At 39.7% G+C, this 232,786-nt stretch overlaps 1 protein-coding gene across 2 annotated transcripts; it reads left to right on the forward strand.

The window, feature by feature from the left end:
- Positions 1-37,857: 37,857 nt before the first annotated feature.
- On the forward strand, positions 37,858-227,965 carry tmem131 (transmembrane protein 131). 2 transcript variants are annotated; one of them, XM_059963868.1, is made up of 41 exons: positions 37,858-38,458; positions 75,079-75,140; positions 88,287-88,327; positions 116,875-116,943; positions 140,516-140,639; positions 146,699-146,815; positions 147,422-147,544; positions 151,616-151,696; positions 153,339-153,489; positions 153,580-153,636; positions 154,266-154,327; positions 154,417-154,525; positions 156,618-156,726; positions 162,395-162,548; positions 164,489-164,659; positions 166,661-166,771; positions 166,871-167,005; positions 171,871-171,975; positions 177,065-177,151; positions 177,439-177,591; positions 177,749-177,824; positions 177,930-178,047; positions 179,186-179,321; positions 179,452-179,561; positions 181,440-181,506; positions 182,952-183,103; positions 183,363-183,505; positions 185,541-185,727; positions 186,182-186,367; positions 188,620-188,778; positions 189,331-189,920; positions 211,436-211,605; positions 212,072-212,217; positions 212,297-212,415; positions 212,513-212,668; positions 213,009-213,168; positions 215,044-215,162; positions 215,258-215,363; positions 215,853-215,962; positions 224,678-224,841; positions 226,765-227,965. In XM_059963868.1, exons 1-41 carry the CDS (start codon positions 38,308-38,310, stop codon positions 227,053-227,055), a joined length of 5,637 nt encoding a protein of 1,878 aa, XP_059819851.1. In that variant the 5' UTR covers positions 37,858-38,307; the 3' UTR covers positions 227,056-227,965. The 2 variants fall into 2 exon arrangements, with proteins under 2 accessions (XP_059819851.1, XP_059819852.1); XM_059963869.1 differs by lacking the exon at positions 116,875-116,943.
- The last annotated feature ends 4,821 nt before the right edge of the window (positions 227,966-232,786 follow it).

A 232,786-nucleotide genomic window follows, 5' to 3' on the forward strand; every position in this document is an offset into this window, starting at 1 on the left:
GGCCTTTGGGCTTTGATCTTCGATCTTGCTAATCTGAGCTGCCAACTCTTCATTGCTCTGCATTTTGGCACTTGTCCAAGATTCATATAACATTGACCTTGGCCATGAGTCTATTGTGCAGTACTTTATTGAATACCTTTTGAAAATCCAAATATATTTGGATATGTTTTAGATATTTGAATGTATCTATTACTCTGTGCTTTCTGATGCTGCTTCAAAGAATTCAGTAAGTTTTCCCAAACATGATCTTACCATTTGAAGTCTTCTCTAGCATTTTCTTAATACATTTTCAGCTTCTAGCTGTTATGTATTTTAATCATTAAGTAAATATTACATCACCTTTTAGATCAGAGATTAAGCTAACCAAATATATTAAGTGAATTTTTTAATGCGTGTAGTTTAAATAAAGGTATTTTATTTAGCAATGGCAATTTGGCACGACAAATGATTTTGCGTGAGGAAATATACACTTTGACTTAAAACAAAGAAAAGAATACTCCTTTTCTCTAATAATTTATATAAAGTTTCATGAGTTCTTTTATTTTTCTCTCCAATAAGAAACAATTCATTAGGAAACAGACAATGACTAAGTTCCCAGTTTTATTTGGAGTATGAGTCAGTAACTCAAGCAATGCCATAATCAGTGCTTGTGGTGTGATGACAGATAACCACAAATAGCATAGGTATTGAAAAGTCACTAAATGTACACTATGCTATACATTCGACTATAAAAGAACTTCCATTAAAACCACCTTAATTATTCCAATGACAAATTATTTCACTACTGGAAGTATTTTGTTTACTGCTTCTCCCAGTGACGTCTTTGCAGCTACAAGCTAATAACGTCTTTAAACTCAGATACACTCACTGGCCACTTCCTTAGGAGCGGGAGGTACAGTGGATGGGGCACAGCAGGCAGAAGAAAACAGAAATACACTCGGTGGCCACGTTATTACATACCTCCTGTACCTCATTTTCTTCTGCTGCTGTGCCCCTCTCAGGGTTCAACATTCAGAGATACTCTTCTGCACACCAGTGTTTAGCACGTGGTTATTTGAGTTTAATGTGAATAAGTGTGAGGTTATCCACTTTGGGAGTAAGAACAGGAAGGCAGATTATTATCTGAACGGTGTAGAGTTAGGTAAGGGAGAAATACAAAGAGATCTAGGAGTCCTTGTTCATCAGTCACTGAAAAGGTGAATGAGCAAGTGATGCAGGCAGTGAAGAAGGCTAATGGAATGTTGGCCTTTATTACAAAGGGAATTGAGTACAAGAGCAAGGAAATCCTCTTGCATTTGTACAGAGCCCTAGTGAGACCACACCTGGAGTATTGTGTACAGTTTTGGTCTCCAGGGTTAAGGAAGGACATCCTGGCTGTAGAGGAGGTGCAGCGTAGATTCACAAGGTTAATTCCTGGGATGTCTGGACTGTCTTACACAGAGAAGTTAGAGAGACTGGGCTTGTACACGCTGGAATTAAGGAGATTGAGAGGGGATCTGATTGCAACATATAAGATTATTATGGGATTGGACAAGATAGAGGCAGTAAATATGTTCCAGATGCTGGGAGAGTCCAGTACCAGAGGGCATGGTTTGAGAATAAGGGGTAGGTCACTTAGGACAGAGTTAAGGAAAAACTTCTTCTCCCAGAGAGTTGTGGGGGGTCTGGCATGCACTGCCTCAGAAGGCAGTGAAGGCCAATTCTCTGGATGCTTTCAAGAAGGAGCTAGATAGGTATCTTATGGATAGGGGAATCAAGGGATATGGGGACAAGGCAGGAACCGGGTATTGATAGTAGATGATCAGCCATGATCTCAGAATGGCGGTGCAGGCTCAAAGGGCCAAATGGTCTACTTCTGCACCTATTGTCTATTGTCTATCGAGTTAGCGTTGCCTTCCTGTCAGCTTGATCCAGTCTGGCCTTTCTCCTCTGATCTTTATCACTAAAGAGGTATTTCATCTACAGAATTGCTGCTCATCAAATGTTCTTTTTTTTTGTTTTTGAATCATTTTCTGTAAACTCTATAGACTGTTGTGTGTGAAAATTCCAGGAGATCAGCAGTTTCTGAGATACTGGAACAATCCCGTCAGGCACCAACAATCATTCTACAGATCCTACAGTCTGAGTCACTTAGATCGCATTTTTTTCCCATTCTAGTAACACACACAAAATGCTGGTGGAACACAGCAGGCCAGGCAGCACCTATAGGGAGAAGCACTGTCGACATTTCGGGCCAAGACCCTTCGTCAGGACTGCTGTGTTCCACCAGCATTTTGTGTGTTATTGTTCGAATTTCCAGCCTCTGCAGATTTCCTCATGTTTCCCATTCTAGTGTTTGTTTTTGATCAACAACTGAACCTCTTGGCCATGTCTGCATGCTTTCATGCATTGAGTTGCTGCCACGTGATTGCCGATTAGAGATTTGCATTAATGAATGGTATACAGGTATACCCAATAAAATGGCCACTGAATGTGTATGTTAATGCCTTTATACTTAAATAGTTGCAGTTACTTTTAAATATATTTCACCATAGCTTGGGACAGGTTAGCGCAGATTAAGGTGGCAAGGTTGGAAGTCATAGTTCAATTCTGCTGGGTTTGTGCTACGAAGTCGAAGCATTGAAAAATAGAAGGAGGAGACTGTTGATTCTTCTAACAGCTCCTGTTCAATGCAATTGTGGCTGTTCCTCTGTGTTTAATATTATATATCTACTCTTTCTCCATAGGCCTTGATGAATCTGTTTCATTCCCTCTCCTTAAATATGTTCAGTGTCTCAATCTCTACAGCCCAAAGTGCTAGAGAATTCCAGAGGCTCACTATCCCCAGAATGAAGACACCTTATCATATTCTTAAATTTCTTCACCCATCTCATGAGCTGTATCATCATCTTAATTTACTTGGGAGGGTCAACTGCCCTCCTCCAGTGTGAAAGTACACTTTTTCATGGTTAGGGAAAAAGTTTAAGACTAAGCCTGTGGCATGTTTAGAAATGTACACTGTCCACAATGTTCTAGCTGTCTGGGATGGACATGAATGCCCCCAAGTTCTGCAACTTCACAAAAAGCCTTTAGACCATCCCAGTCCCAGTTTCTTCTGTTATGAAGACACTATATGGTCTAACAACCTGCCACTTCTGTGCAAACTTTACATTGTGTGATGGATATTCACTCCTCGGCCAGTGGGTTCCTTGGTTGTTTGCCAGTCTCAGCTCTCTAAACACAGCGTCTGCTACTTGTGAGATCAGAAACAGATGTAAGTAACCTTCCAACCAACTGCTTAGTTTCTCGTCGTAAAAGGAAGTTCGGCTTCAGTTTTTAAACTGTAAATGGAAAGCAGTAATGAACTTGAAGTTAAAAACACAGCTTTGGAAACAAGTTCTATTTTTAGCACTGAGGTTGCGTCTGTGAGAAGTAAGACGCTAGCTCACCTGCTTTATACTGCTCATGTTGTAGTAACAGACAATGGGTTGTTTAGTTTGGCTTGTTTCAAACAGACAAGCAGATGTTTAAGTTGCTTAATTGATTAAAGCATATCAATAGCTGATATGTTTATAGTTGGTAGGTATATACTCAAAGAATTTAGCTTCACAGCATTTACAGCATTTATAGTGGAACAATGCCTCCAAAAAAATGCTTTTAGACTGTTTGTGTTAAAAGGATATCTGAGGAAATATCATCCACATGTGAAGTCATCCACGTGGACAGAAAACTGTCTAAATGTAAACAGCATTCAGACTTAATAGGGATGGGATAAGGAACAAGAACCATGGAAGAAATACGGGGTGAACTAGAATCCATTCCTCTCACGTTGATGGATGAATCATTGTCTGCATTGTGAAATGTCTTTCTAATTTGTAGGAATTATACTTGTGCTTTCAAAATTCTTAATGTTTTATCCTTTGCTTTTTAGAAACAATGTATCTGTAAGAAATGCTTTGTGCTTTAGAAATAGTTTGAATTTTAGAAATAAGTTTGTAATTAGGAAACATTTAACTTAGAAATCCTCTGACTTTTAAATGTGTTTTAGGAATGCTGTGTGGATTTAAGCATGTATTACTGAAAATAATTGAACCATGTTTTAAACTACTTTGTTAACTGGAAGCATCTTCTTGGCAGGGAGAGGGAAGCCACTGTTCATATAGTGGGCATTGACAGCTAAGCTTGCATGGAGAGTAAGCAGGGAACAAACTAGTATTTGAAGATTGGGTAGTTGCAGTATAATCTCCCTTTAGTGATAGTAGTTGTGACTACTTATCTCCAATAGGGCTTCAGGTCTTTGTTTGAATTTAGAATTTTGCGATCGGCAGCCCCAATATCATCACAGTTGGAGATGGGTTCCTTCCAGTTCTGATGGTGAGTTCTGATCTTTGTGATTAATCCTGATATCACTCCTGCTGGCTTTGGGTGTGACACATCTGATTTAAGCAATGATAAAAAGGAAGTGCTTAATATCCTGCTGATCCCTCATCTCACCCTGAGCCTTCCTGGACCTTCAGTCCTGCACCCTCATTCAGCTTAAATAAAATTGGTCTCACTGCCGATGTTGTGAACAGCGCAATGATCTGGTCTGTGCTGCTCCTGGAAGAACAATCTGGGTACATTAGTGTAGCAGCTAGTGTAACGCTATTGCAGCTGTACTAGTACACCCCATGACTGTGTGGGTTTCCTCTGGAAGCTCCAGTTTCGTCCCACATTCCAAAGACATAGGGGTTAGAGTCAGTGAGTTGTGGGCATGCTACGTTGGAGCTGGAGGCGAGGTGACACTTGCATACTGCCCAGCACAAGCCTTGCTGATTTGATTTGATGCAGATGATGCATTTCATTATAAGTTTCAACGTACATGTGACAAATATAGCTAATTGTAATGAAGTTCATCTTCATACATGAATCCTATTCCCCCTCTCCTTATGTCCCTGTAACTTATCTTTCACACGTACCCATAAATACTCCTCTGGATCGCCTTTACTACATGAAGGGGTAGTTTGGCTCATTAAACTATCAGTGCAATTTTGGGATGAAATGGAAAACCACAGCACCCATGGGAAAACCATGTGGTCACAGAGAGAAGATGTGAACTCCCAAAACCAGCCAAGACTGGAGTCAAATTGGGTCAATAGAGCTGTTAGGCCATCACGCTAATTACTGGCCAATGCTTTCCCACCATGGTGCTATTTTAAGTAATAATGTCTTTGACACACTCAAAGGAAAAACTCGACAAATGTGGTAAAACTGAGCAATTTAGAAGAGGAAATGCAAACCATTGCATTTCTATCTACTAAGAGCAGAAGTTAGTTAATTACTTAAGAAAACACCCTATTCAGCTCATAAAATAGCAATTACTAAATGCAAAAAAAGTCACATTTCAAATAGCAATTTTCTGAAGCTATTGCTGATGTCAGTAAGAACATTTTATTCTGTTTTATAACAAAATAAAAATGATGGACATTAAAACATCTGGCCCTGAGGAGATTTTTTTATTTTCTTTTCAAATTCCATTTCATTTCCATGATGCATAAGTGGCTTAGAACAGGAAAGGGAAGTTAAACCAAAGCTTGAGACCCACAGTTTGGAGAACAGTAAAAGAATTTAGGTTTGATAGCTAAATAATATTAACTAGCAAAAGAGAGATTAGAATTCATTTGGATACTAAGCATCATGCAAGAATTAAGATTTGAATATAGTCAGAGCATAAGAAAGGGAAGCATATGTTCCCTTGCACCTACTCTGCCAGTAGTATCTCAGGTGATCTTTAACTTCATTGCCTTTTGTCTGGTCTGATCCTATAGTGCTTGATTTCCTAAGGCAGAGAAGCCTAATGCAATTAACAAAATTTTCAAAAGTTTGCCAGAGTTCCTTGTGGATAGAGAGATGCAGAGTCAATGGGGAGGAAGCTTTAGATCTGGAACATTTAATCTTTCAGAAGACATTTGATAGGGCGTCATATAAAAGGCTGGGGTCCAACTAAGTGCTTATGCCAAAAGGAAAGGTGTGTTAGTGTGGATTGATTTAGTTTTTGTACAGAACACAGAGAGTCCGAGTAAATTCATCTTTTTCAAGCTGAAAGGATTTAACAAGTGGGGTGCCCCAGAGGTTTAGTTCTTGGCCTTCAATTATTTATAATTTACATTAAGGATCTGAAGGAACAAGTAGGTTATATGGGATCCAAGTATGCCATTAACAGGAAAATAAGAAAAGGAAGGCAGGTGGCAAAGAGAATATCTAGACTCAGCAACACGATTAGGGATCAGTTAGCTAAGTAGGCAAAAACTCGGCAGATAAAGTTTAAAATGGGAAAATGTGGGGTCATGCACTTCACTAAGAGAAACCTAAAGTAAATAATTATCCAAAGATTGTAGATAGGGATATACACGAATTACAAAATGTAGCAACTGGTCAAAAAAGCAAATGTAACATTGACCTTTATCACAAGAGAGTTGTACATTGCAGGCAAGGCATGGTGTCATGATTATTCAAGGTATTGGTAGGCCACATCCCAAGAACCACGCACTGTCTTGGTCCTAAATTTAAGAAGGGATATTCTGGCATTGGAAACAGACCAGAAGAGGTTTGCTAAGCTAAACACTGAAATGTAAACATTGCCCGAGCATAAGAGCTGTAGAGATTAGATCTATATGCAGTGGAGTTTAGAAGAATAAAGGGTGATCTTATTGCAATATAGATGATCCTGAGGGGGCATAACAAAGAATATTTGAAATTATTCCAATAGTAAGAGAGTCTTAAACACACTCAGTGGCCACGTTATTAGGTACCCCTGTACGCCTGCTTGTTAATGCAAAATCTAATCAGCCAATCATGTGTCAGCTTGTCAATGCATAAAAGCATACAGACATGGGCAGGAAGTTCATTTATTGTTCAAACCAGATATCAGAAAGGGGAACAACCGTGATCTAAGTTACTTTGATCGTAGAATGATTGCTGCTGCCAGACAGATTGGCTTGAGTACCTCAGAAACTGCTGATCTGGGACTTTCACACACAACATTCTCTAGAGTTCACAGAGTCTCTGGAACGTTCTACCCCAGAGTCTATATTTTGGGGATACTTAAAGAGGAAGCAGATAACTTTTGAAAGATCAAGGGGCTGTGAACTCTGGAAAACTGATACAGAAGGAGACACGAGATAAATCCTTAATCCTTAAAACACTCATGAATAGATAAACCTAGAGGACATACATTTAGGGTGAGAGGTGAGAGATGTAGAGGGTGGTAAGTGTCTGGAATGCACTGCCTCAGAGAGTGTTGGAAGCAAACTTGCTGACAGCACTTACAAAGTGTTGAGATGAGCACTTCAATTGTCTAGGCATTAAAAGCTATGGGCCAAGTGTCAGAGGACGGGATTGATATGTGCCCAGTGATCAGCGTGGGTGCTTGGGCCAAGTGGCCGATTTCACACTGTATGAATATACAGTATAGCTCTATAACTCCTCAAAATCAGAATAGTGTTTATGTATCCCATAGTGTGTGTCAGGAAATCAATACCATTGTGTACAATTTTAGTTTTACTCTCTGTTTGGTTTTACTTTCTATTTATATTGGAAAGATGATAAAATTGATGCCCCATTGATCCAGTGGACATGACACATGGCAAAATAAACTAATGTGAAATCTTGAAGGCATTTAGAAAGGCACAGAAACGGTTTTAACCCAGTAGCTAGTTTTACCAATACTATAAGTACCAAGATTAACAAACAACATAGAAATATGAAAAGATAGAAAACCCAACTATTGATCATCAGCCATTACCAGATAGATGGTTTCCAATTGATAATATCTATTGTTTACTATGGGAACCAACTCCCACAGCAAATGTCACAAAGAATGAAGACTGAAGACATCTATCTGAGATTGTACTACACAACAGAATGCTGGAGGAGCTCGCCAAGTCATCAATAGATGCTTTGGGTCTGAAATGTCTACTATTTGTTTCCCAGTGTAGCTGATGTCTAACCTGCTGAGTTCCTCCAACATTTTACGTTGCTGAAGATCTTCAGCATCTGCAGAATCTCTTGTGTATCCTATTTGAGTTTGCAATTAGTGGCTTAAAAAGGGGAATATAAATTGATGTCATGCATTTTGGTCTTCAGGAAGCTTTCAATAAGATGCCATACAACAATATCAGAGCATATGGTATTAAGGCTAATACTGTACAGTATACAAGTGTGGATTGAGGATTGCTAATGAACTAAAACTTTAAATTCCTTGGCGTTATCAATTCAGATGATCTGTCTTGGGTCCAGCATGTAAGTACGTTATGAAGAAAGCATGACAGCGCCTCTACTTTCTTAGAGGTTTGCAAAAATACAACATGCCATCTAAAACTTCGATGAACTTCTATAGATGTGCAGTGGAGAGTATATTGACTGGTTGCATTATGGTCTGGTATGGAAACGCCAATGCCTTTGAATGGAAAAACCTATAAAAAGTAGTGGATATGGCCCAGACCATCACAGGTAAAGCCCTCCCCACCACTGGGCACATCTACATAGAGTGCTGTCGCAGGAAAGCAGCATCCATCATCAAGGACCCTCGTCATCCAGACCATGCTGTCTTCTCACTGCTGTCATCAGGAAGAAGGTATAGGAGCCTCAGAACCCACAGCGCCTGGTTCAGAAACAGTTATTACTCATCAACCATCAGGCTCTTGAACCAGAGGGGATAATTTCATTCAACTGCACTCACCACATCACCGAACTGTTCCCACAACCTATAAACTCATTTTGAAGGACTCTTCACTCCATGTTGTCAATATTTATTGCTTGTTTATTTATTTATTGTTATTATTATTTCTTTTTCTCTTCCTTTTTGTGTTTGCACAGTTTGTCTTTTTTGCACATTAGTTATTTGTCTGTACTGTTGGGAGTGATCTTTCATCGATTCTATTGTGTTTCTTGCATTTACTGTGAATGCCCACAAGAAAATGAATCTCAGGGTTGCATATGGTGACATATCTGTATTTTGAAGATAAATTTACTTTGAACTTTGAAAGCAGAGTAAGAATAATTGGTGCAAAATGCTGGTGGAACACAGCAGGCCAGGCAGCATCTATAGGGAGAAGCGCTGTCGACATTTCGGTTAGTCCTGACGAAGGGTCTCGGCCCGAAACGTCGACAGTGCTTCTCCCTATAGGTGCTGCCTGGCCTGCAGTGTTCCACCAGCATTTTGTGTGTGTTGTTTGAATTTCCAGCATCTGCAGATTTCCTCGTGTTTGCTAAGAATAATTGGGACTGCTTTGGTTGGGAGGCTGTGCCCAGTGGGAGTGCTAATATTTAAGAGAGTTGTATTGGTGGAGGAGATCAGAGAATAAGGAGGACAACACAATGGAGGTGTCTGAGGACAAATGTGAGAATTTAAAATTGAGGCATTGTCAATGCATAAGTGGCATAGATAAATGGAACTTAGGTGTGAGTAAGGACATATAGAGCAGAGTTTTGTATGACAATGGAACAAGGGAGGCCAGAGTGGAATACTTCATTAACAAAAATATTATCAGAATAAATGTCATCATATACTACCCTGTGATTGTTTTTCTTGCAGGCATTCACAGTAGAACAAAGAACTATAACAGGATTGTTGAAAAATGACACACAAAGGTTAATGTAGCGGTAACACATTAATTGATGAAAATTTTAACTCAAAATGAGGCTGAGATAGAGTCAGTCAGTTTAAAAGTGATGTTAAACGAGGTATTTAGTGATGGCATTGTTGCATGATCTGAAGATACACTCAGAGTTGATGACGACACCAATGTAGAGACCAGTTTCACAACAGCGAGAGTGGTCAGGAGACAGTCCTTGTGCCTCAGTCTTCCCGACTCTAACTGGAGGAACTTTCTGTTTATCTCTTGCTGGACTTCGGCCAAACTGACAGTTCCAAGAAAGTCAGAGATGAGATTAAAGCTGGGTGTTGTCAGCAGAAATCAGTCTTATGTTTTTGGCTAATATTGCTGAGGAGATAAACATAGAACAGAAATGAGAGGAAGCCAAGGCTCTTACTGAATACCTTTTACCCATGCCTTTGCCTGAATTCAGTAATATGTCAACCTCATCAATGGAAACATTCTCATATTCACCTCACTTTCTTGAAGAAATAAAAGAAGATGTTTACTCTGTTTTTAAGCTCCTTTAGGCACTGGTACATCCTACAACCAAGCCACCATGATGCCATCATTGTCATCACTGACTGTTCTCACCAATAAATGAGTGAAGAGTTAAATATTCACTTGCTTGCCTAGAGCAATGCACCTACTTATCAGCTGCTCTCAATGAACCAATTCCCCTGGGAACAGGAGGGAATAAAAAAGAGAAGGAATATAGTTATTAGAAATTGTGAAGACATCATGCAATGCCGAGGCTTTGAAAGCCTTTGTTCAGACTGCACTCGGAGTATTGTAAGCAGTTTTCCACCCTGTTTCTAAGAAAGGACGTGCTAATATTGGAGAGGGTCCAGATTCATAAGAATGACCCCAGGATCGAAAGGGTTAACATATGAGGAACGTTTGATAGTTCAGGACATGGATTTGCTAGAGTTGAGAAGGGTGATGGGGTATCTCAGAATCAGAATCAGGTTTAATATCACCGACATGTATCATGAAATTTGTTAACTTAGCAGCAGCAGTACAATGCAATACATGATAATATAGAGAAAAAAATTATAAAGTAAATCAATTACTGTAACTATATATACATATGCTGAATAGTTAAATTAAAAATAGTGCAAAAACAGGAATAATTTTAAAAAAGAAAGGTAGTGTTCATGGGTTCAATGTCCATTTAGGAATTGGATGGCAGAGGGGAAGAAGCTGTTCCTGAATCGCTGAGTGTGTGCCCTCAGGCTCCTGTACTTCCTTCCTGATGGTAACAATGAGAAGAGGGCATGTCCTGGATGACGGGGTCTTTAATGATGGAACTACTCCACAAAGATGTCTTGGATATATGGAGGCTAGTACCCATGATGGAGCTGACTAATCTTACAACTTTCTATAGCTTCTTTCGATCCTGTGCATACCAGACAGGCCTGCCAGAATGTCATCCATTGAACATCTGTAGACAGTTTCGAGCGTTTTAGGTGACAAACCAAATTCATTGAAACCTATCAAATAATGGAAGGCCTAGATTGAGTGGACATGGAAAGGATGTTTCCTATAGTCTAGGATAGGTGAGTCAGGGACCAGAGGGCACAGCCTCAGAATACAAGGATGACCATTTAGAACAGAAATTGGGAGGAATTTCTTTATCTCAAAGGGTGATGAGTATGTGGAAGTCATTGCCACAGATGGCTGTGGAAGCCAAATCATCGGGTATACTTAAGGCAGAGGTTGATAGCTTTTAGATTCATAAGAGGATCACAGGTTATAGGGATAAGGCGGGAGAATGGGGTTGAGAAGGATAATAACTTAGCCATGATAGAATAGCAGAGCAGACTGAATGGGCTGAATGGCCTAACTCTCCTCATATGTCTTACGGTCTCATGCTCAGTAACTTCTATCAATAATAACTTAAAAATAATTGATCTGCAAAAGTTCCCAAAAGTGTTGGGGTTCAGTGATTGATAGGTCCTTTGGTCGATGCCAAGGATCAAGGCACAAAGGTCATATCAGATGTCCAGAAGTCAAGGCCAGTTGGCCAGAGGCCTGGGTCGATGAATCTCTGGGAGTTCACTGGAGTAGTCAAGGGTGCAACGTCTGCGTGTCCAAGCCCTGATCTGAGCCCGCTGGATGCTGAAGGATGGAGAAATTGTTCTGTCTTTGGGGTTATTGGACTCTGTATGTGTGTGGAGGGGAAGGAGGAAAGGGGCTTGTTTTGAGGCTGTTTTGTTGCTTGTTATGTTCTGTGTTCTTCTGCCAAGCATTGTGGGCATGGTACATGGGCACTGAAATGTGGGGCAACACTTGGGTGTTGCTCCCAGAACACCCTTGGGTGTGTAGGTTGCCAACACAAATGACTCATTTCACTGTATGTTTTGATGTACACTTGAATCTTGAATCTTGAATCGTGACTCTTAGAATTACAGAATCATGGAAACATCCAGCAAAGAAATAGGCGCTCTTGCCTATCTCATCAATGCCGACCATAAATGCTATCTCCACTATTCCCATTTTCCTACACTAGAACTCCCCCAGCTCGTCTTTCCTATTCAAGTGCCCTTTAGATATTGCAATTGATCTGTAATCTTTTAATCATTACTGAAATATATATGAGCAACACACACAAAATGCTGGAGGAAGTCAGCAGGCCAGGCAGAATCTATGGAATTAAGTACAGTCGACATTTCGGGTCGAAACCCATCGGTAGTCCTTCAGATTTCCAGCAACTGCAGATTTTCTCTTGCTTGTGACTAAAACATATATAATACTTTTGTTGAAAGGTGGGGTGATTGTGCGGAGGAATCTGTTCAATGGCGTGCCTCTTTCTTACCAGGTCAATTGAGAAGTAACTCTGCAATGATGGCCTTGCTTTTGCATTGAGTCATGCGTTATTGGCATGTGCCTGCTTGTCTCAGCCCTGAGCTCTAATTCCTACTTGCAAAGCTTCTCTGTGACTGTTTTGAATCAAAACATTTATAATTTTTTTCTGACCTCATAGTGGATTTCCAGTCTTTGCTTAAACAGTTGTTATTTATATTTGTTTATCTGTTCCTCCTTCCACCCAACCTAAAGCACTTCTCATTCAGTAATTTAATAATGAATTACAATGAACTGTTTGAACAGCAGGAAAGGCCAGTGGCTGCACTTGAATGTATCCAGGACAAAGAGGTCAGTGGCAAAGCCATTGCAGACACTACCCACCCAACAATCTCCTTTTTCCAAAAGCTCCTTTCTAGAAAGCATTATAGGACCAAAAAACTTCCCACCCTCTTAAAAGTTTCTTCCCTCAGACAGTTAATCTGTTCAAACGTTCTCCCCCCACCCCCACGACCTATCTATTAGCTCAGTCACCGCACTACACTCTAAACCACTCCTTATTACATTGCAAATACATGCTGGTTTTTATGCACATTTTCTCCATATTGTAGTTCTAACATCATTTTTAGATCATTCTTTACTATTGTTATTCTTCTTCTTGGTCCCTTAGCTCTTAGTGGAGCGTTGGCCATGGATAACCTCCTGTCTCCATCGTCCAAAGTCAATGGCATGGGCGAAGTTCATCAAAGTTTCTGTAATCCATTGTGTCCTCTGTACAGGGGATTGGTCTGTACAGCTTCACCGGAGCCCTGTTGACTGGCTTTACCCATTTCCACCTCTCACGACAGGGACGTAGGGTTGGACTTTGAGAGGCTTACAATTGCTGAGTTCTTCTTTTTAGTTGTTGTCACAGAAAATAACCAATACATTTAAATGTATATGGTGAATAAAGTTCATCCTGGATGTTTAGGAGCAGAACCTGTGAGCTGTACTTACCCTTGCACCTTCATAATGGGCAATAAGTGCTGGGCTTCCCAGTGACAATGAGCTGAATAGCAGGAAATGAGTACAAATGCCTGCTGATTCATATATATGTGACATATATGTACTTTGATAATGAATTTACTTCGATTTTTGATTCTCTGGAACACATTTAGTTCCAGTGAGCAAGAACAATTTTTCCCTTTTTTTTGGACAGCCTTTTTGAGGCCTGCTGGATGCAAACATACAGGTTTGAAACATCAAGATGAAAGAAATAGTCAAATTGGAGAGAGATATACCAATGGCTTAACTGGTGCATGAGATGTAAGATTGAAGATAGTACAGAATAAAGCCTGTGTAAATTTCAAATTGGTTCTGTAAACCTTTTTGTGTGAATCACTAGGGTCATCAACTAGGCAAGCTTGAAGAAGTCCCCTCAAAACCTGCCAACACGTCACCTACGACACCAGAGGATCCAACACACTCAGTCACTGATATCCCACAATCAGGAGCACCTCACCACTCCATCCCTCACCCTCATTTTGGTAAATCTGACCACCCGGCTGGTCCTCTTCTTCAAATGTACAGGCGGAGACTGAAAGATGGAGAAGATTGCGAAGAGATGGTGAAGGGAAGTAGAGGAGCAAATATAGGATTAGTGGACTAGGTCAGATTTAAGTGGATCTGAATGAATATGCTATAGTCGTCACTGATTCCACATATGTCATCATTGACTTCCATAGAGGCCCATAGAGTTCTTTATGAAGTCAAAGGTGATCGTGGGAAAAATATTCAAAAATGTTGTAAGTCTTTCCCAACACAAAGCGCTGAGACTTGTAATCTGTTAAAGACTAGATCTGTGACACTTAGAATGGGTGATTCAGAATCATGCAACAAGTCCAGGTATGACATCAGGAAGGTCATCACGAGCACAAAGAGACAATTCAAGCTTAAACTGGATTCACAGACAAATGCTCAAAAGCTATGCATGCTATCATTTCCTACAAGGCAAAACCAGGTGCTATATATCACAACAATACATCTTTCCAGATGAGCTCAATGCCTCTTATGCATCCCTTGAATAGCGGAACAATGGCACTCACACAAGTTCCAGATGACTCTGTGATTTCAGTCTCTGAGGTCGACATTAAGATGGTGAACCCACAAAAAGCATCGGGCTGATCTGTCTGAGTTCCGAAATCCTGTACAGACCAACTGGCTGGAATATTCAAAGACACCATCAACCTCTCAGTTCTGCGGTCTGAGGTTTCCATCTGTGTTGAAAGGACATCAATAGTACATGTGCCCAAGAAGGACATGGCAACCTGCCTCAATAATTATAGCCAGCTGCACTTACGCCCACTGCACTGAAGAGCTTTGAGAGGTTAGTTATGGCTGAAACCAATTTTGGACTCTAAAATGGCCCGGAGCCCCTTGAGTTTAACTATTGATACAACAGCAGATGCTGTTTTACTGGCTTTCCACTTTATTCCGGTCCATCAGGACAACAGTAATGCATACATCAGACTGCTGTTTATTGGCTACAGCCTGGTGTTCAACACAAACTTCCCCTTCAAACTTTTCACCGAGCTCTGAAGCACTGACTTCTGCATCTTCCTTTGCGACTTCCTCATTGGCAGGCCACATTCAGTATAGATCAATAACAATAACTTGTCCTCACTAACCATCAATGCAGGTGCACTTCAAGATTACAAGTCCAGTAGTTGGGTCACGTGTCTGGAAACTGGAGGCCCAATGTCTGCAAGTCCACTGGAGGTTGGAGTCCTGGAGGGAGTCAGTTTAAGGGCTGAGGTCTGCCCATGTGTGTGAGTGGGTGGGTGGCAGGGAGGAAAGGGGTTTGTTTTACTCTTCTTGTGTTGGTCTTGCTGTTGCTTATGTGGTTCTGCTGAACATTTTGTGTGGGCCTGCTATGTTGGTACCAGAATGTGTAGTGACAATTGTAGGCTGTTCCCAGCATATCCTGAGGTTGTATTGGTTGCTAACATAATCAGTGCATTTCATTGTATGTTTCGCTGTACATGTGATAGATAAATAAACCTGACTCTGAGCTGTGGAATGAAATAGAACTCCTGGTTGAGTGGTGCTGCAGTAATAACCTCACTACCTCAACAAAACCAAGAAGCCAGCAATCGACTTTAGTACGGAGACCCTGTGCCAGTTCTCTTTGATGGGTCAAAGGTGGAAAGAGGCAGCAGCTTTAGATTCTTGAGTGTAGTGGTACTTTAAAACAAACCAAAACCACTCAGAAACTAAACACGGGGATGCTGACACTATATGATGCTCTCCACAATAACAGAGTTCTAGGCTGAAGAAAGTACATTCGATCCTTTATTAAGAAGCTAGCAAAGACAAACAGTCTTGTAATGATAAAAAATGAAATAAGCAGTCTAAGAGTATTCAAATGTACTTAAGCTTACTTAAACATTCCGTTAGTGGTAGAGATCGACAGAAAAATATCATTCCCCCAGCCTACCTCCTGGTCTAACCAGGCTAAAACTGACTAAAGGCAAAACATGAATAAGTAACTATACTCTTCGCTTCTACCACACCCAAATCACATGACATATTACCAATAATAAACGTGGAACACAAAATACGAGGGGTGATTGATAAGTTTGTGACCTAAGGTAGGAGATGAGTTATTAACTTCAAACTTTCCGCATAATCACTCAAAGAGTTGAACTGCATGTGCGTGTAACGAGAGCTGTGTAACTCATCTCCTTCTACCTTAGGCCACAAACTTATCAATCAGCGCTGCTGTGGACACTCTCTGGAGGTCCAAGATCCATATGCTCCACAACCACTGGACTAAGTGTGTAAATGTAGGAGGGGACTATGTTGAAAAATAAATGTGCTAGGTTTCCTAAAATTGACTCCATCTACCTTAAGCCACGAACTTATCAATCACCCCTCGTACAATACAGTCAGACATAAAATAGATACATGGCTCAGGAACAGCTACTTCCCTACAACCGTCAGGTTCTTGAACCGACCTGCACAGCCATAATCTTACCTCTGCAACAAGAGACTACGGACCACCTCTTGTCCTACCACAGATTGTCACCAATTACATTTACTTGTACAGTACTTATGTGTTGATTTACACAGTCTTACTTTTCTTTTCACTATCTTGTATAATTACTGTTCAGTGTGTTGTCTGAACCTGCAGGCCTGTGACGCTGCTGCTGTTGTATCTGCGCCTCACCGTACTTTGGCACGTAGCAATAGACATGACCTAACTTGACTTGACTTGATGTTTTGACGCTGAATGACATCTTCCATGAGTGCAAATATCTGAGCAACTACCTGAGTCATCTCCAAGCGCGTTGGACCTCAGCACACAAGCTAACACCTTTTCCTAATCCCACAGCTGAACGGGTTGCTCAGCAAGACCGTTTGAAGGGATCATCAATCAAATGCAGATTTGCTCTGTTTTATTTCTGCTAGCAATTTGTAGTGTCTGTGGGGAAGGGTGTGGTGAATTTTCTCCTGACTTCTGTTTTGACAGAAACCAATGGTTCCCATGGATGCATTGTTGAACAGTGAGTACAGTGCAACTGAGGAAGAAATATGGAACTGGAAGAGGAAGAGCATGTAGAGAGGAGGCTTCCTATAGTGGGGGTGTGTAGGACCAGAGGACAAAGCTTCAGAATACAAGAACATCCCTTTACAACAGATCTGAGGGGAAATATCTTTAGCAAATCTATGGTATTCATTGCCACAGAAGGCTGTAGACGCCAAAACATTTAGATATACAGTAAGTAATGTGGAGGTTGATAGGTTCTTGATTAGTCAGGTCATGGAAGATTATGCGGAGAAAGCAGAATAATGGGGCTGAGAAGGTTAATAAATCAGCCATGATGGAATGACAAAGCAGACTCAATAGACCAAATGGCCCAATTCTGCTCCTATGTCCTATGTAAAGAAGACAGCATGGGGAGAAAGGCACAGAGCATGAGAACCACCCAGGTCATGCTCACTTCTCACTGCTGCCATCAGTAAGGAGGTACAGGAGCCTCAGGACTCACACCACCAAGTTCAAGAGCTGTTACTACCCTTCATCCATCAGACTTGGGAACCAGAAGGGATAATTTCTGCTCAACTTCTCTTGTCCCATCACTGAAATATTATGGATTCACTTTCAAGAACACTTCATCTCATGTTCTCAATATTTATTGATTATTATTATTAATATTATTTCCTTTATGTATTTGAACAAGTTGTTGCCTTTTGCATACTGGTTATAGGCCCAGTTGATGCAGTCTTTCATTGATTTTGTTATGATCATTATTCCACAGCTTTATTGAGTATGCCCGCAAGAAAATTAATCTCAGGGTTGCATACGGTAACGTATGTGTACTTCAATAATAAATTTACTTTGAACTTTGGATTTTGAACAGTTACATTTCCAGTGACTTCTGTTCACAATTCATCTAAACTCTGGTGCTCCAGAGAGTTGCATCCTCAGCTCTCCGTTCTTTTTCTTTGCACACTCATGACTGGATGGCCAGACTCCGCTCTAACTTCACCTACAAGTTTGCAGACAATACCGTCATGGTATGCCGTACATCAAATAATGATGAATTAGAGTGCAGGAAGGAGATTAGTAACATACTGCCATGACAACAATCTCTCCTTCAATGTCTGTAAACAGAAGACAATCAGCATCAGGCAAAACAGTTGTGACCTTCCCAACGCTGCATGGTACCTTTGACCATGCCTGCCTACTCTGTCCCCTTACCAGAAATGAAAGGAATCCTACTTTTCCAGTCGAGTCACAAGAGGCTACAAATACTGGAATCTGGAGCAACGCAGAAAAATGTGAAAGTACTCAGCAGGTCAGGTGGCTTTTACGGAAGGAAATGGACAGCTGTCAGTTTGGATCGAGACACTGCAACTGGACTGAATGATGAGGGGGTGGGGTGGTAGCCTGGATGAAAAGGTGGGGCGAAAGGGTGGAAAAAGATCTGGTAGGTTATAGGCAGATCCATTTTGGGTGGGGGGGGGGGATTGACATGCCAGATGGGGAAGAATGGGCATAATGCCAGAAGCCAGAAGGTTATAGGTCGAAGATTCAAAGTGCTGCAGATAAGGGAATCTGATAGTAGAGGAAGGAACAGAATGGGATACAGGCAGGGAGGTGGGGGAGGACAGATGGGGGCAGTGGGGGAGGGGAGCACTGTTCCAATGCCTGATTAGTGTGACCACAGACAATGAGACATGCAGGTCAATGCCTGGTATCCAGGCAACAGACTGACACAATTCAAGTCTTTATTCTCTGGCAATATGCATTCTGCATTTTACTCTTCGTGGCTTCTGGGCAACTAGAGATCCATCTTGGTCAAAGGAAGCTGAGAAACAACAGAGGAAGAAGGAAAGCAAATAATACCTATTTATTTAGAGATACAGCCTGGTAACAGGTGTTTCCGGCCCAAATGGCTCAGATGGCCAAATTATCTACTAACCTGTATGTCTTTCGAACGTAGGTGGAAACCACGCCATCACAGGGAAAACGTACAAACTCCTGTCCTAACAGTGGTGCAATCAAAACCGGGTTGCTGTCACTTTAACAGCATTTCACTAATCACTAACATCTTAGCTATTGTCCCCACCCCAAGAAACCAAATTTATTATATGTGAAAAGTGTATGCAGTTGATTGGAACCTTTCACCATCTGAAATCTCAGCAGTGGCCTCCTATACCCAGCATGCAACAGGGGCCATGGCTGAGGTTATGGCTCCTGATTCTGGTATGGAAGCTGTAGGCAACAGGCACACAATGAAAGTCACACTGCGGCATAAAATGAAATCTGACAGGTCATCAGTGTGTTTAAACAATGCTCCAGCTGATTAAAACATTTTAGAGGAGCTCTCTTGCCTTGGCAGAGCAGGTCAAAATTTGTGGTAATTGCACAATACTGCACATCAGCAACATAAGGACATAACGTTCCCTGCCAGATGTATGATGAACAAACGAGAACGAGAAGGATCGGAAAAAGAAAAGTGGCAGCAAGCTGGGCAGACCCTGCCTTACAAGTCTTTCTCTAAACAACTCATGTGACTGCAATATCAGTATGGCCTGCTCACCAACAGAACCATAACTTTCTCTTATTTTGCTACTATCGAACATGAACACTGCTTGGCCCCAAAGCAAAAGTTAAAAGCCAATAATAAATAAACATTGCAAATCAATTAGAGCAATCCAAACTCATCATATTGCATAGAAATGTGGATGAATCATCCTTGCACTTTGTATGAATGCCTGTTTTCAGCAAGTCCATGCCTGCCCTATCAAACATGCAATGCTACCCCACTGGCTAAAGGTTGCTAACTTTCACTGAAGGGGACTGTAATTAGTTTTGAGCACAACCTTGAGCCGCTCTGGGCTTATCATGCCTAGCACTAGGTTGCACTATTGAACATAGGTGGGAGAACATATGGCCGGTTACAAGGATGTTGCCAGGTCTTGAGGACCTGAGTTACAGGGAAAAGTTCAATAAGGTTGGATTTTATTCCCTGAAGAATAGGAAAACGAGAGGAGATCTGATAGAGGTATACAAAATTATGAGGAGGTATAAAGATGGGTAAATGCAGATGGGTTTTTTCCATTGAGCTTGGGTGAGACCAGAACTAGGGGTCATGGATTAAGGGTGAAAAGTGAAATGGAACCTAAGGGAGGAATTCTTCATTCAGAGGGTGGTGTGAGTGTGAAAAGAGCTGCCCGCAGAAATGGTCAACCTGGGTTTGATTGCAACATTTAAGAGAAGTGTGGATAAGTTCATGGATGGGAGTTCTATGGAGGAATAGTTTGGGTGCAGATCAATGGGCTAGGCAGAATAACGATTTGGCATGGACGAGATGGGTCAAAGGGACTGCTTCTGTGCTGTACTGCTCTCTGGCAGGCACAACAATGGATTGGCCGGTTGGTGGAGTGGGGAGGGTAAATGCCCCAACCTTAGGTGTGTAAGGAGGGCTGAGTTCTGGAGGCACCACCTGGACCAGTAGCTGAGCAACACTGGTGAGCTATTGGAAGTCAGATAGCAGAACGGTTGTAGGATATTACGAGCCTCTTTGAAGAGAAGTATCTGTAGCCTTCATGGCATTCGCCTGAGGATATATAGTAGCCACTGGTTTCAGCTGGTACTTCAAAGAAAACTGATATTTTGGCAATGGGATGCCGCATCACACCTCTGAAGTTCTGCAGTGTGTTCATGTTGAAAAGGATGGGCTCCAAATCTGCACAAAGTTCTGTTCTAGTTTCCTTGACACTCTGATATAACACATTGACTGGCAGTCAAACCACATCACTGAGGTAACTGAAAATTAGAGTAATAGAGCCATATGCAGCAAGAAAAAGGCCTTTAGCCCAAAGTGTACGTTAATAAGCTCAAACATTATATAAGATTTGACAAAGCTTTTCAAATGGAAACTACTTAATCATTGCCAAGACCACAACAAACATCAGTTTGCATCAGCCTGAAATGACCACTGGTCTGTGGTTACGTGTTAAAAAAAAACCTGTCAACATATCAGCAATGCACATTGAGGCAAGTTGATTTAACATTGAATTCAAACATGTCAAAGTTCAAAGCTCAAAGTACATATATGTCACTTCGAGGTTCATTTTTTTTTTACGAGCATTCTCAGTAGAACAGAGAAATACAATAGAAACAATGAATAGCTACACACAAAGAAAGACAGGCAAGCAACCAATGAGCAAAAGAAGACAAACTGAGCAAAAATCAAAATAAATATATAAATAAATAATACTGAGATCATGAGTTGTAACATCCTTGAAAGGAATCCATAGGTCTGAAAGGTCAACAATACTCTTTTCCATAGATGCTGCCTGGCCTGCTGAGTTCCTCCAGCATTTTGTATATGTTGCTCAAATTTCCAACATCTGCAGATTTTCTCTTATTTGCTCTTAGCATTGTTAGCTCTAATTTCCTACTTGTCTCTGCTTGCCCAGTGGTGCTGGTTTGACTATGCTATGGCTTTGACTTCTTTCAGAATGCTGAGCAACAGTATCTAGATCTTCTTTTCCTATATTTCATGCTTTCCAAGCATATATGATGAATAAGTTCTTTGCGGGCTTCCAGCTGGATCCAGGTATTGATTTTAAACAAGGTGGGACAGCAGAAACCTGATTGGATGAGGACTAACCAATCAGGAGAGATGGATGATGGGGGCATAAATGCCACTTGACTAGACATGCTCAAGTATCATCCCTGATGAAGATGGCAGAGCTTGTCACAGAAACATCAGTTAAAGTCAATACCTATACCCGGCTGGAAGCCTGAAAAGAGTTTATTCACAATAGGTCATGTTTATTCCCCCTCACTTTGCACACGTTAGCCCTGTGATATCCATCCCTACCCAAATCTCACCACCAACATTCTGCTCGTTTTACAGCATTAGCCAATATCCAATAGTTCTGGCTTGCAAAAAAAAGTTATTTCATATTTAATCTTCCACAGAAATGAAATGAACACCTTTTTGGAAACATATCAACAATATTAGCTACATCTTATGAAGTATTATAGTTCATTAATTGCGCTTACAAAATTAATTGCCAATGTATTTTGAAAGAGCATGTTCTTGCAGTTCGTGACTTGTGATAAACACATAAAATGCTGGAAGAACTCCAGACATCAAGCAACATCTGTAGAGCGAGAAACAGACACAGTGTTTCAGGTCAGTGACCTATCACTGTTACCTTCTTGGTAAGTACCTCCCATCATTCTTCACATTGTAAGTGAGATCACTGGATACTTCACCATATTGCCTTGACATGAACATAGTCCCATTCATCCAGAACTCCCATATTGACAGAATTTCACTAACATGCATTAGAACAGTCTCAGTTGTAAAAGCTTCAGCACTGTTTTCAGATCCTCTGTGCTATTCTCCATACTAACATCAAATAACTCCTGTCCAGTCATCCTCCCAGTAAAAGTATATACATATACTTTTCCATTTCTAATCAGCTCCCGATTTAGATATGCCATCATTGCTACTTTGATTTGCCACGGTCAGGTCACCAACCTCCCTCTCTTTTCTCATTTTATATTCTTTTTATCATAACTCGAATTCAAATTCAAAGTGAAAGTGTTATCAAAGAATGTATAAATTAAACAACTTTGAGGTTTGTTTGCTTGCAGGCAGCCGCAAAGCAAGGAACCCGAAAGAACCCAATTAAAAAAAAATAGACCAACCCCCAGTGCCTTCAGACAAAGAGAGAAAAAAAGCAAAACAAATCATGTAAACAATAGAAGCGAGTGACAACAACGACATTCTGAACCAAGTTGAGCCCTTGGATCCAAGTCCCTGGAGCAGCCCTGAGTAGGCCGAAAGCCTCACTGATCACTTCATCATATTAGTGGGACTAATTGCCGCAAAGCTCACAGGCTCAAAGCACAACAGCCGGGGCAGTGTCGCAGCCTCAGCTTTGCAGAGTCAGGATCCCCCAGACTATCCGGGCCACTGTTTAAATTGGTACGGTATTAAATATTTTTGATAAAGATCATATGCAACACAGTAGAATCTCTTTAAAATCTTAAAGGAGCTATACAAGTTGCTGGTTGTTGCAACTAACATGTAAAACTATCCCTCCGTTATCATCAGTCCATCCTGCCTTTAATCTGATGAGTCCAGCCGGTGAATTGCTTGGTTAACGCGAGCTGGTGGCTTCACTACGGAAATGAATTACACAGCACAAATTTGACTTACTTCCTGCATTTTACCCAATAGTTGCAGGTGAAGAAGAAACAAAGTTTAATGATGTTAGTTATCTTTCTTGCTGCCACCTTTACCTCTGCCCATACTCGGTGACTCAGAATCTCAGATGGACAAGCAGGGAATCAGAATCAGGTTTATTATCATCGGTATGTGACATGAAATTTGTTAACTTAGTAGCAGCAGTTCAATGCAATACATAATGTGTATGAATGTTCACGCTTTAGCTAGACATTGTGCACAAGTAGCCCACTGGACACCACTCCCCGTGCTGTCAAATATGGGGAGTCTACAGTAATGATGATATTGTGTTAGTTACAGACATCTTGCGTAATACTGCTCAACATGGACAGAAATATCTTCAGTCTCACCCACTTGGTCGCATGGTGTAGCTACAAATGCTTTAGTTTGTATTAATTATCAGGAAGCACTGACCAGAGCCTGCTATTTTCATATCTGTGCTTAGAGAACCACATTCTCTACTTCCTTCATGCTCGATCAGTGTCCTGATACTCCCTAAAATATCAACTTCCCAAGGCACTGACTGGAACTTGGGAGTGGCTTTTTGCATAAGCACACAGACCTGTAAACAAAACCAGCTTTATTGAAGGGAAATAACTCTAAACAAGCAAGTTTAATAGTGTATCCAAATCATACAACAAATTTTAAAGTTACCCTTCCATGCACTGGTGCTGCCTGAGGACTCGCACCACCAGGTTCAAGAATAGTTAACACCCCTCAGCCATCAGGCTCTTGATCAAAAGAGGATAACCACTGTAATGTATGGATCTATTTCTTTTAGAGCAATGACTCCCCCCCACCCCATCTACCACCCCTAGGACTGTGCATTGATCTGTTTATGCATGTGCATTGTTCTCTCTCTCTCTCTCTCCCTCTCTCTCTCTCTCTCTCTCTCTCTCTCTCTCTCTCTCTCTCTCTCTCTCTCTCTCTCTCTCTCTCTCTCTCTCTCTCTCTCCCTCTCTCTCTCTCTCTCTCTCTCTCTCTCTCTCTCTCACCGCAATGGTGAATACACCAGTTAAAACCATCTCTCACGTATGTGCATTTATTTAACATATATGTAGTTGAGCATAGACACAACAAATTGGTGACGAGTATGAACCTGAACGTCAGAAAATATCAGGAACTGCACCGTCAGTTACGGGACAAAACAGCAAGAGTTAAACACTACATAGAAGGCTGTCACAGACACCAGCAAATGCGTGAGCAAAGGAAACCCGCTACAGTTCGTAGCTTAATGAGGCCCAAAAAAGTACCATCTCTTCTGCAAATTAGTAATCCCTGCAAAACCAGCAGGCTCAAGTTGTTACAATTCGATCAAATTGTTACAATTTCACTAAATCACTTGACTCCTAAACCACTGGCAATAGCTGAGAGATTTAGATTTTACAAAAAGAGCCAATCAAAAGATGAAAGCCTTTCTGAACACATTGCAGAACTGAGCAAACTTTCGCAGTACCGTGACTTTAGAGATGGACATTCTGTTGCATTAACGGACAGGCTTGTATGTAGCATGCGGAGCCAAAGCACCCAAAAGGGGCTACAATCCAAAAGAGGCCTAACCTTAGAATGGCCATTGACCATTGCACTATTGTTAGAGACTTCAACAAAGGATGCAGCAGAACTACAGAAAAGGAGATTAGAATGTGAAATACACAAAATATCCCTGAATGGTGCAAAAAGTCAAAGATACCAACAATATGGCAAATTCTCCCATGATGCAAATGACTGTTGGTTCAAAGAAAATGTTTCCAGAATGTGTCACAGACAAGGTCACACAAAGAGAGTGTGCAAGGCAGACAAAAAAACAGAACCAAGTGAGAAGTCTCAAACACAAAGCTAAGCAAGTGCATAGTTAGCGAATATAAAACAGAATCAGATAACATTGAGTCTGCCAAAGGTGAACTGTCATGCCTAGAACTGCATAGTATTACTGAAGCAGATCGCGATATAATATGGATCACAATAGAGGTGATGGGTGTGAAACAGAAAATGGCGCTGGATACAGGGTCAGCTTTGTCTATAATTTCAGAAGCTGACTATCACAGACTGTTTTCTAAGATACCATTAAAGAAGACCTCAGTGATGCTAAAGGACTATAAAGGTGAAAAAGTGTCCCCCAAAGGAAAACTGAAAGTGAAGGTGACCTACAGAGGCCAAACACAGCAGTTAGAGCTTTGTATTGAAAATTGGAAGGCCAGCACATTTTGGATGTGAATAGTTGAGAAAATTCCAACTAGACTGGCACTCAGTGAGGCATCAACAGGCAATGGCAGCCCAAATGGTAGGACTGATCAGAGACCGGCACAGCTGCTTAGTGCTAATGAGAAGGTGTTTGAGAAGAGTATTGGTAAACTCAAAGGCATGAAGGCCGGAATTGAACTGGATGAAGCAGCAACACCAAGATTCCATAAAGCGTGTCCAGTGCATTCTGTACTACGCCCTAAAGTAGATGCTGAACTGCAGAGCTTGGAGGCATCTGGAATTTTTTCCAAGGTTGAGTGGAGTTACTGGGCCATGCTCATTGTCCGGGGTGATCAAGAAAGGGAAGTCTGAAGCCATTCACATATGTGGAGATTTCAAAGTGAGTATCAACCCGTTGCTGCATGCTGTACGGGTGTCCCCTGCCATGAATTGAAGACTGCTTTGCACCTTTGGTAGGTGAGGAGAGGTTTCCAAAGGTTAACTTGTTGCAAGCCTATCTGCAAATGGAGATTGAGGAGTCAAGTAGAAAGTTCCTCACAATCAACATTCACAAGGGATTGTCTTGTCTTTGGCATTGCTGCAACTCCAGCATTTTGGCAAAGAGCAATGGACCAAGTGCTCCAAGATATCCCGGGAACACAATGTTACCCGAGAGGAAGCCAACCAGAGTTTCATTGTACCTATGTATACTGACAATAAAGATCATCCAATTCAGTTCAATTCAATTACCTTGATGACATCATCATGACTGGCAAAAGTGATGAAGGGCACCTCCTGAACCTTGGTAAAGTGTTTATCAGGCTGAGTGAGTATGGTCTGCGTGCAAAGAGAGAGAAATGTGATTTGTTTCAAGAATGAAACCTAATATTGAGGGCATGTCACTGACAAGCATGGCTTACATAAGTCGGAAGGGAAGACTGAAGGAGTGTTACAGGCACCCAGACTGGAAAATGTGTCATAACTCAGATCAGTCTTGGGCCTTTTAAACTACTACCTCCGATTTCTCCCAAACATTGCTACGGTGCTACTCACATTGAATGCACTGTTAAAGACTGTAAAGTGGGAATGGTCAGAAAGATATGAAAAACGTTCAAGGAAACAAAAGAGACTAATAGCATCCAATTAACTACTCCTATTATGACCCATCCCTGCCCAATAGACTGGTGTGCAATATGACCCCTTATGACATTGGAGCTGTTTTGTCACACATTATGGAAGATGAATCTGAACACCCGATTGCATTTTCTTCAAGATCACTGACGAGCGCAGAATGCAACTACATACTGATCAACTGCAAGGCCCTTAGTCTGTTACAGGGAATAAAGTTGTTCCATTACTACCTCTACGGACAAAAGTTTATGCCAGTGACATGTCACCAGCCCCTTAAGACCATCTTTAATCCCAAGAAGGGAATTCCAGTGATGTCTGCTACCTGGTTAGAATATTGGGCACTATTCCTGGGAACCCACTCTTACGATATAGAGTTCAAGGGTACCAGACAACACAGCAATGCTGATGCCTTGTCAGGTCTTCCACTATTGACAACTGAAGAAGAAAAGTTTTCATACTGTGACCCAGCAGAAGTGTTCCACACCGCGTTGGTGGACCAGTTGCTGGTAACAAATTCTGAAATATAAAGGGTAACAACGAATGACCTGACATTCCAAAAAGTCTATGAAATCACCACAAAAGGATGGCCAGCTCATGGTAACTCTGTGTTTTCAGAGCTCTCAGTGAGATGAGACCAACTGTCAGTTTGTCAAAAAACTCTGTTATGTTGATCTCGTGTTGGGGTCCCCCTAAACTGCACACCAGAGTATTAGAACATCTGCATGAAGGACATTTGGATACAGTCAAGATGAAGAGTCTCGCCCGGAGCTACGTGTGGTGGCCAGGAATAGATAAACAGATTGAAGACTTGGCCAAAAGCTGTTCAGGTTGCCAAAAAGTTCAAAATGCATCCCCAGAGGCACCGTTAAACCCACAGGAGTGGCCATCATCACCATGGCAAAGAGTACATATTGAATTTGCTGGGCCATTAATGGACTCCATGTTTCTGATTGCTATGGATGCTCATTCGCAGTGGACAGAGATTATACCAATGAAGTCAAACACATCAGCAAAGACTGTATCCGCTCTGAGGACTATCTTTGCTAGAAATGGCTTACCAGAATAATTGAGACTGACAACAGCTAACAATACATGTCAGAAGAATTCTGACTGTTCATGAAGAAAAATGGCATTAGCTCCTCACCACCCAGCAATGAATGGGTTCGCTGAAAGGTTTATCCAATGAAGTCCATTAAAGTGATGGACACTTCCTTTTTGTGTTTCGGAACTGTGTTCATGCAATGACAAATCAAACACCTGCAAAGCTGTTCATGAGCAGGAATCTGAGATTTCCCATAGACTTCCTGAAACTAGATCTATGGACGGAAGCGCAGAATAAACAGTTCAGCCAGTTGCCAAGTGAAGCAGCAAGGAGCATCGAGATTGAACAAGAAGTCCTAGCATGTGATTACCGAAAAAACAAATGGACATCCAGTAGGATAGCTACAAGAACTGGAACACAGATATACACAGTGGATGTTGGAGATCAGACATGGAGATGTCATTTGGACCAGATACTGGATGTTCAACCAAAGAACACACCTGAGTTGACTGCATCCAACAAGACAGATGTATTACAATCACCAGACTCACCTCTTAGTGATAATGTCACTGACATCAACGTGACAGTGGAAACTGAGAACATTGTCTTAGACAAGACACCTGCCAAACCTGATGCCACTCCAGAGGTCCAGAGGTGCTATCCTGAAAGAAACAGAGAGCCACCCAAAAGACTGAACCTTTAAAAATGTGAAGTTAGTTATGGACTGTTATTGTGAAAGCTTGTTTATTTGGAATACAGGTTTATGAAAGGAAAATTGAATGTTTTGTACATGCTGTATACTGTTTTATGTTGCATAAATGACCCCATTCCCTGTACTACGTCTTGATCTGTTGTCTGTGCATGCACTGTAGTATATGCATGACTATTGCTCTCTCTCTCTCACTCTTGCTGCAAAGCAAATACGCCAATTAAAGCCATCTCCCTCATGCGTGCTGTTATTTAGTACATATGTAGTTGTGCTCAGACATGACCAACTACACTCATTCTATTTCTGGTGTTCCCATAACCAATGATCTCACTTTAAGAACTCTTTATCTTGTTCTTTTGTGCTCTGGTTATTTATTGCTATTTATTTATATTTGTATTTGCACAGTCTGTTTTCTTCTATGCTCATTGATCCTGTTTACAGCTACTGTTCTATAGATTTGCTGAGCATGCCCGCAGGAAAAAGTATCTCAGGGTTGTATGTGGTGACATTATGTACCCTGATAATAAATTCTACTTTGAACTTTGAACGTTGAACTTCGAAATTGAAGATCCATCTAGGCTTTGATAGATATAAAAGATCTGCTGAGACTATTTAAAGGTAAATAATAGTCTCTTGTTCCCGTTACCATTACTTAATGTTATCACAAAACAAATGATCCAATTGTTTGTAAGAGTTTGTTGTGAGCCGATAAACATGCTTTGTCAGGAATCCAGATGCTTTGATACTGAAATTGTGAGTGACGTCCATTTGATAAGACGAGGCCAGTTGAAAGAACAATGTTATGAATACACCTTCTTCTGGGGCAACCCAACAGAGAAATACTTTCTTCATGGAGTGAGTTTCAACATCAAGAATGCTCAGAATTACTGCAATGTCCACTGTGGAATGAGCCAATGTTTTAGTACAACTGAGCTCTTCTCAGCATGTAACCAAGGCAAGGTGTATGTCTTCCCAACCCTGGGAGACAATGTAGTCTTCCTGAGCAACTCCAATGCCAAGGTAGGAAGGCACATAACCCTCTGGAAAGGTATGATTAGCAAAACAATAGGACAAATAACTCTAAAGGTGTCTTTCTCCTGACAACATCCTTGGAATGTGGATTTATCATTTGAAGTTCAAATTTTAAAGTAAATTTAGTATCAAAGTACATAAATGTCACCATATACAACCCTGAGATTCATTTTCTTGTGGACATTCGCAATAAATATAAGGAAATATATTACAATCCAAGAAAGACCACACTCAACAAGGTCAAACAACCAATGTGCAAAAGACAACAAACCATGAAAACAGAACCAATTAATTAATTAATTAATTAGCAATAAATATTGAGAACATGGGACAAAGAGTCCTTGAAATTGAGTGCATAGGAACAGTTCAGTGATAGAGTGAAAGAAGTTGAGGAAGTTGTCCCTTTTGGTTCAAGATCTTGGTGTTTAAGGAACTAGTGGTATTGGTTCTGAATCTCCTGTACCTTCTTCCTAACGGCAGCAGTGAGAAGGGAGCAAGGCCTGGATGGTGGGGGTCCTCAATGGTGGATGCTGCTTCCTGCGAAAGGGCTCCATGTAGATTATCTCAATGTTGGGGAGGGCTTTGCCTGTGATGTACTGGGCTGTATCCACTAGTTTTTGTAGGCTTTTTAATTCAAGGATGTTGGTGTTTCCATACCAGGCTGTGATGCAACCAGTCAACTACTCTCCACCACACATCAATAAAATTCAAAATGCAAAGTAACATTTATTATCAGAGTATATACAGTACATGTCTCCACATAGAACCTTGAGATACTTTTTCCTGCGGGCATACTTAGCAAATCTATAGAACAGTAACTGTAAATAGGATCAATGAACAACAAACTGTGTAAATGCAAATATAATTAAATAGCAACAAATAATGAGAGAATGAAATAACAAGATATAGAGTCCTTAAAGTGAGATAATCAGTTGTGGGAACACCAGTATTGAACGAGTGTAGTTATCCTCCTTTGTTCAAGAGCCTGATGGCTGAGAGTAGACTACGTTCTTGAACATGGTGGTACAAGTCCTGAGGCTCTTGTGCCTTCTACCTGATAGCAGCAGCGAGAAAAGAGCATGACCTGGATGGTGAGGATCTTTGATGATGCATGCTGCTTTCCTAGGGCAACATTTCATGTAGATGGGCTCAATGGTTGAGAGGGCTTTTCACATGACTACTGGGCTGAATCCACTACCATTTGTAAGATTTTCCACTCAAAGACATTTTTCTATAGAAGTTTGTCAAATTTTTAGATGACATACTGAATATTTGCAACTTCTAAGGAAGTAGAGACACTACTGTGCTTTATTTGTAATGGTACTTAAGTGCTGGACCCAGGACAATCTTCTGAAATGATAATGCTGAGAATGTAAAAGTTGCTGACCATCTGCTCCTCTGATCACCCAATGAGAACTGGCTCATGAACCACTGCTTTCCTCTCCTATAGGCAAAAATCAGCTCCTTGGTCTTGATGAAATTGAGTGAAAGGTTGGTGTTGTAGCTCCACTCAGAAAGATTTTCAATTTCCCTCCTACATGGTGATTCATCACCATCTTTGATTTGGCCAACCACAGTGATGTCATCAACAAATTTAAATGTCACATTGGAGCTCTACTTAGCTTCAAATCATAAGTACAAAGAGATAAGTAAGTGGATCCTCAACTGCCTAACTGGAAGACAATAATCTGTGCTGATTGATGATAATATCTTTTCCTCACTGATAATTAACACTGGCACATGTCACGGGTGTATGCTTTGTCCACTGCTCTATTCCCTCTACACCCGTGACTGTTTGGCTAGGTGTAGCTTAAATGCCATCTATAAATTTGCTGATGATACAACCATTGTTGGTAAAATCTCAGATGGAGATGAGAGGGCGTACAGGAGTGAGATATGCCAACTAGTGGAATGGTGCCGCAGCAACAACCTTGCACTCAATGTCAGTAAGATGAAAGAGCTGACTGTAGACTTCAGAAAGGGTAAGACGAGGGAACACGAACCAACCCTCATAGAGGGAGAGAGTGAGCAATTTCAAGTTCCTGGATGTCAAGTTCTCTGAGGATCTAACCTGATACCAACTTATAGATGGGTTGTTGGGTACTAGCCTCCGTAGCTATTGATTAGTTTTGAGGGGATGATACTATTGAATGCCGAGCTATAGTCAATGTAGGACATCCTATTATATTCATTTTCACTGTCCAGGTGTTGTAGGGTTGATTGAAGAGCTCAAGAAATGGCATCTGTCCTTAACCATTTGTTATAGTAGGCAAATTCAAGCAGATCCAAGTCACTTCTCAGACAGGAGTTGGTAAGTCTCACCACCAGCCTCTCAAAGCACTTCATCACAGTGGATGTAAGTGCTACTGGATGATAGTCATCAAAGCAGGTTACCACATTTTTGTTAGGCACTGGTCTAAATGAAGCCTGCTTGATGCATGTGGGTAACTCAGACTGCTGAAGAGAGCGATTAAAGATATCAGTGAACACTCCTGCCAGCTGATCAGCCCAGGTCTTTTGTACTTGGCCAGGTACCCTGACTGGGCCGGATGCTTTCTGTGGGTTCACACTCCTGAAGGATGCTCTCATGTCAGTCTCAAAGACTGAAATCACAGGGTTGTCAGCTTTGGGAGTCTGTGAAAGTGCGGCTATGTTTTGATGGTCAAAGGGAGCAATCAAGTCTTTGAGCTCATCTGTCATTTACTGTATGTCACTTATCAGAGCACAACATGTTGAAGCACCAGGCCTGATTCAAACACTGGGGCCTGTTGCTTTATCTCATTGACTGCATTTTGATCTGCAAAGATGTTCACATCGTCTGTGGCGTGGCAGGTACTGATGACTGCTCGACTAACTACTGCCTAATCTACTCTTTTATTTACAACAATCTAGGGCCCAAAATATTGGTCTCAACCAGAGCATTGCCTTAAGAAGATTCATGCCAAAGCTCTCAAGGAGTTTGTGAAGGCAGCTCTTTTCGAAGGGCCACAGTAACAACCTGTCAGCTCCCGGTCTACAAGAGTGGCCAACTCTCCACAGCACATTGGCTGACTTGAAGTCCACCATAATTGGAACATGTCAAGATATTCTTGGTTCACCTACAAACAAAAATCAAGACCAGCTTGATCAAAATGACAAGGAAATCAAAGGGCCAATCAACTGCAAATGTAATGTGTTCCTGGACTGGAAGATCATCTGCAATCAAGTTAAACTAAAAAACTCTTCTGTATACGAAGACAATGGTCCACCAGGAACCACACGTCCTAATGGACAGTTTTTTTTTAGTTTTTAAAAAAATTTTTTTATTAGTTTTTCAAAACATTTTACAAACTAAAAACCCCAAATCCCAATGAGGAACATTAAAACAGTGCAAAATTGAGCATACAATAACAATATACTACAAAGGAAGAGGATTTAGCAAAAAAAAAAGCACCTGAATTAAAGACAAGTAAGCTTAGTGTCCTCCCCAAGCCCCACAACACAAGAAAAAACAACAGCAACTCCAGACCAACCACAACACAATATAGAGAGTATAAGTCAGGACAGCCAAACTCCCAGACTGTGAATACACTCAGCAACAGAGGGTAATAATGCCTTCTACCAGAAAAAAAAGGAGCTGAAAGCAAGGGACCGAAAAGAAGAAAAAAACCCTAGTCAAGAGGAAGGTTATGAAAGTACTCGATAAAAGGTCCCCAGACCTTATGGAACTTTAGATCCGAATTGGGAACTGAATAATAAATTTTTTCGAGGTCCAAACAGGCCATGATGTCGTTAAGCCATTGAGCATGAGTGGGCGGGGCAACATCTCTCCATCTGAGGAGGATCAAGTGTCTAGCCAGGAGAGAGGCAAAGGATAATATTCGGCATTGGGTCGGGCCCAGACATAAATCTGTCTCGCCCCAAAAACCGAACAGAGCAATTGAGGGGTTTGGTTCTAGGTGCTGATTCAGAATACACGATAACGTAGTGAAGACATCTTTCCAAAATTTCTCCAAGCTAGGACAGAACCAGTACATATGGATGAGAGAGGCCACGCCCCTCTTGCATTTATCACAGAGCGGACTAACGCTAGGGTAGAATCGAGATAGTTTAGATTTAGACAAATGGGCTCTATGAACAATCTTAAACTGTAAAAGGCAGTGGCGAGCACAAAGAGAGGTTGAATTAACCGATTTGAGAACTGAATCCCAGCTCTCCTCAGATAAGGACTAATGGACAGTTGGTGGATGTAGAGAATGCAGGAGGCTCAGCAACTCACTGACATCATGCATGGCTTCTTCAGTGCTATAAAATTCATTTACAGGCTATATACCCAAATAATCACACCACTAAAGACAAAGAATGGGGGTAAACTAATCCATGCTAGAAGGAACATTTTGAAGGTCATTGACTCGGTCCTAGATATGCGTGCTCTCAACTTCATCCCATGGCAATCTGTTCATCCAGCCTTGTTATCATTCCTGACTAACAAAAAGTTGAAGCCACATCCCAACTCAAAAACAACAAGTTCTTGGGAACAGGTGGCACACCTGCTGAAGTCCTAAAGCTTAAGAGTGAAGAGCTTCAGTCACAAATCCACAATCTCACTGTAAAAATATAGGAAAAGAAAGATATACCAGGAGACCTTCAGATGCTGCAATCATTACCATCTTTAGAAAGAAATAGGTCCAAGTGTGGTATCCACAGAGGATTCTTTCTACTGTCTGCCCAGGAGAAATGTATTGCCAGGGACCTCCTCAACCATCTCCTACTACTAACAAAAGAGTTCCTTCTGGAATCATAGTCTCAATTCTATTCACTTAGAAACAAAGTGGGCATGATATTTACCAAGGAAAATGCAGGAAACAACACAAAACACTATTCATATCACAAAAAACTTTGACACGATTACTCAGGAGGGACTTTGAAGTAGCTTCCTCAAAATGGGCTGCCACAGAAACTTGTCTTCATCTTATAGTTCTTCACAATAACATGCATGTCAGAATACTAAACAACAGATGTACAACAGAACCAATGTCAGAGAAGACTAGTGTCAAACAACAGTGCATTATTGCCCCAAGACTTTTCTGAATCTTCCTTACTGTAATGTGGCACCTCTTCTCCAACAGTTTTCTTGTAACACACACAAAATGAAGAGATTATCCAAAGAGATAGTAGTGGCATTAGTAATTATCATTCATGTTTCACTAGATTCTGGCATGCTTCTGGAGGACTGGAAAATTTTAAATGTCACTCCACTCTTCAAGAAGGGAGAGAGGCAGAAGAAAGGAGAATGTAGGCCAAACAACGCACACAAAATGCTGGAGGAACTCAGAAGGCCAGGGAAAAGAGTAAACAGTCGACATTTCAGGCCAAGTCCCTTCATCAGGACTGGGGGAGAAAAGATGAGAAGTCAGAGTAAGAAGGTGGGGGGGGGGAACGGAGGAAGAAATACAAGGTGATAAGTCAAACAGGGAGAGGGGGAGGGATGAAGTAAAGAGCTAGGAAGTTGAATGGTGAAAGAGATAAAGAAAGGGCTGGAGAAGGGGGAACCTGATAGGCGGGGACATAAGGCCATGGAAGAAAGGGAAGGAGGAGGAGCACTAGAAGGAGGTTATGGGCAGGTAAGGACATGTCAATCCATGGCCTCCCCTACTGTTGTAAAGAGGCCACAATCAAGTTGGAGGAGCAACACCTTATACCCCATCTGGGTAGCTTCCAACCTGATGGCATGAACATCGATTTCTCGAATTTTCCATCCTTCCCATTTACCTGCCTCACCTTACCTCCTTACCTGCCCATCACCCCCTTCCTTTCTTTCTTGAGTATTTTGCATGTGTTGATTTTGGATTTCCAGCATCTGCAGATTTTCTCTTGTTTGAAATTATAGGCCGGTTAGCCTGACCTCAATGGTTGGGAAGATGAGGGAGTCATTTGTTAAAGATGAGGTTAATTGGAGGCACATGGTATAATAGGCCAAAATCAGCATGGTTTCCTTAAGGGACAATCTTGCCTGAACAAATCTGTTGGAATACTTTGAGAAAATTCCAAGCAGAGTAGACAAAGGAAAATCAGTTGATGTGTATTTGGATTTTCAGAAGGCCTTTGGCAAGATGCTTATCAAGATAAGAGTTCATGGTATTACAGGAAAGGTACTATCATGAGTAGTGCATTGGCTGATTGGCAAGAGGTAAAGCGTGGGAATAAAGGGAGCCTTTACTGATTAGCTGCTAGTAACTAGTGGTATTCTGCAAAGGTCAGCGCTGTGACTGCATCTTTTTACATTGTATGTCAATGATTTGGATGGTGGGATTGATGGCTTTATGCACGTTTGGAGATGATACAAAGATAGGTGGAGGGGCAAGTAGTAGTGAGGAAGAAGGGAGGCTGTAGATGACCTAGATTAGGAGAACATGCAAAGAAGTGGCAGATGGAATGCAGTATAAGGAAGTGTATGGTAATGCACTTTGGTAAAAGGAACAAAAACATAGACTATTTCCTAAATGGGGAGCAAATTCAAAAATCCAAGGTGCAAAGGGACTTGGAAGCCCTCGTGCAGGATTCCCTAAAGGTTAACTCACAGGTTGAGGCAGTAGGAGGAAAGGCAGATGCAATGTCAGCATTCATTTCGAGACAATCAGAATATAAAACCACGGATGTAATGCTGAAGCTTCAAAAGGCACTGGTAAGGCCTCACTTTATGGACAACTATTGTGGGCAGTTTTATCTAAGAAAAGATGTGCTGACATTGGAGAGGGGTCAAAGGAAGTTCACGAAAATGATTCTGGGAATGAAAGGCTTATCATATGAAGAGAGTTTGATGGTCCTGGCCTTGTACTCACGAGGATTTAGAAGAATGAGGGGGATCTCATTGAAGCCTATCAAATTTTGGAAGTCCTAGATAGAGTGGATGTGGAAAGGATGTTTCCTTCAGTGGGCGAGTCTAGGACCAGAGAGCTCAACCTCAGAATAGAGGGACGTCCATTTTTAACAGTGATGAGTAGGAATTTACTTAGCTAGAGTGGTTAACCTGTGGAGTTTGTAGCCACAGGCAGCTGTGGAATCCTGTTCATTGGATGTATTTAAGGCAGCGGTTGATAAGTTCTTGCTAAATCAGCTGGTGAAAGGTTATGTGGAGAAGGCAGGAGAATGGGGTTGAGAGGGAAGTGGATCAGCTGTGATCAATGGATCGAATGGCCTTATTCTTCTCCTATCTCTTATGGTCTAAAATGCTGGAGGAACTCAGCAGGTCAGACAGCATCTACGGAGAGGAATAAAAAGTTGACGTTTCAGGCTGAGATCTGTCATCAGGACTCCTGTGAGAATGGAGCTAATCAAAATCAGAATCAGGTTTATTATCACTCGCTTATATCCAGTTATCTTCAGAATGAATGGAAACTGCTGTAACTACATTGATCACACTCCAGAACCAAGATCACCAGTCCCTCTGTAGTCAAACTACAGTATGTAGACTATGTTAGAATATCTGTATTTACTTGTGCAGGTACAAGGAATTACTAGTAGTAACTCCTCTGTATGTTTAACTATGCTTGTGGATTCTCCAGAAGCTGTTGTCACTTTCACGGTTATTTAGTGCTCAACATTAACAATTTTGCTGTGCTTGCAACTATAAAATTTTGGCCCATGCCAACATAGTTCAAATACAAAAGACACACTACAAAATCCAGAGTAACACACACACAATGTGGAGGAACTCAGCGGATCAGGCATCATCTAGGGAAGTGAATAAAGAGTCAATGTTTTGGGCCGAGACCCCTCACCAGGACCGTTTCACACAGAACAGTGATAATAAACCTTTTTCTGATTTTGATATGTCAAATGCAACAATTTGGTAAATTTGTTTATTATTGTCATATGTACTGAGGTATTTTCAAAACTTGTCTTGCGTACCACTTATACAAATCAATTCATTACAACAATGCATTGAGGTAGTGCAAGGTCAAATAATAGAAGAGCGGAGAATAAATCGTTACAGTAGGGAAAGTGCATTGGAGGTAGACAATAAGGTGCAAGGTCACAAGGAAGTGACTGTGAGGTGAAGAGTGCATCTTATAGTATTAAGATGTTGAGACTTTAATAATATTCTTAAATTATATAAAACATTGTTTATGCAAGTTGTTTTCTTAAGAGCTCTATATTAATACAGTATCTGTGTAGGTAACCACTCCTGGATGTATTTCATTCACTATATATAACATTTTACTTCACTTTAATCTTGGATTTAAATAAATCCCCATTTCTTAAAAAACTTAAAATTCTTAAAATTTACACGTCCGCATTGCTCATATCCCTAATTGATAGCCTCCTTATTTTATTTCTGGCGGTGGTTTTCGCGGGACGGGGTTGTGATTGGTGTTGAAAAGGAAAGGAACAATGAATCAGATAGGTGAGCCGTATGGGTTTCATGTTCGTTAGTCTTATTTGGCGGAGCTCTTTGCCCTTTGAGTTGGCGAGGAGTAATAATGTCACTTTGTGATAGTGTAGGTTATTCCTGACTACTTAGCATTTCCTCTTTCTCCTGATTTGGCCCTTGCTTAATTGGTGGCATTTCTCATTAGCATTTTTCCAGGAAGGAAGAAGAGAGGGAGAGTAGAAGAAGAAAGAAAAAGACGAGGGAATGGAATGAGGAGAATGTGTGTGTTTGAAAGAGTCGGCAGTAGATAGTATAAGGTATAGCGGTACAAGAGGAGGTGGGGCGGGATAAGGATATTGTGAGAAAAAGAGGATGTGGCTGAGAGGTTTGGAGCAGAAGGTGAAAGAGTGAAGTAGAAAAGAGACGTGGAAAACAGAGGAAATAGAAGGAGGCAACTGCGTTTGTTATGCTTCTAAGTATTTCCTCTTTAGTTGGCCGTGTGTTTTGGAGGGGAGGTGTGCGAGCGGTAGTGAGAAGGGAGGTAACCAGCGCGCAGTCACAGCGGGCAGGGCGAGTCACACAGGCGAGCTGAGGGGTCGCGCCTGCCTACCCCTCCCCTTCCCTCGCCTCCCAGCACCCACCCGGGCTGCAGCCACACTCTCTGTCAGTCGGAAAGCAGCATGGCGAAGTGGAAGGCGGTGGGTTCGCACAGCTCGGGACAGCAGCCGCGGTGGAGCGCCAGCGCCTGTCCCTCCCCGCCAGCACTGCTACTTTTGGGATTCCATCTATTTATTACGGCCTGTGTGCGCCTGGCGGAGGGGACGACAGAAGGTTAGTTAAATAAGCATAATCGCTGTAATACCCTCCCCCCCCCCCCCACCGCCACCGTCTCCACTCACCATAATTTTAATTCAATTTAATAAAGAATGCGTAAAAAGCGGTAAATTATTGTTGAAGGATCCGATCGGAAGCCTCTCCTCCCTGTCTAAATTTAGCCCCCTGTTGTTTTAAGCCGTTTCTATAATGAAATATGTCTTTAGGCACGTTATTTAAGAGGGTATGGATTAACGAGGCCAGCGAGGTTCAGGTGTCATAGCCGCCCGGGATAGGCAGTCGGCCGCCACACTTATGTACACCAGCCCGAGGCTCCGCTCGGCCTAAAGGGAGAAGGAAGGGCCACAATAAGAACATACTGACACGAGGTGTTTTTATTCCTAACCCCTTCAGGGAATGGTGATTTATTTTAAAAATGTCTTTGAGAGATCCATAGGAGCGTTTCTGCGAGCAAGTCGGAAGTATTTAATTTGTTCATTCTCTGTGGAAAATATGTTGGGGCCTTTAGTGTAAGTGACTTAAATAAACCAAGGCAGCAGAGGAACACGATGCTCGGACAAAAGTGAGATCTGAGTATTTACATCCTTTTCTTGTGAATTGCTTAATTTGAGTTTTATCACTTGAATTGTCAGAAGTTTAGCGTTTCTTCTAATCACTTGCATTAATTTGTTGATATTAATGAAAGTGACATTCGAATGTTTTTTTAGTGAGGAACTTGGGTTTGTTTTGTTTTTTTTCCCATTACATTGGTACACAAAGGAAAAAGGAGTGATAGTCATACAAGAACATGTTAAATAAAAAGTATCGTACCATTTTATGTTTAGGGCTTTGTGTGGATTAGTTAGTGTTGTAGTTTGCTAAAATAGACAAACACTGTGATGAGCCTGGTAAGCTCTAGTAAATGTATCCTGATCAACTGGTAAAAATAGCAACATCTCATTTATTAGTATCTCTGGCAATGATTGGTAATTGTTAGGCTTGGGGAACTGAAATTTTGTGACATTGACTTTTCATACACAGCTACAGTTCTTGAAAACTTTACCTCACTTCTGCATTTCATTTTGTCTACAGCTAAAGTAATGGGCTTCACTTTAAGTTAGCCATGTCAGTTTACATAGGCCTTCCTCCAGGCATGTATTAAAATATTGTTTGATACTTGATGAGCAGCTGTCCAGACAAAGTGTTCCGAAGCACTACCTATATTATGGTTTGCCCTTGTGCATGATTTGACAAATTGACCCTCACGAGGGGTGGGGTGCCAAGAGGTGGAAATGCCATTTTTAAAATGCTGTCAGGAAGTTGTTTGACTCGAATTAATATCATCCAAAAAGAGTTGGAACATTGTATTAGAGGTTACTACTTGGAATATGCCTTCCTCACTTCTGCCCCTCTGACTCAGTCACTTCCAATCAAAATGAAAGTTAATGTCACATTATGACATGGCTTAAGAGTAGGAGTTGATTAATGGCATGGTTATTTGTCCTTTGTTTGCCGCCGTAGTCATTTTTTATATTGTTAATATGTGTTTTTGGGCAGATAAGTCTCAGCAGCGTAGAGTCTAAAAAGGTAATGAGTAATAAGAAAGTAATGAGAAAGTGGTGTTGACTCTGATAGAGCAGCAAAGAAGCAGTGTGAAAAAGGTTTTAAAGAAATAGTCTTGAGATTTTAGGTTAGTTACAGTGTTAAGGTGAAGGGTGGGATGTTATGTAAAAGTATTTTTGGGCAAAGGTGTTCACTAATTTTGGGAGTCCAATGAAAGTTGGAAAGCTTGGGGCTTGTGAACTTTTAAAGTAGGGCTTTTCATGTCCTTGAGATATCAAAAACACTTTGCAGTCAATTACTTTATTTTTTAAATGATTAAACATTTACAAAAGGCAAGCGTGGTATTCAGTGTACAGAGCATCTACAAGCAGCAGTGAGGCAAATGACTAAATCTTTCATTGAGGGATAAATGTTTGTCTAAAGACAGACTTGAAATTAGTAATGTACTGTACCTTTCTGGTCAATGAAGAACTTTAAGTGTTACCACAGATGTAATAGAGGAAATGTGGCAACTGACTTGTGCACAGCAAGATCTCAGTGTGATAATAATATGGTGATCTTTTTGAGAAACATTGCTTGGGGGTAAGTTCCTGCTGTTCATCTCTGTTGTGGGATCTTTTGTATTGAGCTGAGCATACAGTGCTTTAGCTTAATATCTTGTCTGAGAGATCACCAATGCTGCAAAGTTCCCTTTAGTGTGTGTACCTGGAATTTTACGTTAGGGTTTTGTAGTGGGTCTTCATTCCACAACTTCTGTACTTGAAAATGACATCGAGTCCAGGCTTTCGAGGTTTGCACACTCTTTTGCATGATCAGTTGGAATACTGACCGGGATTTGACAATAAAACATTCACTTTCAGTGCAACGTGACATGTTTTAAGAAGTTAAACCAGGCAGGATGAGCACTGTGAATGGCAGGTCCCTAGGGAGTGTTGTTGAGCAGATCTTGATGTACAAGTATGTAGTTTCCTGAAAGTAGCGACGCAGGTTTAAAGAGGATCTGCGGGATAAACGTTTCAGAGTAGCTGCTATCGGGAATCGGCTGCAGGAAGAGGTGTTGGAGGCAGGTTCAGTAATGTGCATCTGGACAGTATTTAAATGAGGAAGGGATGGGGAGACTTAATGCAAGGAGTGGGATTATTATGAATAGATATGACGATTAGCATAGTCGCAGTAGACACAGGGTATGTAACTCTTACTCAACTGTACTGAATTTTAAACCATGGTTACTTACTCAAGTCCAGAAGTGGGGCTATGATTTGAAAGGAATGGTATTTCTGGCAGAGTACAAGAAGTGGAGGTTTGAGAGTACTGGGGTTTGTGTTTGGAGAAATTTGAGTGGCTGGTCAGAGGGAGTCATGATGTGGTAAAAGTGCAGGTGATTCAATGGGATGATATGTAAGATGGGCATAAAACTGAGCAATGTTCCGGGGGCTATGTTGTTGTGATGAGGAACAGGAATAATGTTTGAAGTGTTCGCAAGAAATTAACCATTGAAGCTTGGGTGTCCAGCTACAAGCATCTAGAAAGAGTAGTCAGGATTGGGATTCTTGAATCCAGGTTTTGTGTGTTGTTTATAGGTAGAGCAATTTAAGGCCTATTCTGTTCATTAATGTTGTGAAAGTAACCTGGTAAAATCAAGTAAGGTGATGTGTGGAAATGTGCAGAGGTAAGTTAGCTGATTTTAGTACACATGTAAAAATTGATCCATGCCGATGAGATAAGATTTAGTACAATAGTCTGAGAACTACCCATGTTAATGGGTGTCATAATGAGGCCAAATGAGTTTTACATTGTGAATGAGATCTAATAAACTTCCAAGTAAAATAAGACTTTCCACCCTCACTGTTGTATTAGTTTGGATACATGCAATCAAAACTCTTTAAAGCGTGTGCCCCTTTTCCTCGTGGCTAACTGCTTTATAATGTAGTTTACATTTGTATGTTGGCATAGTGAAATGAAGAACTTCAGTTCAGTGATGAACCTGTGTGCCTGAGTGCATAGCTTGTTAGCTGTATTTCCTCTTTCTACCATCCCTGTTGACCTAAGTTGAAACTGAGCCTGTTTCAAATTCATTTTCCCTTCCTGTCTGTCGTAACAATTACAAATCAGTCTCAGAGTTTTTACTAGAATCTGACTTGTATTCCTGACTGTAGTGATTCTTTTTGCTTCTGGATGTTTTGCATCAGTAGGTTGGCATACTTGGTTTTGAGGAAATAAAATTAGCTAATGAATTTTTAAAGGTCTGACAAATGATGAAAGTAAAATCACCCTTTAAAGGTTCATGACCATGGCTAAGGCAAAGCAAACAATTCCTAGTTGTACGTAAGGCATATATTATGCTAACACAAGACTGAGTCCTTTTGTTATTGTGCAAGACTCTGGTTAAACTTCAGAATGCTGTCTAATTTTGATCTGCTCATGCTTGGAAAGTCTGGGAAAACCAACACTATTCATTCTAATCTCACTTCCCTAGGTACAATCTGATCAAGGACACTCAAGTATTGTTCACATCAAACTGAGTAGATCTGGGTCATATTAATTAGATGCTACAGTAGAGGGATCCTTCCCTTAGGAAGAGTGAAAGTGTGGGATGAGTATTGTATTCTGGCATGGATGTGGATGAGATACAGAGATCCCCTGTTTCTGGGCAAGTGAGAAATGTCAATATTGTGAAGCCTAGTTCTTAACTACGTAAGACTTTTCAAGTAGGCCATTTGTTCCTTACCTGTTTGTAAATCATACTACTTCCAAGTTGACCTTTACTGAGGTTTGCTGCCCAAAACTGGAGGCAGTGCTCTATATTGGATCTGAGCTGGAATCTGCAATTTGAAGCATAACTTCCTGGGCTTGATTTTGAATCCTCTTGAGGTGAAGTCTAATTAAATCTTTGATTTTTGTTTCTTCTGCATTTGCAGCTAAGGTTTATACAGTACTCTGCAGAAGTCTAGTTGTATAGCTGGCATGCCTGACACTTTTGTACGGTACTGAAGTAATTTTATGTATTCTACTGCTGCAAAAAAAAACAAATTTGTGTGAGTGATGATAAATCTGTTTCTGATATGAGTCTCTATTGTGTACTGAGTGGGAAGGGAGCAGGGAGGTGGAAATCATGGTTGGGAAGAGGGGAAGAGAATGAGAAGCACCAGAGAAACATTCTGTAATGACTGATAAACAAATGGTTTGAAATCAAATGATCTTGCCCAGTGTCTCAGGGCCTTGTGCGTCTGCACCCACCCTGCCCCTGCTGCTCCTTCTCTGCCACCTTCCCACGCCCCACCCACGGCACTCCACCCTTGCCATTCTCAATCCTTTTCTATCCACTTCAAGCTGGCAAATACAGTATTGTGCAAGAATTTTAGATGCACTGTTTATATATTTTAAACCTAATATTTTTTTGCAGTATACTGTACAACTAGATGTTTAAGATAAGTGGAGAATAAAGGGAAATTGCCAGGATAATAAAAAGTCAACTGTAAAGATAGCAGGTATGAAGAGAGGAACTTGTGGTTGGCTGAAGTAAAACGGATATGAATAGTGTAGATCAAAAATAAATATTATCTGGACAGGATGTGGGGTTTAAAGCTTAACATATAGTTCACATTTTTGCCTTGTTTGGCCTAAGTAGCCAGTTAGTGTTGAAATTCATTACTTTTAGTCCTCACTGTAAACTTAATGTACTTAATCTTTGATAGTTGAGTGAAGTTTTTATTGATTCAGAATGGGCCCAGGTAATACAGGTGATTGTGGGTTTGGCAGTAAGCAGTGAAGATATAGAACTGAATGTTATCGTTAAGACTTACAAAACAGCTCTTCCATGAAGAAGAAACTGAGGCAGTTGTTTGAAAATGACAGGTGAGATAAGGAAATGTTCTCAAGATTTTAGAGACATTAGGATAGAAGGCATGAAAACAAGAGTCAAAACTGGGTTCAGGAAGAGTTTGACTACATCATGTGTTTTTCTTTGGGATTTAGGGCAGTGAGGAAAGGATAGGTAAATTGGGGGAGAATGTGTGGAATTGAGAGAGACACTGGAATCTGAGGTGAAGAGGAAAACAACTGGTGTAGAGTACTTCTGAATATTGTGAACCTTTTAAATTCATAATTCATTAAAATCCAGCAGATAAATATTGAGTTGTGCTGTGAATGATGATTTCAGACTAGTTGAATGCACAATGGAATGAATTTCCTTTTGAGTAGTGTGGGCAACTTCCCTGTTAATATGTTCGCATTACATGCTGAAGTGTAATGCAGGCTTACATTTTGCATTACTTTATTCCCTTTCCTGTACAACAAACAAGAATAATGTTTGAGCATATGCTGGGATGGCTCTTCAGCTTAGAAAACAGAATGGTGAGGTTGGCTTTTCATGAAAGCAGTAAGAAAGATCTATCAATGAGAACAGAGTAGGACATGGGTTTTTGTTCTACCAGAAATAGAAATGAAAGGTAACTTGACTAAATCACAAAAAGTGATTGAAGGGTCCTGGGCAGAATTTTGAGCAGCAGCCAAACTGAGAGCACAAATAAAGTGGCGATGGCTTTTGCTTGCAAACAGAAGATGGTATTATCAACTTTAACTTTAGTCTTGATAAGAACTTGTGTGGCTTCCTGTCAGCCTTTGAGTATGTTTCAAAAACTAGGCAGGTTGGAAACTAAAAGCGTAGGCAGTTAATGTGGTATTGTACTTTCCTTTGTCATTTATATAAAGTCGAACTTGATTTTCACTTTACAGATTGAGTTCTGCTGAGTTTGAATTTTTTGTTTTTTTAAAAAAAAACCTTACTGAAAAAGGTGTATTAAAGTTTTGTTTCATAGATGTGAATGGTATAACTGACTTTTCAATGATTGAGCTTGGATTATTTTGAAACCAGCTGCACTGAAAATTGAATTACGTTCTTTGGGGTGAGGAAGCATTTTGGAAATATTTACACTTTCAGAACATAGAGTACTTCAGCACAACACAGGCCCTTCATCTATGATGTGCTGATCTTTTAACCCACCCTAAAATCAATCTAATCCTTTCTTCCTCTATGACCCTCCAATTTTCTATCATCCATGTACCTATCTAGGAGTTTCTTAAATGCTCTTAATGTATTTGCCTCTACCACCAGCCCTGACAATGTGTTCCACACACCCACCACTCTTTTTTTCAAACTTGCCTGACATCCCCCACAATATTTTCTTCCAATCACCTTTGTATTAGCTCCTTTGTATTAGCCATTTTCATCCTGGAGAAAGTCTCAGGCTATCCACTCTATGCTGCTTATCATGCGCACCTCTTATCAAGTCACCTGTCATCATCCTTTGCTCTAAAGAGAAAAGCCCTAGTTGCTCAGCCAATCTAATAAGACATGCCCTCTTGTCCAGGCATCGTCTTGAAAGCTTTTGCAATCTTCCTATAATGATGAGGTGACCAGAACTGATAATGTGATCTAACCAGGTTTTTATAGAGCTACAACATTACCTCGTGGCTCTTAAACTTAATCTCCTGACTCGTGAAAGCCAACACACCATACGCATAACAATTCTATTGATTTACGTGGTAACTTTGAAGGATCAGTGGACATGGGCCCCAGGCAATCTCTGCTCCTCCACACTTTTCTCTTATTAAGGGGTGAAGGACTTAATGAAAGAAGTATAACTGGGATAGTTTTACAGTTGATTGGCCTGTATTGGGCATGAATTTGTGTTGAAAAGGTGGCAGGGGAGAGTATTTATGTGAAGGGGAATTTGTGCAGTTGAATCTCTGGAGCTTACTGAAATGAACCATAGTAGCATCAGGCTAGGATAAGGAATGATCCAATTCTTAATTGGAACAATTCTTAAACCTTGTGAAAAAGGTGTTGTCAAAAGTGGCTTCAATAGTAAGTTTAACTTGGCGTAATTTCAGTAAAGACTGAGAAAATTCCTGTTCCTCATTAGTTTTCTTTATAAGCTTGCAGCAGCTCTGTTTGGCTGCTGCTCAACATTCTGCCCAGGCCCCTTCACTCACTTCCTCACGTCAGTCATTTTACCTTTTGTTTCTGTTTTCAGTAGAGAAAAACCCATGTCCCATCCTGTTCTCTCATTGATAGATCTTTCTTACTGTTTTCATGAAAGGCCAACTTCCCTCCACTGTTCTCTTAGCTCAAGAACCATCCCAGCAGGTGCCTTTTTCCTATCCAACAAACAGGGTCAATGTGTAATGCAAACTTGTTAACAGGGAAATTGCCTGCCTTGCTCAAAAGGAGGAGCATCCCATTGTGCATTCATCTAGCCTGAAAGCTTCTGTGCAGAAAACACAACTTCATTTTTTGCGTTACTTTAAATTAGTTTATATGATATTTTCAATGAATTTGGTGGCTTTCCTCAAGTGACAGGTAGTGATGAGTGGTGTTGCCAGGGTCAATGCTTAAACTGCAATTATTTGCAATAAATATTAATGATTTGGATAGGAAACTACATATATCTCCAGGTTTGCAGATGACGCATAAATTGGCTGAATTGTGGCAGGAGGGGAAGTGTGAGCTATGAGGAGAATGTAGAGAGGTTCCAATGTGCTTTAGACAAATTGGTTGAGAAAGATAATGCATGGCAGATGTAGTTTAAAATGGAAAGATGGATTTGTCCATCTCTTGTAAAGTCTACAATGCATTATTATCTGAATGGATATTGGTGGGGGGGGGGCAAAGGTTTAACAGTTTTAACGGTAAGGGCTTTCAGTTTGAAAATTAGCTGTTTTTTTTTATATAAATTCTGCTGGACCTGCTGAGTGTTTCCAGCATTATTTTTGTTTTAGATTTTCACTATCTGCAGTATTTAAAGTTCAAAGTAAATTTACTATCAAAGTGCATATATGTCACTGTATACAATCCCGAGATCTATTTTCACATGGGCATACTTAATAAATCCAATTATCATAATAGAGTCAATAAAAGACCACACCAATTGGGCATACAACTAGTGTGTAAAAGACAATAAATTGCAAATACAAAAGGAAAGAAATAGTAGTAATAAATAAATGAGCAATAAGTATTGAGAACATGAAATGAAGTGTCCATGAAGGACCCCCTGCATGCCCTTTTCTCACTGTTACCATCAGGTAGAAGGTACAGAAGCTTGAAAGGGCACAGTCAGTGATACAGGAACAGCTTCTTCCCCTCTGTCATTCGATTCCTAAATGGACATTGAACTTGTGAACACTACCTCACTTTTTTAACATCATGCAAAAACAGAAATAATATATTAATCTATTCAATATATGTCTGCTATATGATTCATTATTTTATCTATATTATGTATTGCATTGAACTGCTGCTGCTAAGTTAACAAACTTCACGACACATGCCAGTGACAATAAACCTGATTCTGAAAGTGAGTCCATAAGTTGTGGGAACAGTTCAGTGATGGGCGAGTGAAATTATCCCCTTTCATTCAAGAGCCTGATAGTTGAGGGTTAATAACTGCTCCTGAACCTAGTGGTGTGAATCCTGAGGCTCCTGTGCCTACTTCCTGATGGCAGCATGTGAGAAGAAAGCATGGCCTGGGTGTTGGGGTCTCTGGTGATGAATGCTGCTTTCCTTTGACAACATTCCATATAGATGTGTTCAATGGTGTGGCCTTTACCTGTGATGGACTGAGCCATATCCACTACTTTTTGTAGGATTTTCAGTTCAATGGTGTTGGTGTTTCCACAGCAGGCTGTGATGTAGCCAGTCAGTATATTCTTCCTCACACATCTATAGAAGTCCGTCAGAGCTTTAGATGTCGTGCTGAATTTTCGCAAATTCCTAAGGAAGTAGAAGCACTGTAGTGCTTTCTTTGTAATTGCACCGATGTGCTGGGCCCAGGACAGGCCCTCTGAAATGATAACACCGAGGTATGCACTTCATTTCTGTCCAGATGTTCCAGGGTTGAATGAAGAGTCGATGAGATGGCATTTGCAGTGGACCTCTTGTGCCAGGAGGCAAGTCGCTTCTATGAGATGTGCATCAAGACTTGTGTCTTTGTACCCCAGTTGCTGAAAGCGAGCATTCAAATGCTGCAAGCAGTTAGGAAGTCAAGTGTTGACCTTCATTTGCAAGGAGATCTGAGTGCAAGAGCTAGAATATCTTTGCTGCATCTGTACAGGGCCTCTGTAAGGCCGCATCTGAAGTTTGTATACTGTCTTGATTGCTTTATATGAGCAAAGTTGTTCTTGCCATGAAGGGAATGCCACAAGGGTTCATTGGAATGATACCGAGGGTGGAAAGACTGATGGGAGTTTATAAGAATGCAACAGGATCCCATCAAAATATATAATATTCTAGATAGACTAAATACACAGAGTTTGGCTATTCGTTGTTAAATCTGGAACTGAGAGTCAGGTTCTGGTAATGGTGTATGCCATTATAAAATTGAGAGCAAGGAAAATTATCTTTGTAATGTGGGCCATTCTGTACCACTGAAGATGGGTATTATAATAAAATATATTTAGGGAGGAGGTAAATGTAGTGCTTAATGCTAAAGGGGTATGGAGAAATGTTTGGAGAATAGGGTATTGAAGTGGTTTTTCAACCTTGTTTGTGGTGGAACAAGCCTAATGGCTTCTTCCTATTTTCTGTGTTGCTAGGTTTGCATATTGTTGGACAAGTATGAAATAGCTGTGATGTTGGTAAAAGGTTTGTGTATTCCTCCTCAAGAATGATTTCTGTCAATGTGCTCTGCCTTTTCACTAACTGAATATGGGGAATTGAATGCAAACATGAGGAAATCTGCAGATGCTGGAAATTCAAGCAACACACACAAAATGCTGGGGAATTGAATGCTAGCTTAATTTCATGTTCCCCTACTTGTTCATTTCCCAACCTATTCATGGTTAACTAATAGTTTCATTCTATTTTATTTAATTTTTGATAAAAGTTCAATTTTTTAAAAAGTGTCTGCAAATGGAAAACGAAGTCTGTTTGATTTATTTTCAGTCCATTTAAATTGAAATGTTCTAATTAGGAATATTTAGGTTTTGAAAAATGTTTGACCACATTTCTTAAATGAAAATTTGGATTGAAGAGGTGATCAAAATTTTGTCAAGGAACTTTAAGTGTTTGACACTAAATGCCATGCCCCACAGTTTTTAATGAATTATGATGGCGATGCAAGCTGGCTGATGGAATCTTCTTATGAGCACCTAGGTATTTTCATGTCCCAAAAAAATTGTCATCCATTGGAACGTAGGAATCGATCCCTTACACAGTCAAACAATGCTGGTGATTATCTCCTTGAAAGAAGAGTACTGGGGATATCTGGGAATGATATTCCATGTGATTGAAATGGTTATAGACAGGTAATTTCATATAAAACTAGCATCATGACTATTCTTGATGTCTAGTGTGTAAGTGAATCACTTGAATGGCCCAGGTGGACATATTCTGTAGTCTTGATAATCTAAAAGGAATTACATATTTCCTGTAGTAATTGCCTTTTGCAATTACTTTTTAATGGCCTTTGGTATAATAGATTTTATGGGCCGTTCTCATTTTATAGTTCATGTTTTTAACTACCAAATGGCACTTGAGATGAGTGCCAAATTTATCTCTGGGCAATCTTTAGATTGAAGTACATATTGATAAACAGTTTTAGCATGGGTTTCTCATTGAGTCTTGTAAGTTGATTTATTATTGTCGCATGTACTGGGGTACAGTGAAAAGCTTTGTTAAGCATGCCATTCATACAGATCATTTCATTACAACAGTGCATTGAAGCAGCACAAGGAAAGGAATAACAATGCAGAATAAAGTTTTGCTGAAAGTGTAGTGTAGGGCCATAATGAAGTAGATTGTAAAGCTGAGAGTCCATCTTATCATATTAGGGGACCATTCAATAGTCTGGTAATAGCAAGGTGGAAGCTGTTGTGGCTGGTGGCGTGTGCTTCTGCCCAGTGACATGGGGGATAAGTGAGAATGTTCATATTACATTGTTTTCAACTATTGTTAACAATTCTTTAATGTACTGATTGAGTTTTATGGAAAATAATTCATTAAGGGTTTTCTGGGTCAGGTGAAAAATCACGATTTTAATCACTAACATCACTGATAAATACAAGTTGTGTCCAGGATGTGCCCCACCTGCATTTGAGGCAGGTTATGGGTATGTGGAAATAGAACACTTGGGTATCTAGTGGCTGCAACAAGCACTCCAGTAGCAGAGTAAAATTCAGTATTGTTTTATTTTGCTACCAGTTTTTTGTTTTGATGTTTTAAATGCATAAATAATGTATCTCTCTATTTTATGTAGAAAGGAGTGACATTTTTCTTGGTGAGCAATTTTAGTTTGCAAAGTGTCAAGCTGCACTTGACTTCTAAGGTTGAAGACCTGCCACTCTGTCACATTTCTTGCAATGTTTTCCTAATGTATTTGCTGCCACAGTTTGTATTATAAAATGTGATTTGTTATAATATAAAGTGTTTAAAAACAAAATGAAAGCCTTTGTTATGTTCTCATCTTGGTCAGAAAGAGACCTGAGTGCATAATCTAGACCGGGTCTCGTCGGGGATTAGACGAGTGCTACGCTGCCTCTCTTCAGTTGAAATGTTAAATTGAATTCCCACCTGTACTCGGCAAATGGGGAAAAAAGAACAAGGCATGATTTTGATGAAGAGTAAAGGTTTTATTGATAATGTTAGCAGAAGGATTAATATGGCCAGCATATTAATTAATCATTGTCACTTTTACATTTTATGTGGAATCTCATTGTATAAATTAGCTAAAGTATTTCATACACTTCAGAAGTGCTTAATCAGCTAAGACATTTTAGGATTCGAGAGGCCATAAAATGCACCATATAAAGGCAAGTTTAAATCTATTGGACTGCTGAGTGCTTCCTGTTAAAATTACTTTTGCTTTGAGAAAATCATGTCCATCTTGAAATGTTATAGATAGTGAATTTCTATTTTTGACATGTTTGGGGTACTCTTGTTTCTGCTTTCTATTTGTTGTAGACAAATACAGGAGATGTATCTGACAGTCAGTTTTTGGGTTTGGAAAATGCTGTCAGATCAGATCTCATTTTAAACTTCTGAATGCATGGATTTGGTTTTGAGTGTTTGTTTTGATATAAGCAGAGAAGTACACAGTCATCAGTATATAATTTTTGAAGAACTGCAGCTTGAATAGCAGTAGATGGATATTTTGTCTAATTTTGCACTTTTACGATTAGAAATGATTATTGGTTTTGTTTCTGATTTCACCTCAATAAGGTGTTAAGGGCAGGCGTTAAGACTTAAAGAAAGGAAATAATGTGCTACATGGTGTTAACAATCTTGCACTATATTGATGCTCCATCTGCTTGCATTGCTCCCATTGAGAAATAATAGTATAGTCAATTGTTGCCACCATTCTTCAGAAACTATGCAAGCTCTTAGACAGGATGCAGGACAATGAACCAGTATGGTATGGATAGTCAGAGGCTTTTTCCCAGGGCTGAAATGGCTAACACGACAGGGCACAGTTTTAAAGTGCTGGAAGTAGGTACAGAGGGGATGTCAGGGTTAAGTTTTTTTTTACACAGAGAGTGGTGAGTGCATGGAATGGGGTGACGGTGGTGGAGGTGGATACAAATTGAAAATACAAGTGGACTAAAATGTTAACTGTCCTGTGCTATCATCAGTGGGATCATCAGTTGATCTGCCACCTGTCCTCAGGAGTTTTGGCCCACTTATGATCAAGACTCCCTTGTGGTGGGCCAGCAGTGCTAAAGCACCACCTCCCACTGGTGAGCTTAACAACTTGGCATCTGCCTCTATCAGAGTTGTTGGTCGCTTCCATCCAACAGATAGTCCACTGTTCAGGTATCTACACAGCTACTGAAGAGTTTACAAAGGATGGATACACTGTCTGACTATTTGCCCCCCGGACATACTTAGCCCACACACATGATGATCCTGCCTCTGCTGCCTACTGGTTGACTTGATCTCTCTTCTAGTAAACAATAGGATATTTTTAAGAGACTCCTGGGCAGGTACATGGAGCTCAGAAAAATAGAGGGCCATGGGTGACCCTAGGTAATTTCTAAAAAAAAATACGTTCAGCCGAAGGGCGTATATGTATTGTGCTGTAGGTTTTCTGTGTTTCTAGTACTGAGTTTCCACATATGAAGATGTAATTGTTCTAGGAACAAAGATGATTGATGGGTGTTGGCCATTGTGAGGCATTTTGTTAAACTGTTTCACTGGTTGTTGTGTTCATCAGAAGAGGGAATTAAAGTTAATGGTGAGGATAAAGGCTGATTTATACTTGTGTGTCGTATCGACGCCATAGGTAAAGCATACCCTACGCAGTACCTGTGCCGTACCCTACACCGTAGGGTGACATGCACCTCTCCAGAAAAGTTACTCACGCATTGCGGCGACACAGATCGGAACAACTGTGATTGGTCCGCTTGGTAGCATCACATTTCCTGCTACGCGTTTCCGATTGTTGCTTCTCCATGGATGAACCAAATCGTCAAATCTACCTGCCAACATGCGAAAAAGTTTGAAATGCATTTCCTCATCCACGTCTGTCACGAAGAAGTTCAACACAGTGGCATAGAAACCCCACCGCCAACTAGCGTTTTGGTGCACACCAACGCATGCTCGCTACGGCATAGAGCGACGCAGAAGTGAAAATCAGAGTTATGGCATAGGCTGCGGTGTAGCCTGTATGCACAAGTATAAATCAGCCTTTAGATGGAATTATTTGTGCTTTGCATCTAAAGCTGCTAAAGGGATGTTTGGTTATATTTTGTAACAGGAGCTTAGATACACAAAATTGGAAATTCACAAGAGTAGAGAAAAAAGGATTGATTTGAATAATTTTTTATCGGGCATAGCCATGATCTGAATGGCTTTCTGTGTTGCAAAACTGAGTGATTCAGTTCTGAAACTCGTAGCTCTCGGGTAGGCCAAATTATGCTGTTTAATTGTAAAGTGCTATTGTTGCTGGATGTAATTTTTAAAAATGCTGGACTGATCTTTTGATGTTAACTGTACTCATCTGCTGGAAATTTCAGTATCTTTCTGAAGCATTTAGTAAATGTTTACAGTTGCTCTTTGAGCACAGGTAGAAGGTGTTGACAGGTCCTGATTTTGACATTGTCTGTGGGTGACTTTTTTTCAGTAGCGATTGAGCGTAGCACAGCATTTTTGTCCCCTGGCCCCTATCATTGCTAGCTTGTCTCAAGCCTAGGGGATAGTCAACCTTATAACATTTTTCAGGAGTTGTTGAAAACATTTCCAAAGATTAAGCTGAGTAAAGAGGGACTCGATCAGTAACAACTTCTTGAACTGAGAATGTTGAATAGCTTAAGTAAAACTTTTAACAGTAAAGTGAAATTTGTGTGGCTCAATGTTTTGTAATTATGATGAACAGCATGAGAAATTCATTTGGAGATTTTCTGCTGAGATGTTACAAGTAAATGTTTAATAGTTGTAACAAATGTTTGTACTGAAAGGGTTTGCATATATGTAAACATGATGCTGTCATGCTAAGTGTGTCTTGGATCAGAGCACAATTTCAGTTGGAATAATTTTAATAATTGTCATTTATATATACTAATCTGTTTGGCGCAAAATGAAAATGCACATCCTGATAATGCATCTATAGCTATTTAAAAACAGCCATGCAGCAAGGTTTGGATGTTAATAATTACTACTGCATGATATATTTTGCTAAAAGTTAAATTAAAACTTTGGCATTGAATAGGTGAGTGTTTGAATGCAGGTAACTTGCCTTCAGAGATGAAGAAAGTGGGAAACCCATTTATCAGCTTTCAAAGGTACATACCAATTTAGCAGTTAACCAGATCATATATTAAGCAAAGGAAGTAATCTAGAAAAAGTGATCTATCCTTGCTAGAAAGCTATTCCGGAAGTCTGTAATGAGCATGAAAAATAAAATGCTTTAAATATGTAAGGTAATGCTGATGCAGAAATATTTTAATATTTCACATCTTATTAACCTTTCTTTAAAAGAGTTTCTTCCGTGTACTTCAAGTACACCATCTCCCACAGCTAGCTTAACTTGTAGAAACATAGAAAACCTACAGCACAATACAGGCCCTTCAGCCCACAATGCTGTGCCGAACATGTACGTACTTCAGAAATTACCTAGGGTTACCCATAGCCCTCTATTTTTCAAAGCTCCATGTACCTATCCAGGAGTCTCTTAGAAGACCCTACTGTACAGGCAGTCACCGGGTTATGAATGAGTTCCGTTCTTGAGCCCATCTTTAAGTCGGATTTGTACGCAAGTCGGAACAGGTACTTCCAGTATTATTTAGTGTCAGTTATTCAAATGTTTTTCTTAGTATATAGTATATCTTTTTCCTTTCTGTGCATATAACACACTTAAGAAACGTATGTAATGTATTTCAATAATTAAACCACTAAATTGCCTAGTAATAATTGTAACTTTCATCAGGGCAGGACCTTTCGCATGCTCCATTATTCTCACTCTATCCTTTAAAATTGTTCCGGTCATTGACTGACTGTAGCCCTACGCTTTTCCATTGACCAATGGCGTTTCACCTCTTTCTGATCGCTTTATTATTACAAATTAATTTTCAATCGTGATCGTTTTCCATCAACAGAACAGAAACTGCAGGCAGCGGGTCCTGAGCACCCACGGGTCCTAAAGTCCACCTGCACTAAGACAGGTTAAATGGGACAAGTGGGGGCAATGCTGACCCAAATACACTAAAACATCTTAAACATAATAATACAGTAATGTACATAATAATAAGGCCATAATAAAAGTAACTACATATGGTTACATCGATGTCTTGCATACTGGAAGAGGCATTCATGAGGTAAGGTTATGATGGACTTGGTGCTGGAGAGTTAGGGTTTGATTCTACTGCTGGAGAGGGCAGGTTTACTACTGGAGTCAATTTCTTGAAGTAGGCATCAAGGGAGGCTTCTGCAGAGTTTTTCTTTTCATTATAAATGGCCTTGTAGCAGCTGAGGTTCTCAGTAAATGCACGGTAAACTTTGGTGAACCTCTCTGTATTAGGATCTTGCTCCTCTAACTTTGCCATCCCTGCTTCAATGAGACAAAAGGCTTCAGCTAACTTTTTCATTGCAAACTTTTTTAGTCTGGAGTTCCTAGGTCACAGTTGTTGTCTTCCTCAAATGCTATCATAGAAACATGGAAAACCTACAGCACAATACAGGCCCTTCGGCCCACAAAGTTGTGCCAAACATGTCCCTACCTTAGAAATTACTAGGCTTACCCACAACCCTCTATTATTCTAAGCTCCATGTACCTATCCAAAAGTCTCTTAAAAGACCCTATTGTATCTGCCTCCGCCACCATTGCCGGCAGCCAGTTCCACGCACTCACCACTCCCTGCGTAAAAAAACTTACCCCTGACATCACCTCTGTACTTACTCCCCAGCACCTTTAACCTGTGTCCTCTTGTGGCAACCATTTCAGCCCTGGGAAAAAGCCTCTGACTATACACACAATCAATGCCTCTCATTATCTTGTACACCTCTGTCAGGTCACCTCTCATCCTCCTCCCCTCCAAGGAGAAAAGGCTGAATTCACTCAACCTATTCTCTTAAGGCATGCTCCCCAATCCAGGCAACATCCTTGTAAATCTCCCCTGCACCTTTTCTATGGCTTCCACATACTTCCTATAGTGAGGCGACTAGAATTGAGCACAGTACTCCAAGTGGGGTCTGACCAGGGTCCTGTATAGCTGCAACATTACCTCTCGGCTCCTAAATTCAATTCTACGATTGATGAAGGCCAATACACTGTACACCTTCTTAACCATGGAGTCAACCTGTGCAGCTGTTTTGAGCGTCTTTTATGGACCCCAAGATCCCTCTTTCTGATCCTCCACACTGCCAAGAGTCTTACCATTAATATTATATTCTGCCATCATATTTGACTTGCCAAAATGAATCACTTAACATTTATCTGGGTTGAACTCCATCTGCCACTTCTCAGCCCAGTTTTGCATACTATCAATGTCCTGCTGTAATCTCTGACAGCCCTCCACATTATCCATGACACCTCCAACCTTTGTGTCATCAGCAAACTTACTAACCCATTCCTCCACTTCCTCATCCAGGTCATTCATTTATAAAAATCATGAAGAGTAAGGGTCCCAGAACAGATCCCTGAGGCACACCACTGGTCACCGACCTCCATGCAGAATATAACTTCTGCTGCTCTAGTTTGACCATAAGGTCTTCATTGGTCAGTTCTTCGGCATGGGAGTCGAGTAACTCTGCATCGTCATTTTCATTGATATCTAACTGTGTTTCATTCCCAATATTAACCACAGCTTGCCTGGCTTTGATGATGTCGTCAGCTGTAAATCCCTGAGAAGCATGCACAAACTGGGGGCACAATTTAAACCACACTCCTTTCATATTTGACTGCTTCACTTTATCCCAAGAATCAGAAATATTTTTGATTATCATAGATGTTATAATCCCTCCAGAACTCCTTTAAGCTCATTACATCATCTTGGGTAGCCCTGACTGCTTGTGAGAAGGTTTGCCGTAAATAATAGGCGTTTAAGGAGGCAATGACTCCCTGATCCATTGGCTGAAGTAGCGATGTGGTGTTGTGGGGTTAAAAATATGACCTTTACATTGGGTGAAGGCCATCTAAAGTGCTTGGATGTCCGGGTGCATTGTCAAGCAGCAGAAGAATCTTGAAAGAAATTTTCTTGGCCAAGCCATAACGTTCAACAGCAGGAACAAAATGGTTCAAGAACCAATCTTCAAAGATGGCAATTGTAACCCAAGCCTTTGAATTTGCCTTCCAAATAATGGGAAGAGATGCCTTAATGAAATGGCGAAGTGCTTTCAGATTTAGGGAGCGATACACAAGCAAAGGCTTGAGCTTGAAACCCCCAGATGAGTTACCCCAAAGCAATAACGTTAGCCTATCCTTCGATGCCTTATGCCCTGGTGCGCTTTTTACCTCTTTCAAAATGTAGGTCCTTTCAGGCATTTTTCCCCCAAAATAAGCCAGTCTCATCTACATTCAATATTTGGTCTGGCAAATAACCTCCCTCCTCAATAATTTTTAAAACATTTCAGGAAAATCGCTCGCAGCACTTAAATCGGCACTCGATGCTTCACCTTACACTTTAATATTATGTAAACTTGCCCTCACTTTGAAAGGATTGAATCAACCCCCTACTTGCAACAAATTCTTCATCACAAACACCTTACTTGCTGTACTTGCAGCTTTTAAATCATTGAAAAGGTTTAGAGTCTTTTCTTTCAGTAAAGTAAGGCTAATAGGAATATTACGCTGATTTTGATCGTCTAACCAAATTATCAATAGCCTGTCCATTTCAATAATCAAACCACTGCATTGCTTAGTAATAATTGTAGCTTTCATCGGGGCAGGGCCTTTCTCACTTTATCCTTTCAAATTGCTCCGATTGTTGACCGACTGTAGGCTAACGCTTTTCCAATGACTGATGGCTTTTCACCTCTTTTCGATCACTTTACTGTTTCCACCTTATTTTCAACTGTGATAGTTTTCCTTTGATGCATCACCAGCACTTGCATCGGATTTACGCTTTGGAGACATGGTTACAAGGGTAAATAAGAGAAAAAAATTTAAGCCAAGTACAAAGTTACACACTCAGCACAGTGTTAACAGCAACGTGATCCAATTTAAAATGGCGGGACAGCGTTCACCTTCCACGAGGCGATGAACTGCTGAAGCTGCGTAATGTTATGGCTATCTGGCGTTAATACCAATTTAATGCTTAATTTAAAGTTGTTCTCATTGTTTTGTGACTACCAGCTACTCATTTTTTTTTTAAGTTTGAATAGCTTGTATTCCTGGAGTGCCTAAATTATTGTTCATGCAATCTCCTTGAGTTTCTGTGTTTTTTGTGCTTCAATTTTTATATCATCTTTTGCTATTAAATACCCTCTCACATCTAGAGTTTTGTTTTACTTCTATAGTTGTTCCTGGTGCTTCTTTTATGACTTTACCATTGCAGTTTAATCATTTGCCTCCATCTGAGCGTTCTACTCTGTGCACCTGTGCTTCCTCATGTGCATTTCACTTCTTACAGAAATGTTCATGTTACCTTCATCTTTCATCTTTAAGGTAATCTTGGTCAGAAGAAATCGTAAAGTTGACTGAAGTACATAATATGGATATTACAAGCAAACTTATTTTTCCCTGTATTATTATGTATTGCATTGTTCTGTTGCCATTAAGTTAACAAATTTCATGACATATGTGGTGGTATTAAACCTGATTCTGATTCTTCTGTAAACTTAAATGTGCTGCATGTAGTTTTCTTTTACCATAAATACCATGACTTAGTTGTTCTGGAGCCTATTGTATCATACTAAGACATACTATTGTCTGTAAATGAATGTGGAGTTATTAATGTGGAGCTGGTGAAATCTTAGTATGGTTGGTGTGTTTCTAGAGATACCTAGGTTCTTAGCCAAATTCTAATCAGGACTATGGCCTGTGGCGAATCATGGCACTGAATTAAGCTTGGTAATGATGTACAACTGCATGGCATCAGCATGATGAAAGTGGTGCTGTTACAACTGTATTGAATACACAGCATTCCCTTGTAGGTCTTGAGGAAAAAGATTACATAAATTGGCCTACCCCAACAGGTCGGGTATCATTTCCGCTAATTAGTATTGAACTGAGAGCTTTAGTTGAAGAGGCTCAGTAAGTAGCAGTTAGTGCCATGCTATTACAACTCAGGGCTTGTTCCAGAGTTTGTAGCTCAATTCCAGCACTGTCTGTGAAAAGTGTGGCTTTCCCCCGGGTGGTCTATAGTTCAAAAACCTACTGTTTAGGAGGGTAATTGGTCATTGTATATTGTCCTATGATTACGTTAATGGGTTGCTGGGCCATGTGGCTCATTGGGCCTAAGGGCTTGTTCCGGGCTGTATCACAAGTAAATAAATAAATGCTTGATCAATGGAGATAGTAACTTCATTCACACTACTCTGACTGATTTTACAACCTACAGACTCCCCTTCAATGACTTGACGACTCATGATCTCAGTGTTAACGTTATTTGCACTTTACCTTTTGCACATTAGTGTTTCAGTCTTTGTTTATGTATAACTTTTAATAAAATTGTATTATTTTTCTGTAAATGTCTGCCAAAAAATTAATCTCAAGGTAGTATATGTAAACATATGTACTTTGATTATAAATTGATTTGAGCCTCAACCACCCGCCCCCCAGCAGTGCATTCCAGATACTTGCCACTCTAATTAAAAAAAAACAGTTTGACATTGCCCCCAAACCTTTGTCCACTCACCTTGAAAGGATGCTGTCTGGTATTGGCCATTGCCACCCTGGGGAAAAGTCAGTGGCTGTCCATTATATGTCTCCTATTCATCTGTCAAGTCATCTCTCTCCAAAGAAAAATATCCTAGCTCACTCAACCTTTCCAGATAAGATGTACATCATAAAGGTAATAACATTCTAATAATCTGACTTCCATTAGTTTTGTTTGCATTAGGCATGGAGATGTTCGTGCCATGAAAAGTGCAAGGTGGGAAAATCCCATGAATATGTTACTTCCAGTGATTTTTCCAGAATTATTACAGCTTGATTTTTTTACATTCCTAGTGCTTTAAAGGCAAGGATTTCTCTGTGCTCCTTGCTACAGAATACTCATTTAAAATTTATCAGTTGCAGTGTTTTACTGAAGTCATGCAACTCTGCATTTGTGATATGCACTCAGTGGCCACTTCATTAGACACCTGCAAACCTCCTTGTTAATGCAACTCAATGCATAACAAGGAGACAGCAACTCAATGCATAAAAGCAGGCCAACATGGTCAAGAGGTTCAGTTATTCAGACCAAACATCAGAATGGGGAATAAACATGATAACTTTGGCTATGGAATGATTGTTGATACCAGATGAGAGCTTTTCAGATCTCCTGGGATTTTCATGCACAACAGTCTCTAGAGTTTACAGAGAATGGTGTGGGAAGCAAAAGGAAAAACATCCAGTGAGTAGCAATTCAGTGGGTGAAAATGTGTTGTTGATGAGACAGTCAGAGGAGAATGGCCAGACTGGTTCAAAGTGACAGTAACTCAAATAACCATGCTTTGTAGCAGTGGTGTGCAGAAGAGCATCTCTGAATGAATAACACGTTGAACCTTGAATTGGATGTGCCACAGGAACAGAAGACTGCACCAGTTTCCACCCCTGTATCTAATAAAGTAGCTATTGAGTGTATGTTCATGAAGATCATTCTATAAATTTGTCATATTAAATCCTGTGTTTATTTTTAAGTAGTTATATAGCTCATGCTATTAGAACATCTACAGCACATTACAGGCCCTTCGGCCCACAATGTTGTGCCAACCATGTGACCTACTCTAGAAACTGCCTAGAATTACTCTACCACATAGCCTTCTATTTTTCTAAGCTCCATATACCTATCTGAGAGTCTCTTCAAGGACCCCATTGTATCCACCTCCACCACCGTCGCCAGCAGTGCATTCCATGCACCCACTACTTACTGTGTGGGGAAAAACTTGCCCCTGACATCTCCTCTGTACCTACTTCCAAACACCTTAAAACTATGCACCCTCATGTTAACTATATAAGCCCTGGGGAAAAAGTTTTTGGCTATCCACACGATCAATGTCTCTCATCATCTTGCACACCTGTGAGGTCACCTCTCAGCCTCTGTCAGTCCAACAAGGAGAAAAAGCCAAGTTCACTCAACCAATTCTCATAAGACAACCTCTCCAATCCAGGAAATCTCCTCTGCACTCTTTCCATAGTATCTACATTCTTCCTGTAGTGAGGTGACCGAACTAAACACTGTACTCCAGGTGGGATCTAACCAAGGTCTTGTATAGCTGTAACATTAACTCATGGGTCTTGAACTCAGTCCCACTATTGATGAATACCAACACACCATAACAACACTGTCAATCTGAGCAACAGCTTTGAGTGTCCTAATGACATGGACCCCAGGATCTCTGATCCCTCCACACTGCCAAGAGTCTTAAGTTAAGACTATATTCTATCTTTACATTTGACCTACCAAAAGGAGCTTTACACTTATCTGGGCTGAACTCTGTCTGCCACTTCTCAGCCCAGTTGTGCATCCTATCGATGTCCCACTGTAGCTACTGACAACCCTCCAGACTATCCACAACACCCCCAATCTTTGTCATCAGCAAATTTACTAACCCATCCTACTACCTCACCCAGGTCGTTTATAAAAACCACAAAGAGGAGGTGTCTCAGAACACCACTGGTCGCCGACCTCCATACAGAATACGAACCATCTGCAACCACCCTTTGCCTTCTGTGGGCAAGCCAGTTCTGGATCCACAAAGCAAGTTCTTCTTGGATCCCATGCCTCCTCACTTTCTGAATGAGCTTTGCATGGGGAACCTTATCAAATGCCTTACTGAAATCCATATACGCTACATCAGCTGCTCTACCTTCATCAATATGTTTTGTTACATCTTCAAAGAATTTAATCAGGCTCATCGGGAATGACCTACCCTTGACAAAGCCATGTTGACTATTGATTACAATAAGGAACACACATAAAATGCTGGAAGAACTCAGTAGGCGAGGCAGCATCTTTTAAAAAAAGAGTATAGTTGATGTTTCGGGCTGAGGGGACTCATAATGAAGGGTTTCAATCCGAAACATTGACTATACTCTTTTTCTAAAGATGCTGCTTGGCCTGCTGAGTTCCACCAGCATTTTGTGTGTGTGTGTTGCTTGGATTTCCAGCATCTGCAGACTTTTCTCTTGTTGGTAATTACAATGAGAAATTATATTTAACAGTAATACCAGGTGGTTGCTTTGAATGTTATGATATTTCCATTCTTTTGTTTGAAAGTGCAGCTACTTTTTGAAGAAGTAAATACAACTCAGAAGAACAAAAGAGACATTCTTTGTTAATCCCTAAAAAAAATGGGACAGTCCATTAGCTATTATTTCCTGTCTACATTTCACCAGCAAGAGACTGGCAACTAATTTAACACCATTGAAAGCGCTGCAAGTGCTAGCGGGGTTAGGTGGCATGTTGAAAGACGAGTGTTTTGATTTATTATCTCATTTCCAACAACTTGTGTTCTATAATCTGTGCTCAAATGCTGATATTTTAATTCCAAACAAACTTCCAGCAATTATAGCAGAACCTTGGATTGTAATGTTTGTATACTTCCAAGTAAAATGCCTGTTAAAATATGGGATGATCAAAGATTCTAGTTTGAGTGTGGTAATGTTTTTGTGCCGCCAGTGACCCTTGCAGAAGCTTGTAGAATATCATTTTGCAAATTTATTTTCCTTCTAATCATTTTTCAGATTTTCAGCAAATTTCATAAGTAATTTACTCAGATGGGTTTATATACTTGTTTTTTTTAAAGAATTGGTATCTCATTAAAATAACCTTGTGTATTAATGTTGTTATTCTGAGCTTGGTAGTTTACAATATTTTTTTTATTGCCTAGGTGTACTGCAGGGCACATGCAGTGAAATTTTTATTGGCATGTGGAATAATTGCTTTCAGGCAAGATAAGAAAAATTGTCAGGAACTGGCCAATTGTTGCAGTTTCTATACATTCAAATTCTGAAATTTTGAATCATTGGTAGCCTTCGAAGAAAAGACATGGACTAGATTTGAGATTGAAGACAGATAAGATATTCACTACCTTCTGTGGAAAAAAAATCTTTCAAGGTCGTTATCCAGAAGGCTGAGGAGGTGTAGTTGATGGGTATATTCAATATCATAATTGTTAGATTTTTGGATATTAACAAAATCAAGTGATATGTGTTGCGGCCAGAAGGAAGTATTAGCTAAGCTTTTTGTAGTTATTGAATGACAGAGCTGGTGAGTTAACATCACATGTGACATTATGCAATGCTTGAGTTTGGTTGGATTATGGCAACTTCAATATTAATGCAAATTCATTTTTCAGCCAGATGTTGATTAATAACTGCATATGACAGCAGTTCCATGAATATGCAGCTGTTCAAACTGGAAGATTTACAGTCCACATCTTGGGTAATAGGTGTACCTAATCTTACTGGGTTCATAGCAGATTACTGCACAGTCCAGACCTTCAGCCCATTAAGTTGTGTCAACCTTTTAACCTACTCTAAGATCAATCTAACCCTTCCCTCTCACATGGTCTTCCATTTTACTATTATTCATGTGCTCATCTTGAGATTAAAGATTGTTCAATGTCATTCTCAGTGCATAAGTGTAAAGGAAAACAAAATAGTTCTGGATCTGTTGCAGCTTAAAAATACAGTAAGAAACAATAAAGAACACAATAATAAAAATAGTGCAATAAATACAAAAAGTAGCTCGTATACATTGATTGTATGTCCACAAAGTGTCTGTCTTTTTCTTCGGTTGTCCATCGAAATCCGATGACAATATCCACTCTTTTAACGGTGAGATCTATAGGGCTATACAGTCATATCCTGGACCCACAAACTCTGTTGCAGGTGGGATATGTATATGTGGTAGTGGAGGCAACCATGGCTGCATTTCTGGCTCTCTTTTGCTGTCTGTTGGTTGTTCTTTCCATCTCCAGAAAATGAACCCCGTCCCTACACAGCTGTTGCCAAGTGGTATGGTCAGCAGCAACATCCTGCAGGTCCTCAGGTCTGATCTTGCATTTCCTTAAAGCATTCTTCATCTGATCCTTATAGCGCTTCTTCGGCCCTCCAGCTGAGCGTTGACCATGATGTAGTTGGCCATAGAACACGCTGTTGGGTAGCTGACATGAGGGTATCCTTATCACGTGTCCCAGCCACTGCAGCTGACGCTGGGTGATCATGGCCTCAATACTTCTGCAGTTGGTCTTTACAAGTATTTCAGTGTGAGGCACCTGCTCATGCCAGGTAATTCTCAGGGTGCGCTGGAGGCAGCTTATGTGGAAGCGCTCCAAGGACTTAATGTGACAGCTGTAGATTACTCAAGCTTCACAGCTATTAAGGAGGGTGGTGACACAGACCGCTTGGTATATGGTGACCTTTGTGGAGGGACGAAGCCTCCTATTTTGAAAGACTCTACACCAAAGTCTCCCAAAGGCAGCTAATGTCTGTTTAATGCGGTTCTGTATGTCGTTGTCAATGCCGCTATCCTCCGAGAGAATGCTTCCCAGATATTTGAAAGATGGCACTACTGACAGTAAAGGCAGGTAGAGTGGGTGGGACACCGGTACTCCATTGGCAAACCACTTCCGTTTTGGTGGTATTGGCAGTTCAGCCCCATCCTGCTGTACACTCGCTCCGCCACAGCAAGGACAGTCTGAAGATCCTCTGGAGTATGGGACACAAGAACATGGTTGTCTGTACATAAGGTGACTCAAACAGATAAAGGTGTGTTAGGTTGTGGAGTGGTGGGTTAGTGGGTGTAGGTGTTCATCAGCTTTACTGCTTGGGGAAAGTAACTGTTTTGAGTCTGGTGGTCCTGGCATGAATGCTAGACACCCTTCTCTCTTACAGGAGTAGGACATTCAATCCAAGAGCAAAGTGGGTGGGATCCTTCATGATGTTACTGGCCCTTTTCCAGCACCTGTCTATATATACATGTCCTTGATAGTGGATAGGCTGGTGTCAGTGATGCATTGGGTAGTTTTGGCTACCCTTTGTAGCACCTTCCTGTTTGCCACAGTGCAGTTTCCATACCTTTGAGCATCTGCAGAAAGAAATGAATATAGATGCGCACAGTCCAGCTCTCTTCAGCCTCCTCAAAGTAGAGGCATGGGTGAGCTTTCCTAGTTGTGTAGGATGTGTCCTGGGATCATGAAAGGTTGCATGAGATGTTTACTCCCAGGAGTTTGATTACACAGCAGTGGAAATTTCAATGTAAAGAGGGGTGTGAGTAGTGAGAGTTCTGAAGTTGATAACTAGCTAGTTTGTCTTGTTGACATTGACAAAGAGTATCTTAAATGTTTCTAAATATCTGTCTCTACCACCACCCCTGGCAGGTATTCTATGCAAACCTCTGACATTCCTCCTGTACTTCCAATCACGTTAAAATTGTACTCCCTTGTATTAGTCATAAGTTATTGAGCTAAAGAATTGCCACTTGGATCTTGTGTGAGAACAGATTTAGCATAGGGAATTCTGGCATAGAAATTTGAAAGCAAGGGGAGATTTTTTTGCACTACTTTAATGATTTGTTTATTTTGAAGTGTACAAGTTTTTAAATTTTATAGAACTTTATAGAAAAGTTTTTTGGTTCAATAGCTTTTAAATGTCTTTTTTTTAAAAAAAAGCAACTTTCTGGGTGTTCAATTTTGATGGAAGTTAGACCTCTACCTCCAACTCAGTACCCCTGGGTACATTTCAGGGATTGCATCTTCACAGTACATTGTTTGCAGCTCCTCACTTGTAATCTTGCTGCTGACCTCTATTCTCAGCTGCTTCGCATCATTGCCGTAAGACATGGGAGCAGAATTAGACCAATACTCCTCCAGTCTGTTGTGGCTGATTTATGATCCCTCTCAACCCCATTCTCCTTCCTGCCTTCTCTTCATAACCCTTGACACTCTGCTTTAAATATACCCAATGACAGCCTCTACAGCTACCCATAGCAATGCCACAGATTCATCATCCTCTGGCTATTCCTCCTATTTCTGTTCTAAATTGACGTCCCTCTATTCTGTGAGTGTGCTTTCTAGCCCTAGACTCACACGCTATAGGAATCATGCACTCTATAGGCCTTTCAATATTCGATAGGTTTCAATGAGATCCCTCATCATTCTTCTAAATTTCTGCGAGTACACGCGCTTAGCCATCAAGCGCTCCTCAAAATTAACCCTTTCATTCCCGGAATAATTCTTGTGAACCTCTTTTGGACCCTCTTCAATGCTTGTATTTCTTTTCTCAGATAGGCTCAAAATGGCTCACAGCACCATGTGGTCTGACTATTACCTCAGCATCTCCTCCTTGCTCTCATATTCTAGACCTCCCAAATGAATGCTAACATTGCATTTGACTTCCTTACCACTGACTCAACCTGCAAATTGAAGTAGGCCCTTCCAGTCCTTTGATCCACACTGCCCTGCAACAGCCCCCACATTTCCACGCACCCCCACAATCCCGATTTAATCCTAATCGCTCTGAGAAATCCTGGACCCACAGCATCTGGGAGGAAATGTACCACCTGGGCTTCTCTTTTGCAGCCACAGAAACTACTGTCCATTTCCCCCTATGGAGTTTCCTATCACTATTGTTCTGCCTGACTTTACCCTCCCTGCAGGTAAGTATTTAGTATGTAGTTACTTTAACGGCAGACTCAGTCCTGCAGGACCCATCCCTTAGTTCTCCAGTATTCCAGGCTTTGTACAGTATTCCAGCAGCAATGGATATGGCTGTCCATTATTTTGTGTGCTAATTATTGTTAGAAAGAATGCCGTAATGTTCAGAATAGCCAGTTAACATTTGATAATGCTCTTCTTCATTATGGTGAACTATCTTCTCAGGCTCTACATTGACAAAGAGAATAATGAATGGTCACATTTATTCCAAATTTATTAAGTTATCATACAGTGTAGGGCTGATGCATGAAGTGAATTGTCTTGCTGGTGTCAACAATGGCTCAGTTGATAGCAGCTTTTTCTCTCTGAAATATGAGGCAGTGGATTTATCCATTTTAGGATTTGAGCACAAAGATTCGGACTGCCACTCCAATATAACATTTATGCAAAATGTTCATTGGCCTTATTAGGATTTCCCAAAGCCACTTTACTTTTGAAGTCAAGTCACTGTTATAATGGTTCCTGTAGCTAATTTATGTACAGGAAACGACTGCAAAAACTCCCATGGGCAGTAATATGTTGTTGATTTGCTTTGAGTGAGACATTAAACATACCAGGACATGGTGAACAAATCCCTTTCTGCTTCTTGCATACCTTCCTTTTCCACCCACCTAATCCTTTCCACCTTCCTTCTCCCCAAAAGCCTGCCCCAGTCAAGCCAATTATATTTCCACACGGTAATTTATACACAGTGCCCCAAGTGGTAATGTGATAACTAGATAATATTGAGCAAAATTGGCAGGCAGTGTGACTTACTGGCATCTAGTTTTCATTTGAGTAACTTCTGTTTGGGGAATGGGAAGCATTTTTTACATTTATTTTCAGTCAGATTATCTTTAGCATCAGGAAACATCAAATTGCAGAAAATGGTTTTGTTGAATGTTTTTGAGAAGGTGATATTATTGGGCCATCGGATCGCTGTTATTATGTTACATAAATATTTTTGGAAACATTTTGTGCATAGACTTTATAGGTATGTCAATTTTTTAATTAAATCAGTGTCATTTAATTTGGTTGTTCATTAGTAGTTTTCTGACATTGATTATCCACCTTGTCATGTTGCTAAATTCAGTTTATTGGGAAGTGTAAAGCAGTTTGACACAAGTGGATCAGGAGTAGTCTATATTTCTCTGGCACCCCTACCCTAATTCTTTTACTCCTAATGACTACAATTAGGATCTCATCTTTAAATCCTTTTTTGCTTTGAGATTGGAACTAATTAGCTGCTTTCCTTACAACTGGCTGTTTCAAAACTGATCCTTTTGAGATTGTTATCTGGGAGTCGCCCAGGTATTCCGTTGCTGAAATGTGGGCATTGTAAAACAAGTATTTCTAGCTTTAATGGCTTCACTTTCATTGTGTGATTTGTATTTAACAACCTGTAAAATCCAGGGCTTTTACAATTTGGCAGTTTGACAGAGGTTCATTGTACATAGACTATTTCTCAAGGGTTTAAGGTAACTGGATCCATCCTGTTTTTGTTCAAAGAATGTATTCTAGTAAGAGTTTTCTGTTTTGTTCCACCTACTCCTCTATGGTTTGGAGCTACATTCATCTATATAATGTCTTTTTGAGAAGTTAATTTATTACAAAATGTTTTCTTGATGTGATCTAATTTCAGTATTATTTGGTATATATGAGAATTACTTGTTATGAGGCTCTGGTCAAGGTAGACCATGGATGTTGTGTCCTAGCTGTGTCCTACACAAGCCAGGACCCTATGATGTGGACAGCAAGTTGTTGATGAGGCTCCCCCTCTCCACACATGTGAACCCAAAGGAACGGCAGAGACTGATACAGTTTGGGATTAGCAGCGTCACAGGAGTTGTCAGCATGTGTTGACCTCAACATAGAGCTGCTTTGGGCACCCCAGCTCCAGATTATTCCCTCTAGGTTCACTTCTGAAACCTTCCCCATGAGTAGATATAGCTGCATGGCAGTGGAGGTTTGAGATCAGAGTTTTCCTTCTCCTAGATGAGCTGCCAACATAACTGATGAGCCCTGTCTGCCCAAAGTGACTGTTTTCAGGATGCCAGTAACTCACCTTTGTCCCTTCTCCTGTCAATAGAAACTGTTCCGCCAGGTTTGGTAGCCAAGTCACATGTGAAGGCCAGGAGCTGGACTTGGTTGTCAGAGGCTATTTGAGGCACACACCATTGGCAGTATTTAATAGGTAGTGAGAGCTTATTCCCATTGCACACCCAGCTATAACAACCTTAAGGCTTGTTTTACTGTTGGCCTTTAGTTTGTATATTACTTGCAAGTGTAATTATTTGACATTCAGCATTGCAGAGTAAGATTGGTAAAAGTACAGACTATTCAAACAATTCCCTAGTATGAAAAGATGGATACTCGATCTTAAAATCCATCCCGTTGTTACATAGCACAGTAAGGATGGGCAGCATGACTATGTGGCCAGATCTTACTCTAACTCTATCTGTAAGTTTACAGATACCACCATAGTGGGCCATATCACAAATTAGACTACAGGAAGTAGAAATGTTATGAAATGTTATGAAATGGTCTTTATGAAATGTTATGGCAGTATCTTTGCTCTCAATATCAACAAAACAACAGCTGATCATTCCTTTAAAGAAGGGGAGGGCAGTGCGCACACTCTTGTTTGCATCAACAGTGAGGTTGAAAGGCTTCAAGTCCTATGTTGTTGATATTATCAGTAGCCTATCCTGGCCCAGCTAAGTTGACGCCATGGCCAAGAAAGTTCACCAACACCTTTATTTCCTCAGGGAGCTAAAGAAATTTGGCATGTCCCCATTGACCCTTACCAATTTTTATTGATGCATTAGAGAAAGCATCCTATCCGGATGCATCATTGCTTGGTACAGGAGGTGCTCTACATGTGATCACAAGAAACAGCTCAGCACATCCTGGAAACAAGCCTCCCCAGTACCATAAAATGGACTTTTGACTTCACAATCTATCTCATTATGATTTTCGACCTTATTGTTTGCCTCAACAGCTACAGAGGAAGTGCAGTTACAGTTTATATTGCATTGTTATTCCTTAACCTCATACTACCTCAGTGCACTAGATAATGATTTGACCTGTATGAGCAAAATGCAACACTGTCTTTTCACTGTAGCTTGGTACATCTTGCAATAATTTTGCCAATTCCACCATGAAATTTCACAACTGCTTTGCAGACAACTTTTTAAGGCATCTGGAGGAAAGCAAAATGTTGAGGAAGGGAAGTATTGAGATAACCAAAGGTGTATAGTGTTGCGTTAGGTTTTGCTACCGAGTTATTTTTCATTAGAGCCAAGGTTTCAGACTTTTTAACCAAGTGGGCTGAGACATCTACACTTGGTGGTCAGTTTATTGGTTACCTCCTGTACAACTAAAGTGACCACTGAGAGTATGTTTGTGGCCTTCGGCTGTAGCCCATCCACTTCAAGGTTCAATGTGCTGTGTACACTACTGTGATGCTCCTGTACACTACTGTTGTAATATGTAATTATTTGAATTCCTGACAGCTTGAACCAGTCTGGCTGCTCACTTTTTTTTGTTTTTCACACCATTCTCTGTGAAGTAGAGACTGCATGAAAATCCCAGGAGATCAGCAGTTCCCTTGTCTGGCACCAACAATCATTGCTCTGTCAAAATCACTTAGGTCACATTTCTTCCCCATTCTGATGCTTGGTCTGAACAACAACTGAACCTCTTGACTACGTCTGCATGCTTTTATGCATCGAGTTGCTGCCGCATGATTGGTTGATTAAATATTTGCATAATTGGATCACTGAAAACGGAAGGCGTGTATTTTATGGGGTTGATGGCCAAGGTTTTTGATAAAGTTTTGATGAAGTAATTGATAAAGTGGGGTGAAAATTATGAATGTATCACATTAAGCAATGAAGCCCCTCAAGGTACAGGATTGAAACAGAATTAAATTGATGTTTGTGTTCTTGGGGTTTTTAACGAGTTGATTTGAACAGCAAAGGCAAGGTCGAGGTAAGGGTGGTTTTGAGGTGTAGAAAAATAAGAGAAACGGGTGTTGCATGAACTGAAAATATGACTAATTTTGTTCCTCAATGAGCATTTTGGAAAGAACCCAGATATGAGGAAAAACTAGAGTTTATGACAGGCATGACAAAATGGTGTCAAGCGCAATGGTGTTAGAGAATGTGGCTTTTTACAAGTGCATTTGTATTGCATTTTTATAACCAGATTCTGGATGAAGTAGAATTGTTTTTGTGATTAAAATAAGACATTAATTCAAAGTAGGAAGTGTTTTACAGTCTGGCAAAAGGCCTTGGAAAAACTTGATGTAAGAAACAAAGTAAGAGTAAACTAGCAAGAAATAGTCAAGTTATTTAACGGTGACAAATGTCATGAAATTTGTTGTGTAGGCAGTACACTGTGTTACCTAACAAGTACTATTAATTATTGAAAATACGTTTTTAAAAAATAATGTAAAAGAGTAAAGTAGTGCATTAGGTTTCATGAGTTCATGGATTGTTCAGAAATCAGATGGAGGGGTAGAAGCTGTTCCTAAGACATTGTCTGCATCTTCAGGCTTCTGGATCTCTTCCTTGATGGTAGTAATGAGAAGAAGGCGTGTCCTGAACGGTGAGGTTCCTTCGTGATAGATGCTGCCGCTTGAAGCATCTCCTTTTTAAGATGCCCTCTCTGGGGAGGACACTAACCATAATGGAGCTAACTTCGAACCAGTGCAGTGATGCCTCTGTACCAGAGGTTGATGCAACTAGTCAGAATGCCTTCCACAGTACATCAGTGGAAATTTCTTAGAGCCTTTGGTGACATACCAAATTTGCTCAAACTCCAAATGAAATATAGCCATTGGTGTACCATTTTTTAATTGCATCAACATGTTGGGCACAAGATAGATCATCAGAGATGTTGGCACTCAGGAACTTGAAGTTGTTCACCCTTTTCACTACGGACTCCTCAATGAGAATTACTGTGTGCTCCTAATATTCCTTTCAGCAATCAGTTCCTTACTCTTACTGACATTGAGTGGAAGGTTGTTATTGCAACATCACTCGATCAGCCATTCTACCTCATTCCTGTACAATACTTTGTCAGTTTCTGAAATTCTGGCAATAGTTATGGGTGAATTTATGGTTGGTGTTTGAGCTGTGTCTAAAAACAGTAATGAGTGTAGAGTGAATATAAACTTTGCAAGCATGGGGTAATCACACTAAAACCCACCAAGTCCCTTTATCAGAAGGTTAACCAAGTAATTCTTGGTTTAAAGAGGTAATTGCAGAAAAAGACTATTCATAGTAACACACACAAAATGCTGGTGGAACTCAGTAGGTCAGGCAGCCTGTGTGGAGAGGAATAAACAGTCACTTCAGGCCATTGATACTGCCTGACTTACTGAGTTTCTCCAGCATTTTGTGTGTGCGTGTTGCTCAGGATTTCCAACATTTGCAGAATCCCTTGTTTATCGTTTTAAGGTGGATGTAAGTTTAGCAGAGATATCAAGTAGGTATTTACAGTGATAAATGCTTGAACACATTAGGCGTGGTGTAGGGGCTGATACAATAGGGACTGTTACATAATCTGCCACATAGATATTAGAAAAATGGAGAGTTATGGACTATGAGGGGAGGGTAAGATTGATTGTGGAGTAAGTTTATGTGGGTTGGTACCACATTGTGGTTGAAGGGCGTGTATTGTGCTGTACTGTTCTGTGGTCTTCTAGAATAGTGAATAGGCTTGAGAGGCGTGATGGGTGTTTGCTTTGAACCATAGGATGTTCGTTGAATTCTGTAGGGTTTTATTATCTGGTAGGATTTTACTGTGAAAAGAAACACACTTAAATTCATAGACTATACAGTTTCTTTCCCACTCTTTTGAGCTCCTGTGCTCCATGGAATATCTGTCTTGCAGACACCTTTCTAACTTCCAATTCTGCTCTCAATCATCTGTCTGAGAATGTATAATCAACTAGATTAAAGGCTCTAGTTGAATTCCATTTTTCTGTAGGATGCATGCAGCTTCATCTGGAGCTACTTCAATAGTTTGATTTCTAATCAGTCTAAATTTGTTTCTAAAATATCTTAATTTTGAGAAGTGAAACAAGTATTGACAAGATTTAAAAATGTACATCAATGCCAGTCGAATCTATTTTTTATAACCTACCTTTGGGCAGGATGGAGAGTGGGAATGAATGCGTATTTAGATTTCTCCTTTAGTTTCCACATAGATGCTGATAGATGAAAATGTAAATTAGTAATTTGTTTATTATTACATGTACCTACAGTGAAAGTTTGTGAACTCTGTAGAATTTTCTCTATTTATCCATACATATGACCTAAAGTGTGATCAGATCTTCACAAAAATCCCTAAAACTAGCTAGAGAACCCAATTAAACAAATAACGCACAAATTATACTTCATTTATTTATTGAAAATAATGATTCAATATTTGTTTGGGGGAGAAAAGTACATGAACCGCTAGGGTAATGCCTTTGACAAAAGCTATTTGGTGTCCCTATCAATGAGATGAGATTGGAGCTGTGGGTTGCAGGGGTGTCTTGTCCGAAAAATAAAGACACAAAAAGTCGAGTTACTGACAGCCTACTCTTCTCAAGAAAGATCTGTTTATGGGCACCGTGCCTTGATCAAAGCAGCTTTTAAAGGATCTTAGAAGAAAAATTGTAGAGATTATGAAGCTGGAAAAGGCTATGCAAAGCATTTCTTAAAAACTTGAGTGTTCATCAATTCACAGTAGGATAAATTGTCTACAAATGGATGAAACTGTGCTGTTACTACTCTCCCTAGGAGTGGACATCCTATAAAGCACTCCAAGAGTACTGCATGCAATACTGAAGGAGGTGAAAACGAAGCCAAGGGTAATAGCAAAAGACCTGCAGAAATCTCTAGAACTTGCTGAAGTCTCTGTTCATGTGTCCATTATAAGAAAACACTGAACAAGAATGGTGTTCATCGGAGGACACCACAAAGGATACCACTGCTCTCCAAATAAAAACATTGCTGCATGTTTCAAGTTTGCAAAAGACCACTTGGATGTTCCAAATATTTCTGGGCAATGTTCTGTGGACAGTTGAGACAGAAGTTGAACTCCTTGGCAAAAATGCACACTGCTGTGTTTGGAAGAAAAGGGGCACTGCTCACCAACACCAAAATCTCATCCCAACTGTGAAGCACGGTGGAAGAAGCATCATGGTTTGGGGCAACATTGCTGCCTCAAGGCCTGGATAACTTGCAATTGTTGAGGGAACAATTAATTCAAAATTGTATCAAGACATTTTACAGGAGAACGTCCGGGTAGCAGTCTGTCACCTGAAGCATAATAGAAGTTGGATAGTGTAGCAAGACAATGATCTAAAAGACTAGACTAAATCAACAACAGAATGGTTGAAAAAGAAGAAGATTTATATTTTGGAATAGTTGAGTCAAAATCCTGACATTCTTATAGAAATGTTGTGGAGGGACCTGAAGCAAGCAGTTCATGCAAAGAAGCCCACCAACATACCCGAGTTGAAGCAGTTTTGTAGGGAGGAATGACCTAAAATTCCTCCAAGCTGATGTGTAGGACTAATCACCAGTTCCTGGAAATGTTTGGTTAAAGTTATTGCTATACAAGGGGGTCACACATACCTTTCCAACAAATACATGTAATATTGGAACATTTTTCTCAAATAAATGAACAAGTATAATATTTTTGTGTTATTTATTTAATTGGGTTCCCTTTATCTACTTTAAGGACTTGTGTGCAGTCCTGATCACAATTTAGGTCATATTTCTGCAGAAATAGAGAAAATTCTACAGGGTTCACAAACTTTCCAGCAACACTGTTGTTGGAAGGAACAATTTTATTTTCATGCCATTCAGATAGACTGTCCTATACAGGAGCACATTGCGGTAGTACAAAAGGGGGAAAAGCTTCTGGACAGCAATAAATGTAGTGAACAGATACATTACTTCTTTGCTTTTAAGGGTAATTGTACTTTCTCAAACAGAAAATTTGTGGTATTTAAAAACAACGAAGTTGAGTATTAATCAATTTTTAGTGGAAATTAATTTAGTTAGAATTTACCACAATTGTCACTGTAATCTTAGCCAGATTGTCACCAGAATTTGGTTTAACTGGTAAGAAATTACCCAAAAAACTTAATTTAAGCTCCTTTTTTATGTTTGCAAATTAACAACTGTGGAGTGAGCAAGATATTTTACGGAGCAGCTATTTTTTCCTCTTTGAATATATAATTGTAGCAAGAGTTAATTTTTGCAGTTGAAAAGGTCAGTTGGGTAACCCTGGTTGTAGATTATTGTGATTTCTGCAGGGAACAAAATCTGATGCAGTGAGTCTTTGCTGACATTAGCAGCCAATCCAGAATGTAAATGAGCAGATCTTGACATCGGAAATTGGACTATATTATGTCCAGACCTTCCTTACCTCAGTGCAAGTATGTAGTTGTTTTGTTTTATAGCTACGTCAATAGACTTTGCCCCGCTGTCCACCTCCTATAAATTATTGTGCAATATGTATTGCTAATAAAATATTTAATGTAAACATGGTTTAGTGAGGCCCTTAAATTACAAATATCATCTATTATGACATCATTTGATGTAACAGCTCTAGCAGACTTCAAGCATGGGCAGGCATGTTGAGCAACAGGCATACTATGTATCAGGCTGGGAAATGATTCTAGATTATTGTGATACCATCTTGGCAACTTGTACCTTGTTCTGGTATTGGTTTGTAGTGTTTCATACCAAATGTACAAGAGTGAAAAAAGTATTGATAGTTCTTCTTCTCTTTTCAGCATTTATCCAACCAGAAAACATAATTGAAATACTACACTTTGGTGAAGGAGGCTTATTACAGGTATGTGATTACATATAGTTTTGCTATGTAAATATATATAAATTATACCCGAATAAGATAAATTGCAAAATGTACATGTTTTGTCCAGTAATGAAAAATAATTTTAAGAGTTTTTTGCAATCTTTCTTTGAAGATTATGATTCTCAATTCTAGAAGGATATAGATGCTCAGATATTTAGAACAGCCAAGGTTAGGACTGATAGGTTATTGATTACAATTAAAAGGATATTGGGTTCAATTGAAGAAATTGGGTAAATGTTCACCTCACCTGTGAATAGCAGAGCAAGACAAGAAGCAGTATGATCTATATCTTTTCGGTTTCTAATTAAAACTTAGTAATGGAGGAATTAATTTTCATTGCTTAAAAATACTTGCTGCATTTATGAAATTTGCTTATCTGTTTCTGAGATCTCTATAACCTGAAAGTGTTGCTGGTCAGAAATAAACAAAGAGCTGTAATGGGAGATCAAGGAGGCTCAGGAAAAGTGGCTGCCATTCTGCCTCACTGACTGACTGAATCTGCTCAGCTCTACCCAGCACCCGATTGTTGGGAATGATGGGGAAAATTAAGGGAAGAAGTCACATGGAAATGCCCAATTCCTACCTGGCAGATGCTGTCTGCAAACCTGGCAAATCCATGTTTATTTATTCTACTAGTTTCTCAGACACTTATTCATATGTTCATAGGTCAAGCATTCATAACCTGAGGGCAATCTGTAATCCCAGTTGTAATCAAAATACAAGGGGGACTATACCTCATGATTTGGCGGCTCTCCAGTGATATTACTCATTTTAGTATTTTCCCAATAACTTAAAGGAGATGCTTGTCATTGACAAGGCCAGCATTTAATAGTTATTCCTAATTTTCATTGCAATAGCTTTTTGAAGTGTTGTAATTATTACACCAGAAATACTCCTTTGGGTAACAAGTTACAGAAATTGGAAGCATGACAGTTTAGTAATATATTTACAAAATTGGGATGGTGTAAACTGAAGGGGGAGCTTGCAGATGACATTGTACCCATGTGATTACATCATGGTCCTGGCTTTTGAGTTTAAAATGCACTTTAATAGTATTTGAAAATATTTGGCCTTTTCTGATGGTAAGAAGGGAAGGCATTAATTGTTTATGTTCTGTTGGCTAAGAAACGTTATAAATTTTGTTCTCTGTTCTAGTAACCTTGGCTTATGCTGTGTGCATACATCTACTGATGCTTCTGAACACATCATCAGTGATGTTCCTGGAGTTATCGGGTGTTTCGGGTCTTACAACATCATACACCCTTCTCCAGGTGACCCAGCCGGGGCTGATCAGACCCCAGCTTGTGTCCAGATGGCTAGCTACACATGACTCCATGGCTCCCCTCTCTTGAGCCACAGCCACCTTGAGGCCCTCTCTGCCGCATCCGTGGTACTGCGGATGGCTCTCCTCTTCCTCTCTCCCTCGATGCTCAAATTGCTGTAGGCTCTGGCTAAGGAATGGGCTGCGAATCCCCTACAACCAACTTCCACTGGGAGACACCTCGCTCTCCATCCAGCCTGCTGGCAGTTGCTGACCAGTCCTGCATACTTAGATAGCTTCCTTTCAAAGGCCTCTTCCAAGTGATCTTCCCATGGGACTGTCAGCTCCAGCATCACCACCTGCTTAGTAGACTCAGACACAAGGACAATGTCTGGTCACAGGGTGGTGGCTGCGATATGGACGGGGAACCTCAGCTGCCTTTCGAGGTTCATCAACAGCTGCCAGTCTCTTGCAGAGGTCAGGATGCCTGCCGATGTTCTTTTGGCGGGTATCATCAGTAATAAATGAAAATATTATGACTGTGCAAGCTTGAAATACTGCTCCCTTTTATATCTATACTGTGAATAGAATCATAATCACCAAGACAGAAGTTAAAGAACATTAGATTCACTTACAATGAAAGTTGATTTCAGTAGGTGTTGCAATAGACCCCAATTCCCATGTTTTATATTGAGGTTGTAAGGTGTTTAATTTTAATTGATTGTCAACGATGTAACACATAAAGTCTTGCATTTTTCAATATCTGCTTATTAGGGAATTTTTTTTTAGATTTCATTTTATGCTGTGTAAATCTTTGATCTTGTTTCACCCAAATGTGAAAATCAAGAAATATTTCTGCATAAAATAAGCAATGTTTATAAAATTGAAAATATATACCAGCTATAAATTGAAAATCTGGTTATCCTGTCCAAAAAAGGATCATGTTATTAAAAAGCAGCCTTTGCACATTTATCTATCTGTGATTTTTATAGTTTGGGTTTTTTTCCCCAAAATGTGCACTTAAACATTAACAACGTGTGGCTTCTGAAGTTTAAACATGTTGCTAATGTATTGCTTGCTAAAAGGTATAGTTTTTCCTTAGCAAGCTATATTGGTTAATTTGTTCGCACTTTAATTTTCAATTCTTTCCTTTAACATGTGTGTGTGTATCACTAACCAAATGTGTCATGCAGGACATTCAATAATAACATTACTGGATTTTAAGTGGAAATTGGAAGTTTTCTAAATATAGATTCTTCCATAGTCATTGATAAAGATAATTCAGCCCATAATCACTGCTGGATGTCAGTGCAATCCTATCAATCCCATCCCCTCACAATTTCCTTGATTCTTAAGACTACACACTGTCATAGAGTCATAAGACACTATAAGCACAGAAACAAGCCTTTTGGTCCATCTAGTACGTGCCTAACCATTAATATGCCTAGTCCCATCGACCTGCACCTAGACCTTGACTCTCCATATGCCTCCTATCCAAATTTCTCTTAAATGTTAAAATTGACCCACTACTTGTGTGGCATTTTGTTCCACACTCTCACCACCCTTAACCTCTCTGTTCATAGTATCACGCAAACTCAGTGGAAAAAGCCTGCTTGCATTTACCCTATCAATTCCCTTTATAATTTAGTATACCTGTATCAAATCTTCCCTCAATCTTCTACCTTCCAGGGAATAAATCCATAACCTTTTCAACTTTCCTTATGGTCACATGTCCATTATCCCGAGCTTCCAACTGCACATACTTTGGAATTAATATTGCCATATTTTACATCTTTTTAATGGCAAAGGAGTAAAACAACTCATTAACACTACAGTTCTATAGAGTTCCAGAATATCATTTGACCTTGAACTTCTGCACTGTTAACAGTCAGCAACAGATTGCGTTAGGTGTGTTGCTTTTTCTGAAAATGTGGTAAACTGCCCATTTCAAGCCAATAGACCCAAGTAAATACTCCATTTAAAAAAAAATTAAAGTTCTTGTAGTTCAGCAAATTAAACCAGCAGTAAATAGGTAAAGTTTATTCTGCTGTCTGAACACTTGGAAGTTCTAGTGTTTTAGCATATGGCTCATGAGGTGTTTCCCCTTGCTCCCTTTAAACTCTTGGCCCTGTAAAATTTATTATAATATTGGGTTAAGATCTTGTTAAAAGTGAGTTGCTGCATTAATAGAAACATACAATAATCTAGAAAATCTGGCACTCCAGCTTGAACAAGGTCCTATGGGGGCCAAGTTGAATAAATTTATTTCCCATAAGAGAACCTGCCTGAAATGTATGAGGTACCCAAAACTCTATTCAGAAAACTGATAGTTTGATATTGTGTTTAGGAATAGGAAGATAATAACCAGTAAAACCTGCTGAGCAATTTTCAAAGAAAATCTAAGTCATTGCATCAAATGATTGACTAAAATAGCAGAGTACGTCATCCTTGGCTCAAGGCAGGGTGGGAATGTAGTTTCTGTGCCAATGGGCATTGAAACATTTGAAGTATCAAATATTGAACATATCAAAGTATTTTTTCTAGTTTCTTTGACAGTAATACTTTTGTACATTTTAACCAACATTTAGAACAGATGTTTTGTCAAGTATTCAGCCCAGACCAATAGATTTTGCAACAAGATGAAAAAGAATGAGGAACAATTTGATTTTAATTTTATTGAAAAGTGAACTGTGGTGTTACTTCATAAAGTTAAAATCTGGTGTTATGAAATATTTCTTGTGCAAACTTTTAAGAAATGTTCAGTCTGATGGAAATACAGAGGGCAGCTGCTGGGTTAATGACAGTTTAGTTAGATCAATTCCATCAGTCCATTATTTTCCTGTTTTCAGCAACAGGCTTTCTTTCAAATGGCCATCAACTCCCTTTTGATTGTATTTGTCACTTGCCTTGATGAATGGGTAACTTATTGTAGTTAAGCAACACACAAAATGCTGGAGGAACTTGATTGGCCAGACAACGTCTATGGAAAAGAGTAAACAGTTGATGTTTCGGGCCAAGACCCTTCATCAGAACTGGAGAAAAAAAGATGAAGTCGGAGTAAGAAGCTCATTTCACCTATAAGTCTTTTAGGGTCATCTATTGCATCTGGTGCTCTCCTGTTTATCAGTGAGACCTAATGTAGATTGGGAGATCACTTCACCAAGCACTTATGCTCCATCTGTCAGAAAAAGCGGGACCTCACGGTGGCCATCTGTTTTAACTCTGTTTCCCATTTCGACATGTCAGTCCATAGCCTCCAGTACTGCCGCAATGAGGATACACTTAGGTTGGAAGAGCAACACCTTGTATTCCATCTGGGTAGCCTCCAATCTGATGATATGAATATCGGTTTCTCAAACTTCCAGTAATGCCCCCACACCCCTCACCCTCCACTATTCCCCATTCGCCTCTCTCATATCTCCATACCTACCTGCCCTTTGAGTGCTCCGCCACCCTTCCCTTTCTTCCATGGCCTTCTATCCTCTCTTGCAGAATCCCCCTTCTCCAGCCCCTATCTTTTTCACCAGTCAACTTCCCAGCTCTTTACTCCACCCCTCCCCTCCCAGTATCACCTTTCACCTACCAGCTTTTACTACTACTTCCCTTCTCCCAGTTTCTTAATCTGACTTCAATCCTTCTCCAGTTCTGATGAAGGGTTTTGGCCTGAAATGTTTACTGTTTACTCTTTTCCATAGATGCTGCCTGGCCTGCTGAGTTCCTCCAGCACTGTGTCTATGTCTGTGTCTGTGTCTGTGTGTGTCTTGGATTTCCAGCAACTGCAGACACTGAGAGAACATGCAAACTTGAGCAGCATCTGGATTTCAGAGGTTGAGAAGGAAATGGTATTTTTGTTATCCTATAGCAAACTTGGGCAGTTAGCTTGCAGGTTAAATTGTATTTTAATGTGACAAAATCTTGAAGTGGAGGAAGTTCAAGTAACTAGAAAATGTTTTTGGAGACAGATTTCTGGTTACTTGTCCTTCCCTATTGACAAGAGCAGTAAAGTGAAAACTTTTCGTAAAAAGGGAATTGCTATATTTCTGATGCTTTTAGAAATACGTGGGGGGTAGATTTTAAGGATAGAATATTGCTATTCGTTGCTTAATACATCGAAAAAATTAAGATTGAATCAGTGGATTTAAGCCAGTGTTCATCCATATTGAATCACACTTGGTTAATATTTTAATTCAACTCGTGCAGTTGATTTGACTACCAATAAGATAAAGTAAAATCTTCATGTGTTGGCCTTTGGCCTTAAACGCCCTCCCATACACAGCTGGCATGTGCAAGAGCAGAATGCACAATTAGGGTTTTTTTCAAGGTTTGTTAGGATATGTGACAAATATTAATATTGGTCTACATGCTGTACTGAATTTTTAAAATTGATCTCTTAGCATTTAAACCTGTCTATTGCGAAAACATGGGAGAGTTGTAAAGATATAGAAAAATACAGCACAGAATTAGGCCCTTCACCACTTCAGTCCATGCTGAACCATCGACTAGCACCTGGGTCTTGGCCCTCCATACTCCTACAATCCAGTTACATATCCAACTCTTAAGCATTGAAATCAAGTTTGCATGCACCACTTTCACTGGCAGCTTGTTCCACACTCTCTCAACCCTCTGAGTGAAGAAGTTTCCCCTCGTGTTTCCCTTAAACTTTTCATTTTTTCAGCCTTAACCCATGACCCATGACCACCTAACCTCAATGGAGAAAGCCTGCTTGCATTTACCCTATGTATACACCTCATAATTTTGTAGACATCTATCAAATGTCCCCTCATTCTTCTAGTTTCTAGGAAACAAAGTCCTAACCTATTCAGTCTTTTCTTATAACTCAGGCCCTCAGACCTGGCAACATCCTTGTAAATTTTCTCTGTAGTCTTTCAACCTTATTTACATCTTTCCTGTAGGTAGGTGACCAAAACTGCACACAATACTCCAGATTAGGCATCACCAATGTGTTGTACAGCTTCAACATTACATCCCATTTTCTGTGCTCAATACTTTGATTTATGAAGGCCACTGTGTCAAAAGCTTTGACAATCGTATCTACCTGTGATGTCACTTTCAATGAATTATAGACCTGTATTCTTAGATCCCTTTGTTTTACAGCACTCTTCTGTCCTACAGTTCACTGTGTAAGACCTACCCAAGTTGGTCCTGCTGAAGTTTATCACCTTGCACTTGTCTGCATTAAATTCCATCTGCCATTTTTCAGCTCATTTTTCCAGCTGGTCAAGATCTCACTGTGAGTTCTGATAGTTTTCCTTGCTGTTCACTGCACCAGGAATCTTGGTGGTATCTGCAGATTTGCTGATCCAGTTAACCACATTATCATCCAAATCATTGATGTACATGACAAACAATAACAGACTCCGCACTGATCCCTACGGCATTCCACTAGTTACAGGCCTTCAGTCAGAGAGGCAATTATCTAACTGAACAGTAAAACCAAACTGGTCTGTGGTGTTGCAGAAATGGGCTCACTAGTATTATATGGTAAAGCAAAATATTGTGGATTCTGGGAATCTTTAACTTGAATTATTAGAATGGTGAACAAAATATAATGACTGTTTCATTGAAATTAAAAAGAAACAAATCCTTGGATATACTTGGTTAAAGGAGAGCTTTCAGAGAGAAGAATTAATATTTTGGGTTACCAATCCTAAATTTCAGTCAATCTGAATTAGTTCTTTGGCCTGAGGCTGTTTCACCTGTAGAGTATATGCATTTCTGTATTCTATTCCAGAATTAACAGTGTTTTGCTTTTGCCCAGCCAAATGTTTTCCTCTCCACAATATTTATTTTACATATCTGCAAAAGTTGTATTCCTGGTTGGCTGATAAATATTCATGATTCTCTTACCTCTATGATATCATCTCGGAGGCAATTGAGTACCAATGATATATTGTGGTACTCACGTACTGTACAGATTTATCAGATAGGGTTAGTAGACGCCCTTCCCTCATTGGCACTCTTTTTATTTAGTTTATGGCAGTTCATTGTAGATGCCAACCAGACAGTGAATTTATCAGCTTTGTATGGTGTAATAGCTCGCAGTTGGGAAGTCTAGTTGTCTGTATGCTTCTGTGACTTGAACATGCTGATGCTTTTAAGTGTTAAAATAGGAAAAAGAAAAGCGATTCAATGGGTTAAAAGCCTGATTTGTGAGAATTCACCGTTGAATGTATGGAATAAGTCATGAGCTGACTAGCTTTTGCTCAATTATGTCAATTCATGCATGCAACCATATACTTATGTTACATTTTATATTTGTATCATATTTTATATGGCTGAAATAAAATTCAAAGCCCTCAGTCCAGTCCTCTTGTAAGTAGTCTCGATTGAGAGACTGGGTTATATGAGAGTTGAAAAAAAAATCATAGGAAATGAGAGTAGACCCAGGAGATTGTGTCTTTGAACTTGGTGCCAAGTTTGTTAACATTATGGCTGGTTGTCATCAACTTTATCATCTCTTGATTTCCTCATCTCCAAATCTCACGAAATTGAAGTAGGAAGTAGCCGGACCCCAAGCTTTCTCAGTATCACTATTAAACTGTAATCAAGGTTTCTGTTATTCTGCCTTACCTCATTATCCTTTGATTTCTGAATTCCAAACATCAATTTGCACAATTTAATAATCAAAGTTGTACTCAAATGTAGGGATAGAGAATTTCAAGGAATCACAATGTTCCGAGCTTTCTTATTGTGCTATTAAAAAGCTGAGCCCTTAAGTTGAGACTGTAACCTGCTGCCTAAATTATTGTCTTACAGAAACATTACTTTTCCTAGCCTACCTCCCCTACTGAATGCTTGATGCCCAGGAATATACCCTGTCAAGTATTGTATCATCACCTCAAAAACAAGTATTTTTATACTCATTCACTAGGATAATCTTCCTCAATTTGCAAAACAACCCATTCTACTTTGCATTTTTAGGGCAGATACGTTTTCCCTATGGGAAATAAATGTTAGAATTTTAGGTTTGGCTTCTACTAAGACCCCAATCATTGCAGCAAAACAACTTTTAACAAACTGGAGTTTGAATACAGCAGATAAACAACTACCGTAAATTCTGGACTATAAGCCGCTACTTTTTTCCCCACGCTTTGAACACTGCGGCCTATACTACGGTGCGGCTAATGCATGTTTTTTTTTCATGCCGCCAAAAACATTTTGCCTCGTAACAGTAGACCAATAAAATTGATGAGTAGTTCACAGAGGTCCAATGAAATTGTATGATAAATCAAGCACACTTTCACAATTAAATTATTGTAAATCAGTCATTTGTACTCACCCTCATCAACATGGAAAACACTCGAAGAAAAGCATATGATGCAGCTTTTAAGTTAAAGGTGATCAATCTGGCGGTTGAAGAAGGAAATCGAGCTGCTGCACGTAATCTTGGCATAAATGAATCGATGGTGAGACGGTGGAGATGCCAGCGTGAAGAACTGAGTCAATGCAAAAAGACAACAAAAGCTTTCAGAGGTAATCATAGCAGATGGCCCGAACTTGAAAACTTTCTTGAAGACTGGGTTAACACAGAGAGCAGGTGGCCGCGGTGTTTCCACTGTGCAGATCAGACTGAAGGCTAAAGCAATTGCCACCAAAATGAAAATCGAAGATTTTAGAGGTGGGCCATCGTGGTGTTTTAGATTTATGAGAACGAAAAGGCCTGTCCGTCAGGGTACGCACGACTCTGTGTCAGCAGCTCCCTCCCGACCACGAGGAAAAACTTGCTAACTTCCGCACATTCACTCAAACAAAGATAGCGGAGAATTCCATCGAGCCAGATGATATCATAAATATGGATGAAGTACCTTTGACGTTTGACCTGCCTCTCATTCGGACTGTTAATAAAAAAGGTGACTCGTCCATCACACTGAAAACAAGTGGCCAAGAGAGAACGCATTTTACTTGTGTTCTGAGCTGCACAGCATCCAGACTAAAGCTTCCACCGATGGTGATTTTTTAAGCGGCTGACAATGAAAGTTCAGTGAAAGCTGCCATCAAGAGTACAAACTCAATTCCCGCTGTGATTCCTGGGGGCACCACGAAGTATTTGCAGCCACTGGACATCAGCATGAACCGGGCATTTAAAGTGGCGCTGCACGTTGAGTGGGAGGCTTGGATGACGAGCGGCGAGAAATCCTTTACCAAAACAGGACGCATGCGAAGAGCATCTTTAACTCAAGTCTGCCAGTGGATCCTAAATGCGTGGAGCCGTGTCACAACATCCACCATCACCAGCGGGTTTCGAAAGGCTGGACTGCTGCGTGATGAAGAGGACCGCGTGCGCTTAAGTGAGAGCGACAACGAAGAGACTGAAGTGAATGACGAGATCCTGAGGTTTTATTCAATTCGGACACTGAAGGACTTTGATGGTTTTAGTGCGCAGGAGGAAGATGAAGAAGGCGATCAATAACTTTTCCTGGTAGGCTGCAGTATATATATTTTTTTTTACCAGTCGTTAGGAGATATTGGAATGTTGTTCATGCACTGTTCAGTAAAAAAAGTATACGCAACGTAATTTGTGTGTTACCGATACGTATGTATATTTAAACGTAGCTGTGTTACAGGCACTGTTCGAAAAAAAGCATTTGCAATATGTATTTGTTTATGTTACCATATGGATTTAATTAAAAGTTAAAAAATCCTCACGTGTAATATCTTTCTGTGTAAATATCTCATATTACAACATGGGACACCTGCGGCTTAAAATCCGGTGCGGCTTGTACAAGTACAAAATTGATTTTCTTTCTGAAATTAGAGCGTAGGGCTTTTAATCAGGTGCGCTCTGTAGTCCGGAATCTACGGTACTAAGTTTTCCTAATTGATTTCTCTATCTGCTTATTAACTTTCAGTGGTTTGCATGGAAGTCATAAAGGTCTCTGTGACTATTGGTATTTCCCAGTCTCTCACTTTTCAAAATATTTTGTTTGTCACTTTGATCTTCCAAAATGCAGTCTTTAAATTTTTACCAAATTGTTTTCTACCGGTCATTTTATCTGTTTGCCCATTAATCTATCTTTCTGTGACCTGCTTTCCTATCTAGCTTTGTACTACAAGCAAGTTTGTATATATTGTACACTCAAGTGATATTTGTACAGTATACAGACAGATATCCTAGCAAGGATCATTGCAATTCTCTGCTTGTTAGTTAACCACCTGTTAGTTAACAATTTCTTGATCCCACAAGTGTACTCTCCATGCATACCTGCAAGTTCTCCACAATTTTTTTTCCCCAAAGACTAGTTCCTTTCATAATTCTTTTTCCAATCACATCTGTGTCCTGTGATTTGTTAACTACTTGCTGTCAGCTCCATCATGGGCACTAGTTACACCAGCATCTAGGACATCTTCAAGGAGTGATGCCTCAAAAGGTGGCATCTATCATTAAGAACCTCTATCACCCAGGGCATGCCCTCTTCTCATTACTGCCTTCAGGGAGGAGGCCCAGGAGCCTAAAGGCACACTCAATGATTTAGGGTTAGCTTTCTTCCCCGTCATGAGATTTCTGAATGGACATTGAACCCATGTACACTACCTTATACTTTTTTAATCTCTTTTTTTGCACTACTTATTTAATTTAATTTTTTAAAAAATATTCTTAATGGTAAATGTTTTTATTATGTTTTGCAATGCACTGCTACTGCATAACAACAAATTTCACAAGATATGCTAGCGATATTAAACCTGATTCTGAATGTGAAATTATTTGCTAATTTTAAGTCAGCAGAGGGGAATTTAAGATTTCAGGAATGTCAGATATTTATTGTCTCATTTGAAACAGTAGGATATAAGCTATTCTATTAGATCCTGTGTAACTTGTTGGCTTTTTGTCTCATTGATTCCACCAGTGCCACTTCTTCATTAATTTGTTGTTCATCATTCTCTAACCCTGTGGTTCCCCATTATTTCTAGGAATATTTTAAAATTTCCATAATATGATGTATAAGCTATTTGTTATCATTCCTGATAAACATGTTCTTATTTCTGCTTTGATTTTGCTGACTTTGCCTGAGAGGCACCCATGTTTTCCCTTGACTATTCCATTTTTGGATATAAAAATTTGGGAGACTTGATACCTCTGACCAATACTATGCATTCTCTTTCCGTCTAAAAATTCCATAGCTGAATTCTAGAATCATACCAGACCTCAGACTTCTTGTTCTTAAGACATAAAAATATTTATCATTTGCAAACTAATTTTAATAAAATTGGAGCAGACATTTATGCACACAATATTGGAATTGAAATAAAGAATTGCTGGAGGGCAATAAGCCAATTAGTATCTATGCTGCATATGGGAATGATTTCAATACATTAATCTCTCCAGGATTTTTGTATATTGCAGTAAATATTAAAAGCTTTGTGTATGAACATGCAGTGAGAGTACAGTTTCTAATTGCTCTAATTTTTCAATGGTGGGGATAAAGCAGAGTCCTGGAGCTGGGATGGAAAGGGAGGAGGATGGGGTGACTCTCTTAGCGGAGCTAGGTTGAGAGATAAGAGCAGGGTGATTGGTTTATTATTGTCATGTGTTCAAAGGTTCATTTTATTATCAAAGTATTTATGCAGAGCGCAACTGAGATTTGGCTTCTCCAAATGGCCCTACAATACAGAAAACCATAAAAGTAGTTGAAAGAAAGACTTGCCCCCTGCACAAAAAGAGAAAGAAACAGAAGCTCGCAAACCCCAAACCATTCTTACCCCTCCCTTGCACAAGAACTAACAGATCAGCCACATGGAGAAACAACAAGAATATCAAACCCAAAGCCTCTGACCTACCATCGGCAACAAGAAAGAATGGGCGAGAACACAAAATAAAAAGAACTGTAAGAGTCCAATCCATAAACCTCAGTATTTTCAATAACTTCTCAGAGTATCGGGACCCAGTGGCCCCTCTGAATACACTTGCTTTCCTCCTCATTTGCCTCAGTTTCAACCTTCCTCAACACTTTAAATGGTGAGAAATGTAGTCTGTCGTGGCCCTTCGTCTCGTCTCTGAGATTCTAATAGTAGTTCATGCTCGCATTTCTCTCAGTTTCTGTGTATTGGATACTGTGAAAATCTTGTTTGCATGCAATCCAGTCAGCTCACTTCATACAGAAGAAAAATTGGGGAAGCACAAAAGGAAAGACTGTAGAATACACTGTTAGAGTTGTGGAAAAAGTGCAGCGCAGGTGGACAAAGGGAAACCTGAAGGTCGAAGGTCTTGGGTTGGCTTGTCTAGAAGTTAGAGGCCTAATGTCTGAGTCTGGAGTGTTGGGGTTAAGGATGGGAGGCAGCTTTTCCTGGGCTAGATTGTTGTGTGTGTATGTATGAGGGTGGAAAAAGAAAGGAGCTTGTTTTGCTGTTGTCTTGTTTTCATTTGCTGCTGCTGCTGCTGATGTTGTTCTGAACATTCTGGATATGCTAGATTGGTGCCAGAATGTATGGCAATGCTTGTGGGTTCCTTCCCCCCACCTCCAGCACGTGCTTGGGTATGTTGGTTATGAGTGCAAGCATTGCATTCATTCTGTTGTATGTTTCAATGTATATGTGGTGAATGTATTTGAATCTGAGTTGGTGGGTACAGTTTCAAGAAGCAATTATTAGCTAAATATTAACAACTACTTCTGGGCGAGATTCTATCTCTCTCCTCAGTGTTTCTCCTGGCAACCTGACCAATGAATAAATTTTTAGTCAGGAGCTGTGCACTTAACCAAGATCCCAGTGAAGTGTGTAACTGAATTAATTACAACATATTTTATTTTCTGTTATTGTTTAGTACTAATTTGCTAATAAGTTGTAGAGGTGGTATAATTTCTGTAACCATACCTTGAACCATTGAGTGTATTTTTATGTATTCACAGGCGGAGTCTGACATGGGCCTCAGTTCATATCAACAGAAATTGTAAGTATTTTTACCAGATGTTGGAAAACTGTGTTGAAACATAGACTTTTTATTTGGATACTATTTTTTTTAAAAAAAACTATTCATGCAATGAGTAATGGAGCTTTTCTTTGGGCTTTGGATGTTTTAAAAATAGTCAAAACAAGATTTAAACCTGACAAAGGAATGGAAAGCAATTTTGTAATCAGCTCTGCATTTGCATTAAAAATGGCCAGGCAACAAGTGAAAACCTGCTCAAACACAAACTGTCAATCACATTTCTCAGTGTTCTTTGTTCCAGGCTCCTTGAATTCTGAGTTCAGTGGCCTTTGGGAGAATTACTGCCATGACCCTGCACCCTCCCGCCTCTACCACAACTTGCACACAGCTTCCCCTTCACACTGAATTTACTCTTCCACTGTATGCTGATTGATAATTCTACGTCTCAACCTGTACTCACCACTGACCTAATTATCTTAATCTGTTCCATCACTTTGATTTCATCAATATTTGTTTCATTTTTATCTGATGTCTTCATAGAGTTTAGCTTTCTTCCCTTTTTATATTTCTAGAACTAAGCTTTTGAGCAATTTCCATCTTCTTCAATCCTTGTTCTTTTATAACTTCTTCCATTGTTTCTGTACTGATGATGGCACATTCTAATCTTTAGAAACTTTTGTACAGATAATTCCCTTCCATTGAGATTCATTGTTCATTCCATTTTCTTTCTCCCCATTATTAGATATGCCATCATTTACTATTTCCAGATCTTTCAGAACTATTTGGCCAAATATTACCCTTCAACCTTCTGAAAGAACTATCCCCTTGGAAAAAAAAAGTCCTCACATCACTGTTGTACTTTATTCTTTTACTCCAGTGCCTTGTTTTACCAGATTTGGGTGCTTTTCCTTATTTAAAATGCTGGAAGAGCTCAGCAGGCCAGGCAGCATCCGTGGAAAAGAGTAAACAGTTGACATTTCAGGCTGAGACCCTTCATTAGGACCCTTGACTTTTTGACCTCTTCCTATCACCCTGATGAAGTAGGTATTTACATATATCAGTTTCCAATTGAAATGCTGTTTAATATGCTTTCCTTGGACTTGAAGACCAAGTACTGGTCTACATGTAACATTGAACTGCAGGTCCCCTATCATTTTTATTCTCTGCATCCTTTCCTTTAATAAAGGTCATACTATGTTTGCAGAGCAGTGTCTTGTTTGATCAGTATCTGTTGCAGCCATCCAGACTTGGCACTTTGAGGCAATTTTGCTCATCCCCATGTACTAACTCCAGACTATTTCTCCCAATATTTCCATTTGTCATGAATTGTGCCTCTTAAACATTCTTTAGCATCTCCCATCTTCTACCATTTTCATTTTCTTCTTCCTCTTCTTGCCTCTAAGATTGTCCAATTTGGATGATCTGAAACAGAAGTGATGCCTGACATTTAGAATTATTGGGATTTTGTTTTCAGTCCTTCCACCCTTGTGCTCTAAACACCATGGTACATGGTTTTCAGAAGTTACGATTGAAGCAAACAGTATTACAAGTTAAGCCATAGTTCTTTGGTAACAGTTGATGAGACTTAATGATAACATTCTCTAACTTGAAATGAATGCCACATTTTGAGGAAAACAGTAGTGCAATGTCAAAGAAGTGGACTGATTTGCAACTATGTAAATCTTCAAGGGATATGGGAACAAGGATTCAGAATGATGTGTGATATGTGTTCTTGACCCTAATAGATCTAATTTCATATAATTCATAATGTGAAGCTATGGCGGAGGTGTGATGAAGTATTGCTTTAGTCACAAGAATTTGTCTAAATTGCATATCTATTTAAGACTTGTGAAGGAAATCAACAGCACCAAAATATTAATTTCCATGAGGCTGAGAAAATCCTGTATCTTGTACATAGTCGTCTGAATTGAGCTGCTGAATGTCAAATTGGCATAGAATTGTGCTGCTGACAACTGGTGATGGGCATCCTTGGCTTTATTCAAACTTATGATGTAATGACACTGCAAGTACTCCCACTTTGCATTCTCTGCTTCCTGTTGAAATACAAAATAATCTGTTTTCAGTTACATTAGCAGCCCTGTTTTGAGCCTCAGCCTGAGGATCTCCTTGTGAGTGTTGGTCCAACGGTCTCTTTGTGTTCCCAGAATTTTGCTGCTGATTGATTGATGGGACCATATTGATGGTCCAGTCCAAGTCATTTTGATCTTGTTGCATTTGGAGCATTGAGTGTCATAGTGTAACTCTATTTCTCAATTTGTGTGGCATCCAACTTGTAGTACTCAGCCAGTCAGGTGTAGTGGAGCCTGGAATTGATCGCTTCTTTGTTTACCACAGGGTTTCTTGAGCTAGGTTTAATCACTTGTATTGCCCTATTTTAATCCAGGTATTTATTTCTCTCCTAAAGTGGACCAACTTTTGCTCATCTCAGTGCGACCAGATGACCTATCTTGCTTCAAATTTATTAGGTCTCTGAGATCTTGGGTCTTAGTAAGGCGAACCAGTTTCCCAATTTTAAAGGTTAATATATTGGGGGATATTGTATTTAATCTTATGCTGGACTGGTTCCAGATTTGAGTTGCATTTATTTTATATTGCCTTAATCACCATTTACAGTTTCTCTAGATAATCCATAATTCAGAATCTCAGGATCACTCAATACTGAAGATTTGCTCCTTTGATTAAGTCATTGTAAATCTCACTGCTTATTCTTTTCAATGTTCACAGACCATTAGCTATCATTGTATGCGACTCTAATCAAGCAGAATACACTGTCCGCTCTTGGACAGCTTTAAACCCTCTGACTACCACTGCAGCACACATGCATATTGCATTGATTGACATTTCTGAGCACTCCAGCGAAATAGTTTGTCATGCGCCTTTTGGCCCAGAACTATGACCCAGCTGCTGCCGTGACTTGTGTCTGAGCTGAATGTAGCATCAACTTTTCTGAACAGGGAAGCTACTATAGCTTGTAGATGTTCCTTGAGGTGGTAAGCAGTCATAATTCGTTGTTGCGTGGGCAGTGTTATACTTTTTACTGGTATAGCCAGCTGACGCCAAGGTTTTCTCTCCCCCCCCAAGGCCTGAATCAGAAGTTGGAAATGAATAAAAAATAGTGTATGGAAGAGGATTGCAGAAGCAGTTGTGATGTGAGAGTGAGCAGGTGTGGGAAGAGCTGCTGCTAGCTGGCCTCATTAACTCAGTTTGTGAGCAAGTGAATCTAATCAGCACTCCTGACTCTGCTTGACTCAGGCCCTGATTGTGAAAGGTCAGATGGTTGGAGAGCAGTCCTGCAGATATACCCTGTTCTGTTCCCATTGGCAGAAGATGCCTGTGCAAGTCCTCAATAGCCAGTAATTTAGTCTGCCAGTCTCCAAAATGCTTGTTTGAATGTACGGCACATTCATAAGTCAGGTGTTGGAAATCTGGGAGGACCTGTATATGTTAACAATATTCCCTGTTGTGTTTTTAAAAAAAAAAGTGGATTGATATTGGTACTTCAACTTACCTTACTGACAAATTAATGATGGAGTTGAAGACCCATATTCAAGTTTTCTGATCACGTCATTAATCATGATGGATTGACATTTCTATACATTAATAGAACAAGTGATTGAGCTCCAATTTTGCTCAGTGTGTGCAGGATGTGTAATCATACATTTGGATCTTTTTATTAAAAAAGTACTTAATAGTCAAGAAAACTGGAAAAAGTGAGGGCTCATAGAATATTCAACACTATGAATAGAAGCTGAACATAAATGAAGTTTAATTGAGCAGGTTTTTACTTAGAGAACCAGAGTAAAAGGAAGTAGTATTTCCGCTTTAGCTGAATTGTCTTAAATGTACAAAAGCTGATAACAAACAGGGCTGTATTCCCTAAAATAGAACATAGAGTATTGAACATTACTTTAAGAGCTAGATGTAGAAGATTTGAGAGTGAATCCATAATTAATGGAGGCTAATTAAGGAAATTCTGTTAGTTGGAGGTTTTCATCTCTATTGCTTAAAAATTAAACTGATTTTTCAGAACTGTGAAGCACGCTGGCATTTGGGACATCCTAATGTTAACAGATTAACTTGTTAGATTTGAATCTGAGGGATTTTAATTAATTAAGATACAAGAAGCAGAAATAGGTTATTCAGCCACTCATCTTCAATCTACGATTCAATACCTTCATGACTAATCTTTTACCTCAGTGCCATATCCCTGTACTAATTGCCTTACTACTCAAAATCCATTGATCTCTCAAGTTATCCAGGTTTTCCCCAGCTTACAGTGTAACTTGTGTGCAGGCTGTACACGCTCATGTTTGGGAGACTACTGGGATGGATTTGCATGCTGCTACAGGGCTACATGATTCTTTTGCTGTGTGGGAACTCTGTTTGAGGCCACACTTCCAACTGGTGAACAGTCTGGGTTATGAACAATTCACAGGAATGGACCCTGCTGTAACCTGAGGGGTCCTGTCCCCAGCAACTGAGATTACACAGCTGCCTTGCATAGAAGGTTCCATAGATTTAATGGATTCCTAACAGATTAAACTGGGTAATATTGACAAAAACAAGGATATAAGTACCTCAATCAGAGTTCAGAAAGGAAATGCCGCATATTCGATTACTACTTTATATGTCTTGGTGAAAAATAATTTTCCCTCTTAGTGAGATTATCAGTGAATGATCTGGCTCGTAAAGTGACGCTATCAGTATAAGGGTTAAAACTGGATAACTGATAAGTTGCAGATGACGCGAGATTTCATCGTGGTTGTATAGGTTCTGATGTGAATCACATACCACAATTTTCTATATTTTCAGTAACTTTGTTCTGTTCAAAGCTAAAATTCAAGAACTTGGCCAAATTCTAAAGCAGAATGGTGATTTCTTAAAAAAAAATTGTAAACAACCATAGTTCCACATCCAAATTTGGCCAAGTTATTGTAATTTTCTGATTGTTTTCAATCTTCTCCAATCTCTTGCCCATTAAATGCTATCCCTACCTGAAATTTAGGTTCTAATTGCACTGAAAGTTGGCACCAATGCTTTTGGCAGCCCCTTGGCATAGAGAATGACTTGCTTTTATTCTAGTTCTGAGATGGTTGAAGTGTTTTGGAAACTTTGTTCCTTAATGTTTTCCATCCATCTGTGAAGACATGAACATTGGTTTGACTGTCCTATGTATTGAAGGATTTTATGGCAACAGTATTAGAGCTTATCTAGTGCTTTGGTGATTCCTCTAGATCAAGCCTCCAAAGCATAATGGAGGGCAGATGCTTGAATGCCATGAGCTTTGTGTGGGTTTTGAGGACTAGATCACTCCCTCAGTTAGCTGGAAGGAGTGAATTTTGTTATAAGTATCTGCTTTGCTTCCTAGATGCCTCCTAAGAAGGTATGTGATCCATACTTTGCAATCTTGAAGCAGATCTTAATTGTCAGGAGAATGTGTGGTGCTGAGGTAGACATTTGGATAAGAATCCTGAAGAAGGATCTCGGTCCACTAAGTCAACTGTTTATTCTTTTCATTAATAGTGCCCAATCTGCTGAGTTCCTCCAGCATTTTGTGAGAATTTAGATTTCCAGCACCTGCAGATGTTCTTGTTTCAGATGTATAATGTAAGACCTATCTATCCCTTTGTATGCGCTTGCGAGAGAGGTTCAGATTTGATATTATGTACGTACATTGTCTCAGCATTGTAATTTAAAGGCCAGAATTGGGATCTTCATTTCATCAAAACCATAAGACAAAGGAGCAGAATTAGGCCATTTATCCCAATCTGGACCAGAGACAATGAAGACTGAGGTTTCTTATCTATCCTGTAGATTAGCTCCTCTCAACCAGAAAGTTTTCTGAATCTAGGGCAGTGCTGTGGAGAGGATGAGTAAGAATTAACATAGTTTTGTTCAATCCTGCACTCTACTGGAATTAAGTCGGTGGTGGATCTGCTGGTTAAAATCACAGTTCATGTCATTATGTAACAGATATAAAAGGTAGTGCCCCTGAATTTTTATTGTATGGTGAAGATGTCCACTGTACTTGTTGAGAGACACAATCTCCTAATAGAACTTTAGTTAGCTCCTTGGCCAGTGAAAGGAGGTAGATGCAGAGGATCCTTGTGATGACATGGTAGACTGTAGGGAGTCACCCCTCCCCCAATAAAAATTATTGCTTTTGAAAGTATTTTGAAGATGAGGACTTTTAAAAAAAAATATTTGTGACATGTGATATTTCTAAGATCCCCTGACATATTTTCTTCCTTGATGATGAAGCGTGGATTTTCTTCCAGGAGTGTAATCTACCACCTTTCAATGTGCTTTAGGTACTATCTGCTCTAGGAGTCTTGATCAACTTTTGAATGATTTTTTTTAGGCAAAGAATCTATGGTTGTAGTGAATAATGAACTATTGGAGAATCGAGGATACTCATGACAAGGAAGGAGTCTCGTTTTGGAAGTTTTTCGAAGTACTCCTAGCGTGTGCTCTGACTCAGTCCTTAAGTGTTCTTTTCTTCTAGGCTGTTCTAGCCTGTCAATAGGGACACATTTTTATTGGCCGACATTGCAAGTGATGCCCACAAAACAGCTGCCAAGGTAATAGAAATTTCCCTTTCTGAATTCACAAATCTCTACCAAAATTTTAATATGGAATAAAATCTGCTCTTGCAGTACTGATGCAGAGGAAAAAAAAGTATAGTTTATGTAAATGTGTTTCTTGATACATGATTTGGTTTTGTTATGAAACGTCTGAAGTGGGCAGCTTTATAGGGGTGCAAGTCCTCTCCCTGCCCCCACACATTAATAAAGTGATGCAAGGGTTACTGCTTATCATCTTCATTTGCTAACAGGTTATCTAATGTAGCCCTTTTATGGTGCCACTGAAGTCTGAATAAATTATGGAAATATTATTACTGAGGATGTAATACAGTATTATAGAATCTTGAGTATGTTTTACAAAGGTACAAAACTTGTAGGATAGATATACTTACTAAGTACCATAAAATTCTTTCCATTTTAGAGGAAGTTAAAGTTCTCCTTGGAATTTTCAGCCTAATTTCAACTAAATATAAGATTTTTTTTTGTTTGAGTTATGTAATCTCGCATATGCATTCATGCTTTGGAAATAGATCTGCGTTTTGTAGTTAAATATTTATAATATGCTGTTATACATAAAGCAGTTCTTTTTTTTTCCAGGCCTCTGAACATAGGGTCAAACTACTTTATTTAATTCTTTTATTATGAATTCCCAAATTCCTGAAGTGTTTCATCAGCCCAAATTTCTCTTCCCTATAGAACAATACAGCACAGTACAGGCCCTTCGGCCCACAATGTTGTGCCGACCCTTAAACCCTGCCTGCCATATAATCCCCCAATTCCTCCATATACCTGTCTAGTAGTCTCTTAAATTTCACTAGTGTATCTGCCTCCACCACTGACTCCCACACAGTGCATCCCACGCACCAACCACTCTCTGAGTAAAAAAAAAACTTCCTCTAATATCCTCCTTGAACTTTCCACCCCTTACCTTAAAGCCATGTCCTTTTGTATTGAGCAATGGTGCCCTGGGGAAAAGGCGCTGGCTGTCCACTCTATCTATTCCTCTTAATATCTTGTATACCTCTATCATGTCTCCTCTCATCCTCCTCTCCAGAGAGTAAAGCCCTAGCTCTCTTAATCTCTGATCATAATGCATATTCTCTAAACCAGGCAGCATCCTGGTAAATCTCCTCTGTACCCTTTCCAAAGCTTCCACATCCTTCCTATAGTGAGGCGACTAGAACTGGACATAGTACTCCAAGTGTGGCCTAACCAGAGTTCTATAGAGCCTGCGAGTCTTAAACTCTATCCCTCAACTTATGAACGTTAACACTCCATAAGCTTTCTTAACTACCCTATCGACCTGTGAGGCAACTTTCAGGGATCTATGGACATGTATCCCCAGATCTCTCTGCTCCTCCACCCTACCAAGTATGGCATTTACTTTGTACTCTGCCTTTGAGTTTGTCCTTCCAAAGTGTACCACCTCACACTTCTCTGGGTTGAACTCCATCTGCCACTTCTCAGCCCACTTCTGCATCCTATCAATTTCTCTCTGCAATCTTCGACTATCCACAACACCACCAAACTTTGTGTCGTCTGCAAACTTGCCAACCCACCCTCTACCCCCACATCCAGGTTGTTAATAAAAATCACGAAAAGTAGCGGTCCCAGAACCGATCCTTGTGGGACACCACTAGTCACAACTCTCCAACCTGAATGTACTCTCTCCACCACAACTCTCTGCTTTCTGCAGGCAAGCCAATTCTGAATCCACCTGGCCAAACTTCCCTGGATCCCTTGCCTTCTGATTTTCTGAGTAAGCCTACCATGTGGTACTATTTTGCCATAATATTTCAAACTGTTGCTTTTGGAAATAGTTTTGCAATTTTTGTTAGAAGGCACTTTTTTGTTTTGGGATCCATTTTAAACCATCCATGGGATGATTTAAAGTACAGGTCCTCCTCAGATTACTGCAGGATTCCATTCCTGAGAACTTGTCATGATCTCAAACAAGAGAGCATCTGCAGATGCTGGAAATCCAAGCAACACACAAAATGGTGGAGGGATTTAGCAGGCCAGGCAGCATCTATGGAAAAGAATACAGTCAACTGAAGGGTCCAAGCCCAAAACATCTACTGTACTCTTTTCCATAGATGCTGCCTGGCCTGCTGAGTTTCTCCAGTATTTTGTGTGTGTAACTTTTCATAATTGGAGCAGTTTGTAAGTGGGAAATATCACCACCCAGCAGTAGATTTAAATAAAAACATAAGCCAACCAAAGAAATTTGTAGTTAAACCAGGACTTTTAACCCCAACGTTAAGTTTTCTGTGCAAAATGAAATGGTATTGTTGTATGGAAACTATTATCCATGCTTAGTCCTTTATTCAATACAGAGCACACAAATTACTGTTTGTTTCTTTCATATGAAAGAATGTGAAACATATATTGTGGTTCCAACATCACACCGGAGCCATGAGTTCCAGCATAGCAGAAGATGTATGCAGCCTTGCAGAAGCTGGTCTTGCAAACACTAGATATTATGTCCAGACTGTACACGTCAAATATTCATGATGATGGCATCTGTCTGTCTCAATAGAGTTTTACAAGCCTGGGTGGAACTTGTGGTGATCGTGGGGTACGCAGTTGCAAGATCTCCCTCTCAGCCTCACTGGTGTAGTACAAAGGAAAGTGAAGGAATACGTTTGGCTGCAGGAGGTGCCAAAAGGATGTTCAGTGATGTCCAGCCTCCTCAGGGGTCCCATTGCAGATTTTCTGTCGGGGTTTATTCTCACAGCCTTCATCTCTCCCGAGGCTCCCCACAAGGCAGTGGATTATTTACCCATAGCTGGGGATCAGATGTTCATAACCTGGGGAAAATGTTATGCAACTTGTTTGAAGTTACTGCTGCCATGCTTATGCTGGTAGCAGTGCTAATATCTTCAGGTTTGCATTGGAAATAATGCTAATCAAGAGATTCTATGACATTATAAAGGCTGACTAGATTATTATAACACTGGATAGTAATGAACGTGGAAGGACTAAGGGTGAAATAATAGTTTATTTGGATTCAAGACAATAACCTGTATTGTTCACAGAGGGTGCCAGAGGGTTTACAAATGAGATAAGAAGCAAAAGAATAATTAGGTAAGCACAATGAAGTTAAATAAAATTGAAAAGAAGGATTTGCAAATAATAATAAAATCTGCATAGTAATAGGTAAGGGATGCACAAGTTAAATTAGAAAATAACTGTATTGGTAAAGCATAACGACTACACAGCTTTTCATATCTGTGTCTGTACTTGCCAGAGAATCTTGCAAATTTGCCTTGATCTTTTCAAAAGAGATCTAAGAGTATAAAGAGAAAAGTTAATATGAAGTGAGTAAACATACAGAACAGAGCCTGCGCAAGGTGGAGTGCTAACTGGTCTCTTAGATCAGTTCTGTTTCTTATCATGCACGCAAACACATGCACACATGACAGCGCTGTGTGGCTTGGAGAGCCATTTGTTTAAAATTGGTTTTTGTGTCAGTGTCCAGTTGTGATATCCAACAAGGGATTAAATGGAAAACGTTAGCTGGGTGTTGTGTGTTACTCTGGCTTTGGTTATGTTGGCTTTGTGATGTTTTAAGATGATTGCATCCACCAATAGGAAGTATACAAGTATATAGGCTTTAGTACATTCTCCATGCGTTATTTCTAATTTATCTAGATGCTGGTGATGGAATGTGAAGAAGGTGGGGCTTTGTATGGGCCTGTTCTGTGCATGTTTGGTTTTTGTTTCAAGTTCCCTTTATTGCAGCAATATTTACTGCAGTGATTATAAACAATCAGGAATTTGGTGAATGTTGTTGGGACAACGGAACACTATCCTGTGCATTGACTCCATTTTTGCATCAGGCCATGGTCACATATTGGTCTAGTGTGAGGGAAGGAACTAACAGGAATATGGCTTGGATTTGAAGTGTCTACAAGCATGAGTGCCAAATCAAACTAGATTTTGGTATTCTATGAGATGGTTTGCAATTTATTAGAATACCTAAAATGCATGGGATGGATATCACTGCTTTTGAAAAGCTGGTTCAGGTTAGTTAGCAAAAAAGGCTGTGGCCAGGTTCAACTCGGTTTTATTTTCTTGAGCTAATGTCAACTATGTAAACATACATCCAGATTATAATTGTTTCACAGTTTGTGCTAGTGTCGTCATTGCTCTGTCTTTGCATTAATATGAAATTGGAAGTAAATTATAAATCTGAGGATGCCACATGATCAGTTGTAGTTAATGCAAAACAATATTAAAGTACAAGAAATCATTAAGAATTCTGGATGTGTTCTTGGCAAATCATTTTCAATACACGGATGAGTTGGTTCCCTGACATAGAAAGAATGACAAAATGAGAAGAAGGGAGGGCCTTGATTGGGCCTGGTCTGTCTCCTTTTGAGTTGTGTGTTGAGCCGAAATATGATAGTTGTAAATGATCTAGGGATAGACGATTGCTAAGGATAGAATGAGTGTTAAGATAGGTCGTTTTGACTCTTCAGATCTATGTCAGCTCTCAGCAATCCCATTACTCCAATATTTTCCCTGTGATCTATTTCCTCACATCTGTCAATTTACCCCTGATTTTACTATTTATCTGCACACTCGGATCAATTGACAGTGCCCAGTTAACTTGTCAACGACATATCTTCTGGATGCGAGAGGAAGCCCAAACCCATAGGAGGTGGGGGGATCCTACGTGATCATGGGAAGAACATGCAAACTCCACACGATTAGCACTCAACATCAGGATTAAACTCAACTCACTGGAGCTCTCTGTGCTATTGTGCCACTCATTTATGTTATCCAAGGTGGGCAATCAATGCAGCCACTCCAAGTTGTATGTTGCAATTGAATCCAAGTACTTTTCAAAGGGAAGTATGGCTCTTTTAGTAGGGAATGGAAGGGAAATGGTGTTATGGTGATTTTATGTTTAGCTTTTAAAGATCAAGTATTGTGAAATTTTGAAATATTTTAAATCACAAGAATGTAAAATGCCCTACACATTTTAAGTCTTCTCAGCAGGTTCACAACTATTTTGATGCTTGCCAAATCACAATAGCTGCAAAATTAGTCATCATACCATTCTGAAATAAAGTTATTGTTTACTGATAAGTGGCTAACGCTGATTGGTTGATTTGATGGGATGTTCCTCCAGTTGTAATCTTGTACCTGGACACACCTTGGTACAGAAGGGGAGGTATTTCAGCTGTTTTAATTGCAATGCAAGAAAAATATGATAATAGATGACATGTAGTACACCACAAAGCAGTAATTTAATCTAGTGGTTTTGTTGGCAATTTAGATTGAGCTTTGCTCTTGTGGTTTGTATTTAATACTTTATTAGTTAATTGTAACCATGCTGTATTGAAGTTAGTTTATAATTTATATGGCCAGTCTTTTTTTATCTCTGATGAAGTTCATTAGTAAATGTTACCTGAGTTATGAAATGTAATTGCACAGCCTGTCCCTTGGTTGAGAACACCCAGCTAATTGACAACCCTACAGACAAGTACACTCCCATAATATTAAACTTGGAAGTCTTGCCTACATGAATGTGTTCATTCCTACAAACAGTAGAACCAGAGTTTTCCTCTCCACTTCTGCTAAATGTTTAAAATCTGTTTTATGTATCTTTGATACCATTGATCACAATATTGGCTGATGTTACCATAGAATGATTTTTGTGTAGTTTCTAACTTGCGGAGAAAATAAATTTAAGGACATCATTGAAAATGGAATCTGTTCATTACCTGGGCAACCTATATCTACAGTTATCTAGGAAGTTCAAGTAGCTGGGCCTTACCTGCTGTAGGGATCAGTTGCTTAATCTGGAATGCATGAAAATGGTAGAGCCTCTAGAAGTTAATGGTGGTGGTGTTTTTATTTGTATGTGTAGGAGAGAACTGAAGGAGATTCCACCTTTCTGAGTATCTGATGTGACTTCAGATGCTTTCTACAGCTGAGGGGAATAATTAGAATATGTTGTATTAGAACTCAGACGAGTGGTAACCTATGAATGTCCTAGAAAGCATCACACACTAGTTTATCTGTCTTTATGAAGAAATGTGAGGAAGATAATTTGTGGAAATTTCATTAAGCCGGGTTGTGTTTTTCTTTTTGTAGAGTTATCTCACTTTCTGTTTCTGCTTTCAGTGCCGCTATCTTTTTTGACTGCCTGATGAGGTAGTAATCAACACATACATAAAGCTGAATGAACTCAGCAGGTCGGGCAGCATCTGTTGAAACGAGCAGTCAACTTTTTGGGTCAAGACCCTTCGTCAGGACTGAAGGAGGAGGGGGCAGGGGCCCTATAAAGAAGGGGGGGAGGGTGGAAAACCAATCAGAGGAAAGATCAAGGGGTGGGGGAGGGGAAGCAGGGAGGGGATAGGCAGGAGAGGTGAAGAAGGAATCTAAGGGAAAGCACTATGGGTAGTAAAAGAAGGCAGAGTCATGAGAGGTGATAGGCAGCTAGAAGAGGAGACAGAGTGAAGGTGGGATGGGGGAAGGGAGAGGGAGGGAATTACCGGAAGTTGGAGAATTCGATGTTCATACCAAGGGGCTAGAGACTACCCAGACAGTATATGAGATATTGTTCCTCCTACCGAAGTTTGGCATCATCATGGCAGTAGAGGAGGCCATGTATGGACATATCCGAATGAGAATGTGAAGGAGAGTTGAAGTGAGTGGCAACCGGGAGATCCTGTCTGTAAGTGCTCAACGAAGCGGTCCCCCAGTCTGCGTCAGGTCTCGTCGATGTAGGGGAGGCCGCACCGGGAGCACCAGATGCAATAGATTACCCCAACAGACTCACAAGTGAAGTGTTGCCTCACCTGGAAGGACTGCTTGGGGCCCTGAATGGTGGTAAGAGATGAGGTGTAGGGACAAGCTTGTAGGGATAAGTGCCAGGTGGGAGATCTGTGGGGAGGGACGCGTGGACCAGGCAGTCGTGGAGGGAACGATCCCTGGGAAAAGTAGAGAGGGAAAGATGTCCTTAGTGGTGGGGTCCTGTTGAAGGTAGCAGAAGTTGCGGAGGATAATATGCTGGATCCAAAGGCTGGTTGGGTGATAGGTGAGGACAAGGGGAACACGATCCCTGTTGTGGTGACGGGAGGTTGGGGTGAGGGCTGAAGTGCAGGAAATGGAGGAGATGCGGGTGAGGGCATCATTAATGACAGCAGAAGGAAAACCACAGTTCTTATATAAAAGGACATTTGGGATGTCCTGGAACAAAAAGCCTCATCCTTGGAGCAGATGAGGTGGAGACGGAGGAACTGGGAATAGGGAATAGAATTTTGATGAGGTAGTAAATTGGATCAGACACTGGCTTCGCAGTTGAAGCCAGAAAGTGGTAGTAGATGCTAGTGGGAGAAGCCAGAATGTTATTTGATGTTGTCTCTGACTGGAGGCCTGAGACTAATGGAGTGCTGCAGGGATTGGTGGTGGGTCCATTGTTGTTTATCATCCAAATCATCGATATAGATGACAGTGTAGTAGACAGTATCAGCAAATTCACGGATGCTACCAAGATTGAGGGTGTAGCGAAAAGTGAGGAAGACTTATCAGAGCTTACAGTGGGATCCAGAGCAGCTTGAAAAAGTGGGCTGAAAAACAGCAGATGGAATTTAATGCAGACAAGTGCGAGGTGTTGCAATTTAGGAGAACAAACCAGGGTACGACTTACATGGTGTGGTGGGAGACTGAGGAGTGCAGTAGAGCAGAGAGATCTGGCAATATAGGTCCATAATTACTTGAAAGTGTTGTCACCGGTAGATAGGGTCATGGAGAGCTGTTGGCACATCAGCATTCATAAATCAAGGTATTGAGTACAGAAGTTGGATTGTTATATTCAAGCTTTATAAGATGTTGGTGTGGCCTAATTTGGAGTTTTTTATGCAGTATTGGTCATTAACAGGAAAAATGTAAGTAAGATTGAAAGAGTACAGAGAAAATTTACAAGAATGTTGCCAGGCCTTGAGGACCTGAGTTGTAGGGAAAGGTTGAATAGTTTAGGACTTCCTTCTACATTCTGGGGAATAATGAGGGGAGATTTGATGGAGGTCTACAAAATTGAGTGATGTAGATCAGGTAAATGCAAGCAGACTTTTTCCACTGAGTTGGGTGAGACTAGAACTGGAGCCTCTTGGCTTTTGAGCCTCTAGATCATTCCAGGCTACTTCTGATCTCCAACACCACTTTAGTAAAGAGTTCACCAGACTGTGCACTCGAGAACAGGAGACTTGAGCCCGTAGGAACTGTCAGTGTAGACATGCAGGCTTCCAGCATTTGTCAGTTAGATACAACACATGCCTTATGGAGACTTCTTTGTTAAGCTCTTGCTGGATAGTCTCCTAAAGGAAATCAATAAAGCACATACTCCTGTACACATTGTTCTTCATTAGTCATTCCAGGTTCTCTTGACCTCCTATGGTGCACTGTCTTCTTCCCCTCCCACAGTATTCATTCTTTAGCAGCACTCCCCTGTTGCTTGTGTAGTGCTCTATCCCTTAACAACTTAGTCAAACAATTGCTGTTGTGTTAATTGTAATTTGTATTTGTGGTTCATGCTGTCTTCTGCTGTTTGTGAAAGTAGCACAGAGTAACCACAGTGCTCTTTTAATACCAACCTGGGCACAAATCAATTATAATATATTTCTTTACTTTAATTGGCATTCATGTCCATTAATTATTCCTTTCTGGCTTTCGTTGTTACTAATTTAATTGCTTCCTATGCCCTATCCAAGTCAATTTTCTCTCCCATATTGTGGCAAATACAGTGATGTAAACATCATCTTACAACTCTGGCCACAAGCTGGAATTTATAAACTATGGAAGTGCATGTATTTAAAGTTAATATCTCAGTTTGCCAAAGCTGGAATCTTTGTATGCTTTGAAAAGGGCTGAGGATTGAGGGGATTTGCGAATCTATTAGGCAGGTTTGGAGAGAGAAGCCATGGCAGAAGGAAGGGGGAAAATAAAGGAAGTCTGTACAGAAATATGTCAGCAAGCATTGGTGTGGTCTGAAGTCAGCTATTAATATTAACTAATCATGAGTGTGATTGTCACCAGAACTCTTAGCTTTAAAATTCCAATCTGGTGTAATCTTTCTTTAAAATCGCTCTAGAAAAGCACTTGATCATTTGTCCTGATGTTTTATTCACTAACTTCATATAACATTGTATTGTTCCTTCAGAGTGCCATGGCACACTTTAAAGCAGTGGTCCCCAACTGCGGGTCCACAGCCCGGTGGTTGGGGATCGCTGCTTTAAAGGATGTTAGATTCGTACAAGGTGTTGTCACATTAAAAGAATTCGATTTTAAAAACAGATAATTACTTAAGGCAGACCATGATGTAATACAGCAAACAAATCTTTCTTGAAAAATATTGTGAAAAATTAAAGACAATTTCTGATTAGTTAAAGAATAGCTGTTACCTTGGCTTAAATAAGCTGCTGTATTAATCATAGAAGATTAAATTATTGCTGAAGCAACAATCATACAGACTGGCCTTTGTTTGCAATTTATCACGGTGAATCATGGTGTGACCACGATAACCTCATACAAAATATTTGTAGGTTGATTAGTCATTTGAAATACTGGACTGGGGATTGTTTAAAAAAACACTTTAATCTGCAGACTATTGTCTAATCCACTTTCACTTTTTGCTGCAAAATTCTTAAAATTACTTGACTTGGTTCCTTATGGGAAGTTTTCCCGTAACAGCATTATTTGCAGTTTTGAATTATTCAGATAACATTGAATCCAGTGTACTGGGTGATACTTTCTGTCACGATAGCTGCCCAGCCACCACCACCTGTTTCTCATGCCACACCAAGCTGGTCCAGCTGGTCTGGATGTCCTTGTTTGGGGATGATCCTGAAAACTGCTGTTATGCTGGGAAATTGCAGAAAAATTTAGACTCTTGTCTCCCACAGTCCTCCATGTGTTTAATTGTTGTTGCCTGGCAATTTGCATGTGGTCCAAGTGTGCAGTCTGGGGTTTGATTTTTATTTTGTTTGAGTTTCCATTCCTTAGATTCATCCAGAAAAGTCTCAGTTTGGATTGTGGCTTCCTGATCTGGATGTATAACTTTAACTCAATAATTGAAATACAGGTCGACCTTCACTAATCTGACTACCTGTAATCTGGTTTCTTCGATAATCTGGCACTGATTGCAAATTTTCCGCGCAACTGTAATTTCAAATTTCCTGGGCCACTGTACCAATCTGCTGTGCATTGTTTTGGTTGCACTAGATCTGTTCACGTGTTGGCGCGCTCTTGTAAGCACAGACAGGCGATTTTTGCTTGTTTTCCTGCATTTATTAATATCATTTGCATTAGGGGCAGCCGCCCCTAATGCATGAAAACAAGATCAGGATGGGAAATAGTTTCTTCCTTCAGACCATTAAGCTTTTTAACTCCCTGCTGCATCATATTCACAGTGCCACTGGTTAATCTGTTCTGTCCCTTATAATATTTAATGTATACCCTTAGTCTGTTTATTTATGTGTAATCCATCTGTAGATTTCGTCCTTGCTTTCGTAAGTTGTTGTGTTATGTATGCTACAGTGATTTACACCCTGGTTCAGGAAAATGTCTCATTTGATGAGTATGCGTGTATATAGTTAAATGTCAATAAACTTGGCTTGATTAGATACGGATGGTAGTGATAAATATCTTTCAATAAATTGAGAATCAATCTGAGGGGCTGAGTGTGACCTGTTACATTCTGTAATTTCTGTTTTGATGATCAAAGTGGTATTTTTAAAATAGTTGCGAATTATGTGCAGGTCAGCTGACAAGATTCATAAAATGTCATCTTTAAGGTTGCAATTAGGGCAATGCTGGTAATTTTAAAGCATAGTTTCATTGAGAGGAATTGTCAGACAGGATTTTGTTGATAATCCCAGCTGTTACTGAGATAAAAACACAAAGTGCTGGCCTGCTGAGTTCTGCCAGCATTTTGTGTTTTTATTTATTTCCAGCATCTGCAGATTCACTCGTGTTACTGAGATAAATTTGTAGGAATATAGTTTAATTTAAAACTGTCAAATGGGATGTTGTATTTGAAATGTTTCTCGGCACTATTTGAATTAATTGTGTAAAGAAAATTGGTGATCATCATTAACCTGATCACTAAACAAAGTTCATTGGATGAACTATGCTATACTTGGTGTTCTGGTGTTTGAATTTTATTTCAATTTTACTGCACATATTCAGTTACAAATTTTCTTTGCTTCTGTAAAATGAGCACAATACTTGTATTTTAAATAAATAGATTTATATTTTAAGGTGGAGAATAGTAGGTGCATTGACATAGTTTGAATTCTTTCCCCAAATGTATCTGAGGTTGTGCTAAAGATATTCTTAGGTTTGAAAATACTTTTTGATACTAGTTTGCAATGACCATGCTAACAAGGTTCCTGCAGAGCACCTGTTTTATGCACATAGATAAATGGAAACTAAAGAAAGTTGCTTTTTAATTAACTGCAAGTGTTAAGTTATTTATGTTTGTAATTTACAGTTTTGACACTAGTTACAGATGTCCTTTTTGGGAAGTGGTGAAAGTTTTAATGTGTTGTGTGTGTGTATTGAAAATAGTTCCGTTTTTTAAGCCATCGAATTGTTGCCCGCTGCATTTTGAATTGATGGAAATTTGAAATGAGTAAAGAGAAAAGTGTTGAAATTACAGCTAAATCTCAAGAGACAGGAACTGCTGCAAGCAAATTAATCTTTATGCATTTTTTAATTGGAGTGCATAGTCTTAAAACCCATGATCATCTTCATCGTTACTACAGTAACTGCAGCTGAAGCTCAAGCAGCTCGTTCAGATTTTCTTTTTTTTCAATCTTTTTATTGAATTTCATATATAAAGAAAACATAACATAGGTTATAAGTGAATAGGTCATAGGTGAATAGGTTATAAGTGCAATAGACTTGAGATTACATTAATAATAAGATAACAATATCCTATTAAATATCAACAACAAAAAAAGTATAATAATCAAGTCTATAATAATTATATATGAAAAAAATAAAAATAATCATCAAAAGAAGAAAAAAAAATAAAAATACAAGAAAAAATATATAGAAAAAAAAACACTAAACTAAACTAACATGGGCAATAATAACAGTTTATATGTATATGATAGTGTCAAAAACTCCGGAACTCCATACCAGAACAAGAATAAGCAGAGAGAAGGTCTGGAAGAGGTCAAATTAATTCATATGAAAATGTCGAATGAATGGTCCCGAAGTTTCTTCAAATTTAATTGATGAGTCAAAAATAGTGCTTCTAATTTTTTCAAAGCTCAAATAAGAAATAGTTTGAGAGAATCACTGAAACGTGGTAGGAGGATTTACTTCTTTCCAATTTTGTAATATAGACCTTCTGGCAATTAATGTTACAAAAGCAATCATTCGTCTAATTGAAGGGGAAAACTGATTACCATCCTCATTTGGTATACCAAAAATTGCAGTAATAAAATGAGGTTGTAAATCGATATTCCAAATTGAGAAAATGGTAGCAAATATGTCCTTCCAATAGTTATGTAAGGTGGGACATGACCAAAACATATGGGTCAATGAGGCCACTTCTGAATGACATCTGTCACATTGAGGGTTAATATGAGAATAGAATCGAGCAAGCTTATCTTTAGACATATGAGCTCTATGTACAATTTTAAATTGTATTAAAGCATGTTTAGCACATATAGAAGAAGAATTAACCATTTGTAAATTTTTTTCCCATTTTTCTGTTGATATATTATATTGAAGTTCTTTTTCCCATTCTTGTTTAATTCTACCTGTTATTTCTGGTTGTATCTTCATAATCGTATTATAAATAAAAGCCACTAATCCCTTCTGACAAGGATTTAAGGTAAAAATCAAATCTGAGAAATCCATTGAAGTTGAATTGGGGAAAGATGGTAAAACTTGATGTAGAAAATTTCTGATTTGTAAATATCTAAAAAAAATTAGATTTAGGTAACTTAAATTTGTTGGAAAGTTGGTCGAAAGACATCAAGCTACCTTCAAAAAAAAGATCACGAAAACATTTTATACCTTTCCTTTTCCATATGCTAAAAGCTTGATCTGTCAAAGAAGGTTTGAAAAAAAAATTAAGTAAGATAGGGCTATCAAGAACAAAGTTTTTCAGAGTAAAAAACTTACGAAATTGAAACCAAATTCATAATGTATGTTTGACAACAGGATTAGATATCTGTTTATTGAATTTAACTAAATCAGTAGGAAGAGAAGAACCAAGAACGGAGAATAGAGAATATCCCTGTACCTCATTGCATTCTAAATTTACCCACTGTGGGCACAATGGTGAATCCAAATCTAATTTCCAATATATTAGGTTACGGATATTATTCGCCCAATAGTAAAATCTAAAGTTAGGTAAAGCTAAACCACCATCTTTTTTAGATTTTTGTAATTGCCTTTTACTTAATCTGGGGTTTTTATTTTGCCACACAAATGAGGAAATTTTTGAATCAATATTATCAAAAAAAGATTTAGGAATAAAAATTGGTAAAGCTTGAAATAAATATAAAAATTTCGGTAAAATCATCATTTTAATAGCATTAATCCGACCAACTAATGATAAGGATAAGGGAGACCATCTTGTAGTAAGTTGTTGAATTTGATGGAGCATAGGTAAAAAATTCAGTCTAAATAAATCTTTATATTTCTTGGTAATTTTTATACCTAAATAGATAAAGTTATCAGTAACAACTTTAAATGGTATCCTATCATTCAATAAATTTTGCGCGTTTAAAGGGAATAAATCACTCTTATCCAAGTTTAGTTTATAACCAGAAAAACTACCAAATTGAGCCAACAAGGATAAAATAGCGGGAATAGACCTGTCAGGATCAGAAATATATAACAACAAGTCATCAGCATAAAGTGATAACTTGTATAACTTCTCATTATGGGTAATACCAAAAATATTAGGAGATTCACGAATAGCAATGGCTAAAGGTTCTAATGCGATATTAAATAATAAAGGACTTAAGGGACAACCTTGTCTCATACCACGAGATAATTGAAAAAAAGAGGATCTGTAATTATTTGTAAGAGCAGAAGCAACAGGTTTATAATATATTAGTTTGATCCATGATATAAAATTAGGACTAAAATTAAAATATCTCAAAGCGTTAAATAAGTATGTCCATTCAACTCTATCAAAAGCTTTTTCAGCATCTAATGAAATAACACATTCTGGAATTATGGGTGATGAAGTATAAATTATATTAATCAATTTTAGCTTGTTCAGATTTTGTCCTTTTGACATCATGATCTTCCCAAAACCTAAAATAACATTTTCTGTAGTTTTCTTTTCTCATATTTGGCTAGAAGTTATTTACAAGCCTACCTCCTGCTGCATTGACCTGATTTCCTCAAACTGTTGACATTGAATTTCAATCTCTGGCACTCGATTTACTTTATGTTAACTGTTATTCTCTTTTTAAACTGTTATATACTTATGTCCACATATTTACTTCAGCCTTGAAATTCAAGAATTTTGAATATGTACATTCTGGTCATAACCATTCATAGCCTAAAATTACACTTTTTTTGGAGGAAGCTAAGGAGCTGATATTCATATTTAACAAAGAATGAACTGCTGGACCATTCTGTCAAGATACTGTAACCCTTCTGATGCTTCTGCACTCTTGGCTATTACCCCTCCAAGGAATAATTCTTCAGCCCCTTTTATTCCGTGTCCTGCATTTGGCAACATCTGAAAAATCCCAGTTTCTACAGGTAACTTTAATGCTCCCAGCTCTCTTTCATCATTACTTCCCTTGATCCTGTCTTTAGTTTATAAATGATCAATCTCGTCCATTAATGAGTAGAACTTTTATCTGGATTATCAAAGCCATTGTCATCATTGCAGTCATGAATTTTTGTAACAAACCATGAACTTTATCCTGCTTCTTAATGGATGTTGAAATAGATCATTGTCAATCCCAAGATAAACTTAACAAAGGCACAGATATGCCATGATAGTACTATACTTCCACTTTCCTAACATGATACAGTACCTCTTCTGCCTGCCTCAATTGTTCTAAGTATGTGTCTGTCACTTAGACATACTGGTACTGCTTTCGGTTTGGATTGGTTCTATCCCCTATGAACATTCAAAACTGTCCTTCCATGCAGTGGCTGCTCAGCCATCACCACACTCTGGTTGATATGTATTTGCGCTCCGAAAAAGCTCTTATTGTAAATTCACTGCTCTGTACTCTCATCCTTGCCTGTAAAACTGACCAAGGTATAGAGTCATCAAACACTACAGTACAGAAACAGGCCCTCCATCCATCTAATCTGTGCCAAACTATGCACCGACCTAGTCCCATCAACCTTCACCTGTACCATACCCCTCTAATCCTCCCATCTGAGAACCTGTCTAAATTTCTCTTCAATGTTGTAATCGAACCCATATCCACTGGCAGCTCATTGCGCACTCACCACCCATTGAGTGAAGAAGTTCCATTTCGCATTCTGCTTAAACATTTCGTCTTCATCCTTACCCCAAGGTTTCCTGGTAATAGGTTATCTATGTTAAGCATAAAATAATAAAAAAGGCTAAAGTTATGAACCATCAAAAGGTATGCATGTTCTTCAAAATACAGGCAATCCCCGGCTTACGTACGAGTTCCATTCCTGAGTCTGGCTTTAAGTCAGATTTGTACGTAGTCGGAAAGTACATCCGGTATTATTTAGTGTCAGTTAGTCAAATGTTTGTCTTAGTATATAGTATATATTTTACCTTTCTATGCATATAGAACACAAGAAACGTATGTATTCCAATAATTAAACCACTGTGTTGCTTAGTAATAATTGTAGCTTTCATCGGGGCAGGGCCTTTCACATGTTCCATTATTCTCACTTTATCCATTATCCTTTAAAAATGTTCCCATTGTTGACCGACTGTAGCCTAACGCTTTTCCAATGACCGATGGTGTTTCACCTCTTTCCAAACGCTTTATTATCGCCACTTTATTTTCAATCGCGATCACTTCCCGTCAATGGAACAGAAACACTGCGGATTGCAGGTCCCGACCTGTGCCATCTCCTAAGGTCCGCTGGGTCCTAAGGACCACCGCACTGAATTCCCCGGGTCCTAAACTTCACACTGAGACAGGCTAAATGGGACAAGAGGGGGCTGTGTTGGGTTTGGGTATTTGATCCTCCACAGTATTCTGCATGGGAATTTAAACTGGCGGTGGCAGTGGTTTTTTTTTTACGAGGTTGAGTTGTGAGCTCCACATCAACCCAGCACGGATGGTATGGGAGTCACTGGATTGACATCAACTCGGCACGGGAGCAGTCTGTCACTAGATCGAAATTGGAAACCTCCGTTTTCCACCCGCCGCTGATCTCACAGTGCCACCGGCCAACCAGAATGGGGGGCGGGGTCAGGGTGAATCTTACTAAGAAAAATTTAAGCCAAATACAAAGTTAAACACTCAACACAGTGTCAATGGCAATGACTTAAAATGACGGACGGCATCGCAATCTGACTTAAAATGATGGACGGTGTTCTCCTTCCTCGGTTCGTAAGTACGAGTTGTCTGTAAGTCGGACGTTCGTAACTCGGGGACTACCTGTATTCATAAGATTATGTCATGGTTTGGCAGATTAGTAGGTATACCTATGTGAGTTTAAACAATTCTTTTAATCGTCACCTTTAAACAAGTAAAATAATGTAAATTATGGTAAGACATGTTAGTATGAATAACATGACTGATAATATTGAGTAACCCCAGCTTCTAAGACTTGAATGAATCCAGTCAAAGAAATCACATCCATCAGATTGATGTATTTTAGCTGCTTTATGAATGATAAGCCAAAAATAGTTGTCTTCAGACTCAGCAGGTATGTAAGTACAACACTCCTTGCATACAACTGCACATAATTTCCCCTCTCTCCTGCTCCCTTCCCCAAATGCAAGGAGAAGATCTAATGCCATATAATTTTGTAGAACCATCTTGTGCATGGCAACCATTTCTGTTGTTACTTTTCCGAAGGCTTCAGTACTCCTTGCAACACCATAAAATGATCTCCTTCTGAAATGTCAGATTCGGGAGGTAAAGGTAAAGTGTGTTTATGTCTCATGGCCCAGGAAAAACATTCCCCAAATAACAAGATCCTAGTCAGTTACGTGGAAGAGATATAGACTCCACTTCCACACAAAGTACATATTGTTCCATGAATTTAGACCATTTCTTACTACTTGACAGGAATTGTAATATTTTTCTGAAATGTTGGCATTCTTACCCCATTTAGGACAACGTAGAGTGTAATTGCATGAGCTATTCCTACTGGAATAGTACCTACTGAGCTCAAGCAAAAGGTAGCTTTTATGATGAACACATGAAAAGATTTAATAGCTTTGTCATGACTATTAGGTGTGGATATATCCCAGGATGAGACATGAAGAAGGTCAGATATGATATTCCCTAAATAATACTGCTCATATTTACATCAAATATCCATTTTAAGATGTTATGTAAAGGGTAGCATGATTAGTGTCCATTTATCTCCCCTGAGAATAATGAATCATAGGCATAATGTCAACATTGCTATTGCTGGAATGTTTAATAGAGGGCACATGTTGTTCTGATTGTACAGGAATGCTTAGCGTTGGTGAATATTTTGAAGTGTGCTGTACATATTGACATACCCAACTGCTAGAGTTACTAATAGCATCAGCAAATTCATGTGATGCTGGCGAGTATACATGATGAGTCTTTTCAACTGGCACAATGTGAGTAGGGAAAATTGGCAAAAATGTAACAACAAATAATATTTGAATAAACTTGATGTCTGGTAGTTGTCAACTTGCTTGAAGTCTTCTAGCTGGTTAGTGATTTGTTTACTGTAGCCCAGCCATGCAGGTACTATGGCCAAGAGGTTGCTAGCACATTAATCACAGTGCTTGTTGACCTCGTTGGGTACCACATTAGCTCACTTGCAGCGGTTGGCATGTATCCATTTAATTTAACCATCATATTTTTAATTAACAGCATTTTATGAGGACATCCATCCAGCTCCTAATGGAACCCTAATGTGGTTTCATAATCAGGACCTATTCACCAGGAGTTGCTGTCCTCCTCCTGTTGGTTCACTCCAAGCACCAGAAGTCTGTTGAGAAACAGACTAGACAGCTCGAGTTAATTTCACACAATAGTTGACTAAGCTGTCTGCCGTAATGTGTATATCAGCCTCTCTGAAATTGAGAGCTCCTGGCAGGTTACCACCTCGAATGGACTTAGTTTAGTGTTCTTGTTTGAAGTTGCTCTGATGCTACATAGGACTATAGGATGAGCTGTAGACCATTATACGCCACCTTGATACTTGGACAATTGTTGTTTGATGGTTCCATTCATTCATTTGACTTGTCCTGATGACTCTGAGTGATGTGGGCAACGAAAAGACTATTTAATGTTTATCAGCCGACATAATTCCTGACAAGCACTCCCAGTGAAATGTGTTCTTTGATAAGAGTGGATGGAATATAATCCTTGATTTGAGTTTTTGCTGTGTGTGGCTGTGGCTTTCATTGCTGGAAAAGCTTCCACGCATTTTGTGTCTGAATATTCTTGACAATTCGGTAAAGGACCATAGTACACTAAGTGTAAAAATGGACCAGGTGGGGCAGGAACACTTAATTGTGATAGCTTTTCTGCTGCTTCAGGTTTCTTTTTCTGGCATGTCATGCACCTTTCAAATATTTGTTGAATTTGTCCCCGGAACTTTGGATTATACCACCACTGGGAGCATCTGTCAATCAACTTTTACACTCCAATGTGTCCTAGTGTATTTGCAGAATTCAACTTTGTTTCCGTAATTCCAGTGTAGACCAGTGTTCACTGTATATGTTCTTGTTACTATTTTTACTCCTTCCCATGCTGCCTTTTTTGCAATTTCATCTATAAATGCATTTTCATGGCTTTTCATTGTAGTCATTTTGGAGTGACTCTTACATTTTAATACAACTTTTGATGGCAGTTGTATGATATCCATAAGATCTTGTGCTAGGTTGGCCATTTTTGATTGAGTTTTCTACAGCCATAAGAAATCCTCTTTGTTTCCATAAGTTTCCAAACTCATGAAGAACTCCAAAACCGTATTGAGAGTCTGTGTAGACTTTAGCTGATCTTCTGCCAATTTGTAGGCTTCAATCCAAGCTTTCAGTTCTGTCTGTTGCACAGAGGTACCAGATGGCATGCTTCCTTATGCATCTCAGTTACAGAAACAGCCATTCGAATTCCCCTCTCAATCATTGAGGAGCATCAACGTACATCAGTGTACAGAATCAGAATGTTGGTAGAGTAACGACCAACAGGACACTGTTGGTCTCCATATTCTTGACTGTTATTATGTGTTTCTCGTTAACATACCAGATAAATGGTTTACCTGTATCAGGGACTCTTAATGCAAATGCAGTCCACCTTTTAAAGTTTGAAACACTTTCAGTTGTTCTTCGTTTAAGAGTCACAGAGTCATCTGAGCACTCACTCAGCAGATTGTTGAGTGGTTGAGCAATTTCAGCAAATGCATTGACCCATACTGTGTTGCAGTTGCACAAACCCAGAAATGACTGGAGTTGCTGAACTATTGTCAAAAGCTTTGCTGACTTAATGGCTTTTGCATAATCTGCAGTAATTTCCCATTTACCTTGGGAAATTTTCTGTCCAAGTAAATTACTTCCTCATGTTACACTTGTGCCTTGGCTAGGGTTGCTTTGTGGCTTTTGGAGAATAAATAAGCAAATAAAGAACATCATGTTCATGCTGGTCTGCAGCTTGGAGGGCATCGTCCACATTGTATGATGTTGCTGGTAGGCCTATCAGGTGTTGTCTCACAGCCATGCGGTATAATGGGACTGTTGTTAAGTTCTTGTGGTTGCCTCATCCACTGGTGTTGCTGACCATCAGATGTAAAAGCCAACCACAGTTGACATTCAGGCACCAGTAGTACGGACCACAATCCATTAGACATAACAATAATTGGAAACCACTCCAGGGCATTGAAAATAGTTGATGGATCTGCCACTAGCTTGTCAATTCGGTTTCATCTTCAATCTTGTGTGCCTTTGTTCCCATGGTCTTTATTGGAGCAACATGTGAGTGACATTGCTGTCAATCTTATTGTTCCATTACTGCTGTTCTACTTGAGTCCTTGGGGGCTGCTATAGAGTCTATGTCACCTCCATCCTGTAATTCTTCAGCGTTCGGATGGTGTCGCTGTCTCAGGGAACTGTCCAACGTAGGTTGTAATTCTCTGGTGCTTTTGAGGACTGTTTGATCTGGGCTACAATTCCTTGGGTGGCACTTCAGAAGTGTGTGTTTCCCAGGGCAAGCACTGGCAGGAGAGTCACTGGCAGGACTACTCACTTGAAGTCATGTTTGCGGTTTTCCATTTTGTTTTTGCTTTTGAGCTCTGCACATACACTTCAATTGAGTTACTGCGTTGTTCTTTTGCTTATTCAGTTAATGCAAGGATTTGGTCTTGAGACATCTTACTGTCTCAGTCATGCTTTTTTTTATAGTTTATCATAAGTTTCACATTTCTTTTGATTAGTATAAGACTTTATTCACCCTGTTAACTCATTCAGTTATTCGCACATTCAATTAAAGCAACCACACGGTCTTACCTCTAAATCAGTAGCAGTCATTTCTGGATCTTAATACATGCCCCCTTATTCTTAATAAACTTAACATTCGTATATTTCATCTGGATTTTCTCAGTAATTTGATCAAACTTAAGTGTGTCATTTTGGTAAGAGTGCTTCGTCAGTTTCAGAACTTTGATCATTATTTTGATTCAATCTTAATTCTTATGTATTTTTGCTGCACTGATCGCGATCTCAAAGTATTATAGATTGTAACCAAATAAATTGAGTATATAACAACTAAATAGATTATACAACCGATATTTTTACTGGGTACCAATAAAGATCACCATGCAACCAAAATGGATTATAACTGATTAGGTTATAACTTAATAGATTTCAATCAATATTTTCAGGTATTTTTCTTTTTAAATAGCAGAACAGCTGCCTTAATCTTAATTTCCATTTGATATTGAAGGCAGAACTTGTGTTTCTCTCAGACAGCAGAGGAATTTCTTAGTCCTTTTGTATAGGCGCCGAAAATTCCTACTTTGGCTTCGATTATTCCAAATCCTAACATTATAATCCTGCCAACTACACCATTTGTTAGATTCTGATGTTTTTGATCCCAGGTTCTTTCAGAAGTTGGGAAAGATATTACAATTCTGCAAAGCTCCTGTCAAGCAATGAGAAATGGTCTAAGTTCATGGAACAATATGTACTTTATATGGAAATGGAGTCTACATCTTCTTCCCTCGTCTTATTCTGGCTTCTCTCCCCCTCCTTTCAAGTCCCAGTGGTCTTGGCCAAAACATCGACTCTTTACTCAATTCCATAGCTGCTGTCTGTCTGACCTGCTGAATTAGTCCAGCATTTGATAATTGCTCTGAATTTCCAGCATCTACAGAACCTTCTGTGATTATAATCTACCAGTATAACTTCTTTATGTGGAAACAAACTTAAGCAGCCAGTCAGAAAGCCTATCCTGTCATCAGAAGGATGTGCAAACTCCCCTCAAGCAGCGTTCAAGATTATAATTGAACTTGGGTCCCTGGAGCTGGGAGTTTTAATTTTGGTTATATCATCACTGAGAAGAGGAGGGTTCATTGGTATCTTTTTTTGTTTGGCAAAGATGAGGAAGAAATGTGCTGAAGTCAAAGTCACAGGATTTGCCAAACCAGTTGAACATGTTCTTCAAAACTGAAAAATTGACTGATGTGTAACCTGGGTGCTATTTATATCAGGAGATAAAAGCTAAGGATAGGAAATGCATACAGTATTTTGAGAAGTGCAGACATGTATGTTACCATGTTGTTGCTACTACAGAAGCTTTGTCTCTTTTGCAGTTCCTCCATTCATCGACGTAATTGCAGACCTATCCGGTTTGAACCACCAATGTTGGATTTCCACGAGCAGTAAGTTGACCTTTTTTTTGTATTATTCACCATTTTATTTTTAAGATCAAGCAGGTGTCATAAACCTGGTTGGTTAGTAAAGTTAACTGATATTTCCTTTTGAAAGTAAGATCCAGCACAGATTTGTTTATTTGAGGGCATTTGAACAGTACAATAGTTTGTTGTGAGTTCTGAGCTGTTCTGTGGTTCTATTCAAAACTACAGCACGTCAAGGATACTGGTTGCTTGAAACCCGAGTGTTATTAACAGCCATGCAGCATGAAAGTTATTGATTGTAAGTGACTTAAATTGCACTGCTACTGAGGCCTCTGTCAGTCAGGGTAAACCATGAATATTGTGTCCTAGTTGTCTAGATACACAAGCCTGAGTAGTACGATATGGAGACCAATCTGTTGCCCATGTAGTAGGCTCCCCCTCTCCGCGCATCTAATGAATCCAAAAGAACAGTAGAGATTGATACAGTTTGGCACCAGCAGCGTTGCAGGAGTTGCCAGTCAACATTGAACTCAATGTAGAACTGCCTTAGGGACTCCAGCTCTGGAGTTTTCCCTTGGAGTTTACTCCTGAAGCCTTCCCCATGAGTGGGTATAGCTGTGTGAAACGACTGGTTTTAAGGTGCCAGTAACCCTCCATTGCCCCTTCTACTGTCAGTAGAACAGATTCCGCTGGGCTTACTAGCTAAGCTCACATGAAGGCCAGGAGCTGGACTTAGTTGTCAGAGGCTATTGAGGCACATGCCATTGGGAGCATTTAGTAGGTAGATGGAGCTTGTTGCCGTTACCACCCCTCGGCTATAACACCTGTAAAGGGGGTTTCTTCTTTTTTCTTTGTTACTGTTGGGAAAGGGTTTCTTTTTGTTAACTAGCAGGAATGCTAATTTACTGATAACGAGAATGGTATTCCTTTGTAAACCAAATGGGGATTAATGTTCTTTCTTCTGAGTCTGTAAGCTTTTGTTGACGGGCTTTTGGGCAGATTGGCGCGAGGGGGTCGAGAGAGAGGACGCAATGCTCTAAGCTGGGCAAGGATCGGACCCCAAAGGGGGGTCCAAGGCCGGGAGATTCTCTGAGGGGGGGGATGAAGCTAGATGTGCTTGGTTGACCACTCGGAGGGTCCTGAGCTGTTTGGAGAGTTGAGGAGTTCGGAGGGTCCTGAGCTGCGAGTCGAGGAGTTCGGAGGGGATCGAATGGTGGCCAGAAGACTTCAGTAATTGAGCTCCAACGGCTGTGCACAAAGTGGTTTGGACTTTGATAAGTTTGGCGCCTTTTTAATTTTCTCTTCATATATACTGTATCATTATTAATCACTTAGTTATAGTAACCTTTATAAATTGTACTCATTTAATCGCATATGGTGTACTGTCTGTTTTTGGGCGAGGTGGGGACATCACACAGCATCCACACCAGCTGATTAGCCAGTTTGGCGGGGCCGAAGGCTGCTCCCCCTAGACGAAACGAGCTGAGCCAGCCTGAGGCGACCCAGGGGGTTACATACCTTTAATTACACAAAGTTACACTAATGTGGGGAAAATGTACACTTGACTAGCTTCTTGCATATTTTTTTGATAAATTCACGAATACTGAAGCTATTCAATATAGCAATTAATAAGGCAAAAACTGTTTGCAACAAAGCTGTTATGTCCTAGCCAGAGCTGTATCAGAGATGATGTTTCGAGTCGAAACCTGCCACTTATAACAATTTTCAATCTGTAAAATATTGAGTTGCAATAATAATAAGCTGCAAATGTAGATACTGAAATGTAGATAATGTTTCATCAGATGTATGCATTTGCAGTCGTTGTCAGAGCTCAATTGTACATTGTTTAAATGTTTTAGCCTACTTCAAGCATGTAAATTGCAGTGTGAACCACTGAGGGACTGCTGACATTGTCAAAGGAGCTGCCTTCCACATAAATGAACACAAGGACCAGTATTTGTATGGAGTCTTCAATAACCATGGAACACATTGGAACCATGTACATGATAAAATTGTTTTTCTGTTGCAGAAAATGCAATAACCAGTTTATGCACAGTATCTAATAAAAGAATATACATTTTAGAAGCATGATGCTTTTCGCTTCCTGGATGATTTTTAAAAAAATTATTATTTGTAGAGTTGTTACTTCACTTCCCCATTACAGCATTGTGCAGCTGAAGTACAGTGAATTTGGATTGAGGCACATTGGGGCCAGTACATTTTGGCCAATTAAACACCTGCCCCAAATAGCTGAATTTTCATGGAAATAGGTTTTTAAGAAGTATAAAAGACAAACTAAGTATGTATTTAAATGAAATACAGAACAAATTAAAACACTATCAATTCTATTATAATACTATAAAATTTTACTAGTTGCTAATAATTACCAGTTGAAGAATTCATCCAGTGTACATTGGTATAATCTTTTCATTGACTGTAACTTGAACAAAATCAGCACAAACACCTAGTATAGATAATGGTCTGCCTTCATACAATGCTACCAACAGTTATATCCTCCAGATCTTCATTTTCATTGTAACATTCAAGATTGTCTATACCTTCAAATTCTTTGTAATTCCTAACTTGTTGAAGTAGTGAAATCAGTGAGCAAAACAGTCTGAATTGTCTTCGCTGCTTATTTCTTACCAACTACAGTGCTAAAGATCACTGCCTTTTAAATCACAAGCACACACAACTGAAGATATTTAATAACAGTTTGCTGGAAGCAATGCCTAACATCCATACAATTGTGTGCATCTGTTGCTAGTTAGAAACTGTTTGGTAATAGTCTCCTGCCCTGATTAAGTGGCATAGTTTAATAGCCAAATAAGCAAAGGCAATCCTGGCTATTTTCTTGATTAGTTTTTCTTCTTTTAAGAGATAAACATAGAAATCTACAGCACATTACAGGTCCTTTGGTCCACAATGTTGTGCTGACCATACAATCTACTCTGCCTAGAATTACTCTACTGAGTTGAACCAATTAACCATATTTTAACATGGATGTACTTTGAGACCAGTGGAGGTTATAAAAGGTACATTATAAATATAACTCGGTGTTAAGTTAGCAATCTAGTGCTTTTGATGTGAGAAATTTAATTTTTAAATTCTGAGATGTAGTCTACCATGTATTTCAATCAAATGTAATTCGTGCATACAGCAAGATCTGTCATCTTCTCTGCCTGCTTTTCACGCAAAAGTGCAGTTTAGTTTGCAGTGTGGTGTTCCAGCTTAATCTCTGTATATGATAACATTCTAGTTCACTGAAAATATGATTATCTGTAGATACTAAGAAGCCTTTGCATTCGATTCAAACAGAGTGAACATTGTATTTCCATTTCCCATGCATTACTCTTGAGTTCAGATAATGTCAAAGAGAGATGCAGCAAGTTTAACATTATGATTTTGTTTTTGTTTTAACTCTTTCTTACACATTGTCCATTAGAGTTAATACAGTTTAGATTAGCACGTTCTAGAAACTGTTTTCTTGGTTTCAGAAGTAATTTATATTTGATACTGAAGAAACATGTGGAACACAAAATAAACTGAGCAAAAGATACTTTTTTAATATTGGCCGTTACATTTTATAATCCAGATATGATTTGAACAGCGGCACCGATTCTTCCAGTAAGTCGATATAATTGGATTTATGTTCATCTGGTTTTTGTTTCCTGCTTTTTTTTGCCAGAAATAATGAAACAACATTTGGGAAAACAAATACATTGCTGGGGAATTTGTTGGTGTTATGGTTTAAACTCTACTAGAAGCACTGTTCACTTTAAGCCTCGGATGAAGCTTTTACATGCTCCAGTGACTGGAGTGAAGAGCTGCTGAAAATATGTGGGCTGAATATACTTGAGCTATAGTCAGAGCTAGTAAACTGTCAATTTGTTGGTATGGTTTGAGAACAAACGCTGAGTTCATGGTCTCAGCAACTGTATAAATAAGCCCTTAAGTTTGCTTATTTCTGGTTATACATGATGCACCTGGAATATAACATCCTGCATCAATTAGCATCTCGCTATGTTTTATTCTTTTACTAAAATAGCTGTTCGCAACTTAACAGTTGACAGGCTTAATTCCACCTCTTCTGAGATAAATGGAACATTTTTGTACAAAAGTATCAAAATTTTGAATATTTTAATAACATGCAAGTATGACTAATTTTATTTAAGTCTTCAGTACTAGTTGCTGAAGCTTTTGGAATGACCTTGGTTTATCATTGGTTGAAACACCGACAGTCTTATAGCTGGATAAAAGAAACCTGTAATAAAAGAGACCTCTTAAGTGTTTTTTAAAATGAATGCTTGCGGTTAAGATGACGCTACCGAATGTGTGTGTGACAGCTTCCTGATAGTCAAAAAGCTAAGAAATCTGACTAAACATGTCATTAAAAATACCTTTTCTGAGGTAAATTGTTTTAAATTATCACTGCAGACAATGAAGAGATGAGCAATGGCAAGGCAAGTTTGGGGGATGAATGGATGCAGATGGAGTCCTGATGCCAGTATAGCTGACCTGGGAGCAAGGTTGAGTCACTCTGGGTGTTGTAAGGAGATTCAATTTCAATGCTCATACAACTGGCTGGGGTGTGAGGTTGCATTGTTCTGGGCGCAGAGTTGATTTAAAGAGCTTGAGAGCAGTTTTGAGCTAGGCAACGAAATCTAAGCTTAGACCAAGTTGCCTGGCAGTGTGGTGTAGGCCTGGGGTCTTTCATAGCAATGGTGCCTGGGTCCTAATGTAAGGTATGATGTGCTGTTTAGACATTTAAATGCCAGTCCAGATTGGAGGCGAGAGCTGATTTCGCTTGGTCTCCACAATGTTCACCCCTCTATCCAGGGCACAGAGCCTTTTGTTGTTCTGTCATTGGGTCAGTTTAAATGTTGGCCCAGACTGAAGATGGTGTTGGTTGAGACGTGAGCTGATTTCGCTCATTCTCTGTGATGGTCACTGAGGCTATGAAGTCTGGCCCGGCTGCTGTGCTCTGTGCCCGCTAATATGATGAACTTATAAGCAAGTCTTTGGGCCTACTACAGGCAGCTCAAGGGTTCAGATCTGAGGACTCATTTTTGGTTTGGAACACTGTTTGCTTCGATTGTTTGGGTGGCTTGTACTTTTTCTTTCTCTTGCGCATTGTGCGAGTCTTCAATTTCTTTTTATTTCTTTCTTTAAGTTGGGTTCTTTGAAGTTTCTTGCTTTGTTACTACCTGTGAGCAAGCAAATCTCAAGGTTGTACAATTTATACATCCTTTGATAATGTTCTTGAATCTTGACTACATTAGAATAGCTATCTCAGTGACCAGGGAAACAACAACTGGGTCAAAGTCTCAGAATTGTTCCTTTTACTCACTGTTCCATGCATTTCCAGTTATTTCTGGGTACATCTTGTTCCAATGACAAGAGACACCCAGCATAAAGGGCACCAGCATGCTGTTCAGTCAGAAGTGGGAGCTCCTGGGATTCTTCAGCATTCAGTCTGACTATGAAATTTCACACGAGATCAGTACTGACTGTTCTCCCTCTCCTGAACAATAAATACACTTTCATGTTGACCATTTGGAAAAGTGTTGATAGCAGCAGTATTGCAGAATGTAGTCTGGTGTTACTTTTTGACTCTTTAGAAGGGCATAACTCATTCTGTGGCTGTGGCAGGTAGAGAATCAACAAAGGTTGTGAAGGAATTTTCTGGAGCATTGGATGATGGGGGTAATTCTGTGACTGACCGTACTTTCAATCTACTTGTTGCAGATTCATCTACGTTGACGGTGTTGGAAGAAGTGTTAGCCACAGTGCTCACATATGCCATTTTATTTTTGCTACTAAGTCAAGTTCTCACAGTAAGGACAGTTTCAGTACAAATCTAACAATTCAAAACCATACATTGAGGCCAGTAGATTGTCAGCGGCAGCAGCAGAACTGTTCTTGTATGATCAGTGGTTTGTCAAATAACTTACTGTCCCAGGCCCATCAAATTGTGTGTTTTTTAAAAAAATAAAGGTATTACTAGTCTGCTCTACCATTGAATAAACCCATGGTTTATCCAGTCTTGGCCTTAGCACCTCTTTCTTATTTCTCACCATATCCCTTGACTCCTTTGCAGATTAAATGTCAGTCTTCTTTTCATCCTAAGTATATTCAGTGACTCCTGCTCCATGGCATCAGGAACTTCAAAGATCTGTGATTCTCTGAAAGAAGATGTTCTTCTTGCTCGATCTGAAATGGGCAACTTGGTATTTTGAAGCTGTGTTACCTCATTCCAAATAATCCAATGAGGAGAGACAGCTTCTCAAAACCCAACTGTCAGTCCCCTTTCAGAATTTAGACTCATTAAATTTGCCCTCATGCTTCACTTTTGAACCCCTTCATTGCAGGCATAAACCTAGTGAACCTTGTCCCTGTCTGCAATGTACACATATCCTTCCAGTTGAATTTTCTGTAATGTGCCATCTGCCAGCTTCTTTGCAATCATTTTAACATGTTTATTAGCCAGTAAACAAATTACAAGTAGGTGGCAGATTGTGTCCTTGTCACAATTTGCTGGATCTTTGTATCTAAACCAAATTTGACAACTGTACTCTTGATCCATTCAGCCAAGTTATTAGAGTAGATTACAGTTGGTTGAAGCCCTAGCTTTGATCCCCTGTCACAACCCACTAGTTATTAATTACTAATCTTGAAAATCCATTTATTATTGCTTATTTGTTTGGTGGTGACCTCCCCCCACCAAACCCATGTCAATATGTCACCACTGATCTTGCACTCTCGGCTTGTAAATTGATTTTCATATGGAACTTCATTGAGTGCCCTGTGAAAAATGAGCACAGTAAAAATGTTGCTTCTGTAGTGCTGAGGACATGTTCCAGACAAAGCAACTCCTAGTCAATCATAAACATGAGATTTTTCAGATGCCGGAAACCCAGAGCAACACGCATACAAATAATGGAGGTCCTAATGAAGTGTCTCAGTGCAAAGCTTTAACTCCTTATTTCTTGCCATAAATTCTACCTGACCTGCTGAGTTCCTGCAGCATCTTGTGTGTGTTACTCCTCTGGCCAAGCTGTCCCTCTACAACTAGAACAATACTGACAAAAGGAAAAATCGTCCACAGATGCCTTGTTTGTGAATATTAAGACAAATCCAACCTGGTTATCTGATAGCTGAATAGCACTTACCTCAAAATGATAGATTTTGTATCTGGTACATATATATTACTTACTAGAATTTTTACTCACTTGCTAATGCTCAGTTGGGCTTGTTTTGGAATCACTGTTCCAAAGCTCTCTCATCACTGTGAATGTGTATCACCATTCCTTTTGTCTTGAATCAAAGCCTGGAGCTCTGTACCTAATCACAGCTGGTGGCATGTTCTCCATGTAGTTATTCAAAAAGGTGACTCACCAATGCTTTCAGATGACTGGATGGGAAATCAGTAAGAGAAGTTGTTAATTTTATTTCCCTTGTAGAGTTGAACCAGTATTATCAAAATTCTGTATTTGTTAACACTAATAATCATCAATTGGGTGCATTTTATTTCTGCAAAATAATTTACTAATAATTATCTTCATACCAAAGAAATTTACTACTGATATTAAGTTGCAATTATTACCAAATTTTTACAGTAAAGTTTCTTTGTAGAAGTACACAATTTAAAAAAAAGAGTATTAGTTCTGCTTTTGAAAAGTGCTGGGATAACCACAAATTTCCTCTTAAATGTTTTAAAGATTGAGAAAGCAGAAATAAATCTAATTTTACAAATTCTCTTCTAGTTCCTATAATGTAGTCATGTTTCCAAAAGTCTCGAGTAAACTCAAGAGCTACAATTTTATGCTTTGACCTTAACAGCTTAATAGTGATATTTAGAGCCTTAAATTGTTAGTATAGCACTTAATAATGTATTCAATCAAAGAACATGGACTAAAATACATATAAAGGAAATATTGAAATGTTTTGTCCTTGTTTTGCTGCAATTTTTGTAGGAGGCTGGAATGTAACCAGAATTGGGTGTGATCCAAAATACTTTGTGGTTAGTTATACTATTACTGGTGAACTAGAGATATAACTAGGAGTATTTCATATTAAGAGCAAATTAAGTGTAATCTGGTAGTTAATGCCTGCAATTTACATCCACTTGCTGTCAGCTGTTTAAACCCAATTCTTATTTATAATATTTCTGTTGAGATCTTTTGAGTTTCATATTAACAGCTCTGCTTTTGTGTATTGGCTCTGTCATCAAATATTAATGCTCTTCAAGAGGTACATGCTGGTATTGGTTTAGCTACTTCTGAATCAGTGCAGGTCTTTCCTATTGAACTGACTGGCCACTTGGTGCTTCAGTGGACAGTTGGAAAAAAGAAAATCTGAACAATTTTGGAAAAAAATGGAAAAAGTTTAGATTAGTTAGCTATGGCGAAGGCCCGTATATTTTAATGCATAAAATTCTAGTATCAATAAGGAAGAATGGCAAGCCTTAAATTTAGCATGCAGCTTGCTTACCGGGAAAATCTATTTTGCAATATAGTTGAGCCAGGGGTCATTATTCCAGCTTTTCTAGAATGATATAAATATTGCTGATTCAGCAAACTGGTCTAAGTTATAGTATTGCAGTGCTATAACTAAAGGGAAATGAGTAAATGCACAGCCCCATGAGTGAATAATCCTTTAAAAACTTGATCGAGGAATAGCATGACATGCCAACTAAAATTTTTTTGAGTGCCAGTGTTGAAATTCATTGAATCTAGTAAGGTCTTTACTGAAGGGTTACTTGCATAAAATGTCACATTATTTACTGATAAGTTATGCAGTGAGAGGTTTCGTTCACTCATGTCTAAGATGTAGAGTCTAGCCACTTGACCCTGATAGGCACTAAGTGCCTGGTTGAATCGGCATGCATTTGTCTAAAATAGTAGAGATTTATATCAAGATGTGTCGTGTGTCATACCCAGTGTACTTATTATTTTAAATAGTCAGTTGAAGCAACCATTGTGGACTCAAGTGTGTAATCAATCTGTCCTATCATTCTTGGCTTCTTCCTCCCTCCCTTATCCACACCAGCTTTCTTGGTGAATCAACAGTGAATATAATAATCTCATAATTGTTCCCTTTGCACATTCCAGGCCAACGTTTATCTTATATGGAGAAATAAACTTGTATTCAAAATGTATCTGACACTGTTATATGTAATGCCATTTGAAAATTGTTTCCTTAAAACATTTCCTGCAAAAATATTTATAAATCAACACAACTAGTCTTTGAATAATTAGATAATGTTTCTATGCTTCCAGAAGTATGCCCAGTAGCTACTGAGGATATCGCTGCTAACATCTTTGATATATCTAAATGTTATGTTTTTCAGAACATTTATTAAGCTTAAGATGATTTTGTATAAACAATAGCCATCAATGAAACGGAGTTCATGTACACGGCAGACTGATCTTTTCAGCCTTGAGGCTAAGCCAGTAGTTAACATAAAATGCAGCGGATTATGGTTAATTGGGACACATCGGGACCAGTACCAATACATTTTGACTCAATTAAGCGGCTCCCCATTAGCTGAAGTTTCATGGAAATAGTTACAAAGGTATACAGATGACAAACTGCTATTTAAATGAGGAACAAATTGTATATTTAAATGAAGTACAGAAAAAATATTAGAACATTACCAATGCTACAGCAGTACTACAAAACCATACAAATTCCTACTAGTTATGGACAGAGGAATTCATCTAGTATACACACTGACGCTATTTAAGAACCGTATGCCTTCTTAATCACAGAGTCAAGCTGCACAGCAGCTTTGAGTGTCCTATGGACTTGGACCCCAACATCCTACTGATCCTCCACACTGCTAAGTGTCTTACCGTTAATACTATACTCTGCCATCATATTTGACCTACCAAAATGAACCACCTCACACTTATCTGGGTTGAACTCCATCTGCCACTTCTCAGACCAGTTTTGCATCCTATCAATGTCCCTCTGTAACCTCTGACAGCCCTCCGCACTATCCACAACACCCCCAACCTTTGTGCCATCAGCAAATTTACTAACCCACCCCTCCACTTCCTTATCCAGGTTATTTATAAAAATATCAAAGAGAAGGGGTCCCAGAACAGATCCCTGAGGCACACCACTGGTCACCGATCTCCATGCAGAATAGGACCCATTTACAATCATTGTATCCACCTTCACCACAGTCACCAGCAGTGCATTACATGCACTCACCACTTGCTGTGTGGAAAAACTTGCCCCTGACATCCCTTCTACTTACTTTCATACACCTTAAAACTGTGCACCCTCATGTTAGCGATATTAGCCCTGGGGAAAAAGTCTCTGGTTATCCACACGATCAATGTCTCTCATCATCTTGTACACCTGTGAAGTCACCTCTCAGCCTCTGTCAGTCCAACAAGGAGAAAAGGCCAAGTTCGCTCAACCTATTCTCATAAGACAAGCTCTCCAATCCAGGAAATCTCCTCTGCACTCTTTCCATAGTATCTACATTCTTCCTGTAGTGAGGTGACTAAACTGAACACTGTACTCCAGGTGGGATCTAACCAAGGTCTTGTATAGCTGTAACATTACCTCATTGGTCTTGAACTCAGTCCCACTATTGATGAATGCCAACACACCATAACAACACTGTCAATCTGAGCAACAGCTTTGAGTGTCCTAACGACATGGACCCCAGGATCTCTGATCCCTCCACACTGTCAAGAGTCTTAACATTAAAACTATGTTCTGTCTTCACATTTGACCTACCAAAATGAACCATTTCAAACTTATCTGGGTTGAACTCCATCAGCCCAGTTTTGCATCCTATCAATGTCCCACTGTAACTACTGCCAACCCTCCAGACTATCCACAACACCCCCAAACTTTATCAGCAGCAAACTTACTAACCCATCCTTCTACTTCACCCAGGTCATTTATAAAAATCACAAAGAGAAGGGGTCTCAGAATAGATCCCTGTGGAACTCCACTGGTCACTGACCTCCATGTAGAATATGAACCATCTACGACCACCCTATGCCTATTGTGGGCAAGCCAATTCTGATCCACAATACAAGGTTCCCTTGGATTCCATGCCTCCTTACTTTCTCAATAGGCCTTGCATGGGGTACCTTATCAAATACCTTGCTGAAATCCATATACACTACATCTACTGCTCTATCTTGAGTCTCATCTTCAAAAAATTCAATCAGGCTCGTAAGGCACGACCTGCCTTTGACAAAGCGATGCTGACTATTCCTAATCATATTATACCTCTCAAAATGTTCATAAATCCAGCCTCTCAGGATCTTCTTCATCAACTTAGCAACCACTGAAGTAAGACTCACTGCTCCATAATTTCCTGGGCTATCTGTACTCTCTTTCTTGAATAAGGGAACAACATCCGCAACCGTCCAATCCTTCATTCTCATGTTCTCATTGATGATCCAAAGATCATTGCCAGAGGCTAAGCAATCTCCTCCCTCATCTCCCACTGTAGCCTGGGGTACATCTTGTCTGGTCCAGGTGACTTCTCCAAGTTGATGCTTTCCAAAAGCTCCAGCACATTCTCTTTCTTAATGTCTATATGCTCAATTTTTTTGAATCTGCTGTAAGTCATCCCTACAATCGCCAAGATCCTTTTCTGTAGTGAATACTGAAGCAAAATATTCATTAAGTACACCTCTGCTATCTTCTCTGATTCCATACACACTTTTCCACTGTCACACTTGATTGGTCCTGTTCTCTCATGTCTTATCCTCTTGCTCTTCACATACTTGTAGAATGCCTTGGGGTTTTCCTTAATTCTGCTTGCCAAGGTCTTCTCCTGGCCTCTTCTGGCTCTCCTAATTTAATTCTTAAACTCCTTCCTGCTAGCCTTATAATCTTCTAGATCTTTATCATTACCTAGTTTTTTTTTGTTTGAACCTTTCGTAAGCTTTTCTTCTAGACTAGATTTTCAACAGCCTTTGTATACCGTGGTCCTGTACCCTACCATCCTTTCAATGTCTCATTGAAACGTACCTATGCAGAGCGCCATGCAAATATTCCCAGAACATTTGCCACGTTTCTGCTGTACATTTCCCTGAGAACATCTGTTCCCAATTTATGCTTCCAAGCTCCTGCCTGATAGCTTCATATTTCCCCTTACTTCAATTAAACACTTTCCTAACTTGTCTTTTCCCATCCCTCTCCAATGCTATGGTAAAGGAGATAGAATTATGATCACCATCTCCAAAATGCTCTCCCAGTGAGAGACTGACACCTAACAAGTACAGCCTCTCCTCTTGTAGGCTTATCTACATATTGTATCAGAAAACCTTCCTGAACACCCCATCTGAACCCCTCGCTCTAGGGAGATGCAAATCAATATTTGAGAAATTAAAATCTCCCACGACAACAACCCTGTTATTATACCTTTCCAGAATCTGTCTCCCTGTCTGCTCGATGTCCCTGTTGCTATTGGGCGAGCTGTATTTAAAAAAACACCCTGTAGAATTATTTCCTGTTTCTAATTTCCACCCACAGAGACTCCGTAGTCAATCCCTCCATGACTTCCTCTTCACTGCAGCTGTGACACTATCTCTGATCAACAGTGCCATGCCCCCATCTCTTTTGCCTCCCTTCCTGTCCTTTCTGAAACATCTAAAGCCTGGCAGTCTTAGGTAGCCATTCCTGCCCCTGAGCCATCAAAGTCTCTGTAATGGCCACAACATCATAGCTCCAAGTACTGATCCATGCTATAAGCTCATCTGCTTTGTTCATGATGCTTTTTGCATTAAATTAAGTGGCATGGTGTCCCAAATAAGCAAAGGGAATCCCGGCAATTTTGATTGGTTTTGCTCTTTAAGAGTTGTCATAAGTATGCAGCTGCACTGATGAACTAATGAACCAATTAACCAGAATCCATTATATAGAATGGGGATAATGTAGTAAGCATTCACTTCATATGTGGGTTGATACAATAAGGAATATAAATAGGACTGGAATAGGCCTGTTAACCTTCAGAACCTGCTGTATTCTTCAGTAAGGTAATATCGTCAATTTTATTTGTTTGTTACTCAGAGACCCATAACTTCCTTTCTATCTGAAGATCTGTTAATCCCAGTCTTGAACATATTTATCAAGAATCAGATTTATTGTCACCGATGTATGTCATGAAATTTGTTTTCTGGCAGCAGTACAGTGCAAAGACAAGAATTGCTGTAAATTACAAAAGTAGCACAAGAAGGGAATGATGAGGTACACAGCCATTCTGAAATAAGATGTGGGAGGGGAAAAAGCTGTTCCTAAAATGTTGAGTGTGGGGTTTCAGTCTCCTGAACCTCCTCCCTCATGGTAGCAACAAGAAGGTAGTATACCTTGGATGATGAGGGTCCTTAATAATGAACTTGCTTTCTTGAAGCACTGCCTCTTGAAGAATGCCTCAGTGATAGGAAGGGTTATGACTGTGATGGAGTTCGTTGAGTCTGCAACCCTCTGCAGCCTCTTTTGATCCTGTGTATTGGAACCTCCATACCAGTCTGTGTTGCTGTTAGAATGCTCTCTGCTGTACTTCTGTGGAAACTTACAAGTATCTTTGGTGACATTATAAATTTCCTCAAACTATGAATAAAATACTGCAGCTAGTATGTCTTCATGATTACATGAATGTGTTAAGCCCAGGATACATTGTCTGATACGTTGATGCCTAGGAATTTGAAGCTATTATACTTGCCTCTCAGTGACCTCTGACCACTGACCTCTTTATGAGAACTTCCCCTTCCCGTTGCTGAAGTTTGCAGTCAGTTCCTTGGTCTTGTTGACATTGAGTGTGTGGTTGATTGCAGCACATCTCTACCAACTGAACGACCTAACTTCTTTATGCCTTCTCATCACCTTCTGAAATTCTGCTAATAACCGTAGTGTCATCAACCTGGCGTGTACAATTTTCTGGCTTAGAATTCGACAGATTTGCAATCCTCTGAAGGAAGAACTTCCTCCCTTAAATGGCCTACTCCATATTCAGATTAATTGCCTGTATATTTTGTTTATGCAACAGCTGGACACTAGCCCCCAGTATGGCCACTATGACATTACATTTATAATGAATGCATTAGCAATCTTTATCAGAATCTGCATACAGAAGGGAGATGAAAAATTTTGCTGAGTGGTGTCATAACAGCAACCTTTCTCAGGATGTCAGCAAGACCAAGCAATTGATTGAACACTTCAGGAGAGAGAGAAAAACAGAGATCCATGAGCCAGTCCTCAATGTGGAGGGTCAATAACTTTAAATTCCTGGGTGTTACTATTTCAGAGGACCTGGATGTAAATGTAATTGCAAAGAAAGCATCACAGCACCTCTACTTCTATAGATGTGTAGTGAGGAGTGTATTGACTGGCTGCATCATGACCTGATTATGGGAACATCAATGCCTTTGAACAGAAAATCCTACAAAAGCTAGTGGATTCAGCGGAGTATATCATGGGTAAAGCCCTCCCAACCATTGAGCACATTTACATGAAATACTGTCGTAAGAAAGATCACCACCACCCATATTGTGCACTTTTCTCACTGCTGCCGTCAGGTGGAAGGTACATGAGCTTCAGGACTTGCACCCTGTAATTTTGATGGTGAGGGCGTGGATGTGGTGAGGACCTTCATGTACTTGGGAGTATCCCTGAATGACAGACTTGAGTGGAGTTGTGTATAAGAAAGACCAGAGTTGCCTCTACTTCCAAGGGAGGTTAAGGTCCTTTGGAAAATGCATACATCTCCTTCACATGGTCTACCAGTTTGGTGGAGCAGACTCGATGGGCTGAATGGCCTGGTGATATGCAAAGGGAGGAAGAGTTATAGGCAATGAGCAGAGAAGAGGGTTAGATTAATTGGAAGTCATTGGCAAGTTTTAGGGGTGAATGGGAATTAACCTTTTATTACACAACTTGAGGACAGATGTAAGAGTAAAGGTGACTTAGTACAATTGAAATAAGGGCTGTAGTGAGACCACAGATGGAATTTAAAGTTCAGTTTTGGTCTTCTCCAAATAAAATATATTTTCTGCAGTAGAAGTCCAGGGAAGATCCACCAGACCATTTTCTGAAATGGTAGGCTGCTCAATGAAGAGAGACTAAATAAGACTTGGACTGTATTTGACATTGAGTAAATGAACCATGATCATATTAGAGGGTAGAGGGTTATGGGTAACCCTGTGTCATTTCTAAAGTAAGCACATGTTCCGCAGAACTTTGTGGGCCAAAGGACCTGTATTGTGCTGTAGGTTTTCTATGTTTCTATATTGAACTACGTAAAATTTTGAGGTTTTCGCAGGGTTGATATGGAGAACATAATGTCTTGAAATAAGGAGTAGGCTATCTGGAACTGAGGTGAGGAATTCCATTGCGAAGTGCAACAAATCTTTGTAATTCTCTCCCTGAAAGTGTATAGAGGCTCAGCCTCAGCCTCTCATTCAAAATGAAGCCATTAGAGTTTACGGGCAAAGTTGGATGGGAGAATGTCATGGAAGTGAAAGATCCTTCTGTAGAAAGGCAGAGCAGAATGGTCAATGACTTTTATTTGTTCCTTTGTAAAGATTGGGGCTGAAGAAGTTTTTTCACTAGCATTTATTTTCACTTAAGGCTGATTTATACTTGGGTGTCACATCAATGCCGTAGGTACTGTGTACCCTACGCCATATAGTGACGTGCACCTCCCCAGAAAAGTAACTCACGCATCACGGTGACGCAGATCGCAACAACTGTGATTGCTTGGTAGCATTGCATTTCCTCCTATGCATTTCCGGTTGCTTCTTCTCCGCCATGTTTGTACACCAATGTGAAACAGATGAACCAAATCGTCAAATCTACCTGCTGACATGCGAACATGTTTGAAATGCATTTCCTCGTCCATGTCTCTCACAAAGAAACTCAACACAGTGGCATAGAAACCCCACCGCCAACTAGCATTTTGGCACACACCAATACATGCTTGCTACGGCGTAGAGCGACGCAGAAGTGAAAATCAGGGTTACGGCGTAGGCTGCTGCATAGCCCATACGCACAAGTATAGATCAGCCTTTACTCTAATCTTTCACAGCACTGTTGGGCAGCATCAATTTCCAAATCAGATACCCTCTCTACCCAACTCCTCTACTTTCTGATGCTGAACTGCATCTACAGAAACCATTGCTGCATCTTAACTTGAAATATTGCATATACCCACCACCCTCTGTACTCATTGTCCTAGGTTTGCTTCTGATTAAGTGGTTTATTTTAAAATTAAATTCTTCCATAGCCTTGCCCTTATCCTCAATCTTCTGCAAAACATGCAAAGGCGCTCTGCTCTGAAATTTCCCTTCTAAATCTCTTTTCATCCCCTTTAGGATTCTTAGAACCAACTTTTTAAAGGAAGCTTTGTTTATTTGTTCTGTTATCTCCTTGTATGGTTTGCTGTCGAATTCAGATGCTCATGATAGTTTCTTTTGAATTTGTACTGTGTTAATGAGGTTCTTGCATGGAGTATAATATGTACTCAATTGCCACTTTATTAAGTACAGTACGGTCGGCCCTCCTTATCCGTGGGTTCTGCATGCGCGGATCGGGAAAACCCGGAAATTCTCTCTCCAGCACTCGTTGTTTGAGCATGTACAGACTATTTTTTCTTGTCATTATTCCCCAAACAATACAGTATAACAACTATTTACATAGCATTTACATTGTATTAGGTATTATAAGTAATCTAGAGATGACTTATAAGTACAGGCAGTCCCTGGGTTATGAATGAGTTCCGTTCCTGAGTCAGTCTTTAAGTCGGATTTGAAGTCGGAACAGGTACATCCCTTATTATATAGCATCAGTTAGTCAAACGTTTTTCTTAGTATATAGTACATATTTTACCTTTCTATGTATATAAAACACTTAAGAAACACGTGTGTTTCAATAATTAAACCACTGCGTTGCTTAGTAATAATTGTAGCTTTCATTGGGGCAGGGCCTTTCACATGCTCCATTAAAATTGTTCCGTTTGCTGACCAACATAGCCTAATGCTTTTCCAATGACCGATGGTGTTTCACCTCTTTCCAATCTCTTTATTACTTCTACCTTATTTTCAATAGTGATTATTTTTGTGAACAGAAACATTGCAGATTCAGAGCTGCACCGCTGGGTCCACTGCATTGAGGCAGGTTAAATAAAGTCCGGGGTTCCGCTGGGTCCTAAAACCTACCGCACTGAGACAGGTTACATAAGGGACTTGAACATCCACGTTTTTTAGTATCCGCAGGGGGTTGCCACCGCACTGAGACAGGTTACATAAGGGACTTGAACATCCACGTTTTTTAGTATCCGCAGGGGATTGCCACCGCACTGAGACAGGTTACATAAGGGACTTGAACATCCACGTTTTTTTAGTATCCGCGGTTGGGGGGGGGTTTCGGAACCAACCCCCCGCGGATAAGGATGGCCGACTGCGCACCTGCTCATTAATGCAAATATCTGATCAGCAACTTGGCTCTCAAACGAATGCACACGTGGTCAAAAAGCTCAGTTGTTGTTCAGACCAAGCAGCAGGATAGGAAAGAAATGTGGTCTAAGGGACTTTAACTGTGGAATGGTTGTTGGTAGCAGATGGGGTGGGCTGACTATCTCAGAAACTGCTGATCTCCTAGGATTTTCATGCACAAGTCTCTAGATTTTACAGAGAAGGGTGTGAAAAACAAGCAAAAAAAATCTTCCAGTGAGCTGCAGTTCTGTGAGTGAAAATGCATTCATTGTTAATGAGGGAGATCAGAGGAGCTGACCAGACTGTTTCAAGTTGACAGTAACTCAAATGACCATGACTTGCTGCAGTGCTGCGCAGAAGAGCATCTCTGAATGAACAGCACATCGAACCTTGAGTGCATGAGTTACAGCAGCAGAAGACTGCACCATTCCTGTACATGATAAGTAGCCACGAAGTGTAATTTGAAAACTAGAGCCCATTTTCTTATGTAAGATGGATTTTCCACACGATGTGTATTTGGGGAGGAAGAATCTTCAGAAGACTTAACAGTTCCCGTTAAGAATTGTTTTGTGTGAGCAAGTGCACTTTACTGGTTTAATTTTTTTTCATCCCAGCAGAGCCGCTATGTTCATCTCCAAGGTGAACAGGGCACAAAAATTTATCTATCGATGCTGTGGACTTTTTCCCAGAATCAGTTGCTGATTGAGGATCCCTCGTGTTGAACAGCTGTGATATCATTCATTTGGCTGAACTTCCGTTTGCACAGGAATTCTCAGTCAGTTCATTTATCAGACACGGGTGGGGATACAGAAAAGTACATTTTAGCCGATAAACATTTTACACATGGTGTAGTAAAGACTGAGGCATGCACAGAAGTAGAAACTGGAATATTATGAATTGTTTTTGAATTATATAATTGAATAACTATTGACATAAATTTAGCCTATTTAGAGCTAAGATTTTGCTAAGCAGTGAATTCAAAAATAGCCATGCATAATAAACTTAATATTTTCACTGTATCGTACAGAGAGATTAGGATGTAGATTTGTACAATTCATATAAAATCACTGATTACTTTTGTAGTATAGCAGACTACAATTAAATGTGTGAAATAGTGCTGAGTTATCACCATGAATTATTAGGCTTTCTGTATCCATCTGTACAAATATCATTGTTTAGCCATGTAATGTTGGTAAACACTGGAGATTATTACAACCATTGAAACTCGTCTTTCACCTGCCATAATTAGGATCTCCTCTCCACAATTTGAGCACAAAACCTTGGCTGGTAATCCTGTGAGATACTGTTTAATCCTATCAAATATAATGTAACGATCCTTTCTTGGCAGAAAGCAAAATTAACACCGGGGTTCAAAAATATCAGATCATTATAGTCATGTTGTTGTTATTTATCCTTATTGTGTTTTAATTTCAATAATGCAAATTGTTGGAGAATGAATATTGGTAACATGGTAAAACAAGTCCAAAGTTGCAACTACCAGCTGTTGCCCAGTTGATTTTAGTCATTACGGTCTCAAAATCGGCTAAAAGTTGATGTGTCTTTTCTAGTCTCTTTATATGTTAAAATATGTATGTAATATATAATAGAATATAATAAAATATGTATACAAGACCACAAGTTACTGGAGCAGAATTAGTCCATTTGGCCTATTGCATCTGCTCTACCATTTCATCATAGCTGATCCAGTTTTCCTCTTGGCTCTAATCTCCTACCTTCTCCCCATATTGTTTCATGGCCTGACTAATCAAGAATCTGTCAACCTCTGCCTTAAATATACATAAAGACTTGTCCTCCACAGCTGCCTGTGGCAATGAATTCCACAGATTCACCACTCTGGCTAAAGAAATTACTCCTTATCTCAGTTCTAAAAGAATGCCCCTTTCATTCTGAGGCTGTGTCTTTTGGTCTTAGACTCTGGCATCATAGGAAATATCTCCACATCCACTCTGTCAAGGCCTTTCACTATTGAATAGGCTTCAATGAGATCACCCCTCATTTTTCTGAATTCCAGTGAACACAGGCCCAGAGCCATCAAACACTCTTCATATGACAAACCATTCGATCTGGAATCATTTTTGTGAACCTCCTTTGAACCACCTTCAGTGTCAGCACATCATTTCTAAAATAAGGGGCCCAAAATTGGTCTCAGTACCTCACCAGTGCTGTAAAAGCATGCAATTTCTGTATGAAGTACAGTCGGCCCTCCTTATCTGCGAGGGATTGGTTCTAGGGCCCCTGGCGGATACCAAAAAACGTGGATGCTCAAGTCCCTTATTCAGCCTGTCGTAATGCAGTGCACTTTAAGACCCAGCGGAACCCCAGACCTTATTTAACCTGTCTCAGTGCGGTGGACATTAGGACCCGGTGTTAGAGCTTTGAATCCGTAGTGTTACTATTCACGAAAATAATCATGATTGAAAATAAAGCGGAAATAATAAAGCGATCAGAAAGAGGTGAAACACCATCCGTCATTGGAAAAGCGTTAGGCTACAGTCGGTCAACAATCGGAACAATTTTAAAGGATAAAGTGAGAAAGGCCCTGCCCCAATGAAAGCTACAATTATTACTAAGCAATGCAGTGGTTTAATTATTGGGTTTTGGGTTTTTGATCCTCCACATTAACCAGACATGGATGGTGAGCGTGCTCGGAAGTGATCTGTCTCTGAATCAAACTCGGGAACTTCCCGAGCCCGGCGCTGAAGCATACGTTCTTAAGGGTTTTATATGTGTAGAAAGGTAAAATATATACTATTTTCTAAGACAAACATTTGACTAACTGACGCTAAGTAATACCGGATGTACCTGTTCCGACTTACTTAGTAAGAGAAATTCCGATTTTTTTGGCTCCCGATCCACAGTACATCCTCCTGTATACTTTAAATCATCTCTAGATTACTTATAATACCTAATGCAATGTAAATGCTACGTAAAATAGTTGTTATACTGTATTGTTTAGGGAATAATGACACGAAAAAAGTCTGTACATGCTCGAACAACAAGTGCTGGAAGAGCACTTACGGTTTTCTCGATTTGTGGTTGGTTGAATTTGCAGATAAGGAGGGCGGACTGTAATTAAATGGAATCAAGGCACACGTTAAATACAGTGTCTACTTGCTGTGTAACTTGAATCCAGTTCACTCCTGCTGAAATGATTGCTTCACCCATTTTGCCAAGCAAAATGAAACGATAAGTGGAGAAAAATTCTCTTCCAAGCTTAAAAGGCATACAGTTTCTCGTGTTAAAGCTTGTATCAAAGAACAGTGTGTAGTAGGCCACCTGGCTTCTAGAATATATGTCCAAGCTAAGACGGACTGGATAGTTTACTACAAACTTCAGCCTATCAGGATTTTATTTGAAAGAGGTATGCTAGTACTAATATTATAAATAATTCCGTTGTTGTAGATTAGCCCTGAAATTTTTAAATGTGAGGAGTGAAATTAATAGAAAACCTTATGCCATTGTAGTTCTTGATCCAAATTTTGTTTGTATCTGTTTAATTTGAATATATGCCTCAGTTTAAAGTACTGCTAGGTATTACTTTAAATTATTTCTTCCCTCTTTTCTACTTATTTAAGTGTTCTGATTGCTATTATAGAAAGATTATTTTGCCTCTGGAGAGAGTGCAGAAGAGGATGCTGCCTGGATTAGAGGGCATGCACTACAAGGAGAGTGTGGACCTACTTTGCTTGTTTCAAGTGGCAGAGGTTGAGGAGGGATCAGATAGAGGCTTGTGATTATGAGAGGTATTGATAGAGTCGACAGCCAGTCTCTCTTTCCCAGGGTCGAAATGCCTAATACCAGAGAGCATGCTTTTAAGGTGTGAGGGGTTAAGTCCAAAGGAGATGCACAAAGCAAGTATTTTTTTTAGTGGTGGTGGCGGCAAACACAGTAGAGGAGTTCAACAGGCTTCTAAAAAGGTTCCTGATTATGTAAGGAACATTGTGAAGGCAGGTTGAATTAGTTTACTTGGACATTTGACTACTAACTTAATTAGTTCATAACAGTATTCTGAGCCAAAGGGCCTGTTCCTGTGCTGTTCTGTGTATATTCAAGTACAAGTTTTGGCAGAAAGTAGAACTGTTCTTAGAACTCCTGCCAATGTAGCTTTGTGAGCCAGCTGCTAAGATATGAGAACAGCCTGGCTGAACCTCCTGTTTTCTAAAATAGAAGCGTGGAGATTCTCCACGCCTGTCCAGCGTGCTGCCAATTCCATCCCTCACCGCCGCACCCCCCCTCCCCCCCAAACAATGTTGACTGCAATTTAAATCTCTTGCCATGTTGCCATTAAATGTGTCCTGATTTATGGTGTTATGATTTGCACAAAAATGTGACAAGTCCAGGCATTACTGAAATGCTAAGTTAGAACATTCATGTAAAATGTAACTCTTCATTTAAAGGTTGTGGATAATGGTGAGTTTAAAGTAGTCTAATGTTTTTATGGCAATGGATTTCATATCTACACAGAGTTTAGTTTTGGATTATGATCTGGATAAGTGGTGAAAGATGACCTGTTTTAAAATTTCAAATGTTGAGTTTGACAGAACTATTGTGATGAAACTGAACAGGACTGTTCATAGTCTTAGTGTCATATTTGACCACTGAGCTGCCTATTTCCACTTCTGCAACAATGATTGATTATAGTTTCGAGTTGTTTATTTGCTGCTAAAACCCTCAATCATGTTTATTACCTCGCAACTTGACCATTCCAACAAATGTTCACCATGATCCCCTTCAGCCCTTTAATCCTCCTTGCTTCAACTCTGGCACCGGAGCATCCTGAATTCAGTTGCAAAGACCCCGATCTCAGAAATTACCTTTGGATTTAGCTACTTTTGTAATTTTTCCTATTCCGTGCCATCCCCTCTCCCTTTCCTCACTTGCAGACCCCAGTCAGTTCAAATTGACAGGATCTACTCCACAACAATGTCTCCTTCACAATCACCATCAACGCAAATTTATACTTGCGACTGTGAGTGTAAGCGTGGCTCTAATGCCATATTTAAGTTTGCTGACAGCACCATTCGTATTGGCTGAATCAAAAATGGTGAAGAATCAGTATATAGAAGGGAAATTTAAAATCTGGCGAGTGATGCCACAGCAATCTCTCACTCAGTGTCAACAAGACCAAGGATGTGAGTATGATCTTCAGGGTAAAAACACCAGATGCTCTTGAGCCAATCCTCATCAGGGGATCAGAGTTGGAGAGGGTCAGCAACTCTAAATTCTTTGGTGGTGTTATTTCAGAGGGTCTGTCCTGGGTCTAGCATGTAAATGCAATTACGAAGAAAGCACGGCAATGCCTCCATTTAGAAATTTTTGAAGATCTGGCATGTCATCTAAAACTTTGAGAAACTTCTATAGATCTGTGTTAGATCTGTATTGACTAACTACAGCACAGCCTGTAATGGAAAGATCAATACTCTTGAATGAAAAAGCTTACAAAAAGTAGTGGATACAGCCCAGTCCATCATGGGTATAGCACGTCTACATGGAGGGCTGTCGCAGGAAAACAGCATCTATTATCAAGGCACCCACCATCCAGGCCATGCTCTCCTTGTTGCTACAATCAGAAAGGAGGTACAGGAGCTTCAGAACTTACACCACCAGTTTCAAGAACAGTTATTACCCCTCAGTCATCAGGCTCTTGAAGCAGAATCCACTGATGGAGTAGATTCATTCATTTATGTAGGAAGTAAAACGTGATTTTTAATGTTTGAGGTTAAAACATTTATCAAGCCTTGTTACTCTATCCTAGCCTTATCTCCTGCTACAACCTATTTGAGCTTTCTGGGGCAGGACTCGGTGGTATGCACACTGAGGCACAGTTGCCATAGAGACCTTGGTATCTTACTGCCCATCTCTGCAAATGAGATGCCTAGGCATCTGTAAAAGGTCGTTACAATTGTAAGAATCATGGAGGGGTGTAGTGTTAGGATAGCGGCTTAGCTGAAGCAAGTACATTTTGGTCTTTTGTATTGAAAGATATTACATTTGATTTTAAAAGTTATCAGCTGTCAAGTGAGCATGATTTCAGTACCTGTTCTTCATATATTAACTAAATCAGTCATGCAAAATATTGATGCTAATTGTTTATATTTTCACAGGCCAGTGGGAATGCCAAAAATGGAGAAAGTATACTTGCACAACCCCAGCACAGAAGAAACAATCATATTAGTATCGATATCAGCAACAACATCACATTTTCATGCATCATTTTTTCAAAATAGGGTGAGTTCTAATTGCAATTGTTAAAATGGCTACAAGGTGCCCACTGTAATAATATGCTTATCAGCAAAGATTTCTGCAACACACACAAAATGCTGGTGGAGCACAGCAGGCCAGGCAGCATGTATAGGGAGAAGCACTATCGACGTTTTGGGCCGAGACCCTTCGTCAGGATTAACTGAAAGGAAAGATAATAAGAGATTCGAAAGTGGGAGGGGGAGGGGAAATGCGAAATGAAAGGAGAAGACCGGAGGGGATGGGGTGAATTTGAGAGCCAGACAAGTGATTGGCAAAAGGGATACAGAGCTAGAGAAGGGAAAGGATCATGGGACGGGAGGCCTAGGAAGAAAGAAAGGGGGAGGGGAGCACCAGAGGGAGATGGAGAACAGGTAGAGTGATGGGCAGACAGAGAAAAAAAACAACTAAATATATCAGGGATGGGGTAAGAAGGGGAGGGGCATTAACAGAAGTTAGAGAAGTCAATGTTCATGCCATCAGGTTGGAGGCTACCCAGCCGATATATAAGGTTGTTGTTCCTCCAACTTGAGTGTGGCTTCATCTTGACAGTCGAGAAGACCATGGATAGACATATCAGAATGGGAATGGGATGTGGAATTAAAATGTGTGGCCACTGGGAGATCCTGCTTTCTCTGGCGGACAGAGCGTAGGTGTTCAGCGAAACGATCTCCCAGTCTGCGTCGGGTCTCACCAATATATAAAAGGCCACACCGGGAGCACCGGACGCAGTATACCACACCAGCTGACTCACAGGTGAAGTGTCGCCTCACCTGGAAGGACTGTCTGGGGCCCTGAATGGTGGTGAGGGAGGAAGTGTAAGAGCAGGTGTAGCACTTGTTCTGCTTACAAGGATAAGTGCCAGGAGGGAGATCGGTGGGAAGGGATGGGAGGGATGAATGGACAAGGGAGTCGCATAGGGAGTGATGTCTGCATGATTGCAAATAAAAATCTGCAACTTAGCACGTGTGATCTGAATCATTAACAGCCATCACAATCTGAGAATGAAATTTATCTTTTGTCACAAGATTAATTGTGCAGTTTAGTAAAACATGACTAATTTGCAGTAACTGCTCAAGTAGATACTATTACATTGAACATTCACTTTAAAACAAAGACATTTCTCCCCCTAGTTAGGAAGAGGTTGAGGGGAAATTGCTTGTGGATAGGTTGCAGTTCTAGTTATCTTGAAATTCTATGGCAAATTTGCTCCACTGCTTCTCAACTATAAACTTGGGTAGAGCTGTGTTTTGGGTCAGTTTTGATGTAGTTAACAATGTGATTATTTAAGTGATTATATCTAACAAAAACTATAAAAGCTGGAATCCTAAAGCAAAAACAGAACAGAGATACTTGGGTAATCAGGCTAAGGAAGCTGAGTCAACACTTCAGGCGGGATCCTGGTTCTCTTTCTAAAGATACAATATTTTCTGTACTGTCTTTTTTGTAGAATATGATCATCTAAGCTGTTAATAAGACTAGAATAGAAGTCCATTCCTGGAAATGTTCAGCAAGTCAGCCAGCATCTGGTATAAAATTTCTGATGTAATGTCACTGACTTGAAATGCCACTGATGCTACTGGTACTGGTACAGAGGGCTTTGTAGGCCTCTGAACGTATCTAGCATTTCTCAAATTCAAATGTTCATGATCTGGCATATATTGCTTTTTGAGTTCTTCTAGCCTTCCAGCTAGTTTTGTTTTCTGTCATTAAAATAAATTCTGACCAGTATTATGTGGTTATTTGTACATTGCTGCTGTTGGCAAGTTATTGTTCGGCCACGAGATATTTTGAGACATCCAGAAAGGCAATTAAAGGAGAAAGAAATTTATATAAAATGGCCTCTTATATCACCATTCACAGTAAGTATCAATTGTTCCATTTTGAAAGAGATACTGTTACCATAAATAGAATGCATCACTGCTTTTACCTGTAATTAATAAGTTTTCAGGAAAGGATTGGGAGAACCTTTTCTACTGAAGCAACAGGTGGACTAGTGTTTCTGCTGTCCCACGATTTCTGTCATGATTCTGATATCTTTATACATTCTCTGTAGGACTATGGGTTTACTCCAACATCCCAAAGACAACTTGTTTGTTTACTGTAAATTACTCCTCAGAGCAGGCCAATGGCAAGAAAAAGCTAAAAGTTGTAAGCAAATAAATTGCAGTTCTAGAGCAAAATACGGAGAGGGGGATTGGAGCAAATGGCATTGGTCCTGTAAGGATTGGCATGATGCACCAAATGGTTCCCTTTTCCATCATCAGTGTAACATGAGATGGGAAGATGTGTAGAGACTCAATGCAGCTTAATTTCATTTTTGTGTTGCAAGGTTTTGTACTTACAACAATATACAGTGATGCTAGAAAACTTGTGAACCCTGTAAAAAAAATTTCTCTATTTCTGCATAAATATGACCTAAAATGTGATCGGCTCTTCACGCAAGTCCTAAAACTAGATAGAGAACCCAATTAAATAAATAACACAAAAAATTTACTTCAGTTATTGAGAAAAATGATCCAATATAACATATTTGTTGGAAAAAGTATGTGAACCTCTGGGGTAATGCCTTCTACAAAAGCTATTTGGCAGGTGTTCCTATCAATGAGATTTGGGGGGTGTGAGTTTATAGAGGTGCCCTGCCTTATATTTTTAAAAAAAGAAAGTGGTCAGGTTACTGACAGAGCCTGCTTTTCTCAAGAAAGATCTGTTTATGTGCACCATGCCTCGATCAAAACAACTTTCAGTGGACCTTAGAAAAAGAATTGTAGAGATGCATTAAACTGGAAAAGGCTACAAAAGCATTTCTAAAGACTTGAATGTTCTTTAGTCCACAGTGAGAGAAATTGTCTACAGATGAGGAATGCTATTTTCCCAAGGAGTGGGCATCCTCCAAAGATCACACATAGAGCAAAATGTGCAATGCTGAAGGAAGTGGAAAAAAACCCCAAGGGTAACAAAAAAAGACCTACAGAAATCTCTAAAATGCACTGAAATCTCTGTTCATGTGTCCACTGTAAGAATAACACTGAACAAGAATGCTGTTCGTGGAAGGACATCCATGACAGAGGAAACCACTGCTCTACAAAAAAACATTGCTACATGTTTCAAGCTTGCAAAAGACTACCTGAATGTTCTAGAATGTTTTGTGGACAAATTAATCAAAAGTTGAACTGTTTGTCATAAATGCACATTGCTATATTTGGAGGAAAAAAAGGCACTGCACACCAATACCAAAACCGCATCCCAACTGTGAAGCTGGTAGAAGGAGCATCATGGTTTGGGGCTGCTTTGCTGCCTCAGGGCCTGGACAGCTTGTAGTCTTTGAGGGAACAATTAATTCAAAATTGTGTCTAGACATTTTACAGGAGAATGTCAGGGTAGCCCTCCTTCACCTGAAGCATAATAGAAATTGGATAATGCAACAGGACAATGATCTGAAAGACAAGAGTAAAACAATGTTTTTTTTAAAGAATAATTATGTTTTGGAATGGCCAAGTCAAAGTTCTGACCTTAATCCTATAGAAATGTTGTGGAGGGACCTGAGGCAAGTAGTTCATTCAAGGAAGCCCACCAGCATCCCAGATTTGAAGCAGTTTTGTAAGGAGGAATGGCCTAAAATTCCTCTAAGCTGATGTGCAAGACTGGTCAAGTTACTGGAAAAGTTTGGATGAATGTATTGCTGTACAAGGGGGTCACACCAGTTACTGAGAGCAAAGGTTCACCTACTTTTTCCAACAAATACATGTAATGTTGGATCATTTTTCTCAATAAATAAATGAACAAGTATAATGTTTTTGTGCTAATTAATTGGGTTCTCTTTAGGTTTAGGATTTGCATGAAGATCTGATCACATTTTCGATCGTATTTATGCAGAAACAGAGAAAATTCTATAGGGCTCACAAACTTTCTAACATCACTGTAAGGTCAATACAATTATCTTGATATGAAAACATTGGGTAAATGTTAGACAAGGCAGGTCTATAAATTTATATAGGGTGCAGTTTCATTTTGCAGTGGTCTAACTTACAACAAGACTGCTCTTGGTTAAGCCACTACCTTTTAAAAATTCTCGTATTTTAAATTCCTTTTTTGGCCTCACTTTGCCCTAACAACCTCATCTGTAATCCCCAACCACTATCAATACTGGCATGTTAAGGATCTCTGAATTTGCATTTACAACTGTACTTTTAGATGGTAAGTCCCAAATTTTTGGAATTCTCTCAGTAAACCTTCCAAACTTGTTATTTAGAATGCACTTCAGACTGAGGTTTCAGCCATCTGCTCTCATTTCTCCTTGTGTGTTAAATTTAGTTAACTCTGTCTTGATTCTCAGTATGCTGCACCATACAAGTGATTGTGATTAGTTTTGAGTACTTTGGTGGGAGCATGTGTGGTAGAATTGTATGACATTATAATTACTTTGAAAATGTATTAAAATAGTTATAGTTTTAATATTGAGCAAGCTTATTTTCAGACAAATGTTGGTGGAGTATGATGAGGGATGGTAACACTTTGCATTTAGTGAAATAAAAATAGGAGCAAGTAGAAATAGAAATACATAAACTTTTCTCAAAATTAACGATGAAACACCGAAGTCCTGCAAATGCTGGAAATCTAGAGTAACACACACAAAATGCTAGAGGAATTCAGGTCATGCAGCATCTATGGCAAGGATTAAAGAACCAACATTTCGGGTTGAGACCCTTCTTCAAGACCCAGAACAATTACATGTTTAAATGCACTTGTCAGTGAGTTGCCAATTTACATCATCAATTTAAGGCCAGAGGGTTTTCTGAGCAGTGATTTTTTTTTAAAGAAAATTGTACTTGGCAGAGCAGAGTGTAGCATTTTCAGCTTTCTACAATGAGATTAGTTGTTTTGAAATTCACAGCAAATCACTGAATCATATTGATTAGTGTTGAAAACTGCAAAATATGATCTCCGTAGAGTAGCATTGAATTATTGTTAGCGACTTCAGGATTTCTACATGTACAGAATCACTTTTACCAAGTAATTTTAAGAAGTGCTGGAGATGGTTACAGACAATGAACTCAGTCCCTTGCCTACCGTAAAGTAGATGGCAGCCATGGCTCATTTGTAGCAACTGCCTTGAGTTTGATAATACATGGATTCAAGCTAAACTTATAACCTCGACTGACTTTCTTGTTCAGTACTGGGTGTTTAACACTATCAAAGATGGGTGAAGATATTTTACAAAAAAAAGATTATTTATGCATATTCATAATTAGAATTGCCAAGTTCTTTTAGGGTAATGATAATTATGATATTTTGACTATAATTCGTCAGTGCAAAAATTTGAGGCTAAGATTTTTACAGTATTTATCTTTTGTAATATGAATATTTTTGAACTGTGAAAGATCTTAAGTTTATCTTTCATGACTAATGAATATTTTGAAGTTTTGGTGGCAAATGCTAAGGTGACAAAATGTTAGCAGATCAATTCTGGAATTCAGTGCTTAAAGTGCTGTTAATGCTAAGCTAATGCACTTAATTTGAGGGAAAATTAACTGGATTTGTGTAATAGTATTTAGTGTTATAGAAGCTGGTTGACTTTCATTTCCATCAGTTTACGTCAGTCTGAGAAACTTCTCAGTTTACAATCTGAGAAATATCCAACATGTCTATTGCCAGATTGTACTGTCTGGAGACATTTTGCTACACCTCCTGACTCCATAAGCATTTGTACTTGGTTTAAGAATATTACAGTAAGATGTGTAAACTGGCAGTTAAGGCTAAGATGGCATTATTCAGGTGTCTTACCAATGCCAATATATTTGAAATAACAAGGATGCAAGGTTTTATTTTCTTCAAACTTCCAACCATTTACGACCTCTTCTGTGGACCAACATGGTTTCTTTGAAACGTAATGCTGACAGCTCAAACAAAATGGCAAATTCTAATTATAACTGCATTTTTGGCCTGTTGCCAAACTGCTTATTTGTCCAAGGTATACGAATCAACAAAATCTGCTTCAGCTACACAGGTTATGAGCTAATTCACTTTTTTTTTGTTTTGCTGTCCAGATAATCCCTCCAGGAGGAAACACATCTTTTGATGTAGTTTTTCTTGCAAGAGTAGTGGGAAATGTAGAAAATACTTTATTTATTAATACATCACTTCATGGTGTATTTACATACCAGGTAAGAGAATCTTAAATTTTAATTAATAATATAATTTGACTCAGTAGGTAAAATTTAAAGTCTTAAGCAAAATGCTTAAACCTCTAAATGAATTTCTCTTAAGGGAGAATAAATTGTGCTACAACTATTATTTGCTGATGTATGTTGTTAATGTCAGTGATTCTCATCTACAACTTTCTGGCTCCCTGTTCCTATATCCTTTCCAACTATTGCTATCCATCAAGCCCCCACCCACAAACTCCAGACCTACAACCTTTTCAAATCCTCCTTGCTTCAGTTCATACATGTTGAGTGTCAGCTTGATACAACAAAAATAGTTTGACCTTTAGGCAATTTCCATCATTAACTTCTGGCATCATCTCAAGAGTTTTATCTCCCTCTGGTGTGCTCCTTGGTGAGTAGAAAGAGTAGGCATTTTCTGATCACCTATCACCTGAAATTATTTCATGTTCATTTTTTTCTGTGTGAACTGTAGTGTGGTTGAGTTACTTTCTCTTTTGGTAATTTACTACTTCAGGAAGTTTGCATGTCTTGACATTGATTGTCTGTTCATTAATTGGTCTTTGGCATTTTTGTAAACCATCCTTTTGTAACATCTAATTACAGGTGTTTGGTGTTGGAATACCTAATCCTTACCGTTTGCGCCCATTTATAGGGGCAAGAGTTCCAGTAAATAGTAGTTTTTCACCTTTAATAAACATACACAACCCTCACAGTGAACCTTTACAGGTAAGTTGTCTGTTGAGATTGTGATGATACTGTGGTTGTGTGTTTGTTTTAGCATCCAGATCTGAAGATCTGAGTACCCATTCTTGAAGTTGCCTTCCATGGAGACCAGCAATTTCTGGATTCTTAAAGGTGAAGTCTAGCCAATCTCTACAGCAGAACCATCTGTTGAATTTTCGTATTAAATCTCATAATCAAAGGCTCTAGCACAAATAATTTGGTTTATTGGAACATTGACTATGTGGGAGAAGATCCAATTCAGATATTAATTTAAAGTAGTGTGGATTACTCTTCATCTTATTTAATTTTTTATGTCCCTCCCTGCTTCCCCCATCCAAATTAAAAGGTGTTACAAATCAAAAAGCAGTACTTATTCAATAGTTGAATGAAATGGCTTGCTACTTAAGAAATCTTGCTAATTGAAGTTGTGATAAATGGCTCCGTTTGAAGTAATCTAAAATTGCAAATATGTACCATGTCATTTTATAAAGTAATTTAGTAGCAAGGATTATGTAAATTATTTAACTCAATAGCAAATGTGAATGCTAGCATCTGTGAGGAGTTGACAGAAACAAGGAGGGAATCAAATGGAAGTAATGTGGGATTAGTGTAAGTGTGTGCTTACTGGTCATTATGTACTCTGACAGGGCAGCCTGAATCTGTGATGTATGACTTTGAGCAATGCTAATACGTCAAAAATTAAAACTGGTTAATAGTTTACTTAAGCCTGAGATAATTTGTCATTGACTAATGATCATTGACAGTCCTTCCTATAAAGGCCACCTACCTCCCACCCTGCCAAAAAATTAATACTTTCCTGAATGGTAATTTGTAACACATTGAAGTGGAGAAAATCTGAGATGTCATGATTGTTCTGTTTTGAAGTGAAGTCAAATACCACCAGTCCCAAACTAGCTAGCTCAGTTGCACCAAGTCCCTAGCATTTAAATTCATGGCCAGTAAGACAAACCAGAATGGGTGTTTGAAATTCACCATGGAAACAGAGTAATTGTAACTGAGTTTTACAATTTAGGAATGTTCTGAGTAACAGAGCTCACAGACCAAGAAGTATGCAGGTAGCAAAATTGAAACTGAACAAAATGTATGAGAACCACAGTAGCTGGAGGACCTTGGGTATTTGATTTTACAAATCACATCTGTTCAACTGCAAAGTGTTTGAGAAGCCCAGAATGTATGATATTGCAGGGATTTTAGAAAAAAAAAATGCAGTAAGAACCTCTTGGAGGATACCAAGTGCTCCATTGTGGGAGAAATGGCAACACTTCTAAAATGAAAATCTGAATTTGTTGTCCACTGAAATAGAGATGATTGCATACACATTCAGTGGCCACTTTAGTAGGTACACCTGCACACCTCCATTTTAACATGGACTATTTAATCAGCCAATCATGTGGCAGCAACTCAGTGCATGAAAGTATGCAGGTGTGGTTAAGAGGTTCAGTTGTTGTTCAGACCAAGCTTGAGAATGAGGAAGAAATATTCACCAGTCAATGAAGGTGAATGAGCAAGTGCAACAGGCAGTGAAGAGGGCAAATGGAATGTTGGCCTTTGTTACAAGGGGAATTGAGTACAAGAGCAAGGATGTCCTTTTGCATTTGTACAGGGCCCTGGTGAGACCACACCTGGAATATTGTGTACAGTTTTGGTCTCCAGGTTTAAGGAAGGACATTCTGGCAATTGAGGAAGTGCAGCGTAGATTCACTAGGTTGATTCCTGGGATGGCAGGGCTGTCTTACGCAGAGAGATTGGGCTTGTACACGCTGGAATTGAGGAGATTGAGAGGGGATCTGATTGAAACGTTTAAGATAATTAAAGGATTTGATAGGATTGAGGCAGGAAATATGTTCCAGATGTTGGGAGAGTCCAGTACCAGAGGGCATGGATTGAGAATAAGAGGTCAGTTATTTAAAACAGAGTTGAGGAACAGCTTCTTCTCCCAGAGAGTTGTGGAGGTGCCTGCCTCGGAAGACGGTGGAGGCCAATTCTCTGGATGCTTTCAAGAAGGAGCTAGATAGATATCTGATGGATAGGGGAATCAAGGGATATGGGGACAAGGCAGGGACTGGGTATTGATAGTGAATGATCAGCCATGATCTCAGAATGGCGGTGCAGACTCGAGGGGCCGAATGGTCTACTTCTGCACCTATTGTCTATTGTCTAAATATCCTCTAAGTGACTTTGAACATGTTGGTACCAGACAGGGTAGTTTGAGTATCAGTAACTCCTGATCTCCTGGGATTTTCAAACACGACAGTCTGTAGAGTTTACAGAGAATGGCGTGGGGAAACAAAAACTATCCAGTGTCTAGCTGTTCTTCGGGTGAAAACACCTAGTTAATGAGGGAGGTCGGAGGAGAATGGTCAGACTGCTTCAAGCTGACTGGAAGGTGACAGTAACTCAAATAACTACACATTACAACAATGGTGTGCAGAAGAATGTGGTAGATTGCTCAAGTACTGCACTTGAAGCATTTTTATTGTTCCTATTTAACCTCTAAGGTGTTGAACAAGGTTATTTCTCACTTTTTCACTGAAAATTAATCTTTGTTTCACAAATTTTGTATGTAACCATGATACCTCATTTATTATTTGATATTGCACCTGATTTTTGATGGACAAAACCAACAATCTAGATTTTAAACAAGTCAAATCTTGGGCCAGAATTCATGATCAGCTTTGCTGAGACTCTCAGTTTTGATTTTACCAGCTGAGATAATTCAGATGTTGCAAGCAGATTGCTTAACTGCACAGGCAGCAACAATACATCAAGGAAAACCATTAATTTTACATCCACTCCATCTCTCAGCAAGCATGCTGAACAGTATTTTCTGCTTTTACAACAGGTAGGGGATATAAGATCAAAGAAACCAATTTTATTAACTCAAAAGCTTTCGTCTCAGTTTTCCTGAAATCCTCCATATGTATCATAAGTGTGTTTACCATAACGGTAATACTCATGATTCAAAAGTTGTAGACCTTGCATTCAGACAGTCGTAGCTTAAAAGAAATGTAAGTTAAAGTTGCTCTTTAACTTAATATCCCACACAATAGCATCAGTTTCCCTATAGTAACCAGGGATGGTTGCTGGTAGGAGTCCATTACAGCTTATGCAGCCGTTGCAGAGTTCTGTTACAAAAATTAATAATGTGAATGAATCAAAGTTGGCAAAATTAATAAATTAGGTCTGCTAAGTAAATAAAGGCAACTGTACTTGAATATTTTTTGGCAGCTCTTAGTATTTTGGGAAAGTGCTCTTTTTCAGTGGGCGAGCATGCTTTGTGTTAGCATGGCAAATAATTTACAAGTGGAGTCCGTGAAGTCCAGAGACGTATTTGTTCCAAAAGAAAGTTATGCATTTTCTATAAGCATCATTCACTTAAGAAGGTAACTGGTTTGAATGACTTAACCGCCCATCAACCTGAGCAGGGCACACCCTTATGGTGAAGAAAAAAACTGAATTGGATTAGTGTGTTCTAACTCCTCTTGTTCAGTAGTCAGCTTATTATCCATATTCACCTGGAAAGTAGAAGAAACACTGGAGGGCTGCTACTCCCTGTGAAAACGTTTCCACACTGGTTGCCACCTTCAAGATTGGAGGCGCAAAAATGCAAGTACTAAAAATGGAAACAGCATGGAATGCCTAAAATTTGGTTTTGAGTCTGGCAATGCATTTATTAATTGGTTAACTGTCTTAACAGCTAGCCAATGAACTATTTACACTGGTTGACATCTGCAAATCGAATGCCATTTCTTCTGTTGAAGAGAGCCCTGTGTATGTGCAGTTTACTCCTGGAAATTAAAATTGAAATGCTATTGCCTTTCTTGCTAAAATATTGAGTTTAATGGCAGGTATGTTTGATATATCCAGAAATCCCTGAGCATTTTTCAAATCTGATTGGAACTTATCATTGCATTCCACACAATGCAAGACTAAAATGATGTAAAGACTTCTTGTCTTGATTCAGGACCCAGCTATATTGAAATTAATACAATTTTCACAAACCTTTGACAAACCATTTTGCTAGTGACCGAGATTTGCATTTTGTTTTACCAGGTAGTTGAAATGTATTCAAGTGGAGGAGATCTGCACTTGGAACTTCCAACAGGTCAACCAGAAGGTCCTAGAAAATTATGGGTGAGTGTAATAGGTTCAGCACTTTATTGTCCTCCTAGAGTGGTCAATATGAAATAAATACAATTTATTTAATTATCTTCTATCATTGCAATGCAGTAGTGTTTAATTGAACCAAACATTTGATTGAAAGTAGACCACTATGATTTCTTTTTGAGGGCTTGTGATAGGTGCTTGAAACTTTTGGCCTTTTATAGTCAATTACCTGGAAGTTACAGTTCACAGAAGTAAAACATTTTAAAGCTAGTATATTTGAGTAGGGTTTATATTGAGCGTAATTTATAAATATGAATCTAAGATTGTTACTTTATGATTATGCTGGAGAAAACAGAACAAGGTATCACCTGTGGAGGAGCACTCACACTTCAGCTACCACGTGACGGAAGGGGCATGGAAGGCTATGATCTGGGTGCAGGTCGAATCATAGTTTGCCATGGACTAGATGGGCCAAAGGGCCTGTTTCTGCGACTTAACACGTGTTTTAAATCTGAAGGTGGTATCTGTTTTATGATGTAATGGCAAAACAACAAGGTTTTGCCATTGCTACCCAGTACAATACTGAAGTAAATAAATGAGTGGGTAAGTTGTGTGAATATCTATGGATCTTAAGTAAGTCGAGCTATTCTTCAGTCAGTTCCTTTCAGCATTTAGTAATGTTTTGTAGGAACCCAAGCAGCCATAGTACTTTTGTCAATGAATTTTCCTTATGATATAAATCCTTGGATGCCAAGATGTTATCTGGGTCCTTGAACTTGTTCTATTAGTAGGTAGAAGGTTTTCTGTTTCACCATTCATGATGTAGTCTGATTGTTCAATCACAAACAAGGGACTGATAGTCCTTTTGGTGAGCTTAGCCAAGTCATTTGAGTGGGGTCCTCTGAGTCATCAGTTTGGTTTTGGCCATCATATTTGCATATAGATACATAAACAAACATAAAACACACTGAATTTGAATCTCATTTTAAAGATATGCAGTCTAAAGCTAGTGTTCTTTTATCCTATGCAAATTTTAAATAGCTGAAAATGGAAATTCTTTTTAATTAAATACATCAGGTGGAATTGATAGGTGGATCTTTCTAAGGCTTTTCTTTACAGATCTTGCTCTGTTCTGTATTGCTAGAACTAAGTATATTTCTGAAATGGATTTTGACAAGAGTAAGGAATGGTAAAAACTGAATTGCATTGGTATGTTAGTATATACATGCTTAAGTGCCATTCATTTGGGAATTTTGAAAGAGTATAAAAGGAACTAAAACATCTTTCTCTAATTAAAATATAATTAAATTCCTTGAACTATTTCACTTTAAATGAATGAAATTCCCTTCTAACAAAGGCATGAAAAATGCCCGTGTTTTTATTCTGAAATATTATTCTACCAAGTCAGAAAGGTATGTCATAGCTTTTCTTGTGATTGTCACAAAATATTTCACTCTCTCTTGTGTTACATTTGAATATGCTATCTAATAATATCCCAAAGCACATCTTGCATATGTGCTCAAAACATAAACAGGTCCTGGTCATGTGGTTGCTATGCTTCCAAGGTGAGAGTGGGGTGTCATCTTATTAAAGTATGATTTTTTGAGTTTTCTCACTATCTGATTCTTTGTATATAATTTTCCTTATCTTTTTTTTTGCTTTTCAACAGGAGATTCCACCTTATGAAACAAAAGCTGTAATGCGAGCCAGTTTTTCTTCAAGAGAAGCAGATAATCACACAGCTTTCATCAGAATAAAAACAAATGCGTCAGACAATACAGAGTTCCTTATTTTACCTGTGGAAGTCGAAGTTACAACAGGTAAGTCAAATAAATATTTTGCTCCATATTTTCTATTCAATATTTAAAGTATAATTTTCTGGATTTAAATAAAAATTATTATTGTTACAGCACCTGGAATTTACTCCTCAACAGAAATGTTAGATTTTGGTACATTACGATCTCAAGGTGAGCTAAGAAATTTATTGATTAATTGGAAGTTCAGTCTCAATCATTGATCTGCTCTGTATTCCGTCCGCTAAGCTCAGTGTTGACACCATCTGTTCTTGTCTTCACTAAATTTTACTCACTTTGCTCTGCACTTCATCTTTTTCATCTGTTACTGTTATTATCTTGCACTTGTGAAGAAATGATCCTTGCAACCTGTAGGAAGCTGCATTGGACTCTTTCACATCAATGCAGTTTTATAAGGTTTTTAGTAACTTGTGATTCTGTACTTCGATAGAGCAGCTTGCATCAAAATGTCTTATAGGTAGTGTTCTTTCAGCATTACTCTCAGTTTTATTCCAGGTTACAATGTGTAGTATGACTATTTTTGGACATTCTGTAATTTCAGGTTATCTTATTAAGGAAAGTTCTGCCCCTCAATGTTGGGGAGGGGCGGTCTTTCTTTTATGGCTTGCCTATTTTATCTCGAAGTATACGAGTTATTTGCAGATTATTTGGCTTCTGGTGCATGTTAGATACAGCATGGTCTCCACATAGAGGAAAAAAGATTGTTTTACTTAATGATTTAAATTGGCATTTGGCTGGTAAATGCAAAGCAACAAAAATGACATCATGTAATTTCTCTGCAGATCTTCCAAAAGTTTTAAACCTTCATTTATTAAATTCAGGAGCAAAAGATGTACCAATAACTGTAAGTTATTACTTTTCATGACTTCAGAATAAAATTATGCATTTGGTTACATCTGTTTTGTGACAAATGTATACTGGTTTGGTTTTTAGAGTATTAAACCATCTTCACCAAATGAAGCTGTTACAGTAGACTTTAAGCCAATTACACTGAAGGCATCAGAAACAAAATATACCAAAGTTGCAAGTATTATATTTGATGGTAAGTGAATTCTTTAAAAAAATAATTAAGCTGAGTTTAGATATTAAATGTTGAAAGTACATATTGTCAAAATATCTTTCCTCTGCAGTATGAAGTGATTTGGGTAGTTCTGTGTAACATATACAAATTCAAAGTACATTTATTAACAAAGTATGTATACAGAATGCAACTCTGAGATTTATCCCTCCCATGGGTAGCCATGAAGTAAAGAAACACCGTGGAACCCATTAAAAAAAAATAACCAAACACCCAACACACAAAAATAGAACTAATTGCACAAACGACAAAAAGCGAGCGAACACCACATAGAATATCAAACATCAAACCAGGAGTCCAGCGTTATTCAGCTTAATCCAGTTCAGTGCCACACTGTTAGCAGTGCAGACTGCAGGGCCATTCTTTGCCAAAGTGCCCCAGTCTGCATCAAACGCCACAATAGTACCTCTCAAAAACAATAAAGAAAGAGTAGCCAGTATCCAGACACATGCAACGTGTCCCCCAAAACAAGTCCGTGGCATCGCTGATCAATCCTGGCAATGTGGATCTCAAGGCTGCTGCACCATCTTCCAGAGCTAGAGGGAGAGGAAGATGGTGCCAATTGCAGGCAGATGATGCCAAACGTCCACCCGTCCTCCACTCTCATCCTTGTCCTTGCTCAGCGCCTCAATCAGAGAGAGTCGTGCTTCATCTCCAAGCTTCCAGGTCTCCAGACCACACACTCTGCTGCAAACCTCCGTGAAGTCACTAGAAGACAGCAAAATGTCTGATCACTCAATTGGTCCCAAAACACCACCAAAATAAAAATCACAGCTTCCAGTCACATGCAGCTTAGCAGGATAATCAAAGATGTGAAGGTAGTTTTGTAAACTGTCAGCAGGACAGAGCCATTGGTCACATTGTTTGCTGGTGCAATCTTGACCTGAATTAAAATGTAGTTATTTGGAACAGAATGTGAACAAAAATAAATTATATAGTATAGGAAGTTATCCTTTGGCTAATTGTGTTTGTAGAAGACACTTCTAATGGCACCCACTTCCTTATCCTTTTCCCCAGAGCCATCTCCTTAACATTTGTACGTAGTTCCTCTTTGGAAAACACCCTTTTATTTGGCTTCTGTTAGTTTTTTTATGGTAATATCCCAAATAACCACTATGTTTTCTTTGCAGAATATAAAACTTTTTGACTGTAATGCCAATGGAAATTGTGCTCCATATCTACTCTATCACACCTTGAGTACTTTACTATACCTTTAAGAAATATCAAATTCTCACCCCTTACTTTACTCTTGTGTCTGAAAGAGAGAGAACCAAGCGCAAAATTTTTTGACAAATTTAAACAGTAGGTAACTTATTTTGAACAGATCTGTAAATGAGTCAAATCACAGAATTCCAAAATGTAATACATTTAATGTTTGGAAAAGTAATGTGGTTGATATATGTAGAATGGATCATAATTTTAGAAATGTACAAATCCACCTGACAAATTCAATTAAGTTTATTACACCATGACCTCTTTATTTGGTATCTCCTGTACCTAATAAAGTAACCACTGATTGTATGTACATGATCTTTTGCTGCTGTAGCCCATCCACTTCAAGGTTTGTGTTGTGCATTCTGCACGCTGCTGTTGTAACACAAGGTTATTTGAGTTCCTGTCGCCTTCTTATCAGTTGAACCAGTCTGGCTATTGTCCTCTGACCTCATTCATTAATGAGATGTTTCGCCTGCAGATATACCACTCACTGGATGTTTTTATGTTTCTCACACAACTCTCTGTAAACTCTATAGAGCCTGTTGCTTATGAAAATCCCAGAAGATCAGGTGTTTCTAAGAAGCCACCAACAATCATTCAGTCAAAGTCACTTAGCTCATATTTCTCTTCCATTCTGATTGGTCTGAACAACAACTGAACTTCTTGACCATGTCTTCATGCTTTTATGCATTGAGTTGCTACCACATGATTGGCTGATTAGATATTTGCATTAAAGAGCCACTTATGTGGCCACTGAGTCTATGTACTACAAACTATGGTAGGGAGAAAAGTTGTTACCAAAGAACTTCATTATGAATCTATCATTTGTATTTCATTTCAGCTTCAAAAGCAAAAAGAACATTGCAGTTTTCTGGGAAAATAACTGTGAAAGCTAAAGAGAAAACTTACTCAAAACTTGAAATTCCATACCAAGCAGAGGTGTTAGAAGGGTAAGTCAAAATGTTTCATTCTTGTTAAGTGTTGGTGATATTCAAAAGTAAAAGTGGATTATTCATACTTTAAAAAGAAATTTTCAGTTAATTGGAACAAAACCAAAATTATGGTGGAAATCCAAAACACAGGCAAAAAGCTGGAAGCACTCATTGGGTGAAACATTAGTCAGCAGAGAAAAATGGACAATATTCATCATCAGACCTCTGCAGGGTTTTAAGCTGCATAGGAATAGGAAGGAGAGAAGAAGAAATATCTGAAAGGCTGTTAACCAGATTTATCACCATTGCTTTAAAAAGAAAAACAAGGTAGAAAGGAGAAAGGTTTGAAACCGGTTGAAGCAGAACAAAGCATTTACCGGTATATGCATTTTGTTTATGTGCAAGGGCTGTAATGTACCCTGCCAAACGATGAGGAGCTAATCCTTGAGCTTATGTTGAACATTGTTTGTGCAGTGTAGAAGCATAAGACCATGTGAATGGGGTAGAGAATTGAAGTGGCTGGAAGCTCAGTGTCTTCTTGGCAAACTGAATGGCGATGTTTTACAAGTCAGTACATTTGATTTCTCCAAGATGGAGGAAACTTGAGTATTGCATACTGCTGCATCCGAAAGGCTGATAGGTACCCCATTCAAGGCTTATTGAGAAAGTAAGGAGGCATGGGAACCAAGTGGACCCTATTGTATCTGTCTCCACCACCGTTGCTGGCAGCCCATTCCACGCACTCACCACTCTGCGTTTATATAAAAAAAACAACAACAACACTTAACCCTGACATCTCCTCCATCTCCTCTGTACCTACTCCCCAGCACCTTAAACCTGTGCCCTCTTGTGGCAGCTTTTTCAACCCTGGGAAAAAGCCTTTGACTATCCACACGATCAATGCCACTCCTCATCTTATACACCTCTATCAGGTCACCTCTCATCCTCCAACAACACACACAAAATGCTGGTGGAACACAGCAGGCCAGGCAGCATCTATAAGGAGAAGCACTGTCAACGTATCGGGCCGAGACCCTTCTTCAGAACCTCTCATCCTCCGTCGCTCCAAGGAGAAAAGGCCAAGTTCACTCAAAGTGTTTTCATAAGGCATGCTCCCCAATCCAGGCAACAATCTTGTCAATCTCCTCTGCACCCTTTCTATGGCTTCCATGCCCTTCCTGTAGTGAGGTGACCAGAACTGAGTACAGTACTACAATTGGGGTCTGACTAGGGTCCTATATAGCTGTAACATTACTTCTCGGCTCTTAAACTCAATCCCACGGTTGTTGAAGGCCAATGCACCGTATGCCTTCTTAACCAGAGTCAACCTATGCAGCAGCTTTGAGTGTCCTATGGACTCGGACCCCAAGATCCCTCTGAACCTCCACATTGCTGTGTCCTACCATTTATTCTGCCATCATAATTGACCTACCAAAATGAACCACCTCACACTTAACTGGGCTGAACTCCATCTGCCACTTCTCAGCCCAGTTTTGCATCCTATCAATGTCCCGCTGTAACCTCTGACAGCCCTCCACACTATCCACAACACCCCCAACCTTTGTGTCATCAGCAAATTTACTAACCCATCCCTCCACTTCCTCATCCAGGTTATTTATAAAAATCACAAAGAGAAGGGGTCCCAGTCCCTGAGGCACACCTGGTCATCGACCTGCATGCAGAATATGACCTGTCTACAACCACTTTTTGCCTTCTGTTGGCAAGCCAATTCTGGATCCACAAAGCATTGTCCACTTGGTTCCCATGCCTCCTTACTTTCTCAATAAGCCTTGAATGGGGTACCTTTATTGAATCCCTTCCACTGTTGAGCTGTGGGAAGAATTCATGGGTTCAAGACCAATGTTTCCTAGAAAGAATTATCCAATCTGGACTCTGCCATCTGCCAAAAATGGGAAATTTATGGTTCACATGGAGAGATTATCAAAACCTATCTTCTCTAATCAATTCATTTACTCCCACCCACTGCCTTAACAGCAACTCTTTGCCCTATCCAAACACCCTCTTGTCAACTTTTCTGTCATTCACTTGCACTGGGGATGGCTTGTAATAGAAACAAACTGCCAACAAGCACGTGAAGGGAAACTGGAGTTCCTGGGGGGAAAGCAATAGGTCAAGGGCAGAATGGCAGAATGTGCAAACATCATTTAGATGGCAGTTAATATTCTCTGCAGTCTCTGGAACAGTTGCTGGTCTGAAGTTTTATGGTCTTTGAAAGCAGCTAATAGATTTGGATGAAATTTTCCAGGCTGTTTCTCAAAAAGAAAAGAAGTGTTGAGAAGTAGGTAATCTTGTTTATTGGGGGAAGAAGTGATAAACTAAATTAGAGAGCACATTTTCCCTGAACACCTTGAATGGTTTGCATAACTTTGTCTCTGGAATTCTTTTGTGTTCTAATTTATGCATCTCGTTAGTCTATTTCTCCCTATGAACATCTTCCTTGGTATCAAGATATTATTTCTTTTAAAGCTTTGCAGCATTGTTACATTGAAGTGCTCCTGCACCTGACATCGCTTTATGTACATACCATCAGTCTATGTATATACAGTGCCTTATAAAAATATTTAGTCCCCAACCCTTTGTTCATATAAATTACTATTACAGCCAGGGATTTTGATCAATGTAACAGCAAATTTTTGTTTGTGCATCACATGCTCCTTTTTTTTCATATTTTTGTTATGTGCCTTGTTGTATGACGTGGGCGAGTATAGTCTTTCCATGACCATGATTGTTCTTGGCAATCTTTTTTTAACAGAAGTGGTTTGCCATTGCTGCCTTCTGGGCAGTGTCTTTACAAGATGGGTGACCTCAGCCATTATCTGCCTGGCATCAGTGGTGGCATAACCAGGACTTGTGATACATACCAGCTGCTTATACGATCATCCACCATGGTTTCACGTGAGCTGGGGTTTAAGCAGGTGCTACACTTTATCCAAGGGTGACCTGCAGGCTAGCAGAAGGAAGGGGAGCCTTACACCTCCTTAAGTTAAAGATGTATCTCTACCCTGCCACCTTTTTCCACAGTAGAATCCAAAAAGCAAGGAAAATTGTAAAGAAGGGAAAACTAAAAAATCAAAAACTGAAATGTCAGCACCACTATTACAGCCAGTAGTCTTTTTGGATAGGTCTCTAGTAGTTTTGCACAACATGATGGAGGAAGATATGCCCATTCCTCCTTGTAAAATTGCTCAAGCTGTGTCAGGTTAGTTGGCAAGTGGCAGTAAATAGCAGTCCTGAGATTTTGCTGGAGATGTTCGATCAATTTAAGGTCACCACTCTAACTGGCTAACCAAGGATATCAATTTTCTTCATTTGAAGCCAATCCATGGTTGCTCTAGCAGGGTGCTTTAGGTCATCCTGCTGAAAGACCAGCTTCCTCCCTAGTTTAAGCTTTCTGGCAGAGACCAGCAGGTTTTTATCCAAGATCTCTCTTTTTAGCAACACTCACCTTTCCATCAATCCCAACCAGATATCCAGTCTGATGTGCAGTACTAGATTTACATGTACCACTTTATTTAAAAAAAACTTATCCTTACCCGTAAAGCCTTTGCAAAGCATCACTTAGAAGATGCTGTGAAGATGTGGAAGAAGGTCTTGAGCCAATGAGACTCTAGTGGAACTTGGCCTCAACATTAAGTAGTGCATGTGGCATAAATCAAATACTGCGTGCCAACCAGATAACATCATCCCCACTGTAAGGTATAGTAGAGGTAGTAATGTGCTATAGGGATGCATTTCAGCTGTAAGGACTGGAAATCTGGTCAGGAATGATGGGAAGATAAGTACAGCGAGATCCTGGATAAAAAGCGTGCTAGCCTCTGCCAGAAAGCTTAAATTTGAGAGGGAGTTTCTCTTTCATCAGGACAATGACGGGAAGCACACTGCCAGAGCAACCATAGAATGGCTTCAAATGGAGAAAATCGATGTCCTTGAGAGATCCAGTCAGTGGTCTTAAACCAGTCAAGCATCCACTGCCACTCCTAAACTAATGTCGCACATCTTGAACAATTTTGCGAGGAGGAATAGACAGATCTTGCTCCATTATGTTGTGCAAACCAAAAAGACTATTGGCTGTAATAGCTGTAAGACGTAGTTCAACTAAGCACTGAGCAAAGTGGGATGAATACTTTGAACTGCTGACATTTCAGTTCTCCGTTTTTTTTTCATGCTTTACACTTGGGATTTTTTTGGTTGTGCTGTGAAAAAAGGAGCATGTGATTCACAAGTAAAAGCTCTCAGTTAAATTGATCAGAATCCCTGATTGTAATACTGATTTATGTGAGCAAATTGTTGTGGACTGAATACTTTTACATGGCACTGTAAGCTATTCTTGTGTACGTTCGGCCACACTCAACAGTTAATTGTACAGTATGTTTATAAGATTGCTTTCATATTTATATTTTTTGTTATTTATACTTACCGTGTTTTTATCATGCTGCGATGGATCAGAAGTAACAATTGTATTTTTTCTCTTACACTCACTGAAGCATGATTAAAAAAAAACAATCTTCAATCCTATCTTTCAAGACCGTGTTCATCCAATTTATCATGCCACACTATTGCTAGTCATACTTTTATCTGTCTAGTTTCCTTCTTCCTGTGACCCGACACCCTTTCTTCCAGATGTTCAAAGATGGGTGCCACAGTACAAGTGTTTGGTCAGCTATCCTTTTATCTCCACTTTCAGCTCTGTCGATTTTTGTCTGGTTGACTTTCTGCAAATTACTTTGAGCTTTTATTATGCCAAAAACATTTTGCATGTGCTACTGTAATACATTGGAAGATTATTTTCTTTGACACATTACGCTTGTGTCCAATCTGAGATTCCATTCTTGCCATTCTTTCTCCATAAATCTTGCCATCTCTGCTCCTGAGAGTGCATGTAAATTTCAACTGGGAGAACTGGCACACTTTTTTTCAGCAAACTTGGCAAAGAGTACAGTTTGCTAAGGTATTAATGTCTTAATTAAATTGGTATTGAATTATTTAGAACTGTTCAATGAATTTGCAGCATTTAAAGTGTAATTGGACATGTAATTGAATAGGAATAGTAGAGGGATACAGGACTAATGTGGGCAATGGGATTAATGTGGATAGGCATCACAGTTGGTATGGCTGAACTGGGCTGAAGAGCCCATACTCCCATGAATGAAAGTACCTGACAGTGGAAGTTTTGACAGGTGCTCTTTCAGCATAACTACAGTCACTACACTTTAACTAGGTATTAGGAAAATGGTTTGTGTTTCTATACCTTCATACACTGAGTCCAAACCCAGAAAAAGCTAAAGGAAATTTGCAACAATCTTGTATTTTCATCATCACATAACACACATAGTTTTTTTTATTTCAAGCTTTCTTTTTGGAGACATAACACTGATGCAAAGATTAGACTTAACACTGTACAAGTTAGCCCTCATTCTCTCCAACCCCCATGCCATCACATGCCTTCTCCAAATCATTGTAAGAAATCTTATAATTACAATGACAACCAGAGTTTTGATTAAAACTGGCACCAGATTGTCATCTGTTATGTTACTCAGTGCTAAACTATAGGATAATTTTATTTTGTTTTAAGCATTTTCTATTAAATTGAGAATCCCTTCCAAGATTTGGCTGACAGTAAAACCAAGGCCACAAGGAAAAATGTGACACTCTTTGTGATTCACAGGTACTTAGGATATGATCATGCAGCAACACTCTTTCATATCAGGGACAGTCCAACAGAATCCGTGGAGAGGCCAATATATCTAACAAATACATTCAATTTTCCAATTATTATACACAATGTTTCTTTGCCGGAGGATGCAAAGACAATGTTCAAGGTAAGTGCTTGTATGTACTTTTTTTTTCCCAGCAGTAAATTGTTGAATTTCAGAATTAGTCTTGACTTAGGCATGGTTATAAAAAGCTAAATGTGTGAAGTGAAGAGAGAGCAATAGTCCTTGATGCCAAAATAACATTTGATAATATGGTATTAATACCATAATAAATTGGCCAGTCATCAGAGCATCAGATGTTTGTTCTCATATTACCTTGCAACTTTCTGCTGGATGCGACCTGCTATCTTCAGCTGCCGCTTCAGTGACCCTTTATGTTGGAAATGGAACATTTCCATTTGTGTGTTGTTGATTGCACAATAGCTTTTCGAATACTGAGCGCCCTTGCCACATGTAACATGTGCAAGGTGGTGTTCTGAAATTTGCAGCATAAAACATTTATATCACATGATTGTAGACAATGTCTTTCTCTGATAAGAAAGTCTAATCGTCATCCTTTAATTTTCGATAGGAAGATTAGATATAGGAGCAGAATTAGGCCATTTGGTCCATCAAGTCTGCTTCTCTGTTTCATCATGGCTGATCCAATGTTCCTCTTGGCTCCAATTTCCTACCTTCTCCCCATATCTCTTCATGCCCTGACCAATCAAGAATTCATCAACCTCTGACTTAAATATACCTAAAGACTTGGCCTCCACAGCTGCCTGTGGCAAAGAATTCCAGAGTCACCACTCTCTGGCTAAAAAAATCCTCCTCATCACTGTTCTAAAAGGACGCCTCTCTATTCTGAGGTTGTGTCCTCCTGTCATAGATCCCCCAGTATAGGAAACATCCTCCCCACATCCAGTCTATCAAGGCCTTTCACCATTTTTAAGTTTCAATGAGGTCACCCTTCATTCTTCTGCAATCTAATAAATACAGGCCCAGAGTCATCAGATGCTCTTATTATAACAAGCCATTCAATCCTGGAATCATTTTCATCAATCTCCTTTGAACCCTCTCCAGCTTCAGCACATCCTTTCTAAGATAAGTGGTCCAAACCTGCTTGCAATACTCCAAGTGAGATCTCACCAATGCTTTATAAAGTTTCAACATTACATCCTTGCTATTATATACTAGTCCTCTTGAAATGAATGCTAACATTGCATTTGCCTTCCTCACCACAGACTCAACCTGCAAATTAACCTTTAGGAATTGGGAACCTTTAGGGAATCCTGCACGACGACTCCCAAGTCCCTTTTGTGCCTCAGTTTTTTGTATTTTCTCTCCATTTAGTAAATAATCATCCATTTCATTTCTTCTACCAAAGTGCATGACCATACACATAATCACCATCCTTTGATTTTCGCGCATTAGTTATTACTGAATTGCTCAAAGCTTTTTTGGGAATTGCTGTTGTAGATAACATAACTGAATAAGTTGCAGCTGCTGGTCAGAGGATAGGTATTTTCTTAGTGATTTATCTAATTACTGAAAACCACCTTGCTGCAATCTACAAAAGTTGGATGACTGCAGTTCCAATAGTATTTCAAGGAAGTATTTCAATAGTATGTCAAGGAGGTTTGACAGCCAAACTAGTTCACTTGTTTGGTCCACTCCTTACATACTATTTCTTTTTAGACAAGTAATACTTAGCTGCGGCATTCATCACCTATACAATACAGTGCAGAATTTCTCCAAATTTTACTCAAAATCAGTCAGATTTGATATCTGTACAGCCCAAGTGGACACAGTATCAGGCAAGTGGGACATCAATTTCAGTTTTCTTCCCCCCCAAGTCACTCACCCTCCCACAGGTATGTATTGTCGGTCATAGTCTTGGACCTCAGACTCTAGGAAACGCAGTGATCAATGGTCGCTTTGGACCAGCACCAACTTCATAACAATTAGAGATGACAAATAATTGAGGCCTTGCCAGTAGTCTAATTCAAGAACATTTATTTTATACAATGTTTAAACTATGACCTATTTTCCTTTTGTTACAGATTAAAAACTTCAGCACACCAGTTTCTGTTCCACCACACAAAACACTCTATATATTCTCTCTCCTTTTCGCGGCAACCACTTCCTCCATTCATATTGACAGCAACATCCTGCTCATTACAAATGCATCAAAATTCCATCTACCTGTGCGAGCCTATACAGGGTTTTTAGATGTAAGTACAAAAATGAAATAAATTTTCCATGTGAAAACGTGAAGTGATTTTTTAAAAATGTTCATTTAACAAAACCAGCCAGAATCCATTTATATACTATTATATGGATTTTACATTACATACACCAGTCAAGTTTTCTGTTCCACACAATTTAAGAATTCAAACTGAAAATTAGTTTTGAAAGTGCTTTTGTTTTGTACATTTTTAATGGAACTCTTTGAAAGTTCAATTTTAATGTCTATTTCTTTTTTTTGTTCAAAAGATGGTATTAGAGTTTGATAACCTTTCACAAGCTGGTAGATATCAGTTTTATATTTTCATCTAGGGGATATTTTGCAGTTATTGCTGTGTTCATTTTCTGTCTCTAACATTATGTGCTCACCTGTATAGACTGCATGTGTTGCACATAAGCATACGTAAAAACATTAAGAGCTGGGCTACAACTCTAAGGAGTTCTGTGGGATAAGGGGAAATAAAACAGTTATGGAGAACTGAAAATGGCCGAGCTCCTACATTGTGGAAGGTATCTAAAGCACTTCGAAGGGCAAAGAGGTATGAAATGGCACTAGTGGGAAAGATTAAGAAAATTCCCAAAAACATTTTGATATTGAGAATGCAAGAATAACCAGGGAAAGTAAAGTTTATTAGGAAACAAAGCTGCGTGTATAGAGTAAGCTTCCTCCCTGTGCCTTGTTTGGTGCATCAAGCGGCAACTTTGCTGTTTTGTTATTGTCTGTTTCACAAGGCCAAGTTGTTAGCTCAACACTCAACTCAGCATGGATGGAACGCATGCCAGGAGCCAGCCAGATTCGAAACTGGGACCTCTTGTTCCAAAGTCCAGGTGTGGACACCACTACACCATGGGCACTGGCAGAGAATATAGGAAAGGGCTTAAATGAATACCTTTTGACTGTATTCACTTTGGAGAAGGGCATTGCAGTTAGGAAGTTTAGGGGGGGCTTGTGGAGTCCTAACATAAATGACTAATAAAAACGAAGTTAGATTTCTTAGCATGCTTGAAAGTGAGTAAAGTTCAAGACCTGATCAGATATATCCTTGGTTGCTGAGGAAATATAAGGGAGGACTGTACATGAGCTGTAACAGAACTTCATGCCTTGGCCACAGCAGAGGTGCTGGATGACTGAAGAAAAGTCAATCTGGTATCTTTTCACGAAGAGCAGCAAAGATAAACCAGATATGCAATTGTAGGCAAAAGTCAGCAGTAAGGAAATTATTGGAGAAAATTCCAAGGAACGATATTAATCTGCATGAGGAGAGGCAGGGATTATCAGAGAAGTTAAGAAGACAAATGGGACACTTTATTAATGATGCATAGAAAATCAGAGAAGTAGTTGTGGTTAAACAACTACTTATTTAACAATTATGGTTAAACTATAGAGACAGTTAGATAAGCCATGGCTGTGTGTCAATTTGGTTTCCAGACGTTAAGAAAAACATATGGGGTGGGGTTCCTGTTGAGATTCACCAGGTATGTTGCTGTGATAGGATGCTTTCACTCTAAAAGTTCTAAGTTGGATTTCTTTGGAGCAATAAAGGCTGAGAGATGATCAGAATAACATAAGGGGCTGAGTTGATGGTGAGAAACTTTATCCCTTGGTGTGCATGTCTGTAGCCAGAAGGTGTAGTGCCAGCTTGGATATGGTTGACTGAAGAGCCTTTTTGCCATGCTGTATGATGCAAACCCTATAAATTCAGTGCCTCAAATCATATTAGTTTTGAAAAGTCAAGCATCATTTAATCGCATCCATGGTGAACCTATGGCTAAAGTTTTACCTTTGAAACATACACTATTTGCATAGAGAGTGATTACAATCATTATCATGTAGAAGGAGTGACTTGATTTAAAGTTTGCTTCAGAATCCATTTGAAATAGTGTTTCAATAATTTTAAATGAAATGTTTAATTTGGCTAAGCAATTTGTCTTGATTTAATCTTAAAGTTGCATGTTATAACTCTAATGGGATTCTTTTAATTTTGCAGTACTTTGTACTTCCTCCAAGTTTAGAGGAGCGCATCATAGACTTTGGTGTTTTGAGTGCCATAGAGGAGGGGAATATTATTTTTATCATAATGAACAGCAATCCAATTGAGGTAATATGCCACCTTTGGAACGCTACTTAATTCTGTAAAATCTCTGAGGCAATATTTCATGATATCTACTGATTGTGATGTTTCTTTTTCTCTCCTTAGCTGGCAGTGAAAGCCTGGTATGTAGTAGGTGATGGCCTTAGCATTGAGCTTCTGATTGTAGAGAAAGGCAACAAAACCACAATAGTTTCCAGCCTAGCTGATTTAGAAAAGTTATCTTCAACAGAACAGTCTTCTGTAAGTCTTTTTTGATCCTACATGCTGATTTCTTAAATGCTAGTGGATTATTTTGGCAAGCTTTCTTCTTTGTGTTCATGTACAGTTTCAGTAGAATTACTTAAGATTTCATTAAATTTTTTCTGAAGTGATATTACCAGAGGCTTTTAATGTTTAATGTTCTACACTTTTTAAAATGTTCATAACTAAGATGAATTATTAATGGATCCTCACCCAAGGGATTGTGTTCAAGCAAAGGTAATTTTTGATCATAGCATACAATACTGGCCACAAAGATTAGGTACACCATAGCTGAAAACTAATTTCTGACAATTAAGAATTTTAGCCCAACATGGCCCAATTTCAGCAACACCCCAGTTCAAATTTTAAAATAATGCAAATTATGTATAACGTAAAAAATGGACAGTTACCACGAAGTATCCAAAGGTTGTTTAAAATGAGAGAAAGTCAACGTGATTTGAGAGGAACATGTATATTTTAAAAACAAAGGATAAGAACAAATGTAAAAAAAATATATATTTCAGTCAATGGAACAGTTTTGAGAATTTAAAAACATGTACCACACTTAACAAGTTTAAAAAATTATTTAAAACATAATTTAATGAACAAATATAAAATACATGTATTTAAAATGAATGGGAGGAATATAAATAAATGATACTTGGAATTGGACTTTTGCATTAAAAGATTATGAATTTTTTTGTTTTGATGTGAAGATTGACGCCGGATACGTTTTTGTATAAGTAAGAGGGGTAGGCGTAATAAGCTGTAGCTTCAGCCTACCCCCTTTTGGTCTGTTTTAAAGAATATCTATGTTTTTGTTGTTTTATGAAATTATCATTCAGAAGGATTTTTTTTGTTATGTTATATTTAAATAAGATGAATTTCCTTTCAACACACTAATCCTGGAAGTCTGGTGTATCTGAAACTGTCATTTTGTAAATGATTTAGTTTGTCACATCCTTATTCTGTTCTCATATAATCTAATGTTAAGTTAGACTATTAATTTATCCTAATTAATCTATATTAATCTAATATTAAATCGATAGAGTGAAAGAGGCATTTAATATGCTTGCTGTCATAAGCCAAGGAATTGCTTATAAGTGTTGGGACCACAGCTGTTTACGATTTAGATGAAGGCATTGAGAATAACATCAGCAAGTTTGCTGATGATACTAAGCTGGGTGGGAGTGTGACGTGATGAGGATTTTAGGAGAATTCAGGGTGACTTGGATTGGCTGGATGAGTGAGCAGATACTTGGCAGATGACATTTAATGTGAATAAATGTGAGGTTATCCACTTTGGGAGTAAGAACAGGAAGGCAGGTTATTATCTGAACGGTGTAGAGTTAGGTAAGAGAGAAATACAAAGAGATCTAGGAGTCCTTGTTCATCAGTCACTGAAGGTGAATGAGCAAGTGCAGCAGGCAGTGAAGAAAGCTATTGGAATGTTGGCCTTTATTACAAAGGGAATTGAGTACAAGGGCAAGGAAATCCTTTTGCCTTTGTACAGGGCCCTGGTGAGACCACACCTGGAGTATTGTGTACAGTTTTGGTCTCCAGGGTTAAGGAAGGACACCCTGGCTGTAGAGGAGGTGCAGCGTAGATTCACAAGGTTAATTCCTGGGATGTCCGGACTGTCTTACGCAGAGAGGTTAGAGAGACTGGGCTTGTACACGCTGGAATTAAGGAGATTGAGAGGGAATCTGATTGCAACATATAAGATTATTAAGGGATTGGACAGGATAGAGGCAGGAAATATGTTACAGATGCTGGGAGAGTCCAGTACCAGAGGGCATGGTTTGAGAATAAGGGGTAGGTCATTTAGGACAGAGTTAAGGAAAAACTTCTCCCAGAGAGTTGTGGATCTGTGGAATGCACTGCCTCGGAAGGCAGTGGAGGCCAATTCTCTGGATGCTTTCAAGAAGGAGCTAGACAGGTATCTTATGGATAGGGGAATCTAGGGATATGGGGACAAGGCAAGAACCGGGTATTGATAATAGATGATCAGCCATGATCTCAGAATGGCGGTGCAGGCTTGAAGGGCCGAATGGTCTACTTCTGCACCAATTGTCTATAGGCATTTTTTATTTTACAAAAAAAGTACTTACCCATGCATGAATCCTCTGCCCTCTTTTTGTTCAGGGAAAGGTATGTTTTTTTAAAAACAAAGGAGCATGCAGTTTGAACATGGTTACACATCAGCATCAGCACATTTTAGCCCAATTAAGCAGCAGCTCCAATTAGCCGGTTTCATGGAAATAGTTAAAAAGGTGTAAACAAAAGACAAAGTGTGTAACCAATTATGTATTTAAATGAAATACGGAACAAATTAGAACACTATCACATCTACAGTGCTATAAAACTGTAAAAGTTCCTAATTGTTATCCACAGAGGAATTAATCCAGTCTTCACTGCCATGTTCTTTTGATTGACTGCAAATGAACCAAATTAGTGCAGATACCTAGTGCAGATAATGTACAGTCTTCATGCTATGCTTTTGATTGCATTCTGCAAATCTTTATTTTTCATTGTAACATTCAAGAGGATTGTTAATACCTTCAAATTCTTCATAGCTTCTAACTTGTTGAAATAATGAAATTGTTTCATTTTCACTGCTGGCAGTTTCTGGCATCTCCAAGCCTGAATACTTGAAACCCCACTGAGCAAAATAGTTCTGAATTGTCTTGCTGCTTATGTATCACCATCTATCAGAGACAAAAAATACTGCTTTGTGAACACATGCGGCTGATGCTATTTAATAACTTCACTGTAAGCACAACATAGTGTCTAATAGCTGCACAAGTACATACGACTGATGCAACTTAGAAACTCTTCAGCAACAGTCTCCTGTACCAATTAAGTGGCATAGTGTCCCAAATAAATGAAGGGAATCCCAGTAGTTTTCTGGATTAGCTTTTGTTATTTGAGAGTTGTCCCAAATGAATGGCTGCCCAATTAACCAATGGCCTAAATAACTGGAATCCTCTGTGTTCATTTATGAGCATTTGGTAATATCAACAGCATCTCCTTTGTGCATCTATTGCATTAGTTTGTATAGCTAGGCAAGTTTCATAGATATATTTTGGTATTTTTAAAAGTTTAAGGTTAAAAGGTTTTGCACTCACAGACAAATGCCCAGACACTTTGCGTCTAGTGACCATAATTCCATTAGTTTCAAAGCAAGTCTGGTCCATGGGTTGTGATTCTAGATTAGAGAAAGGCCAATTTTGATGGCGACAGAAAGAATTTCAGAAGTGTAAGTGTAATTTCGGAAAAACGTAAGTGCATAACGCATATAGGCAGGTTGGAACAAATGTAGTGTTTATGGACTATAAAAAATGTAAAAGAAAACTTAAGAAATCATGAGGGCTAAAAGAATGGCCCAGCAGCAAAGGTGAGGGAGAATCCAAGAGATTTTACAGATGTTAAGACCAGAAGGATTTCAAGAAACAAAATTGGTCCTCTGGAAGATCAGAAGATAATCCATGTTTGGAGCCAAAAGAGTTGGGGAAGATCTTAAATGAATGTTTTACATCTGTATTTACTCAGCCAGTCTGAGTCACAGAAGTGAGGCAAAACTACATTGATTACATTGACCCTATAAAGATTGCGGAGGAGCAGGTGTATACTCAAAGCAAATTAGGGTAGATAACTACCCAGGTCCGGACAATGTGTTCCCTCAGACCCTGTGGGAGGCAAGTGCAGAAGTTGTAAGGGTTCTAGCAGAGATAATTAAATCATCCTAGGCAACAGGTGAGGTACCAGAGGACTGGAGGATTATATTTTATTTATACTCACAAATGATATTTAAAAATCAAACTGAATCAACAGTAAAAAAAATTTTAAATTTGGAAGCTATGGAGAGGCTGCAGAGGAGATTTACCAGGATGTTGCCTGGATTGGAGAACAAGTCATATGAAGCAAGGTTAGCAGAGCTGGGACTTTTCTCTTTGGAGCATAGAAGAATGAGATGGGATTTGATAGAGGTCTACAAGATTATGAGAAGCATAGGTAGGGTGGATAGTCAGTACCTGTTTCCCAGGGCACCAATAGCAAACATCAGAGGGCATATGTACAAAATTAAGGGAGGGAAGTTTAGGGGAGACATCAGGGGTAAGTTTTTTACACAGAGGGTTGTGAGTGCCTGGAATGATGGTGGTGGAGGCTAAAACATTTAAGAGCCTCTTGGACAGGCACATGGATGAAAGAAAAATGGAAGGTAATGGGGTAGTGTGGGTTTAGTACTTTTTTTTAAGGATTGTATGGGTTGGCACAACATGGAGGGCTGAAGGGCCTGTACTGTGCTGTAGTGTTCTATAGTTCTAAAGGAAGGAAATTTGAAAAGAAGTGCAGATGCTGGAAATCCATAATAGTAAATGCTCTTAATTTTGAAAAGCAAACATGACATTTGTAGAAAGAGAAATGTTTCAGGTTAAAGAGTCTTGTCAACTGGAAAAGTGAAAAAGCATTTAACTTCAAATAGCAGAGAAGGTGAGGTGAGGAGAAGGCAGATGGGGATTAATGAATATCTCTGACTGGGGGAGTTGCTTTGGTAATGGGATGTTGATAAATTTGTTTATAGTTTTTAAAGGTCATAACAATATAGAAGGTATAATTAATGAAGATCATACTTAACCAGATCAATGCAACAAATTGATATTGAAAGTGTCAGAATTGTTTGTAATATAGTCTCCACACTTGAATTTAAGAAGGTATCAATGACTTTGTTTACTTGATTGTTTACTTGGTTGCTATTCTCTCAGGATTAGTTTTACGAATTACGCCTTTTGAGATGATTTGTATGTAATGTATGTGTAAGATGTATGTATTGTGTAATATGTACAATATTGTATTGTCTGCAGGTGATACTAGCTTCAGGTTATTATGCAGTGTTTAGAATGAAATTGACTGCAAAAGAACTTGAAGGGCCATATGATGGAGCTGTACAGATTACAACTGATTATGAGGTAATGTACCTTAAAGCAAAGAAAATCTAGATTGTGGTATTCAGAAGCTTAAAACAATTTACATCCAAGTTTAAAATTATAAATTGTCCCCTTTACCAATCAAGATAATTGCACCTGTCACCCATGTAAATAATCTAATCCATTCAGAGGAAGCAAATCTTAATTTTGAATTGGAATGTAAAATGGCCAACGATTAATTTTGTTGACTGTATCCTCTAGGGCACCAATCAGCTCTAAAATGCCCAACACAAACCTTTAGGTAGGGTGCGCAGAAAAGTTCAACCAGGAATATGCTTGATAAAGGTGTACTTCAGCTTCGTCCTTGTTCTGGGTTATGAATACAATGTATAAAGAGTCACAAAACTGCACTGCAGCTAATCTATAACTCCATTACTTATCAGTATTGAGAATGCTGAACAGATCTGTGATCCAATGTTATAACCATATAACAATCACAGCACAGAAACAGGCCATCTCAGCCCTCCTAGTCCGTGCCGAACTCTTAATCTCACCTAGTCCCACCTACCCGCACTCAGCCCATAACCCTCCACTCCTTTCCTGTCCATATACCTATCCAATTTTACCTTAAATGACACAACTGAACTGGCCTCTACTACTTCTACAGGAAGCTCATTCCACACAGCTATCACTCTCTTGAGTAAAGAAATACCCCCTCGTGTTTCCCTTAAACTTATGCCCCCTAACTCTCAAATCATGTCCTCTCGTTTGAATCTCCCCTACTCTCAATGGAAACAGCCTATACACATAAACTCTATCTATCCCTCTCAAAATTTTAAATACCTCGATCAAATCCCCCCTCAACCTTCTACGCTCCAATGAATAGAGACCTAACTTGTTCAACCTTTCTCTGTAACTGAAACCCAGGAAACATCCTAGTAAATCATCTCTGCACTCTCTCTAATTTATTGATATCTTTCCTATAATTTGGTGGCCAGAACTGTACACAATATTCCAAATTTGGCCTTACCAATGCCTTGTACAATTTTATGTCTAAATGATCTTCATTTTTAACATTATGAATCCTTCAATCTTTATGAAAATGTTTCATTGTTTCAATAAATGCTACAGTGCCAGGTAATTGCAAGTCTTTTACATTAAACTTTAATAGTTTTGTATTTAGTACTTGTTACAGATCATGTCTCAGTTTAGATCCCATTGTCTACTTCAGTATACTTTTTTAACTTCCTGATACCATGGAAACAAAATTCTGAGAAATCTTTCTCAACATTCTGAGAAAAAACATTTCACCATCACATTCTACAATGCCGCCCATGAAAATCTGTCCCCAGACTTTGCCGAAGATGTGGACTCCTGCCAGGGTGCAGTGCCAGCCATGATCCAATACTTGGCCAAGTTAAACTGCAAATGCAAGTATGGGCTGTGAGTGCCACAGTCTACTTATTGTGGTGAAGACAATGTATGAAGATAAAGTTGTGTGGATGATTTGCAAGTGAATCTGTGCACACAAGATGACCTAATTTAGAGACTGTTCTGGAATATATATACACAAGTCTTTATAGACAATAGGTGCAGAAGTAGACCATTCGGCCCTTCGAGCCTGCACTGCCATTCTAAGATCATGGCTGATCATCTACTGTCAATACCTGTTTCCTGCCTTGTCCCCATATCCCTTGATTCCCCTATCCATAAGATACCTGTCTAGCTCCTTCTTGAAAGCATCCAGAGAACTGGCCTCCACTGCCTTCCGAAGCAGTGCATTCCAGACCCTCACAACTCTCTGGGAGAAGAAGTTTTTCCTTAACTCTGTCCTAAATGACCTACCTCTTATTCTTAAACCATACCCTCTGGTACTGGACTCTCCCAGCATCTGTAACATATTTCCTGCCTCTATCTTGTCCAATCCCTTAATAATCTTATATGTTGCAATCAGATCCCCTCTCAATCTCCTTAATTCCAGCGTGTACAAGCCCAGTCTCTCTAACCTCTCTGCGTAAGACAGTCTGGACATCCCAGGAATTAACCTTGTGAATCTACGCTGCACCTCCTCGACAGCCAGGATGTCCTTCCTTAACCCTGGAGACCAAAACTGTACACAATACTTCAGGTGTGGTCTCACCAGGGCCCTGTACAAATGCAAAAGGATTTCCTTGCTCTTGTACTCAATTCCCTTTGTAATAAAGGCCAACATTCCGTTAGCCTTCTTCACTGCCTGCTGCACTTGCTCATTCACCTTCAGTGACTGATGAACAAGGACTCCTAGATCTCTTTGTATTTCTCCCTTACCTAACTCTACACCGTTCAGATAATAATCTGCCTTCCTGTTCTTACTCCCAAAGTGAATAACCTCAAACTTATTCACATTAAACGTCATCTGCCAAGTATCTGCCCACTCACCCAGCCTATCCAAGTCACCCTGAATTCTCCTAACATCCTCATCACATGTCACACTCCCACCCAGCTTAGTATCATCAGCAAACTTGCTGATGTTATTCTCAATGCCTTCATCTAAATCGTTGATGTAAATCGTAAACGGCTGTGGTCCCAATACCGAGCCCTGTGGCACCCCACTAGTCACCACCTGCCATTCTGAGAAACACCCATTCACCGCTACCCTTTGCTTTCTATCTGCCAACCAGTTTTCTATCCATGTCAATATCTTCCCCCCCAATGCCATAAGCTCTGGTTTTACCCACCAATCTCCTATGTGGGACCTTATCAAATGCCTTTTGAAAATCGAGGTACACTACATCCACTAGATCTCCCTTGTCTGACTTCCTGGTTACATCCTCAAAAATCTCCAATAGATTAGTCAAGCATGATTTGCCCTTGGTAAATCCATGCTGGCTCGGTCCAATCCTATCACTCCTATCTAGGTATGCCACTATTTCATCTTTAATAATGGACTCTAGCATCTTCCCCACTACTGATGTTAGGCTGACTGGACGATAGTTCTCTGTTTTATCCTTCCCTCCTTTCTTAAAAAATGGAATAACATTAGCTATTCTCCAATCCTCAGGAACTGATCTTGAATCTAAGGAACATTGGAAAATGATTACCAATGCATCCGCAATTTCCAGAGCCACCTCCTTTAGTACCTTAGGGTGCAGACCATCTGGACCTGGGGATTTGTTAGCCTTCAGTCCCATCAGTCTACTCATCACCGTTTCCTTCCTAATGTCAATCTGTTTCATTTCCTCTGTTACTGTATGTCCTTGGCCCATCCATACATCTGGGAGATTGCTTGTGTCTTCCCTAGTGAAGACAGATCTAACGTACTTATTAAATTCTTCTGCCATTTCTCTGTTTCCCATAACAATTTCACCCAATTCATTCTTCAAGGGCCCAACATTGTTCTTAACTATCTTCTTTCTCTTCACATACCTAAAAAAGCTTTTGCTATCCTCCTTTATTTTCCTGGCTAGCTTGCGTTTGTACCTCATTTTTTCTCCCTGTATTGCCTTTTTAGTTAAGTTCTGTTGTTCCTTAAAAATTTCCCAATCATCTGTCTTCCCACTCACCTTAGCTCTGTCATACTTTTTTTTTAATGCTATGCAATCTCTGACTTCCTTTGTCAACCACTGTGGCCCCTTTCCCCCCTTTGAATCCTTCCTTCTCCAGGGGATGAACTGATTTTGCACCTTGTGCATTGTTCCCAAGAATACCTGCCACTGCTGTTCCACTGTCTTTTCTGCTAGGATATCCATCCATTTAACTTTGGCCAGCTCCTCCCTCATGGCTCCATAGTCTCCTTTGTTCAACCAACACTGACACCTCCGATCTGCCCTTATCCTTCTCAAATTGCAGATAAAAACTTAACATATTATGGCCAGTACCTCCTAATGGCTCCTTTACTTCAAGATCGCTTATCAAATCCTGTTCATTACACAACACTATATCCAGAATAGCCTTGTCCCTGGTCGGCTCTCGTACAAGCTGTTCCAAGAATGCATCCTGTAGGCACTCTACAAACTCCCTATCCTGTGGTCCAGCACCAACCTGATTCTCCCAGTTCACCTGCATGTTGAAATCCCCCATAGCTACTGTGACATTACCTTTGCCACATGCCAATGTTAACTCCCTATTCAACTTGCACCCAATATCCATGCTACTGTTTGGGAGCCTGTAGACACCACCCATTAGGATCTTTTTGCCCTTACTGTTCCTCAGTTCTATCCACACAGACTCTACTTCTCCTGATCCTATGTCCCCCCCCCCCCCCCTTGCAAAGGACTGAATCTCATTCCTCACCAACAGGGCCACCCCACCTCCTCTGCCCACATTTCTGTCCCTACGATAGCACGTATACCCTTGTACATTAATTTCCCAGGTCTGATCTCCCTGCAGCCATGTCTCCGTTATCCCAACAACATCATAGTTACCCATTCGCACCTGAGCTTCAAGCTCATCTGCCTTATTTCTGACACTTCGTGCATTCAGATATAGAATTTTTAGCCCATTTCTCCTCTCTCTGTTTAAATCGCTGTCTATTGTGCTTAACCCAACTCCCTGAACTCCCATCGGGCTATACACCCCTTGAATTTTGTTGACCTTCCTCAATTTACTTATTCTTTCTGCACGTTTAACTCCATGTCCCGTCAGACCATCCCTCTGTACATGTGTCCTCCTTATCACTTGTTCCACCTCACCTTTCTCTACTACGCACTTAATATTCCGGAACCCTGTAGTCCCCACCTGTCCTTTATTATTCATCTCGCTATCCTCTCTCACATTCTGGATCCCTGCCCCCTGCAAATTTAGTTTAACCCCCCCCCCCCCCCGCCGAGCAGCACTAGCAATCTTTCCTACAAGAATGTTAGTACTGCTCCAGTTCAGGTGTAATGACACCTGAACGTTGACAATTCAGGTGCCATTTTCTATCGCCCTGTGAAACTTGCATTTTGTCTTCTACATGTAGAAGATTTTCCCCATTTCTTTCTCCTAGACTCACAGCTCCAATTCTTCCCTCCTTGACGGAGGGTATCCAGCATGATCTGCAGAATTTGCAGTAGTCAAGTATATTTCAGTGCATATTAATTGTAGCATATAGCTACATTTATAACTTTTCACAATTGTTTTAAGGTTAACATCCTTTTCTTTTTATTTACAGATTTTAACTATCCCAGTGAGGGCACTTATTGCTGTGGGCTCGTTGGTTTGCTCACCAAAACACATTGTTCTTCCATCTACATTTCCAGTAAGGATATTAATGCATATCTCTGCTATTCCAAATTTGAACATTTTTACTGTTGATTCAGTTTGAATTTTAAATATCATTTGTGAGTTTAAATAAAACTTAATTGTGGTCTTTTGGACAATTAATTTGAATGGAAAAGACAAAAGGTAAAGCTAAATGAGTTTTCTTTTGCATTACTGTTGTGCGTATAATTTGGAAGTTGTGTATCTTGTGCAGTACTGTGTAATGTTGACAGTGTTTTACAATATCCTCTTTCCTAATTGTAAAGCCTGCATTTTATTTTATAGGGGAAGGTAGTTCATCATAGTTTAAATATAATGAGTTCCTTCTCACAGAAGGTGAAACTGCAAAATATACGTTCTCTCACAGAGGATGTGCGATTCTACTACAAGAGAATGAAAAATAACAAAGATGATTTGGAATCAAAAAAGAAGTCCAAGGTTAGTCATAGTTTGCAATTTATAATCTGCATAAATTATTTTGTATAGTTCACTTATGCAACAGATGTGTATTTGACTATCTGATGTAATTGCTTTGTTTACTTTTATATAACAAATTGTGCTGATGTGCCCTAATATTTTAATCTTTTTTTTACAGATAGCAAATATTTATTTTGATGCTGGTTTGCAATGTGGGGATTATTGTTACGTAGGATTGCCATTTTTATCTAAATGTAAGTATTTATAATTCATTTTAATATAACTAAATATGTGCATGGAAAATGCAGTTAGTTCCTGAATTCAGCATTTTTTTTCCCTTTCTACCATCTCCCTTTTAGCGGAGTTGAGAATGCAGCATAGTCTCGCAATGCAAGATGATGCTTGGGATGCAGACTGGGATTTGTATAAAAACTTGTACAAAAAATGGGCAGAACTTAAAGAAACCTCAGGGCACAAGTGAGTTTTTTCAACATTTTAGTAATGAAAATGTGCAAATATTTCATAAGTATAATTGGTTAATGGTATTAAAGGAAGATTATATTAGCTTACCTTCCTTTCACCTTGCCTTCTGGAACTTAACTAAATTATCTGGTCTTAAATGAATTACCTTTTTGTTGGTTTCCTGATAGAAAGAAAAATTGGATACCATCCTACTTCCTTGGAACGTGTGTTACACAGGGTGAATGTCTTAAGTGAAATCTGATGAAGCAATAGTAGGTCTCATGCAAAGGTTCCAGACAAGCTTAATTTCTTTTGAGGTTATTTAACATGTAAGGCTTTAAATGCCATGTTAATACTTATTTTAAGAATCTTTGTTCCTTGATGTTAGCATATCACGGAGCGATAATATTAAGTGTCTGATTGAGATCAGAACAGTGGCTAGGAGTAAGTTTGAAGAAGGTACTTTGTGATAGGTGTGATGCACATAATAGGAAGTTAGCAGGTAGAGGAAGCGAGTCCAAAGCAGATTATAACTCCATTGGAACTTTAATTTGTTTCAGTTTCAACCTACTAGTTTACAAAATTATAGCTGGAGTTTTATTAAACATTCAGATCCTGCTAGCACTTCAGTTTCCTAGTAGAACTGAGAAATAAAACAGTAGAGTAAAGCTTAATAGCTGGCCTTTAGGCTCATGATATCTGAGTTGACCATGATGCCAATCTAGCTAATCCCATTTTCCTGCATCCACCCATTTTTTTTTTCCTGTTGATCTAAATGCCAGTGAATTCATGTGAATTTGGTGCAATGATGGCTGGCAAGTTATAGAATTTATCTGTGTTAAGTAATGACAACTGGAAAAACTCTTGTTAAATTCCTGCTGTTGGTGTCACTCGCGTCATGTCAGCAAACATAGAAATGTGAGTTCATGTGATCCTTGCAGAGATGATTTTTCAAAAATGTTGGACAGAGAAATAACATATTTTATAAATCTAAACAATTAGAGGGAAGACAATTTGAGTCCATTAATTTGGAAAGCCTGGTTAACAGTAGAAGAGCATGGTATTCAAGTTCTTTGACTTTATGCTTGCTTGACATCTTAGTTTTGTATTTAATGATTATGAATTAATGTGAAGTTTTTATTTACCTTTTTAGGGTGGATGCTGTTTTTGAAGTAGATACAGACCTTCAGAAAAATGTTCAAGCTGTAATCTCATCAGAGCTTGTGTGGCCATCATTGGTCAATGCAACACACCTAATTTTCCCACTCACAAACACAAATAATACTTCAGTAAGTATTTATCAAAGCCATGTAAAAGTATTTTTTTTTCAATTGCATGTTGTGTAGCTGTAAATATTCATTGTGATGTAGTAATTCTGGTAAATAACTTTTGCAATTTTCTTAAATTTGTTTCCTGTAGGAACAAGAACTAATTTTAGAAAATCCAGCAGATGTACCTGTATTTGCTCAACTTCTTCCTTTAGCATTGTATCCCAATCCTTCAGTTGTTGCAGATGTGTTAATGGAAAGGTATGTGTTTACTTTTTAATATTATTTCCCAGTATATGCTTTTTAATAGTGGAATCAAGTGCAACCGATAGTTATGATACTCTCCCAATGCACTAAAACTGGATGGTATTTCTTCATAACTTACCTAACTCCCAATTAAATGTATACGTTCAAATGTAGCCTGTCAGCTATTGATTAGACGGTGATTAAATTTGTAGCTCAATGCTAATTCAGACTTCCAACAGTTATCAAAAAAAAAAAATTCGCAGTAGCTCAGGCAGACTCGGGAAAGAAAAGCTATTAACATTTCAGTTCGAGACTATTCTGGTGAATTGTATAAGTGAGAAAGCAAGTTAGTTGTAGCTGTGGATGAACAGGACAAAAGGACTCTCTCTGTTTAGCCAAGTCTGTGGTAATGCATGGTTTCCAAAATATAGTTGTTTAATGAGCATGATTAGACATTTCCCTCTAAAATTAATTAACTATTATGGGACTTGAGCTTTGTGTACATGTGGTTGTTTTCCTATATGGGAGACATAGTTATTTTTTATATACTGAATAGCATCTGAAATTCCAAGTTATTTAACTAATTTAACCTACTACCTTAGAAATCATCCTCTGCAAAATCGCCTGAAGAATAGTTGATTTCAGACAAGTAGAACCTTAAGTATTGTTCATTGTTATGGTTATTGGTTTATTATTATTATTTCACTTGTATCTGGGTTTATTATTGCCCAGATACAAGTGAAAGCTTTTCGTGATACTGCTTATGCATACAGATCATTACACAGTGCATTGAGGTAAAACAGTAATGCAAATAAAGCGTAAAAGTTACAGGAAAAATGCAGTGTAGGTAAAGAATGCGCACGATTATAACAGGATAGTTTGTGAGCTCAGGAGTCCATCTGGCTGTATAAGAGGTTCGTTCAGGAGTCAAGTAACAGGGGATGCAAGTAAGGTCATTCTGGGTATGTTTAATTCTTTGAAGCTTTTTGACATTTCAGCAGCCTGTTAGGAGGCATTTTGACTTCATACCAACATAATGTGAAGAGGTAATCACTGGAAGTATGCAAAGGAGGCTGTTTTTTGTTTCACACCATATAATCATTCAGAAGCTCTCCTGTATTGGCATCAGTTCTATTTAATCCCAAATTCTTAATTCACAAAAAGCCTATAACAGGAGCCCATAACACTGCCAGTAATGATTGACGATTGGATTTAAGTTGGATTTAAAAATGATAAATTCTTAATGATGGTATTTAGTATGTTGAGTAATCGTAACTTGTACCACAGTCACAGCATGCGACTCAAATCGCCTCTGACAACCAAGTCCAACTCCTGGCCTTCTCATGTGGCTTAGCCTCTAAGCCTGGCGGAACTGTTTCTACTGACAGGAGAAGGGGGTGAAGGCGAGTCCTGGCACCTTAAAACCAGTGCTTCGGGTAGGTGGAGCTCGTCAGCCTGGGAAAGCAGTCCATCTAAGAAAGGAAAATTCTGATTTCAAACCTCTGCTGCCTTGCGTCCATACCCATTCACAGGAAAGGCTTCGGGAGTAAACCCTGAGGACAAATCCGGAGCCGGAGTCCCTAAGGCAGTCCGACGTTGCCTTCAACCTCGTGATGACACCAGTGCCGAGCTGTATCGGCCCTTGCCCTTCCCTTGGACAACATTGATGGCGTGGAGAGAGGAGACTCACTGCATGGGCAACTGCCGGTCTTCCATACAATTTTGCCCAGGCCTGTGCCCTGGAGAGGGTGCAGATCCATGGTCTTGCGAGACTAATGGATGCTACCACTACCACCAATATCAAATCTATCGTTGTATTCGTTTATTATTATCTAAGATGTATGTTTTTTTAAAAATTCCAACATTTCCTGAAATACTTGTTCTTAATTTCAGGCTTCACCTAGGCAAGCAAGCAAATCTAGATACAAAGACTTTTGAATTTACGATTGTCAGTAATCACGTAAGTAAAGAAAATTCAATCAGGTAAAAATGATTCCATTTGAGGGTTAAATTTGAAGCTCTGGATTTCCATTTAATTTGGTAGCCTCCTTACATTCCATAGAACATTGACTGGATAATATAAAGTCATGAACCTTTATAACGAGTGAAATACAGCCTTTTCTCATTCAGATGACTGCTATTAAAGCCTTAGTAATGTCCTTGTAAAAAAAAATTAAAGATCAAAGTTCGGTAATTGATTATCTGAGAAGATGTATTTAAACAAAAGAAAGCAGCAATTTTCTCTATGTTTTTTATCATAGTTCTCTTCACAGAATGGGCAAAAGCAGATTTTAAATTGTTTGATCTGTACACATTTTTTTAAAGAATAATATGTAGTCATATACAATACACTTTTAAAAGTTGATTGGTGATTGCGTTTTATATTTGGAAAAAACATTACCATAAGGGAAATAGAGATTTTAAAATTGGAAAAAATCAGGCCATACAGTTGAATTATTGAACTTGAGTGGGGAAGCTGTTTAGATTGAAAAGATTCCAAATGTGATACCTGGTTTATGTTAAAAAGGGAGAACATTAGAGAACAAGAATTATTCTTCTGACCCAATGTGGGATTATTAGTAGCATAGATATTATTCTGCATTATTTTTTATGTGATATTTTGTGAGTTGGTTATATTCTTTTAATTAACAATCCAGCACTATGACATTTACAGTAGCTCATTAAGCTTGCTGAGTGACTCAAATATAAAACTGCATTCTCTGCAGGACAACATCAGAGATATCCCGATTAACCTCATTGCCATCTCAAAATCTAACAGATTTCTCTATAACAAAGGGTTTGATGGGTATCAGTTGTGGGATTAAATGGTTTAAGATGAGCAAAAATCCCCTAATTCAAGCTAGTGTTTAATTATAAATGCTACATTAATTATATAGATGCTGAAAAGTTGAAATTAAAACAGGTGATGATAGAAATACTCAACAGGTTACATAGTTTTGGTAGAGAGAGTAGAGTTAATATTTTAGGTTAATAACTTCATAAGGTTCTGAGGAAGTGTAATTGGCCTTGTGTTAAATATGTTTCTCTTCACTGATGCTGCCTGAGTGTTTAGCTGAGTATTTCCCCAGTATTTTCTGTTTTAATTTACACATTCATATTTTTGTTCACATCAAGACTAGTTTAAACACCTGTAATCTAGCTAACTATCTCATTAAAGGTGTTCTTTTATTTTAAATCAATTTTTGTTTTAATATTACAATATTTGAAATTAACTGAGCAAATAGTTTTTAAAAAAAAACAGTGCTAGTGAGACTATGAAAATTGATTCTGTAATATGTGAGGTTGCTTGGAGTTTAGTTTTAGGTACCTTTGTAAAAAGAAGGAAGTTTTTTTCTGTAATGCAAAAACATTTCCCCTTCTTCTTCCCTTAACTTTCATTTCCAGACTTCCTCTGTTAAAAGTTCTTCGGGATTTGTGGAAGGTTCTTCTCGGCAGCATGTATTAAATGTAATTCTAAAGCCTGGTGAAAGAAGAGCTGTAACAGTGAAGTTTGCACCAATTCACAACAGAACAGTGATGTCTTTAATTATTATAAGGTGTGTTTTCTTGTTGTATGAACTCCCGCTTGAGTTTCCCCATGTCCTCATTTGTAGTTTTAGAATGCTTTTGTGCTTAAATATTCTTTTTTATTTAATAAAATATTTGAATTTGTGAATTTAACTTGGTCATATCTGTACACTTCTCAGAGCTATTGGACACGGAAAAGGGAAAGTTTTTAACTGATGAGGCTTGATAAATAGTAGTACATTATTTATCCATGATTGCCTTACTGATTAAATACTTTACTCTCTGTAGAAACAATCTGACAGTAGTGGATGCAGTGGTCGTACAAGGACAAGGAACAATAGAGAGCCTGAAGCTGGCAGGGAAGCATCCTGGTCCTGGAAGTTCTTTACGCTTTAAAATTAATGAAGTTTTGCTTAAAGATTGTTCAGATAGTAAGTAATTTAGTGCTGTTAAAAGCATTATTTCAGCTGGTATTCTTTTACAATGTAATAATAAAGAAATTGGGATAATGTTAAAATTCATATGAGGCATGTCACCAATGAAACTGAAACCCGTTTTTGAGAATTCATTGAAGAGCTTGCACTTAAGTAACAGCTTTGATATCCACAGGATCTCACAAAACATTTGTTCAAATTAATTGCCTTGAATGCAATAACTATTGCTTAGTAATCTTTGAGGTAATCAATCAACACACAGACTGGCTATAGCTGTCATTTAAATGACAAGATTTCATAATTAAGTTTCTTACTTCCAGGCAAACAAGGGAAAACTTCAATTGTTTACCAAAAAAAATGTACTTCCTATCTTGTTCAAGTTTTGTAATTCAACTTGAAGGGTTTTTTCAGTTAACTTTTCCAAACATAACACTTGATTTATTACAAGTGTACTACAAATTGTAGCAACAGTGACACATTACTTGTCTTTGCTGTAAAATTTCAAAAACAATCCAATCATTTCAGAAAAATTAAGGAATAATTTTACCAGGAATAGAGCAGGTGGTGAGGCAACATTTAAATATTTCAACGCCTTTTGCTAAATGTATTGTTGATATTGCCACTGCCAACAGGCATAAGGTTGTAACTATATCATTAAGTGGTGACTCAGAGCCAGCAAAGATTAGATGGGCCAATTAACTTAATTCTATATTGTAGGGAAATACTGGATTTAAATGTTATGTTAGCTGATATGTGTTTCTTACAGTTCTATCCTCAAGTTAGCAATTTCTTCTGTTTCTTTATGTGGAGAAATTTGGATTTGAGTGAAGAAGTCTTGAGATCTCAACTGCCATAACAAAGGCTTGGATCAAATTGGTGTAAAAGGTATAGAGAGAACTAAACAGTATGATTTAAAGAACTGGGGAGAAGAGGAGTTTGGCTAGCTTGGACAAATATTCTTTGGAACAAAGGAAGAACAGGGGAAGTTTGAGACAACTAAGGGTCTAGAGAATGAATGGCAAGGAACATCTTATTCTGAGGAGTCGATTCTTATTGAGGCATAGATTGAAAATAATTTTTGGAAAGATTAAGAGATTAAGATTTCTTTCCTCTAGAGTGGAGAGATTTAACACTGTAGGATATTTATCAGTTGAAGCCAATGTGACATTTGTTAAAGTACTTGCATGTATAGTTGAAGTAATGAAACTAGGATTGCCAACATTGTGTCTTAAGAATAAGCAATAAGTTGGTAAAGCTTGCTGAGGCTTTACCCATCTGTTTTCATTGTCAGGAGCTTTCATTAGTTTGCTAGCAGTTACCTCCTTAACTATTTCTACTTCTGACATTTGCTAACCAGAAATAACTGATGGCTGCTGTCTCCTGATTCAGTGCCATTTGCCTGGTGCCCTGCCTGACTGCTGAACTCCCCATGGAGCTCAGTGGGCCAGTGTACATCAGGTGGATGGATAGCTTCATCCAATTGTTCGAGTCTTGCTGGCAGCACGAGGTCTGAATGACGGAAGCAATATTTATATTTTGCGAAAGTCTCAACAATGTTGTGGCCTCAGCAGACTAAACCCAAATTCTAGTTGCCCTTCTGTTTCTGCTCCTTCAGTCAGGACACCTTGATATGGCTACATTGATTGAGGAGCTAACTCCATGCAAGTATTCCTGGTGGCCACGTGGTGAGGTGCTTCTAAGTGTGCTGGGTTGTATTACTGTATGTTCTTTTTATGGAGGTTCCTGGTAGTCACCTACCCACCCCACCCCTACTTGTCCCCTCCAGCTTTCCCAATGAACATTTGCGAAAGTTGGTGTCCTATGGGGATCAGAGTGGTTAGCAACTCATTTTTGATGGGAATAGACAGAATTCTATTCTGGGTTTGCACAAGCTGTTGGGTGATCAATTGAATGGTTTCTAGCATTCAAGCAATTATATCTGAGCAAGAGCCACTGTCTTTAGCAAAGGAAGAGAGCATTGTAGGAAGTCTTGCATGTTTGCATATTGTGAAACCAGTTCTTTAAATTGCAGAAATGAAAATGAGAGAGCCAAACTTCATGTTGAAGAGAATTTTTAAAGTAGAAAATACAGGACTGCTTCCAGTCTTTGTCAAGTCTATGGAGATCAGTGGATACATCTGTGAAGGATACGGCTTCAAAGTTGTAAACTGTCAAGAGTTTGCACTAAAACCAAATGCCTCTAAAGAAATTATTATATTGTGAGTCCTGACGCTTCACTACATTAGTTTTACTTTAAGTATTTGAATGCTATTCAGTCCAAGGATTTTGGTCTGCACTAATGTTAATTTGGAAATATAACAAAAATTAACTTAGTAGTAAAGGACGTTGATCAGTGCTGCTTTTTTAGTGGTTCTAATGTTGCCTTGTTTCCAACCATGATAGCAACCCTTATGTAACGTTTGCAGTGTTCTGGCAAGCAACCAAACCAATCAGAATAAATTGTCTCAGTGCTTGTGTTGCACTGTTAGCTCAATGTCAAACAGCATGAAAGAATTGATTACATAAAAGAAAAATGAGCTACTTTCTAGATATCATTGTAGCAGTGCAGAGATTAGGCTGTAATCACAGCTTTAAGAATTAAACTTTCAGTGCTTCACATTTAGTTTGCTGTCAATTTTATATCGTGATCTGATGAACCTATCTTATTTTCAGGTTTACACCAGATTTCACTGCCTCCAGAGTTATCCATGAATTAAAACTCATTACAGCAGGAGGCTCCGAATTTGTGTTTGTATTAAATGCATCCCTTCCTTATCATATGTTGGCAACATGTGCAGAGGCCCTGCCTAGACCCAATTGGGAACTAGGACTGTACGTGATCATCTCAGGAATAATGAGGTATTATCTATTAAATGCTATATTCAATAACTATTGCTGAATATAACTTCAAATTCCGTTATTTACGCTGTTAGACCTTATCCTTTATTCTCTAAGCAAAGCTAATCAAAATTTCCATATCTGTAGAATTCAATTTTATTTAATATAAGGTACACACTGTGTCTCCACACCTAAAGACAAATAGACCCACCTTACTTGCTGAAGGGCACGGAATTAGGTATATATTGACAGACCCAAGGCTCTGCAATATGTCAAGCGTGCTCATGGTGCAGCTGAACCAGTTGCTTTCTTTGCACAACCGTTTGACCCATTGAGCTGTATCCCATAAACAAATAACTTTTAGCATTCTTATTTTCATTAGTATACTGTTGGTCAACTATCAGTGCCCAGGAGTGCTGCCTATTGTACATAGCCAAATATGGACTCTGAGAGGGTTGGTTTAATTTGAAATTGTTGTAATTTTGAAGGCGTCAAATAAGACCAAAGACCATATGAGCAGAATTAGGCCATTAGGCCCATTGAGTCTGCTCCACCATTCAATCACGTGGATCTTTTTTTTCCTATCTCCTCCTCAACCCCAGTTTTTGGCCTTCTCCCCCTAACCTTTGATGCCATGTCCAATCAAGAACTGATCAATCTCTCCCTTAAATACACCCAACAACCTAGTATCCACAGCTGCATGTGGCAACAAATTCACCACTCTCTGGCTAAAGAAATGTCTCGGCATCTCAGTTTTGAAAGGGCACCCCTCTATACTGAAGCTATGCCCTCATGTCCTGGACACTCCCACCATGGAAGTTATGCCCTCTTTCCACATTTACTCTGTCTAGGCCTTTTAATATTTGAAAGGTTTCAATGAGATCCCTCCTTATCCTTCTAAGTTCCAGCAAGTACAGACCCAGAGCCATCAAACGTTTCTCATGTGATAACCCTTTCATTCCTGGCATCATCCTTGTGAACCTCCTCTGGATCCTCTCCAATGCCAGCATATTTTTTCTAAGATAAGGGGCCCAAAACTGTTCACAGTACTCGAGGTGAGGCCTCTCCAGTGCCTTATAAAATCTCCGCATCGCATCCTTGCTCTTATATTCTTTCTTTTCCTTAGCAGGAATATATTTCTAGTTGTTCACTAAATGATTGACAAATGTGTGCTTGGGAGCTAAAAATTTATTATTAAGTGACATTGGAGTAATCCTCATATGCTGGAATGTAAAGAAATTAAATAAAATACAGCCTCCCAATAAGCCAATCTTTTATTAAAATTGATCATAGAAAAGCATAACACAGCATATTGGTTATTTGAGTTGCTGAGTTCCTCCAGCATTTTATGTGTTATTTCTTAAATACTGCTATCCATATTCCACCATTTTGTCTGGCACCTACCACTTTTATGGTGTTCTAAAAATAAAATGTTTTCCTTGTAAATCTCCCTTAGGGAGAAAGGGGGAAAGTTTAAAGTTATTATCTCTAATACTTGATGTTTCAGTGCTTTTGAGGTGGGGGAGGGAAGGGGAAACTCCATCTGCCTTTTCCACTTCTATCATCATTTTCTGTATTTCTTATGAGCTCATCCCTCAGCCTTCCATGCTCCAGGGAAAACAATCGGTTTGTTCAACCTCTCCTTCCAGTTAATGCTCTAATCCAGGCAACATCATGGTGAACCTCTTCAGCGCCCTCTCCATAGCCTCCCTGTTCTTCCTGTAATGCAGTGACCAGAACTGCACATAATGGTTCAATTGGTCTAACCAAGTTCTACACAAGTGTAATATGATTTTCCAACTATTATACTCAACAGTCTGACTGAAGCCAAGCAGGCTATATGCTGTTTATACCACTAGTATCGTCACATTCAAGAAGCTGTGGACTTGCACCCCAAGATTGCTCTGTACATCAAAGCTCCTTAGGTTTCTGCCAATTTCTATATAATTTCCTCTTGTATTGCTTCCCAAAGTGCAACATATCACATTTGTCTAAATGTTGGTTTAAATTCCGATTGCCATTTCTCTACTGACATTTCCAACTGGCCTTTATCCTCCTTCCTCTGTATCCATAATTTCTACAATTTATATATCATCTGCTAGCTGACTCATCAACCCACCTACATTTTTATCCATACCTAAAGTGCAGTTGGAAGCCATACAGGCTAACCCCATATTCCTCTTGAATTATTTTGCTTGCTAAAGTCAAAACATTAGTCATTTGGTGTTAACTTTTGAATCTATTTGGTTTAAAATATTTGTTTTCTTTCCCAGTGTCTTGTTCCTTCTGGTGATTGGAACAGCTTACTTAGAAGCTCAAGGAATATGGGAGCCCTTCAAAAGACGTTTGTCTTTAGAGGGGTCCAATCCTCCCTTCGACGTAGGAAGGACATTCGATCTCAGGAGAATAGTTGGTATTTCATCAGACGGAAAGTAAGTATTAATGTTAGTCACCTGATTTTTTATTTAGATAATTTGTGGAGTATATTTCTGTTATTGAATTGAATACAGGTTGCTAGTTCAGATATTAGATTTTATATGCTGTTTTCTTGCTGATGTAGTCTTAAACTAGGCAGTTCATGTTATTTTCATTCAATAATTTACAGTGCCCATTTCAAACTTTATCAAATTCATCTGTAAATCCTAAATACAGTATGTTTTGTAGATAACTTACTCAGTGGATTTTAGTCTACTATATTCTTTGCAGTCCTCAAGTGCATATTGGTTATTATGGTACTTGAAATAATAGCATATTTTTAAGTCTATATATTTCATTTCACCTAATTTTATTTATGATCAAATAGCCTCCTAATTGCAAAGTTCTAAATCGATGTTATTTCTATTTTGTACTAATTAAAACTTTAAATATGTGATTTTTTTTGTCCTAAATCTTGAAATAGTAAGTAATATCAAGATTTCAAATAATTTCACCTGAACCTATTTGCAGGTGTACAAGTTCTCATATAAAGTTTTGTTTGCTTGCAGTTTAAATGCACTTGGATCAGAATCAAATCACAGTTCTTCAAGAGGAGTATTTGGAGGAGGTGGTTCTTTAAGACCCAGTGTAGCCAACCACAAACAATTATCTGCTGCATCGCAGTTGCACAGCAATAGAAACTCTTTAGACTTTGAAAGTCCAAAACTGAAAAATTTTGCAAACAACTCAAATAGTACTGGTAGGACATCTACCCTCACAGCTTCCCTCACAACCACAAAAACAAATACCCTTGCCTCCGAGGCAAATCCATCCCACAGCCAGGCGAATAGACGGTCAAAAACATCAAGACAGTTTCACCAAACACACCAGCAACAGAGCCCGACACAAGCAGAACTTCAGTCATTGCCACAATTACCAGCAGTGCCTCAGCCACAGGAGCAGCATAATGAGATCACTGTGTCACAACCATCGCCTCCTGTTGCATCATGTACAGAAAATGTAAATACAAGGCACAGCTCGGAGGATTCTGATATCACTGGTCTTGGAGATGCAGTGGACAGAGAATGTGAACTACCTGAATCCCCATCACCAGAAGTTTTTACAGAACAGCCTCCATCACCTGCATCAAAAAATAAAGGTAATACATTATTTTACCTGTGTAGGTAGTAATTTGAATTTGTAGATTGCCTAGGGCATAGACAAATGACTTCACAAAAGTATCAAAGGAAGTATCTAAGTGATGAAATATTATGAGGACAAGGAGTTCTGTAATACGGTCGAAGCAGCTGGCAGAGGTGAAAGTAATGAGGTGGGGAAGTGTTGAAAGGTTAATGAGTGTATACAATCAAGAGCATTAAGCATTGAAAATATGAGATAAGTCCTTGAAAGTGAGTCCAAAGTTCACTATACCGCCATATTGCTGCCAAGGAGGAACATTATCAATCCCCAAATACCCTTCAAGAAAGACATTTTTATTTGCTTTTTTTTTGCATTCAGTATTCTTTATGGGCAACCAAGCACTTGGTGAAGTATAGTCACTGTTCTGTTATAGAAAATGTGGCAGCCAATGTATGTGTGGACAGCACTCTCAAATGACAGCTTGATTGTGGCCAGCAGTTATCTTCATTATCATGATTGAGGGGTGGGGAGGGGTGAGGTTGACTAGTAAATTGGGGGCAATTTCTCTGCTTTTCAAGAATAATGCTGTAAGGGTTTTTTTTCAGTCATCCAAAAGAGCACAAGTACTTGTGGTTTAAATATCTCTTCTGAAATTATGGATGGTACAATACTGTAAGCACCTAACTCAATTTTTGGTTCTTAAATATCATGAGGTAGAACTTCAATCCATGTTCTTCTAGCCCAACTGCTATTGACAAGGCTACACTAGCTGGCTTCTTAAATGGTCGTAACCTAGGTTTCCCAGAGTGCTGTCAAGTTCCAAAATTTGTACCTAGGGCTGATGGAGAGATACAAGTTTCCAAGCTGGATTATATGCCTTATGCAGCAGATGTCCCTAACTTGTGTGATGTAGGCATTTGACAAGTGAAATAGATGGAATTGTAGTAAGCTGATTTGTTGTATCCTGTAGATGAGGCACATTGCAATTATTTTGTGCTAGTAATAGAGGGAAAGTATTTAAGGTGGTGTTTGGGCTGCTAACCAAATGCAATTTATTATGTTGTGTTACGCAGTGTTTAAGTTATACTCATTCATTGTATAATTCAATGAAGGGTTGCACTCTTGCAGATGGTCGAGGAGATGGTTGGCGTTAAAAGAGCAATCATGCTACATAGGATATCCAACCATTTTTATAATGGCATTTTTTTGTACGAGTGGTCTAGTTATGTTTCTAGTTAGTTTGCTCTCTCCAGAATATTGACAGCAGACAGACTTTCAGTGACAGTATCGATAGGAGTTAGGCCTACACCTGTTAACCTCAACCAAGATGTTTTCCAGGACTTGCTGTAAAATGGTACAAACTGCTTTAGTATTTGAGAAATTGTGAATGTACTGAACATTTTTCTCACACTACTCTTCAAAGTCACCTTAATTCTTGTACAAATTTCTAAGCTCTCAAAAAGTTATCAGCACTGTCTTTGCACGTGTTGCCTCCACCACCTCCGCAACGTTGCTGTGCAATTAATCTGTGATTGAAACGAGAAAAGAAATATTTTGCCTTTCCCAGCTTAGCTTCATTTATAACTGTAATTACTGAAGTACTTTCCATTGCATTTCACTACTGTAAAGTGGAAAAAATGACAGCCATTTGGCCAACAATGAAACTGGAGTTTTAGCAAAAATAGACTTCAGTTAAAGTAGGTGCCATTGATCCCTACCATTAATCAAGGTCTGTGGACCCCAGGCTGGGAGCCCCTGAATTAAAGTTGTTCAACTTAAAAATTTTAACTGATCTACATAGGTTCAGCAAAGTGTGATTTCATCTGTTACGAACCCCATAACTGGGTCACTTACCAGCAAAGATAGAGAGGTCAGTTGAAGTCTGATGGTACTATTTTTAACAGTATTTATTAGTAAAAATACACAAAAATAATATCAATGCAAACATAAAGATAATATACATCGTCAATACTAAATCTAAAAGTGCGGGTATAATAATAATCAATAAGAAATAGCTCTATCATTGTCTAGGGGATAATGTATTGTCCGATGGAAATATAAAAGTCACTCAGTTCATGCAGGCTGCAGCCTTTTGGGGGACCGCTGGGTTTGCAATGGTTGGAGAGAGAGATTTTTGAGAAACTTGTCGGCTTTCCTTTTACGATTTCGATCCGTCGGAGCCTCGTTGGTGTGGCCGTTCACTTGTGGCCTCTCCTTTAGCTAAGCCGTTCTTCCGTGGCGAGCCCACCAATCCCAGGCAAGGGAAGGACACACACGAGCCCCCCACCGGCTGTCGCTATTAAACGCTGTCACGGGATTTCTAGCGTTTCTCCTGGTGCGTCTGAAGGCGTTGTTCCCCAGACCCTCTTTTATCCTTACGGGGTCTCAGATGTCAATCAGGTTGGGATAATGCAATCCCTCAACCAGCCCACTCTGGTCGTCCCCTGAGGGGCTTCACTGAATAGTACAGTACTCAATACACAATTCCTTCTCCAAGAGACAATAGCACTTTTGCCATTTGACTGTAGGTATGAGTTCTGATATTGAGGTTCTGACTGAAACAGCATAATGACAGTTGACCGTGTTTTAATGATGCAGTTAGCTAATCAAATGACACAAAATAGTGGTAGTTTTTCTAGGGTGTCTAACATGGGAACTTAAGATTTCCCCTTTTGAGAAAGGGTTGCCTGATGGCTCAGATGACTTGGCATTTTGTGAGGTGCCAATCTTATTTTAAGGTTTATGCTGGGCCACTATGTATTCCCAAAGAATAGATCTGATTCTCAGTTGTGATTCTGAAAGTTCCTCCACTTTGAACCGTCAATTGCCAGATGCCCTAGCAAACATTGAGAATGTTAAATTTTTGAAAAATGCGCTTGAGCATTTTTTTTCTATCTGGAAGTTCGTTGCTATGACAGAGCTGGAAAACTGTGCCTGCTTTGAGAGTCTGTTTAAGCCCTGCAAACGATGCAGTCTGCTTGTTGGAGCTGATTGTATTATAAAAGGCAAAGTTTGAGGCCTGATGGGAGGACCCCCTTAAGTGTGACCTTTTTCACAACAAGCTCCCACAATTCCATTGCAAGCATTTTGGCTAGTCAGCTTCACCAGTTGAGACCAATGTGGCCAAGTCACTTGAAAAGTAGAGTTAGTGATGACCCCGCTAAAGTTCTAAAAGTTGGCAGAGGATATTTCACAAATTTGTGAATTTCTCTGCCATGTCTGGGAAGAGGAGGACATGCCAAAAGGTGTAAGAGACACCAGAATCATAGCCATCTTCAGGAAGGGAGACTAATCAGGTTTCAATGAATGTTTCTCTAGTCACAGGGGAAGTCATTACCAGAATCATCAACAGTCTCATCCCAGTGACAAAGATCAGCTTCAATAACATTGTGAAGGATCTTTAGCCAGAGTGGTGAATCTGTGGAATTCTTTGCCACACGCAGCTGCGGAGGCCAAGTCTTTATGTATACTTAAGGCAGAGATTGATAGATTCTTGATTGATCAGGACTTGAAGGGATACTGGGAGAAGACAGGAGATTGGAGCTGAGAGGGAAATTGGATCAGCCATGATGAAATGTCAGAGCAGACTGGATGGGCCAAATGGCCTAATTCTGCTCCTATATCTTCTGGTTGACCAATTCCAAGAGATACGGGGAGCAGCATCAGCCACTATATGTGACCTTCACTTCACAAAAGCCTTTGGTTTGTAGTTACATAGCAATTTAAGGCGGAAGGTTATATGGAAGCAGGGTTTAAGGGTTGGCACAACATTGTGGGCTGAATGGCCTGTACTGTGCTGTATTGTTCTATGTTTTAGCAATGACAAAGAGCACTATTTGCCCAATTAATACAGCTGCCTGGGTTAAGTGGAGACTGTATCCCTTGTGGGAGCATTATAGCAGCCAGAGTAGGTTGTGAGGTCAATATATACTTCAGTATTTGTAAGCTGTTTGCTGCTTGTAACTGAAAATGCACTTGATTATCAGAAGAAAAATAGAAAATAACTAAGCTTTCCCTTGACAAGATTGATGCACGAAGAATGGAATACGGTACATGATGAAATGAATTCATACGTATCATAGTGTAAGTATACTCTCAGTAGCCACTTTATTAGCTATCTCCTGTACATGTGGTTATCACTGAATCGTGGCTGAAAGATGGTTGTAGTTGGGAACTGAATGTCCAAGATATCGGAGAGATAAGAAGGTAGGCAGAGAGGTTGGCCTGGCTCTGCTGATAAACAATGGTATTAAATCATTAGAAAGATGTAACATAGGATCAGAATATGTTAGATCCTTGTGGGTTGAGTTAAGAAAGTGCCAGGGTAAAAGGACCTTGATGGCAGTTATATATAGGCCTCCAAACAGTCGTTGAAATGTGGAGTACAGATTACAACGGGAAATAGAAAAAGCTTGTCATAAAGACAATGTTATGGTAGTCATGGGAGATTTTAACATGCAGGTAGATTAGGAAAATAAGGTGGGTAATGGATCTCAAGAGAGTGAATTTGTTGAATGCCTACAAGATGGCTTTTTAGAGCAGTTTGTCATTGAGCCTACTAGGGGATCAGCTATACTGGATTGGGTGTTATGTAATTGTAACTCCCTGGGTCGCCTCAGGCTCGCTCAGCTCATTCTCGTCTAGGGGGAGCAGCCTTCGGCCCCGCCAAACTGGGTAATCAGCTGGTGTGGATGCTGTGTGATGTCCCCGCCTCGCCCAAAAACAGACAGCACACCATATGCGATTAAATGAGTACAATTTATAAAGGTTACTATAACTAAGTGATTAATAACGATACAGTATATATGAAGAGAAAATTAAAGAAAAGGCGCCAAACTTATCAAAGTCCAAACCACTTCGTGCACAACCGTTGGAGCTCAATTACTGAAGTCTTCTGGCCACCATTCGATCCCCTCCGAACTCCTCGACTCGCAGCTCAGGACCCTCCGAACTCCTCGACTCTACAAACAGCTCAGGACCCTCCGAGTGGTCAACCAAGCACATCTAGCTTCATCCCCCCCCCCCTCGGAGAATCTCCCGGCCTCGGACCCCCCTTTGGGGTCCGATCCTCGCCCAGCTTAGAGCATTGCGTCCTCTCTCTCGACCCCCTCGCGCCGATCTGCCCAAAAGCCCGTCAACAAAAGCTTACAGACTCAGAAGAAAGAACATTAATCCCCATTTGGTTTACAAAGGAATACCATTCTCATTATCAGTAAATTAGCATTCCTGCTAGTTAACAAACAGTAACAAAGAAAAAAAAAGAAACCCCCTTTACATAATGAACTGGAGGCAATTAGGGAGCTTAAGGTAAAAGAACCCTTAGGAACCAGTGATCAGAATATGATTGAGTTCAACTTGGAGTTTGATAAGGAGAAAGTAAAGTCTGACGTAGCAGTATTTCATTAGAGTAAAGGAAATTACAGTGGTATGAGAGATGAGTTGGCCAAAGTAAATTGGAAGGATATGCTGGCAGGGATGACAGCAGAGCAACAATGGCATGAGTTTCTGGGGAAAAACAAGGGAGGTGTAGATTATTTGTATTTCAGCAACAAAGAAATACTCACGGCAAAGTAGTACAACTGTGACTGACAAGGAAAGTCAAAGCTAATATAAGAGCAAAAGAGAGGGCATACAGCAAAGCAAAAATTAATGGGAAGATGAAGGATTGGGAAGCTTTTAAAAACCTACAGAATACAACTTAAAGAAACATTAAGAGGAAAAAGATGAAATTCGAAACAATATCAAGAACAGAAAAACGTTCTGCAAATATATAAAAAAATAAGAGATGAGAGTGGATATAGGACCGCTAGAAGATGAGGCCGTAGAAATAATAATGATAAGGAGATGGCAGATGAACTAAATGAGTATTTTGCATTAGTCTTCACTATGAAGACAGTCTTCACTAGCAATGTGCCATGCATTCAAGGGTGAGGGAAGAGGAGTGCAGTTACTATTACAAGGGAGAAGGTGCTCGAATAGTTGAAAGACCTAAAGGTACTTAAGATACCTGGACCAGATTAATTGCACCCTAGGGTTTTGAAAGGGGTAGAAGTAGATATTGTGGAGGTATTAGTAATGATCTTTCAAGAATCATTAGACTCTGGAGTGGTTCTGAAGGACTGGAAAATTACAAATGTCACTCCACTCTTTAAGAAAAGAGCAGAAAGGAAATTATAGATCAGTTAGCCTGACCTCAGTGGTTGGAAAGATGGTGAAGTCCATTGTTAAGGATGAGGTTATAGAGAATTTGGTGACATAAGACAAGATAGGACAAAGTCAACATGGTTACCTTGAGAGAAAAATCTTGCCTCCCACACCTGTTGGAATTTTTTGAGGGGATTACAACTAGGATAAATAAAGGGGATGTAGTGGATGGTGTATATTTGGATTTTCAGAAGGCCTTTGACAAGGTGCCACACGTGAGGCTGCTTACCAAGTTAAGAGCCCATGGTATTACAGGAAAGTTACTGGTGAGGTTAGAGCATTGGCTGACTGGTAGGAGGCAGCGAGTGGGAATAAAAAGATTGTTTCTGGTCGGCTGCCAGTGACTAGTGGTGTTCGGTAGAGGTCGGTGTTGGGGCTGCTTCTTTTTATATTGTGTATCAATTACCTAGATGACGGAATAGATGGCTTTGTTGTCACATTTGCAGATGATACAAAGATTGGTGGGGCAGATAGAGTTGAGGAAATAGGAAGGCTGCAGAAAGACTTAGACAGAATGGGAGAATGGGCAAGAAAGTGGCAAATGAAATACAATGTTAGAAAATGCATGGTCATGCACTTTGGTAGAAGACCAAAATGTGTAAACTATTTTCAAACTGGAAAGAAAATCCAGAAACCTGAGACGCAAGGTGTTTGGAAGTCCTATGCTGAACACCCTAAAGGTTAACTTGCAGGTTGAGTCGGTGATGAGAAAGGCAAATGCATTGTTCACATTCATTTCAAGAGGTCTAGAATACAAGAGCAGGGACGTGATGCTGAGGCTTTATAAGGCACTGGTGAGGCCTCACCTTGAGTATTGTGAACAGTTTTGGGCTCCTCATTTAGAAAAGATATGCTGGCATTAGAGAGGGTTCACAGGAGGTTCACAAAGCTGATTCCAGGAACTGAAGGGTTATCATGTAAGGAATGCTTGATGGCTCTGAGGCCTATCCAGAGTAGATGTGGAAAAGATGTTTCCCATGGTAGGGGAGTCTAGGACAAGAGGGCACAGCCTCAGGATAGAGGGCCATCCATTTAAGACAGATGTGGAGAAATTTCTTTAGCCAGAGGGTGGTGAATTTGTGGAATTTGTAACCACAGGCAGCTGTGGAGACCAGGTCATATTCTGCATGGAGGTCGGTGACCAGTGGGGTTTCTCTGGGATCTGTTCTGGGACCCTTACTCTTCAATGGTTTTTATAAATGACCTGGATGAGAAAGTGGAGGGATGGGTTAGTAAGTTTGCTGAGGATACAAAGGTGGGAGGTGTTGTGGATAGTGTGGAGGGTTGTCAGAGGTTACAGTGGATAGGATGCAAAACTGGGCTGAGAAGTGGCAGATGGAGTTCAACCCTGTTAAGTGAAGTAGTTCATTTTGGTAGGTCAAATATGATGGCAGAATATAGTATTAATGGTATGATTCTTGGCAGTGTGGAGGATCAGAGGGATCTTGGGGTCCGAGTCCATAAAAGACGCTCAAAGTAGCTGTGCAGGTTGACTCTGTGGTTAAGAAGGCATATGGTGTATTGGCCTTCATCAATCATGGAATTGAATTTAGTAGCCGAGAGGTAATGTTGCAGCTATATAGGACCCTGCTCAGACCCCACTTGGAGTACTGTGCTCAGTTCTGGTCACCCCACTACAGGGAGGATGTGGAAGCCATAGAAAGGGTACAGAGGATATTTACACAGATAGTGCCTGGATTGGCAGCATGCCTAATGAGAATAGGTTGAGTGAACTCGGCCTTTTCTCCTTGGAGCGACGGAGGAAGAGAGGCGACCTGATAGAGATGTATAAAATGGTGAGAGGCATTGATCGTGGGGATAGACAGGCTTTTTCCCAGGGCTGAAATGGTTGCCACAAGAGGACACAGGTTTAAGGTGCTAGGGAGTAGGTACAGAGGAGATGTCAGGAATAAGTTTTTTACTCAGAGTGGTGAGAGTATGGAATGGGCTGCTGGCAACGGTGGTGGAGGCGGATACGATAGGGTCTTTTAAGAGACTTTTGGATAGGTACATGGAGCTTAGAAAAATAGAGGTCTATGGGTAAGCTTAGTAATTTCTAAGGTAGGGGCATGTTCGGCACAACTTTGTGGGCTGAAGGGTCTGTATTGTGCTATGTTTCTATGTCATTGGGTGTATTTAAGGCAAAGGTTGATAGGTTCTCAATTGGCCAAAGCATCAATGGTTACAGGGAGAAGGCTGGGGGTAGGGCTGAGGGGAAAAAAGATTCAGGCATGTTTGAATGGTGGAGCAGACTCGATAGGCTAAATGCCAAATTTTGCTCCTATGTTTTTTGATCTATTTGAGTTACTGTCAGCTTCTTGTAAGCTTGAATCAATCTTGCCGTTCTCCTCTGACTTCTCATTAACAAGACTTCTCATCTGCTCACTGGATGTTTTATTATTTTTCACACCATTCTCCGTAATGTCTAGAGACTGTTGTGCATGAAATTCCAGGAGATCAGCAGTTTCTTTGATACTCAAACCACCTTGTCTGCCACCAGCACTATCAAAGTTTGAATTAAATTTATTATTAAGGGAGAATCTCACCTGGTCCCTCAACACCAGCTCCATAGCAAAGAAGGCCCAGCAGCGTCTCTACTTTTTGCGAAGGCTGAGGAAAGTCCATCTCCCATCCCACATCCTCATCATATTCTACAGGGGTTGCATTGAAGACGTCCTGAGCAACTGTATCACTGCCTGGTTTGGAAATTGTACCATCTCAGATCGCAAGACCCTGCAGCAGATAGTGAGGTCAGCTGAGGAGATCATCATGGTCTCTCTTCCCGCCATCACAGACATTTACACTACACGCTGCACCCACAAAGGAAACAGCATTATGAAAGACCCCATGCACCCGTCATACAATCTCTTCTCCCTCCTGCCGTCTGGGAAAAGGCTCCAAAGCATTCAGGCTCTTACAACCAGACTATATAACAGTTTCTTCCCCCAAGCTATCAGACTCCTCAATACCCGATGCCTGGACTGACACCTTGCCCTACTGTCCTGTTTATTATTTATTATAATGCTGATACTGTTTTTGTGCACTTTATGCAGTCCAGAGTAGGTCTGTAGTCTAGTATAGCTTTCTCCGTTTTTTTTTATTACGTAGTTCAATCTAGTTTTTTGTACTGTGTCATGTAACACCATGGTCCTGAAAAACATTGTCTCATTTTTACTATGCACTGTACCAGCAGTTATGGTCGAAATGACAAAAGTTGACTTGACTTGACTTGACTTGACATATATGTCACCATATACAACCCTGAGAGTTGTTTTCTTGTGGGCATACAAGGTAATCCAAGAGAAACAGTAGAGTCAATGGAAGATCGCTTCCAACAGGACGGGCAAACATCCAATGTGCAAATACAAAAGAAAAAAGTAATAAATAAGCAATATATATTGAGAATGTGAGCTAAAGAATCCTTGAAAGTGAGTTGATATGTTGTGGGAACAGTTCAGTGATGGGGAAAGTGCATTTATTCCCTTTGGTTCAAGAGCCTAATGATTTGGAAGGGGGGGGGTCAAAGTCACTTGGGTCACATTTCTTCCTCATTCTGATGTTTGGTCTGAACAACAACTGAAGCTCTTGACTAGTCAGCATGCTTTTATGCACTGAGTTGCTGTCACACAATTGACTGACTAGATATTTGCATTAACAAGCAGGTATATGTATGTAACTAATCAAGTGGCCGGTGAGTTTAGTGTGTATTTATTTGCACCGAAGAGCTTCCTTCTGTCAATGGGGGTGCCTGATAGTCAGAATTCCAAAAAAACACAAGAGGTTTTGCAGCTGCTGGCAATCAAAAGTAACACATATCAAGATGCTGCCTGACTTGCTGAGTTCCTCCAACATTTTCCAGAATTTCAACCTGGTTAGTAAATGTTGTCCGGTCCTGTCAGCACATTGTACTGTGTCTCTGAAATTCCTTTCATTGAATTGGTTCGGTATTTTTCTTGTAAAATTTTTCTTCGACTAAGCTGCAATGAATGTGGTAGGAAATGGGTTATTCAGTTAATAGCTGTTTTGAAGGTTTTGCCAGTTATTATAGACTATTCAGAGAAGCTATTTGGTCTGATTTAACTGTGTAATGTATTCCATCTGATTTCCACCACATTTGGAATTAAAAACGTCAGCACAATCTGCTTCAAGTAATTGAGTCACAGAATCTTGTCCTATATCCAGGCTCAACAGTATCCAAAATCAAACTTCACAGTGTGAATTTGGTGCTTGATGAGGTGATTAGGTTAATTAGTGATTGCTTTGATCTTTTAGATTTGATTTTGCAGGGCCATAACTATCTAAATTTTGATCAGCAGAGTATTGAAACAAACACTTGAGAGAAAGGATTCCCCCTCTACCCCATGCACTTAGATCTTTTTGTTTTCAGATTATTTAGTTTAAATATCAGCAGTATAGAAGATGGTATGTGATCTGCTCATGTGCTTCCTACCATATTCTTTGCCATCCAATTTAAAATTGCTCCGGTTTTAAAATTAACTGGTGACTTTGCATTTTGGCACAGGTAGTTTTCACTTTGGCAGGAGTAATCATTGATAATGCCAAGAAGGATTTGCAGAGTCCCACGTAGAATTGGTTATTTATGGATTTGGAATGCGCACAGGATGAATGGCTGACTGTGTAATAGTTGCATTCAGTGCCCTGTTGCTTACCAATTATTGCCAGATGTCAAGCTAAATGTCAGCAGTTGCAAGAACCATACGTTCTGTACTTGGAATGAAAGGCTTTTACCTGATAAGGAGCAGGACCCCATTACAATCATGATCCCTGGTTCTAACTGCATGGAGTTTATTAGTTCTCCTTGTGACCCTCAGTGCTTCAGTTTCCTCCTGTGTTCCAAAGATGTGTGAGTTACTAGTTTATTTGGTCATGTGAAGTTGCTCCTAGTTTGTCAAAGTGAGTGATAGAATGCGAGTGGGGGAATAGAATAAGGAGAGAATATAAATGGGACTTGTCTAGGCTTAGTGTAAATAGGTGCCTGTTGGTAGACCATAGAGACTGTATGATTCTTTCTGACTTTACTCCCACACCATCTTAATCTTCCATTCCGGACACTGTTATTTTTAAACAGGTACAGCAGTCTCCAGATCTTGGTTCTAGGAGACAAAATCCCCTATATCCACTTTGTCAAGAACTTTTGGGATTTTGTTCATTTCTGTCAAGTCTTCCTCCCATCCAAATTCTTCCAAAAATTCAACAAGTACAATTACAAGTTACTGTGGAGAAGGTCATAGAATCTAGTGAGGACACTGATGTCCTGAAATGTGCCACCATTGCAAAACAGATGTTGATGGTCACAAGTTGCATAAAGGTTGATTAATCCCTGTGGTCTGACAAGGTATATCCTAGGATGATGTAAGGTGCAAGGAAATAAATTGCTGGAGTCCTAGCAGGGATTTTTGTATTTTTAGATGGGGGTGAAATACTGGAAGACTGAAGAGCAGATAATGTTGTGCCTTTATTTAAGAACTGCTTCAAGGAAGAGACAGGCCACCGTTGGCTAGTGGGCCTAACTCAGTGGTGGAAAAGTTAAGGGGGTTAAAAGGGGTTTCTGAAAGACAGGATTTCATCTGCATTCTGAAAGGCAAGGACTAATTGCAGACACTAGAGACTGTAGATGCTGGAATCTGGAGTAACAATTCAATGAGCAAAGCAGCGTCTGTGGAAAAAGGGAATGTCGGTGTTTCAGGACAAAACACAGCTGGGTAGGCAAGATGCCCGGTGTTAGAGGAGAAGGAGAGCAGTGAGAAAGGATTTTGAGGCAATTGGTGGACTGAGTTGGGGCAAAAGATGACAGGCAGGTAGTGGCAGTTAGGAGAGGTAGAGTTGGAAAGTGGCAGGTGAGTGACATGTAGAGGCAGAGAGACTTGAGCGTTGCTGTGAATGATCAAGATACATACGTCAGGATGCTCTTCATTGACTACAGCTCAGCATTCAACACTGTCATCCCCTCAACTCATCCCTAAGCCCCAAGACCTGGGCCTCGATTCCTCCCTGAGCAAATGGATCCTCAATTTCCTCCTTTGCAGACCCCAGTCAGAGCAGATTGGCAACAGTAGCTCCTCCACAATCACCATCGGCACAGATGCACTGCAAGGTTGTGTACTTAGCTCCCTGCTCTGCTCTCTTTATACTTACAACTGTGTGGCTAGGTACAACTCCAGTGCTGTCTTTAAGTTTGCTGAAGATACTGCTGTTGTTCGCCCAATTAAAAGTGATGAATCTGCATATAGGAGGGAGTTTGAAAAGCTGGTTGAATAGTGCCCACAGCAACAGACTCTCGCTCAGTGTCAGCAAGACCAAAGAGCTGATTATCAACTACAAGAGGTAGCCAGAGTTCCACAAGCCAGACCTCATTATTGGATTGGAGGTGGAGAGAGACAGTAACTTGGTGTTATCATGTCAGAGGATCTGTCCTGACACCAACACACAGATGCCATCACCAAGAAGGTACGACAGTGCCTCTACTTCCTTAAAAGTTTGCATAAATTCAGCATGTCACCTAAGATTTTAACAAGTATCTATAAATGCACAGTGGAGAGTATCCTAACCGGTTGCATCACAGCCTTGTATGGAAACACCAATATGCATGAATGAAAAAATGTTTGCAGGAAGTGGTAGATATAGTCCATTACTGCCGAATCCCACCCCACCGTTGAGCATATTTAAATAGAGCACAGCCACAAGAATCTGTCAAGGACCCCCACCATCCAGGCCATGCTCTCTTCATGCTACTACCATTGGATAGGAGGTACAGGAGCTTTGGGTCCCACATCATCAGGTTCAGGAACAGTTATATTTATTACCAATTTGCCACCATATACACCCCTGAGATTCATTTTCTTGCAGGCACTCATAGTGGAATAAAGAACTTCAATGGAATCAATGAACAATTACACACAGGTTGAAAAACAGCCAACAGGCAAAAGAAGACAAATTGTGTGAACTCAAAATAAAAGAAAATACTGTGATGTACTGGAGCTGCACATAGCCTCACAACATTGTGCTGTTCTCACACTACAATCATTAGGCTCCTGAACCAGCTTCACCCACCCAACTCCAAATCTGATAGCTTTCAAGGACCATACAACTGACATTCTCAGTTCCATTTAAAAAAAAATTATTTTCACAATTTGTCTTTTCCACATTGGTTGTTTGTTTGCCTTTATCTGTTTGTGTATATTATTATAATTTTATTGTATTTATTTTCCTGTAAATGCCTACAAGAAAATGACTCTCGAGGTAGTATATGGCAAAATATACTGCATGTACTTTGATAAATTTACTTTGAGATAAAAAAGAGAAACAATGCCAAGATGGGGGAGGAGAGCGTGAAGCCGCTAGAGGGAGACCAGCAGGAACACAAAAGGCTACCAGAGCTAGATTTTGATCATTGAAGGAGGTCAGAATGGGGACTATTAGGGAGAGTTAAATGGCATTTAGAACCAAATGTGGTAGGGAAACTTGTGTGTGAAGCGGGTTGAGAGTAGGTAGGGAATGAAGGGGGCTGGGTGTCTAAACACAAATTCTGTAGATGCTATAAATATCAGGCCAAGACCCACCTTCAGGACTTGAAAGGAAGGGGGAAGATGCCAGAATAGAAAGGGTGCAGGGTGTGGGTAGAAGGGATTGCTAGGAGGTGATAAGTGAAGCCAGATAGGTGGGAGAAATAAAGGGCTGGAAAAGAAGGAATCTGATAGGAGAGGAGAGTGGAGCATAGGAGAATGGAAAGGAGGAGGGGCACCAGCAGGAGGTAATAGGTGAGAAGGGGTAGGAGGCCAGAGTGTGGATTAGAAGATGATGTGAGGGAGAGGGATTTTTAAAAATTATTATTACCAGATGAAGAAATCGATATTCATGTCATCAGGTTGGAGGCTACCCAGATGGAATATAAGGTGTTACTCTTCCACGCAGAGGGTGGCCTCATTGTGTCACAAGAGGAGGCCATGGACTGGTGTGACAGAGCGAGAATGGGAATTAAAATGTCAGACTACCAGGAAGTTCTGCTTTTGGTGGATGGAGCAGAGGTGTACAATGAGGGGGTACCCCAATTCACTACAGGTCTCACCAATATAGAGGGGACCGCATTGGGAGCACCACATACAATAGATGACCCCTGATGAAGTGTTGCCTGAACTGATTGGGGCCCTGAGTGGAGATGAGGGTGGAGGTGAATAGGCAGGTGTGACACTCACTTTGACCACTTGCAGGGATAAGTGCTAGGAGAAAGATTAGTGAGGGTGGACAAATGGACAGGGTAAATACTGAGGGAATGATCCTTGCTGGAAGCAGAGAGTTGGGGAGTAGGAACTGAAGATAGCGGAAGAACTGGAGAATGTTTTGGGTGCAACGGATCATGAGGTGTTGGGTAAGGATGAGGAATTCCATCACTGAAGATGGGGTGAACACGGATGTCTGGGAAATGAGAATATGCAGGTGAGGGCCGCATCATTGGTGGAGAAAGGGAAACCCCATTCTTTAAAGAAAGAAAAGCTGCATCCTGGGAATACAGTGGCGTGCAAAAGTTTGGGCACCCCAGGTCAAAATTTCTGTTACTGTGAATAGCTAAGCAAGTAAAAGATGACCTGCTTTCCAAAAGACATAAAGGTAAAGATAACACGTTTCTTTAATATTTTAAGCAAGATTACTTTTCTATTTCCATTTTTTACGGTTTCAAAATAACAAAAAAAGGAAAGGGCCTGAAGCAAAAGTTTGGGCACCCTGCGTGGCAGTACTTAGTAACACCCCCTTTGGCAAGTATCACAGCTTTAAAGGCTTTCTGTAGCCAGCTAAGAGTCTTTAAATTCTTGTTTGGGGCATTTTCACCCATTCTTCTTTGCAAAAAGCTTCTGGTTCTGTGAGATTCTTGGGCCGTCTTGCTTGCACTGCCCTTTTGAGTTCTATCCACAGATTTTCGATGATGTTTAGGCTGAGGGACTATGAGGGCCATGGCAAAACCTTCAGCTTGCACCTCTTGAGGTAGTCCATTGTGGATTTTGAGGTGTGTTTAGGATCATTTTCCTGTTGTAGAAGCCATCCTCTTTTCATCTTCAACGTTTTTACAGACAGTGTGATGTTTGCTTCCAGAATTTACTGGTATTTAATTGAATTCATTCTTCCCTCTACCAGTGAAATGTTCCCCGTGCCACTGGCTGCAACACAAGCCCAAAGCGTGATCGATCCACCCCCGTGCTTAACAGTTGGAGAGGTGTTCTTTCCATGAAATTCTGCACCCTTTTTTGTCCAGACATACCTTTGCTCTTTGTGACCAAAAAGTTCTATTTTAACCTCATCAGTTCACAGGACTTATTTCCAAAATGCATCAGGCTTGTTTAGACAATAGACAGTAGGTGCAGGAGTAGGCCATTTGGCCCTTCCAGCCAGCACCGCCATTCACTGTGATCATGGCTGATCATACACAATCAGTACCCTGTTCCTGCCCTCTCCCCATATCCCTTGACCCCACTATCAATAAGAGCTCTATCTAACTCTCTCTTGAATGCATCCAGAGACTTGGCCTCCACTGCCTTCTGGGGCAGAGCATTTCACATATCCACCACTCTCTGGGTGAAAAAGTTTTTCTGCATCTCTGTTCTAAATGGCCTACCCATTATTCTAAAACTGTGGCCTCTAGTTCTGGACTCACCCATCAGCTTCCTGCCTCCAGCGTGTCCAATCCCTTAATAATCTTATATGTTTCTATCAGATACCCTCTCATCCTTCTAAATTCCAGTGTATACAAGCCCAGTCGCTCCAATCTTTCAACATATGACAGTCCTGCCATTCCGGGAATTAACCTTGTGAACCTACACTGCACTCCCTCAATAACAAGAATGTCCTTCCTCAAATTTGGAGACCAAAACCGCACGCAATACTCCAGGTGGGGTCTCACCAGGGCCCTGTACAGCTGCAGAAGGACCTCTTTACTCCTATACTCAATTCCTCTTGTTATAAAGGCCAGCATGCCATTAGCTTTCTTCACTGCCTGCTGTACCTGCATACTTGCTTTCATTGACTGATGTACAAGAACACCTAGATCTCGTTGTACTTCCCCTTTTCCTAACTTGACTCCATTTAGATAGTAAACCTGCCTTCCTGTTCTTGCCACCAAAGTGGATAACCTCACATTTATCCACATTAAACTGCATCTGCCATACATTTGCCCACCCACACAACCTGTCCAAGTCACCCTGCATTCTCATAACATCCTCCTGACATTTCACACTGCCACCCAGCTTTGTGTCATCAGCAAATTTGCTAATGTTACCTTTAATCCCTTCATCTAAATCATTAATGTATATTGTAAACAGCTGCGGTCCCAGCACCGAACCTTGCGGTACCCCACTGGTCACAGCCTGCCATTCTGAAAGGGACCCATTAATCGCTACTCTTTGTTTCCTGTCAGCCAGTCAATTTTCAATCCATGTCAGTACTCTGCCCCCAATACCATGTGCCCTAATTTTGCCCACTAATCTCCTATGTGGGACTTTATCATAAGCTTTCTGGAAGTCCAGGTGCACTACATCCACTGGCTCTCCCTTGTCCATTTTCATAGTTACATCCTCAAAAAACTCCATAAGATTAGTCAAGCATGATTTTCCCTTTATAAGTCCATGCTGACTCAGACTGATCCTTCTACTGCTATCCAAATGTGACATAATTTCCTCTTTTATAATTGACTCCAGCATCTTTCCCACCACTGACGTCAGGCTAACCGGTCTATAATTCTCTGTTTTCTCTCTCCCTCCTGTCTTGAAAAGTGGGACAACATTAGCCACCCTTCAATCAGCAGGAACTGTTCCTGAATCTATAGAACATTGGAAAATGATTACCAATGCGTCAACGATTTCTTGAGCCACCTCTTTTAAGTACTCTGGGATGCAGACCATAAGGTCCCAGGGACTTATCAGCCTTCAGACTCAACAGTCTATCCAACACCGTTTCTTGCCTAATATAAATTTCCTTCAGTTCATCCTTTACCCTAGTTCCTTTGGCCACTATTACATCTGGATGTTTAGATGTTCCTTTGCAAATTTCTGACACTGAATTTTGTGCTGAGGATGCAGGAAAGGTTTTCTTCTGATGACTCTTCCATGAAGGTCATATTTGTGCAGGTGTCGCTGCACAGTAGAACAATGCACCACCACTCCAGAGGCTGCTAAATCTTCCTGAAGGTCTTTTGCAGTCAAACAGGGGCTTTGATTTGCCTTTCTAGCAATCCTACTAGCAGTTCTCTCGGAAAATTTTCTTGCTCTTCCAGACCTCAACTTGACCTCTACCATTCCTGTTAACTGCCATTTCTTAATTGCATTACAAAATGAAGAAACGGCTACCTGAAAATGCTTTGCTATCTTCTTATAGCCTTCCCCTGCTTTGTGGGCATCATTTATTTTAATTTTCAGAGTGCTAGACAGCTGCTTAGAGGAGCCCATGGCTGCTGATTGTTGGGACAAGGTTTGATGAGTCGGCGTATTTATAAAGCTTTGAAATTTGCATCATCTGGCATTTCCTAACAATGACTGTGAATAAACCATGGTAAAAGTTATCTGAGAGCTCAAATCTCTTGGGGTGCCCAAACTTTTGCATGGTGCTCCTTTCCTTTTCTTCACTCTAAAATTGTGCAAAACAAAAATAATACACTAATTTTGCTTAAACTGTTGAAAAAAATGTTTCATCTTTAACTTTGACTTTTGGAGATCAGTTCATCTTCTGCTCACTTAACTATTCTCAGTAACAGAAATTTTGACTGAGGCGCCCAAACTTCTGCATACCACTGTAGATGTGGCAGAGATGAAGGAACTGAGAAAAAGAAATAGCATTTTTACAGAAGACGGGGTGGGAAGAGTCAAGATAGCTGTTGGAATCATTAGGTTTTTAAAAGCTATCAGCTGGCAGTTTGTCTCCCCAGATGGAGGCAGAGATCAAGAAAGGGCAGGGAGTTGTCAGAAATGAACCAAGTGAATTTAAGGGCAGGGTTAGATGCAAAGTTAATGAAATCGACTAGCTCAACATGAGCGCATGTAGCAGCACCAATGCAGTTGTCTGAGGAGGAAGAGTTGAGCATTACCAGGGAAGGCTTGGAAAGTGGACTGTTCTCCATAGCCACCAAAAATGCAGGTTTAACTGGGACCCATATGAGTGACATGGCTACCCCTAGAGTCTGGAGAAGTGGAGGAGCTGAAGTACAAATTGTTAAGGGCAAGGATTAGTTCTGCCAGATCGAGGAGGGTGGTGGTGGAGGGGAACTGGCTGGTTCTTTTATTGAGAAAGAAGCAGAGAGCTTTAAGGCCTCCTGATAGGGGATAGAAGTGTATAGGGACTGGACATCCATGGTGAAAATGAGGTGGTCAAGGCCAGGGAATTGAAAGTTAGTGAGGAGATTGAGAGCATGAAGTGTCACAGATGTAGCTGGGAAGGGACTGAACCAAGGGGGGGGGGAATAGAATGTTGAGGTATGAGGGCACATCCAGTGGGGCAGGAGCAGGCAGAGATAATGGGACTACCTGGACAGTCAGATTTTGTAGTAGGAAAGGGAACAAATGGGAGGACCAGAGGAAGATCAAAAGATGTGTGGGAGGAGTGACAGAGGGAGAAAGAACAAAAGGGGCTATCTTGAATTAGAAAATTGAATATCCATACCATTGGGTTTGTAGACAAGAAGGTGGTATTCCTGTAGTTTGGGCTTCATCCTGGTAGCAGAGAAGACCAAGTATGGCTGGTCAGTATAGGAATGGAAGGTGAGTTGAACTGGTCTGTAACTGGGAGCTCGGGAAGGCCATTGTTGACTGAGCATAGGTGCTCTACAAAACGGTTGTACAGTCTGTACTTAGCCTCGTTGCCTCATCAGGAGCACCAAATGCAGTAGGCAAAGTTGAAAGAGATGCATGTGAACTTTTGCCTCACCTGGAAGGGCTGTTTAAGTCCCTGAATCATGGTGGTGAGTGGGAAGCTGTAAGGGCAAGTGCTACATCTACTGTGTTGGCAGGCTTAAGTGCCAGGGGTCAAGGATGGATAGATATAGAGGGATGAGTGGGCCAGAGAGTCAGGGGAAGTGCTGCCTGCCTATGACAGATAGGGGTACAGAGGAGATATGGCTGGTGTTAAGATTGTGCAGCTGGTGGAAATGAGTAAACATAATAAGTTGGATGTAGAGGCTCATGAGGTGACAGGTGAGTAGGAGGGAAACTATCTCTGTACTGTCTAGGAGGGAGGCAGAGTGACAACAGAAGTATGAAAGACAAAGGAGGTGCAAGATTGGGCTCCTTCAACCACAGCAGAAGTGAAGCCACACTTCCTGAAAGTGGATTGCCTTTCAGATGTCCTGGAACGGAAATCCTCATCGTGAGTACACATATGGCTGAGATAGAGAATCTGGGAGAAAGAAATGGCATCCTTAGGAAAGACAAGGTGGAAAGAGATGTAGTTTGTGATAATGTGGGAGTCTAGTAAATATTAGTGGACTGTTTGTCCCCTGAGAACTAGAAAAAGGAGAGAAGTATCAGAAATGATCACATGAATTTAAGAGCAGGGTGCAAAGCTGGCGGCCAAGTGTTAAAATTGAGTTCTGCATGGGTGCAAGAATCTGCACCAATGCATTCATCAGTGTAACGGAGAAAGAGATGGAGTGCTACCAGAGAAAGTTCGGAACAGGAATTATTCTATATCCAACACATAAATGCTAGAGGAACTCAGCAGGTCAGGCAGTATCTGTGGAAAAGAATCCTGATGAAGGGTCTCTGCCCAAAATGTCAACTGCAAACTTTTCCATAGATGCTGCCTGGCCTGCTGAGTTCCTCCAGCATTGTGTGTGTGTTACTTTGGAATTCCAGCATCTGCAGATTTTCTCGTGTTTGTGACTGTTCCACATAACCAATGCATAGCTAGGGCTCACATGGATCCCCATGACTATACCTTTGTTTGGTGGAAAGAGAGGAGTCAAAAGAGAGTTTTGGTCAGGGCAAAAGAAAGTTCAGCAAGGTGGAAGGGAACTGGTTCGATATTTATTGTAGAAAGAAGCAAGAGGGCTTTAAGGCCTTCCTGATGGGGAATGGAAGACTGCCAGCATGGCTTTGTGCATGGAAAATTCTCAAAAATTTGTGTTTTGTTTTTGAAGAGGTTTGTTGAGGGCACGGTCGTAGACCTACTTTACATAGGCTTCTGAAAGGCCTTTGACAAAGCCCCACATGATTGGCTGGTCTACAAGGTGAGAATATGTGATCTAGAGTGAGTTAGTCTTTTGGATGCAAAATTGGCTCAATGGAAGTGATAAAGTGGTGATATTAAAAGGTTACTTCACAGATGGGAGGCCTGTGAACAGAAATATGCCAGATCTGCTGACTGTCATCTTTCTAACGATCTTGATGAGATTTTAAGTAGCATCAATACTCAGTTGTGAATGATTCCAAAGTTGGTGACATGTTGCACGGTAAAGAAGTTTGAGACCATAATACCTGGAATGGAATTAGGCTATTTGGCCCATTGAGTCTGTTCCACCATCCATCATGACTGATTTATTATCCCACTCGCCACCATTCTTGTACCTTCTCCGCATAACCTTTGACACCCTGACTATCAAGTACCTATCAACCACTGCTTTAAGTAACCCAATGGCAATAAATTCTACAGATTCATTACCCTTTGGCTAAAGAAATTCATCCTCATCTCTTATAAATGAACAAAACAAATAACATTTTACTAACGAATGTCCTACCAACAACTAGTTATTAACCTCCTAATGCTTATATTCTTGAATCCATCTTTATTAGTGAGCTGGGAAGCTGGTTTGAGGTGAATGACCTCTTGGCTTTTTTGTTTTAAATAGCTAATGCAAATATTTGGATTTCCCCATTCATATAGTTTTAAGTTTGGTTTCTCTATAGAACTTTAAGTCCCAAGTTGAGAACAGTTTTAAGGATACCGAAATTTTAATTTTATTTATTTTGTAAATGAAGATCTGCCACCTGCCTAGTGCCACTCACATCACTCTTGCCTAAGATGGTTAGTCTATTCTGTGAAAACTGCTGTAGGAAAGGCATCAGATGATTGAACTGTGTAGTGATGTACTTTGTCTTGGTCTGTTTTTCTCACCCCCCCAACCACATACTCCAGAAATACAGCCCTACTTTTCTGACATTAGCTCACAACAAGAAGTTGGATCTTACTGCAGCAATAAAGTGCTTTATGGTGACACAGGCTACATACCCAAACCTTTTGTCCAAGCATGTTTTGTCATTAGTCCAAACCAATACATAAAGGCTTAAACCTTTGAAATTTCCACTGAAGTTGCAAACTATTTCTTGCCGTGATTTACAGGGAAAGTAAAATTACAGCGCAAAACTAAAGCACAGAAAAAACGTGAAGAGAAAGACAAACGGGTAAAAGGAAAACCACTGGAGGATGAATTAAAAGATGCAGATAATGAAGACAGCTCATCCACTACCACTGAAACATCCAATCCAGACGTTGAATCACCCCTCAAAGAGGTTGGTTGTCTTTCATTTCAGTAAAAGACCATGATTTCTCAGTGTACTTAAAACTTGGTTTTCCTGGTCTTTGAAGTTCAGTATATAGTGGAAAGATACTGCACCCAAAGGACTGTGTGGAGGCTGAATTTTGAGTATATTCACTACTGATTATGGGTTAGTGCAAGAAAGTGGTTCTGAAGTAAATGAGTATGAGAGATGGAATTAGGGTGACTATCCACCAGTCTATATGATAAGATGCAAAATGATGCCCTCAACCCTTTTGTAAACAATTAAGCATTTTCAACTGCCAACGATTTCAGGTGTCTTTGAGGGACGTGATGCTAGTGTCTAGGACATAGTGATAAGATGAAAATCCATGTAGAGTTACTGGCTGAATAACTGGATGTATGTTGAGGGTGGATTAAATGATTTGTGATTAAAAATTCCAGGTAGAAGTTGGCTAACTTTTTTTTCTTGTATGCAGTCTCCAGATTCGGATAAGAAAAAAGGGAAAACAATGTCATCTGTCAAAGAGAAAGATGATGCAGATGTATTTCAGATGTTGAAGTATAAAGGAAAGAAATCCCTAGGAAATATCAAAAAGGAAACCCAGAATGACATTAAGTCAAGGTAAAGCCCATCTGTCATCCAAATATTTAGAGAAGATATATATTTTCTTAAATACTGATTGTTGCTTTCTTGTGTTTAGCTCACTAGAATTGCCATATACTACTCCATTAGAGAACAAACAGCGCAAAACCTTTCCAACCAAAATGCCATCAACAACATTGACAAGTTGCCCCAAGCTAAGGAGCATGCCAAAAAGAGGTAAGTATTTTATTTCTGTTAAATTATAAATGCATTTTAAGAAGTTGTGCTTTATAATGTCCAAAACTAATGATTATCAAAATCTGTTTATCTCTAGTGCCTGGTAAACTAGTAGATGGGAGACCATCACCACTAGTCAAGTTTATGTCAAGTGGTTCTGGCCAAGAAATGGGGAACAGCAGCAGTTCAGAGGGAGAGAAAGACTCCCCACCTCCAGAATGGGACATTGTACCTGTTCCCAAGTCTAGTAGCAGTAAGTTGATCATTACGGATGTATTTTTTTTTTCACTAGCGCAGCATTTTGCATTTAATTCATCAAAATACTATTTGACCTCTATTTTCAAGTTTCAACGTGCAGTGATTTTGAAAGCATCCCACAGGAAATGGTGTTGTTATGTGTTAACCATAGAGCGTGTAATTTGTTTGCAAGCAAGAGACTTGTTCGTGTTTGTACTCTGCAGCTTCCTTTTGAATTGAAAACTAACTACAGTATAGTAGACAGAATTTAAAAGTCAAGCTTCGAAACAAGGATTGGATTGTGGATTATTAATGCATAAGATGTTTTAAATTTATGGACTTGCTTTTTTTTCTAGGTTCAGACAGTCTTCAGCAGCTCTCGATCCAGACCCTTAATGCCGATGTTTTCCTGAAGAGACAAAGTTCACCTATGCCTGGACCTCCATCTCCTCCACCTGCGTCATCACACAATTTAATTTTCCGTGCTCCCAGTTACAGCAGCATTGTCAACAATAGGTATAGAGTTCACTTTCCATAACTTGTTTGTTTTCTTTCTCTGTATGCCGAAGTTTAGATTTGCAAAAGAAGAATTTATATTTGACAAAATAGATATTCTATATGACTAAAGAATTTTCTAGTGAATATAAATTTAATCAGTTCTTGGATTTCTGTTCCATTTTGCTTTATTTATTTGAAATAATTTCATGTATTGCATCATCTATCCCTGCCTTTCTTACCTTCATTTGTTTTATCATTGTTATTCCTAGTAAGTGGTGTGCTTCAGTCATTTGTGCCTGTGTATTGCTGAGTAAGATTCGTATGTTAATATTTTTGTTTAAATTTCTATTTACCATCCTTGGTTTTCAATTTCCTTGGGCATGCCTAGTCAACTTTACAAATAGTTCTTTCACAATCTTCTCAGACATGGAGTACCACACAAGAAATAATAGAATTGTGTGTCATTAGACCCGAAAAAGGTCCTTTTAACCCTCTGGCAGTAGGGTTAAATATTTCGATAGATGCCTGTTGGAAATTAATCCATTTTTTGCATATTTGTAAACTGGGATTGTAATTTGTTGAACTAGCAGAAATAAGGATTTAAATTTGTTGAAAATCCAGTTCTTAGACGTATTGAATGCTAGTACGCTTTCAGCTGGAGGAGGACATTAACTGTAGGACAGAGCTGGTGTATTCCTCTATTTATTTAAATTGACTATTACTTGCTTTTTATTATTTTGCTCTCTCCATCACTTTCCCAACAGCTCATTTATGCTGTTTTGCTGATGGCATATTTTATTCTTCAGTCACCAACTAATCCCATCTGTAGCTAAGCATAACCAATTAAAGAAAGGTTTATAAACATGCACATGGATTTCTTAGTTGCTTGGTTAATATTAATTCATTTTCTTTGCTCTGTGATCTCCTGAAAGCCAGGCAAACCAGACCCCTTGATACTTTGTCCAAGTATCTTTCTTTGTATTATCAATCTTGGTTGTCAATAGGTTGTTCCATCTTTCATGGCCAACTTAACACAAGATCAAATTTCCAAACTTTACATATTGTAATCTGGAATACTAAACTGTACAGACTATAGCATATCAAGGGATGTTGGCATTTAGGGTCAGGACAGATACTGCTTGATCTGCCGAGTGCCTCACATTTATTTTGCTCCAGATTCCAGTATCTGCAGTCTCTTGTGTCTCCACTGTACTCTCTAGGGTTTGATTGGTAATTGTTTGGGCATGGTTAAACCCCTCTGCCTAGACCAGGGATTCCCAACCTTTTTTTTTGTGCCATGGACCCCTACCATTAACCATGGGTCCAGTGACCCCAGATTAGGAACCCCTGGCCTAGACTCCAAAGCAGAAAGATGCTCATTGTTCGTGAATCTGATTGTCCAACTTGTATCAAAAGTGTTCAACTATCAAGAGCACAGCTCAGCCTGGCAGTAGTTAAGCAACTTCCTTTCCTCCCCAACCCTCCAGTCACGAATGACCAGAAATCACCTAAATCCATGTCAAATTATTGATAAGTAGTTTCTACTATAATCAAACTATTCAAAGTTCCTAAAAAAATATAGCTCATGTTCCCTTTTACGTACTTGTATTATTTTTGGTCTAGTACAATCTATAATAGAAGGTGATCTTGAAATTCTCAGATTGAGAGCTATTAAATGTGCTGGGCATGTTAGAAGCATCCTTTTCAATTGGAGAAATGTGAAGCTGGTTAAATATTTCACACATTTATTCACATAAATGCAAATATGTGCATGTATTCTATATATGTTTATGAACTGATTGCAACTGATTTTACAGCTATACAATGCTCTGTATTTTCCAATATCTTAACTTTCTGAGTATGTTCTTTTTCTTTCCTATATTCCTCTTGCAGTGATTGTAGTAAACCAACAAGTAGTGGCAAATCCAAAATCACAAAAACACCCTCTCTCCCTGGGAAAAATGGCAACCCTACTTTTGCTGCTGTGGCTGCAGGTTACGACAAGAGTCCAGGTATTAACCTCTACCTACATTAACAATTCATTGTAAGAATGCTCAAACTCCGCATTAAATGCTCAGTTCACAATTTTTTAAAAATATATTTGCAGGGAGCACTGGTCCACTGAAAGCAGCCTTGAACAAAACAGAAGCCTGTGGCAACATTCCTTATTGTCCGGGTGTTGCTTCTTTTGACAGTGATGAGTCAGATACCAGGTAATGGATGTGATTTATCTAATTAAGTTTGGCATTGAACTGGAAAACTATTCTTTTCTATTTTGTACCTCTCTTTCTTTCAATTACAGCACTAAATGACAGCCTAAAATTAAAGTCTACTTTTTGTAATATTATGTAAAGCAAAATTTCATAAACATAATTTCTAAGCACATTGTTAAATTCTTTATTTAGAGATGCAACACAGTAACAGCCTGCAGAGCCTAATTATATGACCAATTAACTTAAAAACCCATATATCTTTGGAATGTGGGAGGAAACCAGGGCACCCAGAGGAAACTCATGCGGTCATGGGGAGAATGTACAGACTGCTTGTGGGCAGTGGCAGAAGGTGGTGCTGTTATAATGTTACGCTAACTGCTATGCTCCCATGCCACCCTTCTCTTTAAAACTAAAGGTGGTCATTAGTACTTATCAGTCCTCAAAGTGTGGTGCAAAAAGAGTGTTTAGCATTTCTTCTTTGCCTTTCAGCTCCAGTTTGCTGAGTCCATGCAGTATTAATGCCAACACCACTTCTGAGTTTGCTACTCCCAACTCATTTTCAGCTTTTGGACCAAGTAATTCTTTCAATCTTACTGGAGGTAATGTTGATAAACTAAATGAGTAACTTGTTTGTTAGAACTTCCTTAGTAGTCTATGCAGTATCATCTGTTGTGTTTTTCCTTTGAGCACATAAACATCTGGGACTTTTTACAAATTTTTCTAAGACGTAGTAGGATGCCTTACCTTGCTACTTCACTAGCAGTGCTATGTGACATCAAAACATCAAGTATTTCACCTTGCAGTGTTTCAGTGTGTGGTTGATTATTACTGTAACGTTATAGACCACATAAGCAGATACTAATGTAAAGCAGCTTGAATTCTTCCCTGGAAAAAGGTCACTGTTTAGTATGAAAACTGCTTTGAAACCTTGGTTCAAAATTAGCTGTCAGAATTCATATGGGTGATAAGACAACTAGAATTTGGGGTAGTTACTTTTCACAAAACATGATCCCCTGCTGGCAAGATCAGGTGCTTTACCTTGATTTTTATTTTCTCCTAACCCATGTTGCCATTCTTAGCACAGAAGGGACATTTGAAACAGCCATTTCCTTCTATGTAAATTTGAGCTACCTTGCCTTAAACTTCTGTTGAAGAGAATCCATCCACTTTGCACTTCTTTCCTTGCCCGCAGCCATCATCACCTCCTTCACCCGTCCACAGAAATTACGTGCTCTTGATAGTCTTAGAGCCAGAGCTCCACAGCACAGAAACAGGCCCCTCAACTCACCTAGTGTCTGCTATTCTGCCTAGTCCCATTAACCCAAACCTGGGCCATAGCCGTCCATATACCCATGTATTTATCAAAATGTTGCAATCAAATCAGCATTCACTACTTCCCGCTGACAGCTGATTCCACATCTTTGTGAAGAAGTTCCCCTTAAATATTTCATCTTTCACCCTTAGCGCATGATCTGTATCTGGTTCTAATCTCACCCAACCTCAGTGGGGGGAGCTGCTTGCTTTTACCCTATCTATACCCTTCAGGATGTTACTGTTGTTTAAGTGTCTTTGGCCAATAAATATCCCTCCCCAAATACCAGGATCCCAATTATCTTATCAAATGCTTTTTGAAAATGTATTTTTTAAATCCAATGGTTCCCCCATATCCATCTTGATGGTCACAATCTCAAAATATTCTTAGATATTCAGACAACCATTATGAAATTGAGGGAATTCTCAAAGATAAATTAATTCATCTGCTGTCTCTCTGCTGCAGATTATGGTTCATCAGCCTTGAGCAATTTGTCATCTTAGTTGTTGTTACCATCGGAGCCTCTTGAGCTCTAATTTCAACATTCATTCATATGTCATTAGAAACTGGCACAGTTGCAGGTCAACTTAACATTTTACCTGGTCTGATTGATAAAAATGCTGAACTGAAAGCATTGTTGAGCTCTTGCCAGATTCTTACCAATGCATTTTCAGGGTATGTGGTTCCTGATTTAATGTGTAGCCGAGATCATTACCACTCTACTTTTCAGAGTAAGAACGGTTCAGATAAGGTGACTGGATATTAAGTGAATAAGATAAAAGGGTATCTGCATATTATTAGGAAGCTATAGAGAACATAAATTGCCATTAAATTCAAATCAAGTTTATCGTCGTTCCACCATACCCATGTTTACCACCAAATGAAACAATGTTCCTCTGGACTAAGGTGCACAACACAGTACATATAACTCAAACACACAACACAAAGTAATATTTCCATGAATAAACCTATCCCTCAATGTCACAAAAACAAAGGAGCTGGCTGTGGACATCAGGAGAAATGGAGACAGGCTAGCCCCTATTGATATCAATGGATTTGGGGTTGAGAGGGGGAACAGCTTTAAGTTCCTCGGCATAAATATCACTGAGGATCTCACGTGGTCTATACATACTGGCTGTGTTGGTGAAAAGGCACGACAGTGTCTCTTTCACCTCAGATGATTGAAGAAGTTTGGTATGGGCTCCTGAATCCAAGAACTTTCTACAGCGGCAATTAAGAACATCCTGACTGGCTGCATTGCTGCCTGGTCAGGACTCTGCAGAGAGCGGTGCGGACAGCCCAGGCAATCTGTAGATTTGAGCGTCCCACTATTCAGGACATTTACAAAGACAGGTGTATAAAAATCAAAAAGGGCCACTTTTCTACATAATTGTATAAGGGCTAAGAGTGTTGTAAAAACAAACCTGAAGGCTTTGTGTGTCAATGCGAGGAGCATTCGTAACAAGGTGGATGAATTGAATGTGCAGATAGTTATTAATGAATATGATATAGTTGGGATCACAGAGACATGGCTCCAGGGTGACCACGGATGGGAGCTCAACATACAGGGATATTCAATATTCAAGAGGGATAGACAGGAAAGAAAAGGAGGTGGGGTAGCATTGCTGGTTAGAGAGGATATAAACACAATAGAAAGGAATGACAGCCTGGAGGATGTGGAATTGATATGGGTAGAGCTGCATAATACTAAGGGGCAGAAAACACTGGTGGGAGTTGTATACAGGCCACCTATACACCTGGTGTATACTGGTTGTATACACCAGTAGTAGTGAGGTTGGGGATGGCATTAAACAGGAAATTAGAAATGCATGCAATAAAAGAACAGTAGTTATAATCGGTGACTTCGATCTACGTATAGATTGGGTGAACCAAATTGGTAAGGGTGCTGAGGAAGAGGATTTCTTGGAATGTATGCAAGATGGTTTTCTGAACCAACATATTGAGGAACCAACTAGAGAGCAGGCCATTCTAGATGGGGTATTGAGCAATGAGGAAGGGTTAGTTAGCAATCTGGTCGTGCGAGGCCCCTTGGGTAAGAGTGACCATAATTTGGTGGAATTCTTCATTAAGATGCAGAGTGACATAGTTAATTCAGAAACAAAGGTTCTGAGCTTAAAAAAGGGTAACTTTGAAGGTATGAGACGTGAATTAGCTAAGATAGACTGGCAGACGATACTTAAAGGGTTGACGGTGGACATGCAATGGCAAGCATTTAAAGATCGCATGGATGAACTACAATAGTTGTTCATCCCAGTTTGGCAAAAGAATAAACCAGGCAAGGTAGTGCACCCATGGCTGACAAGGGAAATTAGGGATAGTATCAAGTCCAAAGAAGAAACATACAAATTAGCCAGAAAAAGCGGCACACCTGAGGACTGGGAGAAATTCAGAGTCCAGCAGAGGAGGACAAAGGGCTTAATTAGGAAAGGGAAAAAAGATTATGAGAGAAAGCTGGCAGGGAACATAAAAACTGACTGTAAAAGCTTTTATGAATATGTGAAAAGAAAAAGATTGGTCAAGACAAATGTAGGTCCCTTACTGTCAGAAACAGGTGAATTGATCATGGGGAACAAGGACATGACAGACTAATTGAATAACTACTTTGGTTCTGTCTTCACTAAGGAAGACATAAATAATCTTCCGGAAATAGTAGGGGACCGAGGGTCTAGTGAGATGGAGGAACTGAGGGAGATACATGTTAGTAGGGTAGTGGTGTTAGGTAAATTGAAGGGAATTAAAGGCAGATAAATCCCCAGGGCCAGATGGTCTGCATCCCAGAGTGTTTAAGGAAGTAGCCCAAGAAATAGTAGATGCGTTAGTGATAATTTTTCAAAACTCCTTAGATTCTGGATTAGTTCCTGAGGATTGGAGGGTGGCTAATGTAACCTCACTTTTTAAAAAAAAGGAGGGAGAGAAAATGGGGAATTATAGACCGGTTAGCCTGACATTTGATGGTGGGGAAAATGCTAGAATCGGTTATCAAAGATGAGATAACAGCACATTTGGAAAGAGGTGAAATCATCGGACAAAGTCAGCATGGATTTGTGAAAGGAAAATCATGTCTGACAAATCTAATAGAATTTTTTGAAGATGTAACTAGTAGAGTGGATAGGGGAGAACCAGTGGATGTGGTATATTTGGATTTTCAAAAGGCTTTTGACAAGGTCCTGTCTATACCTCCTGATCCCCTTTAGCCACAAGGGCCATATTAATACAAGGGTATTGACAGGAGATTAGTGTGCAAACTTAAAGCACACGGTATTGGGGGTATGGTATTGATGTGGATAGAGAATTGGTTGGCAGACAGGAAGCAAAGAGTGGGAGTAAACGGGACCTTTTTAGAATGGCAGGAAGTGACTAGTGGGGTACCGCAAGGTTCAGTGCTGGGACCCCAGTTGTTTACATTATATATTAATGATTTAGACAAGGGAATTAAATGCAGCATCTCCAATTTTGCAGATGACATGAAGCTGGGCGGCGGTGTTAGCTGTGAGCAGGATGCTAAGAGGATGCAGGGTGACTTGGATAGGTTTGGTGAGTGGGCAAATTCATGGCAGATGCAATTTAATGTAGATAACTGTGAGGTTATCCACTTTGGTTGCAAGAACAGGAAAACAGATTATTATCTGAATGGTGGCTGATTAGGAAAAGGGGAGGTGCAACGAGACCTGGGTGTCATTGTACACCAATCATTGAAGGTGGGCATGCAGGTACAGCAGGCGATGAAAAAGGCAAATGGTGTGTTGGCATTCATAGCAAAAAGATTCAAGTATAGGAGCAGGGAGGTTCTACTGCAGTTATACAAGGCTTTGGTGAGACCGCACCTACAGAATTGTGTGCAGTTTTGGTCCCCTAATCTGAGGAAAGACATTCTTGCCATAGAGAGAGTACAAAGAAGGTTCACCAGATTGATCCCTGGGATGGCAGGTCTTTCATATGAAGAAAGACTGGATCAACTAGGCTCATACTGGCTGGAATTTAGAAGATTGAGGGGGGATCTTATTGAAACGTAAAAAATTCTAAAGGGATTGGACAGGCTAGATGCAGGAAGATTGTTTCCGATGTTGGGGAATTCCAGAACAAGGGGTCACAGTTTAAGGATAAAGGGGAAGCCTTTTAGGACCGAGATAAGGAAAAATTTCTTCACACAGAGAGTGGTGAATCTGGGGAATTCTCTGCCACAGGAAACAGTTGAGGCCGGTTCATTGGCTATATTTAAGAAGAAGTTAGATATGGCCCTTGTGGCTAAAGGGATCAGGAGGTATAGAGAAAAAGCAGGTACATGGTTCTGAGTTGGATGATCAGCCATGATCATACTGAATGGCGGTGCAGGCTCAAAGGGCCGAATGGCCTTCTCCTGCACCTATTTTCTATGTTTCTAAAAAGAGCCTGAAGGCTCATTGGGGACCTGAGTCAACCCAACCACAAACTGTTCCAGTTGCTACCATCCGGGAAACAGTACCACAGCATAAAAGCCAGGACCAACAGGCTCCAGGACAGCTTCTTCCAGCAGGCCATCAGACTGATTAATTCGTGCTGATGCAACTGTATATTATATTGACTGTCCTGTTGTACATACTATTTATTATAAATTACTATAAGTTGCACATTGCACATTTAGATGAAGGCATAACATAAAGGTTTTTATTCCCCTTCTATATTAAGAATGTAAGTAATAACGTCAATTCAAATTCAATTCAATTCAAATTAACAAATAGTAAGGTGCATTTATGACATGCGTTTAAAAAGTAAACAGTTTAACACTACTGGTGCTTCATATGTATGAAGCCTGGGTAGTAGCAAGAAGTTCAGTAGACTTGTGGCCTGGTGGAAGTAGTTGTTTCCCATTCTGAGAGTTCTATCTCCTGCCTAATGGTAGGGAGTCAAAGGGAGTGTGGAACAGATGGGAGAGATCATTGAACATATGCAGTAGTATCGATAAGTATCACTGTGTGGAAGAGACCCTCTTTTCCATGCCCTTCTCCCCTCCTCCCCAGTGATGACACAGTCATTTGCTGACAGCACCACTGTTGGCTGTATCGAAGGTGGTGATGAATTAGCACAATGGAGGGAGATTGAAAATTGGGCTGAGTGATGCAGTAACAACCTCTCACTCAATATGTCAGTAAAACCAAGGAACTGATTGTATCAAAGAGGGAAACCAGAGGTCCATGAGCCAGTAAACATCAGAGGTGGAGAGGGTCGGTATCTTTAAATTCCTGGGTGTCACAATCTCAGAGGACCTGTCCTGGACCCATCATATAAATATAAATGCAAGTACCTCTGCTTCCTGGGGAGTCTCCAGAGCTTCGGCATGTCATCAAAAATCTTGGCAAACTTCTGTAGATGTGTGGTGGAAAGTGAGCTGATTGGTTGCATCACAGCCTGGTATGGGAACAACTATGCCTTTAAGTGGAAAATCCTACAAAAGGTAGTGTATTCGGCCCAGTACATCATGGGCAAAGCCCTCCCAACCATTGAACACATTGAGATAAAACATTGCCATAGAAAAGCAGCATCCATCATCAAAGATCCTCACTGCTCAGGCCATGCTCTTTTCTCACTGCTGTCCTAAGTTAGAAAGTACATGTGCCTTGGGACTTGCAGAGCTAGGTTCAAGATCAGTTACTACCCCTCAACCATCAGATTCTTGAACAAAAGAGGATAACTACACTAATTTTATTTCTTGTATTCTCACTACGGATGATCTCACTTTAAGGATTCTTTATCTTGTTATTTCATGCACTTGTTATTTATTGCTATTAATCTATATTTGCATTTGCAAAGTTTGTTCATTGATCCTATTTAGTTACTGTTCAACAGATTTGTTAAGCACGCCTGCAGGAAAAAGAATCTCAGGGTATATTTGGTGACGTGTGGTTGCATGTACTTTGATAATAAATTTTACATTGAACTTTGCATCCTTGATGATGAATGAGGATGTTTTTGAGCATGAAAGTTTGATGTGAATTGTTTACAAAATCAGTGTCAATGAGGGGAATCCAGATAATAATTAACATTATGTAAAGTAAATAACAACCACTAGCAATGTTAGATGGAGATGTCCAGGTTCGCCTGCCATATAGTCTGAGTTATCTATTTTTAATTAATAAACGTGAGAAATTCTGCAGATCCTGGAAATCCAAATCGACACACACAAAATGCTGGAGGAACTCAGCAGGTCAGGCAGAATCTTACAGAAAAGCATGAACAGTCAACATTTTGGGCAAGACCCTTCATCAGGACTGAGAAGAAAGGGGAAAGAGGCCAAAATAAAAGGTGGGGGCAGGGGAAGAAGGGCAAGCTAGAAGGTGATTGGTGAAGCCAGGTGGGAAGGAAAGGTAAAGGACTGGAGAAGGGGGGATCTCATGCTGCTTTGGGGAAATAATCTGCCCTTTAAGGCAGCTTAATCCTGCATCCCAAGTAGAAGTGTGATTGCAGGTGTATATGTAATACACACCAAATTCTGGAGGACCTCAGCAGGCTAGACAGCATCTATGGAAAATGGTAAACAGTCAACGTTTCAGGCCAAGAAACTTCATCAACATAACAGGGTCCTGATGAAAGGTCTGGGCCTGAAACGCTGACTGTTTACTCTTTTCCATAGATGCTTCCAGGCCTGCTGAGGTCAGTTCCTCCAGCATTTTGTGTGTAATTACATTGATTTTTGGCATCTGTAGATTTTCCCTTGTTTGCAAATATATCCATGTTTTGAGCTGGGGAAGCTTTATCTACAATCAATGTGAATTTCAGGGCTCTAGTAAACAACAATAATGTCCTTTTTACTGGTGGTATCATCCAAAATCTTGATGGCGCCACAGAGCTAACAATTGGGTAGATGATGTTGCAGATTTTTTTTTAAAAGGCTCAATAGAGTATAAACTCTATTATTGAGATTAAGATATTCATTTGAGAAGTATTCTGTATGTTAAATACATTTTGCGTTTTTAAAATATTCTGTTCTAAGACTCTTGATCTTTATGAAGGAGATTTGTACTGCAGTGTAAAATGCAGATTATGTTTATAAATCAGAGCCACATGCAAATCCAGTGTCACTTGTCACTGTACCTGTATTGGTTGTTTAGTGCACCAGAAAGGAGAATTAACTGCAGACAATTTTTATATTGCTGGTGTTTACATGTAAATGTCCATGACTGGTGACCTTGGTTGAGAGATCTCCATATCGGAGTTAAGCATCTTTATGTATACAACTCTATTCTGGCAGTGGTAATTTTACTGTAGTTAGTGATAGAACATCTGGAGCAGGGGTGCGGCCCTATTGGCAATATTTTTTTTAAATCTTCCACATGCTATATCTCAAGCAGAGATGATCAAAGATTAACGAATGAGTAATAATAATTAATGGACTTTTTAAGGAAAAGAGATGAATTATGTTGTTTATTTACATATATTCTTTGTTTTGCTATTAATAAAAGTATAACAGATCGAAATAGAAAACTTATTTAAACATGATTAGATCTTTAAAAAATATTCATAAAAGTGCTAATCTACATACCGTGTTTATCATTATTGTCACTGAATATCTGGTGTACACTTACACACAACATAAGAAAAATTATATGCAGAGTAAAAGCCAACCTCCACCAGCCCAACTACTTACTATCCAAATGCCGATGTGTACACTGGGGTCTGCGAGGATTTCAACACATATCATCCAACAGCTGGTGCCAAGCTGCGTGAAATATTTAATCTGAAAACATCTTGATGCTGTTGGGTTGTAAAAAAAAATTCTCCATTTGGTAGTAAAGATGAACATTATGTTTTTTTTAAATCGTGTGGCGTATAAAGAATAAGGGAATGGCGGTGCATGCCACATATCAGCAAAGTTTTTTTTCCTACCCCTGGTCTAGGATGCTAATGCTGCTTATATATTTATTATTAACACCCCACAAGTCCCAGTTAAGTAATTGTTTCCATTATATATAAGAGATAGTTGATATACATTGTTGTTCTATTTCAGAAGTCTTCAGCCCACACGTACTCTCAAGAGCAACCTTTGTCAATCACGAAGTTGGCCATAATTGGCTTGATTACAGCTCTCCATCTACGTCGATTTGGGATGCACCTAATGATGCTTGCAATAGCTGGCCAACCAGTACTGTCTCTCCAACTCACTCAACTCCAGTAAGTAATACCAAACAAGTAGATGTGTTCGGTGTCAGTGCAAGCTTCAGTTTGATTCCACTTATTGATAATTCATTTACAGAAGGAAAAGGAAGTTTGTGTGGAAGGATATCAAGATTGTTTATAATCATTCTTTACTACATCAATGTAAAGGAGAACAAAATGATTACTCTAGATCCAGTGCAGCATAAAAACATGAAGCATAAAGAACACAATAAAAACACAAGCATAAAATCAATCCAATTAAATACAATCAGCTGTTTTTATATTTTATATAAAATATATTTATATTAGTATGTACATAAAGTGACATGGTGACATGTATGTAGTGATGGTGGTAGGAAGGGTTAATGGCTGGAGGTGTTGATCAACCTGTTGGCTTGGGGGGAAGTAACTTTTGGAGACTAGTGATCCTGGTATGGATACTGTGTAGCCTCTTGCCTGATGGGAGTGGGACACACTGTCCATGAGCAGCGTGGGTGAGATCCTTCATGATATTGCCAGCCTTTTTCTGGCACCATTCTGTATATATATGTCCTTGATGGCAGACAGACTGGTGCTTGTGATGTGCTGGAATGCAGATTTATATACAAGTGGCTGAAAGGAATTGATATTTGATCTCTTAACAAGTGGAGAAAAAGTGTATTTTGTATTTGTGCATTGGGTTTGAGGTTCAGAGGAAAGGTCATACACTCTGGAATTAAATCGTAATATGGCAAGCATCCGTTGAGCCCAAGCTGTGAGACTCCTGGTCGTCTCTTCACAATTTTGTGACTTTTCTCTACCCTGACTACCAAGACCTTGAGGATACTTTAGGAAAGACATTCCTGCTTTGGAGGCAGTGCAGGGGACATTCACCAGTTTGATTCTGGAGGCATTGGGGTTAGCCTCTTGAGGAGAGAATGAGACACCTGGGACTATACTCGCTGGAATTCAGAAGAATGAGAGAGGATTTTGTATAACATTATTAAAGGGATAGATAGCATAAAAGCAGGAAAGTTGTTTCAGTTTATAAGTGAGACTAGATAGGGGACATGGACTCAACATTTGGGGCAGTATATTTAGGACAGAGGTTAGGAGAAACTGTTTTCCCCAGAGAATATTGAATCTGTGGAATTCTCTGCCCAGGGAAGCAGGTTTGAAACGTACAGTGATAGCTGCAACAACAGCCCAGAGGTTGGGTGTCCTGTGGCAGGTGAGATGCATCTTGACCGGTCAGTGCTTTGTCCACCAGACATAAGGCACAAGCCAGGAGCATGGTGAATAGCCACATGAAAAGTTGAGTATGGTTTGCCTGAGAAGCTCCACACCTTTCTGGTCAAAGCAACCAATGTTAGAGACATTTCATCCAATTGCAATATTCACTTCTTCCTCCACTGCGTTGTGATCCTTTGCAAGATACAACCTAGAGGTGACAGAGCCTCATTGGCCCCTCTTCAAGCCATGATGTCAACTACCTTGAATGTCAGTGCTGTCACCACAGGATCGGCATGGCAAATTGTACAAATCTCCAGTTTGGAACTAAATTACATGACCTTGTCTGTTACTGTAAAAGCCTGAAATCCACCTACCCAACAGCTCGGTTGGTGTACCTTAATTGCATTGACCACCACTTCAAACAAAAAACAAAGGAACCTCCATTTCGGCAATTGCACTGTGATCAGTGAAATGATGTGCTGGTTGTAGTATCACTAGCTTCCTTTATGAAAGGTACAGCACAGTCAGAAAATTAAACTTGGAGCCTTAGAAATAAATACCTTGCAGTTTGCTCAGCTGTTTGTGACTGAATAATGTTTATTCCAACTTTGTTTTTTATCATGCAGTCTTTCCTAGTCGTGAATTAACAGTTCCTTGCTCTTGTGCCAATATCTGGTACCCATAACAATTTTAAATGAACTTTTATTTGTTTCCTTCTCACTTTAGTCAATCCTTTTGGGTAACTCCAACAACAGCCTCTGGTCCACCACTCCCTTCAGCAACCCAATCTGGTCCACCTGTCGAGACAACAGCCTGACTTTCAACACTCCCACAAGCAACAACTCAATGGCAAGCGTTGACCTTATAGGAGGAGAGAACCCAACACCTGGCCTAATAGATGACCTTGGGCGAATGTTTGATCCCTGGAAGAACCTCGATAATATTTGGAGACCCACCCCTGGAAGGCGAAGTTCTGATCCCTGGTCAAATAATTCTAACTTCCCCCATGAGAACTAATGTGCAGCTGTAGGTGATGCACAGAACCTGACTACAAGCACAGTATGACACCCCTTAAAGTGGAATGTTGATGAAGCTGAACCTTGTTGTCCAGAAACTCTTCTCTCAAATTCCTTTGCCCAACTTCAGTGTACAATAAAGTGAAGCTGCACAAAGATATTTGTGAGCAGGTGTTCCTGTGCAGGGATCCAGTTCTCAGCCATAACTTATCACTATTTTCGCTTCCTGCCACGTGATTATAATTCGTATCCGCTATAAAGAATTCTTCAATCCAAACAGTAATTATGGTTTGAGATTTCTGTTGCAGTTGCAACAGATGGGCTTCGTTCGTTCACATGCTCAAGTTTAAGAAGCAAATCACTGCAATATCTGGTCATCCTGTATGTTCAGTGAAATACATCTTAAATTTATTTTCAGTTTAAAGAATGAAACGTATTCCTTGGTATTACATCCCCAAAAAAGCATTGCAATGTGTTTTTAAGATGATGCAGATAACGGATTTCTCTACCAGTATTAAGTTCCAAGTTGAGCTGTTTTTGTGAGGGCAAGAGTTAATGAACCCTTTGTTTTTAAGATGCAAAGTGGATGTTTTAGAAATGGGAATGTGTTGGTAAGTGATAAGTTATAATTATGTATCCAGCATTTTGACTTTCATTTGTATTTAAAAGGGCAATGGGATCATAAAGATTATGGCAGTGCATTTGGAGACTGAAAACTACATTCGGTTTTTCTGATTTTCCTTTTGTCATCATAATGAGCTTCACAATGTTTGCTGGTCGCTGTTTACTCTGGACAGAGCACGCAGACCCAAAGTTTATGGAAGCAGTGAGATCTCACTTTGTGTTCTTTGATTGAAACACAATTCTCTGGGTTGTACTTTTTGAGATAAATAAAGTTTTTCAGAAACTGAGCTTTGTTCCTCACTCATTGGGCCAAAGGTTGCTGTTAGCAGGATTAAAGTTAGACACACCACAAACATAGGAAAATACAACAGCCCACTGGGTTATTTGGTTATGATAGACAGAAATCTAGTTTTAAAAATTGAAATACTTCATTCTTTTAAAAATTATAAAAATAAATCCCACGTTTAGAGGCTGAAGCTCATCAATGAACTCCCTGTGCCACGTCTATCTTGACAGAGCCTTTCATGAGCATTCCTTACCATGAGCACCACAACTTTACATTCCTGTGTGCTGAGAAATGCAATGTTGGAGTATAATCAGTGTAACTTTGGCAGAGCTGTGCTGGTCGCTACTCAGTTGCTGGATTTTAGCACCACCTTGTGGTAAAACAGCAGAATTAGACGTCCATTTACCCTCTCTTTATGAGTGCAAGGAATGGGGAAGTTGACAATATGCCCATCTATATGAACTGTTCCTTTACATACAGTAATACCTATTTCTTCATCTGTCTTGTGTATAAAATCTGTTCTTTAATCACTTCTCTTTTCTTCCCTTTGTCTTCAGAATCTTTTGCTATGGAACATAGAATGGTACAGCACAGGAACAAGCCTTTATAAATTACTAATTTGATGACTAATTAAATCAGTAATCAAATGCCCAACCAACCTAATCCCTTCTTCCCACTCAATAGCAATATCTTTCCATTTCCTGTACACTCATAATCCATCTTAAGAACCTCTTGTACACTTCCTGTATTTGTCTCCACCACCACCACCACAGGGAATGTGTTCCAGGCATCCAGCACTCTGTCTTTTTTTTAAAAACTTGCCCCAGAACTCTCCTTTGAATTTATCTCTCAATCACCTCTGGTATTAGATACATCAACCTTGGGATAACGATACGGTTACAAGAAAAGTTTTGTGAACCCTTTGCAATTGCCTGGTTTTCTGCATTAATTACTCATAAAATGTGGTCTGACCTTCATCTAAGTCACAATAACAAACAATCTGCCTAAACTAATAAAACACACAACAATTGTTCTCCTTGTCAATACTAAGTGCACCATTTGAACTATCAGTCTGGGTTCAAAAAAATATGTGAACCTGTGGAATAATGCTTCGTACAAAAGCTATTTGGAGTTGGGTGTTCCAATCAATGGAATGAGATTGGAGGTGTGGCTTGTGGAGGTGACCTGCCCTATATTAAAAACAAAAACACATACAAAGTCAGGTTACTGACAGAGCCTGCTCTTCTCAAGAAAAATCTGTTTATGTGCACCATGCATTGATTGAAACAACTTTCAGATGAACTTAGAAGAAGAATTGTAGAGATGCATGAAACTGGAAAAGGCCTCAAAAACATTTTAAAAAATCTGAACATCAGTCGACAGTAAGAGAAATTGTCTACAAATGGAGATAATTCAGTACTGTTGCTACTCTCCCTAGGAGTGGGAATTCTACAAAGGTCATACCAAGAGTACAACATGCAATGCTGAAGGAGGTGAAAAAGGACCCAAGGGTAACAGAAGACTTGTAGAAATCTGGAACTTGCTGAAGTCTCTGTTCATGTGACCACTATAAGAAAAGCACTGAGCAAGAATGGTATTTGTGGAGGGACACCACAGAGGAAACAGCTTTCCAAAACAAAACTGCTGGACCTCTCAAGTTCACTTCTGCAACAATGTTGTGTGGACAGATGAGACAAAAGTTGAATTTTTTGGCAGAAATGCACACCAATAAGTTTGGAGGGAAAAGAGTACTGCACACCAACACCAAAATCACATCCCAACTGTGAAGCACGGTGGAAGGAGCATCATGGCTTGGGTCTGCTATGTTGCTTCAGGGGGTGGACAGCTTGCAATCATTGGGGGAACAATGAACTCAAAATTGTATCAAGACATTTTGCAGGAGAATGTCAAAGTAGTGGTCTGTCACCTGAAGCTTAATAGAAGTTGGATGATGTAACAAGACGATTCTAAACAAAAGTAAATTAACAGAATAGTTTAAAATAAGAAATATTGTATTTTGGAATGGCCAAGTCAGAGTCCAGACCTTAATCCAATCGAGATGCTGTGACAGGACCTGAAGAGGGCTGTTTATGCAAGGTATCCCAGAACTATTGATGAGCTGAAACAGCTTTGTATAGAGGAATAGTCTAAAAATTATACTTACCATTGTGCAAGTCTAATCAGCTACAGGAAACGTTTGGTGAAGGTTATTGCTGCTAAAGGACAGTTATTAAATGCAAGGATTCACATACTTTTTCCAGCCCGGACTGTAAATGATTAAACAATATGTTCAATAAAGACAACTGTAAAGTACAATTGTTTGTTAATAGTTTACGCAGATTGTGTTTGTCTGCTATTGCGAATTGGATGAAGATCAGACCACATTTAATGAGTCGATGCAGAAAACAAGGTAATTAAGGGTTCACAAACTTTTTCTTGCAACCGCATGCCTCTCATAATCTTACAACCTCATTGCTTCTTGGTCTTTTGACTAAGCTGTTCTGTACTGTACTGTAGATTTTCCCTTGCTCTCCGCCACTCCAGAAAAAAACAACCTAAGTGCGTGCAACCTCTCCTAGCACATGTCCTCTAATCCAGACAACTACTTGGTAAGCCTCTTCTGCAAAGTCTCAGCACCCTCTCTGTAATGGGGGAGACTGAATGCAAAATTCTAAATGCAGAGCTCTATGAAGCTGCAACAGACTGTAAATTCACAATTCTCAAATTCAATTCCTTGACTAGTAAAGCCAAGCCTGCCATGTGCCTCCTTTACCGCCCTATCGTCCTGTGTCATCACTTTCATGGAGCTATGAACTTGGACCCCGAGATCCTTCCACCGATCAAAGCTGTTAGGTTCAAGCTTAATTGTAATTCAACCATACACATGAATACAACCAAGCACAGCAGCCTTACTCAGGGAACGATGTACAGAACATGATACTAAACAGTCACACAGCACAGGGCACACATAGCACATACACAATAGCAGGAAAAAAAAGTTTAAAAATAATATAGCACAGGTCCCTGAGTGTCATGGCCTGTAGATTGATGGTGCGTGGGATGCTGTCCTGGAGTCTCATCTCTACAACCTTGCATCAGTTCTCAATACGCACTAGTGCAGCCACAGACGAACACATTCCAGCTTGTCTTCCACCAAGTAGATCTGGCAGGGGGAGCCGGCCCCAATCCAGCATGGACTCCAGTATGTCTGCCAGACCTCTGCTCCCTCCCACACTGCTCCGGTATCTCGTCCCCTAGGTGGCTGCAACAGGCGACTCCGTGGAATGAGGGCCTGCTCCCCTGCCATCGGTCTCACCAATGAATCTGTGAATAACACTTGCAGTATTCTACATTACCAATGTCCTGTGATCACATGAAATAAGTCGAAGACAATTATTTGCACTGTTTGTTAAGGCAGTGTATTGCCTCTGATGTGGTGTTGCAGGCTGCAAGACAATGAAAAATAAGAAGGTGGAGGGGAGGTTAAAGAGTACAATCCCAAGGGCTAGCCATGGGCACCCACATGGGCCCCAGCTATGACTGCCTTTTCATTGGTTTCATGGGGTAGTTACAAGCCCCAGCTATCGCTGCCTTTTTGTTAGGATCCATATTCCCAGTCTTCCCTAGCAATGTTCCCCAACTCTTCCTTTCTCCATATATCGATTACTGCATTGGTGCTTGCTGCTGCTTTGTGCACCCATGCTGAGCCTTGTCAATTTCATCAACTCTGCCTCCAACTTCCACCATGCCCTTTAATTAACTTTGTCCATTTCTTACACCTTTCCTCTTCCTTGAACTCTCTGTCTCCCTTACTGGAGACCAACGGTCTACTGACATCATTTATAATCCTACCAATTCCTACTCTTGTCTTCTGTAAAAATGCTATTTTGTTTTCTCAGGCCCTTTGATTCTGCCATACCTGTTCCCAGAATGAGGCTCTCCTTTCTAAACATCAGAGATGTCCTTCTTCAAAGAATAAGCTTTCCCTTCCTCCATCATCGATGCTGCTCTCATTTCTGTCTTCACTGCCCAGACTTCCATGCTCACCCCCACCTTCCTGCTGCCTTAACAGTGACAGAATTCCTCTTGTCCTACCCACGAGCCCATGAGCCTCTGCAACCAACACATCATTCTCCACAACTTCTGCCAGCTTCAACAGGATCCTATCACCAAACAGATCTTTACTTACCGTGCCCCCCCACCCCCCAGCTCCCTCTGTGATTCTCTTGTCCATTTGTCTTAATGGCCCTCCTGGCACATATCCCTGCAAGCAACAGAAATCCTGCTCCTGCCCATTCACCTCCTCCCTTCCTCCCATTCAGGGCCCCTAATAGTTCTTCCAGGTGAGATAATGTTGCATCTGCAAATCTGCTGGGGTCACCAGTTGTATCTGATGTGTCCTCTTCTACAATGGTGACACCTGCCATAAGCACCTCACTCCATCTGCCAAAGGTGGAATCTCCCAGTGGCCAACCATTTTAATGCTTATCCCTATTCCTGTTCTGACACGCCTCCTTTTTTGCCATGATGAGGGCACTTTCTGTATGGAGGCGCAACACCTCATAGTCTAGCTAGTCTTTAACCTGATGGCATAAACATTGATTCCTCCTTCCAGTAATTTTTGTTCCTTCCTCTTTCCCTCTTCTTCTATTCCCCACACTGAGCTCTTGTCACTTCCCCTCACCTGCCCCTGCTGTCCTTCCTTCTTCCCTTTTTCTCAGGGCCTAGTCCCCTCTCCCGATTCCTCCTTCTCCAGCTTTTTACTTTTCCCACCCACCTGGCTTCATCCATCATCTTCTAATCCTCCTTTCCCTCCCCCACC

Source organism: Hypanus sabinus, chromosome 3 (assembly GCF_030144855.1).
Source record: "Hypanus sabinus isolate sHypSab1 chromosome 3, sHypSab1.hap1, whole genome shotgun sequence".
Classification (NCBI taxonomy): domain Eukaryota; kingdom Metazoa; phylum Chordata; class Chondrichthyes; order Myliobatiformes; family Dasyatidae; genus Hypanus; species Hypanus sabinus.

Coding starts and splice junctions, on each gene's coding strand:
- tmem131 (XM_059963868.1), top strand. CDS start 38,308: ATGGCGAAGTGGAAGGCGGTGGGTTCGCACAGCTCGGGACAGCAGCCG. Junction 146,816..147,421: donor ATGGTGTATTTACATACCAG/GTAAGAGAATCT, acceptor ATCTAATTACAG/GTGTTTGGTGTTGGAATACC. Junction 179,322..179,451: donor CAAACACAAATAATACTTCA/GTAAGTATTTAT, acceptor TGTTTCCTGTAG/GAACAAGAACTAATTTTAGA.